The sequence below is a fragment of the Protopterus annectens genome, chromosome 5.part1 (genome assembly GCF_019279795.1).
Source record: "Protopterus annectens isolate FY-2018-M chromosome 5.part1, PAN1.0, whole genome shotgun sequence".
Lineage (NCBI taxonomy): Eukaryota > Metazoa > Chordata > Ceratodontiformes > Protopteridae > Protopterus > Protopterus annectens.
In genome coordinates this window covers 312972208-313260565 of record NC_056736.1, presented here as the reverse complement: position 1 = coordinate 313260565, position 288358 = coordinate 312972208, and the positions used below count along the sequence as shown (strand labels likewise).

Sequence of the window (288358 nt, the reverse complement as noted above, 5' to 3'; positions counted from 1 at the left end):
CCATCCCTCTATGCACCAATGCCGCTTCCGAGTGGTAACTCCATCTTGATTGTCCATATTAATCTCAGTTTCTTTAGCCTGGTTTTCATTGATTTTGTAATCCCAAAACATCCCATAGTCCTCTATAATACTAAACAACTTTCTTTCATCCTCTCAGGGATTACTCAGTGATAGTATCATGTCATCCACATAAAGAACAATATTTAATTCCATCTCCCTCACTGATATCCAACACATCAGTCTGTCTGACCTTAGCTGCTAAGGGCTCCATATACAAAGCAAATGGGGGGGCAGGGAACACCCTTGCCATGTACCTGTCATAATCTGTTATACTTCAGAAAGCTTCCCTGAAATCTCAACCTGCATTACTGCTCCTACATATATTCCTTTAAGCAGTTGAGTCCACTGTCTGGGAAGGCCAAATCTTTCAATCACCTTAAAGAGAAAGGCCCATTCCACCCTATCACAAGCTTTCTCTGCATCTAGAGAATCCAGAGCAACCATTTTAGCTTTCACCGCAGCATCCTGTATAATCAAGTTCCTAGGGATACTGTCATGGGTCTGCCTTCCATCTTAAAGCCACATTGATATGGGTTTATTAACTGTGGAGTTACTCTGTCCAAATGTTGTGCTAATATCTGCATAAAGACCTTATAATAAAACTAAATGGAGAAGTCAGCAAAACACCAACAAAGCAACAAAGCAGCAAACAATAATCCACACGGCATCTTCACAATGCAGCCTTTATTCACAAAAATAGCAGCACTTTATTCAGTAAGCACTTTTGTCTTACTAATGACTTCTTCAGACTGAATAAAAATTCTTCTTACCAACTTCATACATACTTAATTTTCATTAATTAACTAATTATTCAATTAGAAAACATAATCTCAAAAATAAAACACATTATTTAAAGCAACAATACTCTAAAACACTTATATTCATGACTTCATGGAAACACCTAATTTCATATATAAATATATTGCGATTTAAAAAAATTCAAAACATAATTAGTCAAAAAAACATTTAATGTTTTAACCTTTTCCTTTTTAAATAAACTTTAAAATTTTCCTTGTCATTAAGACCAGGGGGGCGACTTGCATCCAATTTTAAAATGCAGCAGTATTCCTTCCATTTTAACTCTTCTTCTTCTGCTGCTAAATTATTTTCAAAATCCAAAACGTTATCTACTACCATGAATTTTGGATTTCCACTACATTTGGTGTTCGTATGATGCCTTCCCCATGCATTATTAATATCTGTTTTCTGAATTGCATACAAATGTTCTTTTATTCTTCTATGCAGATCTCTAGTTGTCATACCAACATAATAAGAGGTACATCTTGAACAAATAGACATATAAACAACAAATCTCATCCTACAGACATTCCCATTAACTGCCTGCAGTCTGATATGGTTTATACATACTGTTGTTGGTCCTTTGTAAATAAATCTACAGTATTCACATTTCCAAATTTTCTCTTTTCTTTCATTCAAATATTTTACCTTGCCTTGGAAAATACTTTTAAATCTTTTGCCCTTTTTGTTAACAAAAATGGGCCCTTCACCCACAACTTTATTTATCTCTGGAAAACTACCTATAATTTTCCAATTTTCTTTAAACAAATGTGTAATCTGCCTGCAATCAATAGAATATGGTAGCACCATCCCTAATCCATAATCCTTATGCATTGTCTTATTGTTATTTTCATGGGATGTTCCCATATTTTAATTATGTTGGGCAATCTACCTTCTCTTCTCATTTGTCCAACCTCCTTTGATTTTTCTTTCAGGATTTTTACTGGATAACCCCCAACTGCAAATTTATCACATAACAATTTGGTCTCTTCAGCATACCTCTTATCACAATCAGTTAAATCGCTTACCCTTTTTAATTGCCCTAGAACAATATTGTTCTTAACATAACTAGGGTGCATGTTATCATATCATAAATAAGCATTATTTTGAACACTTTTTTATAAATTTTTGTGTAAAACTCATTGCCCCACTTATGCACCTTGACATCCAAAAAAAAATACTAACCTCACTATAATTCCAACTAAATTTAAGATATTCGCATACATTATTTGTCTCTTCTAAAAAACTTAAAAGATCTGTCAAGCCCCCCTCCAAATAAAAAAGGTCATCAATAAATTGATCATAGAAAAGTACTTGATCATAATATTTATTTGTTTTGAAGTACAATTTCTCCCACTTAGTCATGAAAAGTTTGGCGTAGCTTGGGGCCATAACGGCACCCATAGCTACTCCATTTGTTTGTTGGTAAAACCTACCATTAAATACAAAAAAATTATGAGATAATATCATATCCAACATTTTCAAAATAATAAGAATCTCTTCATTAGTATAATACTTAGATTCAACAAGCTCCATTCTAACAAAATCGACCCCTATGTCGTTAGGTATCACAGTGTACAAAGAATTGACATCCATCGTTACTAATAAATCTTCAGCTTTTTGCTTCTATCATTTTGATATGTTGAACAAAAGAAAAAGTGTCTTTAATATAAGTTTCCCCTGCTTCAACTACTTTTTGTAAATTTTTATCTATATACATTGCCATAGCCTCTGTTTTACATCCCCTACTAGCAACAATTGGTCTAAACAGCAGATTTTCCAATGCCTTATGTACCTTTGGTAGACCGAATAGTTTGATAACCGTAAGATTATCTTTAATATAGAAACTTGATTCTCTTATATTAATCCTACTTTCACACAACCACTCTTCTATCATAGAATTTATAAAACTATAAGATTTCTTAATAAAATCTAAATTTACTCTTTTATAATAGTATGCATCTTGTAAGAATTCCAACATAGCATTTAAATACGCCACTTTATCCAACAACACTATAGCATTGCCTTTGTCTGCTTTTAACAATGCAATGCTACTGTCATTGCTCAAGCTATTAAACACCAAACGATCTTCATAAGACATGTTGAAATATTTAACAGGTTTATTCAACAATAATTCCCTAAGTTGCCTTTCCATAACATTTTGAAAGGCCTCTAACTCTGACCTTAATGGGGGATTAAAACAATAAGGCTTGGAATACATATTTGGCAACACAGTACAAGAAACATTTTCATTTTTGTCATATAAACATTTCAACATTTTTACAAAATCCCTTAGATTATTTAAAGTCTTGCAATCGTGTGCACTAGAAGCAGGCACAAAAGTCCATCCTCTGCATAAGACCAAAACATCAAAATGATTTAACAATCTGTGTGAAAGATTAACAATTTTAAAATCACACTCAGAAAAAGTACCTTTTTGCTCTAATAATCGTTTCCCCTTTTCTTCCACACAGTGTTCTTCTTGAAACATTTCCTTTTCTTTTGTGGATTCTTCCTTATAGTTGTGGATCAAAACTGTGGTGGGCCTATAGAAAGCTGCTTATAATGGGTTTCTACTCTCTTTTTTAATTACTACTATTATCCTTTACATCCAGAAAAGGGGGCACCCCCCCTTTACAGACATTGTTGAAAAGTTGTTGCCATATCCCTAAAGTTTTGTCCTTCATCAGCAACCATACTTCTACAGGGAATCTGTCACTACCCAGTGTCTTATTTTTATTGTTCCATAGCAGAGCTTGCTCTACCTTTTGATAAGTAATTCACAGCTTAGACTGTCCCTATCATCATCCTCAAATCTAGGCAGCGTAACTTCGTCTAAATATCTTTGCATCTTCTCCTCCCAGTCTTGTCACTCTTCTTCTGCCTAAAATCTCTCTCTCTCCCTTCCCCTTGCTCCCCATCTCCTCTGATTATATCTTATTAGTTTGAATCATTGTCCTTTCTACTTTCCTCTTCTGTAGTGTAAACACTAATACCCTTAGCAAAACTAATGACATAGACTGGCAAAATTCTGTCAGTATTAATATCTGGTTCCAAACGCTATTGTCTTCCTCCTTTGGTATACCCCTTTTTTAAGGATCTTAACTCTTCAACCTCCCACTCAGATATAATTCTGCAACATAATTGTAACTCACTAAATTTCTTTGTCTGCTTTGCTTTTTGATCATAGCCTGTTGATGAACTTCTGACATTTTTCACATGACGTTATGCTATAACTGCCTTTTTACATTGTCCCATGTCATATCAGTAATGTCTTCAAGATAATCAAAAGTCTCCTTAAGTCAGATTTCAGTGAAACAAGAAACCGCTGTTCATGTAATCACCCACTAGGGAACTTCCAATGATACATTCCACCATCTGCTCTTTTTAGTAGCCAGTCTATATAGAGCAAGGCATGGTCAGAATAAATTCTCGGACCCACATTTACTGCTTTCAGAAAGTGTATATGCTCCTTTAAAACAAAAATTGTGTTTATTCTAGACTACTTCTTCCATTAAGGGTTGAAAACTGTAAAAACCTTGATCTCTTGTCTCCTGCTTCTTACCCCTGCATATATCAACAAATCCCAAAGAATGGAACATCCTTTTTATACTTTTTTCCAGTATAGATATTTTAATCTTTCTTCTTCCTTCCTCAGCCTCTTCCCCTGAAAATATCATATTCCAGTCCCCTGCCAGGAATGTAATCCCTTCCTAGAGCTGGGTGATCTTAAGCACAATCTCTCTATCTATCTCTCTTTCTCTTTCTCTTTATCTTTCTCTTTCTGTCCCAGGGTCCCTGTTATTGCATATGAGAGTACATAGACAGAGGCCAAAGTTACTTTGTGACTACTCACATCCCCTTAACAAAGAGCAAGAGAGCCATCTCACCTGCTATACATATATTCTGTTCTATCTTGCAGCAAACCACCAGCCAATATCACAACCCTTCTTTTTCCCCCATATACAAATCAGAAAGCAGTATTTCAAGACCACTCCTTCTTAATTTTAAATGTTCATCCTCCTTCAAGCCCATTTCCTAGATGAACATACTATATAACCCTTGCCTTTTGAAGTAAGATATGGTTCTTTCCCTCTTTATAGGATACACCAGTCCATTAACATTCCACAAACGTAGCTGAATATCTAGCATCTGATCAGTTTAAAGCACTCCCAACAATATAGACCATCATAATTCTGTCTCCCAGTGACAGTATTTCACAAAACAGTGTGTACATTGAATATAATTTGTAACATCAGAAACGGAAACAGCAAACAACTAACTAAACCAACAAAGGCTGTAAACTTGACCCCAAACACACACCAATAATGTCCTTTGTTCTGATTTTTTGAAATTGTTTTATCCAATGACAAGGAACTATTTGGGTATTTAAGGAAGTGATGTAAAGAATATGGTGTCTGATGAAGTTTAATACTTTATTAAATGAAGGCGATAACCAGTGATTTTAATTGTTCACTAATAAAGTGATTTTACTTTTCAGTTCGAGTTTCATTTACAAGGACATTATTGGAGTGTGTTTGGGATCTGATTTATAGCCTTTGTTGATTTAGTTAATAATTTGTAACATGAACATCACAGAGGAATCCCCTGTTTCCAGAATATGAATGGTTATGAATTGCCTGGCAAACTGTCCAAAGACAAACATAAATCTGAATATTATGTGCACTTCAAATCCTCAATTTCCCCAAACAATCACAAACCATATACCAAAAAAAAAAAATCTTCCATAGAAAGGTCACCTGCCCTTTTATGTGCAGAGCAGCCTTGATCACCCTCCTCAAATGTAGGGTGTATGAAAAAATACAGAAAGAAAGTAAAATTTATCAAGGCAGCCTACTCCCACAGCTCTGAGCCTGCTTTTTGTACTTAATACCACTCCTCTTCCCCTTAACACATTTGAGTTAATAATAAACATATACATTAAACAATATCCCAACTCACAAATAAGGTAACCGCCAGTACTTCAACTCAACCTCGCATAAGTATACTGTGATGACCTAAAGCAAAAACATCATTAAAATATAAAATAAAGGCTCAAACAGTAAAAGTCCCCCCCCAAAATCATTTGAACTAACAAATGTTTATAAGCTTCAGTAAGACTTATAAAACAGTAAACACAGGGGTGTGGCCAAGACAGTCATAAGCTAGCAGCCTAATTATTTTACTCTGTTATTTGAAATATATTTCTGACAGGAAATTTTTAATTTTAAGATATCCTTGACCAGGGACTTGTATGATTTTCTGAATATCTTTCTTTTAACTTGGATCTACCCCAGGACAAAGTTAATACTTTGAAGGCATTGGTCAAGTCAGTCCTTGCAAATAATTTTATCTTTTTTCAAGGACAGCATTTTAAAAACTATCTGGCATTGCAATCGGGGCAGCTTATAGGCCATTCATCATCAACATTATTATGACTGCATGGGGGACCAAATTTTTGTTTTCTAGTGAATTTGCCAAATACCTTAATATGCATACAAGATTTTTGGATTATATGTTTGTTGCCTGGACTGGTCCTATAGATTGCTTCCCATTGTTTATTTCTTACATCAACAGTACCACTTCATTTTTGAAGTTCGTCTACAACATTGGTCAAGATTCAATAGAATGTTTGGATGTTAAATTATCCAAGAATGATTCTTTCCCTGCTTTTACATCCACTATATTGAGGAAACCAACTTACTCCAACACTCTCTTACACTTCACTAGCAAACAACCCCACCATCAGAAATGAGCCATAGTCAAGGGTCAGATGGAATGCACTGCGAGAATGGCAACTAAATTTGATGATTTTATCAGGGAGTGCAATTCATTGTCTGGAATGTTTATTAATAGGGGTTATCCTGTGGCTATGGTCCAATCAGTTATGTCCAAAGTTGTCAACAAAAGAAAATCAAATGTATGCATTCCTTTACTTGGTTCTGGGCATTTGGTGTCTAATTCTACATCATCTTTGGCCCATGCAGTACAAACATCAGTGTTATTGGAAAGTGACCATTCGGAGCAATTGGTAGGAAGGTCTTAATCAATGTGTCCCCCTATTTCCTCTGATAGCACTTCATCTGAGGCTAATTTTAGTCATTATTTAATTACCACATATAATTTAGATAGTAAAGACAGTCCCAATATTTTATCTAAGAATTGGCAACTTTTGGTTAACAATAAGGAAATTTACAAAAAGCTGGGTGCCCATCGCAGAATTACATATAAGCGAGGGTACAGTTTTAAAAACTTTTTTGATAGTTTTTCACAATATAACCAGGGGGCCTATGGAAAAATATGCAAATATGGAGCATGTGGTCAATGGCAATATATAAAAAACGTGCGACTGGATTCAGGTGTGAGACAAAAAATTTAACATTAAGGGCCGGTGTAACTGCCACACACAGTGGGTGATATACGTCACTTTATGCCAACAATGCCCTGATTTTATATCAGGAAGAATGAGTGAAAATTGAAACAGTGCTTTTATGAGCATGTCTATGAATTGAGAAAACAGAAGAATACCAATGCTTTGTATAAACATCAAAGTTTAATGAGCGTATGTTTGCTTTTTATATTTTAGAACAGGTTCAACCAAATCCTAGAGGGGGTCCATGGACAATTATTTTAGAATAGAGAGAATTGTGGTGGAAGATCTTTTTGAATGCCACAGCCCCTCCAGGACTTAATGAATTGATTAGTATTTCTAGTTTACTAAAAATGCAGGCTTTTGAGAAATAAGGGTGCAGTTTATTAGCCTTGGTATTGTAAGTTTAATATTTCATTAATATATTTTTAACTATATTTTATTTCATGTATTTGTTTATAATATTTATTTATATTATTGTATTTAAATAGGTGGTATCACTTTAAAATGTTTAACCAGTCGGGATCACATGATTAGTGAGGAGTTTAAATGTTTCACTTGATTGTTAACTTTTATCTGTAGAAGTCTATTGTTAGTAGATGAAAGCACTAATTCTTTTTAATATTATTGTATATTAAATAATTTCTACTTGGTTTCTGTGCCTGGTGATTTCTCATTTTCTTTTTTACTTACCCATACCCACCAAGGTCGCATGTCCATATTCAGAGTGTCTGTTAAAGGAAGGGGGAAGGGGGAGGGGTCACTGAGAGAAAAAGAGGAAGGACATTTAAATGACATAATGCGGTAAAGGTCAAACAAATTATCAAAATCTAAACACTTAAGGGGGTGTATTTATGAAAGAAAATAGAAGGAATTTATCATTTAAATTATTATTAACTGTAGATACATGAATTAGATGTTGTTTATTTAAAACTTAAAGAAGTATGAAACTGGTCACTGTGTTAAGAAGATTAATCCTTGGTGAATGCAGTTTCACACACAGTATTAAATGGTAGGAAGTAGGTTTATTCCCTTTCTTTAGTATGATATGAGAATTTTAAATAGAGATTTAAGACAAGTAGTCCTACAGATAATATCTACGGATTAATAAAACATTATTAGATGATAAAATGAATATATTATAAATTAGTTATTTAATTAAATTGGGTGTGACAAAGTTTTAAAAGGAAGAATATGTCTTTAACTTAAATGAACAATTGAGCATCTGTTGGGCTGTTTTCGTGTTCACTTATGCTGATGGTTAACTAATTTGGACTTTATTAAGTCTGTACATAAAAAAAATTATTTAAAGTAGTTATATAAACTGTGTAATATTTGCTAAACATTAAAGATCACAAGTATATTATAAATGTAATACTTAATAATGCATGATTACAGAATGAATATACAACTATTGAATGAAATGAATGTTTAAAGCTTATAGGATATGTGTTATATCTTAGTTTAGAAAATGGATGGTTTATAACTGTGTTATATTTGAGTAAATTAAAAACATAGTGATTAATGTAGAATTTTGAGTATGCAATTAGATAAATGATAAATTTGTTAATAGTGCTAGTTAGTACTAGGATAATTCAATATTTTGAATGATAATTCCTGACATGCAATTGTTAATGCAATTGACATAATTTAATAATATATTTTATAATAATATAGTAATCAACCATTTGTTTACATTTTTAAATAGTAACAGAGGAATGTTTATTTTTGATTTTGGAGGTTAGAGGGTATATTTGGGTAGGGATACTATTCAAACTAGGAGTATTAAACTCCATGGAGGGTGAAATATGTACATTGTTTAATATTTCATAGTATATTTGTATTTTATTTGGTGTCTACTATTATTAATAGATGATGTTCAACTGACAACTCTGAAAATATTATATTTTGATTTACTTATAAGCAATTCAAGTTCTGTAGAAGTGGTATATTAATTATGATGAACAAATGAATAGGCATACCTTCTGTATAATATGACGTATATGAATTTTATCTCCTTTAATGTCAATGAATTAAACAATGGTTGTAAGGGGGTAGCATAAATAAGTACTTAAAAATGTGTAATGCTCAAATTATATTTTTACAAGAAACATATTTAATACAAGAATATATAGATAGACGTAATGCAAATTATTACTCTGTACTTACTAGTTCCCATTATAAACAGAAGTGAAGAGGCATAGTAATGCTATGGAAAAATTCTATACCAATACCTAAAATCTTAAGTACATATAATGATAAGAAAGGAATGTATTGTCTTGTGACTTTAGAAATAAAATGGAAATATTTACCTTAATTAGTGTCCATTGGATTCCTGGAATAGGAGCAAAAGTTGTTAAGCATCACCTTGACAAGATAATACAGATTGCTAAAGGAAGTACTATACTTTGCAGGATACTTTATACCAAGTGATAAGGATACTAATGCCATCAATAAGCATAGAAAACCTGCATTGGATAATGCTTTTATAGATTTGTTCAATATCAAAGACATGAATGAATTTTCAGAATTGAATTAATTATTTTTGATACATTTTTTACACAGATATAGTACATAATCTAGAATAGATAGAGTGTAAGTATCAAATGATATAACAACAAGATTTGGTAAAGTTAAAATAGTTTCTTGTCCATTATCAGATCATAATACAATTTACTTTTTCTATTAAAAGAATACCAGCATATATAACTAATCTAAAAAAATGTAAGGACATTTTTATAAAGAAATTCAGACTTTTATAAATATAAATAGTGTGGAAGGTATATCAGAAATATTTGTATGAGATTCTTTAAAAGCATATTTATATGGTAAAATTATATGCCAGTACAGAAATAAGAAAAAAACAGTGGAGTAAGGAATTTATAGACTTACATGGAAAAGTAGATAACCTGAAATCAGATATACAAAAATGCAACAAAACTTAATAGAAGAACTTGATAAGTTAAATAAAAATATTTAGAAAATGTACAACATAAACCTATGATAAATCTAGAAAAGATTAAGATGAATTTTATTCCTTAAACTCTATGAACCTGCATAAACTAGCAATTATATCAAAGGTGATTATTAAGTCTATTCATGTTAAAGAGGTTTATATTCCAAGTAGCAAAGAAAAGGTTATGGAGTTAGAAGATATATTAGAGGCACTTAGAATTCACTTCAGTAAAATTAATCAATATAATCCAAAAATTGAATCACAAGATATACTTAAATACTTTATAAAAAAAGCATATTAAAAATAAACTATTGAAAGATCATATAAAACTAATTGACAAACCTATCTTAATGTCTGAGTTTAACATTCAAATTAACAAACTAAACCTTAATAAAGTTCCTCCATATTGGAAATATGCTTTAATTTTTCATATTTCAAAAGCTGATAAAGACACAACAAAATGTTCTTTCTGTAGACCAATGTTATTATTAAACATTGATTATAAAATATTTATGGCAATATATGCAAATAGAATTACAGAATTTCTTTCCATGATGATAAATGAAGATCAAACTGGTTTCATAATGAATACAAATTCTTATGATAATACACAAAGAATAATTGCAATAATAGACTATGTTAATGCTACAAATGGAAACTTGATATTGGTGAGCATGGATATTAATAGCACCTTTGATTCAATTCACTGGGAATATCTATTTTGGAGGAATATAATTTTTCAAATAATTTTATGCAATTTTATGCAGCTCATTAAAAGAAGAAAAATAATTAAATATTTAGTCATTTTAACAGATAATATTAAATATATAATAGCATTTAATTATATTAATGATTTAGATTAAGTTCTTTTTTAATACAATCTATATCTCATCCCCTTCCTAAGGATTATATGATAGTTTAATTCTTTGATTCTAAATTTTCTGTGGTTTCCTAATAAACCTAGATTGGCATTAACTCATTGTATAAGAGATTAGACATCAAGAAGTACTGACTTTCCAGATTTAGAAATATATGCTCTATTGTCAATTATTAAAACAATAACTTTATGGTTAAATTATAACTATTCAGTAATAGTACAATATAATAAAATACTAAGTAATAATTTTCCTTCGCTGTTGAGAAAATATTTTTTCAGAAAATAAAAATGGATCAATAAACTCCTGTTATATTACAAATATCTTAAACATATTTAGAAATTTTATATATAAAGATCCAGAATATAAACAATGGCTGTTCTTACTATTTCCTATAGCCTTTACACAAGAAAGTATTAACACATTTAATTTATCAAAAAATGATAGACTTAAGGAAAAAATTATATTTTGGCATCAATTCACAAAAAGTAGGAAAGTATATAGTACAGATTATATTATGAATAAATTGTATCTAAATAAATAAACATGGCTAGATATACAAATTTATAGACAATCCATTAACCAATGGATTGAGTTACTGTAATCAACAATAAAAAGTATAGTTCCCAAATTCAGAGAATCTTTAATTAACCTAGAATGCCATAGTGCAATTGGAAAGGGATATCTATCTAGAATGCATAAAACAATTAAAACTATGAAAATATATTATAAAGAAAATTATTGGGATTATTTTAGATTAAATTAGATTGATTAATAAACACTCTCCAAGTGAGGAAAATAAAAAAATAATACTGTTATCTTCAAAACAAACTGCTCATTCATTACATTGGAGATTATTCTGAAAGCACTTAAAACTGAACTAATATACAAAAAAGAATTTGGATGTTGGAGATGTTAGCCAGATGTTAAGGATGATTGGAAACATATGTTTTATGATTGTACATTGCCCAAGTCATTTTGGGAAATGTGATTTTATGAGCTATTTTTAATGACAGATTTATTTTAACTAAATCTTTGTTTTTATTTAATGTACCAATTCCTACATGTGTTGCCAGAATAAAATATCCTCTTCTTTGGAGTATATTGGCTATGGCTAAAAAGGTTATCACTATTAGTTGGAAGAATGAAACTACTCCTACTTTGGAAGAATTTAAGAACATTGCTAATAATGTATGTCAACTTGAATTAGCTACAATCAAGACAAGAACAGACAGGGTCACTTCATATTACAATACTTGGCTGAAATGTAAAGATCTGTTAGAAAAAATAGATGATAATATTTAAATAAGTAATGAAAGTTGAAACTATCAATAATTTTGTTTTTTTAGTAGAGACCTTTATAAATAGTTGATATTGTTTGTTGATATGAAGTTTTACTATTTTATATATATATATATATATATATATATATATATATATATATATATATATATATACATATACATATATATATATATATATATATATATATATATATATATATATACATATACATATATATATATATATATATATATATATATATATAGAGAGAGAGAGAGAGAGTCTATATTGGATCCGAGAATGATCACAATGTTGAATCTGACAGTCGACACGTCAACAGTGAAACTGCAGAACATCGAAGAGGTAAACGGAAATCTCTGTAAGGGGAGATTTCCATTTACTTCAATGTAGTGTGGTCTCGGCGTTGGAATATTTAAGTAGCGGGGGTTGTGGGGGGGTGAAGGGGGGCTTGCCCCCTTGCTTACAGCAAGTAGTGTTGTTTCCTGACATTTTGTAATCTTTATATTAGGTATTCGATGTTACTGGACTTCGACGATGTGGTGTTGATCATATTGTATTCGAAGTTCAGTAACTTTGAGTATCTAATATAGACATATATATATAAAATTGTTTTTTAATTTTAATGTTATATATTGTTATTTGGATTTCAAATTTTTTAATAAAAAGAAGTAGTAAAAAAAACAATAAACACCTTTGGAATGTAAGTAGAGAGAGTTCTTATTACTCTAAAGTTCTGGAAAGTTACTCAGTGAAATAGTATAGGACTGCACCATCTGTTAAGTTTAGATGGGGGTACACCTTTTACCAGGTTCATCATCAGATAACACTAACAACTAACAGGCTCTAAAGAGAAAAATAAATTTAACAAGGTCCAGAAAAGTCATCAATTTAGGCTGTTCTTAGAGGACAAAAACTAAGAAATAGATCTCAAAGGCTTTTATTGCTTCACTTCTGCACAGCATATAATTTGTCCAAATGTCTGTCTTGTCCACCCCATGTGTGCACTCTCTCAGTTAAACCTTTGTACATTACTGTCAACATAAATCCAGTCCCCATTGTCAAATGTTGCTCTGGTCACAGGGCACAGCCTCATTTCCAAACCATAAAACCTGTTTTTTTTTAACCAGAAGAATGTTACCCTCAGATCCTAAAATGCAGTACTAACTGACTTTAATGTATTTGAGGGTCCAATTGTTTAACATAAAATTTTCAAAGTCCAGAACAAAAAGTACATTCCTAACACTGCATCTCATGGTCATTGTCCCTCTCTTGCCCTTCTCTGTGCCAGATCAGCCACCAACACCAGCTTTTTCCATTAAAGCTTGATATCTTCTAAATACCAGGAAAAGTCCTTCAGATGGTGAATCCATCTCTTTTGGGACGTTCTGTTCCTCTTGAATTGCATCCAATCCCTCCCCCTCTGTGGTCTCTGATGACTTTCCCAATGGTCTTCCTCTAAATTCTTCCTGCTTTCTTCAGGGGTAGTGTACATTTTTAGATACACCAGCCCACAAAAGTCTTATTGATGTTGCATCTTACATAATCCTTTTAGATCTAGCCAACCTCTGCACAGTGAAAAAGATGCCTCTCTTTCAGCAAGTTTTGGCTGAATAATCTTGATCAATACAAACAAACATTCATTCTTTTTAACTCCAGAAACACATCCTTTAATATGACCTTCATCTCTGCTGTACCCGAGGATTGTGCACAACCCTCCGGGCACACATCATCCTGTTGCATGGTGCCTGCTTTTCATTATTTTCTTTAGTCCTCTTTAACTTTTGCCTCTTTCTGGACATCATACAACTGCAGTAGTTTTCACACAATTGTTAAAATGCTTTTTAAAGATGATACTGGATATTTTGGCCTCTTTAACACAAGTATATCAGGCAGCTGCCAGGAGTTCATGTGATCAGGTCCATGCCATGCCAGAAGTCAAAAAATATATATATTTTGTTTTAATTCAGTTTACACTTGTGAAAGTATCATGCAAGTTTGCAAAGTGTCATGTTCTGGGTATAATATAATCACATTCAAAATAATATTTCCTATTGTGGCACACGTTTTCTAGCAGACTATCTGTTGTTATGCCTTTATAATGTACCAGTTTGTGTAAATATTTTTTTACAAGATTAAGAACAGAAGTTATGACCTGTTGATTTTACTGGTTTTGATTTTGAGTTCAAAGTTTGTCTCCTTTGGAAAAATGTGCAAAATGTTTTATTATTCCATACAGACTACACTATTTGACTGTTCATTTAGTTTTTTTCTTGGTATTATTTTATTCTTAATAAATTCCCCTACTCCTACTTCAGTTAGTACCAGAAGATCCAAGCAGAAAAGAAATAGCTTTAATGTCTCATGCAAAGGATCATACCTCAGAGGTGCAACACTCACTTATGCATTGGAGTGTTGATATTGCTACAGTTAAGCAGACAATGATCTCATTTAGCATACTGAAGACATCTTTAATTTTTGGCATCACAGCCAAGAAATGCACTGAGCCACTGGACTCATTGAGATGCAGGAGGTCTAGAACTGGGACTCTAATGGCATGGTAAATGAGAGAGAGAGATAGAGAGAGAGAAAGTGTGCCATAGTGAAGTATCTAATAGCTTTGAAAGCTTTTTTGAACTTTCTGCTGCTATTCTTTGCCAGCTGGTACTATTCCTTGGGGTTCCTATCATGTAGTTGAACTTTTACAAGTTCAAACCTCATATGGTCGAGACCATAAGTTCGAGTTTGTAAATGTTCAAGTGTTTCAATGGAAATCTCCATAAACGGAGGTTTCTATTTTGTTCAATGGGGTGCAATCTCGGAGTTGGTATATTTAAGTAGCAGGGAGTGAAGGGAGGCTTGCTCCCCCCTACTTAAAACAGTTTATTTTGTTTTCTGGGTTTTTTTTGTTATGTTTATTCATAGTCGAATTTTTGTAACTTTGAACATAATGGTTCGAACATTACGTGTTTGAAGTTATAAAACTTCGACTATGTGATATAGACCCTATTCCTTGTCACTCATGAGCATGAGATCATTGTTTAGGAGTACTTGGCAAAAGTATGTTACACACATTTCTGTTTTTGCATTTAAGTTACCTGTAACACCTTGCACTTAAGTTACCTGGCACTTGCTCACTAAAGCAATTATATAAGTCAGCACTAAAAATTAAAAGCACTACACCCTCACTCCCCACTGGCCCTGGTTTTCAATTATTAAGGAATTCCCAATATTACTCTAGCATGTCCAAAGGTCAGTTGTCAATCTCCTCTCCGGTCCAGCTGGTGAATCTGGGAATCTTGAGGCAATGTTACAACTGCCTCATGTACACAGACAACCCTCTCCTCCTCCCAACAAATTCCAACACATGTGAGAGATGCAACCATATAGCCAAACTGGAGGCTAAGCTCTCTCAACTCAGTACTGGCATAACCAGTCAGGAGGAGAAGGAAACCATACTCACTACAATTCCAGTCTCACATAGACCTACCACGACAGCAAACCAAACACATAATCACACAAAAACATACTCGGAGGCTCTAAATAAAGATCTGCCAAGCAGCAGAGACCTCCAAAGCAGACACCCAAGCAGCCGCTACCCCAAAACAAAACACATGCAACACATATCTCACAAAGCCAGTGTGCCAAACAGTCACAGCCCTTAAGACTAAACAACACACCTGATACACTTGTAATAGGTGACTCTATCGTCAGGCACACTGACGCCCCGCCACCAGGCTGAACAAGGAGAGTGTCACGGTGAGCAGCCTGTCGGGTGCTAGGATCCGCCACATAACACAAGCACTCAGGTCACTCCAAGGCAAGTACAAATATGACTCAGTCATTGTCCATGCTGGTGTGAATGACCTGAGACGTACCTCCCTGGACTACATGAAAAGAGACATAAAGGAGCTCTCTGAGCATGTAGCCCAGGCCGGTATGACCCTGACCTTGAGTAGCATCTTACCCTCACCAAGAATGATGCCACAATATGAAGACAAGATGATCAATTTCAACAATTGGCTTAAGTACTGGTGTCATTCAAAGGGGATCCAATGCCTGTCAGCTTGGGATGCTCGACAAGCCACGATGCTTCGCTAGGGACGGCTTGCACCTGTCACCCCTGGGCTTTCGGATATTGGCAAAGGCTCTTGCTACCCCCATAGTGCCTTTTTTAGGCAAGGCTCAAAAGACAAACCCACCTCCATAGGTATCACAAGGGATAAGAAACTAAGAGTAATGCTACTCAACGCCAGAAGTCTAAACCTCAAGATGCACGCACTCGAAACTCTCCTTAGCATGGAGAACATCGATATCTGTGCAGTAACAGAAACCTGGTTCAGGGCTCCCGAGAGCACCCCAGCACTACCAGGTTGTACCTCATACCATGCTTTTCGCCCCAAAACTTGGACCGAACCACAAAGGAGGGGAGTATCGATATTCATCAAAGATACCCACACCTCCAGGTTGGTGGCAAAGCACGAAGCATCAGAGACTATCCATGTGCAACTAACAGTGGGTAAAACTGCCTTCCAGTTTATAGCCTGCTACAGACCAACCTCCCAAACCCAGGAACCCCACTCGGCCTTCCTGAGAACACTGGAAAATATGAAGGTCTCTCCAAACACCATTATATTGGGCGACTTCAACTACTCAAACATAGACTGGGAGCATTACTCTAGCTCCAACACCCTAGCCCAAAGGTTCCTAGAATTTATAAACTCAAATGCTATGGAACAACTTGTTACCACTCCCACAAGAGGGGAAAACATACTGGACCTGATCATCACCAACATGGGGACTCTATGCTCCAGACCAGAAGTGTATCCCTCACTGGTAAGATCAGACCATAAACTAATCTCACTGGATATTCACATCCCGACTCCACCCCCTGCCCAGAAAACCATAGTGAAAAACTTCTCTAAAGCAAATTTTACACTCCTCAAAACCGAGGTGGAATCCTTCAAAGCCCCCGGGCCTGTGGAAAATACAGCCCAGACCGCAGAATCCTTTATAAACGCATTCTATGAACACCTTCAGGAATGCATGGATCATGCGATCCCAAATAAAACCAAGACCCAATCCTCCAAAGGCAGACGCCCTGTCTGGTGGGCCCCAGCCATAAACAAACTATACAATAGAAGGAGGAAGCTACTAAAGGATAAAGCAAAATCCCAAAAGGGAAGGCATCACTGATCAGTATTAGCAAAAACTACGGGCACACATAAAATTGTCTAAGGCCAGCTTCGAGAGAAAAATTGCACAGGACACTAAGGATAATCACAAGGCTTTCTTTAGTTATGTTAGGAACCTGGGTGGTAATTCCCAGATATGCTCAGAATTAGTCCAAAATGACAAAAATACACCGAACCCACAGACATTGCCAACATCCTAGCTGACAGGTTCAGCGCAAACTTCCCCCCTCCCCACCCAAAGGGCAAATATCCACCCCCGCAGCGTGCTGCCCCTGACATCTCAGATGCTTAGGTAAGAGCCGCCTCTCCAAAGCAAAAACACAGCATCAATGGGACCAGATGGTGTCCCAGGCTGCGTCCTACATGAACTCAAAGAAGAGCTAAATCCAAACATAAAACTACTGTTCAATCTCAGCCTTACTACAGGATATGTGCCCAAAGAGTGGCGTACAGCAACAGTGGCCCCTCTCCATAAAGGTGGTGCCTCAACAGATCCTGGAAACTATCGCCCCATAAGCCTGACTAGCTTGGTCTGCAAAGCAATGGAAAGGATCATCATGGACCTCATAAATAAAGATATTGGGGACCTACAAACACTGGATCCTACCCAGTTCGGCTTTGTTAAGGGCAGATCCTGCCTCTTAAACCTGGTTGATTTCTTTGAAACAGTCACCAAGGCCATTGACGAGGGAAGGTGGTCCACACAGCCTACCTGGACCTCGCAAAAGCCTTCGATACAATACCCCACTCGGGCATTATAGATAAGCTCACCAGCTTAAATATAAACCCCTATGTCACTAGATGGATTGCAAACTGGCTCAAGGACAGAACCCACATGGTTAGAATTGCTGGAGCCATGTCAGACTCCAAACCAGTTACAAGTGGTGTCCCACAAGGCTCAGTCCTGGGACCTCTCTTGTTCAGTATATATTTCTCGGAGGTACAGGCCAACACGGAAGGACTGTGGCTGACCAAGTTCGCAGATGACTGCAAACTGGGTGCCATAATCGACTCTCCAGCCGACACAAGCATCCTCCAAAAGGGCCTCATAGAAACAGACAACTGGTGCCAGTGCCATGGCCTCAAGCTAAATGCCAAAAGTGTATAGTCATCCCTTTGGCAAAACAAAGTGCCCACAAATTACCACATAGGTGGAAATCCATTAAGTACAGAAGAAGTAACCCAAGTTGATAGCAATCTCTCATTTGACAACCACGTGGCCAAAGTGGTTAGAAAAACATTTTATATAGCCCACCTAATCATGAAGGGATTCACATCTAGATCAGGGAGGTCATCGTGCCTCTTTACTCATCCCTCATCAGGCCCATAATTGAGTACAATGTCCCTTTTGGGATGTACCTTACCAGACACCTGCAGCAACTGGAAAGACCCCAAAAGTACCTCACCAAGAGGATCAAAGGGCTCAAACAGATGCCATATGCTGCCCGGTTAAAGAAACTCCAGCTCTACTCAGTGGCATACCGCCTGTTCAGAGGCGATCTGTGCCTGACGTTTAAAGCCATGTCCAACCCGGAATTAATGGACATGCTGCACCTCAAAAAATCCAAATCCCATCGAGCTACGCTCGAGACTTGAACCTCGGCACTGAAATAAATAGGACATGCTGGAGGGACAGATTCATAACCCAGGGGCTCCCTTCACTCTGGAATAAAATCCCAGTCCAGGTTAGGCAGAGTCCCTCATTGACTCTCTTCAAGAGGAATCTTGATGAGTGGATGGGAGATCGTAGGTTCACCCCGGATATCACTTCTGTGTCACTGTTAGATAGAGGCACAGTATACTAACCTCGAAAAAGGGCATAGCAAAATAAATTTAAAATGGGTGGCGAAAGCCAAACACATTCTGGCTAGGCTTATAAATGCCCTAGGGCAGATAGCCTAGTATGAACCTATGAACCTATGAACCTATGACAGCAGAAAGTTGCTTAACAAGTTTGTCTTTTTCCTACTTTTGCAGCATAATTGTGGCATAGAGGATTATGAGTGGGTCTATGACCATAACCACTTTATTATATTATACGTTTCAGACATGCATGCCAAGAATTCACCTCTCGAGCGAAGCATGCTTATGGAGAACACATAACACAGCATTATGATCCATGACCCACTCATATTTCTTTATTCTACAAATTAATTAAAAGTAAGATTTAAAAAAAAATGCATATGTTATCCTGACTTTGAAATCTAGTAAAGCAGTGGGGGAGTGGTTGCTGTATTACGTATTCAATGTGTAAGAGAAACAACCTAATTCAAAATACTTTGTGTACTTCGGCAGACAGCAAGCAGAAACTAGAAGTGAAACAAAGCGATTTCATGCTCTGCTGCTACTGTTTAGTGGTCAACACTGTCTGCTTTTAGAGCAGACATGATGTTAACAGCACCTGTCTTAGAGTTTTTAAGGGTGGTTACCGTGTTATAGCAGCGCATAATCAGGATATAATTTAGACATTTTTAGCATAATCAGGGTGCTCCATGCACTATATATTAGTTATGACTGAAAACATGATCATAATCCTCAGCATCATGCAACGTTTGAAGAGCAGATACATTAGCCACCACAGAACAGCATCAAAAGGCTTGACAGTTTTAAAAGATGAAATACACTTTATGTTGCCATACTGTGTATCAGAATGAAGCCCATAACACAGTTTAAAGATGTTATTCAGTCAGAAGTTCTCTTTGCCATTTGCTCTACTACTTAAAGCTAAATAGATGCTTTCAACCACAGTCCACTAAAGATGCTAATTTCACTTTACATACCAGAGTCATCACCATATCCTTTAAATATCTAAAAGTCTAATGTCAGGTTAGTGCACAGGCACAAACCTCATTCCTTTGCCCAAGCATCCCAACTTTGGCTTGCAGGACAAAAGACGGTCAGCCAAGGTGGGATTTGACTGGAAAGTCTGTGACCTATTAATTGCTGGTTGTAGATACTGCCTTTTTAGGGGTATTTTATTTATTCATTGCACTGTCACTTTAAAACTAAATGGAAGTGTTTGAATTAAGAGTATTTAATGAATGAGTTGTGGAACCACTTTTGGTTTTGATAAAGTCTGTTACTGAGTCAGACGAAAGCGCTTACCTCATTTTTTGGATGATTAGACTGCTAATAAATTCGTTGTGTGTCTACCAGTGGATTTTTTATAATGTTTTACAATTCTGGGGCTCATGACCTTGGATTGTCTGGCCTTGAGGAGATTTTGCATGGTTTATGGTTCTTTTTCCACCTTATACACTCATTGTTTTTTTTTTTTGCTGGTTGTAGATAGTAACACTGCAGTAGAAACCCCCATGTTGAAGAACAGAAAAAAAACTGCTTGTCATCCTAAGTTACATAGTATGCTTAAGGAGGAGGTAGGTAGGTACATTTTAACTACCACTCATAATTTTTACACACATGAACCATGAAGATAGTAGCTGCAAACACACACAAAAACAGTACCTGCATCTTTAGCCCAGTGTCTGCAGGATGGCTTCTATATTAGATTGCCAAACAAAGATTCAGTAACACTTAAAAAGCCAAAAGAAAATCAGTAAATGCATTCATTTTTTTCAAAGGACAAAGCCACGTCTACTACCCCATGTGAAGAGTTTCACCATCTCACTGTTACCATCTAATAATAACCAACCCATGGGCCATACAGTCAATAATACAAAACCAGAAACACGCAAGCGAGGCCAAGTGCACAGACTAGACCAATAATCCAAGAAGAATAAAAAAAGTCCAGCACAAACCAAGTGGATCAAATTCCATTTATTTAGTATAAAAGGTGGCTAACCCCATAGCAACAAACTGGTTTCAGCTTTAGATAGCCTTCCTCAGTGTTACTGCTTACAAACACACACAATGTTTAAATAGTATATGCTAAATTGCTGTTGTTCCCCCTATTGGTGCATACCAAATCAATTGTGTTCATTCAGGCCAGGTTTAAAGAGAGCTCCCAACCTTACTATCCAGCCTGACTCCTTTTCATTAAGTTTACTATGCCAACCTGACTTGCACATTCTATTTCCCTGAATTTTATCTATGATAGTAAAATGGAATTTAGCAATATGATGGGTTAGAGTATGTTTATAAAGGGCATTTGTAAGCCTTTTATTCCTTATATCACTTAGATGCTCACTGATCCTAAATCTTAGTGGACGCGAAGTTTGTCCAACATAGAAAGCGGAACAAAAGCATATAGCTAGTAAGTAACCCAATCACTACTGCAATTACCCATAATGTTCATCATATATATTTTTGAAGTGTTGCTGCTGGTAAACTCCTTAGCTTTATACATGTGTGCACAAGCACTACAATGTCCACAGGGACCGCTACCTGTCAACCTATCCCCAAATAACGTAGTTTGGTGAAAATCGGTAGTGGAACTCCTTTTGTAGTGAGTAAGGTATGAGTTGACTGTCCTTCCTCTACAATACGAGTATAGACACTTAGGGAGGAGAATGTTAACCAGGCATTCATTAGCTAATAGAATGTTCCAATGGTTATTAATAATGTCTCGAAATGCGTTTGTGTTACGGCCATAGGTTGTAACCAAACGAATATTCTGAGATGTATTTTTGTTCAATGTATCAAGCTTTGGTCGATATTGTAATAATTCCTCCCAGTCAGACCTTGCAGCATGCATGCTAGCACTATGTATGGTCCCCATTTGATACCCCCTACTGAGGAATCTATTACACAGATCCTTTGTACTAGAATTATAAGCCTAATTAGTGGAGCAGATACGTTTAATTCGCAAAAATTGTGATTTTGGTATATTGCGAATAATATGAGGTGGATGGTGACTGGTGGCATGGAGCAATGTATTGAATTGTGGAAATTTTCTAAATGTTTCTGTTTTCAAAGTGTTGTCCAAATCCCTACTTATCAACACATCCAATAAATAAATAAGAGGTATCTCCTTTCCATACCAACCAGCAATCATCTAAAAAGTGACGCCAGATGTCCATGTTGTCCAAAAATAAATTGTGGGACTCATCATAGATTAGCTGCTCCTCTATGTAACCCATGAACAGGTCAGCATAAATGGGGGCAAAGGATGCTCACACTGCAGTGCCTCTGACTTGGCAATAACATTCATTCTGGAAATAAAAAACATTTTTAGTTAGAACATGTTCTGGAAAGCAGGTTAACAATGTACTAAAACCTGGTGGATAGAAATTTGCTTTATCCAACTAATACTGTATGGCTTCTAAACCTGCCCAGTGGGGTATGCTCATATAAAGGGCTGTCACAGCCAGGGTGCAAAGTAGCCAATTAGGTTCAAGTTGAATATCTCCAATAATTTGCAAAAATTGAGTGGTGTCTTTAAGTCTGGCCCTGACCTATGATAATAAAGGCTGTAAATACTTTGTGAGGAATGCTGACAATGGTTCCGTTAAAGATCACTTACCTGAAACTATTGGTCTATCTGGTGATTCCCTAGGATCTTTATGTATTTTTGGTGATAGATATAGGTATTGTGATGTAGGATCAGGAACCGTAAGATTATATTTAGTTTCCTGTGTAATAATGCCTTCCTCAAATGTTAGTTGTAAAAACTGATCTATCTCTTTCTTGAACTTAAAAGTCAGGTCCAGATGCATATGCATGTAGAAAAGGCTGTTGGATAACTGTTTTTAGGCCTCCCTAAGATCTTGCTCCCTATCCATCACAACGACAGCCCCTCCCTTGTCAGCCGGTAGAATAACTAAATTGTGGTTCTTACTAAGTTTTGTTAAAGCTACCTGTTCCTCTTTGGTTAAATTCTGTTTGGTATTAAAATAAATCCTACCATGAAAATATAAATCTTTGAGAACACATTCTCAGAACACAGAGACATGCCTGTCCATGGGTGGCATAAATTGAGACTTACGAAACCGGAAGTCAGTAGATCTTTGAGTTTTATCATTCTCTGAAAAGAACAATTTCAGGTTTAAAGTTCTACAAAAGTCATTTATATCATTGACCAAAACATGTTCATTAACAAAAAAAGCAGGAACAAAATTTAGTCCCTTGTTGAGTAACTTTCATCGTCCATAAGATTGTGAGATGAAATATGTACATTGTTGTTATTTATGTTAACATCTGTTTCAAAAGTTGCTGTATGTTGTTTATTGGCCCTGTGCTTTCTACACCCCTATGTCTTTTGACCCTTAAGGGTCATTCACTGGTTTTCTTTTGGCTACTGGGGACTCCTGAGTGGGTAAAGAATCTATATCAGTGACAGATGATGAATCATCACTAGAAATTGTCTCTGAAAGCTCAGTTCTATTTCTAAGAATAGATCTGGGTCTTTTTCTTTTCTTGATATATCTTTGTGTGGTATCTTGAAAGCGAACATTTCTTTGTGTATTAAATGGTTTGCCTTTTTGGTAGTCACTTATGTTAAATTTGTCAATTTTTTTCCTTTTTTAAATGTTGTTCCAAATGTGATAACTCTTTAGCTAGGGTGTTTAAGTGTATGTTGAAAGTTGTCTCCCCCTCAAAAACCTTACCTTCCTTACAAAATTGTTTAACCTCCAAAATATGCTTGTCTATAGCACGTTCATGGTACATACTAAGGGCTTCCAAAAATAACATGGACGCCTGATGTTGGGCTTGAGCCCAATCTTGAGTAAGTTGTTCATCAATCTGACTAACTAAAGGTAGCATTTTAACTCTGAGCCCATGTGGAGTGATATATTTCACCTTATAAGCTTTAAAGAGCCTTAAATGCCAAATATACGATCTCAACATCTTCATGCTTTTGGTTAGTTTAGAAAATATTAAAGTGCATGGTTCTCCTATGGGTTTGTTGTTATTACCCATATCTCCTTGGCCAGCTGGTGTTAGGCCAAAAATTACTACATCATGCCGGTCTGATGACTTCTTTTGTCATACCTACCTTCTGCAAATCTAAATGTTCTGAACCAATGATGAGTCTTCAAAGTAGGAAAAATCATCACGTGGAAGGAATAAGCAGGGTCCTAGTAATCAAACAAGTGTTACTACCCAGAAGTAATCAGATAAGTGAAAAAGTATCTCTCCCACTGTACAAAAAACTCAGCACACCATCTGCAGGTCAGCCTATGTTCATCTTTTGAAGAACACTTATCTTTCTCGCTGTCTTTCATAATTTTCTTACTTCCTGTAGAGTTCTAAAAATAGCTTTTTCACTTTTTGTTCTTACTCATATAACAATTTATGGTGGTAATTATCCCTTCCACAATTCCAGAATCTAGATTCAGGCTCCTATCTACAACCACAAGTCCACCCTCTCACCACACTTCTAAGGTAGCAGTCAAGACTCAGGATGCCTAAAGATGTCTTCTTACATGCCTTCACCATTGTGCTAAACAGACTTCCTGCTGATCTTATAAATATCTAGGACTGGCTCCAGTTGTAGAATATTTATTTCTGTGCCTTTAGATATTCCATAGGTAATCCATAGGCACTTACAGACTTCCTGCCATACAGCACTATACTTCATCACCTAGCTGTCTTAACAGAGAACTCGCTCAGCTCTTCCATTGCAATCTTTTGTTTGTATGTGATTCATTGGATCCTGCAAAGTTTAAGGCGACTGCGACTTCCCATCATCGTGGCTTGCCATTTTCCTCCACTATTTATAAGATCTGGATTATTTTTTTTCCGTATTTTTTATTTGTTTCAGGTCTTTTTATTTGTACTACTAGTTACAGTATGTTCACTCACTTGTACCGCTTGACAGTTACTAGTATTTTTAGTCTAATAATTTTCAAACATTGGTGGCACTCTTTGCACAATAACTTGTATATTTATATATATAGATATATACCTATGCATATATGTATATAGATAAATAGCCAGGCAGTCATACAGATATCAGAGCAGACAACCAAATCAACAGATACATAGCTAAATAGATACATGAACACACACACACACACACACAGATAGATAGATAGATAGATAGATAGATAGATAGATAGATAGATAGATAGATAGATAGATAGATGGATGGATGGACAAAAATAGATAAGAGTATAGACAATAAAATAGAGTTGTATGATAAGTTGCCATAACAGGTGACAAATAGTGGGACAATCACTGTAAGATTCAATATGTGGGCTTTCTGGTAGGGATGGACATTGGTCTTTGCCCATATTTGTCATTCATCTGATGCCCTGATGATTCAAGGATTCATTCATGAGCCCCTGACTATAAAGCAGCAATCCATGTTATCTAATTTGATTCCCTTTTACTACATAAACAGTTGCTCCACTATCTTTACAGTGTTGTCATCCCTTTCATATAATGAATCCTGCAACAGTAATCTTTATGAGGCATATCTGAACTGCTTCTTGGCCTTTTGACCAAGATCAAGTGTAATATCTGTTCTTATCAGTTTAACATGTCACATTCTTCTCAGATTATCTACAGAGTACAATGCTCACACAATGAATAAATTCATGTCTGAAATGGAGCTACTACAATGTCTTAGAACTAAAACACTACAGCAATATGTGGCACAACTGTCCACTCATAGTGTCAGGAAATAAACATGTTCAAAAGCAGCGTTGAATACTCACTAAAAATAGGGCATTTCAACACGCCATGCACGTAGTAGCTGAACTCTTACATCGCTATATCAGATTACCAAGACTCACCCTGTATCACACCCAAAATATTTCCAGTTTTTACTAGACTCATGGACTGATTTTAAACACTTGCATTTGAGGAGGTGGCTGAAAAAGTTGATATGGTCTGACTTGTAGTCAGCATAACTTTTCTCAAACCTTGGATGTTGTTCTACATGGGCAGTATGTTTGTTTCATTTTATTCACGTTTGTTTAACAAGCTAACTCCAATATGTCAAAGGCCTGTTTACAGTGCAAACCTATGAACAAAAAATGCCAGTATGCACACCAAAGTGCAATTGTTTGTCAGTCAAAGCAGCATGTTTTATAAACAGTATAACCTGTTAAAACTCCTATAGGACATGAGGGGAGCAATGCAGCTTTTACCCAGGTAGAATTCAGATGGCAGGACTAAACACTGGACTCCAGAGCACAGAAAAAGCAGCAACATTGGTAACTCTGCCACAATGTCATCAGTAAAGGGTGGAAGCCAATATGAACACAAGAGGAGGACTATAAATGGATTCTCAGATGCAAAGGAGGGGTTGTTGGTATCCAGGTTTTCAGGATGAAGTTTAAACTGAGTAGAATACCCCAACTATTATTGCCTTGCTGGGTGTACGGTATGTCCTTGGACAGTAATGTAATGGAAGCATTGTTGGGCACTGTAAGTATCCATGCTGTATTATTCTGTATCCTTAGCAACTTATTTTAGTAATATATAATTGTGCAAAATGCCGCAAACACCTCATTGAGGCATTTACCTACTATTACCATCATTTTAATTATCCTCTGTTTCAGTGTTTTGTCTAAGTGCAACTTTTTGCCTTACAAGATCACAGACACTCATGGTGTTCAAAACATACCACACCATAGCCTTCAAACTGGCAGTACTACACCTCCAGAACAGTCATGCACATGTTTTGCAGTTTGGTATTCTCTTTACTTAATAGGACATACAAAGTCTTTGTCTTGTATTGGTCCATGTTCTAACATTTACTTCTCTTTATAGCCCCACTGCATAAAAGGAGGCACTAACAAGTCCAATTTATTTTATTAACTAAAGAAACATATGTTGTTTTTGGTTTAATTTACTCCATAAGTATGGAAACAAGTAATACAATAACCTTATTAGAAATCACTCTTAAAAATTTTGTTAAGCTTGAAAACTTGTGTCTTAGAAAAAGATAGAAGCACTTGATAAAGAACATAGATATCAGTTCTAATATCATACTGATTTACTTTAGGAGGGCTTTCATTTTATTGTAGTAATGTATAAAACCAAATGAAAGCATGCAAAGACTATCATGTGCAAGCAATTCCATGCATCTTGTTATGTGCTGTGTTTTGTGACTTTCCATAAGAAACACAAATGTGGTCAAATTTTCCAAAAATGCTTATTCTAAATTCAGAAATGCTGGATGACCTTGTAGACTATTAGGAAAAAACAAATTGCCTTCTTCTAGATTAAGCAGTATCTCATAATGTACTCTTCATTTATTACCTCCCTCACTAAGTTCAGAAGCAATATTCAATAACCAATCAGTTCAGACTTCTTAATCCCTCAGTAAAGGAGATGTTTAAAGTTAGCATTCAATCTTTGTTTGTTTTTCTTTGTCTGTTAAACATTTTACATTTTCATCCCATCTTTGCATCTTATACTCTTTCAGCATAATATCTGTTAGTCCAACAACATGTTTAAACCATTTCCATGTTACTTTCTTAGTGGAAGTAAAACTTTGATCAGGATCTGACATGACATCTCTAGGATACTTTTAATTAATTCATATATTGTTTACTTTGAAAGCAGTATAATTCATTTCCAAATATTCTGTGCCAAAAAACTAAAATATTTATGTAGCAGTCAACCATGTGGCTAAACCAGAGCTAATTTCCCATTAATTGTGAAAAACGTATGAAAGTATGAATATTCTAATGTTTTCCATTAGGGGTTAGAAGCCTTTTTCCATGTAGGGTTTCCTCATGCACCCGGGTCTTACTTGGATAAGGCATATACTTGTGCCGCAGACTAAACTTCATTATTAGTCATCATTTGTGTACTTCAGACTCAGTTTTTTTATTACCAATAGATATTCAGTGCAAAACAAAAGATGAGAAAGAAAAATATGAGTGACAGTAATAAGCACCACCACAGAGCAGCTAATAAACTGCCACAAAGACATTTAGGAGACTCAACAGCCATCTACCTATACATGGATATTTGCTAGGGAAGCAAGGAAACCGGTGGCCATGTTAGGAAAGCAAGCAGCAAACAATAATGTATTACTAGTACCATATTAGAAAAACAGACACAAATGTCAAAAATCTTATTTGAAATATTTTTTTTCCTTTGGTGCACTTCAACATGCAGCCAGTCTTCTTAGTAGCAGTCACCAGTGAGGATAACTGTTTTGAGCCAAATTCTTATTCAGTGGTGTTTCCAATTAATTGCAGTACTTCTTTATTTACACACAGTTAAACTACCTAGGATGTTCATCATAAAGCTCTGGCAGCTGAGCTGCATATATGGCCTCCTGTAGCTTAGGCATCTCTAGAAATGATATTTCTTATTAATTAGTATTCCTACCTCAGCCCCTTACTCCAGTTGGTGAGTCACATACAGATCACTATCAAAGTCCATGAGCAAAGACCTCTGTACCACTTACTGGAAAAGAGTTGCACACAACTGTCTCATGCCTTCAAATACCTCAGCTGAATTATACTGACCACTTGTATAATTGCAGAATGGCATATGACCCAAAGACAAAGCTCTTATTAAAATTTAGATATTGTTATATAGCTGAACACAACTGCTCTTGATTATTTTGGGGATGGCGATTGTCAGAAAGACCCCCCTGTCAGTTAATTGTTACTTAAATTTTAGTTCATGATGTTATAGTCCTGAGCTATGCACCAGTTGCTTTGATTACAAATATCTCAAAATATTTCATCGGCACCATTACTTTCAAGAATACTGCTAGATACATTAATCTTATGCGTACCTGTTCAGAAAATTTGTTATAGGTTATAAATTCCAGACTGTAATGTGCCACTCAGCACCTGCAAGTTTTGGTTTTGGACATTATTTATCTGACCTGTATACCTTGCAAATCTGAGAGATGAGTTCATATTTCAACAATATTCACAGTATTGCACTCACTACACTCATCATCGTGTATAATTTATTTATTATTTATCAGTTTGTTAACTAGGTAAGTATACTAATCCAAACATGGATTCTTTTTAGGTCATCTGCTTAGAAATCAATGCAGAACATGTATTTTTGATAAAAAAAAGAGGAAGAGCTGAGTGCTACTGATATAGTAATGAGAAGCCAAACATCCTCCCTGAATCAGATATCCAGGGCACAACTTAAATGCAGTGAAAATATCAGGCCATCTTATATCCCACACTCCTACTGAGTATGTCGAGAGAGGGAGGAGGCAGACCTAGTCATGAAGAGTAAGGCATAGACTGCATTAAGAGTATAAATGCTGGATACAGGTCACAAAGATAAACATTCAGCTAGATGAGCAGTGCTATAAGCAGAATGCAACAATAAAACAGAAACATTTATTAACTAAAAACATAAAACAGGCACTTTCTATACTGAGAAGTTGAATGGCTCATGTTGTACTGAGAGCTAAGATCTACTGCAGTGACACAGGTCAAACAATACAGAATTTCTGTACAAGGTACACTCCTAATATCAGAGGCATAAGCATTGACAAACACAGGAAAAAGGCAACCTAATACATTACACTACTTTTGCCTGGCAGGATACAGACACAAACAGATTATATAGCCCTGCCAATTAATGAATTTAGTACGCAGTATCGACAGGAAAACATCACTATCAGTATCACAACAACAACATGACATGCTGGAGAACAGAACCAAAGGAAGAGAAAACACTATAGACACAGCCTTGTAGTGTTCTGTATTTGACTAACCACTGGACATAATGGCACAACAAACTATTGCATGAGGCCATGAAAAGACCACCAACAGCAGTATGAGAAGAAGCATTTTAGTGAGACCCATGTAATTAATGCACAAGATGATATCAAGGCCAAGGACAGTGGAAATACAGCAAATAAAAATGAAAAAAGGTATAAGGACTTAGTACAGAGAATACTTATATATATATATATATATATATATATATATATATATATATTATACATATATATATATATATATATATATATATATATATATATATTATACATATATAGATAGCTATAGCTATATATATATATATATATATATATATATATATATATATATATATATATATATATATATATATATATATAGATATATATATATATATATTTAGATATAGATATATAAATGCACACAGACACACACACACACACACACACACACACACACACACACACACACACACACACACACACACACACACACACACACACACACACACACACACAACAAAGCCAGAATCACAGTTCGCATGATGTCATTTTGATTGCAGACACTTTATTAAGAAATACCAAAGTAGTCTACTCCAGCAAGTTCTTCCAAAAATCAGTTTAATAGTGCTTTCATGTGTTCACTTCATCAGATTAATAAACTGTTTTAAAAAATCTCATTAGCCTCTTACACAAAAAGTCTGCTGTTCATTTGCCAGTGGTAACTTGATGATTGCTGTCATTCATGTGATTTTTTAGAGATGTGTTTAGTACATAAGTTTATAGGAAGTACAGTGCTTAGTGTGAATGCATATCTGATTTTCTGCCATTTAAACTTGGTTGTATTTTTAAAAAAATGTAGTTATTGAGTTGTCATCTGTTCATCAGATCTTTAGTTTGTTGAAAGAATGTAGTGTGTCGATAAATGAGCACATGTCTTTGGTCACATATGTGCTTGAGTGAGTGGGGTTAAGGGCTGGAAGCATGGATATGGATTTGTGGAGGCGAATGTAAGTTAGACGGTGGAAGTATGTATGTGAGTGTTAGGGTTAGACTATGGGCGAGGTGACAGGATACATTATTAGGCTATATGTGCAAGTGCTTAAGGTTTAGAGATACAGTTAGGACTAAGATGCAGTTAGATGGGATGTGCGTGTGTGTGTGTGTGTGTGTGTGTGTGTGTGTGTGTGTGTGTCTGTGTGTGTGTGTGTGTGTGTGAGTGTTACTGTGCATGTTCTGTGTACAAGATATCTTGTGTAGTGTTAGTGTTATAGGAAGGTATGTCTTACGGTAACGTGCAGGGTTGGGATTAGGGGCAGAAGCAAGGTTGTGATTAGCATATATTAGTAAACTGGAGCAGTGGGAGGGGATTATTTTAAAGTACTGCACAAAAGCAAGTGAGCTAACAACACTGATCACTTGTCAAGTAGTTTTACCAATGATCTTACCGAAGGTGCCATTTGCTGAATTGCTAGATTTTAAACGAGGTGGAGAACAGGAATGAATCAATACTGAGTACTTTCAGCAACAGCAACTCAAATAATGTAATTATAAAATAAAATAAACACCACTGTTTTGAAGTATAGCATCAGCAAACTACTTCTCAGCACTGATCTCTTGTCAACATTTTCCATTAGGGATCTTACCTAGGTGACCATAGACTGAGCAGCTGGATTTAAACAGATGAGATGTCAGAAAGTAAGGATCAGTGGTTCTTCCAACAACACTATCCTGAATAAGTGGAAAATAAAACAAACATAGCCTTTTTTATTGCAGCATCAACAAGTCATCTCAGCAACACTGATCTTTGCTCAAGCAGATCCACCAGCAATCTTACCAAAGGAACCACTCACTGTGTTGTTTAATTTTAATAAAGGAGAGGCAGAGAAGTAGAATAAACGTCTGACACATCCAACAACACAAATTGAAATCTGCTCTTTTTTTTTCAAAAAAATACAGTATTTAAATTGATTTTAACTGTGTGGAAGGAATATTAACTGAACTGGAAGTTAGTCAGTGTTTGCTGAATTTTGTTATTTGCTAGTAATTACAGGTGTGGGGGTAGCCACATTCTTTGATTTCTTGTCCTTGCCAATTTAAGTGGTACAGTGTGAAATATTTTCTGCTTAAAAACCTCAGCTTTGGCCGGCTAAGAACTTGCTGTATTCAACTGGACGTATAAGAGAATTTAAGTACCTTTATCTGCTCTTTTTTTTTCAAAAAAAATACAGTATTTAAATTGATTTTAACTGTGTGAAAGGAATATTAATTGAACTGGAAGTTAGTCAGTGTTTGCTGAATTTTGTTATTTGCTAGTAATTACAGGTGTGGAGGTAGTCACATTCTTTGATTTCCTGTCCTTGCCTATTTAAGTGGTACAGTGTGAAATATTTTCTGCTTAAAAACCTCAGCTTTGGCCGGCTAAGAACTTGCTGTATTCAACTGGACGTATAAGAGAATTTAAGTACCTTTATCTGCTCTCTTTTTTCAAAAAATACAGTATTTAAATTGATTTTAACTGTGTGGAAGGAATATTAACTGAACTGGAAGTTAGTCAGTGTTTGCTGAATTTTGTTATTTGCTAGTAATTACAGGTGTGGGGGTAGTCACATTCTTTGATTTCCTGCCCTTGCCTATTTAACTGGTACAGTGTGAAATATTTTCTGCTTAAAAACCTCAGCTTTGGCCAGCTAAGAACTTGCTGTATTCAACTGGACGTATAAGAGAATTTAAGTACCTTTATCTGCTCTTTTTTTCCCAAAAAAATACAGTATTTAAATTGATTTTAACTGTGTGGAAGGAATATTAATTGAACTGGAAGTTAGTCAGTGTTTGCTGAATTTTGTTATTTGCTAGTAATTACAGGTGTGGGGGTAGTCACATTCTTTGATTTCCTGTCCTTGCCTATTTAAGTGGTACAGTGTGAAATATTTTCTGCTTAAAACCTCAGCTTTGGCTGGCTAAGAACTTGCTGTATTCAACTGGACGGATAAGAGAATTTAAGTACCTTTATCTGCTCTTTTTTTTCGAAAAAATACAGTATTTAAATTGATTTTAACTGTGTGGAAGGAATATTAATTGAACTGGAAGTTAGTCAGTGTTTGCTGAATTTTGTTATTTGCTAGTAATTACAGGTGTGGGGGTAGTCACATTCTTTGATTTCCTGTCCTTGCCTATTTAAGTGGTACAGTGTGAAATATTTTCTGCTTAAAAACCTCAGCTTTGGCCGGCTAAGAACTTGCTGTATTCAACTGGACGTATAAGAGAATTTAAATACCTTTATCTGCTCTTTTTTTTTCAAAAAAATACAGTATTTAAATTGATTTTAACTGTGTGGAAGGAATATTAACTGAACTGGAAGTTAGTCAGTGTTTGCTGAATTTTGTTATTTGCTAGTAATTACAGGTGTGGGGGTAGTCACATTCTTTGATTTCCTGCCCTTGCCTATTTAACTGTTACAGTGTGAAATATTTTCTGCTTAAAAACCTCAGCTTTGGCCGGCTAAGAACTTGCTGTATTCAACTGGACGTATAAGAGAATTTAAGTACCTTTATCTGCTCTTTTTTTTTTCAAAAAAATACAGTATTTAAATTGATTTTAACTGTGTGGAAGGAATATTAATTGAACTGGAATTTAGTCAGTGTTTGCTGAATTTTGTTATTTGCTAGTAATAACAGGTGTGGGGGTAGTCACATTCTTTGATTTCCTGTCCTTGCCTATCTAAGTGGTACAGTGTGAAATATTTTCTGCTTAAAAACCTCAGCTTTGGCCGACTAAAAACTTGCTGTATTCAACTGGACGTATAAGAGAATTTAAGTACCTTTATCTGCTCTTTTTTTTCAAAAAATACAGTATTTAAATTGATTTTAACTGTGTGGAAGGAATATTAACTGAACTGGAAGTTAGTCAGTGTTTGCTGAATTTTGTTATTTGCTAGTAATTACAGGTGTGGGGGTAGTCACATTCTTTGATTTCCTGCCCTTGCCTACTTAAGTGGTACAGTTTAAAATATTTTCTGCTTAAAAACCTCAGCTTTGGCCGGCTGAGAACTTGCTGTATTCAACTGGACGTATAAGAGAATTTAAGTACCTTTATCTGCTCTTTTTTTCAAAAAATACAGTATTTAAATTGATTTTAACTGTGTGGAAGGAATATTAACTGAACTGGAAGTTAGTCAGTGTTTGCTGAATTTTGTTATTTGCTAGTAATTACAGGTGTGGGGGGTAGTCACATTCTTTGATTTCCTGTCCTTGCCTATTTAAGTGGTACAGTGTGAAATATTTTCTGCTTAAAAACCTCAGCTTTGGCCGGCTAAGAACTTGCTGTATTCAAATGGACGTATAAGAGAATTTAAGTACCTTTATCTGCTCTTTTTTTTCAAAATAATACAGTATTTAAATTGATTTTAACTGTGTGGAAGGAATATTAATTGAACTGGAAGTTAGTCAGCGTTTGCTGAATTTTGTTATTTGCTAGTAATTACAGGTGTGGGGGTAGTCACATTCTTTGATTTCCTGTCCTTGCCTATTTAAGTGGAACAGTGTGAAATATTTTCTGCTTAAAAACCTCAGCTTTGGCCAGCTAAGAACTTGCTGTATTCAACTGGACGTATAAGAGAATTTAAGTACCTTTATCTGCTCTTTTTTTCAAAAAAATACAGTATTTAAATTGATTTTAACTGTGTGGAAGGAATATTAATTGAACTGGAAGTTAGTCAGTGTTTGCTGAATTTTGTTATTTGCTAGTAATTACAGGTGTGGGGGTAGTCACATTCTTTGATTTCCTGTCCTTGCCTATTTAAGTGGTACAGTGTGAAATATTTTCTGCTTAAAAACCTCAGCTTTGTCCGGCTAAGAACTTGCTGTATTCAACTGGATGTATAAGAGAATTTAAGTACCTTTATCTGCTCTTTTTTTTTCAAAAAATACAGTATTTAAATTGATTTTAACTGTGTGGAAGGAATATTAATTGAACTGGAATTTAGTCAGTGTTTGCTGAATTTTGTTATTTGCTAGTAATTACAGGTGTGGGGATAGCCACATTCTTTGATTTCCTGTCCTTGCCTATTTAAGTGGTACAGTGTGAAATATTTTCTGATTAAAAACCGCAGCTTTGGCTGGCTAAGAACTTGCTGTATTCAACTGGACGTATAAGAGAATTTAAGTACCTTTATCTGCACTTTTTTTTTCAAAAAAATACAGTATTTAAATTGATTTTAACTGTGTGGAAGGAATATTAACTGAACTGGAAGTTTTGACTCTGCTCATCAGTTAGTCCCACCCACCCTCCCTGTTTTTGTTTTGGTGTTAATCTTAGTGGCCTTGCAATTGCCCGCCCCTCTTGTAAATTTGTGTTTGGATACTCCTTCTGGGCCCATCTCATTTGCTCACTCAACTGAGTGCAGTGAGATCATATTCTGATTTCAGGCACTCCTACTGTGTACAAAGAGAGCATCTGGGAAACAAAAAAAAAATTTAAGCTTGTTTCCTGCCTTTCCTGTTAAGTGGTATAGACTATTTGTAGGCTTCTGAGCCCCCAAGCCCTTCTGTGTTGGAGGGAAGCCTTCTAGCTTAGTTTTTTTCCTTATAACTAGCCAGTTTTCTAGTTTCAGCACTCAAATCTGTTTCTTTGATCTCAGCACTTGTTCAGAAAAAAAAATTTCATCTGCTTTTACTGTACTTGTGTTTCTACCTACTTTTTTTACTTTTGCATCATCTTAAAAGTACTCAATTGTATTTATTACTGCTTGGTGTAACTCATTCTAAGCCTTTTGGTTTAAACACTTGGGCTTCAGACCAGTTGTTTTGCACTGAGAGGGTCTGTGGTCTGCACTGTAGTGGCAGAACAGGTAGCTTACATCCTTCTAGGTTGGGAACTGCTGATTGAGGGCTCAGTGTCTGTTATTCTAAAAGTGTATTAATTCTGGTTTAAGCACTTGGGCTTTCAGGCCAGTTATTTTACATTAAGAGGGTTCGTGGTCTGCACTCTTGTGGGAGGAGAGGCTGGACAGTGCCCTTCTGAGCTGGGAATTTCTGGTTAAAGGCTTATAGTGCATGTATATCTGAACTGCTTCTTACTGAAGTTGGTGCGCCTTGTTTGCTGTGGCATACACTGGATTCGGGCCTGCTGGATCTAGCTTTGTTTGTGTAACTTGAGCACTAATCCAGGCATTCTCTAAAGTATTCAATTGTATTTATTACTGCTTGGTAGTAACTTGATTAAAGTGTAGCTATCATTCTAAGTCTTTTGGATTAAGCACTTGGGCTTCAGACCAGTTGTTTTACATTAGGAAGGTTTGTGGCATGCACTGTGGTGGCAGGACAGGTAGCTTTCATCCTTCTAAGTTGGGAACTGCTGATTGTAAGCCCAGTGTCTGTTATTTTTAAAGTGTATTAGTTCTGGTTTAAGCACTTGGGCTTCAGGCCAGTTATTTTACATTAAGAAGATTTGTGGTCTGCACTCTTGTGGGAGAAGAGGCTGGACTCTGCCCTTCTGAGCTGGGAATTTCTGGTTAAAAGTTTATAGTGCCTGAATATTTGAACTGTATCTTACTGAAATTGGTACACCTTGTTTGCTGTAGCATAGACTAGATCCAGGCCTGCTGAATCTAGCTTTGTTTATATGCTTGTTGTTTGTTTGCTTGTTATTTCCCTGGAACGCTAATTCCACCTAATACGTGGCTTCTCAGTGCTTCTGTGGATCACTAGTGATATCTGCATTGCTTACTGTACTTATTTCCTTGTTTCACTTGAAAGAAAGTTACTGTTTGTCGTTTTTGCATTTAAGTTACCTGTAAAACATTGCACTTAAGTTACCTGGCACTTGCTCACTAAAGCAATTATATAAGTCAGCACTAAAAATTAAAAGCACTACACCCTCACTCCCCACTGGCCCTGGTTTTCAATTATTAAAGCATTCCCAATATTATTCTAGCATGTTCAAAGGTCAGTTGTCAATATCCTCTCCAGTCCAGCTGGTGAATCTGGGAATCTTGAGGCAATGTTACAACTGCCTCATGTACACAGACAACCCTCTCCTCCTCCCAACAAATTCCAACACGTGAGAGATGCAATCATATAGCCAAACTGGAGGTTAAGCTGTCTCAACTCAGTACTGGCATAACCAGTCAGGAGGAGAAGGAAACCACACTCACTAAAATTCCAGTCTCACATAGACCTACCACGACAGCAAACCAAACACATAATCACACAAAAACATACTCAGAAGCTCTAAATAAAGATCTGCTGAAGCAGCAGAGACCTCCAAAGCAGACACCCAAGCAGCTGCTACCCCAAAACAAAACACGTGCAACACATATCTCACAAAGCCAGTGTGCCGAACAGTCACAGCCCTTAAGACTAAACAACACACCTGATACACTTGAAATAGGTGACTCTATCGTCAGGCACACTGACATCCCGCTCACCAGGCTGAACAAGGAGAGGGTCACGGTGAGCTGCCTGTCGGGCGCTAGGATCCGCCACATAACACAAGCACTCAGGTCACTCCAAGGCAAGTGCAAATATGACTCAGTCATTGTCCATACTGGTGTGAATGACCTGAGACGTACCTCCCTGGACTACATGAAAAGAGACATAAAGGAGCTCTCTAAGCATGTAGCCCAGGCCGGTATGACCCTGACCTTGAGTAGCATCTTACCCTCACCAAGAATGATGCCACAATATGAAGACAAGATGATCAATTTCAACAATTGGCTTAAGTACTGGTGTCATTCAAAGGGGATCCAATGCCTGTCAGCTTGGGATGATATGCTTGACAAGCCACGATGCTTCGCTAGGGACGGCTTGCACCTGTCACCCCGGGGCTTCTGGATAGTGGCAAAGGCTCTTGCTAGCCCCATAGTGCCTTTTTAGGCAAGGCTCAAAAGACAAACCCACCTCCATAGGTATCACAAGGGATAAGAAACTAAGAATATTGCTACTCAACGCCAGAAGTCTAAACCTCAAGATGCATGCACTCGAAAGTCTCCTTAGCATGGAGAACATCGATATCTGTGCAGTAACAGAAACCTGGTTCAGGGCTCCCGAGAGCACCCCAGCACTACCAGGTTATACCTCATACCATGCTTTTCAGCCCCAAAACTTGGACCTAACCACAAAAGGAGGGGGAGTATCGATATTCATCAAAGATACCCACACCTCCAGGTTGGTGGCAAAGCACAAAGCATCAGAGACTATCCATGTGCAACTAACAGTGGGTAAAACTGCCTTCCAGTTTATAGCCTGCTACAGACCACCCTCCCAAACCCAGGAACCCCACTCGGCCTTCCTGAGAACACTGGAAAATATGAAGGTCTCTCCAAACACCATTATATTGGGTGACTTCAACTACCCAAACATAGACTGGGAGCATTACTCTAGCTCCAACACCCTAGCCAAAGGTTCCTAGAATTTATAAACTCAAATGCTATGGAACAACTTGTTACCACTCCCACAAGAGGGGAAAACATACTGGACCTGATCATTACCAACATGGGGACTCTATGCTCCAGACCAGAAGTGTATCCCTCACTGGTAAGATCAGACCATAAACTAATCTCACTGGATATTCACATCCCGACCCCACCCCCTGCCCAGAAAACCACAGTGAAAAACTTCTCTAAAGCAAATTTCACACTCCTCAAAACTGAGGTGGAATCCTTCAAAGCCCCCGGGCCTGTGGAAAATACTGCCCAGACCACAAAATCCTTTATAAACGCATTCTATGAACACCTTCAGGAATGCATGGATCATGCGATCCCAAATAAAACCAAGACCCAATCCTCCAAAGGCAGAAGTCCTGTCTGGTGGACCCCAGCCATAAACAAACTATACAATAGAAGGAGGAAGCTACTAAATGATAGAGCAAAATCCCAAAAAGGGAAGGCATCACTGATCAGTATTAGCAGAAAACTACGGGCACACATAAAATTGTCTAAGGCCAGCTTTGAGAGAAAAATTGCACAGGACACTAAGGATAATCACAAGGCTTTCTTTAGTTATGTTAGGAACCTGGGTGGTAATTCCCAGATATGCTCAGAATTAGTCCAAAATGGCAAGAAATACACCGAACCCACAGACATTGCCAACATCCTAGCTGACAGGTTCAGCACAAACTTCTCCCCCCCCCCCCTCCCCACCAGAAGGGCAAATATCTATCCCAGCAGAGTGCTGCCCCCCTGACATCTCAGATGCTCAGGTAAGAGCCGCCTCTCCAAAGCAAAAACACAGTATCAATGGGACCAGACGGTGTCCCGGCTGCATCCTACATGAACTCCAAGAAGAGCTAAACCCAAACATAAAACTACTGTTCAATCTCAGCCTTACTACAGGATATGTGCCCAAAGAGTGGCGTACAGCAACAGTGGTCCCTCTCCATAAAGGTGGTGCCTCAACGGATCCTGGAAACTATCACCCCATAAGCCTGACTAGCTTGGTCTGCAAAGCTATGGAAAGGATCATCATGGACCTCATAAAAAAGATATTGGGGACCTACAAACACTGGATCCTACCCAGTTTGGCTTTGTTAAGGGCAGATCCTGCCTCTTAAACCTGGTTGATTTCTTTGAAACAGTCACCAAGGCCATTGACGAGGGGAAGGTGGTCCACACAGCCTACCTGGACCTCGCAAAAGCCTTCGATGTAATACCCCACTGGCATTATAGATAAGCTCACCAGCTTAAATATAAACCCCTATGTCACTAGATGGATTGCAAATTGGCTCAAGGACAGAACCCACATGGTTAGAATTGCTGGAGCCATGTCAGACTCCAAACCAGTTACAAGTGGTGTCCCACAAGGCTCAGTCCTGGGACCTCTCTTGTTCGGTATATATTTCTCGGAGGTACAGGCCAACATGGAAGGACTGTGGCTGACCAAGTTCGCAGATGACTGCAAACTGGGTGCCATAATCGACTCTCCAGCCGACACAAGCATCCTCCAAAAGGGCCTCATAGAAACAGACAACTGGTGCCAGAGCCATGGCCTCAAGCTAAATGCCAAAAGTGTATAATCATCCCCTTTGGCAAAAACAAAGTGCCCACAAATTACCACATAGGTGGTAATCCATTAAGTACAGAAGAAGTAATTAGGGACCTGGGGACCCAAGTTGATAGCAATCTCTCATTTGATAACCACGTGGCCAAAGTGGTTAGAAAAACATTTTATATAGCCCACCTAATCATGAAGGGATTCACATCTAGATCAGGGGAGGTCATCGTGCCTCTTTACTCATCCCTCATCAGGTCCATAATTGAGTACAATGCCCCTTTTGGGATGTACCTTACCAGACACCTGCAGCAACTGGAAAGACCCCAAAAGTACCTCACCAAGAGGATCAAAGGGCTCAAACAGATAGGTTCATAGGTTAGTACTAAGCTAACTGCCCTTGTGAGCCATTTTAAGCCTAGCCAATTATCCCTTGTGAGTCTCAAACCCTGCACCTTGTGCTTGTAAGGCAAACACCTTAACCATTAGGCTACCCTCCCAACAATTTTGCCATATGCTGCCCGGTTAAAGAAACTCCAGCTCTACTCAGTGGCATACCGCCTGTTCAGAGTCGATCTGTGCCTGACGTATAAAGCCATGTCCAACCCGGAATTAATGGACATGCTGCACCTCAGAAAATCCAAATCCCATCGAGCTACGCGCTCGTGAGACTTGAACCTCAGCATTGAAATAAATAGGACATGCTGGAGGGACAGATTCATAACCCAGAGGCTCCCTTCACTCTGGAATAAAATCCCAGTCCAGGTTAGGCAGAGTCCCTCATTGACTCTCTTCAAGAGGAATCTTGATGAGTGGATGGGAGATCGTAGGTTTACCCCGGGTATCACTTCTGTGTCACTGTTAGAAAGAGGCACAGTATACTAACCTCGAAAAAGGGCATAGCAAAATAAATTTAAAATGGGTGGCGAAAGCCAAACACATTCTGGCTAGGCTTATAAATGCCGTAGGGCAGATAGCCTAGTATGAACCTATGAACCTATGAACCTAAATGCAGCAATTTTAAATTACTCACTGCTTCTGATGCATTTTCAAACTTCATTGTATCATGCCTTCATTTCAAAAGTACCCACAGATACATTTAACATATAAATTACAATAAACACATTTTTACATATCTTAAAATGTGATTTTCAAGCAAACACTGTGCAAAATTGAATAAATCTGCTAGGTAGTTCTTATATGCATGCTGTCTTGCTTCTAACCAAGCTATTACTCTGCAGCCATTTTTCTTGTCTTTATTTTTAAACCCCACATTCGCTCTTGTTTTTAGTTTCATAACATATCCTCAGTTTATTTCTCATCTTTATGTTTAATTCGTCTTATATTTTGTTTTATATACCTTTTCCTCAGATAATTCTTTTTAACTATGTACAAGTAATTCCATTTGCTTTTCACACATCCCCAACCTTAGGCAAGATCATTTGTTTTCATAATAGCCTGTCCCTTATTTTATCATTTCTTAAATCGCAAATTATTATGTATTCTTTTACAGAACTATACACTTTGCCAGTTTTATAGTCTTTGGCTTAGATATGCAAACACTTATTGTATCTGCAGGTCATTGTGCACATAGGAGGGTCTGGAAAAAAGTAATGGTGATAATATTACTGACTCCAGGTAACAATCATCAGTGCATGTTTAATCAATGTTGCGAGTGGACTGCCAGAAAGAAAGTCTAATCAGAAGTAATGTTAATGAATAACCTAAACCTGGTGATATCTATACAAACAATATTTTTGCTAGTCTTAGTTGGAGAGGAACTAATTGTGGTACCAACATATTGCATTAAAACAGAATAGCAATAATGCAGTGTCATAATAACATTTTTATATTTCTATACATCTGTCTGACAAATTAAACATTCTATGTCAGGCCAGCACATTCCAACTTCGGAATATAGCATCAAGTTGTTAGTTGAAGCATTGTAAACACTTACATTTCTTAAAGAACTAGTAAAGGCCACAGGATTGGGTAATGAATTTATTAGATACTACTGACAAACTATACTGTCATGAGAACTTCACTGACATTTCCATACATAGCTACTATAGTATGAGTGCTTTTGAAACAAAGGAATACAGACTAAAATGCAATTGGAAATAAGCTGTCATTCATCCAGGGATCTTATATCAAAGGTGTTTGCTGAGGTTGAATGCATGATAATAGTGTATTATTACATATATGTCAGATGATCAGAGTTAGTAACATGAATGTCATATTTTATTCTAGTGCCTTCATATTGGAATGATTATCAGTATTACTTGTAATATAGATATATATATATATATATATTTTTTTTTTTACATTTCCATGGAATTTGATCTAAACATTTGAGAATCAATGATCCTAGATAACCTGACAGCCTAAACACTGTAACTGAACTTATGCCATTTAAAGATGCAACAAAAAGTTTAAGTATTGATAGTAAATGCTTAAAAACATTTCTTAATATGGTCTTTAAAATCACAGAACAGTTGTTTTAAGTCAGTAGCTGACTTACAAATAATGTTGTTAACTTATTTCTGTGCAATATCTATGCATGTAATAGAATGCTAATTGCAGATGACCTCTGAGAACAGTGAGAAACTTCGATAAGTGCCTGAGTCGCCATATCAGTTTTCCTGGGTGGACCAACTTTGTGATCACACTAATACAGATGAAGGCATAAATATCACTGCCACTTTTACACGTTTGAAAAAAACATATATGGTTAAATATTGACCATAGTGTTTTCTGATTGAAGACACTCAAGACCTGGCCTGCATTGTCAAAATCACCCATAACACCTAAGGTGCAATCTACGTTTAGTCAGTATATGGACATCCTCAGCACCATTATCATAATACACGCAGAACTATTTACCATCCCAAAATGATAACCAGTCAGCTGCAGGGAATATCAAGAAACAGATGAAAAGTAAGGTCATGAACTGGTGATTCTAAATAGGATTCCTCACATAGCCAGAAAACAGTATATATATAATGTAAGACAGCAGCTTTAATTACATAAATGTTCCATGTGCCTTGTGATGAAAGGAGGTACTGAAAGCACAGCTAGCTTGAATTTTGTAAATAATTATATGTCATTTGTGAATATCAAACTGATTCATACAAGATGCTGGTATCACAAATGTATTAGAAATGTATGTCAAGTGCATATCAAACTGATTTTTACAGATGTTTGTTGAAAAGGTATTTCTAAAGTACTTGTGTTTGAAATGTGTGCACAGTGCGCCTTACTGGACAGAACAGAAATGTACATGCACTATTTTAACTATTTGAATGTATGTGTTTTAACAAAGGAAACTGGAGGGTTAACCTCAGTCCGGAAAACTTTAGAAAAATATCTGAAATAAAATCACTTTATTGGCTAGGCCATAAAGATGCTATCTCATAGGTTTCAATGCAGCTAGGAACACAAAGTCTGTACTAGGAAGCTTTCTGTATTGTCTTAGGGGTGAACTAATTACTACCTGGAAGTGTGGAGGTATGCAATTGTTTTATGACTTCCAGCACCTGCCAAAGGTCTGAGCAAAAGCCCTTATGTGTGTATTTTTACAGGTAGGTGTTAAGTTCTGCCAGCTTCCAGCAATGGGGGGTTTGCATGAGAACTAAAAGTCAGATGACCAATCATTATGTCATTCTGCAAGCTATCCCAACAGCAATATTTTAGCTATTATTTTGAGTGTGAGAGATACAGTATTCTGTATCCTGTCTAAACACAATGGTTCAGATAATAGTTTGTTTTTCAGTGTTTTAGCATGACCGATTGGCAACAGGGAAGATTTTTTAAAAAAGAATTAAATAGACTTGAGAGTAGGTTGATTATTAATTATCATACACTGTTTCCCAATGGAATGAATTTAGATAATAATTTGACTGTTTAAAAATGGGAAACGTGTGTAATTAAAAATGCATTCAAAAATGTATTTAAAAATGTATTTAAAGATGTATTTAAAAATGCATTTAAAAATACTTAAAAGTATATGTAAAAATGCAGATAGTATTTAATGTGGAAAATATTGTCAAAGCATTTTTAACAAAATGTATAACATTATGGTTGTAAACTTGGTCATGTGGAAAACTGCAATTACTCAAAGTCTATGAATTTTTGTAAATTAGGTTGTTAATTAGTTAATTAATTAATTGGTACCTGATATATGCATATATATATATATATATATATATATATATATATATATATATATATATATATATATATATAAGGACAGGATTGTATTAGAAAAGTATTCCATTAGAAGGTGAAAGGCCGAGGTACCAGAAGTGTGTTAATAAAGAAATCATCTTGTCCTCTGAGTGGTGTTCCTTTCCTCGTGGAGCTTATTTTTATTTTTATTTTGTTTTTTTTGTGGTGTATCCTGTCTTGGGCCTGACAACAAGAAGAACCATTCACCACATCATCTGCCTTGCTCTGGCAAGTAAGTTACTAGGGTGTAGTAACTCTCTTAGATACAGTCAGGAATATTGTGAAACTTAGTTTAGATATTGTTTTTCTTTATTTGTCTGAGCCTGTCCTGCAATGTTTTTTAAATATTTCCTGAAATTTTGAACTCTGATGTCACTGTGAATGTATACTAAGTATTTTCTTTTTTATTATTATTTATTATTAAATATATTTAAACCTTTCATTGTGGCTGATCTTTGTATAGATATTTATGTTTTGAGAGCATTTGCATATTTATTTGGTGACACTGTGTGGGCCACTCCTAATAGCCTTGCTCTTGGTCAAACTACCATTTATATTAATATTAATTTCACTCAGGATATTGGGTACCCTTGGAAGAGCCTTAAGGTATCTGGTGAGGGTTCTGGTGGCAATGGTAAAATGGTAACTACCTTATAGTCTGGGCAAAAAGGGGAATAGCTAGTAAACCTGTGGCAGCCTTTTCCAGGTGTGTGTGTGTGTGTGTGTGTGTGTGTGTGTGTGTGTGTGTGTGTGTGTGTGTGTGTGTGTGTGTAAATCAAATCTCAAAGAGTGTGTGTGTGTCAGCTGGACAGAGAGAGTGTTGGAGAACTTGGTTTGGAACCCTGGCTAAGGCCTCAACTCTGTAGTTGTGCCACTGGGGAGTCTTATTGGGGATCTGAAGAAAGAGGGAGAAACCAGCCCCAGATTGACTTGCTGCAGAGAGCTACATCTGGAAATACTGTTATCCTCCCAGTGAACATCCCCCACAGGTGCCAGTGGTGAGGATTGAGGATCCTTGATTACTGCTCCAGTGGTGGGTCATCACATGCCTTAATAAGGAATATGAGGGCAACAGTTTATAGTTTGGATGTAGCACATAGACCTCAATTTGAAAATACTGATGAAATGGATGAAATCTGCATGGTTAGACACCTTGCAAAATTAGTGTGACAATGACTCTGTGCATTCTGGAAAGAAGTAAATGACATAATAACAGAGGCAAAAAGAAAATGCAATTAAATACTATAATACAGTGTTATCATGGAATGGATGCTAACATGCCAGTATACATTCCAAGTGTAGAATGGTCCAGAAAAACAGATGCTTCCTGACACAATGGGAATAGCAATCTGCTTGAACAGATACAGAATGATAAAGTACTGATGAGAGATACTGAAGGTGAAGATGTAAATATGTAAAGACATATTACCTATAGCAGTGGTCAGGGGTTAAATAAACTTTGCGCCAAAAACAAGAATGAAAACATAGGAAAAAGTACACTATAAATTATAATGAAAAGCTGGAATTGCAGACTTACTAAAATGCTTCATTTCTGTCAGTTAAAGGTACCAGGATAAAACAAAGACTTGACATTTTTTAAGCAAGACCCCTTGTTTTAAATACTTATGTATCAGACCTGGATGATGATAAAATTAACACATTACACAAATGCATACCTACATGAGATCTTTAGCATTAAAAATTCATATCTTCTTAAATGTTTCTGTAAATGCCACAAAGGTCTGTAATGTGTCACACCAAAGGATTAGGGTTACACCTTTTTCTAAATCTTAAAATATTAAGTAAAACCTATAATTACTTTTCAGGAAAAAAAAGGTGTGAATCTCAGTCATGCAGTTGCAGATGAGATGTTTCACTGTTTTAATTACCTAGAATGCATTGGAGAACATTTAGGAATATAGAAATGAGGCCTGCCAGATGCTTTCTAATATCTGAGTGTTAATAGTATTCTGTGAGTATAGTACATGTTTCACTGTCACTAGGAGTATAATATTATAAAGCTCTCACATCGCAGAAGATAATGAAACTGAAGTATGTCAAAAATGTGTGTTTGTGTCTCACTATCCCCCATATATATATATATATATATATATATATATATATATATATATATATATATATATATATATATATATATATATATATATATATATATATATATATATATATATATATATATATATATATATAGTGAAAGAGAAAGACTTTTTTACTTTTTTTTTTTTTTTTTTTTTTTGCTTTCAGGGGATTTCCTCACATGCATGGTGAATTCCATTCAAAAATCCATAACAAGCAAAGTAATTATACAGGCAGTCATGTACTTCAAGTCCTGCTGGTTACATAGCTGCCATAAAGATGAACTAATATGCAAAACTATTTTCAAGAAATCACAAAAAAACAAGTATCTAGAACAAATACAATTGTCAGAGAATAGGCAAATGATGGCAAAGACTGAAAATCAAACCTGTAAGCAGGAAGTTGAATACGCTATCCGGATAATAATGATAGTCATACATTAACCAACAGAAAATACATGATCCGAAGGATATGAAGTTTTGTTTTAACTAAGAAAGCAACTCTTAAAGGAAAAGTAAAATGCAACATTTTATTGAAAAAGCTGTAAAAAGGATACATTTAATGTTAAATGTCAACATAACAGTAAAACGGGATTAGCAGTACTTTGACTCATTTAAGGGAGGTGAATTATCATTCTGTGTCTGTACAATAAAAACATTACTACTCACTTTATGAAATATAAAAAGAATGTAAGTGGAACAATACGCGTCTTTCCAATGAAAGAGAATGGCAATAAAATCAAACTGAAAGGTTATTTCCTAATAAAATGTTAAATACTTATAAAGTGTAGCTAAAATATGAAATCTATTAAAGGTGATAGTGACATTAACTGTTTTAAGCAGGATGGGGATTAATTATATATTTGCCTAGAGTAACATCTGAAGCAAATGGAAAGTGGCAGTGTGTGTGTGTGTGTGTGTGCGTGTGTGCGTGTGCGTGTGCGTGTGTGTGTGCGTGCGTGTGTGTGTGTGTGTGTGTGTGAGTGTGTGTGTGTGTGTGTGTGTGTGTGTGTGTGTGTGTGTGTGTGTGTGTGTGTGTGTGTGTGTGTGTGTGTGTGTGTGTGTGTGAGTGTAAAAAAGGATGTGAGTAAATGAAGTTAATCCCAAATCAACAAACACAAAAATAGCTGTCACATCACATGAATATAAATGTTAAGATTTATGCTGAAGGAACTTTGGACTTTACTACAACACAAGAAAACAGGCTATGGTAAAACCTAGCTCAGGGCATCTTAGGGTGTGAGTCACTTTCTGCTGCTCCAATTGGTGGCTTGTTTAGTGAAGGATATGCATCTGTGAGTACCTTATTACTGAAATTACATCTGCCAGTTAAGACATGGCTAGTTTATAAAATGAAACCCCTGGTATTGGCAAGTTCTGTATAGATCTGAGATACTATCTTAAAAACTAACTTAAGGTATCAGGTTGGGGAGGGAGGCATGTTAATTTGTGGAGCTCTAACTGGTGGCTTGGTTAGTTGAGGAACTTCCTGGTCATCCTTTATATAAAAGGTTTCATATCTGTGAGCATTTTGTGGACTGAGCTATCACACTACCAAGCATAAGAGGGTAAGTTTAAAGTGCAGATATTCAAATTATTTTAGGAGATAAATTAACTATTATTCTTTTAAATCAGGGAGATAATGATGGACAAATGAGAAGCTGACTACTATTAATCTTATACATTACAAGAAGCATTGCTTGCACTAGATAAATAAGATTCCTTAGAGCACAATGTTTTGAAGCAATCTAGTATGTAGTCATTAAACTTATATGCACTGGATGATCTTTTGACTCAAGGATGCTTATGAATGTGTGTCATTTGCAAGAATTTTTTAAAAGTGAAAATACTGCAAAAGTAGACTGTGCCTAATGTCATAAATTAAAACCATTATGGAGTGTTGTGAAAACTAAATTAGGCAACATGTTAAAATAATTGTCCTGTCAGGACAAAAATGCAGTAATTACTAAAAGAAAATGTATAAATGACTGGATGGAAGAGTTGGAGATTCAACAAGGAAACTCTCACGTATGGGAGGTGGAGAATTTAGAGACAGGTGAAAACCTGTGCAATAGTAAGAGGCAATGTGGAGGACACATTAATGAAGATTTAGAGTGTCGTAGCATTAGTAATATAAGATACCAACTAAAGAGCAAAAGGATAAGGTCAAGAAAATATGTTAAATCAAAAAAACAGACTTTGAGTACTCATGTTGTTTATCAAGAAAAGGAAGAGGAGTAGTTTACAGTCAGTCACTACAAAGAAATGACTCAAAAGAATAGATAAAGAAGCATCAGAAGTTCACAAAGTAACTGATTTATCACATTAAACAATCAGTCTAGCAGATTATAATCCACCTATGAACATATTTTCCAGAAGTAGTTATTCTAAACAGAACTAGTGGAAAACGTTTACAACACTAGTAATGGAAAGAGAAAAGGGTAATCGATAGACAAAATTTCTAGAGAAGTAAATTTTGAGACTAATGGATGAGCAAACATGGAAGAGGTTATCATAATTAACAGGAATTTGTGTATGACTGAAGAACTCTTTAATGTAAGGGTTAACCCAGAAAAAACATATCATCAGAGAGAACGGGGCAATTAAAAGTGTGACAACTCAAAAGGTAAGGAACAAGAAAGGAAGCAGAAAACAACAATATGAAAAAGAAGAAAATATGAAGGGTGCTAACAATCAAAATCATGTTTTGTCAGACATTAATAATAAGAATCCTAAGATCCTGAAGAATGACAATAGTCTAGAAGACAGGAATGCATTCCTTTTTAGGTTTTTATCATTTAAGGCAGCAAGTGAAACCTTTAACTATTTTCACTAAAAAGTATAACATTAACTTGTTTAAATGGAGCAAGATTACTAGAAATTCTGCAAATGTGTAGTATATTACTTTGTGGCAAATACATGTATGTAAACATGTCAGTATTGGCAGAGACAAATTATTTAAATAGTGTATGTACTCTTGGAATAAATGAAAGATGCTGTCACAAAAAAATCATATTTATTTTCAACAATAGAAGGTAAATTTTGCTTACTGTGTACTTCCATAATATATAACTTTTTCTAATTACGCGCTAATGAAGGTTAAGCTTTTTAATGCCTGTGAAGGCAAAGTTATTTGGAAGATTTCAAAGTCTTATCTATCTGGTAATAACTGTTTTTAGACTGTGAATTGTTTGCTAGGGACAAATGCAGTTCAGTAAAGAATAGTTTGTTTTTTTTACATCTTCAGAGATTGGTAAAATAGATAACTGCTGAGATGATAAGTCTAATAGAAATAAAAAATGTTTATATGCAATTGCATGCAATAAAATGAGTAAAAAGGAAGAGTTAGAACTTTGTAGACAGTACTACAAGCTTCAGGTTATTGTTACAACTGACTCTTGGTATGCACAACATTTAGAATCCCTAAATTTATTAAATAAAGTTTTAGCTGATGAAATAATGAGTGTTATATTAAAGAATCACCTCCTTGGGAAGATTGTAGTTTACTTGTTGCATATAGGAGACCAAAAATGAATATCTTAGAACATCTACCCTTTTTGCATACATTAGAGGGTTATATGGCTTGATTATATAACATAGTACTCAAAGACTTTAATTACCCATTTATTATTTGGAAGAAATGGTTGCATATGGAATCTTATGTTTTGGATATAGTGAATGAGTTTAACTTTATCCAAAAAGTGGATTTTCCAATAAGTGTTTCAAATATATTATACTCAGAATTAAAAAATAGAGAGGGTTTTGCAATAAAGTTTAAAGGTGTCCCATTTGTTAGGAGCATCAGATCAGGAAAATATTCTATTTGTTATAATATGTTCTATAATCTGAAAAATTATGTTGCATAATTTAAAATTGTTGGATGTAAATGCTTTCAAGGAAGATCTTATCAATGTTTAATGGTGTGGTATGTACCTGGACAGAACAGAAGAATATGGCTGGATTAGGTTTTCAAATATTTGTAATACATATCTTACAAATACAAAAAAATAGATATGAAAATGGGGGGGGTGAGAAACCTTGATAGAACAAACAACTTTCAAGATTATTAAGAAAAAAGAGATTTACGTGTACAGTATAAAATATGTAGAACAAACATAAGAAAAGTGTTTAAATTGCAGTAGTAAGAAGTTAAAATTGTTTCTACAAATAATAAAAGTAAGTATGAAAATGCTTTTATTAACATGCTTGATAACTTTTTTTCAAATATGTAAAGGTAAAGAAAAATATAAAAGACGTAATAAGTCCTTTTAATCAAAATACATGGATAGTTATGGATAAAGGGACACAGCTGAAATATTTTAAGGCTATTTTTTTCTAAAATGAATACGGCCAATAATATGCATGGTTTGCATTCACTATCTACTAATGATCTTCATAACTGTCCTAAAATGACTGAAGATTATATGATTTCATCATTGAATAAAGTTTTTTAAAAATAGTTCAATGGGCCATGATAGCATGTCTGGGCAATTTATTTTGTTGTTTTCTGACATAATTGTATATCTGTTAGTTGGTTTATTTAACAGTATGTTTGTATAGGACTAGTATGTAAAGATTGCAAGAAATCTTATGTTGTTCCTATATTTAAGGGAGAAATAAATCAGATAAAGTAAATTATTTCCCAATTAGCCTGGCATCCATAGTAGAAAAGTGTTTTGAGGGATGTATGTTATAACACCTTATTATTGTAGTACACTTGGATGAATCCAAGCCTTGGATTGTCTAAAACATGAACGTATTATTCATTGTCTTCATAGATTAAGGTTGAATCCTATTATTATAAGATGGATCTCTAAATGATGAACTGATCTTGTGTACTGCATACTTTTACAAGGTATTCATTCAAGTTATAAGTAATTATCTAAGGGAGTATCTCATGGTTCTGTATTAGGACCTGTGCTTTTAAATATAGTATTTTTGGAATTGCACATATCATCAAAACTTTGATAAGCAAAATACCCTGATGATTGTAAAGTTGGTGCCCAAATAGGTGACCTTAAATTGTGGAGCATTTAAATAGGTAGTACTTAACTAGTCTAAATGATTGGGTTATTAAAGAATTATTACAATTTAATTTTAAAAAAGTAATCCAAGCATTTTGGTAACTTTATGAGGTGTAAGATTATGATGAGAAATGATGAACTATATATAGCTGATCAAGTGAAAAATTCTGGCATTACAGCTGGAACTGACATGGATTTTAAGTATCATGTTCAAGGTATCAACGCTAGGGCATTGAGACAGATTGGTCTATAACTGAACATTTAAGAAACAAGACACCCTAAGGTGTTAAAATGTATTCATATCTATAATAAGACACAGAATATAATTCACTTTTCTATAGCTTAACAGCTTCAGATATAGGAGTCTGGGAAACTGTATAAAAACACTTTACTAAATGAATAACAAATATTAAACATCTGCCATTCACTGATACAGTAAAATCATTAAGTTTTTATAGTATATCGTATAGACTGGTTAGAGATAAAATGTGCTTGGCATTTAATACATGGCTGAAACCTATCCAGATATAAGAGATTGAGGTCAGTACTACATAATGAATAATAGCAATATTATAACAAAGAATAGATATGTGACACAATCAATATCTAGGTTGTGGAATAAAATTCCACTAATATACAAACAATTACTGGCATTAGGTAGGTTCAGAAATAGACTGAATGAATATTTGGGAGAGAATAAATCACATTTGGAGTTCAGTAGATTGCAGTTTTCGCAGCCTTAAAAGACTGTTTGTAGCAAGGCAAAACAATGGAACTATGAAATTAGTGTTAATAATGCCAGTAGTGTTGGACAGGGTGGTAGAAGATTCAGTGTTTTGTGTGATAACTTTCTGCCATCTCTCTCTGGAAGATGATCTGGCTAGCCTTATACATGTTTGCAAACTAGTGGTGGCTGTGACAGCCAATCAAGTGTAGTTCATCACTATGACAGATCTCAGCTGGCTGAAATGTAACACATCAGAAGTACTTCAGTGGCATTACAGCTGCCCATCACAAATCACAGATTCCCTTGCTCTAATCTGTTCATAGTATGCTTAATAGTGTGTAATAAAAGTATAGCAAGGAGTAAATCACACCCACATGGTTATTACGTATTATTAGCTCTTCTTTCTATATAAAGATCAAGAAATGGTAGTCAATGAAAAGTGTATGTCCACTTACTGTGTTTTTCAGCTGTAAGATCAGTAAAATATGTTTAGCAAATTGCAATTAGACAGAAGAATTATGTCAAATGAAATGTTTTCTATAAGTTCTTAAAGAGCTACTTCCTGTGGTGCAAGGTTTGATTCCCTCAGCCTTCATTTACCTAATGTGTGACTTTGAATAAAGGTTACCACAAAGTGTGCACTATGTGTACACTTTGTGTAACCTTTCTGAATTCAAGAACAGGCAAGATTTAAACATGGGGATGAAATTCACAATGTACCCATATAAGTAGACTATTTCCATTTCTTGCACTTTGTACACTTTGTGGTGGTGTTTACGAATCCTAACTTTAGCTGCACCTTTCCCCAGAAGATTTATTTTGTTAAACATGTATTTTATGTATAATAGATATTTGCTGTTAGGTTGCACATGTATTTCCATTTCTTGCACTTTGTACACTTTGTGGTGGTGTTTACGAATCCTAACTATAGCTACACCTTTCCCCAGAAGATTTATTTTGTTAAACATGTATTTTATGTATAATAGATATTTGCTGTTAGGTTGCACATGTATTTCAAAATCCCTGCAATAATTTAAGCACATCTTGACTAAAATGTGTAAAAATGGCCTGCGGTGTAAATGCATTGGTATTTACTGAGATGCATTCCATAAAATGGCATGCATAATACTACTGCCGTTGATCCATATGTGGAAAAATCATTTACTCATATATATCTCAAAATCTTACATGCACTTTTAGCTAAGTCAAAGAATGTGCCCTTTGAAGTCACACCAAAAGTGCTTCAAAATTTAGATTTAATTTTAATGAGAAGAAAATATTGATTTATGTTCTGTGAAACTGAGTTATTCTTTGGAGGACAAGATTTAAATGTGGTGTTAAAATTCACAAGATACCCATATATGTAGAATGTGTATTTCCTGCACTTTTCAGGCTGGGGATACGACTCTAGATATCAAAAATGCTTGTATGTAATATGAATAAAATAACACAGTATTTTTAAGCACTGGTAGTGTACTGCAGTGATAAGTTGTTTTGTAAATTGTTTTTACTTCTAACTAGTGTAATGCCTTGATGCCCTAAATTGTTATCCTTATGGGTCTAGGTCATAGATTCTGGTGACCATCCCACTTACCCAGTTATCAAATGACAATAAATAAACAAATAAGAGTAAAACAGATTACTGCAGATTCTCCATTACCTATGTTGGTTAAAGCCATGGCTGATTTGTCATGATTAACTGATTTGATGGCTATTTTATTAGTGAGGAAGAGTCACCAGTAGAGATTTCACATTAAAGTGAAGACTAGGGAATGGATATTTTATCTCATAGTACAGTAATATACATTTGTCTCCAGAGGTTTATTGGTATGATTTTGCAAAGGTACACATGTGAGTTATTTTTCAATAGCGTGTAGCTGTTTTATAGCCATGGAGTATTCCTTCACAAGATGTTGAAATTACAATACAGTTTTCACTAGTATAAACAGTATTGGAAGTAAGAGGTCCAAATTATCATCTAGATAGTTGAAAAAAAAAGTTATAAAAGACAGCACATGAATTACAAACAGGAAACTGATAAAACATGGGGGGCAGTTAAAACAACAATATAAATTAGTTTAGCAGTCTCTTGATAGACTGGGTTTTAACTCAGCGTTTGTATTGTTTTGAACATAATTTATACAGTTAGCATTTACCTTTTCAGTTTAACACTCAGTTTTGTATATGCCTTGTTTCTGTAATACAGGAAATATTTCTTTACAGTCTTCTACCATTAGCATAGAAAAATGTATAGGTTAGCCAAAAACTGGAAGCACTGAACAGTTGCAATTTACTGAAAAATTATTAGAGTTGTGTTTTGAACTGTCCCTGACATGGGCACTCACAGGGATGAGTTTTTTTTCAATCTGTTATATGTGACACCCCACCAATGGTCCAGTAATCAAGGAGCCCCAGTCTTCATCACTGGCAACAGTGGGAGATGTACATTGGGAGGATGACATGTACACACACACTATTTCCAGATGCAGCTCTCTACATCAAGTGCAATTTCCCTTAAGAGCACACAGAGACCACAGTCAGTCTGGGGCTGGTTTCTCCCTCTTTCTCCAGATCCCCAATAAGACTCCCCACTGGCACAGCTATAGGGTTGAGATCTCAGCTGAGTGACCAAGCCAAGACCTCCAGAACCCTCTCTGGCCAACAAGTGCTTCATGTCCCTGCCCAAGTAGCTGACACACACACAATTTGAGGTTTGATTTACACACACACACACACACACACACACACACACACACACACACACACACACACACACACACACACACACACACACACACACACACACGGGAAAGGCTGGCACAGGTTTACTAGCTATGCCCCCTTCTGCCCAGACTATAAGGTAATTACTGCCACCAGCCAACTCTTTATCAGCTACTTTAAGGCCTTTAACAAAGGGTGTCCAATCTTACTGTGTAATGTTGTTATCAATACAAATGGTAGTTTGACCAAGAGCAAGGCTATTTGGAGTGCCCCATACAGTGCCATCAAACAAATATGCAATTACTCTCAGAGCTTAAATATGTCTCTATACAGATCAGCCATAATGAAGGGTTTAAATATGTTTAATAATAAATAATAAAAAAGACAATACTAAATATATATATATATATATATATATATATATATATATATATATATATATACAGTAACATCAGAGTTCACAATCACAGGAAATATTTAAAACAACATTGCAGGACAGTCTCAAATAAATAAAGAAAACCATCTAAACTCTGCTCCACTATATTCCTGACTGAATCTAAGAGAATTATACTGTTTTCTAGACTTACTTACTCATGGCAAGGCAGATGTGTGGTGAATGGATCTTGTCAGGTCAAAGACAAATGCAGAATGCTATCTCTCTCTGAGAGACTTCCCAAATTAATATCTCAAATACTACTGCTGGGATCGCTTGCAGAATGACATCATTTCTTGTCATCTGACTACAGTTCCCAGGCTCAAAACAACCATTGATGCCGGCTGGTAGCATTTAGCAACTACCTGTGAAAATACACAGACAAGGGATTTTCCCTCAAATCTAGGAAGATCCTGGAAGTCATAAAACAATTACCTTCCTACACATTTCAAAACTAGTAATTATTTCACCTAAAAGACAATAGAGAAAGCTCCCTATTATAGACATGGGGTCTATTACTGCACTGAAACTGAAAGATAACATCTTTTTTTATGGCTCAGCCATAAAATAATTTAATTTCAGCTATTCTGAACGTGTGCACTAGTCCCAGGGGTCTGGACACATAAGTCAATTTTTATTTATTTGTACAATATATAATTACATATATTCCAAGTAAGTGCAATATTTATTTATTATATCCACAGACAGTATTATTTAACTCACTCAAGTGCAATATAGACAGATAACTTAGGCATTTCAAAGGCTTTGTTTTACTTTAAATAGGGTAGTTAATTTAACTCAGGGGAGGGCATTTTTCATATATGAGTATTGGCAAATGTCTCTGCTCTTTCTTGCATGTATTGGAAGTAGTATTGTATTTGTTAGTTATGTTTATTCCTCTACTTGTATGTGTTGTTTCACTTTCCTTTGTAATCTAAAGAATTGAGCTGATGCACAAAATTTCATTTAGACTACACATGTGTAGTTCTAAATGACCATAAAGTTAACTTTGACTTTGACTTTGAATAGGATGTGTCTTGGGGGAGTGGAATTAACTGTGGTTGGGGTTTTGTTATTCTTTAAGGCATAGCTAAAAGAAGGTATTAACCATTCAGAAGTTAGTATATTTTGATACATTTTACAGTGAATATTTATCAACCCTTCTGCAAGATAAAATACATGTTTTCCAAATTAAGGACTGAAATCAGTATGACGGCACATGTGACGATCCTCTTTACCTGCAGAAACAGAGAACTGCTATCTCTAGTTACAATCAGCATCAGGAACTTCTAACAGTTTAATTTGTTACCTCAGTGACAAAACATTCAGCCTTAAAACAGAAACATACTACCCCAGAAAGCAAATTGCAATTGAGAGTCGGAATTACAACAGGAAGCTGAAAATCCTTGTTACAGTTACTTCCGTACACCTTTTTACAAATATTGAGATCTGCAAATTAAGATAAGGTGCTGATATATAACCTGCCTTATGTCTCTCTTGCATTTATTATAATTTTTCAGATCCATACAATAACAAGTGTCCAGACAGAAATGTAGACTGGCTGCATCATTACCATCACTTTATTAATATAAAATTTACTAACTTAAGAATCACACAATTCTTCTGATACTCTGCTCAAAGTATATAGTAAAACTGCATTCTGATTAAATGAATTATGTATTGACATGTAGTAAATGATAGCAATAAATACAGTTAAAATTTATTGCATTCATATTTAGAATAGCTTTTCTTAAAGGAAATAAACAACATGTAATCCTGATTTAAAACCTAGGTGAAGGGGACCTGTATAGCAAAGGAAATGTGTGATGGTGGTAATAAATTGTGTATTCCAGATTTTCAACTGTTAGCATCACTGTTGTTTTAAAAACAGAATTAAATGAAAGTAATGTTTGTTTGTTACTATGGCACTACAGAGGTGTTCTGACATAAAAGCATGTGATAAGAATAAGGTGTGGTTCTTAAACTACAAACACCCTTGGATTTCACAAGTTAAATCACCTGTTGATTGTTTTCATTTATAAGGCAAGAGTAATAAAAGTGAAATTCAGCAGCAGTCATGTATGTATACCAAGTCTGTTTAGTTAAAAAGGTCAGATAATGCAACAAGACAAAGTATTAATCACTATCACATACCATAGTGTGCATTAAAAAAAAATGTAGACGCATGGAAAATACTGGCTGGGGCATGGTTTCATTGTACCTTGAATGTCTGTGTATGACATGTTACAAAATTGTTGCTGATGCTCTCTCTTCAACCTGTTATAATCTTATCAGCACAGATTCATGAATACAGGGTTTTTGTGTCTTTTCATTTCTGTAGACAACAACTAGCCCAAGAATGGGTATGAAAAATAGAGCAGAATGTGCATCAGAATTACTATGAAGAAAAGCTAAAAAGCTTAATATGTAGACCAATACAGAATCAATGGAAATTGGGACAGGTCATAAAATGCTAACTGCTTCAAGGCATTCAACAGTGCTGAATACAGGTCCTCACAGCACTCTCCAATGCTACATCGATGGGTCCTGATAATATCCCAGGATGTCTCCTAAATAGCTTGAAACATGACCTGTTAGGCTCACTAGAATCACTATTCATCCAGAGCTTCCAAACAAGCTTCATCCCTAGGGAATGATGAACTGCAATGGTCACCCCTTTACACAGAAGGAGACCATCAACAGACCTAGGGAACCACAGACCCATAAATTTGATAAGTCTTATGGGCAAGCTCATGGAAAGAATTATTGTGACCTAATAAACAAAGACATAGGAGATCTTCAAACATTGGACCGATCCCAGTTTGGTTTCTTCAAGGGCAGATTATGCCTATTAAACCTGGTGGACTTCTGCCAGATGATCCCCAGAACCATGAATGATGGCAAAATGGTGTATTCTTGACATAATCCCTCCCTTGAGTATTATAGATAAAATCACAAATTTTGGCATAAATCCCTTTGTTACCTGATGGATAGCTAAATGGGCTCATGGATAGGACACATGAAGTTAAGATGGAGGAAAACACCTCCACCAAGAGGCCTGCTATTAGTAGTGTCACACAGGGCTGAGTGGCCTAGTTGGCTAATGCACTATGCGGTACTGGGACCTCTCTTGTTGGAATATACTTATCAGAAGTCAATGCAAATGTAAAGGTCCTTTGGCTGACCAAATTTAATAATTACTGCAAGCTGTGTGCAATCATTGAATCCCCGAAAGATGTAGATATCCTCCTGAAGGATCTGACACAGACAGATAACCAGTGCTAGAGCCATGACCTAAAACTCAGTGCTAAAACTCATAATTATAGCCTTTAGGTAGATTACCACTCCTGCAAATTACTACATTGATAACTTTCCCCTAAGATCAGACCCAGTGTTAAGGGACTTGGGAACTCAGGTTCACAGTAACCTGAATGTTGTTCACCATGTCTCCATGGAGGTGAGAACATCCTTCTACATGGTAAACTTTACAAGGAAAGGCATTGTATCCAGATCTAAGGAGACCACAATCCCACTAAATTCAGCCCTCATTAGACCAATAATCAAGCATAATGCACCTTTCAGCATGTTCCTGAACCAGCATTTGCAACAGTTGGAGTGGACACAGAGAGTTTACACTTAAAGAATACAAGGTGTAAATAACATGTCCTATGAGACCACCTCAAAGTCCTGTCCCTGTACTCAGTCTCCTATTGACTACTGAGGATGAATCTAAAACATTCTCCAGTCCAGCCCTGATGGATCTGGTATACATTCACAAAACAAACTACACTAGAATTATCTGATTTGAGGATCTGAACCTTGTCTGTGACATAAACAAAACATGTGTGTCTCAGGGATTACCCCTTCTCTGGAAGAGATTCTCCTTTCACATAAAGCAGAGCTCTTCCCTAAGCCTATTCAAATGCAGTTTGGAACAATGGACAATACATTGCAAACTCACCCCTGGCTTGTTGCCTTTGCCCCTTATGGACAGGGGCAACTTGGTGATGTCCTAAGGCACAGGCATATACCAAATATACCAAAGGCATTGATAATTATAAAAACTGGGGCATGGATGGCTAGGCTTAAAATTTCTATTAGCCTAGTAACCTCCTATGATCCTATAATATGAGGTTGTATGTTTGCAAAGAACTTATGCCTGAAAGCAAGAACAAAGTGGGCCTAATTCAAAATGACAAGGGAGCAAGTAGAGAAGTTTTTTTTTTAAATAGCATGATTGGTGTATCAGTCTACAATCCTGCACATGTTTTGCAGCCAAATGTAGTGGGAAAATTCAAGAAAAGGTGAGAAAAATGTGAAACATTTCTTGTGTGTTGGGAAAGTTGACTTAGGGAGAATATGCAGCAGGTTCCAACAGGACTTCTACCATGGAACTGTAGAAATCTACTAACCATGCAGCAGGTTCCAAGAGGACTTCTTAGATGTTTGTGGCAGTGAGACATCAGATGTCATCAGTGCCCCCACTCTCTCATTATCCACACCTTCTTTGTCTGGTTTGCACTTAAAATATGAGGATGCTAGCCTTCCATCTGACAGGATGGTTTGTTTAGTCAGTGGAAATCGAAGGTGTAAAAGAAAAGGAGTCCACCTCATCACTAATGCTACCAAAAGGGGTTTGCATTTTCTTTGTTTTGTACTCATCCTTCCCCATGTGCTTGGACATGTCTTTGTTTCACTGGGAAACCCCATGGAGTTGCTCTGCCTCTCTGTTGACATTCCTAATTACCCCTGCCAAGCATATCAGACTGTAAAATGCCTTTTTCACTGGTACCAGACTTTCCTGGGGATCACATCATCAGCATGTTCCCACACATAGCATGTCATTATTCTTCTCCCAATGGCAGTAGTTCTACCTGCACATAGGAAAACAACTGAATCTGAGTCAAGTGGGCTGTAGTCAGGCCTTCATCCTTCAACAGAGTTCATTTAAAATCCGGATCTGCAGGATTCGTTCAATACCACCACCCCACCACCCCCTTCCTGCTCACAGTTGGCCCATTTTCTTCTTCTTCCAAGAAACGAAAACAGCCATACCAGCCTGGCTGAGAGCTCAACAGCCAATTCCATTTGTTCCCTGATCAGAAAGCCTAAACATCTCATTCATTCCCCTTAGAGGTAAGAGTCAGCTATACAGGAGCAGGCCAATCTGTTCATATTGGGACTCTCTTCCCAAACCCAACTCCCCTCTGTTGGCAGCTTGCAGGTTCTGAGACTGTTGCTCACCTGAGGGTGCATCCATGCTATTCTGGCTAGTGTACCATTCTTCTTCCTCTGTGTTGCACTGATGTGCAGTGTGAGTTTATTTATCTAACTTCTGTAGGCAGTGCACCTGTAGTAGTCCTGTGGGAATTGCCAGTACAGCAAGATGAACTGCTTCCCTGCCTCCAGGATAGGAGAGCTGGTACTTGCCACTTACTCCTACCTCCTTCATCCAGACACTACAATGCCCATACTATTAATTGAACATAAGTTTTCTCAGTTTAGTCAGGACTTTATGCTTTCATACAATGCGGCTGGGCTGAAATTCATTGGTTCTGATAATTAAAATGGAAACTCATGTATTGAGGGTCTACTGAATCACTGAGCTTTGTCCTGCCATAGAGACTAACCCTGGTGACCCCTTGTGGAGAACTCGCTTATCACCATAGGTGAGGAAGTGGATCTACAATGTTGGGTAAACCAGTCCATTGGACAGCCTTGTGCTTCTTCTTCCTATCTCACATGAATAGGACATCACGGCACTTTTAACTCCTTCTGTAAAGTCCACAGTCATAACCACCTGAAGAGACCAGGTCACTTTCTTGGGATATCATCATAGCCTCAGATTTAGTGGTGCTGATTTTTATCCCATCCACTTCATGCTCAGCAGTAAATTTCTTTGATGGGTGCCAAGGGCCAATGACAGATGAGACCAGAAGGACAACACCATCTGTTAACAAAGACAGATGAGACCAAAAGGACAGCGCCATCTGTTAGCAAAAGAGATGCCACTGCTAGTACAACAGACTGGATGCCATTCATCCGCACATCAGCTATATCCTGATGTCCTGTCCATTAAAGTTATAAACATAAGCAGCGACAAGACACACCCTTATCAGAGACCATCGTCCACCACAAATTAATTTAATTTATTGACACAACTGTCTATGTGCTCATACAGGGAGAGGACATGATTTAACAGCAGCAGCAGCTCCTGAAACCTCCTGTAACATCCTACAACGTATGCCTGGGCATACAGTCATAAGCTTTATCTAGTTTCATAAAGTTGTAGACTAATTAAAACTTGTCACAGCCTCTGATACTGTAGTACAGCCATGAACAGCTGCTTTTTGGTTCCTTTGTCTGGGCAGAATCTGCTTTGCTCCATCTGACTCAGGCATTTTTTTTTCCCTGAATGCCTAAAGATTGTGATTCTTTTGTCATGTCCATAAACTCTCTGCTCTTAGAGAACTACCACTGTCACTTTGCTAACCTACAGGTACTGACTCACCACATACAGAACATCTACCCATCCATCCACAACCCATTTTTCCCATTTTTCACATGGGGTCAGGGTGTCACTCTGACAATGACGATCATCTACAGCCAAGGTTTACACCTCCAGGTGGCTAGCCCTGCCACTGTAGTTCTTCCATACCATACACTCACATGCACACTCACACCTATGGCCAATTTAGATTACCCAATTCACCTACTGCATGTCTATGGAATGTAGAAGAAAACTGGAGTATCTAGAGGAAGCCCACACAAACACAGGGAGGACATGCAGACTCCACACAGAAGGCATCCCAGTCGAGATTCAATCTGGGGAGCTTCTTGCTGAGGTGACAACACTATCCACTGCACCACTGTGCCACCCTAAGAACAGTAAACCAGTCACAATAGGCCAGCACTGTACAAAACTTTCTACATCTCTGGATTGATGTCCTGTTATTTGCTGGTAACAGCTGATCATGTCTAGTAAGACATGTCACTGGCCTCATTAATAATGCAGTCAGTGGTCTTTTCAGAGGTAGAAGATGTACTAATTTCAGACAGAAGTCTCTGTTAGACAATTAGAGAAAAATAATCTCTACTATTTCTGGGTTCCCCTGGTCTGAACAAGTGGCGTCCTGTGTGATGAAGCCAAATTGACCACCAAGTGGTGATTATTTGATAACTGTATCACATTACCTGACTGTCCTAAACATTGCATAAGACAGATGGCATAACTGCAAAGTCAGTAATCAGTCTTCAGCCCAAACTGGTTTGCTACTCAGTACACTTCTGATCCTCCTTTTGTTCTAATGTGGTGTTTGTTATAGACTTTTCATAGCTTACATAGAAACCCAATAACAACTCACCAGTCACATTCAGATTTTTTTTTTTTGGGGGGGGGGGGTATTCATCCCAGTCAGAGGCATAGCTAGGGTGTGGTAAACAGTGCAGCTTGCCCAAGTGCAGAGTGCTATGGAACACAATTGGTACATGCCAATTGGTGTTTACAATATTACCAGCATTGCTTTTGCAGGAAAGACTGAAATGCTTTAGCACTCCATGTGTAGTGTAAACCAGGGTTTACTGCAGTTTAAAAAGAAAATAAGACTGTTATTTTATTATTGTTTTATTTTTAAATACCTGTATTGAGTTATCACGCATGACACACAAATTTACATTTATATAAAAGTAATTGAAGGTATTAATAACTTCACGTTTACAAACATTATACTTTACATATATTGCTATATATCATATAACCTAAACAACATTACATAAATTATTCAGTTCCTGCCCCTTTTTTTAAACAAGAAGCATCTTTATTAAACTATCACAACATAGGCAATCATACATTTATGTAAATGAAAACAAACCACACAGATACAATCCTAGTTGCAAGCATTTTACATCACAAACCATACTTACACACTACCAGTTGCAAACATTATACATCGCTTATAATCTACCCAATCATTTTCAGCCAGACATTACATGGCTCCTTTAAGTCCTGCCTTCTTTTATACCTCTTTCTCTCCTGTATGTATTGTTCCCACAATTCCCATTTTTCCTATGTAGTTTGCTCCTACCACTTTTCTAAAGATCTCAATTCCAGTTGTTTTATCTCTGTTACAGTTGGTTTAAATTTTGATTTTCATTTTCTAGTAATTGCTTTTTTTGGCAGCCACTGTAATTAGACACAACAAAGCCTTACCATGTATAGACAATTCTGATTCTGTATCATAGCTCAAAAAAATCCTCTCCCTCTTCACACCAATCTGCCCAGCCAGCATCTCCGACAGTGCATCCTGCAGGGAATCCTTAAAGTCCACCAACTCACCGTACTCCCAGCAAATATGTTCCCAATTACTTTTTTCTTCCATGTCACAACTCCAACCTGAGAAAAATTGTCTGGAGTCTACTTTGGGTATAAAAATATCTATGTACACATTTCCAAGCAAAAGTCCTAAATCTTCTAGATTTTGTTGCATATCTGGGAGACATACATATAGCTTCCCATTGTCGCTTTGTGAATTTTTTATCTAGTCTCTCTTCCCAGTCTTTTCTACCCTCTTCTGATTGATTCGTATAGTTATCATGCAATATTTTATATGCTCTACTAATTATTCCTATTTTAATGGCAGCTTCCTTTCTAGATTCTGTTGAGAACTCTACCAGTGCTGATCTTTTGTTTAAGACCCCCACCCCATTTATTTTTCTTTGCCTATACTCTAATATCAATCCTTGAAAGAAGAGTCAGTCCTAACCTGCACTCCAAATAAATTCTTGGCGCCTTCCCGTTCTATCATCTTTCCCTCACTAGTTATTTGCTCCCAATACCATGGTTCCTTTGCCAGTTTTCTCCAATAAAATCTAACCCCTCTTGCCTATTGTCTATATCCTACTTGCAATCATCCCTATTGGCAGAATCTCCTGTCTCCATTCCCATGTTGGTTTAGTTCTTAGGACACTTTCTGCTACTTTATGGATATAATATTCTGTATGATTACCATTATTTTCTATAATGGCCTGCATCCAACATCCCCGTCTCTCCTTGTTTCTTGAGCTTCCCCCCTGTTTCATCATTATCCCTTTCCACTTTGAATTGTAGTTTTCTGCTTGTGCTGTGTATAGGAACCTTAACTGTGTAGCTCTGAAATATCACTTCAAATTGGGTAATCCCAATCCGCCCTCTTCTAATGGAAGAATCAGCTTATCCCACTTGACCTTGTCATCTTCCCATCCCAGATAAAGTCCTTCAGCTCTTTATTAATTGCTATCCACAACTTCTCCTCTGGTTGATAAAAATATGCCTGACCTGTGTATAACACTAAAGGGACTAAAAACATTTTAACTGCTTGTATCTTACTGTTCATATCCATATAACAAAACTTCAGTTTTCTCAGTTTTTGTTTAGTCCCTTCTCACATATCCTTAGCTGCCACACCAGAATCATTATTAATCCATACCCCTAAATACTTCATTTTACCATGTCCCTTCTCCCCTGAAATGGAGTTACAGAAGAAAATACCAAAATCTGGCTCAAGTAACTCCACTAAAACTCTTAAAAACATGTTTAATAAACATAAGCTTTCACACATACATGTTTCCTTGGGCATTACTTGAACTGGCTTTTGGTCTTTTCTTCTGTATTCTTTTATTTGTTCAGGCTCTTTTTACCTGCTGTGAGCTACCTGGGGTGGTGTCTGGAATGGAGTTGCAAGAGAACACTGGAAGTGCTAGCTATAGCTCTGCTTCCATTCATGCCTACCTGAGTATCAGGTAAGCTTTGAAGACTTTGTGTTAATCTACATTCACTAAGTGCCATCCCTATTGCATCCCATGTCCTTTTTACCAAGAAAGCGTAATATGATGTACGGGTGTTTGATGCATAAGCATGAACGTCTGCCAGAGTGTCACTCCCCGCAGCTCACATCTGCAATGAGATAAAGCTCTCATCCTGTGGAAAAAGACAGCAGGAATAACTTAAATGGAAGCATTCCAAAATAAGAAAGAGCTTAGTATAAAAGGAAACCCTATCAACCATAATTAAGCAAAACCCTGCAACAGAACTATTTCTACCTCATCTGGCACTCTGTGCAGTTCTGTAAACTAACACCCTCCTCAACTTGAGTTGGAGCAAAACGTGAGCTGAAAATAAAATAAAAGTATTCATTTCTGATGTCATCTAATTCTACCAATTTAAGAACTTAATTCTAGTACTACCCATTTCATGCTGTCATAGTTAAGACTCTGCTCCTGAATTCAGTTTCTGCAAAAACAATATCTAATGTGTAGCTAACCTCATTGCAGGTTTGAATTTTTATTATGAATGTATACATTACAGTTGTCAGCATAATGCATAATGTGTGTGTGTGTGTGTGTGTGTGTGTGTGTGTGTGTGTGTGTGTGTGTGTGTGTGTGTGTGTGTGTGTGTGTGTGTGTGCACGCGTGTGTGTGTGTGTGTGTGTGTGTGCGTGTGTGTGTTTGTTTATGTGTTTATGTGTGGATATATCCACACACAGGCATGTACTGTGGAAGTTACCTTACCTCTCTATAAAATATTCAACAAAAACATATCCCACCTCTCTGCTTCTAATATAAACCTTATGAAAGCCGTATATAATTGTCTCTCAACCTCCTTAATACTCCATCTGTAAACTACAGTATTACTGTTCATTGTCATACCAGGTTCCTTCCCTCACTTTCATTTCTTTGAATTTCTAATTACTAATCACAAGACCTATTATCTGTTAGACAAATCCACTGATACACCTGTTCAAATATTCAATATTTAGCATTTACAAAACTGCAATAGTTGTCTTTATGTCATAAAACTGTAATCAAATTAGCAAATGTATATGTAATTATTAACTTATATTACTTAATGTATGTTAGTGCAATCCTTGAATGTTTGTTTTAAAGTGTTTGCAATATGTTGGACCGGATCTTTTTCTCATCATGCCTTTGATGGAAAGGGTTTTTGACTAAACCCAGTCAAACAAACCTGGTAAACAAAAGCAAAATAAAATTAAATAGATATTGACTGCTTTATTTGTATTCTCCAAGACAAAATCTCATAGCAAGCAAACAGAAAACAATGTTTTTGCAGGTGGTCAAGTCCCTCTGCATTTCTCATTAATTAAATATGCCAACTCTGAGACTGCACAATACTGGGGAAAGGGCATATTCCCAACTATCTTGTGCACAATACTGGGGAAAGGGCATATTCCCAACTTTCCAGTCACTGAAATATACAGTCTAGGTACCAACTACCTATTTTTTTTTTTATTTTAGAAAACCATGTTGACAGCAGGTCTGTTCACAGGTTGGGTAAGTACTAGGCTAGCTGCCTGTATACCATTTTACGCCTAGCCAATTTCCCTCACAGGTAAGACTCAAACCCTGTATCTTGTGGATGAGAGGTAAATACCTTAATCCTTATGCTAACCCCCCCAAATAATAGGGTTTACTTTATTTACACAAAAGCTTAAAACAGCGAATGCATATGCATGGAACTATATCCATCGAACTGAGAAACCATCGAAACACAATAAAAATGGAACTACACAACAAACATGACATGTAACAGCTGTAGGCAGAGGGGCAAGCCCCCCTGCACCCCCCACACCCCCTGCTACTTCAACATACAATATATGTTATTATACAATGACTGACCATTAGCATTCAAAAATGAGCACGCTGATTGGCTAGTCCAACCAGCGTGCCCATTGTAAATTCAAGAGTATACCAACGGGAAAAGGTCCGGTCGCCCGGACTTTTCCCGTTAGTATAGCTCATATTTTTTTTATTTTTTTTTTTAATACAAAACGAAAACGGAAGACATTTTTTGTTTGGGAGATGGCACAGAAAGAAAAAAAAGGATAATCAGGTACATTCTACAAAACTTAAAAAACTTACCTGGTTATCCTTTTATTTTGTCTGTCTCGACTCTCCCTAACATAAAAAGTCTCCCAGGTTTTTTTTGGGGGGGTTTTTTTTATTGATTACAACAAAGAAGAAGAAGCAACAGATATTTTCCTTTCTCCATTGCTACCTCTTCACAGCCCTGATGTACTGCATAAGCATTGGAGCACAAGTCCCATACGCATGCCCAGTACATCAAAACAAGGCAGCAATATACCACCAGCTGTGGAAGAACAGTAATGCGCCGTTATACAAAGATATTATTTAAGAAAAGTAAGTATTTTTTCCTTAAAGAATGTCATTGTATAATAGCAATAACCAACTCCGTGGTTGTGATATATTGAAATTTACCCATGGTTGGCTTTATTTAATCACTCGGGCTTCACTCTCGTGATTAAACCACACCAACCATGGGTAAATCTTCAATATACCATACCGACATCATCAGTTATTCCTATAATATCTATCTGTCTGAAATCTGCAGTGTTTTACAGCTCTTGCACATCTCTGAATCACTAATTAGTTCCACAGTGCTACTGGAGCACACAGTGCAACACTGTTACTGATATGGAGGATTTCTGAATACTCCTGTCAATACCCCGGTCATCTTGCCCAAAGATGCTAATAATGGCACTAGGCACTGGCATTTGAAGCAAATCTGCCACTTTAATAATTCAAAAATAGCATTGCAGAGAGACAGTTATCGACTTCATCTTGCCTCTCCAGCTAAACATCTGGCATACCACACACAATGTATTATGGGATTAGGCAGTAATTAAAGACACACAACTATGTTATATACGTGATAATAACAGAACACACACATCTCCTCCAAGGAAAGAAACTAAAACTCTCTACAAAACATATGCACATACTGGTTTAACGCCTGACACACATATTTAACAGTCTTGAATGCAATGCAAAACTGTACAAAGTTGTAAGTAAAACATTTTACAGAGTTTTCACAGGCAGTTGCCTTTTAATTGTAGCACTAAAACAGTTAAGCAATTCTTAACAGTAATTTGCATTTATACTTATATGCAGAAAAATAAATCTGTCACTTAACTGCCTTTTGGATATGATTACACTTTCAGCAGCATTGTGGTAGTCTGACTTCCCAACTACTTTGAGTTACTCTCACTGAAATGGAACCTGTGGAGAAAAAAAGGGTTAAATGAATGGTTAAAGCATTGTATGTTCTGTCCAGTGTTTCCCATTGGATCAATTTAGGCAGCATTGGGAACTGTCTTGTCTGAATTTGCAATATTCAGCTTTAAAACACTGTGTGTAACAGAACACACACATCTCCTCCAACGAGAGAAACTAAAACTCTCTACAAAACATATGTACATAAACTCTGTACCCATGAACTACCACATAGGCAGCAATCTACTTAACACTGAATGTGTGAAAAGAGACCTTGGGACCCAGGTGGACAGTAGTCTCTCCTTTGATAGTCACATCACCACAGTAGTCAGGAAGTCCTTCTACGTGGCACACCTCATCATAAAAGGGTTCTCATCCAGGAAAAAAGAGGTCATTGTTCCCCTCTACTCGACACTCATTAGACCCATTATAGAGTACAATGCCCCTTTTGGAATGTACTTCACAAGACATCTGCAGCAGCTGGAAAGGCCACAGAAGTACCTCACAAAGAGGATTACTGGCCTCAAACAAATGCCCTACACTGACCGCCTCAAAAACCAGCTTTACTCCATAGCATATCGCCTACTCCGAGGTGATCTCTGCCTAACATATAAAGCTATGTCAAACCCAGAGCTGTTGGACATGCTACACCTAAAGAAATCCCAATCCCTCTGAGGTACACGCCCTAGGGGCCTAAACCTTGTCACCACAATAAACAGGACATGCTGTAGTGATAGATTCCTGTCCCAGAGACTTCCCATACTCTGGAACAGGCTACCCATCTATGTCAAGCAAAGTTCTTCATTGGTACTCTTCAAGAAAACTCTTGATGAGTGGATGGGAAATAGGAAATATACCCCGGGGATCACGTCTGTGTCTCTGCTCGACAGTAGCACAGGAAAATAACTTTCTTGGGTGGCGTAAGCCAGGGAACCTTGTTGGCTAGGCTTACATAGGCCCTTGGGCTGATAGCCTAGTACCTACTTATGAACCTATGTTGCTTTGGAACACATTTTGGATTTGGGACTTTCACCACTGTCTCATATATCAAGCTGCAGTAGGGCATTTGAAGAAACTTTTAAAAATATCTGCTAATTTCTGTCTGAAATCTGTAGTGTTTTACAGCTCTTGCACATCTCTAAATCACTAATTAGTAGTTGCACAGGGCTACTGGAGCACACAGTGCAACCCTGTTACTGATATGGATCATTTGTGAATATCCATGTCAAAATGGATGAGAACTTAATCATTCTTGGTGCAAATGCTTGGGTTTGACTCTCTGAAACCTCACTTTTACATTAAAAACTGTCCGGAAATAAATGGTTTACCACTGATTGTAACCAGTTCACTGGGTTTGTTATATCCAGTAAATATAAATATGGTCTTAAATCTTTAAAGTTATTATTTTATTTTATGTATTTATTTATTTATTTTTTTTTTTGGCTAGTTGTGGTTGGCACACTCTTTTCTTCAAATTCACAGAAATCAGGAACTATGTTTTGCTTAAGGGCAATGTGATAATGGTGCTGCTAATAATACTTTTACTACAAGTTTGCTACAAGGTTAACTTTGTCCATGTTGCTGTTGACCTGCCATGCATATATTTTGGGTATTTTGTTACACTTAATGAGACCTTGGTGTTCTTTACATAATTGTTTTAACACTTTGGCACTTTGTGAAAAGTCACAATAATGCTTTTACAGTGTGGCAGCAAACCAGCATATTGAGGCAGTTGTGGTCTAATGGTGTAGTATTTATACATAGCATATATGGTGTAGGTCTAACACTTTTAATGGATAGGTCATGCATTCCTCATATATACAGTAACTATTAGTGACTCATTGCATGTTTAGTAGCATTAGCTTTTCCAGCATTTTTTGTTCTCACTGTTTGATTTGCCACAATACTCTACACACAGGCAGCAACAGCTTTGTAATATTTAAAGACCTAGACCCCATATATAGTACAATTGTCTCATACATTGTTGTCAAATGCAGGGTTCTATAGGCATTTCGCTGTAACAGCCTGGTATGATGTACAATGTACAATACTTAGTTTAGCTTAGGAGTGGGCAAATTGACAGGGTGAGGAATGTAGCATCTGCCCAGTATATGTTTGTGCTGAGCTGACGTGGAATAGAAAATAAAGTTATACGTGTTTCTTCAGAATAGTGACCTTTTCTTTCATTGGATTTATGCTACTCCCTCCACCAAATTTAGACTCTTGCAATGACATACATTACGCGAAGACAAACTCAAATAGATGTTGTTATACCTAAAATTAGTAAGTTAATTCTATAGATAAGTATCATACCACATTTCCTGAAATATTCCCTAAAAAATTAAAAACATTTCAGAGGTGTAGTCTTACATTGGCTGGTGACATCAGTTGGCCTACATTCCCTCTAGACAGCTCTTTTTTCACCATTTGGTTCATAATACCTGGTTCTCAGAAAAGGTGATATTTTTGATATTTAAATTTTACTGTTATAAAACATTTAAATTTATAAGAGAATCAGAAAGCAATACAGGGATATTGATATTTGTAGATATGGTCAATTTAAGGTCAGAATTGCCATTAAAAGTGGCAAACTGCAACATGTGTAAAACAGTCAGTTTCAGACTTGAGTGTGTGTGTGTGTGTGTGTGTGTGTGTGTGTGTGTGTGTGTGTGTGTGTGTGTGTGTGTGTGTGTGTGTGTGTGTGTGTGTATATTTTGGTACCAGGCTAGCGGTCCTTGTGTGCCATTTTAAACCTAGCCAGTTTCCCTTTTTGGGCTCTAATTAACCTATCCCATTTGGTTAGAGATTAGCCCTTACCTATTCCATGATCGATAATTATATATTATCCTTAATGAGAATAACTGGGATCATACCATAGAGAATTTCCAAGGACCCATGCATAGGATAAAGCATTTAGGAGCAGCATCTGTCCATTAATAGTACATGGGGCTATCCTAGGGTAAATTTTCACATCCATAGATGCAAGCTGCACTTAAATAGCGACAGGAATGCACTTTTTTTTATGTGGATGAGGTCCAGAGCAGTGGCATCTTCTGCAGGTATGCCTGTCCCGCCAAACTGTTCTGTTGATATTGCGGAAGAGATGTGGAACTTTAGACTGGGTATTTCTGATGCCATTTGACTTCCCAATGTGCAGTAAATCCATCAATATTAAGTCGGAGGGTACCTTGAATGCCAGACACAGGTCACCTCTTAGCAGTCTGTAGGATACACAGTATAGTGACAGGGTTTTGATATATGTATACATATATAAATGGATATATATATACATATATATATATATATATATAGATATAAATGGATATATATATATATATATATATATATATATATATATATATATATATATATATATATATATATATATATATATATATATATATATATATATATATATATATATATATATATATATATATATATATATATATATATATATATGTATATGTGTGTGGGATCCATACAGATCCCCAAATGCACTTTCCACCGAAGCGGAAATCACCAATCATACTTAACCGAACTTGCTGTTCACCGAAGCAGCACTTTTAGATAAGTATTCTCATCGTGCCGGTCGTACTACAGTGCAGATAAGGGAAAACTCCCTTTTCCTCACTGTAGTGTGACCTCGGAGTGAGAATATTAAAGTAGAGGGGTGTGGAGGTGCTGTGGGGCTTGTCCCCATGCATAGAAGTAGGTTTAATGTTTTTTTGTTTTTTTTTAAACATACTTTACCGTAAGTGCTTATTTGGTGAAAGTGCTTTCGGCAAAGTATGTTCGGTGATAATGGATTTGGACTTTTGTGTTTTCGATCAAAAGTCTTAGATATGTATATATATATATATATATATATATATATATATATATATATATATATGTTGACCATTGTTTTAACTGAATCACAATTATCTGAAATCATATTCCCCTGAAAACTGATTTCACTGGATCATGATAAACTGAAAATGGTAACGTAAGGAAGCAGTAATTCACTGTGTGTGACTTGTTTCTTTTCTCACTTGTTGTGTAACTGTGGAGTCAGTAATTTAGGTAAGGAGAGGCTGTGGAGAGCAAAGCCACCCACATTAGGTGTGCAGGAAGGATTACCCCTTCAAAACCATTTGTAAGGTATGTTTGCTCAAATGAAGTGTTCTATGAAATGTGTTTGTGCATCAGCAGTGATTCACCATGTAATTTTTTTTCTCTTTTTTCCCCACTGCTGTGCAACTGTGGAGGTAATATATTTAAGTAATAAAGTTTTTTTTAAGGTATGTTCAGTCAAATGTGATTCTACAGAATGAGTTTTCAGTCAAATGTGTTTTTTCTGACAGTTTTTTCCTGTCTTTATGATTCAATGAAATGAGATTCAATAAAAACAACTATAAAATTCTTACTTAAAAATACTATAAATTTAAGTATACAAATGAGATTTTAATTTTGTTTAAATGTAACATAAAAGTGATATTAAAAGTATTTTATTAAATTTCAAGATGAAGTTGTTCCTTTGCTTTTCATGATATAAACAAACTCTTATGCCATTTAACAGATTAGTGTATTCCCTGAAAATGTCAGAAGAAGATTTAAATGGAAGATGCAACCCTTCATACAGTGAAATAAAAATAGTCAAAATAATCAGTAAGAATGGCACGTTCCTCTTGAAAATGTTAAGGATTCACTTGAATTAAATAGGTTTACCAGAGTTTGGTCATCTGAACTGGTATCATCAAATGTTTATTTCTCATGACAAAGTGCTTCTCTTTCCCTTTAATTCATCCCAAAGAATGTCACATATGCCTGGAAAACATAAATTAAATAGTATTTTCAACTAAATTCTTCCAGAAGTGGTTGTACAGTTTCATTACATGGTATTCTGGCCTTCTGTAAAGGCTTGAATTATTGCCATGACATTACATAGGCTAGGGTGGTAGTTACACCTCAGCTTTTACTATGCCTTTTAAGAAATAAGAAAACAAGCTGATTAGACATGCCACTGTCTCTAGGTACAGGGTTAATAGTTAACCCTATGTCCTTACTGAGGGCAGTCTCTTTATATGTGCACTGTCTGTCACCTGTGAATACTTTTCATTCCTGAGCTAGAAAACGGGGTTTGGAATTATAATTCTGAGTCTCAACAAAACCACTAAATAGTCATTAAAGTATAACATTCAGCTGTGACTTAAAATGCTACATAAGGAATGACCACTAACAAAAATAAGTTGATGTAATTGAAAAAGACACATTGACATCCTTGCCAGAGATGGTTAAATACGAAAAACCCAACTACTCAGTGTATGTCACTGGTGAGATAGCACCACAGTAAATGGATCTCTCACTACAGTGTACCCTGTCTCCCTAAAAGGACTTCAGACAGGAGAAAATCATACTGTAAAAAAAAAAAAAAAAAATTACATCAGCATTGTAGCTGTATTCAGACCATTTTTGAACACAAGACATCAAACGGTAATACCCCTTTGGAGTGATGTGGATACACTAGTATAGCAGCAAAGGTTAATATATAAAGCAAAGCACACATATATACACACACACACACACACACACACACACACACACACATATATATATATATATATATATATATATATATATATATATATATATATATATATATATCAATGATCAGATACAGTTGTTTTTTAAATTAGGGTAAAAGAACTTGTAAATAATGTAGCCAGCTCATCTACTGGATATTAGAGTGAAACTTCGTAATTTACAAGACAACTGAAAACAAATGTTCATAAAAGATTACCAGAGGCACTAAACATTCATTGCTTTGCACTTTAAAATGTTGTTAGGTCAAACTTTTTTTTCCTTTCCTTTCATCTGCCATAAGGTTATACTAATCCATGGCACTGATTCAGCTGCTGTTACTGAAACCTTAAAGAGCTCCATGTAGAGACAAACTGGGCATCAACATCATAGATTTTCAAATACAAAAAGAAAAAAAAATACTACAATTATAAAGCATTATAAGTAATGTTTCTGGTTAAGTCATTGAGTTTGCAATATAAATACAAGTCTGGCATTTGAGTAAAATGCCAAGAGCCTGTTTACATTGTTGTACTACAGAAATAGTTTATTGTGCAGTATTCACAACTACTTGAACAAAGATATGTGTTCTTTGTGTTAGCAGTCTATTGTTGCCATTAATTATGCCTTAACTTCATATTCTAATTGTAAATAAATACATGGTCAGGATGATAAACAAAACTAAATAGGTAAGCTTGCTTTTAACTAAATGTTTTCTCAAGTATGCCTCTGTACAGTTGAATTAAAATTAAATAAAGATTAAAACAAATACACAAGTTGCACCTTCATGTTGCCTAGCCAACTGCAGACATGTAGCAAGCTTCTTTCATAGCTGAAGGAAGATCTCACCATTATGTGCTCACTTTGTAAAATAACCCCAGCACTTCAAACTATTGCCCACTGGGTACGAACAGCAAGATAGCAGCTGCAGTTGTAGTGAAACTCATCAAATGCAGTAATAAAAGTAAAATGAGAGTTAGAATTAGGAGAAGAGCTGTGCTACAACTAATATTTGTCATGTATTTCTGTTCTTTCTGTTCTGACAGTATAAATCACAGTTGGTACTGCCAGTTCTGTTGATCTTCCATCTGGCAGAATTGTCCTTAACAGTAATTTACTTAGGCTGTCTCCGTATAATAAATATGGCCACAAGAGGATAGAAAATGATCTGATATATGAGAAACAGACATACAGTCCTGAAAAACATAGAATTTATGGTAGCTTGGCTTCTGTAAACATTGCCTTATAGGTAACCTTTTTTGGTCAAAAGTAATTATACACAACCATAATAAAACATACCTAGAAGCATTATTTCTGTACTAGCACCAAAAATGAGAAAAAGCTTTGTATGAGTACACAATAATTATTTGGTAAACATTTTGAAATGTTGGGACCTACTTGATGAGTCCTAAAATACAGAGAATGAATGGCCTAAAATTGAACTAACATATGTAGTCTGAGATGATTATTTCTCAAAATATTCCTTTTCTCTGAAGTATAATGAACTTGGAGTTGGTATATATAAGTTTGGGGGGGTGGAGGACTTGTCCCCATATTTTTATTATTTATTTATTTATTTGTCATTTGTTAATTTTGTTAGTCCAACTGAGCCAGTGGCCCATTTTCAGTGGAGACCTGAAGAGAAACATTTCAACTTATAACACAAATAAATACAGTTTATGAAACATGTCAGAAGAATGATATACATTTCAAAAGCATAATATACATTACAGGAAATACAAATGATAGGAGATGCATATTTTTACACAGACTAGGAAGAAAAATAAATTACAGGCTTAGAAAAACATTGTATAGTAATTACAAGCAGAAATAGACATGAGTATACAGAAATTGAGGATACATGTTAGAAATAGCATGGTATTAAGTAAGAAGATGTATGTAGGTGAGTGACAGATAAAGAGCACAAGAATTTTTTTTTTAAGAAGTGGCTGAGTCAATAAAGGTAATTGTGGTAGTAATATGAGAGACAGTAAAGAGGTGTAAGGGGGAGCATGGAAGATTAAGTGGGATCTTGGCAATGGCGGGTACTGGCATTTAGGAGAAAATGTTTGAGTTTGGATTTAAAGAGATTTGTGCTAGAAATAGTTTGGATGTTAGTGAGAAGCTTGATCCCAGCCTGGGAGACACTGTTTTTGTAAAGAAGTTTTCCAATATTTTTGTTAGGTTTGTAGGTGTAACGTAGGTGCTGGTCTGAGCTACAGAGAGTATAGGAGGGGGTATAAAGGGATATTAGGGATGAGAGAGAGGGACAAGCTAAGAGTTTGGAAAGTAAAGCATGAGTGAGTTGCGGCTGGGAGAAAAACGGATTTCATTCCTTACTGACCACTTGGTACACATATGCTGTCTTCATGAAACTAGTGGTATATCATTTATTAAGACTACTATGCTATTGAGTGTGTCTTGCATTAACATGTCCGTTAAATAAAACCCTTTCTAGGTAAAATTGTTCCGATGGAATTCTGGAGAAAAAAAGAAAATTGAAGAGAACATGCCAGCCAGGATTCATAGAGATGTGCTGCACTTCCGCCTAAACCATGTGCAGCTAAGCAGCATGCATTAGTGGCACAGGAAGTCAATAAACATGTATATCCAAACATGAAGTGCTTATATGCAGCTAGCTGCACTTTTGACTCCATAGATGAACATCACCCCAATAATGCAGATCAACACTTCCATGCAGAGAAACTATGGAAGTAGACATATCTGTGCAGTAAAATACATACATACAGGTGCAAGACACAATCCAAAGAATATCTTGATGCATTGCATGATCTCATGACAACAGAAAATATCATCTCACAGACTAATGATCTCAAATATAAAGCAGTGCATGTATTAGCTAGGCGGCATATTTTAGTGTATCACTCGGCAGGACTGCATAATGTATTGCAGACAACTATATAGCCATATCATATTCCAAATGCAGTGCTACTGTCAGATACATAATACAGACTAAAGGAGTGTTTAGAAAAGCAGGAAAAAAGATAAGAGCAAGCAGTGGGCCAAACACAAGGACAGCATATAGCACTGTATAAGATGGGGGAAGTAGTGTTACTTGAAATCATTGCTAGCATTTCTCATTGTAAAAAAAGGCCTGCTTATTTCATGTGAAATAATTTGATATGACTAAACATAAAATGTGGGATATACTGAAATCTTAAGGTATTACTACTAACTTTTTGCATGTTATACACTGTATTTATGAAAATTCCTGGGTTGGGCTTTTAATAAATGGTCACCTTAGAAATAAAATAAAAAATTTTCAAGGTGTCAAACAAGGCTGCCCCACTGAGTGCCACTATTTTTTCATATGCCGATGATTTTGATCCTCTAATTAACTCAGAACTTTATACTGATACTACTCTTCAGGAAATAAAATATATATTACAGAAATTAGGATTGTCCCTTAATATGCAAAAGTGTGCTGGTTTTGGTTTTACATCATCTTTATATGAAATGAGTTTGTAGACGATAAAATTACTATTTTAGAAATCACTTTCGGTGGAAACAGACAATTCCGGCCCAGTGGGTTTGTATTCTTGTCGATATACAAAAGATTTTGGAGACTTGGAGATCTTTCTAATTGTCTTTTCCAAAAAAGCTTATGTTTTGAATATAAATATACAAGGACAATTAGGATATATAGGATATGTTTTTCCTTTTCCAAAAAAAGAAAAGGAAAATACTTTAGACATTTTTTGGGGGAGGGAAACAGGTTAAACCATATTAACAGATTTTTTTGTAAAAAAGAAGATGGTGGGTTAGGTCTAATAAATCCTATTGCCTATTAAGCTTCTATGCATTTATTCTGGATATGTATTAGAGTTTACAACATGACAGAATGGATTTGCTTAGTAAATTATCTAAGTCCACTAAGTCCAGAAAATTACCTGAAACTGATATAACCGAGATGAAAAGGCTGACAGCGCAAGAACACCGACATCCTGGAACACCGACTTACCACACCAGGTAAGTAAACACTTGGCCCTCCTGTTAAACTTTGCCCCTTACCCCCATGGTAGTGCTATCTCTGAGTTTGTATATTTAGTTAGAGGAGATGTGGGGGGCACAGCACCCCACATAGGGGGGTGTGGTGGGCAAAGCCCCCCACATTGGTGGGTTTGCTTTCATTCGGTTTCATTATTTTTTCAGGATGATCAAGCATTTACTTACCTGAAGTGGTAAGTCAATGTTCCAGGAAGTCGGTGTTCTCATGCTGTTGGCCTTTTCATTTCAGTTATATGAGTTTTTGGTAAGTGATATTTCGGTCTACTAAAGTAGACCCATGTGTGTATATCCATATATATATATATATATATATATATATATATATATATATGTGTGTGTGTGTGTGTGTGTGTGTGTGTGTGTGTGTGTGTGTGTGTGTGTGTGTGTGTGTGTGTGTGTGTATATATATATATATATATATATATATATATATATATATATATATATATATTGTGTGTGTGTGAGATGGATTCTTATTTTTCGATGGGCCATTGGAAAATATTTTCCCTCATATTTTACAAAGTATTGACTGCAGACAACATAGGTTTCAAACTATTAAGGAATTCAACACTTTTTGGTGAGTCTCTTCTTTGGCAAATTACCATTAAAAGGTGGCATGAAATAGATATATTTATAATGCTGAAGAAACACTTTCATATGTCTTTTTAGATTGTTCCAGAGTTCAGTTATTTGGCAAATGCTTTTAGGTTCTTATAATGTTGATTTTCTTTTTCCTATCACATTAGATATGATTTGGTATAGACTTTACTATAGATTGCGGTCTATTTATGTATATTTGTCAGATACATTTTTGTCATCTGTAATGGCACTTATAATTGTTGCAATATTTTAGCATCAGAAATAAGGTCTACATTATTGACTTAGTACTACATTTATTTGGGCATGTTTTCTTTTTGTTTTTATTTTTTAGGACTGTGGTACCAGTGTTACCAACTGTCAGTAAAAAATAAATGCATAACAACAATAATAAATTAATTGGTTAATTAATTAAATAAATTGACTTTAAAAAAAACTTTTAACTAATGTTTTCTAGGAGTGAAGCCCCCCCCCTCCCCAGGCCGCATGAGGCTTCACCCCTTTATTGCATTAATTAACAAGGTAATACCTGATGTTGTTGTAGTTTTGGAGAAAGGAGCAATACAATCAGTTTCAGCACCAGTTCTGTACATTTTGCACACTTTTCATTCAGCTGTCTATGATACTCCTTAAACTTTTATGTTAAGAAGCTGATAGCACCAAGAAGTCAAGTTTAAGCTTGAGAGACTTTAACTGTCATATAATCATAGAATATTATTGTAGGGTGCAGAGCAATTCAGATGATCTAATGCATATTCCATTACAAAATATAAAGTAGTGAATGAGAAACATCATAATGATATTTTTTTAATTTAATTTGCAGCAACTTTAATGTAGAATACTATTCTACACGCCATAACATTAAAAATAATGACTTGCAAATTGAACTTTAGATGGTACGATTTAAATTTGTAATGTATAATGTTAAAACTTTACCAAAATACCAAAAATATATATTGTCAAAATGAAGTTTGCATGTCATTTAACTGTTTCACACATATTAAAAGCAATAATTGAAGTATGGACAGACTATTATATTGAAACTTATTGTAAACTCAAAACCAAAATCAATAAAATGATATCCATGTTTGCATACCTGCTGAAATATAAATACTTAATAGTCAGGAAAGATAGGTATGTTGATTGTACCATGTGTTTGACTATACTGTTTTGTTTGAACATAACACTTAGAATAACATGAGATAATTCCTGTCCCCTAGCCAATGATAATGAATAACAGGTACTTCTGCCCCCACCCCCCCTTCTAAAACCTATCAATACACAGATCTTAAGGAACACAGTGGGAGAGCTACTATCACATTAGAGGTGTCAAGTATCAAATCTGGCACATAAGCAGCTTGTAGTGGCTAGTTTTAATTTGTCAGCAGGAGTGTAAAATAATCCTGCTCCTTAGTTATTTAATGTAATTATAAAACACTTGCACACATAACTTGTGCATGCAAGGTACTTATGTTTCATAGTTACTGTTATAGGAAAGAAATCTCCAGTTGTCAATCAGATACTAGATTCCAGACAACACCAAGTGTTTACATAACTTGATTCCTAACTTTATTTTACTTTAGATGTGCAGTTTGTCAGCGGTCCTAGTTTTATTTTCTTGCCTGCAAAGTTTTTTACATCATTATAATTATAAATGTTTTTTAACATATGCATCAATTTATCATACAACATGTAGGTCTTTAATTCTGAACATTGTGTATTAAATATTTCCTTATCCGTTTCTCAATTAATTCAACTTACTTTTAGCTTTTGCAGCTAAACTTCATGTAGCTTTTTTCATACTATTCTTTATTTTTTGATACAATAATTTTGCATGTGCTCTGATGAGCCATTAATATCAAATCCTGGTTTAGAGTATTTTTCTCTAAAACAGACAGAAAAATGAATGGAGCAGTGCTTTTAAAAAAAAAATCACTTCCGCAAATCTTAGTTTTTCTCCCTGACAACACTTCAACTTCTTTGTGATTAGTCATTAAATATTGTGAACATACAACAGTAAACTCACTCAAACATGATCATTCTAACTGAAAAGAAAAATTACACTTCTGCATGAGGATAAGTCCCCCTGCAATCTCACCCCCCACCACTTATATATACAAACTCTGAGGTCAAACCATCATGGAGAAAGGAGAAATTCCAGGACACCAAAACATTGATGTTTAGTGCAAAACGCAGTAATGATCTCTCATGCAGTAGTTAGTCATTAGTGAGTTGAACACAAGCCTGTCTACCTTTAAGGTCATATACTATTTAAAGATATGAAAATCAATGTGGTTACTTGCTACTCTCTGAAGTATTTCATAAGGCACTTGTGTACCAAGACATGTTATTGAATACTTTGTTTTCAAATGACTGCATAGTGGTATGCAAATGAGGTGTGGAACTGAAATAAGGTCTTACTGATATTCAAATGTACGAATAACTGCATATTCATATTTAGATTCATATTTAGATATCTTGAACAAGTTAAAAGAGGTACAACATTAGATTTAAGATACAAGTTTCTAAAATTTCACGTCAGTCTGCTATCTGGTATTACATGTGAATGAGTATGGCTTAATATAAGAAATCAGTATGTAGCTTCTGAGATTTGCCATGTCACTGGTTCTATGAAATAATCATACCTTCTAAATATGATTACTCTATTAAACATATTTTAAATTATAAATAAACATTATTTGGGACCTTAATCATAAGCAAAAACAGCTAAACATTTGGATTTGAGCAAACGAGAAACTGAAAAACATGTATTAACTTTATGAAATCATGTACAATTAAGGTGTCATAAATGCTCAGAATCTGTAACAAACAGCCTCTTTGAAATCATAGAAAACTCCTTGAGCCTTCACATGATATTGAAAGTAGTTTTAGCTGCCCTATTCAAAAAACATAGTATACTGTTGAATACAGACCTGCTTCAATATATAAATAGTTGAAATAATCAGGTTTTGGCTTAGTACATAACTTTTTACTACTGATTTGTAGCCTGATGTCAATGCATAAAACCACTGACTTTGGATCACTGACAGTTTTTCATCCATTCAAAATTCCACCAGTTGCACCCAAGACGATTTTCCTAACTCTCACCTACTCTCTTCCCTTTAAATCTAATACTTTCTCATTCAGTTTTGTGTATGAACTCAGTCTCCCTATCCATATAGTCATTGATCTCTCTCAGTGAAAAAGGGATACAGATATGGGAGTCTGTAAAGTAATCAAGGCCATCCAAGCCACACTTCACCATCCTATGATTAGTCTTCCATACACAAAAGATACTTACTGACATCCTCTGTGTGCTGGTGACTCAGTTCATATGAGACAGATGCATTCTTTTACCTAGACTGCATGGCTTTCATTCTAGCTTCATTATGACTGCAGCTCTCCTTCAGGCTACAAACACTACCTATATTCTAATTTTTGATAAAAAAAAACTTCTTGTTGGTTCTTTTTGCATCAGTCTTAAGACAGTCTTTAACTTAGTAGACAACACTCTTCTTAGAAAACAACTATCATTGTTTCAAGACAAACTATGTATATTGGTTAAAAGATTATCTACTTCTCAGGACTTTTCACAATACCATCTTTCATTTCCTGGTTCACATCTGGAATCATCCAAGACTCGATTCTTCTACATTTCTTTTTGGTTTTCATAAACACTGCCACAATGTCTATACAGCATTGGTGTGTTACGTTGTACAGCTGATCTCCTTCTGCTTAGGCTTTACAGTGACACATTAGCTGTGCAGAACTCGCTGCACTTTGACTTTAATAATCTATGTGACTAGTTTTCCCAGCATCAACTTGCACTCAAGTCAGCGAAAATTAAATCTGTGTTCAAGAACCCAGTAGTCACTGTCCATTGTCCATGAGTGATCCCCAGAAAAAGAGTGATGAATATGTCTACTCATATAAATACTTCCATTGTCCATTATCAGTCCTCATAACAACCTTATACAGTATGTATATTCCTTTGACTATTACTGGATCCTTCTAACATTCAACAATCATACTGATGCCATTGTCTCCAACAACTCAGGTTCTCTCATAGTCTAACTAAACTCTGCACTTCTGACACACAATATACTGTGTTGTCAGAAAATATCTCTTTCCTTAGGAAATTCAAGAAATTGTGATTTCCTGCGAAACAAGTTAATAAAATAAGCCAGTTCATTATTTATTTATTTATTGACATTTGTTAACCGGGTTGGTCCTGCTGGGCTTTTGGGCCCTTTTTCAGAGGAGACCCGAGGAGAAAAGCTTCAAAATAGATGATATACAAATACATGACAAGATTAAACAATTATACAGTCATTAAGTCTAAGATAGTAGATTATACATATATACAAGTTACACAGAGTGCAAATACAGTAGTGTGTGTGCAAATGCATCAGGCTCAGAGGGAAAGCAAACAATCAAACAAGTATAGACACAAGTAGAAATTTACTATTTTACACAGGGGGTTCCTGTGCAGTCAACCAAACTTAAAATAAAAAATGGAGAAAGGAGCCTATCTTACAGGGAGATATGGAAAAGATAGTAGAGTGAGGCACCAAGGAGTGAGGCACCAAGGAGAGAGAGGGGGGAATTAGGTTGGGTCGAAGCAGGGGCAGGTTTTGTTGTTCCGAAGATGAGTTTTTAGTTCATTTTTAAAGTGTGAGAAGTGGGTGATGGAGCGTATGTGAAGAGGAAGTTTGTTCCAAGCTCATGCGACAGAGAGTTTGTACAGCAACTTACCTATATTTTTTTGGGTTGGTAGATGTCTAGTAGTTCCTGGGGGTCTATAACACTTCGTCACAATGCCAGAAGTTCGAACACCATATGTTCAAACTTCTAACCTCGAATTCAAAACCATCGAAGGCTTAGAACAGTGAATTTTTTCCCAGGGAAAAAAAATCGCTGTTCCAAGAAACATACACAACACAAGCACACCAAAAAAACAGCAATCCACACACATACACTTAAAATCCTACATCTAACCCTACACTAAACTGTACATATACTACTATCTATCCACTTACCTTAACCCAAACCCTAATCCTAAAGTCAGTCACTATCGCACACTCACCTGACCTGCGCCCTAACCCTAACTCACCTATCTTGTCCTAACCCTAAAGTCTGTCACTATTGCACACCCACCTCACCTGCTCCCTAACCCTAACTCACATAACCTGCACCCTAACCCTAACATCTACACAATCGCACACTTACTTGAACCCGACCCGTAACTTTCCACCACAGTGCTGAAAATCATGAAACCACAGACACGGCCCACCAAATTCTTTCCCCAAGAAAGAATTTAGTGTTCTGTGGCTTTGCGATAATCAGTATTCACAGTTTGAACATATGGTGTTTGAACTGCTGAAGTTTCGACGGACTGATAGGAACCCATTTCTGGCTGTAGGTACGGAGGGTTCGAGATGGAGTATAGGGAGAGATCAAGGAAGAGAGGGAAATGGAGGCTGAAGGTTTGTAGATAATAGAGTGTAATATTTGGAATTGAGATAACTGCAGTTGTTGGGGGAGTTCTAGCCACTGGTGAGAGTTTAGTGAGATACAGTTATGAGTCTTGTAAGGGGAATTAGTAATAAATGTAGCTATTTTACAGTATGTTTGTTGAAATTTGTTTAGGGTTGTAGCCTGAATGTTGGTGAGAACTGGGGCGGCATACAGGAGAGAGGGGAGGAGAGCTTGTCCTAGAGTGAGTCTAGAATTGGGAGTTAGGAATTTTTTGTTCCGATAGAGTAGGCCTAATTTCTGATGTGTTTTCTTAATACATTGGAGTATGTGGAGGTTACATTTTAGTTCGTCATCAATGATGACCCTAACAGTTTAGTATGGGTGTCTGGTTGGATAATTAAGTTGTTGGAGGATTTGATGGTAAAAGTAGTTTTAAGCTGAGAAAGAGAGCGGGGGAGGAAGAGTAGTAGTTTAGTCTTTTTTGGGTTTAGTATAAGTAGGTTGTCTGAAAGCCATTTTTCAGTGGATAGAAAGGCTTGTGTTAGGGAGTGGAGCTCAGAGATACTGTTTGAAGTTGAGATAAGTGTAGAATAATCTATGTACTGAATGAAGGAAGATTCTTTGCAAGAAGTGAAAAGATCATTAGTGAAAACATTAAACAGGAGGGGACCTAGGATGGAGCCTTGAGGCACCCCAGATGGGATAGGGAGGAATGGAGAGGAGGAGAAGGAGAGCCATTTAACGGATTGCTGCCTACTGGATAGGTAGATAGAGAACCAGGCTAAGGAGATGGAAGATAGGTTGAGGTTGGCAAGCTTTGTTAGTAGTAGAGGATGCAAGACTGTATCAAAAGCTTTAGAAAGGTTGAGGAAAAGACAGGAAGTCAGTTTATTGTTGTCAACAGCTGCAGCAATAGTATGGGTGAAGGATAGAAGAGCCATAGTTGTACTGTGGTTGGGGCAGAATCCATGTTGAGTGGGGGTGAGTAAGTTGTGCTGGAGCAGGTGCTTTAGAAGCTGAGTGTGGATACACTTTTCTAGGATATTAGAGAGGGGAGAAAGATTGGCAATGGGATGGTAGTTAGAGGGGTCAGTGGAATTTCCACCTTTATGTAATGGAATAGTAAAGAAGGATTTCCACAAGGTGGGACAGTGGCTTCAAGGATGGATCTGTTGATTAGAATAGATACAGGGTATGCAGTAGATTCATCAGCAAGTTTGAGGAAGGAAGGAGGTAGGCTATCTGTGGAGGGTAACAAGGTTTGAGCTTAAGGAGGAGAGATTTGATATAGGATGTGGGAATGGGGTGAAAGGAAAAGGAAGTTGAGTTTAGAAGATTTGGAGGTGGAGCAGAAGTAGAGTTACATTTAGAGGGTAGTAAATTCTGGATACTGGTAATGAAGTGTTGATTAAGGAGGGTAGCAGTTTCCAGGGGGAATGTATTTGGGTATGGGGATGGGTTTGAGGGACTACCTGGAGAAAGAATTTTGTTCAGGGTAGACCAAAATTTGTGAGGGTTGGATTTGTTGTTGAGCTGAGCTGAGCTATAGTACGACTTTTTATCATTTGTAATATGTTTTTTGTTTGGTTTCTTAGTTGTTTAAGTTTGAGTAGTAAGGGTTGTTGTTTAGTTTTGGTCCAAGCTTTCCATGCTCTGTCTCTTTGATGCATAAGGAACCTAGTTTCTTTGGAAAGCCATGGTGCCTGGTTTGATTTTATTCTAATCCTTCTAGTGTGAGCTAGAGAGTCTAGAGTGTTAAGGAAGATGCTATTGAATGTACTTACTGCATTGTTGAGAGGTAGTTCTTTAAGGATGGACCAGTCTATGTTAGCAATAAAATGGTTGGCATCAAAATGGGATAGTTTACAGCAGTCTTTAGTAAGGTGTGATTTGGGAGTTTGGCAGGAGTATCTGAGAACAGAAGTAGGGAGATGGTCACTAAGGGAGTCTGGTAGGGTAGTAGGGTTGTGGTAGTATTGGGGGGCGTTAGTAAGGATTGAGTCAATGGTTGAGCTGGATGAGGAGTTTTAGTGAAAGTGGGTGGGGGCTGAGATTAGTTGCTGGAAACCATGTAAGTTGATACTGAGTTGTGGAGAGTCAGAAATAAGTTTGGACCAGTCTATGTTCATATCTCCAAGGATAAGGGTTTCATAGGGTACTGAGTGGGAGAACCAGGATAAGAAATTTTCTAGTGTGGGCAGGTTGTTTTCTGGGGGGAGATATATGGAGGTAATAGCAAGTTTAATGCTGGGATTCAAGTGGCAGTTTGCGATGATAAGTTCAGCTGGGTGTAAGTCTGGAATAGGTAATGGAAGGGGAGAAAGGTTTAAGCTATTGGAGTAGAGAATGGCTAAGCGGTAGATGTTGTAGCCTGGTGGGAGCATTTCGCTATTGGAAATATGTGGTTTGAGCCAAATGTCTGACAAAGAAAGAATATGAGGTGTAGTGTGAGTTATCCATGCATGTAAGCCAGTGATTTTGTTAGATAAGCTTTGAATATTGAGAGAGTAAATAGGTGCTTAGGTAGGGATGTATTTTGCATTTGTGGATGTGTGTGGTTGAAAGTATAAGGGGAAAAAAGGGTGGGAGTAGTGTTGGGTATAATTTGGGTGTTGAGGCAGGAGGAGGGGCCAGCGTTGGGATGGATGTCACCAGAGCAGAGTAGGTTATTTGGGAGAAGAGAGAGTATAGTAATAGGTAAGTGGAATTTGTAAAACTTAGGTTTACATTTGATAGTAGGTTTGAGGATATGGAGTAGAGAGAATTTGTGTAGACATATACTGAGAAAGTTAAATAGAGTTGGGGAGATAGTCACAGAGTGAGTAGATGATGGCTTGTTGTATGTGCAGGAGGTTGGAGAGGGTAGGAATGGGTTGGGTAGGTGGCAGTGGTAAGAGGTATTGATAGAAACAATAAGGAGGAGTATGGTAGGTATGATAAGGTGTTTCATATTTAAGTCCTGAGGACTAGGAAATATATTTGACAAATGTAGATTAGGTGAGAGATATAAAGTAATAGAGATGGACTGAGGATTGTGGATTTATCTGGAGGCAGTTAAAGATTGAAGGATGGGACAGGAGAGTGGTGTGAGGTATTTGCAGGAAGTGGTATAAGAATGGAGGTTGGGATAGGAAGGGGAGGGACTGGTTAGAGGTGGTTAGGGATTGAAAGGATGGGACAGGAAGGGGTGTGTGTTTGCAGGAAGTGGCGTATGATTCATGGTTGGGGCAGGAAGGGGAGGGAGTGGTTATTATAAAGGAAATTGTAATGGGGTGGAAATGGGGGTAGGGTAGGGGAGCGTAGTGAGCCTGAGCGCAGCGAGGGCAAACAGGGCAGGGTTAGCCCACCCACCAGGACTAACGCAATAATTAATAAAGCTATCAGTCATGCAGTAGAAGAAATAGGTCAGTATGTAACTGCAAATGTAATAATAAAAAAGGCTTAACAGCTCTGAAGTAGGGAGAAAGTACTGGTGGCTCTTCTTAAGTCTAAGTCAGGGGACACACAAGACTACAACTCTGATAGAAAATTATAGGGGACGGGTTTGGAAGGGACCTTTTATGGAGCAGACAAGGTTAGATTTGGCTCGACTTACACCATTCGGCCTGAAATCAGCCAAGGTAGTGTTTTACCTGCATGTCTGCTGCCATCTAGTGGTAAAACCAACGAATATACTGAGAAAAAAATCACTTTATATATAACAGCAAAGCTTTCGGGTAACACCCTTCCTCAATACTAATACAAACACTTCTAAAAACCAGACTGGTTTATATACAGGTCAATAAAATCACATGATCAGCAGTCCAAAGATCATGTGACCACATAACACAAAGTTAAAAAATAAAATTAAAATTTACATAACATACTTTAATGCAATATTGTATGTTGCAACTTAGTAAGAACAGGTTTCAGTGTAATCATATTATTTAAACCTGGAAAATGATCAGAATTAAGCCTAAGAATCCACTCATACTCTTTTAACTCAAGTAAATTGTTACTGTCTCCACCTCTGGCAGTAGGCTGCATGACATCTATAATTCTAAAGCAAAACCTATGCTCAGTACCAAACCTGGCTATATGCTTATAAAGGGCATTGCTATCCACATTCCTTCTAATCTCTGATTTGTGCTCAATAATGCGTTCCTTTAATTTTCTAGTGGTCTTGCCCACATAGAATGAGGTGCACTTGACACAAGTAGCCAAATACATCCATATATATAGTGGAAAGAATCCTTTTATTAGTAATATATGCTTTTATCAGCGCTTTGTTGATGATTATTTTATGGTCTGGAAGGGTTCGTTATTGCAGTTAAATGAATATATTCATTATTTAAATGCAACTACAGATTTTGTAAGGTTTAAAATGGATGTTTCTGACAGTATGATTGGCTTCTTGGACGTCAAGATACAATTAGTGGAAGGACTCATTCATACCAGTATCTATAAAAAGGAAGTAGATTCTGAGAGATATGTTAATTATACCAGTATGCATGCCCCACATGTTTTTAAGGGGATTGTTACCTCACAGTTCAACAGAGTGAGTAGATTAAACACCGATGATACTCTGTTTGATTTGCAATTGGAAGAGATGTCTAGAGAGTTTCTAGATAGTGGATATGATAATAATTTAATATTGGAATTAAAAACTAAGGTCATAGCTAATAGAAGGACAACGGTGAGACCAACTTTTCTCGAGGGTGAGTGTAGTCCCGTTAGTTTGGAACGCCCTAGAACTTGTATTAGATATATTACTAGCTATAATACTAGGACTTGTTTTGTAAAGCAGACTATACAAAGGAATTGGGTTGTATTGATGGCATCTAGTGAAATCAAGGATGTTTTGGGTGATAGGCCTTTCTTTTCATATAGAAATATGAAAACCCTAAAAAATTTGTTATGTTTTAAAGACCTAGGAACATCTGTTGAAAGGACTTCTACCACCAAGCCAGGTACATATAGATGTTTGAATTGTTCATGTTGTTCTGATATTGTAGCTGATAGTAGTGATAAATTTACATCCTGTTAGTGGTAAAATTTATAATTTCAATTTTTCCACTACTTGTGTTACATCGAATGTGGTGTATTTGGCTACTTGTGTCAAGTGCACCTCATTCTATGTGGGCAAGACCACTAGAAAATTAAAGGAACGCATTATTGAGCACAAATCAGAGATTAGAAGGAATGTGGATAGCAATGCCCTTTATAAGCATATAGCCAGGTTTGGTACTGAGCATAGGTTTTGCTTTAGAATTATAGATGTCATGCAGCCTACTGCCAGAGGTGGAGACAGTAACAATTTTCTTGAGTTAAAAGAGTATGAGTGGATTCTTAGGCTTAATTCTGATCATTTTCCAGGTTTAAATAATATGATTACACTGAAACCTGTTCTTACTAAGTTGCAACATACAAAATTGCGTTAAAGTATGTTATGTAAATTTTAATTTTATTTTTTAACTTTGTGTTATGTGGTCACATGATCTTTGGACTGCTGATCATGTGATTTTATTGACCTGTATATAAACCAGTCTGGTTTTTAGAAGTGTTTGTATTAGTATTGAGGAAGGGTGTTACCCGAAAGCTTTGCTGTTATATATAAAGTGATTTTTTTCTCAGTATATTCATTGGTTTTATTATACTTTGGTCGCAGCCTGTGGTTTTTGATTTTCTCCTGCCATCTAGTGGTAAGCAGAAGAAGTGTACAATTTTTATAACCTTCATCGCAAAAAGGGAAAAAAAGTGAATGCTACCGAGAGTAGTAGTACAAATGAGAAAACTAAGTAGTCTATTGTATTGTCTTGTCTTGCGAGTGCACTCGCCTGAAATAATTATCACAGAAATGGCTTTAGATTTAAACACTATAACAGTTTAAAATTTCAGTGATTCAGCAGTTTGAATATGTTGGCACATACGCTGAGTTCTGGAATGTAGAGGTCGGGCTGAGGCAAGTTTAGGTATTGCTGGAAGACAAAAAGCCCATTCAGGGTAAATAAATTTGTGAGGGGAGATTAAATTCACTGGAAGGGGAGTTGACTTGGCTTGAACATGTGGAGAATAGATCTTGTCCAACCTTCCCTTATGACTGTGAGTTCCACAACATTAGTCTGTCTTGCTCTAGTACACACCATTGTAGCTTACACCTCTTGACCAATAATCACAGTGTTAATTATAGACCCTCCCAACTGCTGAACACAACTACCTGTAAGCTGTTTTTCCTTAGCTTCTGCCCTCCTTTTGCTCATCTTCTCTCTGTTACCAGGAACCATCATCCTCTTATATAATACTGACACATATAATGCTGCTATGCTTCACCTCCATTTTACCTTACTCTACATAGAAAGAGCTTTCCATATACATGCTTTTGTCCTATGGATTTCAAGCCCCCCCCCCCCCCCACACACACACACACACACAAAAACATGAGTAATTTCCCATTTACATTTGAAATACTCCTTAAAAGAGTACACTTTAGTTTATCCAGTGTCATTATTTTTTAATAAACTGCCTACAGCACCCCCTTTCAGAATACTTTATCTACTACATCTTCAAATAAAATCATGATGTAAAACCACTGTATCTATTGCATTTATCTCTGTACATGTTGTAAGCATTATAAATAGCTGCACTCTTGTTAACTCAGTGCATTATAACCTGTCATATTACTCATTGCTATTTTGAATGATGTAACTCATTGTTTCACTAGAACTGCAATCTTGTTGTATATGCTATTTTCTAAGCATTTATAATACTTTGCCACGTTGACCCTGGTCATAGTTGAATATTGATTTGACCACTCCACCTATCCAGTTAACAAAAGTTAAAATAAATGTTATCCTTCTGTGTTTACCCTAATCCCATATAAACTAAATACCAATTAAAATGACAATCCAAACAGGACAAATTGTACTGAGTATCTGAATTTAATAATCATGCTGATAACACCACATATAGATGAATGAGACAAGAGTGCAGGTGGCAGCAATGAGGGAAAAACCTCTTTGCTTCAGAATACTCAGAAATAGAAAGTGTTGCAATAGAAACATATGTAAAATACAATGCTCACTACAGGACACAAATTGCAAATTGAGTAGCAGTGTTATTTCAGTGAGACACTGCACTTGTGAACACAAAACAACTGTCTCATATTGATACAATTTGTTAACAACTTCCCATTTGTCCTAGTTATTTGACTTAACTTATCAAGGAATCTTGTCACACTGCATAAAAGTTCTGGACAGAGTGACTGATAAATGAATATGCAATATGCAAGGTAGTAGAAGGTGTCACTCGTCTGGTCAGGATAAAATGAACAAACATTTGTGGGTTCTGTTCAATCAGCTTTATTACACACAAACACATCAGAAATGAGGCTTTGTAACTTAAACGTAAATAAACTTATAAACAGACTGACTACCACACTCATACATGTTAACACTCTGGCTGTTCTCTCAACATGGCACTGCTGCCTACACATGCTCACTATTTATATGCACATGCTACATCTGGAAATGCTTCTTACAGGTACATACACACGCTCTGATCTACATCCTCCCTCTTTGAGAAATAGTCCTTATAGGAAATGACAGTATTCAATGACATGTAATTTACAGAAATCATCTTTTGACATACAGTTATACAGAACCAATTATTTGACATGCAATCATGCAAAATTAGACACATATAAAACAATTATGTCCAAGATGCAATTATGTCCAAGTCTAGATATATGACCTGACCGTGGATCATAAAATTCAGAATTGGATCTAACAATGGGGACTGTCTTCAAGGAATGTTCAACTTTAGGGACATCTGGGACATCATCAGGAATAGGAATAGATACTGCGACATGTTCTTCGGTACACACATTGTCAGGGTTGCTCTGAGATCTAGAGTCTGTATCACAAGTACGATGCTGTGATATAATTTCTGATGCAGGAAGATGTCTATGGTTTCTCCTGTACTCTATACCCTCAGATTCCACTAAGCAGGATTTCGGCTCATTACATATACCGTTCACTTGACCAATTTAATCAAAGCCTTTCACCATTTGCATCCTCACTGCCTCTTCTTCTTTTAACAGACGAAGAAATCTGCTTGTTTTGTCATAGCTGGACTTCTGATAAGAATACTTCTTAAAAAGTTGGGCTTTGATTGCTCTGTTGTTTTTAGCATTAGGCACCAACAAACTAGAACTGGTAGGCAAGGCTGTTCTGGTTTGCCTAGATAGAAGTGTCTGAGCAGGTGAGCCAAGTAGATTGTCACAGGGTATATTTCTGAGATTGAGTAAATTCAAGAAGATATTGGTATTGTCACGTTTTGACTGCTCCAGTAGTTGCTTTGCACTCTGTACTGCATGTTCAGCAAGGCTGTTTGACTGAGGATATTCAGGACTGCTAGTAACATGGATAAAGTCCCACTCTTTAACAAATACCTGAAACAATTGACTAGTAAACTGAGAGCCACTGTCAGAAATAACTTTGTGTGGACTACCATGGACTGCGAAATGAAGTTTCATCTTAGTAATAATAGCACTGGATGTTAGGTTAGGTAGCAAATCGATCTCAAACCAGTTTGAATGAGTCTACCAACACTAAGTAATGCTGACTATTCCACTCAAATATGTCAGTTGCTACTGTTGACCAAGGTAGATCAGGCTTAGATGAAGTGGCTCTTTTTGTAAATGCAGCTTAGTACTGTTGCACACTGAATAAGAAGAAAGCACTTTATCAATGTCTTTTTGATAGACAAGGCCAACATACTAGTCCTCTCTCTCTTCTTTTGGTAAAATCAGAACCTGGTTGGCCACGATGCAAAATCAAAATGTATTCACGTTGTAAGGAAGTAGGAACAACAGCTTTTGGACCTCTGGAAATGATACCATCTTCCATCAGCATCTCATCTCTGTATGGAAAGTACAGTTGTACTTCTAACAGTACACAAGATTGCTTTGAAGGCTATCCTACATTGATGAAGTGGTTGAGCTTTTGCAAAACTAGATCAGTCTTTGTATGATCTCCATGACATCAAAGACAAAATTCGATCTGGATAAGGTATCTGGATAAGCCAGATAAAGAAGTTTACCTTTTGTATAAACCATTTTGAAATTATACGTTTGCAATTTGGGCATCGTTCTTTGTAATTTTGCTGGAGGGGAATGCATAGGCTTCTTTAAAATAGTGACTATAGGTTGATGGTCAGTTTCTATCTGAATAACCTGGCCATAAATATAATCATGGAACTCTGAACATGCAAACACAGTTGTCAAAAGTTCCTTCTCAATTTGAGCATACTACATCTCAGTTTGGGCAAGAGTTCTAGATGGATAGGCAATAGGTCTGCCCATTTGAGGAATAACTGCACCAAGACCAAACTTTGAAGCATCACAGGAAAGAACATCTGGTTTATGGACATAATAGTATCTTAATGTAGGCTGGTTAGCAATTTGCTGTTTGAGGTTATCAAATGCTCTCTGGTGTTGTTCTAACCATGACCATGCAACATTTTTACATGTCAGATCTCTTAAAGGTGCTGATAACTCACTAAAGTCAGGAATAAATCTGCCCAAATAGATAACCATACCAAGGAAACACTGTAAGGCTTTGACATTGTCTGAAGCTGGCATCTGAGGAATGGCTTCTTGTTTAGAAGGAACTGGTCGTAAGCTTTTACTGGTAAATAAATGACCTACATAAGTAATTTCTGGTAGTCAGAATTTGCACTTCAGAGGACTGAGCTTTAAATTCACTTCACATGCTCTGTCCAGAACTTTCCTGAGGTTTCTGGCATGCTCTGCTTCACCATTACCTCCAACCAGCAAATCATTAACTATTAATCCACATGGGTAGCCTGAAAAAATTTGCTCCATTGCACGCTGAAAGACTTAGCTGGCAGAATTTTTTCCAAAAGGCATCCTGAGGAATCTGTATCTACCAAATGGGGTGAGGAATGTAGTCAGTAGTGAAGATTTGCAATCAGGCATTACCTTCCAAAATGAACTCTTTGCATCTAAGACAGAAAAAACAGTGGCATTTGGCATGAGGGTTGCAATTTCCATGACTGTATGTATAGAATGGTGAGGTCTTTTTAATGCCTCGTTCAAGTCTCTTGGGTCAATGCATATTCTGATTTCAACTGAATTTTTCTTATGAGCAGCTACCATGGAAGACACCCTCTTAGTTGGTTCTGTGACTGGACAAATCACACCTTGCTACACCATTTTGCCTAACTGGACTTTGACTTTGTCCTGCATAGCTATTGTAAGTCTCCTTGCTGGTATAAACACTGGACTGACCTCTGGGTCGACTTTCATGGAGTACACAACTGGAAGTTTGCCTAGCTTATCATCGAAAACATCAGCATACTCTGAGAGAATAGCATCAGTAAAGCTGGAACTGGGATCTGTGCTTACATGTTGTACTTCTTTGGTAAAAGAAATCAGTTTCATTCTTAAACTGTCTCTGAGACATAATAATGACTGCACAGGTCTTCTGATTCCATAAAATTGCAAGCTGTAACTGTTCCAAACTGAATAGCATGAAAGCATTACTGAGTCTTTGGTTTGAATCTCTTCACCTCCATAAGCAACAAGCTTCACACAACTGACCAAATTAAGTTGCTCACTAGCCCTCACTTTGGCAAATGTTTCTGCTGACATTACATTACACTTTGAACCAGTGTCTTCTTTGAACTATGTGGGTTTATCATTGATCAGGACAGTACAAAAACTTCATTCTTTGCCAATAAATCTAATGCATTAACCTTTTCACTGACCACTGATACACCATCTACATAGGAAGTAGGGTTGCAGCTCTCTATATGATCAACTTGCTTTTTGAGTGACCTTTCTTAATAACTAAATGAGGCTTTCTTGATTTACAAAACTTTTGAAAATTATTCCATTTTTTACACTTGTGGCATTGCCAAACAAATGCTAAGCACTTCTAACTTTTAGACTCATGGTTGGCTCCACAATTACAACAGTTAACAATGAGACTTGACTTGGGTTTTGCTGACTCACTTTTATGCTGTACTGAGCATGCCCTTTTTACTGAGTTAGTCTTGGAACTTGCAAGAAAGCTAGGAGGTCTCCCAGGGGAACCTGTAGGGGTTACAGCTGCCATGTGCTTAGGCCTGTTTCTGCTTGCCACATGTTACATACTGTCTACGTTTGCTCTAGAGGGTGCTAAAACCATACTTTTACCACTTGTAAGCATACTTGTGTGCCTTTCTGTGAGCTCATGGAGTTGACAAATCTCTATGGCTTTGCTTAACGTTAAATCACTGTCACGAAGCAAAGTCTTTTCCACTGCAGCACTATTAACACCACACACACAAGCCTGTCCTTTATTAACTCATCTTTCAAGTCACCAAATCTGCACATATTAGCTTTGTTTCTCAACTCAGTGTGATATAAGCTGCAAAGGTTTTACCTAGCTTTTGGTCTCTTGTATAAAATAAGTGCCTCTCTAGTGTAACAGTTGTCTGGGGGTTGCAAATTTCTCTAAATTTACGTTTCAAGCACTTAGGGTCTTCCCTTGATTTAGCTGATACCACAACATGATGGTTTGCCCCTTCTCCTGCATATACTTCTGGTGTATACACAAATGAACGCTCTTTCAATAGTGTCTGACACAGCTACATTAAGCAAAATGAATGCTCTTGTATGTGCATCTTTGTCAGAAAAAGCTGCTTGTATAAAAATATCATATTCCTGCTCGGATACTCTCCAGTTCTCTGATATATTATGATCAAACACAAGTGGACTTGGTCTGCAAAATGCCTCTGCCATATCAATACACAGTAGTGAAGGTGCTTGGAATCGTGTATGAACAGACACACACAAATATATATATCATCATCAGAAATGAGGCTTTGGAACTTAAACTTAAATAAACTGATAGACTGACTACCACAATCATACATGTTAACACTCTAGCTGTTCTCTCAAAATGGTACTGCTGCCTGCATATGCTCAGTATTTATATGCACATGCTACATCTGGAAATGCTTCTTAAAGGTACATACGCACGCTCTGATCTACAGAAGGCAAGATGAGAGATGAGCAGCTTGGATTCAGATCATGGTGCAGTACATCTGACATGATTGTTGCAGTGAGATAGCTAGTTGGGAAGAAGGTAGAGATGAGGAAAGAGTCCAACTGGGAATTTCTTGACTTAGAGAAGGCATAAAAAGGTCCCAAGAATGCTAATTTGAGCAGTCCTGCAGTGGTTCAAAGTCTAAGAAACATTGGTAGAATTAGTGCAGAATATGTACAAAGACCCAATGACTCAAATGTATGAACAGTGTTCTGTCTTACTGAGAGGTTCTCAACAGAAGTAGGTGTGCATCAGGGTTCAGCTCTGAGCTGATTGCTGTTCATACAGGTGATAGACTACATTAAAAAACAGGTCAGACAGGACAAAACAACAAAGTTGCTGTATGCAGATGATGTGGCATTACAGGCAGATGCTGAGGAAGAACTTCAGAAAAAGATAGGGGAATGGAATGCAAAACTGAAGAAACATATGAAAATGAGTGCAGATAAGACAGTTGTAAAAACAGCAAATGTGCAGAATCAGAAGAAGCTGAGAACTGAGACAGAAGGAAAAATAGTGGAACCGATTAACAGCTTCAAGTACCTGGGAGGGGTGGTTGAGGAGACAGGAAATCTGAATGAGGAGATCAAAGCTAGAATTAGATGGGATGCAGCCAACTGACATGAAAGTGTTAGGGGTAATGTGTGACAGAAGAATGCCAAAGAAGCTGAAAAGTTAGGTATATAAAACAGTGGTACAATCAGTACTGCATACAGAAATGTGGGCAGTAAAAGCAGAGCAGTTGAGGCAACTAGAGGTGATAGAGATGAAATGTGTGACATGGGTGGTAGGATGCACACTATGGGACAGACAAAGAAATAAGGACATCAGAGCTGAAGCACAAGTAGCTCCAATTACACAGAATATCAATGAGAGCAGAGTACGGTGGTTTGGGGATATATGCAGGAAAGAAGAAAATCTAGAGAAGTTAATTTGTGACAGGCAGGTAGAAGTCAACAGAAAATGAGGGCATCCAGCAAATAGATTCATGGATTGTCTGACAGAAGACCTGTGACTGTCAGACATGACTGTTGAAGAAGGTAGGAGAGTGATATTGAATCAAAAGGTATGGCAACAGTTGACACGACACTCCAACCCCATGCATAAAATGTAAAAAAGTGGGCTGATGATGATGATGATGTCAAGTACCCCTCCCCATAGAAAAGCTATAGTACATTTCAAACCAAAGTAATGCATGCATTCTATTACTAATAATGAAGTCATGGAGCATCTTTCTTCCTATATCAGACCAGTACTATCAGTTAATTATAGAATCAGCAGTCTTCTAGAAATGTACTTACTGTTCTTTCAGTAGTAGCATCATCAGCTTTAATGGTAATAGAGGTGGTCTTTTTCAGTATCTAAATATACAATAATTGCAACAGCTGAAGAAGGAGGTTCTCTTCTGGTATTCCCAGGAGCTGGTGGCCATCGGACATAGAAAAGTCCATTTGCTGAACATTCTCTGTCTCTTTCTCCATACATTCATCTAGTTCTATACACCATTTACTTTTCTACAGTCCAGTATCACTTGATAACAGCTCACACTGAACATTTATCATCTCCAGCAAATGTATGTTTGCATGGTTCCACTCATTCAGCTGCAGGGAAGTTAGATTCCATTGTTTCAGAAATTTGACTTGAGCGAAGTAAAGTGCTGGTATTTCCTTTAGCCATTTTCAGTTGTAACCTACCACCTACCATTGCTTTGATGCCTGGTCTATTCTTACCATTGTGCTCTGTTTAGTTTTATATTGGTATCTGGACTTCTTAGATGATCAGATTTATATACCTCCTAGGTATCATGATCTGCCCTTTTCTAGTCTCTCCATTCTAGTTAAGATTAGTCCATACTTACCTGACATGAATAACTAAATGTCTTAGCCAATTTAGAAGACGCATCTTTTAAGTGAAGATATTTACAAAAGTTGTCTCTCAGAACAGATTACTTTTTTACAGCTGCTGAAATTGCTATTCCTGTCTGTTCCATTCTTCAGGCTGGCTCATCGTACTAGCTGCTGGGCTGCAGCCCCCACCCCCACTCCATTAAAAAAAGTATTTTCTTTAATTTACTTTTTTTTTATTTTATCTCAATTATATAATAATAATTTAGCTTTACACTTACCGCAACTGAGACTCAAGGTTCTTACAAGGTCCACTGAAAAAATAAATAAATAAATCATCTTGGTTTGCTTTGCCTTCCAGGCTGCCTAATATTATGTCTACCCCAAACTAGGAATAAGGCAACCAAGCAGGCAATAATGCCCCACAGAGTGTGTGTTAATGTGTAAATAATGCCCGCCAGGGGTATTACAAGGTCCAATGCTACAGGCTTCTAGCAGCTAAGTACATTAAGTTTTTTTTTATCCCTGATTTTGAACATTTGTCCATATTATTTTTAGCTGCTCTTGCCTTGATTCTTGAGCTAAGAGGTAGAGATACGAGTGTGTGTGTGTGTGTGTGTGTGTGTGTGTGTGTGTGTGTGTGTGTGTGTGTGTGTGTGTGTGTGTGTGTGTGTGTGTGTGTGTGTGTGTGTGTGTGTGTGTGTGTGTGTGTGTGTGTGTTTTTCAGGGGGGTTTTGTAGTGTATCCAAAAAGAAGCAAGTTGGCCATCTTTTTGTTAAGTTTCCATCAGTCATCAGTATTGTACACAATACATGACTGTCTGTGGAGGTCTGGGCAGGAAGCACATGAAAGCAAGTGATTATTGGCATGGTGGCTCATTGAGTAGCATTGCCATCTCACAGGACTTGGTTCTGGGGTCGAGTCTTTGGCTATAATTCCTTCTGAGTGTAGCCTGCATGTACTCCCTCTTCCTGTGTGGGTGTTATTCAGGTGCACTAGTTTCCTGCCCAAGACCCTTAGCTGCATAATTTATGCCTGTAATCATGTATGGTTTTACTTTCTTCCCACTCTAGCATCCAAGGGGGTACACAGAAAGTAAATATCTTTTTGGAGAAATGGGCAGGCAGACACTTTTCCCATACTGAATCTATATGTTTTTGCAAGCATTTGTCATCTTGCTGGCAGCTACTGTGTTTTTAGCTTTGAACATTAAGCTTTAGACACAACTTATTTATCCTTCAAAGAAAAATAAAACCAAATTTCTTTCCTTACTCATGATTTCTGTTGAGGACATTATTAAATCAAAATGCTAAAAGAAGAAAAAGGAAGAAAGAGCTTTAAGATGCACCTCAAAGAATCTAGAATTCTATGACTTTTGGGGAACTAATGTCATACAGTACCCCAACTTAATTCAGTTACTTCGCCCACACTTATTAAAGCAGAACCACACGGTGTATTAAAAGGTTGGAGAAAAGGTTAAAAAGTAAGACAAAGTATGAAAAAAACAAGAAAGAAGTAATCTACCTGGAAAGTGTCAGGTCACGATGGGAGACAGGGGAGGGGCACTGGGGAGGTTTAGAGGGACCAGTGTGTAATGGAGAAGGTATGGAATCTTTTGTCTAGGGCTCCATTTCACAAAATTTTTGACTGCAATCAGTCATCTGAGATGTATATAGTCCAAATAGTGGCTGCTTATGAGTGGGTACTGAAGCAGTCTGTGGATGAAAGTGACTGACACCATACATTGCTTGATTGCAGGTGGTGATCATTGACCTGTTGTAATAGTGCAACACACCATTCTAATTAGCCCCCCCCATTCATTTGCTTCTTGCAGCAACCCCCCCCTCCAGTTTGAAGTCACCTCTAAACAGTCATTCATGCAGTACAACCCTTTCTTGGCCCAATTCTAAATGAGTGATTGATCTTCAACCAGCACCTCAGGTTTTGCCAAAATAATATTCATCTACTCATATTTGGGGAATCACCGGCCTTGTATGAAATACTACAGCTTTCAGGATGTGTTCTGTGTTCAGTTCTATTTTCCTCCTTTCATATGGGGTGATGGCATCAATTTGTTTCCCCTATTCCCTGCCCATAAAATATGTGGCTCACATATATATATGCTATTGACAGGCCAAAGAGGATATAGCAGTCTGAAATTTGTAAATGGATGCTAGCAGCTGAGTAGCCATCTGAATCAGAGAGAATTCAGCTATGTTTTGCTACTATTATACATGTACCCTGCACTTGCACTATGACTTTAACTTGCATTTCAATTAGAGCAATCAATTTATGGATGAACCAATGTATTTTAAACTGATTTTTAAATTGACTATAAATAAAAAAGCTGTATGTAATTTTATTGTTCTGAAGAAGTTTCCGGTCAGGAAATGAAAGCGCTAAACCTTCTGTTTTACTGTGTGTAATAAATTAGATTCGACTACGAATTACAAGTGGATCTGCCTTTATTGGGATCCTGTGCTCAGAGATTTTTATACTTATTGGTAAAATCAGAGATTGCAAAGTCATCACCAGTGCAACAATCAGTCCACAGCATAAGCCACAGGAGGTTACAATCAGCTACAAATACTGGTTAAAGAAGGCTCTAAGGTCAACAGAGACTAGGCTGATGAACTGGAAGTTGACTGGAACAAAAGCACAAGAGTTCAAGGAAATACTCAAATCTCTAGAACCTCAGGAAGAAATGGAAATGAGTGGAGTCAGAGAAGAATGGCAGCATCTTAAAACATGTATGAGGACTACAGAACAGATATGCAGGTAAGGCAGATATGTAAATAAGGTACACAGTGAAAGCTGTACTGTTAAAATTATGGCAAAAGTATTCACTAAGAGGTTGAAGATTCTCTGGTATCACAGGTGAAGGAAAAATGGGTTTGTTCAAGACAGAGGGATAGTTACAAACTGGTAGAACCTGGCAAGGGAGGGAAGAAGGAACTGGGCAGTGATACGTTTGTTTCATATTAAGGATGGTTGGTGCAGTGGTCTAGTCTTTAATCTAAGAAGATGAAGGTGCATAGTTCAAATCCTAAATAGGTAGTTCTTGGGAAATGTATTTCTGGTCTGTTATGCAAGACTTGGAGAGGGCTAGTGACCTGTGTGGTGATACTTCTTAGTATTTTTCTGCTTTTTCCATGTTTTAGTCAACAAAATTTATCTGTTTGCATTTTTTAGTTTGCTTTAAGCTCTTAGTCTTGTAGCTTAATTTGCAATTGTGGGAAGATTGTGTTCCTACATAATACTGCACTTTATCTCCATGAGTAGAATTCCCTGTAAAAGCAGGTTGTATTTAAACCCTGCTGGGCTTTAGTCTAGTAGTTTCATTCACATTTGTGGCAGAACTGTATAGTACTGCCAGATCTGAGCATTAGTTAGTCATTTATTACTGTATTTTTCCATAAAGGATGTTACTGGTAAATGTGTACATAATCTGTTGCCTTAAAATGTAGTAGAATTTCAACTAGCATTGCCCCCTATCCATTTTTTTTCCAGACTATCTGGAAATCAAACTGATTGTCTGGTAGTCCAGAAAATATGGTACAAATTCTGGTATTCTGTTAAAAAAAGAAACAGACTATTGGAGTTTGTTAAATTTGCGGATTTACCATGCTTTTTGACAGAAAAGCACAGTAAATCAGCAAAAACAGCATTGCAAAAGGAAAAAGAGTGCATTCCTCACATCTTACGTGATGATGACATCTCGGAATGAGCAGAAAGTGAGCAGGCTGATGGGAGTGGATGGGCAGGGTTATGGAAGGTACAAGTGGTGTGGCCATCATCCAGATTTGACCACAACTGGGTGGCAACCATAATTTCAACAGTGAGGGTATTTTTTTTCTGCTCCAGGATTTCGATGTTTGTGCTTTTACAGTGTTGAAATGCCAGTTTTGCTTCTACAGTTTTAAATTATTCTGATAATTTACCTGCTTAAAGATGCATTCAAATATCTCCTGTAATTTGTGTCTGGCCCATCGCCACTGAGACATTAAGTTAAAGTTTCTGAAAGAACTCCAGTGTTGGCTTCATGTGGCTGGATCCCTATCTAGCTAGCCTGCTTCTTCCTTGAAATTTTTCCAGTTTTCCCACCCTTTTCATGTTGTGTTTTTTTATGGATGTGTCTCTGGGCTCTGCCCCTTATGGTAAATGGTAACCTGATTTCCATCATTCCTCCCTCCCATCTTTTATTGCCATTGTTTGTTGTGTAAGTTATTTGAGGGGTTTATATCACATCGAATGATGACAATATCGAATAACAAAACATTGAACAGACTTCATCGAACAGTGCAACATCGAAATGGGGAAAAGAACAAACATGTGGAGTGTAGATGAAAAAAAATTGATCCATGCAGGGGGGCAAGACCAACTGCACCCCTCGCACCCCCTGCCACTTAAATATATCACTTCGGAGATCGCAGATCAGTGCACTACAGTGCGGAAACGGAAGAGTTCCGTTTCCTACACTGTGGTGCAATCTCAGAGTTGGTATATTTAAGTAGCAGGGGGTGTGGGGGGCACAGCTCCTCATGTGGGGTATTGCAGGGGGGCTTACTCCCCTGCCCACACCCTTAATGTTGCATGTCACCATTGGAAAGTGCCATTGAAACTGTTTTGGAGTTTTTCTGCTTCGATGAAGTCTGTTCCATGTTTTGTTCTTCGATATTGTCATAATTCGATGATGTGATATAAACCCTTATTTGAGCACTCTTCCGACTACTGTTTTCCATAGACCCATAACACTGATTGCCCACCCAGTGAACCGGTATGCTCTTGAGTAAACCTCCTTTACTAAATGTAGTCTCCTGCTCATTTTCCCAGAGCTCATCGAACCTTGGTGTCCTGGCCTGTGCTTTTGAACTGTTTTACTTGTATCTGGAGGCATACAGGCAAAGCTAATTACTTTTGATTGCTAAGTCACGAGTTATTTTGAGTGGTTGCTACTATTTTATTTGTGCATCTCACTGTATCTTTGTAATAAAAAAGAATGTGCTTTTCCTCTCATTGTTATTGATGTAAGACCGTCTTGAAATTGTCTTCAGCAAGAGATTTCCAGTAGTCATTAAGTATTTCGTGGTAGCATTGCACTTGTGTCTTCTATTGTGTTTTTACATTAAAAAGGCTGGGTTTGTTCATCTTGTGGTAGAAGGCATGTGACTGGTCTTTCTGAGTTGGTATATACACAAAAGGGCTCATGGAATAATTGTTTTATTGGCCAAAGAGCTAATTTAGTTAGTGTTCTGTTTTTTGTACTGCTATACATTTGAAACATTTGCCCAGAGGTGCTCACCACACAGCAGCAGTTAGCAGTGCCTTGCATTTATTTATGTATTTATTTATTTTACATTTGTTGACTGGGCTAGTCCAACTGGATATATGTCCATTTTCAGTGGAGGCCTGGGGAGAAAAGCTCCACAACATGCAGTAATATTTACAGTAAATGACATTTTACAAATACAGGTACAAAACAGATTTTGTAGCAGGTGTATGGTAGCAAACACATAGAAAGCAAAGTTTCCCTATAGAATGGTCTATAAAACCATACCCTGTAAAGCAGTACATAAAGAGCAAATACCTTCTGCACCTATAAACTTAGAGTACCTAGTAGGGCATTAAGTGGCAATACCTATAGATTTAATAGAATACAGCAGTGTATAAACATTTAAAGTGAAATAAAATAAAAAACACCATATGGCAAACCAGCAAGAGAAAAGCAGGATATAAGGGTGCAAAACACCTTATACTATGCGTTCGTCTCTCTGACTTCATCAGAGCAATACATACAAAAATTCAAACCTTTAAATACAAGAACTATCCAATAACAGAACATAACCAATTAACACCAGTTAATCAATCAATAGTCTAAGATTAGTAGTACCCCTTTATATAAAGTTTAATAAAAAACATATACCACATCCTAAAATACTATATATATATATATATATATATATATATATATATATATATATATATATAGTCTTCTTCATTACAAAAAAAAAGTTATATTGATTGTATCATTCAACCCAGGATATTTATCAGCCCCCATTCTTAATTGCCATAAGGTTTCTCTTTGATCTATTTTATTTTTAAAATCCACATCTCTCAAATCAGCTAAAACTTGTTCTACAATAGAAAAAAAAATATTTTTATATTTGTTGCATTCAGTGGTGTGTTTATGCAGTGCATTCTTTGTATCCTTCTTTTTAATACTGTAAGGATGTTCTTTAATTCGGTCTTGTAAGGTTCTTGTTGTCATTCCAATATAAAATGCACTACACCCTGAACACACACTAATGTAGACTACCCCTCTAATTTTACAATGAAAAGTTCCAGGTGCCAGCAAAGTGTAGGATAAATTTGTTTATAAAAATAGTGTTAATATGAAATCTTTATTACAGAACAATAGTTCAAAAATGATACCGCCAACATCCTTGACAAAGAAAAATAAAGGAATCTATAAGTGTGGAGGTTGTAATGTTTGTCAGTATATTTAAAAGGACTATATTTTCTTACAAAAATTTATCCTATACTTTGCCAAAAATAAAATAGAGCAAAGAGAAACCTTATGGCAATTTAATATCCCAGGTTGAATGATACAATCTAAATTAAATGTTTTTTGAAACACAGAAGAATATATATATATATATATATATATATATATATATATATATATATATATATATATATATATATATATATGGGTCTACTTCATAGACGATGCATTTAATCCACCGACACATTTTCCCCACCCCAAACAACCGACAACACATCACACCGACAACTCAACATACGAACACATACCGTGCAAAACACCGACAACGCCAAATACACATTGCACACAACAACATATCCACTAACCTTAACCTAAACCCTAACCCTAACGTCCGACACCTAACCTAACTCACTTAACACACCCTAAACCCCAACACCGTCACTATAAGCACACTCACCCTACCCCTAACCCTAACTCACTTAACACACCTAAAACATTCAGCCCATCACTATCGCACTCACTCCACCCGCATTCTAACCCTAACACACTTAACACTACCCTACACAGCTCGTCCTTCCACCACTTCACGGAACCCTTAGTCTGACACCACCGCACACTCACATTTTCCACACACTATCCTAAAATCCCTCAGTATCGTACACTTACCTGTCCGCTCCCCAATACTACATCTGTCTTCGCACACTTACGTCGCTTCGCGCTCACCACGCTGCCGTTGTCGGTCTCTCAGCCGGGATACTCAGCGTTTTCATTAACCTACCTGTTGGTCGTTCCGTCACTTCCGGGTGTCCGGTCTATGAAAGTAGACCCATATATATATATATTAGACTATTGGTTGATTTAGTGTTAAATGGTTATATTCTGTTATTGGATAGTTGTATTTAAGGGTTTGAATTTTTGTATGTGTTGTTCTGATGAAATCAGTGAGACAAAAGCGTAGAATAAAGTGTTTTACATCATAATATCCTGCTTTTCTCTTGCTGATTTGCTGAATACTGGTTTTTATTTTATATAATTTTAGTGGTTACTACTGTTGAGTTCTGTGGATTTTTTCTAGTGTATTAACATTAAAGTTAGCTGAATTTAGTACTGTTTAGCATAATCTTCCCCAGCAAATCACCTGTATTAGTTTGCAAAACCAAGGCACCCTTAATAGTCTTCTAACCCCTTTTTAGCACCCAACTTTCCTGTTGCCATTTGGGCGGATATTGCCATCTAGAGACAATGTAGCAATTGTCTCATGTTTATTGACAACCACTTACTCCTTAAAGAAACAGATGCACCATGTAAGAGGTGTATTTACACAATGACACAGAAGGCTAAACTCAAATACAAGCACGCATCAGGTCATCAAACTCATACACACAACATCCACCTCACATAGCACACAACACACACATAGACTAACTTATGCTAAGGCACTTAAAAGCTATATTCCTAAACAGCAAAAATTGCCTTGACTGCCTTTTGACAACCGTATGCTTCAGCAAGTCCAGACTCCTAACACTACACATACAGTCACTCTCAATGGAGCCCCAACAGTAAGCCCCCTAAGGTAAGCAAACACACTTCCTAGAACTTTCATTATAAGGGAGTCCATTGTAAGACATACTGATGCCCCTCTAACCAGGATGTACAAGGAGAAAATAACAGTTGGTTGCTTATCTGGAAGCAAAATCAGCCAAATCAGGCATGAACTCAAGTTATTACATAGATTCATAAGTGATTATTAGGCTGACAGCTCACAAGCCCTTACAAGTCTAGCCAGTTTTACTCAGGTTTTACCCAATTTTCTATTCCTAGGGGAAAGATAACAAGGATCAGCAAGTGTTGTTTTGACTATTTTTACAGATGGCCTCTTTCCATAAGGAACATGGGTGCCACCCCAGGAGTGAATTTGTGATTTCCCATCTGTCACATGATTGCACTTGAAGATGGTCAAGGTGAATAGGAAGCCTATTCCAGAGGAGGTGCAATCTCTGTGAAACATATCTGTCTCTCCAGCATACTATATTCATGTCAGAGATCAGGTTAACCCAATTGCAGTCAGTTTTGCAAATATGCAATATTTCCATCAGGGCTAGGTCAAAGACTGCCTTGTAGATCAGGCACAAATTTCCCCCTCAATATAGTGATAGGGCTTTTAATAGGTTCACATATGGCATGTTGATCATATCCTGTACTTTCTGTTGACAAATCTCTGTGGATGCTCCAGCTGCTGCAGGTGCCTGGTGAGGTACCTGCCAAAGGGTGCATTATACTTAATTAATGATCTGATGAGGGTTGAGTACAGCGGTACTATGACATCCTTAGTTCTGAATGGCATGTCCTTACTTATAAGCTGAGCCACACAGAAGGATTTCCTCATCACCATAGACACATGGTAGTCAAAGTTCAGATTATTATCTATCTGAGTACACAGATTTTTCATAACTGTGTCCACTCTTCGGGGGTGCTATCAATGTTGTAATTTGCAGGGGAATTTGGTTTCCCAAAGGGTATTATTATGCACATCTTTGTGCTTAGTTTGAGTCCATGGCTCTCACCAATCATTAGTCTGCATCAGACCTTTCTATAAAATATCAACATCATTTGGGGAGTCAGTGGCTGACCCCAACTTGCAGCCATCAGCAAATTTGGTCATCTGAAGGCCTTCTCCATTTTCCTTGACATCTAAGAAGTATATTCTAAACAGGAGGTGTCCCAGCACTGAGTACTGTGGTACTCCACTGATGATTTGTCTCTTGCTGGATATGGATTCTCCTACTCTATCAACATGTGCCCTATCCGTGAGCCATTTGGCTACCCATCTGGTGATGTAGAGGTTTATGTCCAATTTTTTGAGTGTATCTATAATACCCAAGGTGGGTATCATGTCAAATGCCTTGGCCAGGTCAAGGTAGTCAGTATGCACTGTCTTACCCTCATCCATGGCCTTGGTGACCTTCTCAAAGAATTCCACCAGATTGTGCAGGCAGAACCTGCCCTTGAGAAAGCCAGTCTGGGTTGGGTCTAGAATATGAAAATTTCCTGTGCTGTTGTAAATCATGTCCATAATTATCCTTCCCATAGCCTTGCATATAAGGCTATCATACTTATTGGTTGGTAGTTTCCCGGGTCACTTGATGGTCCCCCTTTTGCAGAGGGTTGACTGTTACTGTCCTCCACTTTACTGAGACAAAGCTTATCTGGAGACTGTGCTTAAATATAGATCCAAGTGGGTCTGCTAGATCATGTTTTAAGCTATTTAACAGGCAACCTGGGATTCCATCAGGCCCTATGGATTCCATGTTTCTAGAGTACAGTGATGACCTGTTCTTTTGTGATAACAGGCAACGGAAAGGTAGGGGTACTTTATGCGAGTGACCAGAGGTGATGAGAGGGTGAAATCTGAGCATGAATTTATTGTCAGCAGGTTTGCTATTTCTTCTGGCTGTGTATAAGCAGTGTCATCTACAGCCAGTTCAGCATATTTTTGAGTGTTTCCCTTAAAATTTTGCACATAACTAAAAAATGCTTTGCAGTTATCCTTTGCTTGGGAGGCTATTTTAGCCCTCTATTTAGCTTTTGAAGACTTGACTAGTTCCCTGATTTGCCTGTTAAAACTAATGGAGGATTTTTTTTCCTTTGTTGTGCTCTAGACAGGAATTTCTTTGTTCTGGTTGTATAGTCTGTTTGTGTCAGTGATCCATCATGGTCCCTTGTTTTTTCCAGCTAAACCTAGGTTTAGTTTGGTTAGGTACTGCCGTTTCTATGCAGTTGCTTAAGTGGCTGTACTGGGCATTCATGTATAATTCTGCATAGGCCTCTGGCTTTTAAGGGTTAGGGGAGCTTTAAAACTACCTGTGCTATCACTTAATAGAAGGTAGTTTGCATTAGAAGAATTCTTTAGGGTTTTAGGGTTTGATGAGGGTAATGCCATTACATTAATTTTGAAGGAGACCAACTTATGATCCAATCTTACAAATTAGAACATTTTACTGGGGGCTGGGTGCATCACTCCTCCATGTTTGTGAGTAGTATATCAAGGATATTTGAGCCTCTAGTGGGTGTGCAGGCCAGCTGTTCCAGAGCATTTGCATTGACAAAGTCCAGGAATCTCTAAGGCTGCATGTTAGGGATCATATACATTTCCCAGTTTGTGAAGGGATAGTTAAAATTCCATAATGTCTGTCTAAGGTGTCATTAAGATTCAGTAATTGTGGTCATGGTTTCCACAGGCTTGCTTCAAGGATTCACGTGCATTTTGTCTTGTCAATCTGGAATTTTACACAATTGTTTGACAATAAGTGGATTGATTTCATAAAATTGAAACTCTCCTAGTATTCTTTCAGTGGTGCTAAGTGTTGATGAATCATGCCTCCACTGTCTTCACCTTTTGAACATAACTTTTACTGCAGAGGTAAATTCAGGGAGAACTCCTGAGAAGTTAGATTGTTAAGCCCTCTTGACATAGTACTTAGCTAAATAGGTGTTTGATGTGTTAATCCTTGTTTGGAACGCTGATATCTGGGTTGCTATCCTACGTGGTCTGACAGACACTGGACAGTTGCACCATCTTGTACAGCTGCATGTCTGTTAATATTTGTCCCACACTGGACGGTACCTTGCATGGACACTAATACCCAACTTTGAAGTCATCCTGTTTGGTTGAAACATTTGAATACAATGTACGCATGAAGGCTCAAAGAGAGCCATCTATTATAGAATAATGTCCTGTATTTAATGTGCATAGGTATCCTTCATGCCTGCTTGGATAATTATGGTTGTATTTCCTGGTACTGATGCCCTTTGAGGTAACTCCTACCATTTGGCAAACTTATTGCATTCTTAAAAGATCAAGTGGCCTGAGGTCATGTTTTAATATTTAACGCAACTGGGATTCAGAGGCATATGAATACAGTTAAGACAGATCTCAGTATTTTGGTAACAGGCACGAAAGTATGGATTAACATGGACAGAAAAGAGTGAAATCTGGCAGAACTTATGTCAGAGGTTGTTATTCTCCAAGGATATCGTCACAAGGCATTCAGCAATTTTGATGTTTCTTAAAATTTTGATAACTAAGATCCTTTGAGTGACCATGCTTGAGCTATTTGCCTCTTCAGCTTTTGAAGACTTATATTCCCTGATTTGCCTTAAACTAATGGAGATTTTTTCTTGTTTCAAAGGAATTTTTGTTCTGGTTTATAGCTTTGTGCTGACTCCATCATGGTCCTTGTTTTTCCAGCTAAACCTAGGTTAGTTTAGCTGACTGCCTTCAGCATCTAATGCTGTAGGCATCATAGGTTCATAGGTCATAGGTTATAAGCTATCTGCCCAGGGATTTATAAGCTGCCAGTATGTTTGGCTTTCACACCATTTTAAATAATTTTGCTATGCCCTTTTTCGAGGTTAGTATACTGTGCCTCTGCTAACAGTGACACAGAAGTGATCCAGGGTAAACTCGATCTCCCATCCACTCATCAAGATTCCTCTTGAAGAGAGTCAATGAGGACTCTGCCTAACCTGGACTGGGATTTTATTCCAGAGTGAAGGGAGCCTCTGGGTTATGAATCTGTCCCTCCAGCATGTCCTATTTATTTCAGTGCTGAGGTTCAAGTCTCTCGAGCGTAGCTCGATGGGATTTGGATTTTCTGAGGTGCAGCATGTCATTAATTCGGGTTGGACATGGCATTCGGGAAAGGTGAATTTGAGTATACTTCAGTAACCTTCATTAAGAACCTTCACTTGGAATTAGAGAATTTGTATCTGGGTCTTTAGTTTCATGCCTATGACCATGGGGGGGCTTATGCCTGGCTAACTAAACTATGGGCAGGTGCAGACCACTCTGAAACCAGAGGGTAACATGTTCCGTAAATCTGGCACCTGGATGCACCATACTAAGGCAATTATTGAATCATCCTTTCTGTTTGCCATATATCAATGTAAAGATTACTCTTGCAATGTCATCATCTTGACAATATTCAGGAGTCCATTGGTTCTCATACCCTGGAGTGCTGGTCTTACCAATGCTTAATGGTCAACCAGTATCTGGTTGATTACCTGAACCTCATGATTGTGACATGGCCTTGAAACTGACTGAATTCTATCAGACTGCAGGGCACCATGCCCTCTGTAATGACTAGACATACTCATAGACTATGAAGATCAGCATAAAGATATAGTCTTTTTGCTTCAGTATGACTTGCAACTGCTGTAAATATGAGACGTTTAGTTCAATATGTTCTAGGTCTGATTGACGTTCCTGATTGCAGACTAATTAGATTCCAATTTGGAATATGATTGTTTAACTGTCTGGTTTATGTCATTCAAGGACCGTATTGTACTCGTATATGGTTAATCAATTTGCTTTGCCAAGCATGCCACATTGGTCCTTAGCTTAAATCTGCTAAATTTTCATTATGGCGTTGAATACCAAAGAAGTAATGCCTAGATACATCACTGACTCCAGGGTTAGTCATTAGGACTTACATTAAATATCTTCAATCCTTTTATTAAACAAGAAGTGAGGTACTGGGATGTTTTAAGGGAAGATCTATTAATTAGTGCTACCTTCAACTTTTAGTAAGCCAGGAAAAGGATACATGAACTTATGAAAACTATAAAAACCTCTTATTGACAAAATGGATAACTGGATTCATCACTAGGATCCAAAACCGAACTTACTGGATTATTCCCATCCCAAGAACAACAATATACAACTAAACAGGATCTATCACTAACAGCACAGACCCTAGAGAAATTAAATATTGACAATAAACTACCAAAAGCTCTAAACGGACTCATCTCACAAATTGAGTGAATCTATGTAAACGCCTAACCAAGCTAACCTATCACTGTTAAGGACAGACTGTAAATCTCCATCATGTGTAAGTATAATTATCTCTAGTTCAAGTTGACTTAATCCGGTCATTGTATTCAAGACCATATGCTTGTATGACTAGTACCAATAGAGACTACCTTTCATTAAGTGATGGTTTGTCAAAATTAAATGTCTCTCCAAACCCTGAGATCACAGTAGCCTACTCTGAATTGCTCTCAGAAACTCTGTACAACCATATCAATGGATGCATAGAAGCATCTGTACCTACCAGATATAAGCCAAGAACTAGCCACAGAAACAAACTGCCCTGGTGGCATCCCATATTAAATAGAATATACAACAAAAGGAAAAAACTATGGCAAAAATCAGGACAAAAGGAAAAACTATGGCAAATATCAGGAAGAATAACTCCCATAATGGCAAAAACTATCATCAAACTAAGGCTATTAAGAGGGCTAATTCAGTCAAACAAAGACATGTTTGAGGTTAAGATAGACTCCCAGAAGAAAGAAAACCATAAGACCTTCAGCTATTTCAGAAACATCAAGGACAGCACACAGTAATATGCTTAACTACTGGTTAATGATGCCACATTCACTGAGCCTGGCAATATAGTGAATCTGTTAGTGAACAAATTTAATTCTAATTTTCCCTTGTCTCACCCCCAACCATCCACAAGAAATATCCTCAGACATAATGCCTTCATCTATAACTAAGAAGCATGTACTGCCTGAGCTCACTAAAGCCAAGAACACAACCTCAAAAAGCCCTGATAACATCACAGGATGCCTCCTGAACATTCTAAAGTATGACTTATCAGGACTACTGGAGTCACTTTTTAATTATATTCTTAAAACAAGCTTTGTGCCATAAGAATGGAGGACTCCAGTGGTTGTCCCCTTTCATAATGGAAAACATTTAATAGATACTGCAAACTACAGACCCATTAGTCTGACTAGTCTTATTTGAAAAGCCATGGAAATACAATACTCCACTCAAACATTGTCAAAAAACTTATGGAACTAGGTATAAAACCCCTTTATAACATGCTAGACATGGATAGGACCCAAGAGTTTAGAATCAGTGAGGCCAGCAATGGAGTCCTTTAGAGATCTGTGCTGAGCCCGCACCTCTTTGGCATTCACTTCACAAAGGTCAAAGCCAATGTTAAAGGCCTCTGACTAACCAAGTTCGCAGATGATTACAAACTGAGAGCAGTCACTGAACCCTGTAAGATGAGAAAAACCTTCAGGAAGGTCTAACAGAAACAAATGTGTGGTGCCAAAGTCATGACTTAAAACTCAATACCTAGAAATGCATTATTGCACCTTTTGGAAAGTCAGCTACCCTGGGTAACTACATCACAAATAAAACACCCCTAAAAGTTGATTCACTAGTCAGGGATCTGAGAACTCATGTAGATAGTAACCTGGCCTTCTACCAATATGTGTCCAAGGTAGTAAGAATATCCTTCTATGTTGCTCACGTTATAAGTAAAGGTATGCCAACTAGGTCCAGAGAGGTCATCATACTACTTTACTTAGCCCTCACCAGACCCATTAAAAAGTATAATGCCCCCTTCAGTATGTACCTGACCAGACACATGCAGCAATTGGAATGTCCACAAAGGTTCCTTACAAAAAGAAGACAGGGGAAAACACAATGTCCAACACTGATCACCACAAGGCCCTGTCTGTTTACTCAGTATCATATGGACTTCTGAGAGGTGGTCTTTGCCTGGCATACAAGGCATTGCCTGGACCCTATTTTGATAAAGTTTTTGCACATCCACAAAACAAACAGCATCCGAGATACTAGATTAAAATACCTACATTTTGCTTGTAGCATAAACAGGACATTTATTTATTATTTATTTAATTTTCAGTTTGATTATCGAGGAAGTCCACTGGGCTCAGGAAGCACATTTTCAGTGGAGGCCCGGGGGGGGGGGGGGGGCTCCATAAAACAGAATACAGCAAAGAAAAACAGTAAACAACAAATGCATTTGCAGTAAATACAGAAAAATAAATACAGTTGCAATAAAATCTGTTACAAGTATCATCAAAAACTGAGATGTAAATTAATTTACATGAATGCAATGCCTTTGAAATCAAATAACTATATACAATATTTACATTTAGTAAAGTTATCATATGAGAGATAGCTTTAGAAGGCTAAAGTGGACTCCAGGGAGTTTAGGCATCAAAAGGGAGAAACCTTGCTTTGCTTAATGGGATTTAAGTGGGGAGAATGCAGCTACATCTCCATTTTGGGGAGAGGTAGGAGTAAAGCTGTGGTTTGAAATTATCTAAGTTTGACAATGTCCTAAGTGTGGAAGGAGTGAATTCCATTTTTTGCCTAGGGAGAAGGAAAGGAGGAGTTGTCCAGCAGGTCATTTTGGTTTATGGATGGAAATTAAGTTTTGATGTTCAGAATGTAGCGTTCTATTAGGGGTATAGGGGGAAGAATGTTTGTCAGAGCAGGGCATTTGGAAAATGAGTCTATGAGCTGTGGTAAGTTGGAGATAGACAAGGTAATTAGTGAGTTCTAGCCAATTCAGAGATTGAAGGGAGGCACAGTGATGAGTAAAGTAAGTAGATTTGGAGGCAAATTTAGAAATCTTATTGTAACAGATTTCAAGTTTGGAGGTGAGGGAAGAGGAAAGGTTGGTTAGAAGAGGAGCTCCATACAGTTAGAGAGGCAGATATATTCCTCAGAGAATTCCCATTCTCTGGAACAGGCTCCCCATCCATGTAAAGCAGAGTTCCTCCATAACCCTATTTAAGTGCAACTTGGACTAATGGTCTGGCACCTATGTCTCTGATGGACAGAGGCAATGAGTAAACCATCCATTATATAAATCAAATGTTTGGGTCATTTTTGAGTTGCATGGCTAGGCTTGTAAGGACCCTTGTCCTTGTTAGCCTAGCATATACCTGTGAATCTATGAACCTATAAAAGGCATTTGATTCTGTTAATTGGTATTTTTTGTTTAGAGTACCAAAATAAATGAATTTAGGTAAATATATGTTACATAAAAGTGTCTAGATGGAGTTGTCCACTGTGTCCAGGACAGAAAATAATGGTACTCAACAAGCATTTTATTTATTTGCAAATGACTGTTTGTTGATTAGTACTGCTGTAAGAGGCCTAACAGATGGGACATTAGCTATATTACAGGAGTTTGAGGTGCACTCCTTGCTACAGTATAATGTCCACAAATCAGTTATATTGAAGATTGGAGAGCAAACAGGAGATAGATTACTCTGGTGGCTACATGAGAAAATATTCACAAAATACTTAGGATTCTGGGTGGGGATAATCTGGATGGAAACGTGGGATAAGAATTTGTACCTCCTGCTGGAATCTTCAAGAAGGATTGAAGGGAAAAGACTGTAAACTTTCAGACCATTTCAAGGAGAAGCAATTCTATTAAGGTGATGGTGCTGCTATCACATGCATTATTTGCCAGTTCTGGTGATTCATTCCAGGATAGTAGAGCTACGATCCTTCATAAATGAGGCTGTAGTAGGAAGTGCAGGTAAGAGATTTTCTGCTGTAAATGCACAGATTTTCCTGAGGCATGGAAGATGGGGGCTTCCAGATATTCAGAGATATGCATTAGCTTGTCAGCTTCCCAAGTTAGTTTAGTTGTGGACAGAACCAAACTAAAATATAAGGTATGAACAACATCTTCAGGGGAGAAGGAAAGGGATAATATAGAAAGGACTTCTGTCATGGGACTATGGTCTCGAAAGAAGGAATTGGGTCGGGGACTTGGGTGAGGAAGGGATTACAAAATGGACCCATATTAAGATCACTGATGGGTAACTGTACAAGATGTTTGACATGCTTTGTAGGGAATATGATTTAGCCAGAGGGCAATGGTTCGCACTTGAGCAGGTTAAACATATATAGGTAGCACTAGCACTCAAAAGGGAAGAGTGCCAGGACAGAAGTGACTCGGTATGAAAAAAGGAAGGACAAGCCTAATATATAAGCATGTTGAAGTAAATGAAAAGGATGTAGAGACAATAAATAGAAGGGGAGAAAGGACAACTAGAGGAAGAGGAATGGGAAGAAGTTTGGAGTAAGATACAAAAACAACAAAGATCAACAGATGCAAATTCTTTATAACTAGTATTTAATCTCCAAACAGCTATATAAGGAAGGCAGGAAGCAAAAACCTAACTACTGGAGGTGTGGAAGAGAGGGAACAGGTCTGAAGCACATGTTTAGGGATTGTCCAGTGGCAAAATGAAGGAGGGCCAGCCTTCATAGACACTTAGTTTTTTTTCAGATGACATAAATTGGGCTGAAGTTTTCCTTACTGGGGATAGTGCCGAAGAGTGCCTAAGAGTGAATGAATAAAAAAATATATGGAGAGTGGGTTGAACTACAGTTAGTCTTATAAATATGTCTTTGGCAGAAAGCTTGTAAACTTTATATATGACACTTCTTTTCACTTGCACAACTACATTTTGATGTAAATGAGATGTCTGTTACCATAATTTAAAGGAATAGGATCTCCTAAGAAGATATCTGTGGAATGGGGAAAAAAGGCATTATTTCCTTGTTATGGATATCAGTTGTAGAAACAGTGGTATCATTTTTCTGAACATTTACACTGAGGTGTGCAAAGAGTGTGAATAATGTGAATAGTTTACTAAGCAGTTTGGAGTCATTCAATGTTATAAGAGTGGGGTTTTTTTGTTTGTTTTGTTTTTTGTTTATTTGTTCATGTGTTTATGGGTACTTGTTATTTTAAACTTAATAAAAATATTTAGTGTAAGAAAAAAAAGCATTCATCCATACATGGTTCACTGGATAGGTAATCGGCTGTCTGATAGAAACCATAGTGCTGTGGTCAGGCTTATTTTCTGTAGACAGAAAAACAACAAAAGAGGTGTCCCATGGGGCTCTGTCCAGGCCACCCTCCGCTTTGGCTCATATATTTTCATGACATCAAGGGACTATGACTAACTAAGTTTGCTGATGATTGCAAACTGGGTGTAGTTATCAAATCCCATTCTGATAATCTGATTCTCTAGCAGAAGTGGACTAAACAAATGCTTGGTGTGTTAATCGTGGGCTTATCTTCGAGGCCAAGAAATACAACATAGTTTCCTTTGATCAATCTAGCAACATCTCTGCTTACCATTTATGTAACATTGCACTTCAATATAATGCTGTCATCATGGAATTAAGTACTTATCTTGATAATAGACTTTCCTTTGACAACAACTGTGTTCATAAGAAATTCCTTCTAACTTGCATGAGTTATACTTGACAGCATCTCCTCAATGTTTAAAGAAGTTATAGTTCCATTTTATTTCTCCCTTACTAGGCCCATAATTGAGTATAATGCCCCTTCAGCATGTAATTTGCTAAGCACTTAGGCCAACATAAGTGACCTCAATGTTGCCTCACCAAAAGATTTCAGATTATTCAACAAAACAAAGAGCTCTATTCTTCTCCTCAGTGTTATCAAGGCTCCTGAGGGGTGATCTGTACTTAGTCTTTCATGTAATAAATGACCTAACACTCTTTGAAATCCTTCATCTAAACAGAACTAGTGGTTAAGAAAATGTCCACTGTAGAGATCTAGTCCTATAATACTATATCAACAACACAAGAAAGCATGTTCGATACCTAACTCAACATATTCTCCATTTCCGGAACACGTTACCCTCGCATATCAACTAAAACATTTCCCAGGCAGCCTTTAAAACTAGTGATGGTGATTTGTGGGTGATCACAAATTTTCACCTGGTATATATCAGGAAAATCTACTTAATGGGGGCATGGCTAATTACTTACCAGTAATGGCAAATGTGATTAAGCTTTTTGATGATTTCCTTGTCCATAAACTTAGTAAGAACCTACAAACCTATTTTACTAGATAATTAAGGCAATTAAAGTTAAGAAAGTGAATGTGTAAATATCCTTTTCCATTTATTTATAACAGTAACACATTTCTCACCCTCTCTTTCTGTAACATTTGTTTTTGACATGTTCGGCCCTCACCTTAAAAGTTATACATTTGTACTTAAACATAAAGAAAAATGAACTGAAACATGGCACAACTTCTTCAGAACAAGCTCAGCTTAGGCTAGCATGAGTTGAGGTAATGTAAATCAGAACACTTACTATGAACAACGTCTGCATGCATTAAGTAGATGAAAGCACATAATACAAGCATTCAGCTTCCAACTAGGAGAGCTTTAATGAATTTGGCCACTAGGTAGGAACATTCTCTACTAATTGTACAAGTTCCTTATTCCCTCTGTATGCAAACAGGTGAGCTCCAGACTCTAAGGTTAAAACGATTCCAAAACAAACCTTTAGTTTAGTCCCAGTTCCCTTAGCTATACTCATCCATAAAGAGCTTGCTGGCAACATTTGGTTTCTGTAAGCTGAAAAGCTCTAACATAGTGTATTGTCTTACTTACATTTCCTGGCTCCTGACTGTTTTTTTTCTTTTTGGACTCCCTCCTGCTGGGGTTGCTCTGTAATCAGTTCTAACCACCCAATCTTACCTTGATAATTTATACACCCCTCCCCCGAGCCATTCTCGTAGGAGGCTATATCAGTACCCACTCCTCTGGGAGCCATCTTTAAATTATAGTAAGGCAAATAACTTACATTCCCATTATAAACTTACATTTTACTTGATTGTTGTATAAATCTTCTGGTCTGGTTTAGACCTGCTCCACTCGGGCTCACTCCACTCAGGCTCGCTCCATGCCCCCACCCTGCCCCCTTTTCCCATCCGCCCCCAGTACTGTTAAATTTATACTATCCTAGCTGCTCCCCCTGTTTTTTCCTCCCAACCAGCATCTCACACATCACCAAGTGGCCCTGCCTCTCTACAACCTAACTTTTCTCCTTCCTTTCCTTCCAAATCCTGGTTGAAAACTGTGCCCTATAATGGTCAGGGCCCTTGCTATGTTAGCATCAACAAAAACACCCCTGATGCTCATCCTTTATCTCCTCACCACCTATGAAAACCAGTACCACCATGGATTCCACTATCCAAAATGTCAAACTACTACCCAGATATCTCTTACAAGTTAGCTCACCTAACTATCCCCCACACATATCCAAATCCTCATCCCCTGTACCTCATCACTGAATTAAAACCTTAAAATCTAATCCAAGGGGACAAGCACTATCTAAGACTTCTTCATAAGTTTCTAAAGCTCATAATCAGATTTCAATATAACCTTGTTACAGATGGGGACATCCATCCCAACCCTGGCCCATCTCCACCTGGTGACAATAGAGCCTACACCACCAACCCCATCAATAAACCACCCCTTAACAGTCCCACAAATGCTCTCCTGACATTTCATTTGAACATTCAAAGTATAAATAATAAAATCCCCAACCTGCATGCCCTCTTAGCAGTTCATTCCCCAGACATAATGTGTCTTACAGAAACCTGGCTTAAACCTACTACTGCCGATAATGAGATAGTACCCCTAGACTACAACATACACCGATTAGACCGAACAGCTAAGAAGGGAGGTGGGATAGCAATTCTTTACAAAAATACATTAAATGTTAATAGAGATCCAGTTCAACCTCCCCAATTTAATAACGCAGAAATCCTCATTACCAAAATGCAAAATAACAATAATGAGTATAAATATTGTTTGTGTCTACATTCCCCCAGGCAATACAATAAGCACTGTAGAAGATATCCTTCAATGGTTATCCACTACCTACTCCCAAGATAGTATTGTTCTTTTTGACTTTAACACCAACTGGTGCACCTGCTCAGCTGAATCCCCTGTCACCCATATAAATCTGTTTGGGTTCACACAAGTAATAACCTCTCCCACTATGATTAATAAACCCACCAACAGGGAAAGTATCTTAGATTGGGTACTTCTCAATAGCCACCCAAACTTGTATACAGCTGGGACTCTCCCAGACCTACCTTACATTATTAAGCATAAGGCAGAAACCCACCACAAGACTATGTACAAAACAATCAGAAATAATAAAAACTTCAATCCTACTAACTTCCTAAATGAACTTAAATCAGTCAACTGGTCAGTCCTAAAAAAATCTACCACTAGATGAAACTGTAACTTTAACAACAAATTCCTGAGCATCCTTGACTCCCATGATCCTGCATGTACTAGTAAGACTAAATCTAATACTGCTCCATGGCTAATAAAGGAAACTAAGATAAAAATCAAACATAGAAATATAGCCTGGACCAAATGGCGAACAACTACAGCCCCCCTTGACCAAGTGAGATATCGTCAACTTAGAAATGATACAAAAAAACACATTCTGCTAGACAAAAAAAAAACTACTACCAGAACCTCCAATTTAAACCCCCAAACAATCCCCAAAATTTCTGGGCAGGTATTAACCAACTTCTTCATCCAGGACAGTCTTCTACCTGTACCCCATCAAACTACACCCATAAATCCCCAGAAACTGTTGCCGCTGTCTTTAATAACTTTTTCACTGAAACTATTCAGTCCTTAGCTAACCAACGTACTCCCACCCACTCTAATTCTACTACTAACACACCCACTTCTCATCCCGTCTTTAATTTCCAACCTGTTTCTACCACTTTTATCCAATCCATGATCAAAAAACTAAAACCAGCCACCCTTTCTGCTGACCTCCTTCCTGCAGAGTACCTACAAAAAGCTGCCAATGCCATAGCATTCCCCTTCTCTATCCTAATCAATAGAATACTACTGATGGAACTATCCCCTCAATCTGGAAAATATATCATGCTATCCCACTCCACAAAGGTGGAAGTTCAACAGAACTGTCCAACTACAGACCCATTGCCATTCTCTCACCACTAGCCAAATTAATGGAGAAGTGCATTCATAAGCAGCTTATGGACTATCTCATTCAGACCAGTCTGCTTGCCAACTCTCAGCATGGCTTTAGGCCACATCACAGCACCACCTCTGCCCTCCTTTCTTTTACAAATACCACATTCCAAAATAGGAACAACAACAGGCTATCTTCAGCCCTGTTTCTAGACCTGTCAAAGGCCTTTGATATGGTCAACCACAAATTACCCATCCATTCCCTAAAATCCATCTTCCTAGATAACCATGTTATTCAGTGGTACCTATCCTATCTGAATGGCAGACAACAGGCTGTATTATGGCAGGGCAAACTGTCCACCCTGCTACCTCTCACCCTTGGTGCCCCTCAGGGCTCTATTCTAGATCCTCTACTCTTTTCTATCTTCATCAACAATCTTCATACTGCCATCCCTGATGCAACCTGCATTCAATATGCAGACGGTTCTACCCTGATCTGTATGGCCTCCTCCCCTTTGGACCTGCAAACCTTAACACAAAACACATTTAACAAAGTTGAAAATTGACTCTCTAATCGCCGTCTGTTGTTAAATCCCAAAAAACTAAACTGCTCCTCTTTACCCCTACCAGTAGATCCACTCCATTTTCCTTCTCCATAACATCCAACAATGGTACCTCTATCTCTCCAGATGAACATACTAAGCGTTTAGGAGTAATAGTGGACAATAATCTCAAATTTGATCTGCATATCAATAAAACTATAAAAACCATTAATAAGAAGCTTGGCTCATTATATAGAAGCAAACCTTTTCTAACTCCATTAGCTAGGACTACAATCGCCCGCTCACACCTATGCTCTACCCTTCTATATGCCTCCCCCATACTCTCCAATTTGAGCAAAACTGAACTTAGTAAGCTCTCTCACGTCCTTCCTTTTTCTTTCAGCTTTTCCCGGTTAAGGGTTGCCACAGCGGAACTCCGGTCTGCTTATGATTGGCAGTAGATTTTTATGGTGCCAAGGTGCCAGCCCGACACCCAACCTTCAATGAAGGCATGCCCATTCACACATTTCTTTCGAACAGCACTTGACCATGGGGAGGACATGCAGACTCCACACAGAAGGCGCTCCAGCCAAGAATTGAACGAGTGAACCTCTTGCTGTGAGGCAACAACGATTACCGCTGCACCACCGCAGCTATTAGTAAGCTCTCTCACTGTTACAACCATATTGCCAGATTTGCAATAGGTTCAACATATAGGACACATCACTGTCAAAACCTCAGTCTTCTTGGGTGGCTAGAACTGCTTAGCCTACTTCTGTTCAATCAGCTTATAGTAGCACGCAAAATTCCGTGCCACCCTGAAAATACCCCAGCACTCAAAAATATCATAAAGCCATACAGTAATTCAAGGCAACTATGATCATCCAATAAACTGTTGGTCCAAACCCACAAAGCCATTAACTCAGCCGGCAACGCCCTGTTTGCCAACATTGTTGGTAAAACTTGGAATTCACTTCCATCTAACCTTACCTTGAACCATCTATAAGTCTCTTAAAAAAGGCTTCAAACAGTATTTTAAAGAGCACTGGCTTTGTCCGTGAACTAACCCTGATTAGCCACTACTTATTCAATGCCGTATTTAAATTAATATTGTACACATCTCTTGCTCATGATAGCTTGCTGCAACCTCTTGTTTTTGTATACTATTACACACTGTGTATATTGTGAGTACCTTCTAGAGGGCTTTGTAAATATGTTTGACTCATGTCTGTTATGTTCTGTCTGTGTTATCTGGAGGTTTTCTCCCCAGGCCTCTACTGAAAACAGACATATATCCAGTCGGATTATCCCAGTCAACAAATGTAAAATAAAATAAATAAATAAATTTAAATGAAGCGGTCTTTTTGCTATTGCCCATTATCTGTCTGTACTTTTATTAAATGAATTTCTGTGGGCCAGACAGCTACCAGTCCCGTCATTCCTATCCACTCTCTTGACAGGACCTGTCCAATGGTTCATCTACCTTCACTGTGTCAGCCCATTCATTCCATCTGGCATGAGAGACATGTGGTTCATTTGTTCTTGCCCATTCATCCCACCATTAGAGAATTCAGACAGCCACAGATTCCAAGGAAGTGCCCCACCCTTTGCCAATAGTAGCTTCATTGAGCCACATGGAGTGCTGCTCGACAGGTGACCATGCATACCACAGGAAACATGTGATGTGATCAGGTTCATACCATCGAGTTTAACACCCAGTGCTCCTGCTAGATGTCACCAAAGTGACAATCAAAAGTTGATTCCCTCTTCCCCAAGATGACTCAGTCAACACTGGCTGTTCACTCCATTCTTCTGGAATGATTCTTCCAGTACCAGGACTGCTAGCTGAACGTGGGTTGTCTGGATAACCATCAGAGCTTCATCCCTCTGCTCCATGACATTGGGCTCAGTCAACCACCAGTTTTGTGTTATAAGGCAAAACTATACACCATACCAGCTTAAAACAAATCTGCAAGCACTCTGACTTTACCACGTAAGATCTTATTCCATTTTTAAATACATAAAAGTACCAGATGTCACACTCTTGGCTCTAACCCTAAATTTTCCTTCTAGTTTTCTTGCAAACAAATCATTTTAAACTACTGGTATTATTTCTAGTAGATAAACATCACATTTCTGAAACACAAAACTATCTTCAAGTTCAAAGGGTTCAAATACATGAAAAAATATCACAGCTCCTTAGGACATTATTAAATTTCTGTCTGATATGGCTAAACATAAAAAAGCATTTGCTTTTAGCCTTGCAGTTTGTTTATTCTTTGTTAACCAGGTTTGTCCCACTAGGCTTGTGGCCTTTTTCCAGGGGAGACCCAAGATGTTTTTTTTCCTAATAGGAGAAATTTGACCACAGCATCAGTAACTTCCCTTACTCTTTTAACAGGCGCCATGGAATGTTTTATACCTTCCCTTACTCTTTTAATAGGTGCCATGAAATCTTTTATATTCACCTGACCTACCACCAACTCAAGCAGATGGGACATCAGGTTAATGTCTTATCTGAAGGATGACACACTCAGTAGTATAGTAGTCCCTTATGATGCACTGTAGTGCCAGCAATCAATCTACCTCACCTGGGAATAGAACCGACAGCCTTCTGCACCAAAGGTAAGTGTGATGCTTGTTGCACCACTGACATTGCATTGTGCTCTTGAGCCATTTTTGTAAGGATTGCATCAGCCACATCTTCATAAGTTACAGTGTGAATATGGCCACATCCATAGGTAAGGTGGAATCCATTCAGCTGCATAACGGCAGTGAGCCCAGAGGCAGCGATATTTTAGGAGTGCTGTTAGAGTTTAATGAGCTTACCTGGTAGCAGCCGAAGAAACTGTTGCAAAACTTAACTCTCATAAAGAAAGAAAAGAGTGAAGACCTCAGTTGTGGGGCAGGATCGAAGTGTACAAGAACTGGAGATGCAAATTATCACTTGAAACAGATGCAAGTTTCATTACATGAAGTGGATGGTTTGGAGAATTTGGGGAGATGTTCAAACTTTTGAATTTTTAATATTCTGAGAACTTAGAGAGCAAAGATGTCTGTTTTATGCAAAACTGGGTCCCTGCTCCCCCCAAAAAAGGATTTTGAAATATTGCGAATCAAGATCCTGTCATACATTGTTGTCTAAACCTTTTGAAAACCATAGTCACCTTAATCCTAACGTTTTAAAAATTATGTTTTTAAAGGGTTCATGTTGTATCTACTGGGAATATGTAACACTCCAAAAAAATCTATGAAGGGAAAAACTTTTTGGATAGTATGCATCTTTCTAGCTTAACAGAGTCAGAGATGAAAGAGCTTAGAAGATTCCTTATCATTTGACAACCATGTCTCCACAGAAGTTCAGAAAATCTTTTATCTGGCTCATATAATTTTCAAAAGCTTCACCATTATATCTAAAAATGTCTTCATTCCCCTTTACTTCTGTCTCATCAGACCCATTATTGAATATAATGCACTTTTTGGCATGTATTTGTCTAAATATATGACACAACTTGAGTGACCTCAGAGATTCATAACTAAAAAGATCAGTGGTCTCAAAAATCTTAGTTATCAGGAGACACTGACAGCCCTTTCTCTGTACTGAGTCTCTTACAGACTCTTCCATGGAGGTCTGTGCCTAGCTTTTCGAGCCATGAAAGACCCCCATGGAGATCTGTGCCTAGCCTTTTGAGCCATGAAAGATCCACATGGAGATCTGTGCCTAGCCTTTCGAGCCATGAAAGACCCAAGCCTATTTGCCTCCCTATTCCTTCACAGAACTTACAGTACGTCAAATACTTGGTTAAAGGAACTAGGCCTTCATCACCAGATAAATAAGGCACATTGGCATGATAGATTGGTATCCCAACACATTCCTCAGTTCTGGAACAAACGTTCACTACATGTCAAACAGCTTAGCACCCTTGCCATCCTCAAGGTCATCCTAGATAATTTGATGGGCAGTCTGAAATTCTCTTTCTGGTCTATATTATCTTGCCCTACTTGAAGTTAGAGGTAACTTTTGAATACATTTTTTGGCTAGGTTTTAATGGTCTGCAGACTGATTGCTTAGTACTCCCCTATGAACCTAAGAAGTGAGGCTACAAATTAAGCAGCTTAAGCAAAGTCAGCTGTCTCAGTGTCAGATGGCCTAACAAATACAGTTTATTGTTATATGGATGATCTCATGCATCAGGGTTTTAAGAAGGTATTTGCAGATGTTCAGGAGGCAGGGACTGGTTTGCCCTTTTGATGAACAGCAGCCACTACTTTATCGTTAAACCAGGGAAACCAAAAGGAAATATGAATCGATCTGCCCATATCAATATTTAATGGAGACTATAACATATATGTGGGCATTTTGGCTGCCCAGTTGTAGAAACTTGCCAACAAATGAGTCCATCCCAATCACTACAGTCTTGGTTTGAGTATTAGGGCGCTGGATATGGTAAGTAACACACTTGTTCTGGTGGAATGTGCCTCTACACACATGCTTCCTGGGTGCTGTTCCTTCAGCTAGAGCCAGTCTTAGATTAACTGCAGCCATATTAACTATTCTTGGTTCTGGAAAAGTTTGCCTTTCCTTTTCAGATGGGTGGAACTGCTAGAATATAGTAATGATGAGATGTCAGCACTAGTCAGAATTACACAGTCTATTTCTGTTTTAATGAGAAGAATTTGAGGAATGAGAAATTTGTTACCACTCCTGATTTGGCTATTGATCCATTAGCACAATTCGTTAGGGAAAATATACAGATCAATAGGTTGAATATAGAGGAAAGTGTCTCTTATGTTAGTTTGTTTGTTAAAGGCCCTTCAACCTTCTGAGAAGTCTGGATGTTTCTCTGTGTGTGTGTTATGGGATCTCTCTCTCTTTTTTAATCATAATCCAGGAATAAAAATCAGCATGAACAAAACCATGGTGTTTCCCTATTATACTCCATTAAAAATTGTGCTCTATTTTTTTTCTGTTGGGGACAAAAGACATTGAGTAATTAGGGACTGATTTGGCAGGATGTAGTCATGTGGTTAGAGATACAAATTTCAAAACACTTATAGAAAATGTATTTGATCAGTAGATGCAAGAAATTTACACTGCAATCGGAGCACTGCATATTTGCTTGAAGAATGAATCTATTCCATAAATAGTTTTATGTCTGTACTGTGAACAGCTGAACTTCTAAAAAGACCCTAGTCCAATGCGTTAAACAGTATCATTCACTCATGCTATTCAAATAGACTATACTCCTCCAAAAAATCCTTGCGTCAAATAGTTAAGTCAAAAAACACTGCAGGTGATTCACCATACTCAAACTGCGTATCAGATAAATGGAACTCCCTCCCAACTCACCTGAGACAACTCAACAGCATAAAGGCATTTAAGTGCCAACCCAGACAACACCTCATGCTTGCTTGGATAACCTGTGCATCCCCAGGTTAGATGGAGACATTCATTCATTGAATACACCCTTGTCGAACCACTGGTTAGGCTTAACTTACAAATGTATAATGAATACAATTCTTAAACACAGTATAACTTCCCATGGGAATGTCTTACATCCTTTCCTCAAATGCTACTATTTCATTTCTCAACTTTCAGACATCCCTTACTGACAAACCTCCTCTCATATCCACTTCCTATTCTCCTCATACCTCCTCATTTCTACAAAGCCTTTCCTGTCTTCTCAAATGTTGCTTGCCTTTAAAGATTTACTAAATATCATCACCTCTTTTTCTTACTAATCCTTTCCTCATTTACATCTTGCATATGGCATAGGAATAAATTTGTATTAACCAAACAGCTAACTTCATTATTAGAGCATTTTCTCTTCTAGTACATAGGTATAACCTGCAGCATTCAGTTAATTGTAGTCATGCCCTATGTACACACCTTGCATGTGACTACTGTAAATATAATTTTCTTACAGATATATGTTTCATTTGTCTGTAAAATTGATTTAACTGTGGATCTTTTCTCCTCGGACCTACACTTAATAAGGGTTATTGCCCAACTGAACATTCCTGGCAAACAAATGTCAAATAAAACAGATGCATGAATAAATGAATAAACAATTAACAAATTTAGTATTATAATTCATATGGTGGCCAGATACATAGTGTTTCTAGTCAAATTTTCATTGGAATTCTATTCAAATAAATGGCTCTATATTATCCTATAAATCATTGTCATTGTCAATGAGTACACATACATCAGGTCCAACTTGTCGAATGCATATCGTTGTCAAATATATCTACTTATGTGTATATGTTCATTGACAGTGAGTGGATGCAAAGGCATCTTTGAGGTACACCTGGTTCTTTCTTACATAGTGACAGTAGTTGCTACTATTTAAAAGGATGCAAGGATGCAGTGTGCTTACTGGCAATCTTTTCAGTGTATGTTCAGAAATGTATAGTGTGTGTGTGCGTGTGTGTGTGTGTGTGTGTGTGTGTGTGTGTGTGTGTGTGTGTGTGTGTGTGTGTGTGTGTGTCTGCAGAGCAGAGACAGTGTGCATTCAAATGCATTTCTGGTAGTATGAGCCAAGTTTCCTTGCTGGGATTTGCATGAATAGGTGAGAAGTAGGAGCTGTGCATAACAGTGTTTGCATGATTCTGTGTTCTGAGCTGCACCTAAGGAAATGCAATCTCAGAGTTGGGTATGTAAGTTTTGGGGAAGGCCACCATGGGGTTTACCCCTCCCACACACAAAATAAATGTGTTTTGTGTGTACTTGTTTGTGTTTCTATGCTCAAATGTTAGATGATTTGGGAGGTGAGTGTGCCTAGCTGCACATTCTACTGAATGTAATGAGTGGTGATCTTGACGTTTTGACTAGTTGAAGAGTGTGCTATATCAATATGTTTTTTGCCAAGCTCATTTTTGACTTTTTCACATTGACGTTATAGATGAAACCCCTGGGTTGAGCAAGAATGTCAGGTCAGCTCAGCTAGTCATTTATAAAATAGTTGACATTCTGTGGAAGGAGCTCAGGCAACAGATGTACCCAAGTTGCTGAATGGTAACTAAGAGAAATGAATAGCAAACAGAACCATTAGAAGGCATTCAGAATTATAACACATACTAGAGAAATAGTGGCAACAGTTAGAAGCCTTGTAAATATCTCCACCGATAGTACAGATGTGTTAAAAGAGGGTATGTCTGAAAATAAGCAATTTATTTAGTTTGGTAGAAATTAAAATCAGTGTAACCAGTGTGTCTCATAGATGCAGTAAATGTTTGTTGACCCTTGGGTGAAAAATGGAGACATGTTCATGGGCCTCTCTGGAAAACAACTTGGTAATGAAAAATGAAGGGAGGAGACTGCGACTGTGATTATTGTGTATAAGAGTACATTATATTGAGATGGATGGAGTGATTTATACGGTTATGAGGCTAAGTTACTCTGCAAAAAGCAACCAGTAGTGTAGGAGGTAATGGGGACATATAGGACTTGCTTCTTTATGCTATTGTTAGAGCTATGTGACAATAGTTATTATATATACAGATATATAGTAGAGGGTTCATTCATTGTTGGTAGTTAATCTTCTGTTATTAAGATACATATGATTTTATATATATGTGTGTATATGAGTCTACTTCAGATGGTCGAACTCTCAAAAGTTCGACTTTCAGATGGCCGAGACCATATGATTGAACTTTTAAAAGTTTAAACATCTAATAAAAAAGTAAAAAAAGAAAAAAAAATACCTGAATGGTTTTAGAAGGGGGGCAAGCCTCCCTGCTCCCCCCACACACCCTGTTATTTATATATACCAACTCTGAGATCACACTACAGTGCGGAAAAGAGAAATCTTCCCATTCTGCACTGTATGGAGATCTCCATTATAAACATTTGAACTTTCAAAAGTTTGATCATATGGTCTCGGCCATATGAAAGTCAAACTTTTGAAAGTTCGATCATATGAAGGGGACCCTATATATATATATATATATACATATATATATATATATATATATATATATATATATATGTGTGTGTGTGTGTCTATATATATATATATATATATATATATATATATATATATATATATATATATATATATATGTGTGTGTGTGTGTGTGTGTGTGTGTGTGTGTGTGTGTGTGTGTGCAAATATCATCTGAGCCTCTGTATGAGTGCTTATAGGGATCAAGTTACTTTTAGGATTTTGAACATACATGCACAACTTTGAAGATGAAATAGTGAATTATTTCATGTTTGGTAGCACAGGAGATTGTGTCTATGAAATAATAAAAAGCTGCTTCCTATAGTTTCCTTCAGCCTCTGTTTGCTTGCAGGTTGACTATGAGCAAATAATTTATCCAGAGAGTTGAGGCTGAGTCTGAATAAGGTCCATGTGGGTCAATGGCCCACACTGGTTAACAAATGCAAATAAGTAAATAAAATGGCTGATTTATGAAGTATTTAATAAAATCTGACAAAAAAATGGCAACTAAACAATATGATTAGCCTGCATATTTATTCATCATTGCTGGTCATGCTTGCAATCACGTCTTAAAACTAGCTTAAAATTAGAACTTTGTAAACTTTACATTAGTCATAGGCAGTGCCTCACTGTCCATGTTCTGATGGTAAATTAGAAAAGTTTGCTGGTAAGAAACCCTGTCCATAGAGGCTCTGTCCATGCCCATCATACACAAATGCAGCAAAGGGGGCATTTTATTTATTTATGTATTTATTTATTTATTAAGTTATGTTTACCAGGAAAGTTCGACGTGAAGCAAACCAATTTTCAGCGGAGGCCTGGGGAGAAATGTTCCAGGTGCATGCCTTTGTAACATTTTTACTCAAATTATCAAATGTGCAAGAACAGAGCTCCCTCAGCTCACACTATATTCAGCCAGCTACAAAATGGAAGAAAGAAACATTGATGTTAAAAATATTAAAGAAGGAAAGCAAGGGACAAAACCTCCTGAGTGTAAGGGGTATAGAATTAAAATAACTATCACATAAGAGGAGTCATTTTGATGTCAGATAAATGTGCATCAACCAAATGTGTGTTTTACTGGTTCTATATAATCCATTTCTGGGTATGTCTTTTGCTCTTCTGAGGAACATAACTGTGATCTCCAATTGCAGAAATAAAAGTGTGATTGAGGTAACAGATGTACTAAGTCTGAGGCTGTTGCCCCTCGGATTATTCACCCTAGTCTGAAGACTCTGATCTTAGAGTCAATGTGTATATATATATATATATATATATATATATATATATATATATATATATATATATATATAAGCAGCAAGAAGGTACAGTCTGTAGTGTGTGAGGTGGCAACAAGAGGAATAATAATACCTATGGGAATTCACTTTTGTTTTAATCACGGTTTATTTTTTGAGTCTCAAGGCTTTGGAGACGATCAGTTCTTGTGCTTCTGGTTGGAAGTCAGTTCTTCTTGTATTTCGGACTTACTTAGCAACCCAAAAGTCATATTTTTGTTTAACTCTATTACTGAGTCAGTGCAGCTGTAGCATACTATACTAAGATTGCAAAACCATTAATAACCATCATGACACAATGCAAACAGAAAGCTCAATGAAGGAAGCATACTCATGGATAAATAAACCTCCACCCAGCAGCATTGAATATATCAACATAGAGTAACTTTATTTACTTTCGCAACCTAGAAAAAACTAAGGTGGTTGATGAAAAGTCATTCTGAAATAATGCTATCTGATGTGGGAGGCTGATTACTGCATTTGGGGGCAGGGACTATTTGTTTTCAGGGTTCTGTTGCTGTGCAACAATTACTTATCTTCAGCTGAGACTGCTAACATCTCTGCATAATCATTGAAACATTCCTAACAATTAAAAATAAGATAGTGCCCTATGTCTGATAGTCAACATGTATATACAGAATTTGAAGGCCTGAAGGATGCAATAAATTAACCAGGATTGAATTATTCATTAAGTACCTGCTTAGTACACAGAAATGTATTTAAATCCCAAAATAGGATTCCTGCACTTTTGATTTTAGCAAATGCTGGATAAAATCAATTTGAACCAGTGCCTTTTCCAGCTGAAATGATAATTTTGCAAGAATAACAGATCTGCTTTTAAAGCTACTTATAATGAAGTATTTCATAGAGTAGATGGACAATGTGAAATTATTAAAAGTAGCAAATTCAAAAAATGACTTAGAGACACAAGAGAATATGAAACTAATACAGCATATCCCATTAGGAGAAAAAAGGATTAAGAATGACATAAGTGAAATAGTACTTGAGAAAGGAGGTGATATAGTTAATGACAGCATGACCCCCAACAATATCTCTAATTAATTATTTAGCATTCATGACACTGTAGTATTTCCATTTTTCTGGAGATTGGAGAGCTTGGAAGACTGATACCATATTCAAGGGCAAGATCGTATGAACACAGCCAAAAGTGCTCATCACCTTCCCCAGAGTTATACACCCCAAGACTGGAGAAGAAGGGGAAGAAGCAGAGTTCAGGGGAGAAAAAGATAAAAGGAGTGGATTTACATCCTATAACACAAATAGACAACGACATAGAGGTAAGTCACAATGGATTTAACACATTTAATTACAGTAATGTAAAAACTACATTCTCATTTTTCACATTTTGAGAAAGGCCTTACCTTTGTTCCTAGAAAGAGAATAAATTAGTCTGACACAATGGTTGAACTTAAAATGTTTTCAAAAATCTTAACCTAACAGTTACTGTTAATGAAAAAGACAAGGTGGTGAATGATTTTAAGAAGAAAAGCACATTAATTCCACCTACAAATCCAGTTGTCATGGCTTTCGAACAAGCATGCAAGGAAGAGTTGTATGACCATTTTGAAAAGAAAAGGAAAATATTTTTTTGGAAAACTAAACCCAAAGAAAAGGAGAAGGTGTTCTTTCTGGTTTAAGGTCAGATAATTAGAATAATGAAACTCAGTAAGGGGAGCGGGTTGGTGTTGATGGATTGAATGGATTATATTAGAGCTATGTTTAACATCCAACAAGACTCTGTCAAATATAGTTTAGCATCACAAAATGAGATCAACATAGTTTATGAAAACATAGACATATATATCAGCATTATCTAGGCTTCTACTATACAAAGTGTCAAACCGCCACACCTGTATTCTCAAATCTGATAGATCATTTGACAATTCCCCCCTTATCTGACTCCTCACCCCTCTATAACCTGCCATCCTACTAGATCCAAATATATCAATCCCAAAACCAAACTCTATCAAAAACTAATAAATAAATTCCTAAAGCTCATAGTCAGTTTACATTACACTCTTTTAATGGATGGAGACATCCACCCAAACCCTGGCCCATGCTCAGCTGGTGACATAAGCTCCCATGTTACCAACCCCATTAGCAATCAACTTCTAAGGAGGCCCCCTAATTCACTGCTGGCTTTTCACTTAAATATCAGAAGCATAAATAATAAAGTACATAACTTGCATGCTCTCTTAGCAGTTCACTCCCCTGATATATTGTGTCTTACAGAAACCTGGTTTAAACCTACAATTGCAAATAATGAAATACTACCACCTGGGTACAACATACTTAGATCAGACCGCTCTACTAGAAAGGGAGGTGGGGTAGCTGTACTTTACAAAAATACATTAGAAGTTACTGGAGAATCTCAACAACCACCCCATTTTAATAAAGTGAAATTCTTTCTACCAAACTATAAATTAACAATAATAAATTCATAACTATTGTCCTTGTATATATTCCCCCTGGTAATAATACAAACACCCTAGAAGACATTCTCCACTGGTAAATTAATACGTATCCCCAAAAACTATTATTCTTGGAGACTTCAATATAGACTGGAAAACCTGCTCCTTTGAAGCCTCCTCCACCCATGTAAATGTATTTGAGTTCACACAAATAACATCCTCTCCTACTAAAATCAGTAAACCCAGTAACAAAGAAAGTATCCTAGACTGGATACTTATCAATAATCATCCTCATACATATAAGTAATCACTCACTAACCTATATCATTAAGTATAAAGCTGGTATCCCTCACCAGCCCACGTACAAAACAATCAGAAATAAAAAGAACTTTAATCCTACCAACTTCCAAAATTAACTTAAATTGTGTAATTGGTCAGTCCTAAAACAACTGCCACTTGAAGCTGTAGCATACTTTAATACTAAATGTCTTGCCATTCAAGCTCCCAGGCAGTCTCTACCTCACTTATCCTCTCCCTACTTAAAAAATTAAAACCCACCACCATTTCCATCTCCATCTTGATCAGTAGAACCATCATTGAAGCTTCTACCACCTCATTCTGGAAAACAACCCATGTTATACCACTTCCTAAAGGCGGCAGTTCCACAGATCTGTCAAATTATAGACCCATTGCCATTCTTTCACCACTGGCCAAAATATTGGAGAAGTGCATCCATAAACAACTCTTGCTCTGTCTCACACAGAATGATCTATTGGCTAATTCTCAGCATGGCTTTAGGCCACATCACAGTACATCTTCAGCCCTCCTCTCTTTCTCCAACATCATAAACCATAACCGAAACAACAACAAACTATCCTCAGCCCTCTTCCTTGACCTCTCCAAAGCCTTTGATATGGTCAACCACCAACTATTCATTCACACTCTGAAATCCACCTCTCTAGATAACCATGTTATCCAGTGGTTTGAATCCTACCTGAATGACAGACAACAGGCTGTCCTATGGCAGGACAAATTATCCACTCTATTACCCCTGACCCTTGGTGTCCCCCAGGGATCTATTCTAGGACCTCTTCTTTTCTCATTCTTTATTAATGACCTTTACACTGCCATCCCAGACACAACATGCATCCAATACGCTGATGACTCCACTCTGATCTGCTCGGCCTCCTCCCCGACAGACCTGCTGACACTATCCCAGAAAACATTCCATACATTCAAAAACTGGCTCACTAGCCATCATCTGCTCCTGAACCCTAAAAAAACAAGCTATTACTTTTCTCCCCCACTAGTAGGTCCTCTCCACTTTCCTTTACTATAACATCTAACAATGGTATTATTATTTCCCCAGATGCCCATACAAAACTCTAAGGGTTAATAATAGACAATAACCTCAAATTTGACATATGTGTCAAGCAAACTTTCAAAACCATTAATAAAAAACTTGACTCTCTATATAAAAATAAAGCTTTCCTAACTCCGTTAGCTGGAACTGCCATTACCCGCACTCATCTACTTTCTACCCTTCGATATGCATCCCCTATACTCGCTAACTTGAACAAATCTGATCTTAATAAACTCTCAAGCTGTTACAACCACAGTGCTAGATTTGTCACTGGTTCTGCATACAGGACACACCACTGTCATAACCTCAATCTTCTAGGGTGGCTAGAACTGCCCAGCTTACTTCAGTACAATCAACTTATAGTAGCACACAAAGTTCTCTATCAACTTGAAAATACTCCGGCACTTAAAAATATGATCAATCACTATAGTAACCCCAGGCCACTTCATTCATCTAATAAACTCCTGATTCAAATGGTCAAAACCAAAACAATTCAGCTGGTGACTCCCTGTTTGCCAACTCTGTTGGCAAAACATGGAATTCACTTCCAACTGAACTTACTTTAGAACTATCGCTAACTCTATTCAAAAAATGTCCCAAACGGTACTTTGCATTACACTGGCTATGTCCTTGTTCCAATCCCGACTAAGTCCTTCTCCACTATGGTATTCTAAACAATACTGTATGCAATAATTAGCTTCCCTTTTAACTGAATGTCTGTATCCTTGCTAGTATGTAACAATGATAGACTGCAAATCTTTCTTGTCCTTTATGATGGTATTACTGTATACACCCTGTAAAGCATTCTTTACTACTATTATTGAATGATTATCTGTATGTACTATTGGAGCTTTTCTCCCTGGATCTCACCTGAAAATGGACATATATTCAGTCGGACTATCCCAATTAACAAATGTAAAATAAATAAATAAAATAAATATTTAAAAGACTTGCGCCTCCAAGATAAATTCCATTGATGAACATAAGTTTTTGTTCTCAACACAACCAAGGATTCCAACTATATTTGGGATTCCCAAAGTCCACAAGAACATATTAGAACCTCTGTTTAGACCTATCATGGCAGCACAATTTTCTAAGGCATATCCATTAGCCAACTATATAGATAGAAAATGGAATCCATTATCTCAAGAAAAAAAAAATTCTTAAAAGACTCATGGGCTTGCTTGTCGAGTCTTGACTGATGATCTCAATTCGAGTTTTTTAAGAACAGATGTGGTGGATTTGCTCCCTGTTCAGCTTGAGGAGGGTCCAGTAACACCCTCATTGATTGTGATTTTTAAACCATGGTCAAAATTAATTTACAGATGGATTTAATGGACATCATTTTAAACAATAATTACATTTATTTTGAGGGCGAGTTTTATAAGTAAACTTGGAAAGTTGCTATGGGGTTGGCTTGCACTTCCATTTATGCCAACTTAGCCCTGTGGGAATGGGGGAAGCAGTTTGTTTCTAATTCTCCATTTATGAAATGTGTAAATTGTATCTTAGATTCCTGGCTGAAGTGTTTATTTTATGGGATGAGTTTGAAAAAGAAGTGACAGAATTTATTAGCTATGTTCAAAGTACATCCAGTTTCTTAAAATGCATATATACTCAAGATGTGCACAAGACTGAGTACCTTGGTGTTACAATTCAAAAGGAAATGTACATTCTAAAAATTATTTACATTGTTCTAATGCCCATCCACTGTCCCAGATATGAAGTTTAGTAAAGCGACAGCTAGTATGGGTTTCTAGGATGGTATCTGAGTGCAACAAGTTGTTTGATGGAAAGGAACAGGGTGGTAAATATGTTCCAAGAACAGGGGTACCCCCAGGATTTGCAAGACAAGTTATCATTAGAGGTTACTAAGAAACAGGGAACAAAATATGCCCACCTTTTGGGTTCAAAAACTTCATTCTTATTAAACTGGAAGGAAAACTGTGGTAACAACAGTTCTGAAAAGCCTTTGTGTTGGAATATATACTGATTCCACAACTGTTAAGAAGATTGTAAACAGTAACTGAAACTTATCTGAAATAAATCTGGATTAACTAAAGATATTAGGTGACAGAACCAACTTTATATATATGAGAGGAAAATTTTAATTAAAGAACAGTTTTGAATACACCCTAATTAATACCTTTCAGAGTGATGTTACTAAGGGAACTAAACCCTGTAGTTTCTGTAATCAATGTGTAAATATTGGTGCCAAACAGTATTGTCTTAGACAATAATCACAAATCTAATGTGCTGTTTCAGAAAGGTGACTATGCATCCTCTGGGTTAGTTTATATGGCTGTCTTTTAATCTTGTCCAGCATTTTTATGAGGACGGGACTATGAGAGGTTTGAGAAAGAGAATATATGAACATAGTTATGACTTTCTCAAGAAGAGCAGCAATGCCACCCTATTTTTTTTTTATTTTTTATTTTATTTTATTTTATATTTGTTGACCGGGAAAGTCCGACTAGGTTCCACAGATCCTGTTTTCAGCGGAGGCCCGGGGAGAAATGCTCCAGAAGCATGTCTTTAGAATTTAGCCATTGTATACAATGTCCACGTTTTAAGAGACTTCATTTTGGAATTTTGGAAATTGCAGAAAAAGATCCTAGAAGGGGTGCATGGGAGTCAATGATCAACTTCAAGGCAGCAGTTTGTCAGTTAACACTGAAGGGTGCAAACACTCCAGGCATTAATGATGTATCTATATGGCCTTTGTTAAAACTGAGAGGGGCCAAATTATGATATTATTTAATAAATTACTACTTTTAGCTTTGGGCAAAACAAAGCTGTATGTCTCTAGAACAATCAAGTATTAGGCTAACTGTTTATTCTTAAATGCAATTTTTGTGGATGTATGTTTTCAAAGTATAATAGAAGATAACAAATTCATTTTTATTGACTAAATTTGGTCATATGATGACTGATGATGATATTTTATTAGGTTATTAAATGGCATCATTTGTATATTATTTTTTCTTTTTTTTTAAAAAAACATTTTTATTTTGTTTTCATTATAAACATACGCAAATGTACATATAACAAATACAATAAAACAATAACAAAACTATTTACAATATTTACATTCATCCGTGATAAACAATCATTTTATCCATGAGAAGTTATCAGTATTTGTTCAAAAGGTTTTCCAGTTTTTGCATGCTATTTTTTATGAGAAATGTTATGAGTTCTATAACAAATGGTTTACAGTTCTTTTTTACAAACAACTTTTGCTAAATTAATAAAATCTTTAAATGTCAAATCTTGTTTAATTTTCCAGTTCAAAGTAATAACTTTTGTGGCAATTGCAAGAATTGACCAGCGTAGCTGAATCTGAGATTTAGGTATTACATTAGGTATAGGAACATTGAATAGGTTTAGTGAGTTAGAAATATGACAGTTATCAGACCATAAAGCATTTACAAAATATCTGAAGTCTTTCCAGTATTGAACAACATTTCGACATTCAATGAACATGTGAACCCATTTGGCCTCTAGTAATTCATCACATTTCCAACATTTACTTTCACTGTTTTTGAATATAAGATTTATTTTATGCGGAGTATAGAAACTCCTATTCATAAATTTCCATGTATACAATCTCCAATATAATGAAGAAGAGGTACCATACATAGAATTCCATAAAACTTTTTTGGATTCATCAGATATTTGTTCTCCATTAATCTTTACATAGTAATTCCAAAACTCTGAGTCAAACTTTAGAGTGTCTTCTCTTAGTATCTTATAGATAGGTGAGATGCTTAATTTCTGATTATCTGTCTTTTCAAGACACCTAATAAAAAGCTGAATCAAACTAGGAATAGATTCAGTCTTTAGGTTGATTGATACTCATTTTGTTTTCTATAAACTGCCATAATGAGTGTATAAACAACCAACTGTCTTGACTATTATCAAAACTACATAAAAGATAGTTTAGTGGTTTAATACTGTTATTTTCAATGAACTGATGCCAGAATATCAACTTATTTTCTTTAATTTTTGCATTGCATTGATAGTGAAAGAATCTAGGCAATCAGGGGAGTATGCTATAGGGAATATAAGAAATAGAAATTGTTGAATGTTGTAATTACAATCAATTATATTTTTAAAGTTATTAAATATTTGATTAATGCCATAAGAAAAATGATCAAACTTCTTATTAAATAAACAAAATTCATGTAAAAGCCAATGAACTCTACTTATTCCATATTGTTCCTTAAATTGATTTTCTATAGTTCTGACATCAGTTATATGAATCTTATGTATTGTTTTCCAGCCAGATATATAGGTAGGTGTGATCCAATGTAATATGCATTAATTATAACTGATTTGGAATAAACATCTAAGCTAGGGCAATGCTATACCATTACTGTTCCAAGCTTTAATGTGCCATGTATATGCAATCCTAGGTTTTAAGGAAAACCATAAAAATTTAAGTAGCATGGAATCTAATTTTCTAAAATAAGTTTTTGGGAGGGGGCAGTATCAATGACTGTATATAAAACAACATTTTAGGTAAAATTATCATTTTAATTAAAGAGATCCTATCCTCCCTTGTGAAGAACATTTTATTCCATCTTTTGATTATTTCAGTAATGGTGGTTATTAAATTATTGTAGTTTAGTTTAACAGACTCTTTCCATGTACTCTTTATACTGACACCCAAATTTTCTAATACATCATTCTCCCAATTAAACAGGATATTCTCTGTTAGGTTTTTGTTGATCTTTTTGTTAAGTAGTAATGTTTTGAATTTATTATGATTAAATTTAAGCCTTGAAATTCTTTCAAACTTGCTTAAGGTATTTATAACATCATGCAAAGAACCATCAATATCACCCAATGTTAACAACATATCATCAGCAAATAACTGTATCTTATGTTAATAGTCATTAATTTGAAAGCCTTTTATATTTTGCTTGTTTCTGACATATGTAGCAAAAGGTTCCACTGAAAGAGCAAACAATAATGGTGACAAAGGATATACTTGTCTAATTCCCTTGAGGGTTTCTAGTGGTGAGGATAGACATGATCCGATTTTCACATAAGCTTGTGCCCCACTATAAATTTTCAGTAATAAGTTGACAAAATCTGAGGAGAATTCTAAACCAATCAGAATTCTTTGTAGATAAGACCAATTAATAGAATCAAAAGCCTTTTCTATGTCTAGGCTGATAATAGTTAGTTGCTTTTTGTATTTCCATGCTATGTCTATTAATGATAGTAATTTAATAATGTTATGTTGCACTTTTCTGTGAAGAATGAACCCTGTCTGATCATTATGTATTAGATTAGGTAATATTTTCTTTATCCTATTAGTTAATATTGTCATGAAAATTTTATAATCAGTGTTTAGTAACAAAACTGGCCTATATGAATCACAAGATTTTGGGGTCCTTACCTTGTTTTAATATGAGGGAGATAATTGAGTATTTCCATGATGGGGGTGTTATACATTTTTGCTTAAACATAGTAAAGGCACTCATCATTTTCTTTATTATATATTCAGGAAAAATCCTTATATAGTTCAGGAATCATTCCATCCAGTCCTGGAGCTTTATTAGCTTTTAATGTTTTTTATTTGCTCTTTCACTTCTGTTAGTGTTATTTGTTTACTTAATATGTTATTTTGTTGCTTTGACACCTTAGTAGTTATATTTTCTTGAATAAAAGTATTTGTTACATTATCTGTCTCCAAAAGTGGTGTATTATTATTTATATCTTTATAGTAGTTTTTCAACACTTCTAATATGCCCATTAAGTTAGATGTACTCTTAACTGAACCATCACTTTTATATTTAATCTTATTAATAAGATTTAGATTTTTTTTTTGGATCTTACCGCTATTTTATGTAGATATTTAGGATTTGCAGCATAAGATTGCAATTTCAATTTTTCCAAGTTTATGGCTACCTTTTGATTCAGAACATCTAAGTATTTTTTTATTTAACTTAGTAATTTTGTTATATACTGCTTTATTATTTGGTTTTGTGTCCATTTTTATGTTGTCTATGTTTTTTGTAAGCCTAAAAGTTCTTTGTCCCACTCTCGCTTTTGTTTAAGGTACCACAATTTTATTCAACCATATATATAAACTTTAATGGTGCCCCATAGTATAGTATCAGTCACTTCACTATTATCATTTGTTTCCATAAACATGTTTATTTCTTTCATTATCCATTCCCTAAAGTCATTTAACTTAGTTATGTAAGCAGGAATTCTCTGTAGAAATCTTAAATCATATGTATGTGTAGTTAATGTAAAGTTTATAGTATTATGGTCTGAAAGTGGACAAGTCATTATAGATGCGTCATTTATTTTAATGTAGATATTATTTGATACAAAGACCTTATCAATGTTTGTTTGTGTACCAAACTGATATGAATAGTGAGTATAGAATAAGGAATAATGTTCTCTTAGACCATGTATATCTTTAAGGTTCATCTGGTTTGTAAAGTCATTTAACTTTTTGGCTTGAGATTTTTTTTATTTTACCATTTTTAGAAGTATCATTGCCTGAAAATAGGCAGTTAAAATTACCTGTTGCTATAATTTGCCCGTTTGCATTTAAAGTAATCAGGCCCAGATATTTGTCAACAAATTTAGTACTCAGTCCTGGTATCCAGTATGAATTAATCAAAGTATAATACTTCCTATTGATTTCCAAAATAACCATGCTTAGCATCCCATCTTTATCTGAAATTGTATCTATAATTCTTGGCATAGTACAAGTATTTTTCCATAGAATAAGAGTGCCCCTTTTCTTAGTCTTAAAACAAGAATCAGCCAGAATGGTATAGCCACTGAATGAGTATTTTTGTAGATCTTTTTTAATAGATGGGTTTCCTGTAAAAAGATGATCTGGGCTTTTTGCATTTTGATATATTTAAGCAAACCAGCTCTTTTGACATTATTGTTCAAACCATTAATATTTAATGATAAACATTTATAAGCCATTGGCTATAATGTGTATGTTATTATTAACTGAACAGTGTAAGAAACTTCTCTGTGTGGAAGATTTTCAGTCCATATATTTCTAGTTAATCACTGTATATTAATCAGATCAGACAATAGTAGTAGAAGTAGCGAACGTAAACTCGTCAAGTCAAAAAGTAATAATAGAAAATGTATATAATTCTACAGCATTACTAAGTATTCGAAAGTAATCCAAGCAAGGCAGGCAGTCTTGTTTCCAGTCGAAAATCCTTTATTAAGTACACAGACAAGCGATCCAAGTAAAACAAAAATAGAGTAATAATTTCCTCACAAGCTTTCTAAATATATATATGTTTTTTATCAGGCATGGGAGTGGTTTATTGTGCTGTAAAACAAAGTGTTATTGGTACACATGTTAAATTCACATCCCCTATCAGTATGACATTCGAGCTGGTCCTGCCCTACCTAGTAGCTGTCATAATAATATATAGCCCTAATGTACTTTAATGCTACATCTTATTTAACCAAATTATTAAGTCTGTGATTTTATACAAGGCAATATACTACATGGCTGGAAATATATCAACCTTAGTTCATTTTGCGATCAAAAATTATATATAAATATATACATATACATTTTGCATGTAAAAATCAGTTTCTATTTTCATAACCTATTGTTAACAAAGATCGCTTTCATCCTTCTAGACTTCTTCAGGTCTGTGTACAAGAACCCTAAAAACCTATATAATTGTATAATTAGTTACTATTGTTATTACCATCATTTTGAATAAAGTGGAAAAAGAGAACCAGAAAAAAGTAAAAAAAATATATGTATGATGATGGAAACAAAATATACACTTAAATTTCAAATTATTTAAAATGGTATTTAAAACCAATTTGTAGAAAAAAAATAAAATAAAATACACTTAGTCATGTAAACAATGTGGCAATTTTCTAAGTTCCAGTGCACTTTTAATTGAACAGTAGTAGTTTAGTCCAGGCTTTTAACTAGAAATATATGGACTGAAAATCTTCCACACAGAGAAGTTTCTTAAACTGTTTTGTTTTTAGACCCACTACACTTTAGTGGGTTGTTTTGAGACTTCGGGGATACCACAGAGATTACTTGTTTTTTATTATTAACTGAAAGACCTTTCTTCCTTGTTGACTTGAAATCTGTTGAAAACTAACTTATCATGGATGCATAACCTGTATTAAGCACTACTTTCAAAACCCCAAAACTATTTACAAACACATACATGAAACATAAAGTTTCTGGTTTAGTTAAAAACTTAACTAAACCATCTATCCACCACCTCTCCAATACCAAACAACACAAATTATCCATCTCTGTTTAGAATATAAGAACAAAAAAAAAAAAACATTATGAAAGCAACTAAAGAAATCTGAATCCATGAAATATACATTAGAATGAGAGTGTCCAATATATCTGAAGCTATATGACTATGTCACATATGATAATAGCACCTCTAATACATAAATATGCCAGAAATACACTTCAGATCAAAACATCTGTAAACATTAGAAGCTGAAGATTAAGAAGATTGTCATTATTTCCAAGACTTTTCAAGAAACATCAGATAATTTAACCATTTTATCAGTCATCTATCTATAACAATTTTCATGTAAGGGTCTGTTGAATATATATATATATATATAAAACACTTATTACAACATAACTATTATATTTTGCAATTATACACATATTACTCATGTATTAACAATATCGATGTTGACATCTTTCATCAGGAAATGGGGGGAGAGAGAGAGAGAGAGAGAAATAAAAGGGGCCTCACAACCCTCTGTTTAGTTACTAAAGGTTTAGTTATATAACATAAGTCTGGTATTAATATGCATAATGAGTTTTCTAATGCAGCTCCTAGTTCACTTGATGTCATTTAGCTACTACTAGTGTCATTGAATCTGCAGAATGTTTGTATCTATAAGAGAACATAGGCATTTTCAAAGGAGTTAAACACTTTTATCAGAACTAATTATTTACCATTTAAAGTATGCAGTGAAGGATAACAGAATTTCAAAAGAAAAGAATTCTAAGTACAACCATTTAACAAGTTCAAAAAGTCAATTGATGTCATCGCCGTTGTTTTCTCAAGCTGCAGCTTCATAAACTTGTTAAAAAGTATCTAAATAGGCTCATGCACAACAGAAGTCTCTACTGAAGAAAAATGCATTTTTGAAGGGAAATTCATATCTTGAAGCTTTTAGAGTTTACAGAAAGCAAAAAACAAACAAACAAACACTTGAACTGCCTCGTCAGTGCATGTCATGAATCTCCACAATGAGAACAGTCACACAGACCACCAGTTTCCTCACAAAACATCATCATGAAAAAATTAACTCTTCCATATAAAAACAGCTATTTAGAAGTAACAGCTACCTCAAATCAGAAATCATATTATAACATTTCAATCATTTACCCACCAGTTAACCAGGCCAGAGAGGAAAAAAAAGAAACCTAATATATATATATATATATATATATATATATATATATATATATATATATATATATATATATATATATATATATATATATATATATATATATATATATATATATATATATATATATATATATATATATATATATATATATACATGGATTCACTTCAGAAGCTCGAAATACTGAAATCTCGAATTTCAGTATCTCGAGCCTGTGAAGTGGAATCCACAAAACAACAAAAACTAAAAACCGCGAAATTCAAAACCTTGAATACCAGAAGTTTTGAATTTCGCGGTTTTACTACACACACGCACACCATCCACCACACAAACACACACATTTACTCTACTACATAAAAGCAGGGGAGCAAGCCTCCCTGTGTCCCCCCACACCCCCCTACTTAAATATTCTCACTCTGAGGTTGCACTACATGCAAACACACACAAAACACCACCACACAAGGTACTTTCTCTTCGCATACACACATCACAGAAACAAAACACTGACACACATCACAGCCCCTACCCAAACCCCTTAACACACACACACACACACACACACACACACACACACACACACACACTTACCTGAATACATAACCATAGCAGAATTTTAGAAGCGCGGAATTGAAAACCTCCGGCATTCGAGGTTTTGAATTTCATGCTTCTAAACTTTTGCTATTATGTGGATTTGGCTTCTTATGCTCAAAATACTGAAATTCAAGATTTCAGTATTTCGAGCTTCTGAACGGAACCCATATATATATATATATATATATATATATATATATATATATATATATATTATATTTAGCTATCTATAAAACACCATTACTGTACTGTATCAGTGTTAAATGTATCTAAACAAAGAGTCTAAAACATCTAGTTAGAAACACTAATCAGAAACACCTTGCTACCCCAACACTGACACACTAGAAAAAATGCACTTTGATATTAAGTCAAATTATACTATTACTGAATAATTAGAAGACATACATCATTTATAGTTATTTAAAACAGAAAAGTATGTAAAGTACTTATAATGGAGAAAAGAGAGAAAAGGAGCATTGTTAACAAAAAAAATAGGAATAAAGAAGAGAGAGAGAGAATGTTATTTAAATACTTAGTTCTATATGTAATTAGAAGAAGTAGATATAGAAAGGAAAAGAGAACGTTAATAATAAAAATGATTCAGATTACCTTACAGCATAGGGACTTTCCAGAATCAAATATATTATGATTCATAAAACAAAGCATTTAAAATTAGAAGTTTATTCATTTGTCATTTAGTTTCTTAGTTTTGTTTGCTCCTTTCTTCACAGATCATCCATTTTTGTTGCCTGTCTCTTCAAACTCTGGGATGACCATTCCACTTCTTCTATGACTGACAATATTTTCTTCTTTTGGATAAATTCTACTGCTTCTTGTAGGGAATCAAAGATCTTCACTCCTTCTGGCAAGGTGATTTTTATTCTTGCAGGAAAAAGAATTTGAGCTTTAATATTGGCTTTTTCAAAGGCTTAATTAGAGGAACACACTCCTTTCTTCTAGATATGACTGTAGAGGTGTAGTCATTGTCAAAATGAATAACTTTTTCACCCATATTGATAGGGGAATTAGTGCAAGCTAATTTCAGCACTAAGTCCTTGTCTTGCAAGGAAATAAATCTAACTATTATAGACCTGGGGTTAGATGAAATCAGAGATAAAGCTGGATTTGCCAGGGACCAATGCACCCTCTCAATTCCAATAGAGAGGGATTCAGGCATGTTTAGTGCTGATGAAAACCACTTACTGAGGAATTGAATCATGTTAGCACCCTCTTCTTTCTCAGGAATTCCATATATTATTATGTTATTCCTCCTTGATCTACTTTCAAGGTCTTCCAGTTTATCAGTCAGTCTGGTATTTTGTTTCAGAAGAAATTCATTGTGATGTTAATTTTCTGTCACTCTAGTATCTAGGTCAGTTAATATTTCCTCTAAGGCAAGAATCTGCTCAGATTTTTTTTACTATTCCATTTAGAAGTTCCAGTTGTTTACTGCATTCTTGTTTGATAATATCCATTTTGTTTTCGATTTTGTCCATTTTTAGTGACAGTTCTTGGATGTTTGTTATTAAAAGATGTAGATCTTTCTTCACTGCGCTCTCCTGGTGTGGGTTCTTCAAATTGATCATCTTGAGATCTCCAGTAGAAAACTTCTTGTCAGGAATAATTAAAAAAATTTCTTGACTATGTATTAATTTAGAGTTTATGTTAATCTAACTTTTAGTGGAAAAGTCGAAAGAAGAAGAAGAAGTTAATCTAACTTTTAGTATACTTTTAGTTAGATTTTTCTAAAAATTAAAGTATATTTCCTGTCAGGATATTAAAATCTAAACAGAGCTATGGATTTCTGCTTCTATCAAACTGGCATCTTGGCTATGTCTTCTATATTATTTTTTTCTGATGAAGTCCTCAAAACACATTTGGACAACAGTGCTAAACCATTACATTTTTTTATCTGAAATGACACATTTGGTTGTGTTTTACTACATTCTTGCAGAGTGATTGTTTCAGCTGGGAGCAGTATTGATTCAAGTTTTTTTTATTGTTTTTTTTTTCTAACGCTGTTGATGAACTGGTTTCTTTGGGAAATGCTGGATAACTTATCAGAATCAGTTACTTTCAGCATCCAAACATTTCTGCATTCATTTCTTTTCTGTAGTTATTACAAGCATTATACTTTGAGCAAAAAAAATTATGTCCATTAGCTTTGAGAAAAAATCATATAGAATCTACTAGTGTCACACAATACTGCCTGTATACTATTAGAGATTTTGCCTATCTACAACTTCAAGAGGACCAAAAATGTTAAAGTTAGACCAACAAAATGTTCTTTTCTATGAAGTACCTCTGAATATAGTGTAACAATGTATTGGTCATAGTTCATTGTAGCTGATATACTCAGGTACCTGTCAGAATTGTGAGTCCTATATTTATGAATGTTCATTCATTTAATTATTCATTCATTAATTCAAGTTCTGATTATCCACATAATCCAGTTCAAGGTAACTGGGAAATCAGAGTTTATGCCAGCATACAGCAGATGCAAGGCAAAGATTTTTTTCCTGAATGGTGTACCATCCTCTCATACAATGTATACAATCACTTTCACAAAAAAAAAAAAAAAAAACTATGGACACTTTGGAGAAATGCCAGCTCACTTAATGCCCATCTGAGGAATCATATGCAAATTGCACAGATGAAACCCCAGCTGAACTGGAGAACTGTGTCACTGTGCTGCCCTTTGCAAATCTTATGAAGGCAAATTATACTTATTAAATTGTTTAAATACAATTTAAGCATATAATCAAGTGGGAAGATTCAATGGGCTGTATCAGAAATAAGATGGTTTATTTCATAATAAAAGTCAGTATTTCATAATAAAAGTCAAGTTAATGTTTTTGAACCTGTACTAGACCCATAACCTCTTTGGTCATGTGTTAGTTTCCACTCTTATGTATGCTGCTTTTTTTTTTCTGAAAGTTATTACATTTTAATAAATCTTTTATGCCTGCCAGAAGCTCTTTAACATTTATAATATCGATATTTAAATGTGAAATCAATGTGTATCATGCTATGCCTGTAATGGGTCTATGTTCAGCCATCGAATGGAAGTTCCATCGAACAGCTGAACAACGAACCCTATCCATCAGATATTCATTCAGGGAATGCTCATTTCATCAACGAGGTAAGTATCTAGTTGGCCACCACTTCCCTGTCTGCCTTTTTCCCCACTGTATTGCAGTCTCGGAGTTGGTATATATAGTTGGGGGGTGTGGTAGCAAAGCCCCCCCACTTGGGTGGGTTTGAAATACTCCTGTGGGGCACATCAGGAAGGGGTGGCCAACTAGTTACTTTCCCCATTCATGAAATGAACATTCGCTGAGTGAATGTTCAATGGATAGGGTTTGATCTTCAGCCATTCAATGGAAGTTCCATTCGATGGCTGAACATAGACCTTCCTGTAATTATATGATAAGTACTAGCCATGTTTTTAGTGTTTATAAAATATGATCTATAACTTGAATAAGAAAATAATTATAAAGAGGAAGAGTGTTTGGAGAGAGGCTCCACTACAGTACATTTCTGTCTAGGGGCTTTGTTGCTTTACTCTGTGAAAGCAAATTCACTGACTCAGGGGTATACTAGATTGTCATTTTTGTACAAAACTAATTTTCTTTAAACCAGTTCACTATAGCCAAGAAATATGTACATTTTTTTAGTGGAGTTGTGGAAGACACATCCCCCTGCATAAATATTTGTTTATAGTACCTTAGATGTCATCTTTTAGCTGTTTATTACTGGACAGTTTTAATATTGTAATGATTTATCACATTCTTAAATATTTGTTTACGTGTGAAGTTTTCATTTTGATATTTCAAAGTCTGCAAATTAGTTATCCAAAGTTCTAAGAAGAAACCTACATACTCAAATGTTTGACAGGTCCCATCAGTTCATTAATGCCCCTTTTATTACTGATCATTCCCTTTAAATAATTTAAGAGCAAACACAAGGAATTCTTAAAGCATTAAAGCACAAGGTCAGTAATGAATGCTACTATTCCAATGTTAACTCCACCGAAATCAGCTGGAAATTTGGTCAGTGTGTTAAAGCACTCAAGTTATTTTATGCAGTACTGTGTTAACTTTATATATATATATATATATATATATATATATATATATATATATATACTCTGCACAAATTGCACTCAGAGTCAAGCCTTCTGCAAAGATGAATACGTTTGAGTCTTCCCAGTTGTGAAAGCAGTCCTAAATTCAAATTATCACAGATAAAGAACTAGAACTCTGAAAATAGTTCTCTTTTCCCTTCCAAGCATTAAATGGGGAGAGATGTTTAAGTCAACACAACGCTCTTCAAAACCCAGAATAAGAAAATCAAAGACAAAACAGTGCATTGCTGTTTAGGTACATAGCTTCATAGGCATATACTAGGCTAATGACCACAAGGGCCTTTAAAACCTAGCCATGTAACCCAACCCAGTTGTGTCCTCATAAACCTTGAGTGTCTTTTAGCAGGGGTATGTTAGTTTGGAGAAGGCTGACAATATGTTAGGTAATATTTTACTTACTGTCTGCCTCTGTCCATTAGAGACATGGGGCCAGACTGGGGATGAATTTACGATTTCCCATCCAATTGTCAAGGTTATATTTGAATAGGATCAGGGATGAAATCTGCTTCACATGGCTGAGGAACCTATTCCATATGCAGGGATCCTTTGAGATGCATACCAGTCTCACCAGAATGTTTTATTCATGTCACAGGCAAAGTTTAAAACCTTTGATCTAGTGCTTCTAGTGCCATTCATTTTGCAGATGTGCAAAAGAATGGATCTGAGGATGCCCTATGTGCATGTCTCTCAACCTCTTAGGACAAGAAATCTGGACAAAGCCAAACATATTGGGGGTGCATAGGCCCAAAGAGAGGGATAAATTCTAAATATTGCTCTAATAAACATATAAAGTTGCTGGAATAAGAGGTTCTATGCTACCATCTATTTTCTGAAGGATGTGAAGTCTGAAACTCAAACATTTGAAATTATTTAGTGAATTCAGTCCTCACTGATTTGCCAGATAACCACACATGTTATGGGTAAAAGACAAAAATATGAGCCAAAAATATGGACATTCTGTGAAAATCTGGACAGTTAAGAGGTATGCCTATATGCCAAGCATAGATCGCCTCTCAGTAAGCTGTAGGAGACTGAGTATAGAGATATGGCTTTAAGGCAATCTGTGTAGTACAGTGGGTTAATACCCTAGATTCTCCTGGTGAGAAATCTCTGTCATTTGTCTGTGTTAGTACCTCTTACCCTGGGTTGGGAGGGTGGCCTAATGGTTAAGGTGTTTGCCTTACAAACACAAGGTGCAGGATTTGAGTCTCACAAGGGATAATTGGCTAGGCTGAAAATGGCTTGCAAGGGCAGTTAGCTTAGTACTAACCTATGAACCTATGTTAGTGTCATGGTGGGGACTCTATGATAGCTCCTGCTTTAAAGTCATCTGCGAACTTGGTGACCCAAAGGCCCTTGACATTAGCTTTGATGCTTGAGAAGTAGATGCCAAATAGAAGCAGCCCAGCACAGATTGCTGAGGTGCTCAACTGGTTACCAGTCTTTTGGTATTGGTGGTCTCATCAATCCTGACCACTTGGGTCCTATATATGACCCAGAAAGTCATGAAGGGATTTACACCTAGATATAGGAGTTTGTCAAAAATACCTGAGTGGGAGATCTCATTGAATACCATAGCTTCTCAGTAACCTGTAGGAGACTGAGTATAGAGATAGGGCCATAAGGCAATCTGTGTAGGACAGTGCATTAATACCCTAAATTCCACTGGTGAGAAACCTCTGTGGACATTCCAGCTATTGCAAATGTCTGGTCAGGTACATCCTGAAGGGGAGGTTGTACTCAATGATGGGTCTGATAAGGACTGATTAAAATGTACTATAAATTCCTTGGACCTGGATGCCATACTCTTACTTATGAGTTGGACAACATAGAATGACATTCTTATTGTCTTAAGTATGTGTTGGTTGAAGGCAAGATTACTGTCTATATATGTTCCCAACATCCCTAACCCTTGGGGTTGTTTTACCAGTTGAGTAATTGGCTGTGTATATGTTTTTCCAAAGGGCACAATAATGAACTGCATGAAATGAATAATAATGACCGTGGCTTTGGCACCAGTCATTTCTCTGTGTTAGTCCCCCCTTACAAGATGTTAGTGTCATTGTGGGGGGGGGGGTTCTATGATAGCTTGTGTGATTTACACTCAATACCGCAGCCAGGTAGAGGTAGATGGTATGCACTGTCTTCCCCTCATCCATAACCTTGATGACCCTCTTGAAGAAGTCTAACAGGATAAGTGGGCAAGACCTTCCCTTGAAAACGCCAAACTGGGGTTGGTCCATTGTCTAAAGGTTGCCAATGTCCTTGTTCATCATTTCCATGATAATTAATTCCATGGCTGTGCATATTAAACCTGTCAGACTGAAAAGTCTGTTGATTCTGGAGCCAGATGATGGACCACACTTGTATAGAGGGATAACCATTGCAGTGCTCCATTCACTTGGTATGTTACCTGTTTTGAGGCTGTAGTTGAAAAGTGCCTCAAGTGGACCTGAAAGCTCATGTTTTACGATATTTAGGAAGCAACACAGAATATTGTCTGGGACCAATGAGGCAGTGTTTTTGGCCTTGGCAAGTGTCACCAAGACCTGCTCCCTGCTGATAGTTTGGGGGGTATACTAGAAGGGATTTCACAGGGGGTTGTGGTGGGGGGAAGGGGAGGGTAAATCTTGAGATCAATTTGTCAGCCAGCAGATTTGTTGTGTCTTTCTGCTCTATGAAGGTGATGCCATTTACAACCAATTCAGTCCACTGCTGTATGTTACCTTTAAGATTTTGAGCATAGCTGAAGAAGGCCTTGTGGTTGTCCTTAGCCTGAGAGGCTGTCCCAACCTCAGTTTCTTGTTTGGTTTTATCAGTGAGCTCTTGTCTTCATGAGAGTATCTCATTCTGATTTTAGGCATGACTTTTTTCCTTTTGTTCTACACCCTGTTAAGATTGGAATTCTACCAGTGTGGTTTGCTTTTGGTGTTTGTTATGGCTTACCTATGGTAGGTACAGCAGCCTCTATGCAGCCATTTGCATGTTTGTACAAGGCTTCTGTGAAGAATTCTGCATAGGTGCCTCAAGGTTTGGGGAGGCATTGAATTTTGTCAAACTGTCACTCGGCAGGATATAGTTTGAGTTAGAATATTTTTTAACTGGTACAGGTTTAGTTGGGTTTTCCAAGCTGACTTTTATTTCAAAGAAGGCAGCTTTGTGATCCAACCTCATCAGTGTGGACATGACATAGGGGCATACCTCTCAAACTCTTAGAGCAAAAAATCTAGACAAAACCATAAATAATGTGGGTTCAAAGGCCCAAAAATAGGGACACTTTTTAAATATTGCTCTTACAAACTTAGAAGGCTGACAGACTAACAGGTTTTTCATCAGAATGAATTTTTTTAACGGTATGAAGTCCGAAACTCAAATGGTTGTCATTAATTTCTCACTTTAAACTTCAATAATTTGCCAATCATTTTCTAGAAAGCCACAGTTTTATGAAAAAACAGACCAAAAATATGAGGCAAAAATCTGGACATTCTGCGAAAATCTGTACAGTGACAGGGGGAGTGCAGTGTTGTTGAGTACTAAGTCCCATATGTTTCAACCTTTGGTTTGAGAGTGCACTATCTGGTCCAGGGTATTTGTGTTAATAAAGGCCAAGAAACATTGCGACTGTGAGTTTGAGGCAGTGAATGTTTTCCAGTCTATAGAGAGGTAGTTAAAGTCCCCCATGAATATGGGATTTGGTTGGATGGTATGTCTCCAATAGGTCTAAGTATGCATTATGAAAATCTTGAGGCATAGATGGCGACCTATAGTTAGCTAGGCTATGGTAAGGGACTTTATCAATGGTAACTTGCACATGGATGAACTCCAGGACTTCCTCTTGTTTAACCAACCTGGAAGTATACTTGTCGCTGATGTAGCTCAACAACAGACCTCTAGCTTTAGACTGTGTCTCAGCTGCTGTTAGTCTAAATGTGTGGAAGACACTGTAGCCAGAGTACTTTCTGCAGCTTAAACCAAGTATCAGTAAGGGCAACAATGTTTATATTCTCCTGAAGGAGGAGAGGTTGTAGGGTGTGGAGTTTCTTGTTGAGGCCCCTAGCTCTGAGCAGTAAAACCTTAGGGTTACTTTGAGTTTTTTTTTTTATTTTTCTTTTGCTATGTTGGAAATTTTGTCATTTGGCATTGCCTAAAAGAGGCTGTAAGGGAGTGGATAAAGTTTTAGCCAATATCCAAAAGCCCGCGGGGGATAGATGCAGTCTGTGACATATATTCAGAGAGCTCCATAATGTCTCTTTTCATATAGTCCAGTGAAGTGCATCTCAGGTCATTTACACCCACACGGACTATGATAAAATCATATTTGTACCTGTGGTGCAATGACTTGAGTGCATGTGTGATATTGTAGATCCTAGCTCCAAATATGCAGCTGACCATCTGTGTGCTCGGTTAATTAAGAAATAATTAAATTTATTGAAACCCAAAAAGCTTAAAGGGCCATATACCAGTAAAGTGAAATCCACAGTAATATAACAACAAAAAAAAATCAAATAAAAACATTCACATTAAATATCTTAAATACAAAACATAGGAACCCCCTTATAAAAATGAACAATGTGGTTCCTACTGAAATATTTACATTGTGTATGCTTAAAATTCTTAAAACAGTAGAAAAATAAACAAGACTTTATGTTTTATGAATTTTAAGCATACACTGAACAACACATTAACTTTTTATCCAATGGGATGTTAGATAGGTCTGCTTGCACAAGTATTTATTCAGTGTTTTACTGTGTTTTTATACATTCTGATGAAGCCCAATCTATGGACAAAAGTGCTTAATGTTGTTACTGTGAATGATTTTATTGTGGGTTCATTGATGTTTCTTATGGCACAGTACCACCTGCTTCGTTTTTTTATTTTAATTTTTTGTTTCAGTTCTTAACTTAAAAAATAACCCATCAACCCAGACAAGCCAATTTCAAGTGTTACGGGCCTTTAAAATGATTTAAAATGCAAAATTAACATATAAATCAAAAATAAAGCAGTAGCACTATAAAACAGTTAAGTGCAATGCAATAAAATAAATCTCTTATATGCCAAGGATGGAGCTGGATTAATTCAGGACCTTCTCAGAATGTGGTAAGGGTGCCAAGCATTTGGGTCCTCTTTGAAAATGAGCAGGAGACACTATGTAGTAAAGGAGGTTTATTCAAGATCAATACCAGTTTGCTGGCTGGGCACCCAGTATTACGGATCTATGAAATGCAATGGGTGGGAAGAGTATATAAATAGCTTAAACAACAGACAATAGCAATGAAAGAGGAGAGGAAGGGACTTTGGAAGTTAGACCACCATAAGGGGCAAATGCCAGAGACACAGCCATTTAAGCCACATTAGGAAAAGGGAGGAAGGGAAATTTAAGCTACAAGAAGTTACAGGTCAATGACCCTAGGTAGGTTAGAATTTTAGAAACTTTAGCTTAATGTCTCACTGGAGAGTTGGGGCAGAAGCATAGAAAAGAGAAACAAAAAGGCACGTGAATGCAACATTAACCAGTTAAATAAGCAGAATATAAGACACTGGTAGCAAAACTGCAATATACCTAACTGTAAAAGCACTGAAGCATCAATTTTCGTGCTGAACTTACACCACTCTCTTTACTGTAATTTTACCAACAGCTAAGGAACCAGACTATGCAGAAATTTACCAGTAACACTCCTTATAAAAAATGCAGTAATAAATGGCTAAATGAGGCTCAAATCTGGCAGTAGTTCACAGTTCTGCCACAAGTATGAATGAACCTACAAAGACTAAGGCCAAGACAGGATTCAAAATACAAATGGCTAGCTTTTACAAATAATTCTAATTATGGAGATAGAAGTGCAGCATACTGTAAATATACAATCTTCCCACAACTGCAAATGAAGCTACAAGACTAAAGTCCCAGAACCAACTTAAACTGCAAACAAATAACCTTTTTTGACTAAAATTTGGGGAAAAGCATAAAAGTACAAAAAAGTATCATCAAACAGCTCACTCTAAGTGCAACTTAAAATATGAAAGCAGAAGTGAAAAAAAGTGTTTTTGTTTCCTTTTCCTTTCTGTTGAAAAGCTTGTTACTCACAGTTCAGGGATTTCCATACCTCTCCAAGTCTTACATAAAAGATTCATTAGGACACATATTCCCGTAAATACATTTTGATTTGTGCAACATACTTTATATGAACTCAGTTTCATGATAGCTATTAGGTATTGTGGACAGAAGCATGGTATTGCTCTAAAGTATGATTGTTGAGCAGAAGCATATTAGCACAATACAAGGAAATACAATGATAAAGAGAGTCTGACAAAAATGTTGTCAAAATAACAAGTTGCATAATAGAAAGACCAAAATCTAGCCACACCTAAAAACAAATACAATTACCCAAACTGCACAAAGGGTTCATAGTATACATTTATACACAGAGTTAGTCTTTAATCAGCGAATGACTTTATATAGCTGACACCCTAGCAAAAGAATGTGAAAAACAGAATACAATTAATTATTTTAACTGCACAGAGTAGGTCAGTCTTTAAGATGATCTAAATTTTCATAGAAATATCCATATGTCATGTGGAAAAGTATAATCTGAAATGACAAGGGCTGGAAAAATGCTTTAGGAAGGAAATAGTGTTTAAACAAAAGATAAATAACAATGCATGTGCTAGGCAAAGAATATCTAGGAAAACCATGGAGATTAAAAGGAAAACTGTAAAAATCAGCTTACTTGTCCATATAATGCTTGGTTCTCTGCTTGCAGTACTGGGTAATGGAGTGTACAGTTAAGAATATGAATGGACCAGTGATGGCAGGGCTGAACTATACAACCCTGACCATATCTTCTTCCCAGCTTAGTGAGAGATATAAAATAGATAATGCAATGAGGGTTCAAAGAAGAGAAAGTGGCTGTTAGATCTTGTATTGCTTGAACAGTGCTGACTCATGCAAATGGTATATGAATCACTGGAAAGAAAAGGAGCCTACCATAAAATCAAGAATGTCATTGAGCAAGTGGTGCCTCTCCCACCATGACTGCTAGTGGCTGTGTGTGTGTGTGTGTGTGTGTGTGTGTGTGTGTGTGTGTGTGTGTGTGTCTGTGTAAACTTCTGTTTGTGTGTGCCCTACTATGTATTGCAATGGCTTAGAATTCTGCTGAGAACATTCATTATGGGATAAATTGTAAATCCTGCCTTAGTGACTTCCATTTTGTTGAAGTTTCCATGGATTTTGCTCTGTCATCATTGTATGGCCAGAGTATAAATCCTTCTAACCAGTCTAATTAGTCAAACATTAAATCTTAAAAAAAATCTAGAATTAAAAATCAGAGTATCCAGAAAAAAATATCAATTTATAGAGTATTAACTAGAATTAAATATAATGTGCAGCTTGAAGAGGGACTAGCAGAGACTCAAGTTCAAGTTCATCTTTATTATAGTGTCCCAAATCTAAGCTCTTAATTTAACAGAAGTATTAAAAGTAAATAGGTTCATAGGTTCATAGGTAGGTACTAGGCTATTGGCCCTAGGGCCTATATAAGCCTAGCCAAAAAATGTACCCTGGCTTTCGCCACCCAAGAAAATTATTTTCCTGTGCCCCTGTCTAGCAGAGCCAAAGAAGTGATCCCTGGGGTGACTTTCCCATTTCCCATCCAATCATCAAGATTTTTTTTGAAGAGTGCTAATGAGGAGCTCTGTTTGACATAGATAGGTAGTCTGTTCCAGAGTATGGGAAGTCTCTGGGACAGGAATCTATCCCTCCAGCATGTTCTGTTTATTGTGGTGACAAGGTTTAGGTCCCTAGAGCGTGTAGCTCGGAGGGATTGGGATTTCTTTAAGTGGAGTATGTCCAACAGCTCTGGGTTTGACATAGCTTTGTATGTTAGGCAGAGATCGCCCCTGAGTAGGCAATATGCAATGGAGTAAAGCTGTAGTTTTTTGAGATGGTCTGCGTAGGGCATCTGTTTGAGGCCAGTAATCCTCTTTGTGAGGTATTTCTGTGGTCTTTCCAGTTGTTGTAGATGTCTTGTGAGGTACATACCAAAAGGGGCATTGTACTCTATAATGGGTCTAATGAGTGATGAGTAGAGGGGAACAATGACCTCTTTTTTCTGGATGAGAATCCTTTTGTGATGAGATGAGCCACGTCGAAGGATTTCCTGACCACTGTGGTGACCTGTGTCCCAAGGTCTCTTATCACAGTTTCGGCATTACATAGACTACCAGCTATGTGGTAGTTCATGGGTACAGAGTTTTTACCTGAGTCCATATCTGCAATTTATAATTCCCCACCAAAGAAGAACTCCAGAGAAATCTAACAATGCCTAATCACTGCAATGGAATGGCTTAAACAGATGCCTCAAGCCATAACTGCAATTTTTAACTCCATAGAAAAGATAAGCTCTAAAGAAAATTCAGTCATTCCAAATCACTGTATTGAAGTTGTGAAATAGACAAAAACTGAAAAGAAGCTGGCATGAAATAAGCACCTTTCATGAGTTTGTTCACAAGTAATTCTAAATTATTCACAATACATATCTGACTCAAACTAAACTGGTGTCATATTTTCAGGGGCATCCTCCTATATTTACTGCTTGCCAACAGTCAGAGGTAGCTGATTTAAAGTTCATCATATATTACTGTGTGTACTCTAAATGTATTTGATTTGATCTGCTTAAAATACTGCATCTAACTCACGATCAAGAAAGATGCCAGTAATATGGTCTTTATATGCTCCCTTATTGCTTTGTGTCACAAAAGGTCTGTAAAGTATAAAAGTTGAAATGTGTGTTGTTCTAATACATTGCATGTAGTCTTGCTGTGCTTGTTTAATACTATATCACATGCAATTAAATCAAAGATATATTCTTGACTAACTGAAAATGGACAAACACCTCTCTTTAAAGAATTAAAAAAAAGTTAATGAACAAACACAAAGAAAAAACTTGTCAGAATTGGCAAAATATCTGAAGTCATGTATGTTGTTGTTCTTCTTCTTTCGGCTTTTCCCGGTTAGGGGTCGCCACAGCGGAACTCCTGTCCGCTAATGATTTGCCGTAGATTTTTATGGTGCCGTGGTGCCAGCTCAACACCCAACCTTCAACGAAGGCATGCCCATTTACGCATGTCTTTCGAATGCCACTCGACCGCGGGGAGGACATGCAGACTCCACACAGAAGGCGCTCCAGCCGAGAATTAAACGAGAGAACCTCTTGCTGTGAGGTGACAACGCTACCGCTGCACCACCGCAGCTTACATGATCTGGAGTCATGTATGTAAGATAAATAGTTCAGAGTAACATGTTTTGTGATTTATTATTATTATTGTTAATATTTTATGAAGGTTTGCTAATAGCTTGCTCTCTCTCTCTCTCTCTCTATCTCGCTCTCTCCCTTCTCTAGATCCATGTATAACATTTATAATAACATTTAATTTAAAACATGTTGACTGTATCTTTTATGAAGGGTGGTGTAGCATAAAGCTGTTGCAACAACCTAGACAAAACAAGCAGTACAAAAAAAGTAATACTAAACTGAAGGGTTCCTGAGTCAAAGAGTAATTCAAGCAAAAATAACGTGAAAAGCAATACACATTGACTTACTGACCTAACAAAAGGTAGCATTTGAACACCTTCAAGTAGAAGGAAATGCATTCTTTAATAAGCATAGAAAAGGCAGTTGGGCATAAGGAGATGAAAAGAAGAAATGCAACAATTAAAGAGGTGATGCAGAGTAGAACACCAATCTAACTGTATGCGTTTTTTTAACTGTTAACTATAGCAGATTGGAGATCCTGAAGTGACTTGCTTTAACATGAATGCTAAGCATTTGTAGAGGCACTATGCATGAGATAAAAGTAGTAGTGATAACAGTAATCAGGAAACCATATCCAGAAAGATATATATGTTGTTTGTCGTTGTTAAAAGGTATATATGTCATCTGGATCACTTTGCCAGTACAATTTGGAGAAAACACATTAGTGTCATTTCAGTTTGATTAATGGCTCTGTTTCAAACAATTTGGTACAATCCAAATTATGGAGCCAGTTCAGTGAGCCTTCAGCCTCTGTAATAGACATTCATATGGACCCACCATCTCTTCACAGCCCTCTCAGTGACAGCCTCCACCATGCTGTCTCCAGAAGAGGAGAGGAGCACTGCTCCTCCCTGATACAGCAGACCCAGACATGCTGGTGGGGGTGATCTCCTCCTTACTGGAGTGGAGGGTTACTGCTGAGGTGCCCAAGGCTCTCCCGGATCTGTCCAGGGAACCAAAAAGGGAAAAAATGAAGAAGAAATGACTAACAAAATGCAGCAGTTAAATTATTTCATATTACTAGCAAGTCATTCTTGTTTAGATAAAGCACGCTTGTTATTCTTGGTTAGAGGAAATCATTTCTGGGTCTAAATCTAATTCTTGGTCAAGAAAGATGCCAGTATTATGGTCTTCATATGCTCCCTTATTGCTTTATCTCACAAAAGGTCTGCAGAGTATGAAAGTTGGAGTGTGTGTTCTAATACATTGTATGTAGTCTTGCTGTGCTGGGCCACGTGAGGCTGAGGCAGCAGTACAGGTCTGTCTCTCCTCATGCTGTAAAATAAAAATGAAGGCATGGAAGGGTATTATTAACAAAGTACCATCATGTCTGCTGTATTGTAAATAATAGCTGCATACTAAACAGTCTTATTATAGTTGCTGTGACAGATGGGTTCCACTTCATATGATAAAAGCTCATAACATCTAAATTCAAAACAGCGAGACCAAATGATCGAAAATCCAAAACATCTAAAACTCATAGTATTGAATCTCAAAACATTAAAAACTACAAAGCAACTATAAATAACATCTCACACACTGTTTACTACGCTTATGCAGGGGGGCAAGCTACCCTGCACCCCCACCCCCCCCGTAAATTAAATATACCAACTCCAAGGTCGCACTACAGTGCGGTTAGGAAATTTACTGTTTCTCCCACTGTAGTGCAACCTCAGAGCTGGTATATTTAATTTATGAGGGGTGTGGGGGTGGAGCCCCCAACATGGGGGGTGCAGGGGGGCTTGCCCCCCTGCATAAATGTAGTAAAACTCTGTGGGATGTTATTTATAGTTGCTTCGTAGCTTTCAATGTTTTGAGATTCGATGTTATGAGTTTTAGATGTTTTGTGTTTTAGATGTTGTGGTTTAGATGTTATGAATTTAGATGTTATGGGTTTTCGATGTTTTCAAGTGGAACCGACAGATGCAGTCCTGCCAGGGTACTTATTAATATTAGCTAGCTGTAAGTAAAATATAAGGAATCAAAGTATTCCCCCCAGCTTGTGCCCTCCAAAGAAAGTGTAAGCCATCACAATATGCCCCAAGCCTATGTCTAATCGCAGCTATACCATTGACTATGGTCCCCCTCCTCAAGTTAATATTCTTCAGTGAGTTATTCACTGTCTGCAGAGTTTGCATGAATATGTCCTGTAAATATTACTTCAGTAAACTTGTACAGAGATAGGAAGATTTCAGTAAGAAACCTATTAAGATGAATAAATATGTGTAAGTAATTATTGTGTAAGTAAAGGTAAACACACGACTGTGCAGGAAGCTCTCTGTGGGTTATGGATAAGTGTCATTATTCAGGGTTCAAATGGACAGCCTGTGACTTGGAAAACATAACTGGAAGGGACACATGAAGATAGTGCACTTAGTCATTCAAACCTTAGTCAATGAATAGAGAAATAGCTATAGGGACAAAAATATTTTCTGTGTATTTATCAACTAGGTGACTATGTGGAATCCTACCACGCATGAAGCAGTGGCACAAAGCAATTGTATGTAATATGTGGGAATCATGGGTACTGACAGATTGCTGTGCCAATATAGTGGTAATAGACTGCCTGGCATTTGATGAAATGATAACCCTTCCTATAGCCGTACCACCTCCACAAGTGGTTCAGATGAGGCCCTAATAGACACATAAGTGCAATCTTTCACACCATGCACTCTGGAAAGTGTGCTATTCTGTAGACAGCACTCATAGTACTGTCATTGTCCTGCATTGTAACAGGGAAATAGGTACACTCATCAACGTGGACTAAGAATATGTCAGAGGCAGAAGCCTGTGAGTGTCCCCAGTCTGTCTCTAAAAGGTCCCTGTGGCAACTATAGTGAACACTGCACATACCATGGTATCCACAAAAAGAAGAAAGCCACATATTACCAAGGTTCCAGTTTGTGGGCTGTAAAATTTCATCAAAGCCCTTATAATCTCCCTGTCCAATTTAAATCTGCCAGACAATTCTTGCTATGCCAAAATGAAATGTGTATTTTTTTGCCTGTATCATGTCCTCCAAGACCTCTGAGAGGCACTCATTATACTGGGTTGTAGCATGACAGAAAAAGCAACTCAGACAGGGATATAGCAAGGTTAGCAGCATCATCACCAATTGCAAAATGACTGGAAAAGGCATAGTTTCACTTTTTATAGAGCAATTGTGCGCTGTTTACTTATGTAATAAATTGTGATGTTAAATGTCAAAAGGTGGAAATAAAACCTTTTTCACATAGTTATGTTGCAACTTTTTACACACACTTCTCATTTAGGTCTTATTACGTACTTATATGCCCACTAAGTTCTTAGCAACTTTCTACCACTGCACATAAGCATAGTTTCTGCCTCTAAATGACATCTTACCTAAACTTGTGCGTACATATGCACTGTGCAGTTGTGCTACACAACTGCACAACTGCACTGTGCAAATGTGTAGCATCTGTGAACACTGCATTTAAACTCATTCATAGGTTCATAGGTAGGTACTAGGCTATCTGCCCAAGGGCATTTATAAGCCTAGCCAGAGTGTGTTGGCTTTCACCACCCCATTGATTAATTAACTGATCCTCTGTCAAGCAGAGCCAATGAAGTGATCCCAGGGGTGTATTTTCTGTTACCCATCCACTCGTCAAGGTTTCTCTTGAAGAGTGTTAGTGAAGGGCTCTGCCTGATGTAATTTGGAATTTTGTACCATGAGGCATCTCTGTGACAGGAATCTATCCCTCCAGCATGTTCTATTTATTGTTGTGGGGAGGTTTAGCTCACTAGACCGTGTGGCTTGCAGTGACTTGGATTTCTTTGGTGGAGCATGTCCATCAATTCTGAGTTGGACATGGCTTTGTAAGTCAGGCAGAGATCATCTCTGAGTAAGCGATATGCCACTGAGTACAGACAGAGTTTTTTCAGTCGGGCTGCATAGGACATATGTTTGAGGCCAGTAATCCTCTTGGTGAGATACTTCTGTGGTCTTTCCAGCTGTTGGAAGTGTCTTGTGAGGTACATCCCAAATGGGGCATTGTACTCTATGATGGGTCTAATGAGTGACGACTAGAGGGGCACTATAAACTCTTTATTTCTAGATGGAAACCCTTTAATAATTAGATGGGACACAGAGAAGGATTTCCTAACTACTTTGACAATATGATTGTCAAAGGAGAGATTACTATCTACCTGGGTCCCCAGATCTCTTATTACCTCTTATGTATTAAGAGGGCTGCCACCTTTGTGGTAATTTGTGGGTGTTTTGTTTTTCCCAAATGGGAGGATTATGTATTATTTAGCATTTAGCTTGAGGCCATGACTTTGACACCAGGTGTCCGTCTCACTAAGGCCCTTTTGGAGGATGTCCATGTCAGCCAGAGAGTCAATTATGGCTCCCAGTTTGCAGTCATCGGCGAACTTGGTTAGCCATAGTCCTCCTGTGTTTGCCTGTACTTCTGACAAGTATATGCTGAACAGTAGGGGTCCCAGGACCGAGACTTGTGGGACACCACTTGTGACTGGTTTAGAGTCGGACCTGGAGCCCACTATTCTTACCGTGTGAGTTTTGTCTGTAAGCCATTTGGCAGCCCATCTCATGATGTAGGGGTTTATTTTCAGGCTGGTGAGTTTTTCTGTAATACCCGAGTGGGGAATGGTGTTGAAAGCCTTGGCGAGGTCAAGGTAGGCTGTGTAAACCACCTTTCCCTCATCTATGGCCTTGGTGACTGTCTCGAAGAAGTCAACCAGGTTTAGTAGGCATGATCTGCCCTTAACAAAGTTGAACTGGGTCGGGTCAAGTGTTTGGAGGTTCCCAATGTCTTTGTTAATGAGTTCCATGATGATGCGCGCCATAGCCTTGCAGACCAGGCTAGTCAGGCTTATGGGGCAATAGTTACCAGGGTCAGTTGTGGCCCCTCCATTGTGGAGAGGAATAACCGCTGCTGTGCACCATTCTATGGGCATGTAGCCTGTAGAGAGGCTGAGGTTTAACAGCGTGTTTAGGTGGGGGGTTAGTTCGTTCTGTAGTTCATGCAAGACGCAACTGGGACACCATTTGACGCTGTGTTTTTGGCTTTTAAAAGGGCTATTTTCACCTGTGCGTCTGTGATTTTTGGGACAATACACTTTTCCGGTATTGTTGTGGGCCCTTTTGGAGGTGAGAGGGGGATGAAGTTTGCACTGAATCTACCTGCCAGTATGTTGGCAATATCAGTAGGTTCAGTATATTTTGTGCTATTTTGCACTAGTTCAGTGCATATCTGTGAGTTGCCACTTAGATTCTTAAAATAGCTAAAGAAGGCTTTGTGGTTATCTTTTGAATCCTTGGCTATTTTTCTTTCGAAGTTAGCCTTGGATGATTTCATGAGGGACCTTAGTTTCTTACTGATACTGATCAGGGATGTCATTCCTTCTTGGGATTTGCTTTTTTTTCTGAACTAGTTTCCTCCTTCTATTGTATAGCCTGTTTATTGCAGGGGTCCACCAAACTGGTTTCCTTCTCTTAGAGGAGTGAGTCTTGGTTTTGCTAGGGATGGCATGATCCATGCATCCTTATAGGTGCTCATAGAGTGCATTTGTAATGGTTTCTGCGCCTTGGGCAGCGTTATCCTTTAGCATGGGGGCTGTGAAACTTACTACCTCTGTCTTAAGTAAGGTGAAGTTTGCTTTAGAAAAGTTTTTTACTGTGGTTTCCTTAGTTGGGGGTGGTGGTGTAGACATCCAGAGTGATTAGTTTATGGTCTGATCTAACCAGTGACGGGTTGACCTCCAGTGTGGAACACCTGTCGCCCATGTTGGTGATGACCAGGTCCAATATGTTTTCACCTCTGGTAGGGGAGTTTACCAGCTGATCCAGGGCATTTGAGTTGATGAATTCCAGGACACGCTGGGCCTGGGAATTTGTACTCGACTAGTTTTCCCAGTGAATGGTAGGGTAATTGAAATTGCCCAATATCAGGGTTTTCAGTAGGACCTTCATGTTTTCCAGTGTCTCCAGAAAGGTGAAGTGGTGGTTCTGGGTCATGGGGGGTGATCTGTATCAAGCCACAATTTGCATTGCAGATTTGCCCGATGTTAGTTGCACATGGATGATCTCAGAGGTATCATGCTGCGCCATTAACCTGGAGGTGTAGGTATCCTTGATGAATATGGATACACCCCCTCCTTTTGCATTTTGGTCCATGTTCTGTGGCTGAAACTTGTGGTATGAGTTGTAGCAGTGTAGTGCTGGGGTGCTGTCTGGAGCCTTGAACCAGGTTTCAGTTACTGCACAGATGTTGACGTTCTCCATACTGAGGAGTGCTTCGAGCACGCATTTTGAAATTTAAACTCCTGGCATTGAGTAGCATAACCCTCAGTTTTTTAATTGTGCTGTTTATGGAGGTGGGTTTGACTTTTGAGCCTTGCCTAGAAAAGGCACTATGGGGGCAGCAAGCGCCTTGGCCAGTATTCAAAAGCCTAGGGGTGACAGGTGCAAGCAGTCTCTTCTGAAACAAAGCAGCTTGTCAAGCATGTCATCCCAGGCTGACAGACACTGGATCCCCTTTGAATGACACCAGAAGCTTAGCCAATTGTTGAAATTGATATTTTTTTCTTTATACTGAGGTATAATTCTTAGTGAGGGCAGGATGCTACTCAGGGTCAGGATCATACCAGCCTGGGCTGCATGATCAGAGAGCTCTTCCATGTCTCTTTTCATGTAGTCCAGGGATGTATGTCTCAGGTCATTCACACCAACATGAACAATGACAGAGTCATATTTGTACTTGTTCTGAAGTGACCTGAGTGCTTGTGTTATGTGGCGGATTCTGGCTCCCGACAGGCAGTTAACAGTAACGTTCTGCTTGTCCAGCCTAGTGAGTGGGACGTTGGTGTGCCTGACTATAGAGTCACCTATTACTAGTGTGTTAGGTATGTTATTTCGCCTTAAGGGCTGTGATTGTGTGGCACACTGATTTTGTGTTTTATGTGTTGTCTGATTTGTGACGGGAAGTGCAGGTTGTTTGAGTGTCTGCTTTGGAGGTCTCTGATGCTTTTGCAGGTTTTTATTTAGAGCCTCTGAGTATGTGAAAAAAACAAGCTTTTAAATCACAATAAACACTGGAAAATCTGTGTTTAGGCGGAAAACAGTTAAGTACAGCAAGAAAATACAGAAAACTGATACTTAATCACTCCAAAGTCTCTCTTCTAAGCTAAAAGGCTTGTATCAGTTTAAGGCTTTCTAGTGCTACCCAGTAGGTTAGTTACAGGAAAGATGGGAAACAAGCGCAGATGTGGTCTTTTAAACCAGAAAGTTGAAAGAGATGGGCAAACTGTCCAAATGGTCAATAAACTACAATTTCTGGGGCAAGAACCTCTCCTCTCACGGTAGACAGGCTACCTAGTGCTTACCACTCCCACTGATAAGCTAGAAGGCTTTTTTCCATCACAGAAAGGCTTGCGGGGCTCAGAAGCTTACCAACAGTCCTGGATGCAGCATCTCTGTATCTGGACTAGGCCAGTTACAGTAAAGGTGGGAAACAAGCGCAAGTGCGGCTTTTAAACCAGAACGTTGAAAGATATGGAAAAAAAACTGCCCAAATGGCCAATAGCTACAATTTCTGGGCCAGAAACCACTCCTCTTGTGGTAGATAGGCTACCTAATGCTTACCACTCCCACTGATAAGCTAGAAGGCCTCCCTTCAACACAGAAAGGCTTGGGGGGCTCAAAAGCTTACAAAGAGTCCTGGATACAGCAAATCTGCACCTGGACTAGACTAGTTACAGGAAAGGTGGGGAACAAATACAAACATAGGCTTTTAAGCCAGCAAGTTGAAAGAGATGGAAAACTGCCCAAAAGTTGAAAGAGATGGAAAAAAAATGCTCAAACAGCCAATAGCTACAATTTCTGGGCCAGGGACTACTCCTCTTGTGTAGATAGGTTACCTGATGCTTACCACTCCAACTAATAAGCTAGAAGGCTTCTCTCCAACATGAAAAGGCTTGGGGGGGGGGCTCAGAAGCTTACAAAGAGTCCTGGATATAGCAAATCTGTACCTGGACTAGACTAGTAACAGGAAAGGCAGGAAACAAGCACAAATACACACTTTTATATCAAAAGGTTGAAAGACATGGAAAAGCTTCACAAACGGCCAATAAACTATAATTTCTGGGCCAGAAACCACTTCTCCTGTGGTAGATAGGTTACCTAGTGCTTACCACTCCCACTGATAAGCTAGAAGGCTTTTCTCCAACACAGAAGGGCTTGGGGGGCTCAGAAGCTTACCAACAGTCCTGGATACAGCAAATCTGTACCTGGACTACACTAGTTATAGGAAAGGCAGAGACCAAATTCAAAATGGGCTTTTAACCAGAAAGTAGAAAGAGATGGAAAAACTGCCCAAATGGCCAATGAACTACAATTTCAGGGCCAAAACCCACTCTTCCTGTAGTAGATAGGCTACCTAGTGCTTACCACTCCCACTGATAAGCTAGAAGGCTTCCCCCCAACACAGAAAGGCTTAGGGGGCTCAGAAGCTTACCAACAGTCCTGGATACAGCAAATCTGTATCTGGACTTGACTAGTTACAGGAAAGGCAGGAAACAAGCTTATTTTTTTTTGTTACAGAAAAGCAGCTAAAACAGCAGTAAATCCAATTCAAATTGTAGTTTTTTGTGACCCTCAAACTTTTATTTCTGTTCTGCTAAAATAGACTTAAGCTGACAGTCACTGATTAAGCAATTTATCTCACTTGACTCCAAGTTTGTAAATATTGTAAATATCACAGTATTTCTATTGTCTGCACAGCAAGTTTTTTTACCTCATTTAACTAAAACATCTGCATGCTAACTGCCCCCCCTTCTAATGTAAAAACACAAGAAACCTCAGATCTTTATATTACAGACAGTTGATCATGCTGCACTGAATGGAAATACCTGTAAACTGTGTTCTCTATTATCTGTTAACTGTGTTTTATGATGTGCATTTTATGCATTTTGCATTTCCTGACTGTATGAATTTTATACATGTATTTTACCTTTAACATTATGTAACCATTATTGTATTGTATTGCTCATGGAGCTTTTCTCCCCGGGCCTCCACTGAAAATGGGCACATTCTGGCCCAGTGGACTTCCCCGGTAATCAAACTGAAAATAAAAAAATAAATAGTGCAGGCCAGCACACCCGAGTGTGTAGCAACACTACGGCAAATATAGTCCAAATAAATGCAATTAAATTAACAAATGACTAAAAAACAAGTGAAGAAGGCAGTAAATTAGAAGGCTACTAACAAGCAGTAATAAGTGCAGAGTAAGAGCGACTGAACACATAACAGCACGCAGAAGAGCAACTAAGACAGTTACAGTAAGAGCAGCTGAATAAAAAAAATATATATATATATATATATATATATATATATATATATATATATATATATTTTTTTTTTTTTTTTTGAGGGAGGGAACAGAACAGGATTAATTGGCTACAGGGGTTGTCCTTCCCAAATGCTCTCTTTGTACACAGTAGGAGTGCCTGAAATCAGAATATGATCTTACTGCACTCAGTTGAGTGAGCAAATGAGATGGGCCCAGAACGAGTATCCAAATAGAAATCTACAAGAGGGGCGGGCAATTTCAAAGCCACCAACAAGAACAGGGAGGGTGAGTGAGGAACTAACTGTAGAGAGACAGCCACAACTTCAGTTGAGTTAATATTCAGTAAAAACACAAATAAATAAATTAAGTACAGTACTATATGCAAAAGAGCAGATAAAAGTGCACTTAAATTCATTTATATGTCCAGCTGATTTCAGGTAGATGTTAGCCGGCCAAAGCTCTGATATTAAGCAGAGATAACTCAAAATGTACCACTTATATAAGGCAAGACAGAATGTCAGTGATGAGGTGAAACTACCCCCACTGCTATCAATGGCTACACAGAAATTCTAAAAAGTACTCTGTAGAGAGACAGCCACAACTTCAGCTGAGTTAATATTCAGTGAAAAACACAAATAAATAAATTACATACAGTACTATATGCAAAAGAGCAGATAAAAGTGTACTTAAATTCACTTATACGTCCAGCTGATTTCAGGTAGATGTTAGCTGGCCAAACCTCTGATATTAAGCAGAGATAACTCAAAATGTACCACTTATATAAGGCAAGACAGAATGTCAGTGATGAGGTGAAACTACCACCCACTGTTATCAATGGCTAAACAGAAATTCTAAAAAGTACTCTGTAAAGAGACAGCCACAACTTCAGTTGAGTTAATATTCAGTGAAAAACACAAATAAATAAATTAAATACAGTACTATATGCAAAAGAGCAGATAAAAGTGTACTTAAATTCACTTATATGTGCAGCTGATTTCAGGTAAATGTTAGCTGGCCAAAGCTCTGATATTAAGCATAGCTGATGAATAATCTGCAAAACTCAAACGAATTTTCTTATCTCTAATTTGTAGCGATACAGAATCATATAAATGTTCTACTTTCTCAAGTTTTGGAGTAAAATCTCAAAAAGTTTACCTAAGATCTCCATTTCAACTTTTTTTTGTATTTTCTTTGTAATTTTTGGGTCGGTTGGGAATCAGCCCATGTGGGTACATTTAAGAGACAATGCAGACTTTTTATTTTAATTTATTTATTTGGCTGTCTGTCTGCTTGTTTGTTTGTTTATTTGCATCTGTTAATCAGGTAAACCTGCTAGAGTCAGGATGACAGAGTAGGCAAAGGCAGATTGACGAAGTGGTAGTCTTATACTGATAACACTCAGAAGAATGATTGTTAGGCAAGTAGCACTGCCTGACATGACTTCGCACTAAATGTGTGAGAAAAAACAAGGCATGCACTAACAGAAAGTGAATGATTAAGGCCAAAGTGTGTGCTCCATTCAATGCAAGATGCACTGTGCACTGTGCCATGTCAACAACATGTTGTGGAATATTATTCCACTACATTTATTTATGGAGAATTGAAGTTATAAATTCATCCCAATAGTAAAGTTTGTTTTATTTATTTATTTAACATTCGTTGACTAGGGAAGCTCAGCTATGCACAAAGGCCCCTTTTGAGACAAGACCCTGGGAGAAAAGCTCCAGTACATGCAGTACAAACAAAAGTTAAGTTATACAATATTAACAATGTTAGGCAGAATACAATGAAAATAATTTTTACAGTATCAAAAAAGATAACAGTAAATATACACAAAGTAATAATGTTTCTTATGCTAATCACATGCTATACAGATATAGTTAAATAATTATGCAATAGGATGGATGTCACAATGCAGAGTACTGAGTAATTTACAAAGGGCAGAAAGCAAAAGATCGAGTTGATTATGAGATATGAATGAAATGAGTGGTAAAAGAGTTAAAAGAGGCATAGCAGAAGGTGGGTGGGTGAAGACAGAGTGATAGCTGGTAACAAAGTACAGGAGAGCAAAGGTATAGTAGAACAGAGGGAAGAAAGCAGAAATGTTATACTTATCCTGGCGATGTAGAGCTACAGAGCCAGAATGTTAATAGGTGTTTTCTTAGATGTGTTTTGAATGCCTGTTAGTTTTAAAGAAGCCTGAAAGGATGTGGGAGGGCATTCCAGAGGGTAGTGACAGTGTTTGAGTATAAGGAGGATCCTGATGCATTTTGGGCTTTAGTGACAGAGAGGAGAAGTTTGTCTTTAGAGCGAAGAGCTTTGGTAGGGTAGTCGTTTTGAAGCCATTGTTTAAAGCCTCACTTTCTAGTTTCTTCTGCAAAACCTTTGTTGCAGAAACATTTTAGGATTTCTGGCATTGCATTTCTGTTTAATTCAGTGGTATCATTTGTCACTGTAATTTTCTGTAAGCCAAGAATGTCAAAACGACCACCCTACCAAAGCTCTTTGCTCTAAAGACAAACTTCTCCTCTCTGTCACTAAGTATATTTGCTTTTTTTCACTGGAAATAGCTTCTGTTGCTTACTTTAAACTAGCCTGAACTGTTTTTTTTTTCTTCTGATTACTGCATATATTTTTAAATCTGCTCTTAAAGTTACATTTAGTCGAATTTAATCGAAAGTTTGCTTGTTTGTTTGTTTAATTTAACTGTGGAGGCTGCCCACTAAAGTGTGCTAGCTGTGTAACTAATTTATCACTGTCTCTGCATTTTCTGTGTATTTCTACAAAAAAAACAAAAAAAATAATCCTTGTTTTCCTGCCTTTCTCGACTAGTTTAGACCAGTATACAGGCATTGCTGTATTCTGGGCTGTGGTGTAGTTCCTGTGTTGTCCATTACCTTACTTGGATAGAAGGAAGTTTCTTTGCTCACCAGTGGGAGTAGGGAGCCTTGAGCAGCCTACCTGTCCTTGGGGGAAGTGACCTCAGCACAAGAAGCTGTAGTAATTGGTTGTTTGGGACCATTCCTAGCTCTTTTGTAGTTCACTGCTTAAAATCCGCCTCTGGGCGTTTTTTTTCTGGCTATACTGCTCAGACAAGCTCCACGTGGGTTTACAGAGTGGTCCTAGCAGCAAGGAACTCGAAAAAGTGACTACATTCTGGATTTAAGTATATTTGCTTTTTTGGAGGCTGCCCACTAAAGTGTGCTAGCCTGTGTAACTAATTTATCACTGTCTCTGCATTTTCTGTGTATTTCTACAAAAAAAACAAAAAAACAAAAAAATAATCCTTGTTTTCCCGCCTTTCTTGACTAGTTTAGACCAGTATGCTTAAAATCCGCATTTGCACGGCTTTCTGCGGTTGTGCGCGCAGCGCCGGTTAAACAAGGTTAAACTTGGTTAAACAAGGTTAAACTTTTTCTGGCTCCGCCAAGTCTGCTCTTCAATTTTTCCCTTAGAACTGTTCTACTTTGCAATCTAAACAGCCTATACTCTATCTGAAAAGCTCAGCACTTGCTCCTAAAGCATTTTTATACAGGTAAAGCACTCTTAAACAAAAGGAAGTACTTCATTCACCTAAATTCTGTTGAGTACACATCTCCCTATAGGTCCTTTCTGACTCAGTTACACAGCAATCTTTTTCACTATTTCTAGCATGTCGAAGGGTGAGTTGCTGGCGTCCTCTCCTGTTCAGCTGGTGAATCTGGGAATCTTGAGGCAATGTTACAATTGCCTCATGTACACAGACAACCCTCTCCTCCTCCCAACAAATACAAATATATGTGAGAGATGCAACTATATAGCCAAACTGGAGGCTGAGCTCTCTCAATTCAGAACTGGCAAGACCAGTCAGGAGGAGAAGGTAACCACGCACACCACAAACCCAGTCTCACATAGAACTATCACAACAGCAAACCAAACACATAAACACACAAAAACATACTCGGTGGCGCTGATTAAAAATCTACCAAAACAACAGAGGCCTCCAAAGCAGACACCCAAGCAACCACATAGCACATGCAACACATAGTTCACAAAATCAGTGTGCTAAACAGTCACAGCCCTTAAGGCCAAACAACATGCCAGACACACTTGTAATAGGTGACTCCATAGTCAGACACACTGACGTCCTGCTCACCAGACTGAACAAGGAAAAGGTCACAGTAAGCTGCCTGTCGGGATCTAGAATCTGCCACATAACACAAGCACTCAGGTCACTCCACAGCAAGTACAAATATGACTCAGTCATTGTACATGCCGGTGTGAACGACCTGAGATGTACCTCCCTGGACTACATGAAAAGAGACATAGAGGAGCTCCCTGATTATGTAGCCCAGGCTGGTATGACCCTGACCCTGAGCAGCATCTTACCCTCACCAAGAATGATTCCACAGTACAAAGACAAAATGATCAGTTTTAACAATTGGCTTAATTACTGGTGTCATTCTAAGGGGATCCAATGTCTGTCTGCTTGGGATGACATGCTTGACAAGCCACGCTGCTTCGCAAGGGATGGCTTGCACCTGTCACCCCTGGGCTTCCGGATATTGGCCAAGGCTCTTGCCACCCACATCGTGCCTTTTTTAGGCATGGCTCAAATGACAAACCTACCTCCCTAGAAAACACAAGTGGAAAAAAACTAAGGGTAATGCTGCTCAATTCCAGAAGTCTAAACCTCAAGATGCACGCCCTCGAAGCCCTCCTCAGTGTGGAGAACATCGATGTCTGTGCAGTGACTGAAACCTGGTTCAAGGCTCCTGAGAGCAACCCAGCACTATCAGGTTTTACCTCATATCATGTTTTCCGGCCCCAAAACTTGGACCGAACCACAAAAGGAGGAGGAGTATCCATTTTCATCAAAGATACCCACACCTCCAGGTTAGTGGCAACGCACGAAGCATCAGAGACTATCCAGGTGCAACTAACCATAGGCAAAACTGCCTTACAGTTTGTAGCATGCTACAGACAACCCTTTCAAACTCAGGAATCCCACACAGCCTTCCTGAAGACACTGGAGAGTATGAAAGTCTCTCCAAATACCATAATTTTGGGAGACTTCAACTACCCAAACATAGACTGGGAACATTACTCAAGCCCCAACACCCTAGCCCAAAGGTTCCTAGAATTCATAAACTCAAATGCAATGGAACAACTAGTCACCGTTCCCACAAGAGGAGACAATATACTAGACCTGATCATCACAAACATGGGGACAAAATGCTCCACACCGGAAGTATATCCCTCTTTGGTAAGATCAGACCATAAATTAATCTCACTGGAAATCCACATCCCGCCCCCACCCGTGCACAAAAGACCACAGTGAAGAACTTCTCAAAAGCAAACTTCACACTTCTTAAGACTGAAGTGGTATCCTTCAAGGCCCCTGGGCCAGTGGAAACCACAAACCACACTGCTGAATCCTTTGCAAATGCCTTCTATGGGCACCTTCAAGAATGCATGGATCATGCAATCCCAAATAAAACCAAGACCCATTCCCCAAAGGCAGGCCGGTCTGGTGGACCCCAGCCATAAACAAACTTTATAACAGGAGGAGGAAGCTACTACATGACAGAGCAAAATCCCGAAAAGGGAAGGCGTCTCTGATCAGTACTAGCAAAAAACTACGCTCACTCATAAAATCATCCAAGGCCAACTTTGAGAGAAAAATCGCAAAAGACACAAAAGACAATCACAAGGCCTTCTTTAGCTATGTTAGAAACCTGGGTGGAAACTCCCAGATATGCTCAGAGTTACTCCAAAATGACACAAAATACTCTGAACCCACTGACATTGCCAACATTCTGGCAGACAGGTTCAGTGCAAATTTCTCCTCCCCCTCCCCCCCAAAAGGAGAAATAACTATCCCAGCAGAGTGTAGCCTCCCTAACATCTCAGATGCCCAGGTGAGAGCCACCCTCTCTAAAGCTAAAAACACAGCATCAATGGGACCAGATGGTGTGCTACATGAACTCCAAGAGGAACTAAACCCACACATAAGGCTGCTGTTTAATCTTAGCCTTACTACAGGATACGTACCCAAAGAGTGGCGTACGGCAACAGTGGTCCCACTTCACAAAGGCGGTGCTTCTATGGACCCTGGAAATTACCGCCACATAAGCTTGATGAGCCTGGTCTGCAAAGCTATGGATCATTATGGAAGTCATAAACAAAGACATTGGGGACCTACAGACATTGGATCCTACCCAATTTGGCTTTGTCAAGGGCAGATCCTGCCTTTTGAACTTGGTCAACTTTTTTGAAACAGTCACTAAGGCCATTGATGAGGGTAAGGCAGTTCACACAGCCTACCTTGACCTTGCAAAAGCCTTTGACACAATACCCCACTCGGGCATCATAGACAAACTCACCAGCTTAAATGTAAACCCATATGTCACAAGATGGGTTGCAAACTGGCTCAAGGACAGAACCCACAGGGTCAGAGTTGCTGGAGCTATGTCAGACTCTAAGCCAGTCACAAGCAGTGTCCCACAGGGCTCAGTCCTGGGAGACCTCTTGTTCGGCATTTATTTTTCCGAGGTACAGGTAAACATAGGAGGATTGTGGCTGACAAAGTTCGCAGATGACTGCAAACTGGGTGCCATAATTGATACTCCAGTGGACACAAACATTCTTCAGAGAGGCCTCATAGAAATGGAGAATTGGTGCCCGAGCCATGGCCTTAAGCTGAACGCCAAAAAATGTATAGTCATACCCTTTGGGAAAAACAAGGTACCGACAAATTACCACATAGGCGGTAATCCATTAAGTACGGAAAAAGTAATCAGGGACCTAGGGACCCAGGTTGACAGTAACCTCTCATTTGACACTCACATTGCCAAAGTGGTTAGGAAGACCTTCTATATTGTCCACCTTATCGTGAAGGGTTTCACATCTAGATCAAGAGAGGTCATTGTGCCTCTGTACTCTTCTCTTATCAGGCCAATGATTGAGTACAATGCCCCATTTGGGATGTATCTCACCCGACACCTGCAGCAGTTGGAAAGACCCCAAAAGTTCCTCATCAAGAGGATAAAGGGTCTTAAACATATGTCATATGCTGCCCGACTGAAAAAACTCCAGCTCTATTCAGTCGCATACCGCCTACTCAGAGGTGATCTGTGCCTGACGTACAAGGCCATGTCCAATCCTGAATTAATGGACATGCTCCACCTCAGAAAATCCAAATCCATCAGAGCCATGAGAACAAGTGACTTAAACCTCAACACAGAAATAAATAGGACGTGCTGGAGGGACAGATTCATAACCCAGAGGCTCCCTACACTCTGGAACAGAATCCCAGTCCATGTTAGGCAGAGCCCCTCACTGACTCTAGTCAAGAGAAATCTCGACGAGTGGATGGGAGATCGTAGGTTTACCCCGGGGGTCATCTCTGTGTCACTACTAGACAGAGGCATAGTAAACTAAACCCTAAATGGACGTCGTATTCTCATCCTAAGGGGTGGTGTAAGCCACATACACTCTGGCTAGGCTTATAAATGCCTTAGGACAGATAGCCTAGTACGAACCTATGAACCTATGCCTGTATGCTGCAATACAATGTTGGGAATTTATCATAAAGCAAAAGACAAGGCTGCCTGAATTTAGGAAGTTTAGGTGAAGGTGGAAAATGATAAACCTACCAGTCTGATGGACATTATCCTGGCTAGGCCATCAAGTTGTTAATGCTGGAGGTGTAGATGGCACAGTGGAAGGATGTCTCTCCTCTCCTCTTCTGGAAGTGGTCTGTGTTAACAACAAATGTGGAAATAGTGTTGCCAATCAGTTTTCTGTCCTCCAGAAGAGATAAAGATGCTTCTTCATGGAATTTATGAAAATGTCTAAGGAAAACAGTGAAACTAAAGTTTCCCAAAATTAAATATTAATGAAATAATTCTAGACGTTAGCCTTAGTATTACTAATGGCAAGTTAAGTTCAACCTTATTCAGGAAAGCTTGCTGGAGAAACTCTATTTTGTGTTATGACAGCATGCACCCTCGTCATGTTTTTAAAGGGATAGTCAAGAGCCAATTCCTTAGGATATCTAAAATATGCAAAAATAGAGATGATCTAGCCCGTGAAGCAGACACACTAGAAAAAATCTTTTGTGAAAGAAAGTACAATGAAACAATGGTGAAAAATATTAGATCCCAGGTCCTAGAAGAAGAGAGAAGTATAACTTTATCTCCAGCTAATAAGTCTATTCGCCAGGTTAAGTATACAAATCCAACCAGTCAAAGAAAAACATTGAGCTTCTTTACTACATACACCAACGATAGCATGAACATTAGGAGAATTATCAACAACAACTGGAAGGTGTTAGTTTCTGACCATTATACACAACAATTGGTAGGTGCAACTCCTCATTTTGTTTATAGGAGTAATCAAAATCTTAAGAGAATGTTATGTGATAGACCCAGTAGAAAAGAGCAAGTTCCCACAGAGAATGCAGGCACTTATCCTTGTCATAGATGCAGCTACTGCAAATTCATTACAAATGAGCAAACTTTTATACACCCTGAAATCAACTATGTTTTTAAACCAAGATTTTTAGCGACTTGTGATAGCTCAGGCTTGATTTATTTAGCGACATGCGTAAAATGTTCAGCTTTTTATGTCGGCCTGACAAACGAAAGCTTAAAACAGGGTGTATAATCACACCTATGACATTAAAAACAGAATGAGTTAAATGCCTTAGCGAAACGCACAAAACTGCCCGGGACACTCCTTTGTCTTTAGAGTACTAGAAATAGTTGAACCTAGTTTTAGAGGAGGAGATTATATTAACTTATTGGAACTTAAAGAGCTGAAATGGATTTTCAGATTAAAGGGCACCATTATCCAGGTTCGAACCTCTATGTCTCTATCAAACCCTATCTTAATGCACGCAGGTAGCATGCTTTAGAAATTTATATTTTTAGTTCCACATCATGTAGTTTGTTCACATATTGTTCCAATTTTTAAGATTTTATTCTATTATGTGCAAGGTTCTAATAGTGGCACTGTATTTATTAGAAAAGGTACAATCGTCAGTAATTTTATTTACCACTAATAAATTTTCTGTTTTTATTATAAGTCGTGCAGAGTCCGAAGTTTATGTTTTACTATAGTTTTGTTCTTTGTTAACTACGGCCTCTCAGTTGTGGTGGATTTTATTTTTATACTTATACTCCTTCGTTTATTTCTACCACAACGCACGACATGTCTACTGTTAATGTGGAACTCGATTATGTGCCAGAACCGAGGATGCCCAGAAGAAAAGAAATGTGGACCACACTTCTAAAAGATGGACTTAATCCTTTATTGGATCTGGACTTGAAAGTACCGAACGGTAACAATGTTGAGACTAGTAATGACAAACTTGAAGTTTTTAACGACAAGATAAAAACACTAGAGAATGATCTTTATAAATACCAACGCCTTAACTGGCAAAGAAAGCACATGGAAGCCTGCATACGCTTCAAATTAATCCCTAGAGGAATGCGCATACTTTGTATGCCCTCCTACGGTGATACTCACCCTCAGTTGCTTAAGCGATGGCAAGAAATCAACCTAGAAGCCAGTATGCAGTATGTCAAACTAATAATTGATTATTTTAGTCCTATTGAGAGTGAACTATCTTCTAAAATTAACAACTTACAAAAAGAACTCATAGAAGGCTTTCCTGATGATTGCTATCAAAGAAGAATGGATAGCCTTTTCAACCAAGTAAGTTCATATGCCCTTAGGTTGCAGCAAACTAAACAAAAAAAGCTGCAACGCGATTTTGAAGATTTCACTTCGGGCAACGTCTTTATTTGGCCGAGGAGAGAATTCACAAACACTAATACTCGCATGCAGGCTCCAAACACGGCGCCGCTTGATGACACAATCATAACGGCAATAGAACCAGCACCAACAACTTTCAGGGTGAACCAGGAGGACAGCTCGAGAGAAAACTTCGTTACACCACCTGAAGGTCCCGCTATAACAACACTTGAGGCGGCCACATCAACCCCCCTTCCCAACCAGGAAGCATACCGCAACAAACTCTGTCACAAAAACCCAGGGGCAATTCCAAAAGATGACAGCAAAGCTTTTTTACCTTTTCCGATAAAAAAGCTAGTGCCCATGAGAGAACGACGAAACAGCTGGACCAAAAAAAGAAAGCTATCCGAAGACAGCGAAGCCTTCCAGAGAAGGAGACACTATCAATGAGGAACCAGCTTGTTTTCAATATGTCCAGGTATGTACTTTCTGCTTTCGATCAAGAGGTTCTTAATAAGGGACTGTCTTTTGTCCCGTCGCAAAGGAGTATTCTCTCAGAAATACTGACAGACCTTAGAATGTTTGGGCGCTCGATAGCGCTAAAGATCTTTTTTAAAGCTAAGCCAACAGAAAGCAATGTTGTTGATACAGACAGTTTAAAGTTTAAAAAGAAGAGCTGCTTTTATCCCGTTATACCTGGACATGTTGAACTGTTTATTGAACTGTGTGAGAAGGATCTGTATGACTATTTTATGAATAACAATAGAAAATGTATGTTTTTCAATATGTCAAGAGATTTACACTCTTCCCTACACAGTTTGATAAATAATGACAGTTTAGTCTTTAGACCAGTGGATAAAGGAGGTGGGGTTGCCATCTTTGATAAAGTAACATACCAAGATTTAATGTATAATATGCTAGGCGACCACACCACCTATAAAGAAATAGACAACTTTGAGCTATCTAAAGTCCTAGCCAGAGTCAAAGATGACATCTACGATCTACTTATGTGTGGGCAGGTTACAGAAGAACTGTATGATTATTTCAACGTTGAAAAACCCTTCTTACCGGCCATCAAAGGCCTGCCAAAAATGCACAAAGGAGTGACACCCCCCCCCCCCATTAGACCGATAGTAGCCAGTGAAGGATGGTTAACGGAAAAGATATCCGTATATTTAGAGAAAACCTTAAGACCGATAGTCAATGAAATCCCAAATATCTTAAAGGATACCTACCACCTTCTGGATTCTTTAGAATCCTTAGATAAAGATTTGATTAAAGGACAACATCTATTAGTTACTTTAGATGTAACCAGTCTCTTCACTTCTATACCAAACATAGAAGGAATCCAGGCAGTGAGAGAATTTCTATCCATACATACACATTTTAAAAATAATGACACGATCCTCATCTGTCAGTTACTAGATTTAGTTCTCCACAATAACGTGTTTTGTTTCGAGGGACGTACTTTCTTGCAGACATCAGGGGTAGCCATGGGCACCCCTAGTGCAAACACTTATGCGAATTTAGTTATGCATAAGTGGGAAAGAGATTTCATTTTCACTCATTCATGTTATAAGAAAATTTTGGCTTATTACCGTTTTGTGGACGACATTCTATTGGTTTGGGAGGGATCTAAAGAAGAGTTTTTAGAGTTCAAAAAATATTTGGAGACCACGACAACGTACTTGAAATTTTCAGCTCATATGTCATATGAGGTAGTAAATTTTCTAGACGTTAGCCTTAGTATTACTAATGGCAAGTTAAGTTCAACCTTATTCAGGAAAGCTTGCTGGAGAAACTCTATTTTGTGTTATGACAGCATGCACCCTTGTCATGTTTTCAAAGGGATAGTCAAGAGCCAATTCCTTAGGATATCTAAAATATGCAAAAATAGAGATGATCTAGCCCATGAAGCAGATATACTAGAAAAAATCTTTTGTGAAAGAAAGTACAATGAAACAATGGTGAAAAATATTAGATCCCAGGTCCTAGAAGAAGAGAGAAGTATAACTTTATCCTCAGCTAATAAGTCTATTCGCCATGTTAAGTATACAAATCCAACCAGTCAAAGAAAAACATTGAGCTTCTTTACTACATACACCAACGACAGCATGAACATTAGGAGAATTATCAACAACAACTGGAAGGTGTTAGTTTCTGACCATTATACACAACAATTGGTAGGTGCAACTCCTCATTTTGTTTATAGGAGTAATCAAAATCTTAAGAGAATGTTATGTGATAGACCCAGTAGAAAAGAGCAAGTTCCCACAGAGAATGCAGGCACTTATCCTTGTCATAGATGCAGCTACTGCAAATTCATTACAAATGAGCAAACTTTTATGCACCCTGAAATCAACTATGTTTTTAAACCAAGATTTTTAGCGACTTGTGATAGCTCAGGCTTGATTTATTTAGCGACATGCGTAAAATGTTCAGCTTTTTATGTCGGCCTGACAAAACGAAAGCTTAAAAACAGGGTGTATAATCACACCTATGACATTAAAAAACAGAATGAGTTAAATGCCTTAGCGAAGCACGTACAAAACTGCGCGGGACATTCCTTTGTCTTTAGAGTACTAGAAATAGTTGAACCTAGTTTTAGAGGAGGAGATTATATTAACTTATTGGAACTTAAAGAGCTGAAATGGATTTTCAGATTAAAAGGGCACCATTATCCAGGTTTGAACATCTATGTCTCTATCAAACCCTATCTTAATGCACGCAGGTAGCATGCTTTAGAAATTTATATTTTTAGTTCCACATCATGTAGTTTGTTCACATATTGTTCCAATTTTTAAGATTTTATTCTATTATGTGCAAGGTTCTAATAGTGGCACTGTATTTATTAGAAAAGGTACAATCGTCAGTAATTTTATTTACCACTAATAAATTTTCTGTTTTTATTATAAGTCGTGCAGAGTCCGAAGTTTATGTTTTACTATATTAATGAAATAATGATACAGACAGAGACAGAGTTCCTGTCTGCAGTACCAGTAGCTTGGGTTTGGTTATCATCCTAGAATGGTGATGTAACAGCCAAGAGGAAAGGAGTAGTCACGAGCTAGCTTTATTCTGTCAAAAGAATCTGTGATATATTTAAACTACCCAGCATACCCACCCTCTTCTGTAAGATACAAGCTTTGTGCATCCCCCAGCAGACAGACAAAAAGAGATGCATTGCTAGATTTTAATAGTGAGGGTTGAAAATTCCCTACATCCATATCAATATGATCAGTGCAAGCCCGGCAAAAGAGGAACGATAATTTCTGAAAGGGCTATAAAAAAATTCTGACTCTGCAATGTAATCGCTTTGGTAATCTGTTGCCCCCTCAGATTACAGAAGTAAGCAATGACGTGTGTGTGTGTGTGTGTGTGTGTGTGTGTGTGTGTGTGTGTGTGTGTGTGTGTGTGTGTGTGTGCACTTGTGTAAGTTTCAATCCTCAGTGATTTGCCAGAAAAACACATTTTTTTAGGAAATGACTGAAAATATGAAGCAGCAATCTAGACATCATGAGAAAATCTGGACAGTTGAAAAATATGCACATGACTTTGAATGTGGAGAACATGTGAACAAAATGAGAATATTGTGAGTGATACTGGACATATCATCAGTTCCTTGATGATTTTTAATGCAAGCAGCTTTTTAATGGCTTTTTTCCGAAACTCTCATGGTCTGTGCAAGCCAGTGGTGCACTCCAGTGGGGGGTTGGGGTGATTTTTATTTACTGTAGTGTGACTGTGGAGTTGGAATATGTAAGTTAAGTGTTGTGGTGAGGGGCAAACCTCTACATAGATAATGCAGGGGGCTTGTCATCTATAAAACATATTGCATTTTTATTGTTTTATTAGTTATATTTCTCCATTTTTAAAGATCTGTGAAGTAGGTCATGTAAGAGTTTTTCAAATGTGTATATGAAAAGTCTACCTCTGAGAATGACAATTTTAAAATGAAATTTAGAACCAGAACCTGGTAATGCAATTATAACTTTGCAACCATGTTGGTAGAAGGTGAAAAATAAATTGTCTTGTTCTCAAGTTCAGATGTATATTTTTATCATGCACGTCTTTGGCTTTACTGTTAGGATAAACATGAATCAAGTACAGCTTTTCAGGAATAACCCCAGCCAAGTACAGGTATGTACATGGTGAAAGAAGAACGTGAGAGGAAAAATGTGATAAGATACTATATGGGCACATCATGTTGTCATAGGTCTGGGGGGCATCAGAATCCAGTAAAATGGACAGAGGGAGAAAATAAATTATAGGTGAAAGGCAAAACAAGCTTAAAATGCTGCTTCACAGGGGAAGGGGGGTTGCAGGATCCTAAAATACACTTCTAGAAAAAAAATAGTTGTGCAATTCAGGTCAAGAGCTGAACTGAAGAGTGCCTGGGACACATGAAACAGGAAGAAAGTGGGAAAGGTGTGAGACCACCCTGGATAACTGTCATCAATAAAACATCCCAAAGGGTTTATTCACTAGTCAGGAATATAGGAACTTATGTTGATAGTAACCTAGCCTTGAACTAACATGTGTCAAAGGCAGTAAGCAAATCCTTCTATATTTCTCAAATTATAAGTAAGGGTGTGGCATCTAGGTACAGAGACTTCATCGTACCAGTGCACTCGTCCCTCATCAGACCCACCATAGAGTATAATGCCCCCTTTCGGTACACACCTGGCCAACAAGCAGCAACTTCAACATCCACAAGGGTTCCTTACAAAAAGAATACGGGGAATAAACAATGCCCTGTGCTGATTGCTCCAAAGCTCTGTCTCTTTACTCGGCATTATACAGACTTCTGAGAGACGATCTTTGCCTGGCATACAAAGCATCCATGGACCCAGATTTGACGTACATTTTGCACATCCACAAAACAAACAGCATTGGAACTACTAGATCAAAACACCTAAATTTTGCTTGTGACATTGTTAGAGAGACAGATATGTTTCTCCAGAGAATTCCCATTCTCTTTAGCAGGATCCTCATCCATGTGAAGCAGGGCTCCTCCCTAACCCTATTTAAGTACAACTTGGATCAATGGATAGATAACTGGAAATTCACCCCTGGTCTGGCACCTATGCCTCTGATGGACAGAAGCAGTCAGTAAATTGCCTCCTTTATAAATCAAATTTATGGGTCACTTTTGGGTTACATGGCTAACCTTATAAGAGCCCTAGTGATCATTAGCCTAGTTTACACCTATGAACAATGAAGGTGGGGAAAGGTGTGGGGCAGCTAATTATGTCCTATCTTTAAATTAAAGGTTACCGAGAGGTACTGTATACATGATGTGTACTTTGAGGTACTTTTTGATAATTGATACACCTACCTTACATTTTCAGGGTCTATGTATTAGCTTCCCCTCAAGTGTATGGCAGTGCTCTGTACAGACTCAGACACCCTGAGTGACATTTTTCCTGTAAAAGGACTATATAAGGAAACAGCTCCAGTATTTAGTAATAATGACCATCCCTCCTGGCATGTCTAAAGGTCAGTTCCCCTGTGCTTTCTCCTTTTAACCTGGTGAACTTAGGCATTCTTTGGCAGTATAGCAACTGCCTCATGTACACAGACAACCCCCTCCTCTTACCTCCCAGCACTCAGACTTGTGAGAGATGCACTTATATATCCAGATTGGAAGCCATGCACTCTCAAGCCAAGATCAGAATAGCTGGTCAAGAGGAGAAGGTCAACACCTGCACCACATCACATGCAACAAATAGCCCTCCAGAACACCCACCATCACAGCTCTCACATAAAAACACAAACCACGCACCCACCTTCATGGAGGCTCCCCAGTAGAATTTTACCCAAACAGCAGAGACCTCCAAGGCAAAAACACACTCAACCACCACAACACAGCACAGACCACAAGATACATAGCTCACCTACACAGTGTGCCCCTCAACCTAATCCTCTAAGGCAAAACAGCTTGCCCAACACACATCATAGGTGACTCAATAGTGAAGCACACTGATGTCTCACTCACTAGGTTAAATAAGGAGAAGGTAATAGTCAGCTGTCTATCAGGTGCCAGAATCCAACACATAACACACGCACTCAGGTCACGCCACAACAAGCACAAGCATGACTCTGTCACTGTCTATGTGGGTGTGAATGACCTGACATGCACCTCCCCGGACTACATGAAATGAGACATGGAGGAGCTCTCGGATTATGTGGCCCAGGCAGGTATGACCCTAGCCCTGAGCAGTATCCTACCATTGCCCAGAATTATACTGCAGTGCAAGCAGAAAATGACTAACTTCAACAATTGGCTAAGTTTCTGGTGTCATTCTAAGAGGATCCAGTATCTGTCAGCTTGGGATGACATGACTGACAGACCTCGATGCTTTGCCAGAGATGGCCTGCATCTGTCACCCCTGGGTTTATGGATACTGGCTAAGGCTCTTGCCACCCCTATAGTGCTTTTTTAGGCGATGTTCCAAAGACCAAATTACCACCATATCAGCTATAAATAATGCAATATGAGGGTCATGCTGCTCAATGCTAGAAGTCTAAATCCCAAGATGCACTTGCTCGAAGCACTCCTCAAAGTGGAGAACATCAACATTTGTGCTGTAATGGAGACCTGGTTTAAAGCAGCAGAAAGCAGCCCTGCACTACCAGGCTATAACTCATTCCACACCTTTTGGCCCCAGAACATGGACTGAAGCTCCAGAGGTGATGATGTCTCCATATTCATAAGGGATATGCACACCTTCAGACTAGTAGCCAGCATAATGCATCTGAGATACTTCAGGTACAACTAACATTGGGTAAGTCGTCGATTCAGGTTGTAGCCTGCTATAGGTCCCCAACCATCTCCCAAGACTCTCACTCCATGTTCCTAAGCACCCTGGAAACTATTAGGGTCCAACTCAACACTGTCATACTAGGTACTTCAACTGCCCCTCCATCAACTGGGAAAACTACTCTTGCACCAATACACTGGCCCAACGCTTCTTGGAATTCATCAGTTCCAATGCCCTGGACCAGCTCATTCTTACCCCCACTAGAGGAAGCAACATCCTTGACCTGGTTGTTACTAACATGGGCAACCATTGCTCTACACCAATAGTCAATTCCTCCCTGGTTAGATCCGACCACAAACTAATCACCATGGAAATCCACATCTCACCCACACCCACAGCAAAAGCAACCACCATGAAAAACTTCTCCAAAGCTGATTTTTGGCTCCTAAAAACAGAGGTAGCTAACTTCACGGCACCCATGTCAATGGAAAGTAGATGCATGACTGCTGAATCATACACCAATGCACTGTATGAACACGTACATAAATGCATGGACATAGCCATACCCAACAGAACCAAGATGCTCTCCTCCAAAAACAGGAAGCCAATCTGGTGGTCCCCTGCCATAAATAAACTCTATAACAGAAGGAAGAAACTGTTGCAGAAAAGGTGAAGTCCCAAGACTGGAAAAACTCCCTTATTAGCCTATACAAAAAGTTGAAATCCCTCATCAAATCCCCTAAAGCCAACTATGAAGGGAGAATTGTGGCAGACACTAAAAACAACCACAAAGCCTTCTATAGTTATATCAAGAATCTCCACATCAATACCCAGGTTTGCTCTGTGTTACTGCACAATGGTACCTCCTATACTGAGCCAATAGATATTGCCAACATACTGACCAACAGATTCAGTGCCAACTTTACCCCTCCCTCCTCCAAAGGACCAGTCACAATACCAGAACAATGCCAGGCATCCAGCATTACTGCAGCACAGGTTAAAGCTGCATTGTCCAAGACCAAGAATACAGCTTCCATGGGACCCGACAATATTCCTGGATGTGTTCTACATGAACTACAAAGTGAACTGGCACCACATCTGTGTGTCCTGTTCAATCACAGCCTCACCTCAGGCATTGTCCCTGCCGAATGGCACACTGCTACAGTCATCCCTCTCCATAAAGGGTAAGTGACTACAGACCCTGGGAATTATCACCCCATTAGCCTGATGTCTGATATGTAAGGCTATGGAGCACATCATCATGGACCTAATTAACAAGGATATAGGGAATCTCCAAACTCTAGATCCCACGCAGTTTGGTTTTGTGAAAGGTAGATTATGCCTGCTCATCCTGGTTGACTTCTTTGAGTCAGTCACCAGAGGTGGGGATGAGGGCAAGGCAGTTCATACAGCCTACCTCGATCTGGCCAAGGCCTTTGATACCATTCCCCACTCAGGAATTATTGATAAACTCACCAAACTAGGCATCAACTCCTATATTAATAGGTGGGTTGCAAACTGGCTCACAGATAGAACCCACAGTGTGAAACTAGCAGACTCCAAGTTAGACTGCGGACCAGTCACGAGTGGAGTCCCACAAGGATCGGTCCTGGATCATCTCCTGTTTGGCATCTACTTCTCAGAAGTCCAGGCCATCATGGAGGGACTCTGGCTGACCAAGTTCACAGACAACTGCAAGCTGGGAAACATTACTAACTCCTCAAGTGATGTAGACATCCTACAAAAAGGCCTCACTGAGACCAATGACTGGTGTCAAAACCATGGCCTTACGCTTAATGCTAAAAAATGCATCGTCATCCCCTTTGGGAAAAACTCAGTTCCCACTAATTACCACATTGATGGGAGCCCACTGAACACTGAAGGCATTATAAGAGATCTGGGAACACAGGCTGACAGCAACCACTCCTTCCACCACCACATTGCCACTGTGGTTAGAAAGTCCTTCCATGTGGCACATATCATTACCAAGTGTTTTGCATCTAGGAAGAAAGAGGTCATCATCTCTCAATACTCTTCCCTCATTAGGCCAATCATCGAGTATAATGCCTCATTTGGCATGTACCTCACTAGACATATGCAACAGCTGGAAAGGCCACAAAAGTACTTCATGAAGAGGATCCTAAACCTTAAACACATGTCCTACATGGGTAGACTCAAAAAACTCCAGCTATTCTGTCTCATATCATCTACTAAGACGCGATCTCTGCTTGACTTCCAGAGCCATGGCTGACCCAGCTCTGTTAGAAATGCTACATCTAAAGAAATCCTAATCCCTCCACACCACATGCTCCAGAGACCTCAACCTCATTACCACAATCAACAGAACATGCTGGAGGGACAGGTTCATAACCCAGAGACTGCCCATGCTCTGGAATAGACTTCCCATACATGTCAAGCAGAGCACCTCACTGGCCCTCTTCAAGAGAAATCTTGATGAGTGAATGAGAAATGCAAAGTTCACTCCAGGGATCACTCCAGTGGCTCTACGTCATAGATGCACTGTGAACTAATGTTTGGTAGCATTATGCCAGGGCACTTCTATGAGCTAGGCTTGTAAAGGCTCCAGGGCCATTAGCCTAATACACACCTATGATCCTATGAACCTATGGTGCATTTGTACAAAGATGTGCAACACTGCAGTGGGCTGTCTCCACATCTGTGCTACTTTCTAATGAGGTAGTCCAAAAGAGATGCATATTCTAATTAGCCATGTGTTTTCTCCCCTAGAACTCTCTCAGGAAAAGCTTCAAAAAGTCACTTGGCAATGTAGATAGCTTGACCACTCCTTCCACATCACTGTGACCAGGTTCATCCATTGTAGTAGAGTTAAGTACTTGGGCATTCAGTAGTAAGGTAGGGTTAGGAGGTGTGTATGTTTGAATGTATACTTGGGAAATAGAGGTAGGCTAGTTGGGGGGAGGTAAGTTAGGCAGGAGTGTGTGTGTGTGTGTGTGTGTGTGTGTGTGTGTGTGTGTGTGTGTGTGTGTGTGTGTGTGTTTATATGGGTAAATCAATAAGTGCCTGTGAGTGCAATTGGGTGAGGAGGGGGATCTTTTGTGTGTGTATATGTATGTGTGTGTGTGTTGGTTGGGTTATTGTCATACCTCCATATATTCCCAGACTAACAAGCAGAGTCTGCAACATTGGGTGGGAGAAAAACTAACAACCAGAGATAACTATCAGTATGGGGATTAGAGAAAAACACTAGTCACCAGGGATAACTCTAATTCTCAAGCCTTAATGGTGGTTTATCAGTACAGGAATTGGGGGAGCACTAGACACTGGGGATGACTCTAATTCAAGTACCTTAATGACACGTTATCATTTCAGGGATTGGGAGAAACACTAGCCACTAGGGATAACTTTTAAATGTTCTTGAGCCTGAGCTGTGCATAAACTGAATGGGGATGTGGGGAGCACTATTCACCAAGAATACTCAGTATGGTGTACCCTAAAGCAGTATATTTTAAATAAAAGATGGACGGAACCACTAGAAACCAGGGAAAGTTGCATGTCTTCAAAGGCCCTAAGCAGACATCAAACCCTGTCCCTTCCCACTTACGATATTATTCCTCTGCCCCACCACTAGACACCATTGATTGCTTTTTAAATTATATACATGAAAAAACATGCACACGGGAAAAGGAATTTGAACAGTGCACCCTTGACTCAAGGGACCCATACATTAGCTCACTGTACTTATTGAGAGGTTAGCTTAATAGGTGCTTTTTACAAACAATTGCAAAGATTGGGCATTATGTAATGCCTGCAATATGCTGTGACATATAAGGGAGAGAGATGTGAAACATTAGGCATACTTCTCCATCTAGTATACAGCTTTTTTCCTAGCATGCATTTACTGAAGGATATGAAGTGTGAAGCATGAACATCTGACATTAAGGACTGACTGTAATCATACATGTATTACTTGGGCAGGGGAAAGGGAAACATTGTGGATGAACTAACAACAGGGACCGTAATGGGATATGTGGTGTGTGCATGTGCATGTTTTTCAGTGGCCTGTGTGTGGCAGAGTTTTTTTGCGGGTGGGGGGGGGGGTGCTGTGCTTACATGAAATGGCTGCCATTATTAACTATGTCTGAAAGTGCTGATCTGCACTTTACAGTAGTTAACTGTGATTTATACACATGCAGATTTGCCAGAAATGAGGTCTTTCCTCAATGGGATTAAGGTATCTGTGAATCACAAAATACCACATTGTGATAATGGGCTGTTAATGGATCCCTGGCCCTGTTTTTTTTTTCTCCATACAGTAGAGCACTTAGTATAGGTAAAAAATTGTCATGCAAAATCTCTGTCTAAATTTCTAGGGGGTTCAAAGGAATGTTTGCATGTACGGCATGGAGTGTGTACAAAAATGTTTATAGAACTAAAAAGATTTAATGGCAAAATTTTGAATATTAGGCATTATTATAATTGCCAAAAGAGTTGTGTGATTTTTGGAATTTTGTGTACGTACTTACAGCCACCACGATGCATTGGCCAGACAAGGAGGAAAGTACAAGTTTGAATACAAGAACATATTTTAAATATTAAGAAGATTGATAAAATTTGGTGTTGCAAGTAAATAATGTGCATAATGGAGACATTAATTGTTGTTACACATTTTATATTTTGAGATGTACAGTAAGCTCACGGGGGAGACAAATTAACAGCTCAAAACTAGTTAGAATTTAGGAAGGTGCTACTACTTAATACACTGAAGCCTAATGGGTTAAATACTGATGTTTAACTACTTTAACTCTGCTAAGATTTCATGTAAAACTGTAATGTCAACCCTGTGTTATTTCACATTGTAACAAACCTAACAGGAATATGCACCAATGGATTTTTCTTATTTTAATTGACTTATTTATGTGTGTGTGTGTGTGTGTGTGTGTGTGTGTGTGTGTGTGTGTGTGTGTGTGTGTGTGTGTGTGTAGTATTACCTTTTGCTTTTTGACTGTATTTTCACTACAATTGTAGATTTTTTGTCATGTTGTATAATACCATCATTCTTCAATAGTATTACATAAATGTAAACGCATTGTCTTCATATTATATTGTTGTTCATGGAGCTTTTCTCCTCGGGACTCCATTGAAAACGAGCTCTTCTTGGCCCAATGGACTATCCCGATAAACAAACTGAAAATAAATAAATAAATGCTAATAGCCAATGTTTAATTTAACAGTGAGCCATTGTTATTTCCTATTTTTTGGGAGAGGGTGTCTTTAAATTGGAATTGAAAATCATTAATGATACTTCTGAGAATGTATTGACTATTGGATGAGATACTGTTTTTAAGGTATATAGTAAATTAAGTGTTTTTGAAAGACTAGTCACATAATCATGTTACAGGACAAATATTATAGGATCACAGGACATTACTAGGTGACCCTAGGGCCTTTTCAAGCCTAACCCAGTTTTACCCTTAATTCCACGATCTGCACCTATTGCCCCTGTCCAAGAGGGACACAGTTGGACCCCCACGGTGATTTTACCCATCCAATCATTCAGATTGTGTTTGAAGATGGCCAATGAGATGCTCTGCTTGACATGAAGTGGTAATCTGTTCCAAAGGTGTGGTAACCTCTGGGAGACAAATCTATCCCTCCAGCAGGTTCTATTAATGTCACATAGCAGGTGAAGGCCTTCAGAGTGAGTAATCCGTGTACCATTTGACTTACCAATATGCAGCATTTCCAATAAAACAGGGTCAAAGATTACCTTATATGCAAGGCAGATATTTCCTCTGAGCAGTCTGTATGAAACAGAATAAAGTGACAGTGATTTCAGATGATCCTCATAGGACAGATCCTGAAGACCTTGAATTTTCCTTGTGAGGAACCTTTGTGGTCTCTCCAGTTGCTGTAGGTGCTTGGAAAGGTACATACCAAAAGGGGCATTGTACTCAATTACTGGCCTGATGAGGGAAGAGTACAGGGAAGCTATAACTTTTTTTCTGTAGGCAATGCCCTTGCTTATGAGATTAGCAATATAGAATGCCCTTCTTACCACTGTGAAGACATGGAGATCAAACGTAAGGTTGCTGTCAACCTGTTGTTATTGGTGTGGTAATTAGCAGGCACATCGCTCTTACTGAAAGAGATGATAATACATTTTTTGCACTGAGTTTAAGCCCATGACTTAGGCACCAATCATTTGTTTGTGTAAGACTCTCTTGTAGGACATTGACATCATTTGGAGATTCTATGACCTCTCCCAGTTTGCAGTCATCAGCAAACTTTATCAGCCACAGAGGTTTAGTTTTAGCTTGTACTTCATAGTGCTAGATTCCAAACAGTAGAGGTCCCAGGACTGATCCCTGTGGAAAGCCACTGGTTACAGGTTTGCTGTTGGAGGTGGATTCCCCCTCTTTTGACTATATGGGTTCTATCAGTGAGCCAGTTAGCGACCCATCAAATGATATAAGGGTTGATACCTAGCTGGGTGAGTTTGTCAATGATGCCTGAGTGGGGGACAGTGTCAAAAGCCTTGGCTAAGTCTAGGTAGGCTGTAAGCACAGATTTCTCCATGCCATGGGCCTTGGTGACTATCTCAAAGAAGTCCACCAGGTTTAACAGGCATGATCTTCCTATGACAAATCCTAATTGAGTAGGGTCAAGTGTTTGGAGATTACCTATATCTTTGTTGATAAGGTCCATGATGATATGCTCCATGGTCTTGCAGATAAGACTAGTCAGGTTAATAGGTCTAAAGTTCCCAGAGTCAGTGGAAACACCACCTTTGTGCAAGGGGATAATGGTGGCCTTTTTCCATTCAGCTGGGACGAAGCCGATGCTTAGACTATGATTGAAAAGAGTATCCAATGGTGTTGCTAATTCTTGTTTAAGCCCTTGTAGGATGCTGTCTGGGATGTTATCAGGCCCCATAGATGCTGTGTTTTTCACCTTAGAGAGGGTGTTCACAACCTGCTCTTTAGAGATGCAAGGTAGAGGACAGGTGGTAGTGATGTCATGAGGCATGTGTGGAGGGGACAGGGGAGTGAAATTTTCAGAGAACCTGTTGGCTAACAGGTTAGCAATGTTCATAGGCTCAGTATATGTGGTATCATTTACTACCAGTTTGGCACAAATCTGGGCCTTTCATTTTAGGTTACGGATGTAACTAAATGCCTTATGGTTATCCTTAGTTGAGGAAGCTAATTTGGATTCATAGTTAGCTTTGCGGTGGTGGTGCTGCGGTAGCGTTGTCGCCTCACAGTTAGACGTTGCCCGTTCGATTCTCAGATAGAGCGTCTTCTATGTGGCAACATGCGTGAATGGGCGTTCCTTCATTGAAGGTTGTGCATTAGGCCCGGCAAGCCAGCACGTAAAAATCTACTGCCAATCATTAGCAGACCGGAGTTCCGCTGTGGCGACCCCTAACCGGGAAAAGCCGAAAGACACAACAACCTAGCTTTGGAGGACTTCACAAGAAGTCTTACTTGCTTGTTTAGGCTGAGGAAGGAGTGTTTTCAGTTTAGGGCTCACTCCCTCTTACTCTTAGACAGGAATTTCTTCCTCTTATTGTAAAGCCTGTTAATGGCAGTTGTCCACCAGGCAGGTTTGCTCTTCCTTGAGGAGCTTGTGTCGGTCCTATCATATACGGCTGAGTCAATGATGCAGTTATACAGGTGTTTGTATTTTGTATAAAGCATTTGTGTAGAACTCAGCATAGTTGCCAGTTCCATCTGAGGGGGAAGGTGCAGTGATGATCTTTATACTATCCTGTAAGAGGTTATAATCTGCTTTGGAGATGTTTTTTAGTTTAGTTTCTGCTGGGGGGGTCAGGTGTGATAGTTACTTCGAATGAGACTGATTTGTGGTTAGATCTCACCAGGGAAACCTCACAGTGGGGGTGCTACATTGGTTCCCCCATATTGGTTAGCACCAGATCCAGGATGTTGGATTGTGGGGTTGACAACCAGGTTGTCCAGGCCATTGGAGTTAATGAAGTCAAGGAACCTTTGGGCAAGTAAGTTTGAGCATGAGTAATTTACCCAGTCAATAGATGGGTAGTTAAAGTTGTCCAAAACCATGGTGTTCAGATGTGTCTTGATAGACTCAAGCAGATCCAAACAGGCAAATAAAGATTTAGACTAATATATAAAAAAATTAGTATCCAATAAAAAATGCTAGTAGTCAAAACATAAAAATCTTTGACAACACTGACTTGCCATGGAGATATTTTTGCTTTCACTCATTTTAGGAGGCTGATTAGTACACTGTGTAAATTTAATCCAACACATCTATTACCACTTCATTCATTAAGTCTTCTGCCTTTCAGATCCCTTTGTCAAATAAACTCTAATCTATTTGTCCCATGTCTTACTTCACTGCTGCCATATATGTAGCTTTAATAACAATTAATGAAGAAGATTTGCTATAGAACTAAAACAAAGGACTTTAAGATGGATTTTAGGAATATGTTTTTATTGAAAGAATGGTAGGGATATGGAATATATTACCAACAGTTATGAATATTGCAAGAATTCTGCAGACAAATAGAGCTTGGGATAAACGGATGGGAAGAGTTACCATTAGTCAAGCTGTAAATGTTACTTGACTCATAGGTTCATTAGGTGTTGCAAGGTTTATAGCCAAGAAGACCATCTAGAAGCTCCTCCACGTTATTCATTGCTGGTGGGAATCTAACAATGTCCTCTGTGAAAAAGATTTTGTCAAGACATCCCTGGTGGGAATTTGTGATCATCCAACCTGTCATCCGAACCAGTTTTAAAGGCTGAAAATGAAAAGTACTCCTGACGTGTATGATTCCCTATTCCCAGAATCAAAGATAAGAAAGTTAGGAAATCTGTCACATGTGGTGGTGATGTTGGTGTGGTGGTACACATTTAGTTCTCTCAAAAGTGTAGCTTTGCTACCATAGTCTCTGTTTAGGTGAAAGGAGGAAAGTGGCAGGCCAGTCACATCAGTCAAGTCTAAGAAGAGACATGTGCTGTATGATATAAGCTTGGACCTACTGGCTCTAGATGATTGTCACTGTTGAAATGACACCCTGACCCCATGTGCAAAAATGGGAAAAGGGGCTGTGCATGGATGTATGGATATGTATAAACACACACACACACACACACACACACACACACACACACACACACACACACACACACACACACACACACACACACACACACATGTCCAGGCTGATGATCTTCATTTTCATATGTTCATTTCAAAATGATGCAACATAAACACTGTTGAACACTTTCCAAATCAGTTCTAGAGTTGCAGATCATGGGAATTTACACAGACATTTAATGAAGTTTGCAGCTTACAGTTGTACTGAAAACCACAACATGCAGTTAGGAAATGATTGATAGAAGCATATAATGCTTGGAACCTTGGGACAATGGCCATAAAGGCACAGAAAAGGTGGTATGCAAATTACCATATAATAACATGCTAATAAATAAGTTCAGTCTGATAAGTGTCTAATGACGTGCAAATGAGGATAGCAAAAAGCAGGTTGTGATTCATAACTGTCAGGCACAAAATGGTGTAGCCAGTTGCTTCTCAGTATAAAGGTAAAGAGTATCCTAAAATCAGTGATTTTCAAGCAACAGCACCTCATAACCTCAACCAGCAGTCTCCTAGGTGCAAGACACAGCTGAACATGCAATAGAAAGTGGTAGGAGCAGAGGAGGACTTCCCACACTATCACAGGACAACAGGTGCATGAACGTTGCTCATGAATAGATACATTGTATTTGCATTGATTGGCATGTACAGCCCAGACAGTGAACTGTGGGAATGTGTGGACTCCCCATACCTGTGGATACTGAGGTGTGTATAACTGTTACCATGCTATGGGGGCCTTCCACAGACAGACTGAGAAAATGAAGGGTATCAGGCAGGTATCTGCTCGACAGGGACCATCCTGCAACAATATAGAGGCATATTAGTTGTATCTCAAGCATCAGCTTGTATAACACTCAAACTGTTTTCTCAATATATTGCTGTCACATGTAGATGAGTACATCTTCGTTCTTAATATATCACAATGCATGACTGCTGATGATAGTGCCTACCTCCCCAAAGTGTGTGAACCAGACTGTACTCATGTGGCAATAAAATCCCCTCCCAATGTCCATGGACAATGTTATAGCCATAGGAAGGGTTGCCATTCCATTAGCTGCAATATAATGTGCAATGCACGAGGGCTAATAACCTATATATCTGCACAACACCCTAGCAAGGCCCATGATTCCCACATATAGCATTAAGAAAATCAGCGATATTGCTGTTTCCTACATAGGAGTCATCCCAAAGGGCCACATAGTATGTGACTAGAGGCATTGCAAGAACAGTATTACACCTACATATCCAGGGCCACATACATAACATTTATTTTTTTTTATTTATTTATTAGTAATTGCTTTCCAGGATAGAACAATTGGGCAAGACCTGCCCCTTTTCAATGGTGGCCCAAAGAGAAAAGCTCCGGAAAAACAGTACTCGATTAATCAGACTGAAATTTAGAAAGCAAATAGAACTAATTGGTAGTAGTTATTTACATTCAGCCGTAGCATTTGGTTATTTACAGAAAATGTTAGTTTTGTTTTATTATGTTTCTTAGAGAAATATATTACAATTCTGTTATAGTACATAAGTAGTATAGATAGAACTAAAATATAACAAAGATATAAGTATAAGATAAGAAGTTGAACATATATACATTGTTAAATGTTGAATAGCATCCAGATATACTTTAATGCTGAGCAAGCTAGCTGCACTTATTTGCACAGTGTCTCACTCCACAATCTCTAATGTGTTACATGTGATACAAGATATCCCCTGGAGCCCTTCTTCTTGAAACCCTCCTAGAATCCAAACAGCAATATAACATTTTGCAAACGTAGACAAGAAATGCAGTAGAGCATGTGTCTAGCCTACTAAAATCCTAGTTCTGCTGTGTAGACATGTCTGAGGGTGGCTCAGTTTGTCCCATCCAGCAGGTGGTCAGATATTTGTACCATACTTTATGCTGCACTGTATGATCACTCAATATCAGGCTGGCCAGCAAGCATCCGTAAGCCTCTCCTCTAGTGCAGCAGCAGGATGTGATGCATACACAACATCCAGCTGCATCAGCAACATCGGGTGACAGTGGACAACCAGCAGTGGTCACCATGCTCCCCCATATGACACTGTTCACAATCTATAGTAGCACAGACTAGATAGCAACATCTAGTCCACCTTTGTCAGCTTTGACATGTATCCAGTGATAATGTGATGTCACACAAAACAAAAATATGAATGCAGTGTAGTCTCATTAGACAGTGAATAGGCAGTGAATGGTCAAATCACACCGTTTTTGGTATTATTTTTCAGTTATTTCATTAAACGGCAAAAAGCTTTCCAAAATTTTGATAGTAAACCCACACACACATATGCAGATGTCTGTCTCGATGTATGAGTTAATGCACGTGCACATGAGTGGCATTGGGAGCAGGATATGATGCCAGGGGTAATGTTTATATCTGTCTCCTGCACTTTCACCTCTTGCAAAGAGATCAATACATGGGCTGTGTGAGCGTGTTGGGGGGCACTCCACAGCTGTGTGTAAGTGTCTTCTATAACACAGGCCATTGTATAGTTGTGTGCAAGTGTCTTCTATAACACAGGCCATTGTATAGTTGTGTGTAAGTGTCTTCTATAACACAGGCCATTGTATAGTTGTGTGCAGGTGTCTTCTATAACACAGGCCATTGTATAGTTGTGTGTAAGTGTCTTCTATAACACAGGCCATTGTATAGTTGTGTGAAGGTGTCTTCTATAACACAGGCCATTGTATAGTTGTGTGCAGGTGTCTTCTATAACACAGGCCATTGTATAGTTGTGTGTAAGTGTCTTCTGTAACACAGGCCACTGTATAGTTGTGTGCAGGTGTCTTCTATAACACAGGCCATTGTATAGTTGTGTGCAGGTGTCTTCTATAACACAGGCCATTGTATAGTTGTGTGCAGGTGTCTTCTATAACACAGGCCATTGTATAGTTGTGTGCAGGTGTGTTCTATAACACAGAACATTGTGTAGTTGTGTGCAGGTGTCTTCTATAACACAGGCCATTGTATAGTTGTGTGCAGGTGTCTTCTATAACACAGGCCATTGTATAGTTGTGTGCAGGTGTCTTCTATAACACAGGCCATTGTATAGTTGTGTGCAGGTGTCTTCTATAACACAGGCCATTGTATAGTTGTGTGCAGGTGTCTTCTATAACACAGGCCATTGTATAGTTGTGTGCAGGTGTCTTCTATAACACAGGCCATTGTATAGTTGTGTGCAGGTGTCTTCTATAACACAGGCCATTGTATAGTTGTGTGCAGGTGTCTTCTATAACACAGGCCATTGTATAGTTGTGTGCAGGTGTCTTCTATAACACAGGCCATTGTATAGTTGTGTGCAGGTGTCTTCTGCAGGGCAGCAAATTCGCAGTTTGTACTGATACCATGTCTCCATTGTGCTTACCACTGTCTACTCCCACATACATGTAAAGCAGGTACATAAGGTTCGACTTTGGTGTAGAGCAACACAGGGCTGCTTGGATAGAAAGGGTCTTACTTGTCCTGTGTCAGTGGGTGTAATCCCATGCTTATACCTCTTAACTTGCAAGCATGAAAAATCTGGACAAAGCCAAAAATAATGGTGGAACAAAGTCACAAAATTAGGGACAGATTTTATATATTGCTCTTATAAATGTAGAAAGTTGCTAGAATAATGAGTTTTGCATTAGTATATATTTTGCGAAAGATGTGAATTCTGAAACTGAATTGTGTGTTATTATTTAGTGACTTCAGTCCTCGATGATTTGACAGAAAACCGCAAATTTTATAAGGAACAGATAAAAAATGTGAAGCACAAATCTGGACAATTCAGAGGTATGCTCGTGCTGTGGTTGCATGTAAGCAGGTACATGACTCCAATGAGGTACAGCTGTAAGTGCTGGGTGTGGCATGGGTATTACTACACACTAATTTAAACCTAGCAGCTTTACTATTGTGGGTAGCATTCAACAGGGAGATAGTCACATGGCTGTCTGACACTTTATTTCTTGCTTCATTAATGTAGACCACTGGGTACCTCCTAAGGGCTAACTCCAATAAAATTGCTTCTTCTGTGGTGGTGGAAAGTTACTCAAGCAGTTGAAACAAGTGTGCTGCTTATTTTTAACTTGATGCAGGTTTTGGTGTTCAAAATAGCTGAACAGCTGTGGAAGTTGCTACTATGTGATAGTTTGCACATTATGTATGTGAATAAGACTAGATTCCACTTTTGTCTGTGAATGCACGTGTTTTGCAAACATGCACCAGTGACATGACGAGTAGATACATTCTGCTGCTGATGACCAGCATACCTTGCACACCAGCTCATGCATGCAACCTGTGTGTGGCTGCCTAGCTATGAGCTGCTAGCATATGTTACACATGAGTCAGAGTCCTGTGTAGGGCATGACATTCATTGCCAACATATTGTTTTCCTATACATTCATGAAGATAGTTGCTGTTGCTAGTGCCTCACAGAGAGAGAGAGCCTGCCTGGTGTACAAAAGAGAACAAAATTATGGTCTACTTCCTGCACAGACAATGTGAGGAGTGGCAATTGGAGTTTTACCATGATCCTTTTGGGAAGATGGAAGCCTGGTACTACTTCATAGTTCTGATGTCTCGAACAATCAGCATTCCATGTACTTGTGAACAGTGCTGGCACTGGTAGAATGATCTGCATCAATACCAGCCTAGAGAGTGTGGGAATCAGAGGTTTGGCAGCGATGACCCAAATAACATAGTAAGCATTTATTATGTCTGCTGTGTATACTAATGATTTAATAATAATTTTGCTGTGTCTTGCAAGCATGCTCCATATTTCTGTTTTTATTCCAGGTTGACTGTGGTGCATGATTTTCTGGATGTTGTGTATGTGTTTTCAGTGGCCACTGTTGTTTTGTAATACTATATAGTTTTGTGGGAGAAAGGGATGAGACAGTGGGGCACAGTGGTCACCATATCATCCTCCTTCATCACTGCATGGGTGTTAATGTAGCTGTGTCTGCTTCAGCGCACCTGATTACATTAGTATAGCTGCCTCTTCACCTCTAAAAATAACTGTGGTAGTGTAGATTGCTGTCCTACAATGTAAGAAACTAAAGTCTTGCTGCTTTATTTGCACTTGTGCACTCTGCTATAGTTATGCTCTGGATTATGGGAAACATTTCAGGCTTCTGTTAGCTTGCATGTATGGGAGTGTATTGCTGTAGGCAGCAGATACTATAGGCACAGTGGGGTCAGTTGCAACCATGTTTTCTGCTGCTTATATCTGCCATATCACCTCTGGGGATTTATAATCGCTGTCAGATTTCCCAGTTTTGTTTCTCTTCTGCAGGTCACTATATTACACCAGAGCTGCAGGCCCATCCGCCACAGTATTCTTCCAATCTGGCTGAAACTGTTGCTATGGCTGGTGCAGAAATTGGGACTGCCTTATATGGGAAGGGTTTTGGTCCATCCCAGGCAGGTAACCCACCCCAGTTTCAGGCAGCACAGGAGCTGTGACATGTAGTGGAAGATGCAGCAGGTGGCAGACTCACTGGACTAAGAGGCCAATGACATCTAGTCACCAGGGATGGCTATGGTGCTTGGTAATAGTGACCCAGACCCAGAATCACCATATTGCATGTCCAATTGAAATCTTACTGACCCAGATGGCAGCTAGCATGCTATCTGTGCCCTATCTAATCCCCAGACATTTATCTATACTTTGTCTGTATAAATGCCTCACGTCTCTTCCCTGTGTACATCCACATTCACCCTTATTTGTCTGTGGTCTTCAATGTGTGTTTGTGCCCCCACCCTCTGCTAGCTGTCACCCTCCATTTTTCCTTCATTGCTCCTTTTACCCCTTCATAGGTTCTTAGGTGTGTACTAGACTAACAATCACTAGTGGCTTTTTAAACCTAGCCATTCATTTCAAATCTTTGAAAGTATTGGTACCCTTGAAAAGCATAAGCAGGGGCTTCAGAGATTAAATATTTGCAAGCAGGGGCCTGGGAGATGAAACATTTACAGACTGTCTGTGTCCATTAGAGACATAGCTGCCAAACCAGGGATGAATTTCCTGGTCCACACCCAATCATCCAAGTTACACTTGAATTGGGTTAGGTAGGAACTCTACTTCATAAAGATGGGGAGCCTGTTCCGGAGAAGAGGTAGTCACTGGGATACATATCTGCCTTTCTAGCAGGTTCTATTTGTATTACAGGCAGGGTTTAAGTCTTTGGAACAGTTAATTCTGGTGCTCTTTGTTTTGTAGATATGCAGGAGGTCCATCAGAGTGGGGTCTGACAATGCCTTGAATGCCAGATATTGAGCTCCCTTCAACAGCTTGTAGGAGGCAGAATGCAGAGATAGGGCTTTGAAGTAGTCTGCAAAGGACATGTTTCTTATACCCTGTATTCTTTTAGTGAGGAACCTATGTTGACTTCCAATTCTTGGATGTGTGGTGTTAGGTACATACCAAAGGGGGCATTGTACTTAAGGATAGGTCTGATGAATGCCAAATAGTGGAACAATGACTTCCTTGGACCTAGATGCCATACATTTGTTTATAAGTCGCACAACATAGAATGATTTCCTCACTATTGTAGACATGCGATGGTCAAAGGCTAGATAACTGTCTGTCTGTATTCACAAGTCTCTAACTGCTGGGTCAACACTTAGAGATGTGTTGTCAAAATGATAGTTACCAGAGGTGGATGACTTTCTGAAGGATACTAGTATGCATTTCTTGGCATTTAGTTTTAGTCTATGGCTATGACACAAGTTATTTTTCTCTGTCAGCCCTTCCTGGAAAAATTAGTGTCAGTGGACAATTCTGTAACTGCTCCTAATTTGCAATCATATACAAATTTGGTCCACCAGAGGCCCTTGACACTGGCCTTGACTTTAGAGAAGTAAATGCCAAAAAGGAGGAGGTTCCAAGACCGATCCCAGAGGGACTTCACTTGTGACTGGTCTCCTTATAGAGATGGACTGTCCAATTCTAACTTCCTGGGTCTTGTCTGGGAGCCAGCTGGCTATCCACTGGATGACATTAGGGTTTATATCCAACCTCTTGAGGTGGTTAACAATGCCTAAGTTGATTATTTTGTCAAATGCCTTGGCTAGATCAAGGTAGGCAGTGTGAACCCTTTTGCCTTCATCCATTGCTTTGGTGACATTCTCAAGGTTGAGTAGGCATGACCAGCTCTTGACAAAACTAAATTGGGTAGGGTCCAGTGTCTGGGCAGTTTCCTATGTCATTATTGATCATTTCCATGATAATTCTTTCCATGGCTCTGCATATGAGACTGGTGGGACTTATGAGCATATAGTTTCCAGCATCTGTAAATGGCCCAGCTTTCTGCAGAAGGTTGACTGTTGCTGCTCTCCATTCATTATACACAAAGCCTGTTTGAAAGCTACTGTCAAATAGCAATTCCAGAGGACCTGACAACCATGTTTAATGCTATTTAGAAGGCATCATATTGTCTGGGCCCATCAGTGCAGTGTTCTTGGCCTTAGAGACAGTATTGAGGACCTGTTCTCTATTGAGGTTGAGACGGAGAGAGGGGCAAAGCTAGAAATGAATTTGTCTACCAGTAGACCTGCTTCATCTTCTGGCTTAGTATAGGTGGCTCTATTAGCAATAAGCTCTGCCACATAATTGTGTATTGCCTTTGAGGTTGTAGACATAACTAAAGAATGCGTCATGGTTATCCTTGGTCTAGGAGGGCAAATTTACCTCCCATTTGGCTTTGTTAGACTTTATTTGTCCTCTGAGTTATTTAGTTTAATGGGAATACTTTTATCCTGCTGGGTGATACACCTTCTAATTTTTGCTATGATTTTCTTCCTTCTTCATAGAGCCTATTGATGCCTTGATTCCACCAGGGTGGCTTGTTTTTTTGAGTTAGTTCTGTACATATTATGGTGGGTATAGCTGCCTCCATGCAGCTATTAACATACTTTTATAAGGTTTCTGTGTACAGTTCCACATAGGCAGCAGTGTTCTCAGGGTTTATGGGGGCTTGACATTTTGCCAGGTTATCACTTAATAGTAGAAAGTTATGCTTGGAGTAGTTCCTGAATATTCCTAGGCTAGCTGGGGTTCTAGGTTGTTTTCTTACTTCTTGTTTTGTGGTCTGACCTTACCAGTGGGACATTACATTAGTACTCTCCCATATCAATGAGGACCAGATTCAATATGTTTGTGCCCCTGGTTCAGTGTACTGACAATCTGGTCCAGGGAGTTGTGTTTACAAAATCCAGGAGTCTCTGTGCTTGCACATTTGGTGTCATATAAAATACCCAGTTAATAATGGGGTAATGAAAGTCATCCATAAATATCATACTGGGTTAGATGACGAGTGTTTCCATTTAGTTTAAATGCATGTTATGGGTTTCTGGGTCAAAGAGCGGGACCTATATCTTGCAAGGAAGTGGTATGGGATTTGTCTATGGTGATTTGAATGTTGAAAAGCTCAAGTGCATCCTCCTGTTTGACCAGTCTTGATGCATATATAATTTTTATGTAAATTAAGACACCTCCACCTTTAGTCCCTATCTGTGTAGTAGCTGGTCTAAATATATAGAAGGCATTATAGCCTTGCACTATCAGAATACTCTACGTGACTTTAAACCATGTCCCAATGATGAACAGATATCAGCATTGAATAGGGTGAGGAGCCCTTGTAAGTAGTGGAGTTTCTTGTTTAGACTCCTAGCATTAAGCAGTAACACATTTAGATTTTCTTGGTTTTGATTTGCTATGTCGGAAGTACTTTCAGTTTGGCATTGCCTAGAAAAGGCACTGGGGGGGAGGACAATGTTTTATCCAATATTGGAAAACCTGGATGGGAGAGGTACAGACCATGCCTACCAAATCAGCGTGATCTGTTGACCATCTCCTTCCATTATGACAAATATTGCACACCCTTAAAATGACACCAGAAACTAAGCCAAATGCTAAAGTCAGTCATCTTCTGTTCATATTGCAGCATCATCCATGGAGAAGGTAAAATGCTGCTCAATGCTACGCTCATACGAGCCTGGGACACATATTCCAAGAGCTCCATGATGTCTCTCTTCATATAGTCTAGGGGGGGTATGTCTCAGGTCATTTACAACCACATGGACTATGACTGAGTCACATTGGTACTTGTGGTCGAATGATCTGAGTGCATGTGTAATGTGACAGATTCTGGCCCTTGATAAGCAACTGACTGTGACTTTCTCTTTATTAAGTCTGATGAGAGGGACATCAGTGTGTCTCACAACAGTCTCCAATGGCCAGAATGTTGGACTGTGTGTTGGCTTGCCTTATGGGATTAGAAGCAGAGGCTCCGTGAAATGTGGCTGTATGTGTTGATGTGGGTGTTGTTTTGAAAGAGTGCATTCGGAGCTGCTGAGGGTATGTGTTATGTATATTTTGTCTGGGGGGCTCTGGGGTTTGTATTTAAGTGCCTCAGCATATGTGGGTCTATGTGTCTGCTTTGTACTGTGTGTGATGGCTGCAGTATGTGTCCTACTGACAACCTGATTGACATTAGGAGTGCTTTTATATGAGAGCTTTGCCTCCAGTGACATTGTATAAATACAGTTCTGGCGTACCTTGTCAGTTTGTTTGAGAATTAGGTGGTCATCAGTAAACATGAGGCAATTTCTACATTACCTCAGGGCATCCATATCCACCACACTGGTAACAGAGACAGTGGGAAAGTTCGTATCCATAGCAACACGTCCTTTTTTATTGATTAGAGGGTTGCGGTGAAAATACAAAATAATGTCAGGAATATCTGGTTTGTAATGCCGGGGGCAGTATTTGTCACTGAAAATTAGTTGCCCTATGTGTAGCTAGGTACTGGTGAAATTTCAAGGGTGCTTTTACAAGAAAAATGTCAACTCAAGGTGCCTGGGTCTGCACAGGGCACTTTCAAACACTTGAGGGGAAACTACTAAAGTAGACCATGATGATTTATGGATGGCGTACTTAGGGAGATATTCTGAAGTTAGGTTAGACAGCAGCTAGTCAAGAAGAACTTACTGCAAAGAAAGAATTAGCTTTGTAAAGACTGATGAAAAGAGGGAATATGCCTGACTGGCTACTTCCTGGCTACTACTAGTGCTGGTCTCACCAAAGTTTCATGCCACTGGAATATAATGCCATTTGCTTCTCCTCTCACCAGAAGCAAAACAGTGTCACCAATCCCAAGATTAGAAGCAGACCACAGGCTCTTTGGTGATCAACAGTCTTGTCCCTTATGATGCAGAGGTCTATAGGCTTATTGTTGTCTTTTCCTGGTAGATGTCTTGAATAGGAACCAGACCAATCAGGAAGGTCCCTCACAAACACTCACTGCCCAATCAGAGACAGTCAGGAATAAGTGCTCTCTGCTCCTTCTCTCACCAGGAGTAAAATATAAGCACAAATTCCAGACTACCACCTATGAAGCAGTTAGCAGGCTTTTCCTTCTGTCCTCACACTTTATATATATATAATGGTGTTCTTTACTCAAAAAAGTGTGTATCCTATATCTGTTCCTCCAACCTGTATGACCTTCCAGCTTGTTTGCTGTGAACTTCTCTGCTTGCTATACCCCTTTTCTTGTTTTGTTTTTTTTCTGCTCCATTTCCACTCCTTTTAAAGAACAAATAAAATGTCCGGGTTGCTTGCACCCATTCACTTATTCAATTCTTACCATTTCCTATACTGTTCCTTTGGTGTGCACGCTATCATCCTGCCAATACATGCAACAGCTTGAGGTACCAGCTGTGTTTCTCATTCAAGTTCTTGTGAGTTTCACACAACATGATGTGAGACTGTATCTTTGCCATTCTTGATAGACTGTCAGTTACATTGATTTGCTTCATTTACAGTTTCCTTTTCACCTCAGCTACCTCTTAGAACTGCAGCATTTTGCCTTTTTGCACATTTTTTCTTTCTTCTTTATTCATGTCATTAGAACTATTATGTGTCTGCCACATACACGTGTCATTAGTGTAGCTCTGCAGTACACTAATGTTCTGCTCTGTGAATTCAGCCCTCGTTCATTTCACTGAAGCTAATTCCAGTGAAACCATGTTCACTGAATAAATAATCACGCTCACTGTAGAAATAAACCAAATAATGCATTTGTTTTCTGCTTGTGTTTTTTTTTTTAATTTGTACATAGACATGGGTTTCACTTTTTAGTTTGTTGTATAATTATTTTTGTCACAGCAGACTGCTGCAAATGTGGCAAAGAAATGGGTTTTAGCTTGCATGGGGGGTTTCTTTCTCTGTAGTTAAGCTCCCAACAGGGGGGCTTGCTCATACTTCAAAACAGTGTTTTGTGTAGGTTTTTCAAGTATTGTGGATTTTAGTGGTATTTATTCTATGAAAGTGGCTTCAATGAAAGCAGTTTCAGCGAAATCATACAAATGTGTGAAGAGATATTCTGTCTTATCTTTCATGAGAAATACATTTTTGCTAAAATAATTTCCAGCAGTGTAGATGAGAGCACTTGTTTCGCACTTTCTTCATGCTTGATAAACACTGCACATGCAGCAGTAGTGTAACCAGTTTATGACTTTGTGTCATAAACCATCAGGAAGAAGGAAAGTGCAAATACTTCAGTTTAATACTATTGGTACTTAAAGTACTTAAGATAGCAATCTAATAAAATGAATGCACCATCCATTCAAAATATATGCCTAAGAAAAATGTTGTTCTCCAGGTTTTTGTTTATTGCATAATACAGGACTTGTTGAACTAAATGTATTATTTACTGAATACAGTGCATAGGCTGAATCATGTAATTCACTTTTCTTTGTGGATAAAATGACTGTGCGTGTTACACATTTTAGCCATTGCTTCCTTGTTCACTACATCTCAGTCTGTACTTCATTATAAACCAATGAATTTATGCTCAGTGATCATAATGCCTGTACTGAACATTTTGTCCATACAGAAAACATGATTCCTTGTGAAGTAATGATTTTTTAACTGCAGGCTCATTTTGAGATTCAATGAAATATTCAGAATGGCCAATTTACACGAGTAGCATATGTTGAATTGAAGTGGTCATGTGTGCAAATCCCTAAAAAATCAATCTCTTAACATGAAGTGTATGAGGTTATGTGTGCTAAATCATTACTTCTGAAAATCTAATAGTGAAAATATTAATGGAGAATATAAAATAAGTCTGAGGTCAGAAAATATTGAACTAATAACTGTGAAATAGAATACTCTGTAATAATTAAAATTTCAGGTTATGTATACTTCAGGTATTTCTCTCAAGAAGTGTAATTTATGCAGAAAATATGAAAAAAACTATAAATAGTGGCTCACATTCAAGCATACTGTTGCTAGAGAAACCATGCAATAGTGCATCAGTGACCCAAGGGTGCATGTGTTCTGGACTGTGGGTCAAGAAATGGTAGATCTCAGATAATACCCAGTGTGGACCAGCTGAGGAAAAGCACACATCAAAAAGAAATTCCAGATACAACTTGTCCGGCTTGTGATTGCTCCACGTTGGGGATCTATGTTTCTGCTTAATGGTTTGTGCAGATAAAAAGCACAAATTCAAAAGCTCACAGAGATGATGTCTGATCGACTTTTTTCCTTCCTCAGTCTAACTTTCTTTATGAAAATCTTTACATTGTGTTCCAAAGCAGCACAACTTAATATGTCAGGCCTTACAAGCCATTGTCATTTTATCTCATTACATCTGGCACTGTGTGGTGCCCAATTCCTCAGTGTCAAGTTCCTAAAACAGACACTAGAAGAGTGTGCTTCTATCATGGGGAATGGACACACACATACACACACCCATACACAAACACACACCCATACACACAAGCACACAAACACACACCCACACATACACAGTTTGATGACTACAACACACAAATGATTATACTTCTTAGGCTCCATTTCAGACACCAACTGGACACGAGTTTATGGGACCATCACAGGGAGCTATATGAGACATCTATGGCTCTAACAGGCAATATAGACATGGGCCTAACCCCTATAATGACTATCAACATACCTGCTCTGTGACATACAGGCATCAAATGACTCAAAAATCAACTAGTTACCCAGGTATTGGGAATGCTAACAAGAAAGGGTTAGACTGGTAAATCAATGATGACTCATTCATACTGGGGTACAGAGGCAGTCTCACCAACTGTATTGCTGACAGCTGTCCCAGTGATGTATTCTTCTCTCTGCAGAGCTGTGATGTGAATGTGCTTATCAGCTGCCGGGCAGGGAGTTACGGACATAATTGAAAATTCATGAATCTGCTGCTGGTGACAGCTCTGTTCAACTCTTGTTCTACAAAGTCTTGTCAGAAGTGTAAGTTAATGAAAGGTAGTCCCTTAATGAGGAGAAGAGGTGCCATTTTGTACTACACTCTGATTAATGGGAGGAATCAATAGATCAGATAGGTGACATATGTGAAGGCTTGAAAGCTTGACAGGACAAAAGTAAATGGCATATAAATATGGCGTGAAACTTGTTGGATATTCATGTAGCCATATGTCATTATAATCATTTTAATCGGTCTAATTAGAGCAGTTTCCAATGCCCCTGCTGTTTATTGGTCTGTTATCAATTCCCACATCTACATGCATAGCATGAGTTCAAAACAGAATGGTATTGGGATATAAAAGGTCAGTTGGTGTTTGATACTGACATTTAGAGAATGGGCAACCTGTATAATGCCACTCTGATTGCAGAACACAGGCTGTAAATTTTCAGGTAATGCCTGCTGTAGAGCTCGGGCTGTAACAGAACTAACAGTCGCCATTATTTTTCACTCACTAAGTACTGCTTTTGCTATTTAGTGAGTGAAAATTAAAAAAAAATAGAAAAGTGTGTGTGTGTGTGTGTGTGTGTGTGTGTGTGTGTGTGTGTGTGTGTGTGTGTGTGTGTGTGTGTGTGTGTGTGTGTGTGTGTGGTAAGAGTGTGTTTCTGTCCATGTGTATGGGTGTAAGTGTATGAGTGTGTGTGTGTGTGTGTGTGTGTGTGTGTGTGTGTGTGTGTGTGGGTTTGTGTGTGTGTGTGTGTGTGTGTGTGTGTGTGTGTGTGTGTGTATGTGTGTGTGTGTGTGTGTGTGTGTGTGTGTGTGTGTGTGTGTTTGAGTAGGGGGGAGAGAGAGAGAGAGATAATGATTGAGCAGTGGATGTAACTCTTAAAAGGTATGCATATTTCTCAACCTCTTAGCTCAAGAAATCTGGATTAAGTCTACAATAATGGGGGATCAAAGCCTTACAAATAGGGGCAGGTTTTAAATATTGCTCTTATAAAATTAGAAACGTACTATAATAACATGATTTATGTTAACAGCATTCTCTGATAGATATGAAGTCCACACCTCTCACCTGTCCTTGATTTTCATTGTAACAACACCAAAACCCATGATTTTGTGTTGTCAGAATATAAGTATATCTAAAGCAGGCACATGCTGCAGTCAGATAAACAAAAAGTGACAACTAAAAGCCCAATCACTTTTGGTAATTAAAATTGCACAAGAAAGATTAAGCTTTTGTGATTAAGGAGTTTTACAGATTAAATTCAAGCTAAACCTACTCTTCTGTCAACCATGAAGTGTACATACCCATGCTGACTGTGTTATTGATTTACTTTTGCTGAATGAGTTAGTTACACTTGTTTGTTTTCAGGGATGCCCGAGCTTGTATTTACACAATGGAAAATTTGCCACTACATTTGTATCTCAGCATGGTACAGCTATGGCATTTGCCTGCAATGGAGGAAGCTGAGAACCATTTCACTGATGTGTAGATGGATCATCTTGTGTCAGATGATACACCGCAGAAACTGGATGGTGATGTTGCTGAAAGTATTGTCACAGCAGGGTGCTGGGCTGGTAGTCATGGCTGCTAAGGGGCATAATAAGGAACACAGTGGGACTTGTACAAGTAGTGTAAGTACTAAGTAATAACACAGCAATTTGAATGGAATGCACGTTTAGCAGAAGAGATTGCTGTAGTCAAGGTCTATCTGTGCACAAAGGTCCTGTGACCTTGAAGCTGATTATTGGATATAGAAGACATGGGCCCATACATGTGATATAAAAGTGGTTATCCATATGAAGTTGAAATATATTTTCAAACAACATGCCATATTTTTTCTGCATTCAGCTCAGTTGGGAAAGAAACCATTTTTGATCAACTGCTAAGTTTCCATTTTAGAGAAATACAGTGGTAAACTATTCAGTTTGTAAGAAAACACATCAAAAGTAAGGCTGAGCCAAGGGTGCACAGCTTTTGTCAGATTTTAAAAAGTTTTGAATGTCTGTTTTAAGAGATCTGTGCAGGAGATATTAAAGCAAAGCAAACACAATAAACATATTTTAATGAATCATGTAAGTGATGTAATAGAATACTAATGAAGATATAACAACTGTATCTATAATTTAAACAAAATAGCACAGCAAGGCATGGCCCAGTAAAAAACAAGGTAAGATGTAATTCATGTGGATAACATAGATGAATTAGAATTTGAAATTCATAGTATATTTTATGATGCTTATTAACCAGCCTGTGTCTGTACTTCCTAAACATTGTTAATGTTAAAACAACTTGAGTAAAATGAACCAAAAAGTCTTGCCCACCAATGTAGTGGTAGAGCTATTCACCTTGATTCTATTGATTCAGGGTTCATGGAATATGGACTGAATAGAAGGTCGGGAGTGGAATGGTTCAAGTAGCTACTGGAAAGGTTGGTCTCCTGGAATAAACTGGAGGGACTAGTGCTTGTGCTAGACCAGCCATTTCACAATATGAAACTAAAGCAAATGTAAGGCCTTATATGGGTTACAGAGAAGGGGTATGTGAATTTTAAATATTTCTTTCAGTATCATAGTGCCAAAGCTAAACAGAAAATAACTGCCTGTGTGGAATAAAGAATAGTACCCAAGTTACACATCTATCCACCTGTCAGTGTCCATAAATAGGTGATGATACTCAGATGTATAGACCCCAACCTGCCTCTATGAAAGGGAAAATGAATTCTTTATGAGAAAGATTGGAAATTCATGGAGTAAAGTGTTCATATGGGCACATATGAGTTCCTGAGAAAACAGCATGCTGCCTAGAAGAGGAGCATAAATGAACAATGTGAAAAGTTTGAGACTGAGTCAGCCTGAGCACATACATTATAGAAATGCATAGTTTACTGGTTAATAATAATAAATTAAGCTGCATTAGAGGGTCTTACATGTTTCTGGTGCATGGGTAAACAGGTATGCTGAGCTGACAGAGGCAGCCATTGACATGCCCCACTGTATACATTCTTTTAGCAGGGTATACAGCTGGAAATGGCCCAGTCACGTAGAAGTTGAAAAACTATATACTTAACATTGCCTGGTATTCCTGTCATGCAAAACCTTGAGATGTTCTACTCAGTTTAATACATTTCAAGCTAAAGCATATGCAGGCAGTTTCTAAATCAGGCAAATTATGTTTTCAAGGTTACAAATAAACAAAATCTTCTCTGGTAAACAAATAAGCAGATGGCCTCGTTTGCCCCATGTTTAAGAGGAGTAGTGTGATTTTCATTATGCAGTAGTAAAACTATGATTAAATTTACAATGCTTACAATATTTATTACAGTGTTTACTGGACTGAAGTTTGAATTCAGGTGACATGGGCCTTTATGACTGATATTATTCCACTTTCACTCCAACTCATGCAGTAGTTGCCCTGCAATCAATAGTGATCTAGTAATATACATACCATAAGAAAGAGTTTTGCTGCTTGGGTTCATGTCTTTCAATGTGAAATCCTGAATGAACTTCTTCTAATAAAGTACTACTTCCAGTAGTTCAAATAATAATACATATACCATAGCTAGAGAAGCCTTTAGGTAAAGTTTATCCATGTCTCTAATGTGGGCTATCAGTAGGATGAATTTTTGGGTGATAAGTAATAATAATTCATGGCACCAATAGTTTGCAAATTTTACAAAGAGCAATTTTCTCATGGACACATTTAGGTTTCTGTGACATACATGGTCACATGTTTGGTGTTTATTATGGGAGGACTAATTCAAGTTTTGGATAATGAGTCCAGGTACTTTTTTTGTGTATGTGTCCTCTTTGACTAGATCAGTGTTTGTGGCTGACTAGATTAAGCCATGTCATAAATGTAATAGGCTTTATGAATGATCATAGCACTGAAATGATGTCTTTCTTATTGCCTTGATCGTTGAGGTGTTCCTTCTCATCCTGTAGAAGAATTAGACAGAAATTTAGTAATAAGCAGACTGAACCAGTGCATTCTCTGTTCAAGAGTGCTTAACCCATCCGTGTATTTCAGTAATATTTTATATCTGTGTCACTGCATGATGAAGCTCAAACAGGGGTACCTTACATGAACTGGTTTGGTTTTAAGTATTTAGTGCTGGGGCAGTAAACTGTCTAGTATTGTCATGACAGGGAGTTATATTTCATTTAAAGTGCTTCATCAGTGATTATTGGAATGAATTTATGCAACATTTCTCAGTGTTTAATCATTTTAACTGACACATTAGAATTTACCTGTACTATACCTTTCAGAGCAGTATCCATTTGCTTAGCATCATCCCACATGTACTATACTGAGCAGTGCGTGTAGCTCCATAGAAGCAAATCCATACATTCGATATATGTAAAGTGAACATACACATGTACAGCCCCATACAATCAGCATATATAAAGTGATCATATACATGCACAGCCCTATACACTCGATATATATATATATAAAGTGACCATACAAATACAGAGCCCCATACACAAAGTATATATAAAGTGAACATACACATGCACAGCCCCATACAATCAGCATATATAAAGTGATCATATACATGCACAGCCCTGTACACTCGATATATATAAAGTAAACATATGCATGCACAGCCCCATACAATCAGCATATATAAAGTAAGCATAAACATGCACAGCCCTGTAAAAAATATATATAAAGTGACTATACAAATACAGAGCCCCGTACACTCAATATATATAAACTGAACATACGCACGCACAGCCCCATACAATCAGTATATATAAAGTGATCATATACATGCATCGCCCCATACAATCAGCATATATGTTCATAGGTTCATAGGATGATACTAGGCTATTAACTCAGAGGCCCTTATAAGCCTAGCCAAGAATTTCACCCATGTTCCCTCAAAGTCAGCACCTGTTTCCCCTGTCCAGCAGGGACACAGGTGGGATCCCAGGGGTGTATTTTCTGTTTCCCATCCAGTCATCCAGGTTTCTCTTAAAGAGGGCTAAAGAGGTACTCTGCTTGACATGGAGAGGGAGTCTATTCCACGGATGGGGGAATTTTCGGGACACAAATCTATACCACCAACAAGTTCTATTAATGTCACATACCAGGTTAAGGCCTTGCGTGTGGGTTGCATGAGTGGAGTTTGCCCTACAGATATGCAGCAACTCTATCAAGGCTGTGTCTGAGATGGCCTTGTATGCCAGACACAGGTCACCTCTGAGCAGTCTATATTAGACTGAGTCATACCTCTCAACCCGGAAACATCAAAAATCTGGACAAGGCCCATGAAAAATAGGTACAAATCTGCATGCTGATTAACATCTAATTTGCATACATAATTACATAACCCCATCCACTCCAATGGAGCTGTGGGAAATCAACTTTCAAATGCAAACTGAAGAACAGACAACCAAAATATGGTACCACTGCCCCCCTGCAGCCATTCCAATGTCCCATTACCTGGCAATTTTGCCCCATTTACCATAAACACTAATGTGTGCATACTGCTTTACGTCTACAATGAATATTTGGATCTTATTTTGACATCTGCTAAACAAAGCAATACTGTCTCAGTGAAAATGGACTTGGCATTAAAACTTCTCTGCCCTTAAAACTCACATTCATTGAAATAGCATTGAAACCCACACCACATCCAGAGAAAATGCATCTGGCCAGTGCTGGATAAAGATTACCTTTGGACTGTTTTCAAATCATTGGCCCCTTGCACACAAAACAAGAAACATATATGTGTTCTTTTCTTTGATACACCTTCCTGACTTTATTAAGTTATATTCCTTGTATAATACAACACACTTGTTAGAGCGCATTTTAAAGTTATTGTTTGAACATTTTTCCAGTAGGCTGTACTGTAGGCAATGAAACAAAAAGCATAAACCAGTAATGACAAAACTGCCCAATTCAGAATATTTCCATCATAAAAGTCTACCTCCACACCCACACTATAAATAGAATGACAGTAGTGTAAGCCATAGGTATCTTCCACAGCTTCCCGCACTTATTTTCAAGTTCAGTTTTTTTTTTTTGGAGGGGGGTGCAAAAGGTCAAAAACCAGAGACACATTTTAAACATTGCTTGTATAATTTTGAAAAGTTGCTGGAATAAAATGTTGTTACCACCATGCATGTCACTAGCAAGTCTTGAACCCAGGACCCTATGCACTACAGTCAGAGAAACATGCCACTATGCCAAATCAGATGTTTCCTAAAAAATAGGAAGACTGAAACTATCATTTAGTGAATTCAGTTTTCACTTCTCAACATATCTCTCAACCTCTTAGCACAAAAAAACCTGGACAAAGCCAATATGGGGGAATACAAATTCAGTTCTCACTTCTCACTCACCATAGCTTTCAACTCTTAGCACAAAAAACCTGGACAAACAACAAAGCCAAATAAGGGGGAATACAAATTCTGTTCTCACTTCCCACCATAGCTCTTCTCAACTCTTAGCACAACAAATCTAGATAAAGATCAGAAATGGTGGTGGCTAAGGACTTTAAGCTCTTTTTACCCTGTACTGAAGGTACAGGGATTGAGCCTGATATACCTCTAGCCACCAGATGTACTACATGGGGGCATTTTCACAAATACACATATGCACACACACACACACACACACACACACACACACACACACACACACACACACACACACACTCACACTCCAAACCTGGCTGCTGGAACAGCATGCATTTGTAAATGCGTCCAAACCACTGTAAATCCAAAATGAGCAAGCATCCAAATGTTTCCCTGTAATCCAAAAACAAGCGCTATTGCTGTTCCCTGTGAACGGAGTGCTGCTGTTAAAACAAACAGCCAAAGTGAGTGAGATTTCCCGCTTGCATTTGCAGCCAAACCAGCTGAAAATTACAATGTGAGCACCTTGAGCTCAATTCTGACTGGCTGGTAGCCCTGACGGAGCTGACGTCAGCTGCAACAGTGCAGTATTTGAAAAAATAAAAAAAAATCAGAAATGAAGGGGTGCCACTCGGGAATCATGGCACCCCTTTATTTGGACCCCAAAACTCAGTAAAAACTGAGTAATTCAGTATGGTTGAAAGGTATGGACTGAGTAGAGGGACAGGGCTTTTAGCCTGTTTGTATATGATAGGTGTTTGAGACCCTGGATTTTCCTGGTCAGGAACCTCTGTGGTCTTTCCAGCTGCTACATGTGGTTGGCAAGGTTGCTATCAACCTGGGTACCCAAGTCCCTCATGACTGATTGCATGCTTAGTACATTGTTATTAATGTGAACATTAGTTGGGATGCCATTTCCGCAAAGGGGATAATGATGCATTTCTTGGCATTCAGTTTGAGGCCATGCTTCTGGCACCAGTTATTAGTTTGGGTAGGGCCCTCTTGGAGAATGTTCACATCACTAGGGGAATTTAAGACAGTGCCCAGCTTGCAGTCATCTGCAGACTTTGTCAACCACAGACCACTGGTTTTGGCTTGCACCTCAGAAAAGTATATCCAAAACAGTAGAGGCCCCAAGACCAGTCCTTGGGGTACACCACTCATTACGGGTCTACTACTAGAGGTTGCTTCCCCTGCTTTTACTGAGTGGGTTCTATCAGTAAGCCAGTTAGCTACCCATATGGTAAAATACAGGATGAGGTCTAGCTGGGAGAGTTTATCTATTATGCCCAAGTGGGGAATAGTGTCAAAGGCTTTGGCTAGGTCAATGTAGGCAGTCTGCACTGTCTTCCCCTCGTCCCTGGCTTTAGTGGCTGTTTCAAAGAAGTTGACCAGGTTTAGCATGATCTCCCTCATACAATCAGCATATATAAAGTAATCATATACATGCACAGGCCTGTAAACTTGATACATATAAAGTGACCATAAAAATACAGAGCTCCATACACTCAGTATGTATAAAGTGAACATACACATGCACAGCCCCATGCACTCATATATATCGATATCTGTATATATATATATATATATATATATATATATATATATATATATATATATATATATATGTATATAGAGAGAGATGGATAAAGTGACTATACATATGCACAGCACCATACAATTAGCATATATAAAATGAACATATACATGCACAGCACTGTATAATAAATATATATAAAGTGACTGTGCACATACACAGTAGCGGATTCACTAGTTTATCTTAACCCAGGTGACATTCTAACTAACATTCTCACTATGAGAAGACTGTTGATGGATCATCTAAGAAAAAATGCATATATAGGGTTTAATTAGGAACACTATTCCAACTGTATTAGAGAGACAGGTATGTATCCCAGAGACTACCATGTCTCTGGAACAGGCTCCCCATCCATGTGAAGGAGAGTTCCTCCCTAACCCAATTCAAGTGGAGCTTGGACAATTGGATGGGGAACAGGAAATTCATCCTTGGCTTGGCACCTATATCTCTAATGGACATAGGCAACCTGTAAATGGTTCATCTTCCAGGCCCCTGCTTGTAAATCTTTAATCTCACAAGCCTGTTTACAATTATCAAGGGTACCAGAACTTGTCAGAGATTTGGGATGCATGACTGGGTTTAAAAAGGCCCATGTGGCCGTTAGCCTAGTAAATACCTATGAACCTATTGAGTCACTAATGATCTTTTACTGCATGTCCCAAATCTATCTAACCCCATTATACAGTGACAGCACAACAGTGAAGTTCTATTAGCCTCATGGAGCTCTGAATAGCCATCACAGATTACTTTGAAATCTGGTTCAGTCACAAAAGTATAAAGATAAATCATACACCCAGATCAATAAAATGCTAAAGTGGCATTCTCAACATAATTGCACATACATGCAAAAAGGTTCCATTTTAATAATTGCATCCAGAAGCATATAGGCTGCAGTATGCTCCTGAACTGAAACAATGTGCTGTAAACCATCACTTTTATTTGAATTTGGATCAACATTTGAAAGTGATATTTGCACTCAAGTTGTACAAATCAGATTTAATGTTTTTCAAAGTACTCAAAAGTGCACTGAGCTTGAGAACTACAACAAGAGGTGCACAATCGCTGAGAAAGCATAAGGCATATGATGGTGCTGTGCACAAAACTGAAATCACAGCTTCATCTTAAAAGTGAAAATGTTGTTAGTTTAGCAGTAAAAATCATAGGTTCATAGGTTGGTACTAGGCTATCGGCCCTAAGGCCTATACAAGCCTAGCCATAACAATTCCCTGGATATTTCTTCCCACAATATTAACTTCTCTGTACCCCTGTCTAGCAGGACGACTGACATGATCCCTGGGTGAATTTCCTATCTCCCATCCAATCATCAAGGTTCCTTTTGAAGAGGGCCAAGGTGGCACTCTGCTTGACATGTATGGGCATTCTATTCCAGAGTATGGGGAGTATCTGGGTCAGGAACCTATCCCTCCAGCATGTTTTGTTCATTGTGATGACAAGGTTTAGATCCCTGGAGCATGTGGCTCTGAGGAATTGGGATTTCTTTAAGTGGAGCATGTCCAACAGCTCAGGGTTTGACATGGCCTTGTATGTTAAGCAGAGATCGCCTCTGAGTAGACGATATGCCACAGAGTATAGCTGGAGTTTTTTTAGATGGTCAACATATGGCATCTGCTTTAGGCCTGTGATTCTTTTAGTAAGGTACTTCTGTGGCCTTTCCAGCTATTGCAGATGTCTTGTGAGGTACATACCAAACAGGGCATTATACTCTATAATGAGTCTAATGAGGGATGAGTACAGTGGGACAATGACCTCCTTTTTTCTGGATGAAAAGTCCTTAGTGATGAGATGTGCAACATAGAAGGATTTCCTGACTGTTGTGGCGATGTGGTTATCGAAAGTGAGACCACTGTCCACTTGTGTCCCTAAGTCTCTCATCAAACTTTAGATGTTTAGTGTACTGCCACCTATGTGGTAATTCATGGGTACATGTTTTTTTCCAAAGGGTATAACTATACATTTCTTGGCATTAAGCTTGAGCCCATGGCTCTGGCACCAGGCATCTAATTCTGTAAAGCCCTTTTGTAGAATATCCACATCATTTGGAGATTCAATAATGGCTCCCAATTTGCAGTCATCTGCTTCACAAGTATACAGTTATAAAGAGGTTATATACCACAGCCATTGAAAAGGCTGGACTATAAGACAAACATGTTGCATTAACGTACTTTTGTAAGACAAGTATAAATATTTCATACGGCAGATATTAAATATGTGAAAAGATAAGCAAGCATGAAGGGAGGCTGAATCGTCAACACTTTTAATAAGTTATCAAAAATGACATAGAGATAGAGAGAGAAGAAATGTGGAAAGACTTGAATTTATCAAGCTCTGGGTGGAAATAAGAAAAGAGGGACAATCCAGCCGGGGCCTAGTCAGCAGTGTATACAAAAGAAAATTCAGAGCTAGATGGGTAGGACAATGGCGAGCATGACATATTTGGTAGGACACACTAGAGGGTCAGGGAAATAACAGAAAAGATGTGGTCGCAAATATGTATCGCTGCAAAGTTTGCAACCAGGTCCAGGAAATTTCAAATATCTGTATATTACTGCTTGCACAAATATTTTCATACACTAGATAGGTTACTTAAATTGTTCCTAGGAGTAAGTTCCTAGTGTTGGAGATTTGAATTAGATCAAGAAGGGACCTGGGACCATATATTTTTGGAATGAAAAAAGCTTGCAGAAATACAAGGGTGAGTTAGGACAGACATTATGAGAAATAGTTGAAGAGGACTGTAAATTGACAAAGGGACATTTCCTTTTAAAATAGATTGAGGATAAAAAGGTACAAAAGCACAGGGGGGGTACAATAGCAACATTGCTATTGAGAGTAGCAAAAAAAGATTTAAGAAGGAAATGGAAAACAACTAAAGAACCAGCAATAGATGAGGCAATGCAAATAATGGAAGAACAGAAGATGATAGAGAAGAGTACAATGAGAGATTGACCAAGTAAAATTTATATAGTCAAATGGAAATTTGGGGATGAAATCATAAACAAAAATATGGAAAGTGTCCTAAAATAGATGCAAGTGATTTAGTCCATTGAAATTTTGGAAATGGAAGAGATCACTTCCTGCAAGAAGTCAGTCAGTGGAACTAGCAATGAGTTCAACAAGTATAGAATAATGGTAATTCAGGTTGTGGGTCAACTCTAATGTCAATAGACTTTTTAACAGATTATATTGAATATAAACAGGGGATGACCACCACAATGTTTGTGAAATATGCATGAGGATTGCATGAGCAATTTCCTGTACATTTTTATCTTGATGTTTTAGTTTGCAATAAAACAGCATTTTAAGTAAAAAAGTGAAATAGTCATTTGTGTTGACATTTATTATAAATGACAAAAAGGTTAACACAAAGCAGAATAATCATTTGTGTGTACATTTATTATAAATAACAAAACATTTGACACAGAAATGGATACTAGGGCAGTCATGTCTACAACATCTAAGCAAATGTTTTACACATCCTCTAAGAAATACTTCACAAGATGCTACTGTGAACCTTAATGTATACATAGATGATATTTTAGCTTTGTAGCATGAATTAATGATAATACGCTATGCAAGCAGAAAAAAATGTTTGCTCGTAGTTATAGCACAAAATCAGAAAGGAGAAACTACCTGCCTAAATTAGTATTAATATGGAACATGTTCATAAGTCAAAGTGTGTAACATGGTGTAAAAAGTACTTAAATCGTGTGAGGAAGTGTTTCTTGAGAAACTTCAAATGGAAGGTAAGAAAGCTTCCATTTTGGGAGGAAGGATGTGGCACCAAAGATGTGTAAAACTAGGCAATAATAATTTTAGCAATAATTTTAGTAAAGGAAAAAGTGGATGAAGAGCTTGGAAGGCTCAAGAAAAAATATATAGATATTCCAGCAAAGTGCAAAGACTAGGCAGCTCCAGTTGCTTCAGTTGAAAATGGGATAGACTTGTGTATATCTGCAGTGATTATAAATCGACTATAATTCAAGTTGCAAGCACAAGGAGTTGGTACATAAGTAGTTTTCCCAGTTAATGGTGGGGTAGTTGAAATCGCCCATTATTAGGGTGTTTGGATGAACCCTAATATTTTCCAGTATATCAAGCAAAGAGGAGTGAGAATACTAGGGCATGGTTGGGGATCTGTATCAAGCTACAATTTGGATTGCAGTTTTGCCCAGAGTTAGTTTTACTTGGATAACCTCAGATGCATTATGCTAAGCAACTAGCCTGGAGGTGTGGATATCCTTAATGAATATGGACACACCTACGCCTTTGGTGTTCCGGTCCTGGTTAGATGGCTGAAAAGTGTGGTATGAGCTATAGCCTGGTAATGCTGGGGTGCTCTCTGGACCCTTGAACCAGGTCTCAGTCACTGCACAGATATCAATGTTGTCCATTTTAAGGAGTGCCTCGAGGGAGTGCATTTTGAAATTTAGACTTCTAGTATTGAATAGCATTACCCTCAGTTTTTGCTTGCCTGTTCCTGTTACAGTGGTGAATTTGTCATTTGAACCTTGCCTAAAAACAGCACTATAGGGGTGGCAAGAGCCTTAGCCAGTATCCAGAATCCCAGGGGTGACAGATGCAGGCCATCTCTGGCAAAGCATTGTGGTCTGTCGACCATGTCATCCCAGGCAGACAGATACTTGATCCCCCCTAGAATGACACCAAAAGCTTAGCCAATTGTTGAAGTCAATCATTTTTCCCTTGTACTGCAGTATCATTCAGGGCAATGGCAGGATGCTACTCATGGGTAGGGTCATACCTGCCTGGACTACAAGATCGGAGACCTCTTCTATGTCTCTTTTCATGTAGTCCAGGGAGGTACGTCTCTGGTCATTCACACCAACATGGACAATGACAGTGTCATATTTGTACTTGTTGTGGAATGACCTGAGTGTGTGGGTTATGTGGCAGATCCTGGAACCCGACAGGCAGCTGACAGTAACCTTCTCCTTGTTTAGCCTGGTGAGTGGGACATCAATGTGCCTGACAAGTGTGATGGGTACCTTGTTTTGCCTTATGAGCTGTGGTTGAGTGGCACACTGAGTCTGTGGGCTATGTGTCATTCTGGTTGTGTTGGGGGGGGTGGAGGTTGCTTGCATTTCTGCTTTGGAGGTCGCTGTTGCTTGAGCAGATTATTGAGAGTCTCTGTGAATGTTTTTATGTTTCTATGTGTGGATTTTGGTGGTGTAGGTTTAGTGGGACTATGTGCTGAGTGTGGTCTGGTGCAAGTGTTTACTTTCTCCTCTTGACTGTCAAGTTCAGTCTTGGTAAGAGAGCGCTTTACCTCCAGTTTGGCTAGATAAGTGCATCTCTCACAGGTTGTAGTGTTGGGTGGTAGGAGGAGAGGGTTGTCTGTGTACATGAGGCAATTGCTGCATTGCCCCAAGATGCGCATATTCATCAGATAGACAGGAGAGAACACTGGGAGCTGACCCTTGGACATGCCTGAATAAAAAACTATTTTCCTCTAGACAAGTGAGGAACATGAGTACAAGAGCTGTTTTTCTCTAAGCAAGTGAGGAAAGTAAGTACAAAAACTATTTTCCTCTAGGTAATGAGGAAGGCTGAGTGCTGTAGCAATTTGTAGCTTATTTAGTGCTTACAACAAGTTCTGAACAAGTGCTGAGCACAAATAAACAAATTCAAGTGCTAAAACTAAGAATCTGTATCTGAACTAGACTAGTTACAGGAAAGAAACAAGTGCAAATGCGGGCTTTTAAATCAGAAAGTTGAGAGAGATGGAAAAATTGCCCAAACGACCAATAACTACAATTCCTGGGCCAAAAACCACTCCCTTTGTGGTAGATAGGTTAACTAGTGCTTACCAGTTCCACTGAAAAGCTAGCAGGCTTCCCTCCAACACAGAAAAGCTTGGGTCTCAGGAGCTTACAGACAGTCCTGGATACAGCAAATCTCTATCTGGACTAGCCTAGTTACAGGAAGGGGGGACAAGTGCAAATGCAAGCTTTTAAATCAGGAAGTTGAGAGAGATGGAAAAACTGCCCAAACGGCCAATAACTACAATTTCTGGGTCAGAACCACTCCTTATGTGTTAGATAGGTTACCTAGTGCTAACCACTCCCACTGATAAGCTAGAAGGCTTCCCTTCAACACAGAAAGGCTTGAGGGGCTCAGGAGCTTACAAACAGTCCTGGATACAGCAAATCTATATCTGGACCAGACAAGTTACAGGAAGGGGGGGGTGCAAATGCGGGCTTTTAAATCATGAAGTTGAGAGAGATGGAAAAACTGCCCAAATGGCCAAAAACTACAATTTCTGGGCCAGAAAACACTTCTTATGCAGTAGATAGGTTACCTAGTACTTACCACTCCCACTGATAAGCTAGCAGGATTCCCTCCAACACAGACAAGCTGGAGGGGGGGGGGTTCTTAGAAGCTTACAAAAAGTCCTGGATATAGCAAATCTGTATCTGGACTAGACTAGTGACAAGAAAGGCAGGAAACAAGCATACATTTTTTTTGTTACACTTAAGCAGAACACAGGGAGATTCTAGCAAAGCTGTTTTTCTTTTTTTTTTTGTAAAGGAAAGGGAGAGAGGAGAAACAGAAGATAATGCAAGGTTAGGAAACAAAGTGGGTTGGCCTTCTCAAATGTCCTCTCTGTATTAGGTAGAATGAACTAATGACACTAGACTGGGATCAGATCAAATTTACAGTAGGGGTGGGCAACTGCAAAGCCACCAAGTATAACAGCAAGACACCAACAGGTAGGGAGGGTGGGGAATAATCCTACAGCTACTAGCCTACACTCTTTTAGACAATAAACACTACAGAAATGTTTATCACAGCAGAAGAATGGCAGTGAGCCACAAAATGAAAGTTTTTAGACAGATACAGATAAAGGAGCAAGGAGACTCTACAGAATGCTTTTAACTGCAAACAAATCAGTTATATGATACACTCCTTGACAGGAAATCAGAACAAACAAACAGGAGCTTAACAAGTAGAGAAAAATTTCCGTTAATACCTTTCACACAGTGAAACTAGCTAAATAGCTTTACAAAAAGTGTGACAGTAAAAACCTTATTTATCAGGCCCTGTAAGGCAGACAATTTTAGTTTAACCACACATGCATGTCCTCCCTGTGCTCTTGTGGGTTTCCTCTGGGTGCTCTGCTCTCCTCTGACATTCCAAAGACATGCAGGAGGTGGATTGATTCATAGGTTCATAGGTTGGTACTAGGCTATCGGCCCTAGGGCCTATGCAAGCCTAGCCATAACAATTCCCTGGATATTTCTTCCCACAATATTTACTTCTCCAGGCCCCTGTCTAGCAGGGCAACTGACATGATCCCCGGGGTGAATTTCCTATCTCCCATCCAATCATCAAGGTTCCTTTTGAAGAGGGCCAAAGAGGTGCTCTGCTTGATATGTATGGACAGTCTGTTCCAGAGTATGGGGAGTCTCTGGGTCAGGAACCTATCCCTCCAGCATGTTTTGTTCATTGTGATGACAAGGTTTAGATCCCTGGAGCGTGTGGCTCTGAGAGATTGGGATTTCTTTAAGTGGAGCATGTCCAACAGCTCAGGGTTTGACATAGCCTTGTATGTTAAGCAGAGATTGCCTGTGAGTAGACGATATGCCACAGAATATAGCTGGAGTTTTTTTAGACGGTCAGTATATGGCATCTGCTTTAGGCCTGTGATTCTTTTAGTGAGGACTTTATGTGGCCTTTCAAGCTGTTGCAGATGTCTTGTGAGGTACATACCAAACAGGGCATTATACTCTATAATGGGTCTAATGAGGGATGAGTACAGTGAGACAATGACCTCCTTTTTTCTGGATGAAAAGCCCTTAGTGATGAGGTGTGCCACATAGAAGGATTTCCTGACTGTTGTGGCGATGTGGTTATCGAAAGTGAGACCACTGTCTACCTGTGTCCCTAAGTCTCTCATCACACTTTCGATGTTTAGTGTCCTGCCACCTATGTGGTAATTCATGGGTACATGTTTTTTTCCAAAGGGATAACTATACATTTCTTGGCATTAAGCTTGAGCCCATGGCTCTGGCACCAGTCATCTGTTTCTGTATGGCCCTTTTGTAGAATATCCACATCATTTGGGGATTCAATAATGGCTCCCAGTTTGCAGTCATCTGCAAACTTTGTTAGCTAGAGTCCCTTAGTGTTGGCTTGTACTTCAGAGAAGTAGATGCCAAACAAGAGTGGTCCCAGGACTGAACCCTGAGGTACTCCACTTGTCACTTGTCTGGAGCTGGATTTGGAGTCGGCTACTTTTACTGTCTGGGTTCTGTCAGTAAGCCAGTTAGCAACCCATCTAGTGATGTAGGGATTTATGCCCAGCTTAGTAAGTTTATCTATGATTCCAGAGTGGGGGATGGTGTCAAAGGCCTTGGCGAGGTCCAGATAGGCTGTGTGGACTGCCTTACCCTCGTCCACAGCTCTGGAGACTGATTCAAAGAAGTCAATCAGATTCAGTAGACAAGATCGGCCCTTCACAAACCCAAACTGGGTGGGGTCTAATGTTTGAAGGTTGCCAATGTCTTTGTTTATAAGTTCCATGATAATGCGTTCCATGCCCTTGCAAATCAGGCTTGTCAGACTGACGGGACGGTAGTTCCCAGGATCCAAGGTGGATCCTCCCTTGTGGAGCGGGATAACTGTAGCTGTGCACCACTCAGTGGACACGAAGCCTGAGGTGAGGCTATGATTAAACATCACACTTAGGTGAGGTGCCAGTTCATTTTGTAGTTCATGTAGTACACAGCCTGGGATGTCATCTGGTCCCATGGATGCTGTATTCTTAGCTTTGGAGAGTGTGGTTTCTACCTGTGTGGCCGTGATTTTCGGAATTTGGCAATCTTTTGGTATTGAGATGGGCCCTTTAGGGGGTGAGAGTGGGGTGAAGTTGGCACTAAATCGATCTGCCAGGATATTGGCAATATCCTTGGGATCAGTATATTTAATGCCATTCTGTTGTAACTCAGAGCAGCTCTGAGCATTGCCATTTACATTCTTGACATAACTATAGAATGCCTTGTGGTTGTCTTTGGAATCTTTGGCAATTTTATTTTTGTAACTAGCTTTTGAGGATTTTATGAGGGATCTCAGCTTCTTACTGAGGCTGGTGAGGGAGTTTTTTGCATCCTGGGATTTTCCTCTTTTTTGCAACAGTTTCTTCCTTCTGTTGTATAGTTTGTTTATAGCAGGGGACCACCAGATTGGTTTCCTTTTTTTGGAGAAGAGCATCTTGGTTCTATTTGGGATGGCACAATCCATGCACGAGTGGATGTGCTCGTACAGTGCCTTAGTGTAGGATTCTGCAGTCGAACTTCCAGATCCCATCTGCGTGGGTGTTGTGAAGTTTGTCACTTCTGATTTCAGTAGCTTGAAGTTGCCTTTGGAGAAGTTTTTTAAGGAGGTTTCCTTACGGGGGGTGGGGGTGGGATGTGGATGTCAAGGGTGATTTGCTTATGGTCAGACCCTACCAATGAGGGGGTGACCACTGGTGTGGAGCATCTATCTCCCATGTTGGTAATGACCAGGTCTAGGATATTAGAGCCCTGGTGGGACAATGGATTAGTTGATCCAGGGCGTTGGAATTTATGAATTCCAAGAACCGTTGGGAAAAGGAGTTGGTACCTGAGTAGTTTTCCCAATTAATGGCAGGGTAGTTGAAATCACCCAGTATTAGGGTGTTTGGTTGTATCTTAATATTTTCCAGTATGTTTAGAAAGGTGTAGTGAGAATTTTGGGGCATGGATGGGGATCTGTAGCAAGCTACAATTTGGATTGCAGTCTTACCTAGTGTTAGTTGCACCTGGAGAATTTCAGATGCATTGTGTTGGGCAACTAGCCTGGAGGTGTGAATATCCTTGGTGAATATGGACACTCCTCCACCTTTAGTGTTTCGGTCCTGGTTTTGTGGCCGAAAAGTGTGGTAAGAATTGTAGCCTGGTATTGCAGGGGTGCTCTCTGGAGCCTTGAACCAGGTCTCAGTTACTGCACAGATATTGATGTTCTCCATTTTTAGGAGTGCCTCGAGAGAGTGCATTTTGAGGTTTAGACTTCTAGAATTGAGTAGCATTACCTTCAGATTTTGCCTGCTTCTATTTATTACGGTGGTGGTTTTATCCTTTGAATCTTGCCTAAAAAAGGCAATATAGGGGTGGCAAGAGCTTTAGCCAGTAACCTGAACCCCAGGGGTGACAGGTGCAGGCCATCTCTGGCAAAGCATCATGGTTTGTCGATCATGTCTTCCCAGGCAGACAAATACTGGATCCCCTTTGAATGACACCAGAAGCTTAGCCAATTGTTGAAGTCAATCATTTTGTCCTTATACTGTGGTATCATTCTTGGCGAAGGCAGGATGCTACTCAGGGCTAGGGTCATACCTGCCTGGGTCACATGATCCAAGAGCTCTTCCATATCTCTTTTCATGTAGTCCAGGGAGGTACGTCTCAAGTCATTCACTCCAGCATGGACAATGACAGAGTCATATTTGTACTTGTTGTGGAGTGACTTGAGTTCATGCATTATGTGGTGGATCCTGGCACTGACAGGCAGCTGACTGTAATTTTCTCCTTGTTCAGTCTGGTGAGTGGGACATCAGTGTGCCTGACTATAGAGTCACCTATGACTAAAGTGTTGGGTACATTGTCTTGCCTTAGGGGCTGTTGTTGGGTGGCACACTGGTGTTGTGAGCTATGTGTCACTTTGGTTGTGACTGGTGTTTGTGTTTCAGCTTTGGAGGTCCTTGTTGCTTGGGCAGGTTAATGTTAAGGGCCTCCACATATGTGGGTTTAGTGTTGATATGTGTGGGTGTTGATGGTGTGGGTTTGAAGGGCTATGAGTTGCTTGAGGTGTGATGCAGGTGTTAACCTTCTCCTCTTGACTGTCTAGCACAATCTTGGCCGGAGCTTTGCTTCCAGTTTGGCTGTGTAAGTCGCAGGTTGTAGTGTTGGGTGGTAGGTGGAGAGGGTTGTCTGTGTACATGAGGCAGTTGCCGCATTGCCCCAGTATGCCCAGATTCACCAGGTGGACAGGAGAAATCACCAGAAGCTGACCCTTGGACATGCCTGTTTAGGTGCTTTTATGTAAAGTTTAAGAGCTGTTTTCCCTTACCTTTGCAAGGTACTTTGCAATTATAGGCTGTTTAGTGCCTATGATTAATTTCTCCTTATTGACAAGGAGAGCTGAGTGCTTATATCTGTTTCAGGCTTCCTAGTGCTTTCCAGCAGGTTCTAGAGCAAGTGCTAGTCACAGGGGTTCAGATTTTAGTGCTACTACTGAGAAACCACTCTAAGTTGGCCATAGGTATGAGTGTATATGCGAGTGTGTGGTGAGGATGAACTACTGTGGCAGAGCTAGCCACCTGGCAGTGTAAACCATGGATCTAGATGGTTGTCACTGCTGAAGTGACACCCTGACCTCTTGGGCAAAATTGGGAAAAAGGGATTGTGAATGGATGGATAGATGTTGTATAAGAAGGACAGACATGTGAGCGTCATTTAATGTCTGTAGGTTTTCTTTATCATCATTTTACAACAGTACTGCAGTCGGCTACTTTTGACTGTCAGCATCAATCTGCATTTTTAATTACTTTGCTTCTCTTAATTTTCATTAGTAGCCATTTCTGCCACAGCAATTTAAGGAATGTTTGAATGACGTGCTGGAAAATGTAGCTGAGTTAATTGCGCTTTTCAAAATAACAACTGCAGTTCTGAACTAAGTGTGAGAAATCTGACCCCTGTGATTAATATGTGTTACTTGAGCTGAGATAGTTTGTGTTGCATTAATGGATTTTAAGATTGCAGCTAGAATTAGAGTCTTTGCTGTTAATCTTCCTTCTCCAACTTGCTGACTTGTCTCAACAAAATACTGTATGCTGTGCAGACATGATGTTACTGAAAATACAGTGCAGAAAATTAGAAGAGTAAGATGAAAATATTTCTTTGTGGCACTCTGAGTTTGGTTAAAGGAAAGGCAACTAATTTGTAAATACATAAACTTAAGTATGAGGGTTTTTTTGTCTTTTCTTTTTTACTTTTATTTGTGTATTTATGTATTTTTTTTATTTATTTGTATCTGAAAACTATGCTTGAAAGCCCTGCAAGCCTCCAGGCTACACTTTATCTGAGGTGTGATACTGGCAATCTATGGCTCTGCAGTTGGAATAAGCGATCTAACCTAATTACTCTGCCACTCAGTAGCCTTTGTGATATAACAGATGACGAGACAAATGCAGGAAGGAAAGGCAAACAGAAATAAGTTCAAACATAAATCAAATGGAATGATTACTAAATTATGCATTTTCTGTATATGACATATATATTTATTTATTTGACATTTGTTGACCATGTTAGTCTGACTGGGTAAACTGCCCTTTTTCAGCAGAGACTCAAGGAGAAAAGCTCCAACAATAAATTACATGGTAAAAAAATATTCCAAAGTAAATGATGGTGTAAAAACAAAACATACATGGTACAAAATACAAAAAAAAAAATATGAGAGAAAGCATACAAAATAGCATAATTGCATACAAAAATACAAAAATGAGAGAAAGCATACAAAATAACCTCATTCAAAAATAATGTACACTATATATAGCATGGTAGAGTAGGATCAGATTTGAACATAAGGGGAAAAAAAAAAAAAGATTTCAAATATCATGAGATCACATGCTAGAGGAAGACATAGGAGAAGCAGAAAGTATTAAAAGGCATTACTATATACAGGGGAAAGGCCCATGTGAAAGGAAAATAACTATTACAACAGTTTTGGGGAAATAAGAGAAACAAAAATCAAGCAGTTTGCATAGTATAATGAAACAGAGACTGTTAATGAAGTATAAAGGAAGAAAGCAGAGAAAGGTGGGGGAGCTAGCAAAGTTTTAAGGAGCATAAAAATATAATGGGTTGGGTCGTAGAGGAAGTAAAATGTAGATAAATTAAAAAGAATATTAAGTAGGGTGATTACATAGGCAGGACCAAGAATTATAGGGGTATTCTTTCAGGGTATTTTTGAAGGACTGAGGGTTGGTGATTGATCTGACACTTAAGGTAGTTTATTCCAGGAATAGGTAACAGAGTAGCTGTAAAGGAGTTTACCAATATTTTTATTAGGTTTATAAACTTGCAGCAGGTGCTGTTGAGAGCTACGGAGAGCATGGTTAGGAGTGTAAGGTTGAATGAGAGTAGAGAGAGGGGGGCATGAGGATGGTTCATGAAGGAGAGAGTGTGCCATGAGAAGCTGGGGTAGTAAAATTAGGTGGTGAAATTCCAACCAGTGAAGTTTTTTAGACCAATGCAGTGGTGGATACGATAAGGTAGGCAAGCAGCAAATCTAGCAATTTTATTATAGGTGAGTTCAAATTTGGACAAATGATGGGACTGGAGAATAGTGTCTAGGGCTGTGTAGAGAAGTGTGAGAAATAGAAAAGCTTGTGCAAGGAACAGTCTTGATGCATTTTTGAGGAAGTTTTGTGCATGTACAGCAGGCCCAGATTTTGATGTGTTTTTTTTTTGATGCAATGATGAGTGTGGAACTCAAACTTTAGCTGGTTATCAATAAGAAAACCTAGAAGTTTAGTGTCAGGTTCGGTGGAGATGGTTGTGTTGTTGAGGGAGTAAACAGTAAAAGTGGCTTTGTGGAGGGAGGAGCAGGAGAAGTTTGGTTTTATTTGGATAGAGTAGTGGTTGGTTGGAAGTAAGCCATCTTTCAACTGCATGAAGACTCTTGTGTGAGGGTATGGATGTGAGTGATGTCAGAGCAGGAAATGATTGCAGAGTCATCAGTGTATTGGACAACTATAGACAATGGGCAAGAAGAATAGAGGTCATTGATAAAGATGTTAAAAAGTAGGGAGCCCAGAATAGAGCCTTGGAGAACCCCTGTTTGAATGGGTAGGAAAGGCGAGAAGTTAGATTGCCATTTTACTGCCTGGAATCTACTAGAAAGGTAGTTTGAGAACCAAGATAGTGTGCAGTTGGAGAGGTTTAGTTGAGGTTAATTTAGATAGAAGTAATCTATGGGATACAGTATTGAAGGCTTTAGAGAGAGATCAAGAAACAAGCAGGAGACTAATTTGTTATTGTCACAAGACTTACCAATAGTATTTATGAAGGATGTCAGAGCAGTAGCAGTACTATGTTTCGGGCGAAAACCATGCTGTGTGTATGTGTGAGGAGATTTTCTTGTAATAGGTGATCAAGAAGCTGCTTGTGTATGCATTTTTCTAGGATTTTGGATAGGGGAATAAGATGGCAATTGGTCTGAAGTTAGAGGGATCGGTAGAGTTGCCGCCTTTATGTAAGGGAATGACATAGAATTTTTTCCATATGTTAGGCACAGTGTTTTCTGTAATAGATCTATTGAGTAATATGGAGACAGGGAAAGCAATATAACTGGCAGCAATATTTAGGAATTGAGAAGGTAGATTATCCACTGATGGAGAGCAAGTTTTAAGTTTACTAAGAAGAGATTTTATATAGGCTGTAGGGATGGATTTAAGAGAAAATATGGAAGATGTAGTGGGTGTAGAGGATATAGGATGGGTGATATTGTCATTTTTGGTAAGGTTGCGGATAGAGTCAATGAAGACGGTATTTAGGAGGGTAGCAGTGTCATTAGCAGTGTTATTAGGGCAAGGGTTGAGGGATGATGAACTCCCAGGATATAGTAACTTATTAACTGAGTGACAGAACTTTTGGGGGGTTGAATGGAGATTATTAAGTGGTTTATGAAAGAAGTTTTGTTTGTCTAAGGTTATTTTTTTTTTGTTAAATTAAGGAGCTCTCTATAGGTTTGAAGATCAGTGAGGGATTTGGACCTTTTCCATTTTTTCCATGCACTATCTCTCTTATTCATGAGGGTTCAGGTAGCTTGTGCTATCCAGGGGGCATAGTGTGTTTTTATTCATAGTTCCCTGGTGGGGGCCATGTAGTTGAGTGTTTCTAGAATGATGTTGTTAAAAGCAAGGACAGCTTCCTCAAGGGAGAGATTGTGAATGAAGGACCAATTTATTAAAGAGTTGGTATTTGAAAGTTTCTGGATTAAAAATGGTGAGGTTGCAACATTGTTTGAATTGTTGAGGTTTACTTACTTGAGGAGAATGTCTAAGTATGTAGGTGGGATGATGATCACTAAGGTTGTCGGGTAGGGTAGAGGGGTTGTGATACAGATTAATGTTAGAGGTTAGGACCCAATCTAGAGTGGAGCCATAACTGGTGAGATCGTTCAGGTGTGTAGGGATGGAAATTAGTTGGGAGAATCCAAAGAGGTTAATGGAGGTGTTAGGGGAATCAGAGTCAAGGGCATTCCAGTCTATATTAACATCACCTAAAATAATGGTTTCCTAAGAGATAGTCTGTGAGACCCAAGCGAGAAAGAGCTCAAGAGTAGGAATGTTATTTCCTGGGGCAATGTAAATGGAGACTATAGCTATTTTTTGTAATTGTTTACTTGACAATTAGCAATGAGAATTTCTGCTGGATGGAAATTAGAGATAGAGATAGCGATAGGAAGGGGTTGGAGAGTGAGCTGGTTTGAGTAGAAAATAGGAAACCTCCACCTTTCTTCTTTGGATGATCAAGACAGAGGATACTATATCTTGGAGGAGTTGATTCAGTGTGTCAAATATATGAGGCTTAAGCCAAGTTTCAGAGGCAGAGAATATCAGGGGTATAATGAGAGATCCAGGCATGGAAGGAGGAGATTTTGTTTGTGATACATTGAATGTTCATAGATATAATGCACAGGTTTTTATTGGATGAACATATATGAGTCTGAGAGAAAGAATAAGGGGTAGAGGGTTGAGGATAAGAGGGAGAGAGAAGCTAGGATTTGGCCCAGGTTTAGGATGTATGTCACCTGACAATAATAGATATAACTTAAGTAATCTATGATTAATTAGGAGATTATGTTGGTGGGTAGGTTTTAGTTTTCATTTTGAGGGGGGAGCTAGGGAGGAAGAATATCTTAATTTTATGCAAGGTAGTGAATGAGTGCCTAAATAGGGATGGGGATAAAGGGAAGGTGTGGGTGGCTGAGAGATTGAATGAGGGGTCAGTAGCAGTAGGTGCATAATATCTGGGTGGGAGGGTGTATAAATAAGAGGTGGCAGTGTAGGAAAGGAAGAGGATGAAGGAAAAGATACGAAGAGGTAAGCTACAGGAGAAGTATGTCTATAAGGCACACATAGTGTCTCAGAGTTTTGGATGAGTATGATGAGATATAGTCTTGAGTGGTATAGGGTGTTAGCAGTGAAGGGGGTGTTAGTTGACTGGAGGATGAAAGTTTGGAGGGAGAGGGGAGGTAGAGGAAGTGCTTGTTAGATTGGAGGATATTGGAGGAAGTTGGGAGAGGGAGTGGTCAGATGGGGATAGAGTACAAAGCAAATTAAAGTGGGGGGTGAGAATGGGAGTAGGGTAGGGGAGTGGAGTGAGCCCATGCATAGTGAGGGTGAATGGAGCAGGGCTGGACCAGATTGCAGCTGGCTGCAACAAAGAAGGAAAATGAAAAACAATGTGTGCAACTGAAATGCATTGGCCAAAAGGCAGTCACTCATATTACAAAATTAATATAGAGCAAAGGTAAGTGCAAAAGCAGGAACAATTAGAGTTAAAAAGAGGTGTAAGGTACAACAGCAACAGAAAGATGATCTTGTGTTGTTAAGTAATTATTTAGCAGGCACAGAGTTAGTTCAAAAGGTGAGCAGTAAAATGTGCCAGCAGCAGATGGCATAGAAGTATAGAAGAAAATAGGAGAAAGGGAAATAACAAACAGACTGATTGTGGCAGAGAACAGGAGAGGTGAAGAGCAAGAAAGTCTGGGTCAGTGGTTTGCAGATGGACCTTACACAATGAAAATTATATTACAATAACAGAAGAGAATAAAATGACATACATTTATTTAATATGACTGTTCTGCAGAGCAGTAGGGTTGTTTTGAGCAAAGGTGAAAAATACTGGTGCTAGGCAAATGTTGTACCACGTGATCTTTTCAGGGTCAGTCTACCAGGGTTACAACCTAGAAATAAAAAGAGGGGAGAGTTGAGAGATGAGTATAAGAGAGGGGCCAAGAGACTGTATCGCAACACAGATAGTGAGTATGGGACAAGAAAGAGAGAATGAGTTGAGATCAGGGAGCAAAAAAAGGAGACAAGTGTAATGGACAGTACATAGATAGACCAGAAATGGCTGACCAGGAGAGTTTGGGGGGGGGGGGAGATCAGATTAGAAAAACTAGCAGGATGGCAGAAAATGTAAGAGAGATTGTTAGGAAGATAGAGCTAAATGTCCGTCATATACAAGACAGCAGAAACAGTACACTTCATACTTCTATCATGTATTGATTTCAAAGCAGTTAAGCAGCCATACACATGTAACAGCAAGCATTGAAATACTGACATAAGAAAACAGTTCAAAGCAGCAATATATATGTAGCAGCAGGTCACTTGCTAATATTACAGACCAGTACTGTAGGTGATTAGAACAAATAACACAGAATTCCTGTGCCTCAGAGAGCTACTAAACAACCCAGTAAGTTAGGAAAATTTAGAAGAATAAAATGCACAGATGTCTGGGCCTCAGAGAGGAAAAAAAAAACTACAACATAAAACTATAGCAGACTGAAACACTACAGCAGCTGTGTTGCTCAGTTCAGTTCACTTGTTGAGATGGCAATGCCTTGTAAGTCGCTCTCCTACAAATAGTACAACAATCTAGCATGCTTCCGTGGAGAAGTGGTTTATAACAAATAAATGTATATGTGCAGGTAGAGTGGGATTGCATGAGGATAAAATTTCTGTAAAACTTAAACTAATCTAATGATATAAACCAACACCAACAGCAGATGGTGTATATTGAATTATACTGAAGGAAAATCAATTTTTAGAAAGAACAACTTGACATTTGAGGGTTCTCCATTAATTATGTTGAAAATACACATCAAACCAAAGTATGCATTAGTACAACTCTATAAGCTGCTAAAAGATAAACTGTTGTAACAATGGAAATCATTGAACAGGGTATGCATTTAGAAAATGTAAGAAACTGCTGACTTGTGATAAGGTACTGACTTGTGATAGGGTACTGACTTGTGTTAAGGTACTAACATGTGATAAAAAAAAAAAGGGTCAACATCACTAGTTTGAAGTGCCTTGGGTTGTGACCTAGTTATGGTAATTTAACGTGCTGTGCTTTCAGGCCACCAAAGACCTACTGCTTATACATGAAGAACTCTTCTTTCATCCTAAGAGAAAATATCCTTAATCAAGAAGGACCCACTTGCTTTTCTGAAGTAAAGAAATTATATTGATACTTCTGGAATCCTACCTACAAACTTCAAGTTAGTTACTTTCCGTAAAGCTTTATTAACACTGTTGCTTGCAAAGGCAGCAGCACAGATTCAGATATAAAGTCTAACATTATCAGCCTGAAATTATCAACTTGAGTAATGCTGACAGAGTTTCGCTTGGTATCAATCAGATATTAAATAAAGTCGATATATGAAAACAATCTGAGCATAATGTGTTGAAAAGCTGACAAGACTTCAATTCCAAGGTATGAGAAAATTATAAATCTTCTAAATAAAGTTTTATGTAATCTAGTCTGCAAAACCAACAGCATAGCCATATCACAAGATACCTTATAATTCATGTTAAATAGTAAAACAAACAAAAAATTAAAATTATTACAGGAAAGGGACATTATTCAAAATTCACAAATCATTCACGTGGACATTGCAGAGCGGAAATCCCCTAAAGCCAAAAGGTCTGGTGAAGTTTGAGTTTGAGTAGGCATGCTCTTACAAGCAAATGAGGCAATATGAAAAAGCAAAATGTAACATCCATGAAAGATGGCACCATCTTAGACTAACAGGTGCTGCAGTATTTAATAAAATAGATTTAAAATCTCGACATACTGTTTTGATTCAGAATCTCAAAACATAACAGCATTCTTCATAGACTTTTCAGCCTTTAATATAGGATCTGGATTGCCCAGACATTATAAGGCCTTGCCAAGCTTAATATTAGTAGCTGCAAAAAAAAAAAAAAACAATTACTAGAAAATCAAAATCAAAGCCAGGTTTAACTGAAGTATTTACTATTGTAAAAAGTGATAAAATAACTAGAGTTGGGATCTTTTGAAAAGGGAGAGAACAATTTACATGGAAATAAATAGAATTTGTGGCAACATTGCATGTAGAATATTGTTCAGGAGAAGTGAAACTTAAAGGGAAGCAGGATCTGAATATTTAGTAATGGAACAAATGAAAATTGTTAAATATATATTGCATGGAAATAACAAAGAAACTGTTAGCATGGTTTGTTTTCTTTTCTATTATTGTGTGTGTGTACCTATGTCACATTTTAAGAAATGTAATGTCTAATAAAGATGTTTAAAAAACATTCTTCATACCTGTGTAAGCCCAAGAAGGTATACAAGATGTCTATTTGATTTGAATACTATTAATTGAAACATTTCAAAATGGGATAAATCAAATAACAGAAATTCCCACCACTAAACTTTATACTGAGGACCTACTAATAGTTGACAAAAAGAACAAGTTAAACACTAAAACAGTTCCAGAAAAGATTAAGATACAGTGGCTTGATATTTAAAAAGTTTTATGTATTTTCTTAACAGGAAGGATGTCATTTGATCCAGTGCTAAGGCACTATATAATATTTTGCCTCCAAGAAATACAAAAGCATCAAGAAATTTGTTAGTTGTGGCAAGCCATAGTTCAATATTTATCAAGTTGTTTAATGCAATAGCAGCACCAATGAGAGAATTAATGAAAAAATTATGTTTAATATGAATGGACAAATAAGACAACAATCTGCATTTGAGAAAATGAAAGGAGTTTGATGCTGTACTGAGTTACTCTGTTCCAAAATGTGAGACTATTCAAGATATAGGTGTTAGCGTCATAGACCTGATCTCTGTGTTGTTATAACCAGGGTCATGAAACAATATATGGCTTCTGTTAGTAGATAATTAGTAGACAATTAATAGATAATAGTAGTAATAGTAGATAATTAATAGATGCTAGCAGATAATTAGTAGACACAGAAAAGTGAGATTAACAGACTGAAAAATATGCTGTTTATTATTTGACCTTTTTTGTCACATTTATCTCTGTAGAAAATCTGTTATATATATTTAATAACCAAAAGTCACTGGTTTAGTTCTTGAATATTGACGGAGACTATAGGAGAAACTGAGAAAAACAGCATATTGCAGACAGCTAAACAATTATGCATTGTAGATAGGTAGCACAAACAATTAAAATATCTGAGATTATTTGCTACAAGAAAATATGAAAACTACAAAAGTGACTTTACTGTACCAGTTAAACGTAATTACTGGTGATAATGGAGAGCACTAGATCACGCATACATGCATCAAGGTCAAGATGTCAGTTTCCCTTAAGTCAACAAAAATGATAGTATTATTAAGTGTTCTTTTCCTTTACAAGTATTATTAAAGCACTGTACATGTTGAACAAATGTAAATGGCAAATAGTTAAAATTAACAATGGTATCCAGATGTGCTTTGCTTTAATAACAATAGTAGTAATTTACCTCAATTTCTTTGTTCAAAAGTTCTGGACTAAGCCAAAAAAAAAAAAAAAAGAGCCTAATAGTTTACGTCAACGTACATTTTCTGAACAATAAATATGAAACTAATGTCTGATATTATTTTGTAATCTTTTTGTAAATATAAGTAGTATTTGAAGAAGCAATATTACTGGGAGAATAAAATATGCTATGTTAAGGAAATTCTGCTAAAATTTGTAAAATTTATAGTAATCTGTTAGGTAAAATGAAATAGGTCTTCTGCATGTATATCCTCAAATGGTAAAACTGTAAATAGCCTCTCTGATGTTGCTACTTTTAAAGACTATTCCAGCAGCTTATGTAAAATTCCAATGGAGAAAATGAGGAAAAATGACTTTCTGGCCTCTGGTTATTGCTTCCCTCTTTTGCCTGTGGACAAACCCTAGGATTCAGAGAAACTATGTCAGAGTGCAGCACACACTGATGATCATTAACAATGAATGCAGCCAGGTAAGAGTGTGTGTGGCAAGCAGCTCATTAAATATATTTACTGTGACCATAACAGTGACTGCAGAAGCATTGTGTACGAATATGGTGCAGTCGCAGGGAAGTATGGGCAGCAATGATGCTTGTCCATTGAGTACAAGCCTCAAGGGTGCTTGGACCGATCTCGCATGCACAATTACAGCAAAAGAAAGAACGTATGCTGCAGTCTTACAAGGTCATGAGCTTGTGTGCTGATCTATTTTCTGACCCAATGATATAGATATGAAGAGAGGATGACTTGTGGAAGGAGGAAAATGAATTAAGATGAAGTTAGAAGGACAGAGTAGTATTAGGGCCACACAAGCAAACATATAACATAGCAAAGTCTTGGCCATCACTTGTTATACCTTACTGTTCGTAAAAGATTAGTTATTCTTTTTCTTTTTTTTGAGAAGGACTACTTTTTTTTAGCTACCTGGTGAATTTTTTTGTTTTTATATATATATATGTTCTGGTTATTTATTTATAACAAACAACATTTTTAGCTTTAATGTAAACTCTCTCTCTCTTCTAAAATAAATTGTTATTGAATGCCTTTTTTTAACCCTATTTATTTTTTTCAAATGATTCGATATATATATATGGCTTATTTAATATCTTCCTGTCTGATGAAGGTGGAATATGAATATTCTATCTCCGCAAAAAGCAAATTACACTTTTTACCTGTTTAAATAAATATACATTTGTTTTTTGGTTTTCTTTTTTTTGTGTTCCTGTTTCACTTTTTACCAGTTAACATAGCAAAGTCAAAAGAACAACAACTTATACAAGCTATTGAGAAGAGGCAATCCGAGATAGAGAGTTGCTTTAACAGCGAACGTTATTTCACCAGAATGGATGGTATGTTAAGCACGTTATCAGCCTATGACTCTAAACTACAACAGATAAAAATTAAAAAATTGATGAAGGTCTATAGAGATTTTAGCATGGGAAATATTTTTACTTGGCCCAAGCTTCATTCTAACAGATCAAATGGTTAAAATGGGCTAGATACTAACTCGGAAGCTCTGCTGAGTAACAACATTGAACCAGAAGTAAGCAGTAATAATAGTGAACAGTTGGCTAATTTCAGCAATGTGATGGGTACATTAGCTCCAATACCATCTACTTCTATGGATTTCACAAATCCAATGATAACACCTGTTGTATCGGCACCCACGATAAGGAATATTGGTGAGCATTTGGGGTTGGGGGCTAGACCAAAAATCACAAACCAATCAGCATTTTTTCTGAAACTTCTTGTTCCAGTAAAGAAGAAGACCAATGAAAGAAGAAGCCACTTCATCAGCAGACGAGCCAAATGATGGATAACTTATTTTTGACTGGAAATCATAATAATATTAATGTTTTAAACAAAGGTATGGCTTTTGTACCAAGTATGCCCTCCAATCTAAGTGACATGGTGTTGGATTTAACACTTTTAGGAAGGAGTCTGCAACTGAGTTTGTTTTACGGTGATAGTAATAAACATGTATGAGGTGAGTTAAAGAAACCTAGTTTATTTGTACCCCTCTTAAACCCAACAATATAAAAATGTTTAAGAGCCTGTGAAACTGAAATAGCTATGTATATGTACAACAAAAAACGTAGTAAATATTATAATCTTACTATGGCGGAAAGTAGCGTATTGAAATTACTGATGAAAAACAAGGATATATTGATAAAATCAACTGATAATGGCGGGGTGGTGGCAGTAATGGATTTTTCATTTTATCACAATAAGGTTATGGGACAATTGAGTGATAGTTTAACTTATTCCCCTCTCTCAGTGCTGAATACAAGGATTATAATAAGTCATTTAAAGTGCTATTTAATAGAACTAAAACATAGTGGATTGCTAAACGAGGAAGCTTTTAAGTTTATATGGGTCAAATTTCTGACTATTCCTCTATTTAAAGCTTTACCTAAGATGCATAAGAATTTAATGAGCCCTCCCCTTAGACCCATGGTGTTGGGCAGGGGGTGGGCCGCAGAAAATGCCTCCATTTGGGTTGAAACTAGGTTAAAGAAAATTCTGGCTTGTGTACCAAGGATTTTAAGAGATACAGCACATTTTTAACTAGTTTGTATGAATATTTAATGACAGTGAATGAAAAAGATTTTTTGTTAGTAACACTAGATATCAATAATCTGTTCACAGTTTTATCCAATTATTATGGCCTTGCTTCCATTGAACATTTTTTGAGACACAATAGCTCTTATGAAAGAAAAATGATAAATATGATCAGTAAGATGACAGAAATGATATTGAATAACAAAATTTTTATGTACAATGGCAACTACTATAAGCAGGTTAAAGGAGTCGTCATAGGTACCCCATATGCAAACTCCTATGCAAATATGGTAATAGCCCATTTGGAAGAAGCTGTGATTTTTAGTGCATCACATGCTTGGCAGTATCATCTATTGTATTACACCCGTTTTGTTGATGACATGTTTACTTTATGGAAAGGCACACAAACTGAATTACATAAGTTTGTAGGTTATTTAGAGTCCACAATGGAATTTTTGAGGTTTAGTATGCACTGTTTGTTGTCTGAAATAGATTTTTTAGATGCCCGGTTAAATAAGAATGAGGCTGGTATTTTACAGACATCTGTATTTAGAAAAACCTGTTGGAAAAAACTATACATAGCATGCATTCAAGGCATGTTTTTGATAATATTATTAAAGGACAAACATACAGGTTATCTAGAGTATGTACTGAGGACTATGTATTTAAACAAGAAATTGATTCCTTCGCTGCCCATTTTCGTTCTAGGGGTTATAATCAAACTAAGGTGGCACATGTAATTATATTAGTAAGAAGGATATATCTGAGAAAGTTATCCCATGGTATTCGAAAACAAAGACAACAAGGGCATTTGATAGTTCTGACAGGGCTAGGAACAAACAACGTGTAATTTTAAAATATAGTAATGACATGGGGCGGTATGTGATGTTATACAGAAAAATTGGAGGATTTTATTAATAGATGACAAGCTTATGAATGTGTTAGGGGATGAACCTTCTTTTTCATTCAAATGTAATAAGAATTTGAAGGATCTATTATGTATGAAAAGGGGCATTATTGAAAATAGTGATGGTAACATGATCCAACAAGTTACCTTTCCATGCAGACATTGTAAGGCTTGTTCGATGTTAATGAATGATAATATGTTTGTACATCCAGTGACAAGTAAATGTTATAGAATGAGATTTTATGCAGATTTCCAAACTAAGACTGTTGTATATCTTGTGAAGTGTAAAGACTGTGAATCATTTTATGTAGGGAAAACGAACTGTCACTTTAAAGAAAGAATTTTGCAACATCTATCTTCTATACAGACACAGAACATTCATAATGCATTATATCAGCATATTAAAAGTAATATAACTCATACTTTTAATTTTTAGCCTTACAAGTTGTGAAAATGAATGCAAGGGGTGGAGATTTGGTAAATATGACAGAATTACGTGAAACAAAGTGGATAATAGAGCTTAGGGCAACTAGAAGCCCAGGGTTAAATGGAATGTTACCTATAAAACCTGTGTTAAAAGGATGTAGATCCTATTATTGAATTGTGGTTGGTTGTTCACTATTTAAATACCCTTGAAACAGTTTGTAATGATGTCAGGTGAAGGGATTACATCCTGAAAGCCTTACCTATTATCCTGTTGTTTCATTTAGTTTTATTAAAGTATTTGTTCTTAGCCTGGTGGTTCAGACTTTCTCTATATTTTACTCAATTATCAGTTTAAACATATAACATAGGCAAGAATGCAAAAAGAGATGGCAAAATCAGGGTTACAGAAGGGGGCATCAGACACAAAGAGAAAAGACAGTGTTACTGCCAGGGTGGTAGAGATCAGTGTAGCAGTTGGGGAGACCACTGTCTGTGATGCTGCTGTCAATGATGTAGTAGCAGTAGCTACTGATGGTGTACAATAACCCAGGATGGTGGCAAGGCTTATAGTCTGAATGGTACTGCTGCATCATTTGAATACCAAATAACTGAAGAGAAAAAATGTAAAACATATACATGGGCAGGGGGGAAAAAAGTATAAATACATTAGCCAAATGCAGGTACAACCATGGCAGATTTTGACCACTTTACCTGTACTGTGCACGTCAGGAAGAAATCATCCTACTTTAATAGCAGCAAGGGATGGGACTTGACCCTACGACCTTTATCACAAATATTGCTCAGTGCCATTCATTTACAGGCTGAGCTACAGCAACAGTGAGACAAACGACTTCAGGGAAATACACAGCAGTTGTATGTCACAGAGCTGCAGAATGAAGAATAAAGCAGACAAAAGCATGCAACCCTAAAGGGACTTGAACCCACAACCTCCATCATTGTATTGTACAAAGCACTTCATTCACAGGCTTAGCTACAGCAGCAGTGAAGCAAAAGGTTTCAGGGAAGCACACAGCAACTGAGTGTCACACATTCAGTATGAAATACTAACAGATTTAACAATGACTCCTCAGAATACCACCTTTGAGGTTTAATGCATTATTCACAGGCATAGTTGGCAGTGTAATACCTTGGAAAGGAAAGTCCTCAAATCTTGACAGCTGTATTCCTTGTTGTATGTACCAACTGCTGTAGCATGATGCATGTGTGCGGGCCAGTGCTGGCCAAGGCCTATATATGAAGTGTTTGATAGTGATTGTACTTAATAGTTGGAAATATGAAATATGGCAACCTAGCTCCTTATTCTATAATGAGCAGTACTAGTGTTCGGCAGTTATACATGGATACTGATATTATTCTTCGCAACCCACTGCACACAGTACATGCTCAAAAAATGTTTGATTTGGAAGCCCTGCATGAGCATGTGTGACATTTGTTTGTCTATTTTTGACTAGGTTAAAGGGTGAAGTGGTGGAAGTACAGGAAAGAGATGAAAAGGGGAAGCAAGCTTAGGGTACAACAGAAGATGAGTAACTAAGGAACTGATGGGATGGAGGTGGGGAAGGTGGAATATTTTTTTTTTTCTGGGGCAGGTGCTTTTTTTCATGCATAAAGCGAAGGTAAGTTGGGGAAGGAAGGAAGAGATATAAGAGGAAGCTAGTGTAAGGTTAGGTAACAGGGGAAAACAGACAAGACTGATAGATTATGCAGTAGTAGAATGAAAAAAAGGGGAACACAATAGTGAAGAAAAAGACATGCAGGGAGAAGGCAATGCTGAGTACAGGACTGAACAACAAAGAGGGTCAGACATTGACACATTCTCTGCCAGCTGTGACCCAGTCGGCAATTACTCCCAAACCTGAGTGCCAGCTGTGACCCAGTGGGCAATTACTCCCTATCCTGAGTACCATCTCCACTGGGTCCTGTCTTAGATGGTAGAAACATTGTTGGCCAGGGATGTGGCTCAATGAATTGCAGGAGGAGGTGCTCCATCTAGCCAGTTCAGGCATCTGACCTCTTGTCAATAATCTCCTCCACAATGTCTGCCAGCTGCTGATGGGTTACAAAGGTGGCACCTACACTGGCATTGCTATTGATGGATACAACAGTCCCAGTATCCAGTGTAGAGCTACCCATAGTGGGTGGTTCAGGTAGGACAGGAGATATGAAGGTGAATATGGTAGGGTGGCAGTAGTGGCACTTCTGCTGGCACCTGTGGCGGGCTGACAGACCTTGCAAGAGGGGTGGGTGCAGGTCTTGATGCTGCTACATATAACAGTACAATAAACGGAGGGAAAGAGCATAATAAACAAAATAAATGCATGTAATATAAAGGATAGAGAAAAAGATGGTAGGGAGGGAGAAATCCAAATACAGTGAAAACATGCAGTTGTTATGTACTTGACACATGACTAAGTCACTCCTAACCTACATGAATGAGCAGCAAACATACCTCTCAAGTTAATAACTCTCTTAGCCTATATAGCTGAAAGACCAGCTGAAAGAACAGACCCACAACCAACAACACCTGCATTCTAAAATGCAATGGATTAACATGATGAGCTTACTGGACAAAGTAATGTGACCTTAGTTCAAGGCACTGTAATGGGATGTCTGAGACAAATATGCATATACAAAGAAAAACTGATGCTGATACATTCCTTTCACTCACAGGTTATAAGTAAAGAAAACAAGTGTATTGACAAAGATTGTCCACAACACTGATATCCACCCATCCAAAACTGTTTCTCCTCCATATTTCTTATGTATAATGCTGTAGTTAGTATGAGACAGAAACCTCAAGTGAAATATTATGAAAACACATATAGTGCAGATGAACCCTCAAGCTTCCACATAATGTGGGAGTATGTCCATAAAATCCTGAACCACTTGTCCAATTAATGTCACGATGCATGCACAAACACACTACTAACATTTAACTCTCATACTGCTACCTTTGACCTTTGCCCTTTATCACAGAAGTAGAAGTAATTCTGAAAGGTATACTGTTGAAAGCAGTACATTCTGAAGCAAGAATACTTATCCCAATGCTCTCTTAGATGCTCTAATCTCCTCATGTGCAGCTACCTATTCACCTCAATGCCTTCAGGGGCTATGGAGATAAGAAGAGTCCTGTGAAATATTTATGTATGGCAAGTAGTGACAGGTTATATGTGTAGCTACTATAAGTTCCTCTTATACATAGGTAGTGACAGGTGACGGCTGTCTAACTTCATCCTTCCATCAGCTGAGGAGGACAGGATTGCTCCGCCTCATGTCATTATAATGGTGACAGCACTGTTCCTGTGTGCATGGGATGCCAGTGACAAAGGTGACAGGCTGAGCTCAACTATTCTAGGCTTCAGTCTTATACCAAGGCCCATGACAGCCCTTCTTTAGGAACCTCTGGCTATAATCCTTATGGAGGAGAAACAGAAAAAAATGTTCAGTTCTCCACACACCACCTCTGGACTCAGAAAGGAACACTACTACCACATCCTTCTCCAGCCATGGTGTCTCATCTTGAAGAATCTCAATGAAAAATAGAAGGAAAGTGTTGCCAAAGCAGGTTTTTCTTATCCTATCTGCCATGCAGTGACAGGTATTGACAGTCACCTCATTTATGTAATGTATGGGGAGGGGCTAAAAAAATATAGATACAGCATTATTATAGTTTGTAATGACACTTTAAGGTATGAGACATGGCTGTCCTGTATCCCTGTGTATGATGTTAAAAAAAATCAGGCACTACAGCATCTCAATTTACAGAGAGTTATATTTGGAATTACAGATCCCCCTGGCCTGGATCTCATATGTGCATTGCTGCCCACAATGAGCCAGGCATGTGCACAGTATCAAGGAGACTTGAACACAATGGTTAGCAGGTGTGCTCAGCATGAAAATTGATTGATTCAGAAACAGTAATGAGTTTAGCCCAAATCTGCATAATCATTATGCCCAGCCAGGTAAATCTGCATGATATAAGTGTGACAGCAAACAGAGAGCATTGTCATGCTATGGAAGAAACTGTAGGGCTACCAAGTTTGGAAAGTACAATATATGAGGTAGACAGGAATTGGTGAAAGAAAAAGTGCCACTTATACCAGGTAAGTGCTACTTTTTACAAGTCCATCTTTTTAAATATGGCTGCTTTTTACTGTTATTTAACTTGTATTTACCCAGTACTTGCAAGAGTATTGGGAATGCATACTGAGAGAGACAGAGAGAGAGAGACAGGCAGATTGCAAAGATAAAGCACTTGTTGGGCTGAATAACTGTTAAGTAGAATGGGAGAAACACCTATCAGGACAACTCAGAGTACAGTTCAAAGCATTCTTGCTGGCCTTCTGATACCACTTTCAGTACCTGAATTTGGCAGTGGTATACATTACACATATTTGATTTGCAACGCTATTTTTAACACTGAGAAAAACAGTAATGTCACCCTGACCATTTCCAATAGTATGAGTATTGTTTTGTGGGAGACATGATATATAACTTTCAGACACACAAAAAGCATGCTGTTTGACCAAGAAGGAGACTTGTGATGTAAGGATTTTGCAGGGACATACAGGAACAAGGCTGGTAATTCCACTGTCTTCTATACCTACAGTGTAATGGCTAAAATACAGGGAAGCCAAAAGCACATTGCAGATTCTTAGACGTCTGCAGAGAAATCCATCTGTAAGCCAAAGTTTTCTGATGCAGAGAATGAGGTGCTATTCCAGGCCCTCTGTAGCCTGGGATGATGAATCAGTGGCCTGCATGCAGCTGACCAGACCTACAGGGACTGTACCTGGGGAGATGCTGTAGCAGATGTCAATGTGGCTGATGGTCACAACCACAGTTATTTATTTCTTTATTTGTTTGTTTGTTTGTTTATTTGACATTTGTTGACCGGGTTAGTCTGACTGAGCCATGGCCCTTTTTCAGTAGAAGCCCGTGGAGAAAAGCACCACAAGTATTACAAACATATAGAGTAGTATATGCAATGATTCAGTGAGATATACAAAGGCATCATAATGAAAACGTACATTATTTACACATCTGACATTAAATACAAACTTGTGCCACTAAATCAGGCAGTACAATCTGTGTAGTTGTATGTCAAGTACAGGTGTGAGAAATGCCTTTACAGGAATAAGAATGGTTAGTATTTGTTTACTTGATCAGCGGTGGTGGTGCTGCGGTAGCGTTGTCGGCTCACAGTAAGACGCTGTCTGGTTCGACTCTCAGAGCATCTTCTGCGTGGAGACATGCATGAATGGGCATACCTTCGTTGAAGGTTGTGCATCAGGGCTGGCAACTCGGTACGTAAAAATCAACTGCCAATCATTAGCGGACTGGAGTTCCGCTGTGGCGACCCTTAACCGGGAAAAGCCGAAAGTCACAACAAGTATTTGTTTACTTGAGCAGAACTCAGAGGTGTAGGTTGTAGGTTATGTTAGTTGAGTAGTAGCAGACAGTTGGAATACAGTCAGAGAGTAGACCTGAGAGGAAGTAAGAGGGAAAGGTGAAAGAAAGAATGAGAGTTTAAGGTGGAACAGTCATGGAGGGTAATTACAGCAACTGATCCAAGTATTGTAAAGAAAGTTTTTGATAGCAGTCTTGGATTTTTGTGGGTGATTAAGATTTCTGATATCTAGAGGAAGTTTGTTCCAGAACTGGGCAGGGGAAAAGCTATATAGATTTTGCCCTAATTTGCTTTCTGGTTTGTAGATCTGGAGGAGGTTTTGGTTGGAGGGTTGGTACAACATAGTTTGTGTGATCTGAAGCTGAGAGAGGAGCAGTTGATGGGAAAATTCTAACTAGTTTAAGCTTTTAAGGGCAAAACAGTGTTGAGAGTGGTAGGTCAGATTTGTGGCAGATCTATCAATTTTGTTGTACGCTGATTCTAATTTTGATAAGGGAGTGGTCTGAAGACTAGTGAGGATTTGTGAGACATAGAATAGGCTTGGAATGAGTTATGCATGGGATAGGGAGATTTTTTTGTTTCTATACAGAAGACCAAGTTTTTGGTAGGTTTTCTTGATGTTGTTGTAGACACACAGATCATATTTGAGTTGGTTATCTATGATGACCCCAGAAGCTTGGTGTGAGACTCAAGAGATAGGTGTATTGTTAGGAAGAGATAGATAAGGAAGATTTTATATAATTCATAATTCTGGGAGTGAAGAGAAGGAGTTTAGTTTTTTTAGGATTTGGAATTAACTGATTCTTGGTGAGCCAGTTTTCAATTGATAGGTGGGAATTTTGTGTGAGTATTTAGATCAGAGAGGGAGTTGGCAATGGTGATGACTATGGAGTTGTGCATACTGCACAAGAGATGACTCATGACAGGATGTACATAATAGGATCATAGGATCATAGATTAGTACTAGGCTAACTGCCCTTGTGAGCCATTTTAAGCCTAGCCAATTATCCCTTGAGAGACTCAAACCCTGCACCTTGTGTTTGTAAGGCAAACACCTTAACCATTAGGCCACCCTCCCAACCCTTGGTTACTAATTGGTTAGTAAAAATGTTAAGCAGTAATGGGCCAAGAATAGATATTTGAGATACACCCATCTTGATAGGTAGGGCAGGGGATGTTGTAGAGAGCCATTTAACCGACTGATGTCGATCAGGGATTTAACTAGCAAGCCATGAGATAGTTGAAGAAGATAGCTTAAGTTTGGAGAGTTTGGCCAGCAACAAAGGGTGGGACACAGTGTTGAGTGCTTTTAAGAGTTCAAGGAATAGGCTAGAGATGAGTTTATTATTGTCTCTGGCTTGGGATACAGTGTTTAAAAAGGATATAAGGGCTGTGGAGGTGCTATATTTTGGGCAAAAGTCATGTTGTGTGGGGATAAGTTTTCTTGTAAGAGGTAGTGTAGAATTTGTCTGTGAACACATTTCTCTAATATTTTGGAAAGAGGTGATACAATAGCAATAGCCCTGAAGTTGGCAAGTTCAGAGTAGTTACCTCCCTTGTGAATGGGTATGGTATAGAATTGCTTTCAGATTGTGGGCACTTTGGATTCAGTGATGCAGCAGTTGATAAATATGGAGATGGGGAGGGCAAGAGAGTTTGCTGCTCTCTGAAGAAATAGTGTTTGGAGATTATCAACAGAAGGAGAGCAGGGTTTTAGCTTATGAAGCAAGGATTTAATATAGTTGGTAGAGACTGTTTTCAGAGAGAAGATCTGAGGAATAAGGGGGTGTTGGAAGGTCAGGAGAGACGTTAACATTGGTGTTGAAGTTGGGTTAGACTGATAATTTGCTAATGGTGTCGATGAAGTAAGTAGTGAAGTTGAAGGCTGTCTCTTGGGGAGTGTTGTTTGGACAGGGATCTGGAGATGAGGGGTTACCAGGGTGCAGAATTTGGTTGATAGAGTACCAAAATTTCTTTGGGGTAGATAAGAAGGAGGATGGGGGATTGCTATAGAAGTTTTCCTTGTCATTGATGATGTATTTTTTGTAAGTTTGCATAGTTCTTTATAGTGGCATAGGTGGGAGAAGAGTTTTGCTTTGGACCAGACCCTCCAGGCTTTGTCCCTTTTTTGCATTAAGGTGTGTGTAGCAAGAGTAAGCCAGGGAGGTAAGAATGATATGATTATGATATGGTGAGCAATAGGGCCGGTGACATCACACATTCTGCCCAGCAAAGAGCTTAACTCCTGGCATGGAAAGGAAGGTCAGCAGGTGGTGGTCCATTAAGTTTACCACCTTTCAAGGAGAAGGAGGCTGTGGTATGCCAATAGACTCCCATGGTGCAGTGCTGGATGTAAAGACAGAGCTGAACCAGCCACAGAGCCACTTCACTGAAAATTCTCCAGGTATGTTGACCTATTTCTGTGAAAGAATACCTGTAGTAACTCTGCATCTCTTCATCACAGTTCAAATTATTAAAGATATCTGATTAATGGTACACAAGTGCATCACAGGTTTACAATCCACAATCATCTGCACAAAGTATCCAATTAAATTATTTGTTGCTATCATGTTAATATTTTTAAAACTCAATTTATACTTGTGGTGCTGGTTAATACTTGCATAGGACATTTTATGCTTTGGTGTGTTCATTAACAGGGGATTCTTTATCTGTCATCAGTAGTATACAACTGCCCCTATTTGATTTTGGAGGATCTACAGCAGATGATGATGATGATAGTGGTAGGAATGAGCTGGCACAGTTAAAGTGTTTTGGATACAAGGAAGGTGACCACAACATTCCTCGCATAGAACTTGCATACAGCCTCTGTGCCTGAAGATACCTGCAGATACCCAAGATACCCAAATCTCACAGGGAGGACAGGTTAATGGGGACACTATCAATCAGAGACGTATGCTAGCCCCTAGTAGGCAGGTGTCAAACTCTGCATCTAGCACCTTGGACAGAGATGTCCATATGGGCAGTAAAAGTAATAGTGCCCACAGGAGACATGTTTACCACCCACCTCTGAGGTTTATGTGTTAGCAGTTGCAATGCAGAATATGTGCAGGACTATCATGGAGGCACAGACTAGTACAACTACAACCATGGCAGAGAGTGCCTGTCCTATATGTGTATTTGCCTGGATAGACTCAGTCACACACTGGAATTGCAATGTCCTCTGAGGCTTGCCTGTCAAAGTTGAGGTCCATCCATTAAACTGGTTCACTGTTAAATCCAAGGATGGTAGTTACTGTGGCCATGGACAACTGAGATCCCACTCAAACAGTGCTGGCACTTTCATGGCTACACCTGCTGTGGAGGTGTCTACACACAGGAGAGGATGTCTCTATGGTTATGTCAGTCACCACAGTGGCATGTCTTATAGCAGATGTCACTCATACAGCACACCAACTTCTAAGCTTATAAATGAGTTATATATAACTCTATATATAGTTATATATATATATATATATAAGCTTATAAATTAGACATATAAATGTGTTTAGAGAACACAGTTTTAGATTCAGAGTGCTACAGCTGGTAGGTCTGAATAAAAGATGAGGTGACAATGTGAATATGTTAGCAAATATTGAACTAGCATGGATTCTAAGACTAGGGGCTCACATACATCCAGGTCTGAATCAAAGCATTTGTATTAAACCAGTATTAGATGGAAGGATGTATAAGTAGTGATGTTGCTGATACTTTGATTATTATCCCCACCCACACTAACAAGACTAGATATGCTAAGAAGACTAGTTATTTAATACATATTTGCAGTCTAAATATTTTATATATATATTGAATGTATATTTACCTGATTGTCTGTCGATACTTTGTAATCATATTTTATATATACATTTTTTATATTTATTGTGGATTAGATTAATTTACTATTTATTACAGTTATATATTGATTATTTATATATTTATCAACTATTTATTCATTTAATATAGATATACAATACTGTACACATGCAGATTTCAAAGATCTATATTTATAGATATTATGGTGAACATATAACAACATATTTGGATTTTATTATACATATACATATATTTATGAATATACAACATTATGTTAATATATACAATAATGGTCACATATAATGCTTACAGAATTATACAATTACTAAGAATGATGTAAGGCACTTTTTCATATAAAGTATTATATAATATGTGTCTGATACATATATATTCTTAAGAATTTTAAAATTTTAAATTATTTAGAAAACAATGTATATGTATGTTTTATATTTTTACTTGTATGGGTTTAAAACACTGTATGGACAATCAAATTTAGGTATAAGTTAAACAATATATATTAGATCATATATCCACACTTTTTTAACACACATATTAAGTGGATTTTAACACATACTAGGTGGGTTTTTAGTATCTGTGAGAAATGTATTTTAATGGTCTTGAAACATGCCTCAGTATGTCTCTTAATTAAACTTTTAGGTTTCTAGAATGGCTTTACAAAAGTGTTACACTGAACTTGTTTCAAACTGGCTTCCTATGCATCTAATTAATTATGACAATTAAGTTGCATATGTTGATTGAATAATTATATTAAGTGAATAATCATGTGAATTCAATCTAATTTTACTGGGTATATATATTTCCTGAGAATTGTAATTAAATGTGAAGATCTGAGGAAGCGTTTACATTTTACCAAATAAAGGAGTTCGTATATGGAGTTTTGAAGTCTGTCGTGCTTCCAGGTTGCTGAATCCATCGGTGTTATTACAATACACAACTTCTAAGCTTCTAGCCAAGGTCATGGTCCATCCAGCACAACTCCTACCAGAGCCAGCTCTCATGGGTGGAGGCATGTAGGGGGATGTTGAATGGACCAAGGATCAGAATTCCCCAACAGCACACACCAAAAAAGGCCAAAAAACATTTTTAAGTGTTTTTTGAAGGGAAAACCCCACCCCCATCCAATGTGGGGGGGTGCCCCTATTACCCAAGAACCTATATATACCAACTCCATGATTACACCAACTCAAAGAAGGGGAGAAATTCCCCCAAAAAGGGTATCACTGCTGGCAGAACTTGCAAATAGTGATTTCCTATGGATGAACTCTGCTTGTCGGTGGGTTGAACCTCAGGCAATTGAAGCTTGAGAGTTCAGTCTTCATTTGCCAGTAGGGTAACCAATTTGGGACAACTCAGAAATGCCCACACTCAACATAAACATGGTAACATCATGATAGAACAGTATGCCGCATTATGATTAAAAAAAACAATAAAACACAGTAAGGAATATGTATACTGCATTCAGGGTGCCAAGATGAAACATAAAATTGGTGGAACAGAACTTTAGTGTTAAAAGTTAATAGTTATTGCATATTTTGCAGCATTTTGAGAGAGCAATACAATTTAAATTAAGTAAACATCAAAGTGAATGAAAATCTTAGATTACTGCTGAAGGAAAGAATGCTTTCTTCCACTGCACATTCACTTGCCTATAGAATGCTGAAACAATACATTAAATTTTTGTCAGCAATAAATTAAAAAAATGATAAAAATACAAAGCAGACAACTAAATTAAGCATAGATAGAAATATGTCATACAGAGTAAGGTTGTGCAAGAGGTTCTCCGGTTCGATTCTTGGCTGGGGTGCCTTCTGTGTGGAGTCTGCATGTCCTCCCTGTGGTCGGTTGGGTTTCCTCCGGATGCTCCAGTTTCCTCCCACATCCCAAAGACACACAGTAGATGGATTGGACACTCTAGATTGGCCCTAGGTGTGAGTGTGTGCGTGTGTGTGTGTGTGTGTGTGTGTGTGTGTGTGTGTGTGTGTGTGTGTGTGTGTGTGTGTGTTTGCCCTCTGTGGAAGGTTGGGCGCCAGGCTGGCAACTTGACACCGTAAAACTCCACTACCAATCATGAGCGGACAGATGATCCGCTGTGGCGACCCCTAACCGGGAAAAAGCTGAAAGAAGAAGAAGTAAGGTTGTAAGAAACATGTTTAAGCTAATGAAGACTAGGTGTGACTTGATCTTGGTCTGCAGAGTCATGCATTAGCTGTACTTAATGGACTCTAATGTATGGAAAGTTAATAAAACATATAAATGCAGACTCTAAACAGAATCATGCACAATTAAACTAACATCGAACTTGGCAAATCAATGAGTTTTAACAAATCAAAATAATTGACAAGAGAGTAAAAAGAAATAGGTTCATAGGTTCATACTAGGCTATCTGCCCTAGGGCATTTATAAGCCTAGCCAGAGTGTGTTTGGCTTTTGCCACCCATTTTAAATTAATTTTGCTATGCCCTTTTTCGAGGTTAGTATACTGTGCCTCTGTCTAACAGTGACACAGAAGTGATACCCGGGGTAAACCTACAATCTCCCATCCACTCATCAAGATTCCTATTGAAGAGAGTCAATGAGGGACTCTGCCTAACCTGGACTGGGACTTTATTCCAGAGTGAAGGGAGCCTCTGGGTTATGAATCTGTCCCTCCAGCATGTCCTATTTATTTCAGTGCTGAGGTTCAAGTCTCGAGCGTAGCTCGATGGGATTTGGATTTTCTGAGGTGCAGCATGTCCATTAATTCCGGGTTGGACATGGCTTTATATGTCAGGCACAGATCGCCTCTGAGCAGGCGGTATGCCACTGAGTAGAGCTGGAGTTTCTTTAACCAGGCAGCATATGGCATCTGTTTGAGCCCTTTGATCCTCTTGGTGAGGTACTTTTGGGGTCTTTCCAGTTGCTGCAGGTGTCTGGTAAGGTACATCCCAAAAGGGGCATTGTACTCAATTATGGGCCTGATAAGGGATGAGTAGAGGCACGATGACCTCCCCTGATCTAGATGTGAATCCCTTCATGATTAGGTGGGCTATATAAAATGTTTTTCTAACCACTTTGGCCACGTGGTTGTCAAATGAGAGATTGCTATCAACTTGGGTCCCCAGGTCCCTAATTACTTCTTCTGTACTTAATGGATTACCACCTATGTGGTAATTTGTGGGCACTTTGTTTTTGCCAAAGGGGATGACTATACACTTTTTGGCATTTAGCTTGAGGCCATGGCTCTGGCACCAGTTGTCTGTTTTTATGAGGCCCTTTTGGAGGATGCTTGTGTCAGCTGGAGAGTCGATTATGGTGCCCAGTTTGCAGTCATCTGCGAACTTGGTCAGCCATAGTCCTTCCGTGTTGGCCTGTACCTCCGAGAAATATATACCGAACAAGAGAGGTCCCAGGACTGAGCCTTGTGGGATGCCACTTGTAACTGGTTTGGAGTCCGACATGGCTCCAGCAATTCTAACCATGTGGGTTCTGTCCTTGAGCCAGTCTGCAACCCATCTAATGACATAGGGGTTTATATTTAAGCTGGTGAGCTTATCTATAATGCCCGAGTGGGGTATTGTATCGAAGGCTTTTGCGAGGTCCAGGTAGGCTGTGTGGACCACCTTCCCCTCGTCAATGGCCTTGGTGACTGTTTCAAAGAAATCGACCAGGTTTAAGAGGCAGGATTTGCCCTTAACAAAGCCGAACTGGGTAGGATCCAGTGTCTATAGGTCCCCAATATCTTTATTTATGAGGTCTATGATGATCCTTTCCATAGCTTTGCAGACCAAGCTAGTCAGGCTTATGGGGCGATAGTTTCCAGGATCCGTTGAGGCACCACCTTTGTGGAGAGGGATCACTGTTGCTGTACGCCACTCTTTGGGTACATATCCTGTAGTAAGGCTGAGATTGAACAGTAGTTTTATGTTTGGGTGGAACCAGGTGAAAGCGCTTGGTTTATGCACTGGTGTGTCGTGACTTATTAAAAGTTTTGTGCATTTTAATATCTGGCTTCAGGTCCTGTGGCTTTGGGATTTATCTATTGATTTGCACAGTTTGCTAACTTGTTTCTGTTGAAGCTGTTTACTGTAGAAAATGTTTAACTGCTTCAGGTTTAAAAAAAAATGATGAAGTCTATGTTCCAGAAAGAATGGAATATGGGAATATTAATTTCAAGAACCAAAAAGAAAGAAATGAGCCGCATAACATTGGTTCAGTGTTCCTCAGCGGTCTGCATGATTTCCAAATAAAGTAGAATTTCTCTATATTTTAAACAAAGCTTCTAGCACACAGACAGACAACTGCATTCCAAGTTGATGTAATGCAGCTTTAGTAAGCACATGTAAAAACAGTAAACAGCTCCATTCTGCTAAAAATAAGACTTACTCATTCCACACATCTAAAGAAATTTGCAGCTCCTAACACTTCAACATCTAAGAAAATATTCACCTCTTGACAAAAGTATCAAATGAAATGGATACAACAAATTAAATAGACTACTCTTGACATTTTGACATCTAAGAAAGTATTTGCCTCATTTTTAACAATATCTAAAGAAATGCAAGTATAGAGTAAGACAAAGAAGAATACCAAATAAAACAAAGAAACAGAAGACTGAATACCAATGGCCTAAATTAAGCATTGTATGTTTATTTCACAATAATAAAAGATGTTTGCCTTTATATAATGGAATGATGGATCACAAATGGAGGGAGAGAGAAGATTAATAAACCAGGAAATAAATGTGCAGACAATGAAAAAGAAATTGTAGATTATGAAGGATTGATATCAGCTTCAACTTCATATTTATTATACTGCTGATTCTGCCAATTTAAGTGCACATCAAAGCAAAGTAAATATAAAACAGTGACTAGACCTTTAAAATGTAGTACAAATAACATAACACACCATTATTTAAAACAAACACTGAACCCAGTTAAACATCTCTCTCTCTCTCTAATATATAATATTACTGAAAGTGCCAACAAATAGCATACTAAAAATGTGAAATAAGTACAGATTTAAAGTTCCAGCACAAGAAGGCACAAGAATGAATCCATTGTGACACACAAAAGGTAGACATTTGTTTGTTTCTTTCGGCTTTTCCAGGTTAGGGGTCGCCACAGCGGAATTCCGGTCTGCTAATGATTGGCAGTAGAGTTTTACGTGCTGGCTTGCCGGACCTAACGCACAACCTTCAACGAAGGAACCCCCGTTCACGCATGTCACCACACAGAAGACGCTCTAACTGAGAATCGAACAGACAATGTCTAACTGTGAGGCGACAACATTAGCGCAGCACCACCACCGCAGTAGACATAATAAAAAAAAAAAGTTCTGACAACAAATAAGTGTTCCAGGTATTCATAATAATTGACAAACAAAAACAGACCCATTTGGACATATCTCCACTAAGTAAAAAAAAAAATTGGTAACTCCTGAAATGAATCAAAGTTGTTCATTGTCCAACACAGTTAAATTGTAAAAAAAAAAATGCAACATTGTTGCTAACAAAATACACAAGTTGTAAAGATGCTACAATTAAGATAACAATGTAATACTAACACAGACTGATTAAAAAAATGAAAATCTGAGCGAATGTCAACTAACCTCATCAATTCACTGGCAAAACAACTACTGCAAGTTGTTGGAAGGACAAACAGTTAAGAAATACAAACTAACCTCCAGCCACCGAATCATCAGTTCACCAACAAGGCAGCTTTTCAGCTCATCACCAGAACAGGAATGGGAACCATACATACACCCAGTGCTTCAATACAGTCCAATACTGACAAAAACAGCTGGAACAGTACAAAAGTCCAACCAGCTCCATCACAGGTACAGTCACAAATTCAGAAATATTAAATCTATGTCCAAAGTGCAATCTAATAAGTAAGATTCACTGTAACAAAAAAAGAAAAGTTTGTCTGTAGGTAGTCAAGCTCTGCCACCTTCAAACATGCATAGCCAGTCAGTTTTCACAAATAAATGAAATGGGGGACTACCAGGTGAAGTCAATACATGTTCTGTGGATAAAGTAGGGAATTTCATCCATTTACAGCATAAAATATGATTCTGAATGAATCAGAAAAAATAAGTCAATAGGGCCTGAGTGGATTCACCACAGAATTGTTACGTAAAGTGTGAGGGAAAACTAGTAACATCACTAACTATCCATTTACTGTATTTAGATTTGTTTACTGGATAGTCTGTCTGGGTATGTACCTATTTTCAGCAGAGAAAATATATCAAAGCATGAAAGTAGAAAAGTGTCAGAATTCAAAAAAGAGGCAACTGTGATTCCTACTGACAAAACTGGGAGTAAAACTGAAACAAGAAAATACCGCATTTGTCAGTGTTAGTTTATCACTTAGAAAATCTGTAAGCAAACATACTGCACTAAGCAGAAGTCTTTGTTTTGTAGGGGGTGTCCTGGGAACTTTTGGTTTCATTAAGTGCTTTGCTTAGACTAACACAATGTGCAGCTGAAGAATAAAATAATTGTGACCCGGTTTACAATATGTAGCACTTCAGCACCTTCCATCCTTTAATATCTATGCTCTTTGATCAGACCCAGAGTGGTAGAAAAGTTCACATTTGTGAAGTTTCTAAAGGCGAGTAGAATTGAAGAGTCAAAGGAGCCTGGATTCATAGCAGGGAGGTTATGACAGAAGAAATGTTTGGCTGGGAAATGGAGACAAATGAATAAGAGAGAGATGACTGCATACATTTACGATCTACGCTTTAAATAGGCATGTGACATGCTAAAATATAAAATGATATCAGTCAGACAGCAAGGCATATGTCACATCATACCTCAGATATCAGTAAGACAACAGCATGATTAAGACTGTATGAACTATAGGGTACAAACAGTAACCATGAATGGAGTCCTGTTTTGAGACAGGAAGTAAATTATAGGACACCACATGTTCCATATTATGTAAGACACTTCAGTTTTTGGCATATGATATTGCAAAAGCCATTAAAGCAAATAAAAGGTGAAGTTGGGTATGTACTATGTAAGCTACAGTGCAAGCTTTTAAAACTGATCTATTTAAGTCATAGCTTATCCCATATCCATCCTTATAAACCGTACCATCACAGAAGGTAGCATCCCATCCATATGGAAAGTCTCTCACATTATCCCTTTACATAAAGGAGGCAACTCCACTGATATCTTCAATTTCCATCCAATTGCATTACTCTCCCCACTTGCCAAAATAATGGAAAAATGTATTCATCATCAACTACTTCATCACCTGCTCGACAACAATTTACTTGCCAACTGCCAGCACGGCTTTAGGCCCTTTCATAGTGCATCCACTGCCCTGCTAACTTTTGCCGACTGTATAAACAGAAATCGAAATAATAATTCTCTGTCTTCCGCATTATTTATTGACCTATCAAAAGCCTTTGATATGGTTAACCATGACTTACTAATCAGTGTGCTAAAAGCACAATCTCTTGACCCTCAAGCAATACTTTGGTTTACATCCTATCTAAAAAACAGACAGCAAGCAGTGCTTTGGGATAATAATCTATCAACACCCCTCCCCGTAAACATTGGAGTCCCACAAGGCTCTATATTAGGCCCTCTTTTATTTTCCATTTTTATTAATGACCTCAATACTGTTTTTCTGCAAGCCACCTGTATTCAATATGCCGATGACTCTACTCTAATATGTTCTTCTAATTCATCTATCTCTCTTCAAACTCTTACCCAAACAGTATTTAACACTGTTGAAAATGGGTTTACTGACCACTGCCTCCTCCTTAACCCCAAAAAAACAAAATTGTTACTTTTTGCTCCCACCCAAAAGTCTCCATCTATCCACTTCACAATTACCTCTAACAACGGTACCATTATTTCCCCTGATACTACTACACGTCTCCTCGGCATTACCATAGATAATAACCTCAGCTATGACAATCATATCAACAATACTATACTGATGGTCAATAGAAAACTTGGCTCCTTGTATAGAATTAAACCTTACCTCACACCTCTAGCTAGAACCACCATTGCCCAGACCCACCTCTCTTCTACCCTGTTCTATGCTTCTGCTATATATACCAATCTATCAAAATCTAATCTAAGTAAGCTCAAAACTAGCTATAACAATATAGCAAGATTTGCCACTGGCACCCCTTTTAGAACCCACCACTGTCACAACCTTAAACAACTCGGGTGGTTTGAACTACAAAACCAGCTGGTATACAATCAACTACTGATCACACAAAAAAATCCTTCATCACCCAAATAATATTCCAATCCTCTCTAACCTAATCTCCCCATATAAAAATCTTGCGACACTTCGTTCAGCTAACAAGTTACTAATTGCCAATATCAAATCTAATAACAAAGCTGGAGACTCCCTTTTTACCAACATTGTGGTAAAAATATGGAACAAGCTTCCGATGTCACTCACATCTCTCTCATCTACATCTCTCTACAAAAAATACCTCAAAGAACTTTTGAAAAATAATTTGCTCTGTCCCTGCTCTAAACCTGACTGAACCTCACTTTTCCTATTACTATCTCTTCTTGCCTTATGCCCTCCTTATGGGCTTTGTCCCCTCTCTTCCTTCAATCCTAGAAGCTAACTTTATTCCAGCTCTCATTCGTATTATTTGTTCTCTACCTTCATCTCATGTTCCCCTACTTTGACTTACAAATGGCAACATGAGAACCTCAAGTGTACCTGTACCTCCTTAAATCTAAATACCCATGCAAAGACTCTAAACTACTTTTCCTCTTCTTAGACAAACTTTTTATTTAATTTTAATCCATACACTATTCAATTCTCTTATATAGCAGAACTTTAGTAACATTTAAGTATTATAATAGTAATTTTGCTATGTTTGGAGCTTATCTACACATGAAAGCTATTAGTGTAAGTAGTGCATTTTTATTTTGTAATTTCTATTTTTGTAATTTTATTTTGTAATTTCTGTTTTGTAATTTTATTATGTTTGGAGCTTATCTCCCTGGGCCTCTACTGAAAATGGACATGTATCCAGCTAGACTAGCCCAGTCAACAAATGTAAAATAAAATAAATAAAATAAATTTATTTTGTGTAATGATGTGACTAGAATTTAAATTTAAAATGCTTGGACATGCCATGGCTTGCTTTTTCATAAATTCTATTAAATAACTTTTTTCAGGATGTCTAGTTGTCTTTTTTATTTTAGGAGTTTTTCCTACAATTGGAAAGATATACCACCCAGAAATATGCACTGTCCAAGCTTCTCCATAGTGGGGAAAGAGGCTACACTTCACAGCAAGAGGCTAAGTTGATGTACATGTTAGTGTATGATTCAAATAATTCACGCGATGACTCTGAAAAGATGCAATCATGTATTCAGTATCAGGACTGAAGCACAAACTTGTACAGAAATGGTATGATAAAGTTGGTAAAATTATAAGAACTGTGTCTGCTTAAAGTTATATAAAGAAATGCATGCAGAAAATAAAAATAAATTAAAGAGAATAGTATACAGGGCACTGACAGAAGGATCACTAGCAATGCAGAAGTAGGACAAATCCTTGCAGTTGGTCATATCAGATGACACAGAAGTGAATAAACGATATGAGAAAGTATACATGGATATAAAGCATGGGAAAAAGCATCAATAAAAGAAAATAAATGAAAAAGTGTAGCATTGAAGATGCCGTTAGAAGACTACATCTGGAGTTCAATGCACAGCTTGGAAATCACAAGAGCTCAGACTTGCAGAGTTGGACAATACATGATAATGCAAGGTTTGCATCAGAATCTATATTAATAGTTGTTTAAACATGTTGAATGTGTATTCATTTGAGGATGTGAAGGTTGCAGACCTTACAAAAATTTGTAAGTAATACAAGACAATCAACAGAGTGGACAGTCAATCATCTTCCAGAAAACATGTATAAAAAAAGCAAGAGAAAACACATTAAATATAAATGGTGGATATCTCACATTAAATGTGATAAATTATTTTCTTCTTTTTACATGGATATGGTGGCTATATCAAACACTTTCTGAGAGGTCAGTATGGTTGAAGTAAGCTGTTGATTAAGAAGTAGCTGTCCTTAAACTGATGGACAAGACATGAGCAGACTAGGTAGGCCAAGTCAACCTTTTCTGTCATGAAGTCAAAATTCCTCCTTTGATCTTTTTTTTTTTTTTGCCTTCATGTTGTAGGGCTTGGAATATACCATGCTTGACTACTCTTTGAAGCTGTACTGTGTGGGACTGCTGAAGATCCCATAAGTAAGACCCAAAGTGTCAGGAACTGTAAAATTCTTTGCACCTGTGCATAGACCTAAGTTCCACCACTGGGGCTTATATACTGTCATATTGTAATACCTAAAAGATCAAAAAAAGCTATACATTTGAATATGTTTTACATATTTTGGATTTACAAAGATGTAGGGACTCTTATCAGTTAAACTTAGTAATTTATTATACAGAGTGCACAATCTGACTCCAGTGAGGTTTTATCACAGAGACTCTCAGGTTGAAATAATGTCCTTTATGCTTACATAACTAAAAATTCAAGTATAGTGCAAAGCTAACTGTAATGAATTATTCTTCAGGTAATGCACAGTTGCTAAATTATAGCATACAGTTTTTTACAAGCAAGGAAGTTGTTAACTAAGATGAACATAATCAGTTGTTTGAAAATGGCAAAACTGTATATGTGGCCTCTCAACTCTCCAGATTTTGGTGGGATGCCCCTAATTTATTCTCAAAAATTTGCTCCTTTCCTCCTAAAACTGGAAATTATTTTGAGAAATTCTGAGTGTATAATACCAGCATTTACAAACAGTCCTTAATTTGAAGCTTTTTCCATAATTACTTTTTTGCTTTGATAATAACTCTGGAGGTAAATGTTGGAAAATATATGTGATGATTGATGATTCTGAAGTAGCGTTCACAAATGAAGTCATGTTAGTCTGGCTACTTCACTTTGAAATTGATAGGCAAGGCAGTACTTCAAATTAATTCATTCTGGCAGCACAGGGCTCTGAATGCAAAGGAGTTAAGACATGCTCGCTCACAGCATGCTTTCCACTAACAAGAATAGCACAGTAGTAGCAGATTTTAACCGACTGGGAAACAAGGACACATTAGTGAATTTCATCTCGCTGAAAAGCAGAGCACAATATATAACACTTTCCTTCAGACGGAATCAAACATAAGAATGGATGAATCTCCCTTGTAATAAAAAACAGTCATCTGTATCTGCCAAAAACAGATTAACAAATTACACGCATTTATCCCTTTCTTATTGAATGGATTTGTTCAATAGCAGCAGCTATAACTATTTGGATAACTGAGTCAGTGCTATACTTTTAAGGCAATTGTTATGAAATAAAACAAGGCTGAAGATGCACATGAATTTAAATAATGTTGACAAGCAGTTTGTTGTTGTACTTCACTATGCTATCTGCATGGGGACAAAAGAGGAACTCCCTTATATGACATCGAAATATTTAAAAGTAGAAAATGTTCTACACTTTACCTTTTGTAGGATACAAATCATGGCATTTTCTTAGGCAAAGAGCCAACATTTTTTTTTTTTATTTATATGCCACTAGTTTTTCTGATAGAACCAGCTTGGCAAGACCATGATGTGATTATATAATCTGTCACAGGTGGTGTTTTGGCACCGGCCATCGGTAACAATGACTCACCTGCACTCAGCAGCAGTATAATATTCTAAGCTGTCATTCAGTCAGAAGGATATCTGCTAACGTTGTAACTCAAAGGACTTTATACTCCTCCTTTGGGCACACTCAGTATGATATTTCTGTTTTCTGATAATGTAACATTAATCTTTTCTTTACTTGTGCAATGCCTTACTAAACTGAGTGGTTGTGTAATGGGAGAGGTACAATATGAGAAATCCAGAGACATTTACTGAGTGACTCACTGTCAAAAGCTTCTATTATTTTAATATATGTGGCTCCTACCTATTTATAGGTTTCATAGGTTTCATAGGTTTATACTAGGCTATCTGCCCTAAGGCATTTATAAGCCTAGCCCCTTATATGAAAAAATACTGTGCCCATTAGTTTGTTGTGCCTCTGTCCAGTAGTGACATATTCTTCATTTGTTCATATATGCAAAATATGTTTTTCTATGTGTTTTACTGTGTGTCTTATGATTTATTTTCATGGAAACTACCTTGAGTTAGAAAGACCCAAATATGTCTTATTTGCTTACTCTTTCATGATGTTGAGTGCCTTCTATATACAGCTAATGTACTCAGTAAGGGGATATATGTTTGTAAGTTAGTACACTCAATAAGAGGGTAAATGTAAGTAAGGGCACACAGTAACATATCAGTATATAGAGGTAGTATATTCTGATGGTATCTGTATATAAAGACAATGTAATCAGTAAGGGTGGTATTAATATATGAAGTCAGTGTACTCATTAAGGGGTACATGTAAGTAAAGGAAGTGCACTCAGTAAGGTATCTGTATATTGAGGTAGTGTATTCTGACAGTATCTCTATATAAAGACAATATATTCAGCAAGGGTGGTTGGTATATATAATGTCAGTGTACTCAGTAAAGACAATAAAAGATGATAAATGTAGGTAGGGTAGAGGAGATAAGAGGAGGGGACATTAACACTAGATTAGAACTTATTGAATTTGAAAGGATTCTTACACTCCAAGCAGATGTTAATCCAGGAATTAATGCACCTGTTAGCATTAAACCTGTTTTGAAAAAAAATGGTTCTAAATAAAATAAAATATTTATTTTTTTTAGATTTGTTTTATATACTTATATGAAATTTATTAATAAAATGTATTAATAAATGTATTATTTTTTTAGAGTACTGTGTTTTTAAGACTCTTCACTATTATTGGTGTTATGTCATGTGATTTGATTTAAACTTCTATATAAATGTGATAACTATTGTTGTTTTGTTGCACACTGAGGAAGGGCCTTCAGCCTGAAAGCTTTGTGATGTTTCTTAATAAATTTGGTTACCACTGATTTTCATTACTGTATATTTGTTTATCCTAGCATGTCCTTTTACTGGGATTTTTTCTTTGTCACTTTTTGGATTTTATTCACAGTGAGGTTAACCATAGTGCTGGTCGTGGTTGTTGGATTATAAAGGTGGGGTACTCAGTAAGCATGGTATCTGTTTGTAAATGTAGGGTACTCAGTAAGTGAGGTATTTGTATGTAAAGGTAGGACACTCAGCAAGCATGACATTTGTGTGTATAGGAGGTATATTTCGTAAGTATGGTGTCTGTGTGTAAAGTCAGTGTACTCAGTAAGCGTGGTATCTATGTAAAGGTAGTGTATTCAGTAAGAGCGGTATCTGTGTGTAAAGATAGGGTACAATTAAGCATGGTATATGTGCGTAAAGGCAAAGAATCTCTGTATAAAGGTAGGGTACACAGTAAGGGTGGTAATTGTGTCTAAAATTAGGGTACTCACTAGCATGACATCCATGAGTAAAGGTAGGATACTCAGTAAGCATGACATCTGTGAGTAAAGGTAGGGTACTCAGTAAACGTGACATCTGTGAGTAAAGGTAGGGTACTCAGTAAGTGTAGTGTCTATATTTAAAGGTAAAGGGTTCAGTAATGGTGTATCTGTGAGTAAAGGTAAAGTATTTGATAATAGTGGAATGTGTGCAAAAGATGTGTACTAATTGTGGTATCTGTGTGTAAAATTAGATTTTATAGGTTCATGGGTTCATAGGTCAATACTAAGCAGTTCATCAAGAGGACCATTAAAGTCTAGCCACAAAACACCATATTGTAGGTATCCATTGGCATGACTATTTTATACCTAGTTTCAACCCCTTTCACTGAGGTCTTGAGTATCCAGACCCAGGGTATATTTATGATTGCTCATAAATTTGTCCAGGTTATGATTAAAGAGGGTCAAGGAGCTACTTTGCTTTACATCCAAAATAAGTCTATTTCATAAAAGAGGGATTCTTTGGAATATGTATCTAGCAGGTGCTATTTAAGTTTCAGTGGAAGTTAAGATCTCTTCAGTGGGTGATGAGGGTGTTATTAATTTTGCAGATGTACAAACAGTCAGACATGACTGAATCTTTTGAGGCTCTACATTAGAAACAGAGGTTACCTTTCAATCTTTTATAGGAAACAGAAGAGAGAGAGAGAGAGAGAGCACTTTAAGACAGTCTGTTCAATTCAAGGAAGAGGTGCCCATGATTATGTTAGTGAAGAAATGCTGCAGTCTCTCAAGGTAGGCCATATACTTAGACAATTACATACTGAGGTGGGCATCATACTCTATTATATGCCCAATGAGGGAGCAGTAGAGAGAGATGATAGCTTCGTTAGACCTCAAAGAAATACCCCAGGTGAATAAAAGTAAAATGATTTCCTAACTACAATAGATACACGATGTTGTCAATGAAAGTGCTCAGGTCCTTAATGCTGAGTCAACTTTCAAAGAGGTGTCACCTTTGTGGTGGGTGCATTGGTGTTCAGTTTTCCTTAAGGACACAATCTTGCATTTTGTGGTGTTTTGTTTTAGGCCATGGTCCAAGCACCACTTACTGATGCATGTTAGTTCTTCCTGAAGAATTTGGAAGTTACATGGAGAGGTAATGACAACTCCTTGTTTGCAGTCACCTGTAAAACCTTTTCTTTCCTTTTTTTAACAACTTTCACTGCTTTATTAGTATCATAATTAATTTACAACAGTACAGTCCTCATGCATGGTACATTAAATTGTCTTGGTGGTCCATACTTCACAGCAGTGCATCACTTCTAACAAGTATATTAATCTATTTAAACAACACGTGAAGACAGAATCTATATAAAATATTTGGTGTATTGCATGGAGCTTTCCTCCCTGTGCCTCTGCTGAAAACAGGTTATGTGACCCAGTCAGACTATCCTGGTAAGAAAATGTCAAATAAATAAAATAGATTCCAGGTCGAGTTCCACCATCAGTTCTGCTTGTTAATTAACATGCTTATCACAATGTATGTTAACTCAGGAGAATACCTACTACCACTCAAAATTTTGAAACTCTCTAACATCATCTCACATTTTTCTTGTCATAGTGTTCTAGTGATCTCATTTCATCATATGATGTTTGTTTTGATAATATTCCATATTTTCCCCTCTGTAATTATTCCAAGTCCCCCATATATTGCATTGCATCCTGTATCTTAAGTTTCTGAGTTGTCTTCTGCTTTCTAGTTATACTTTTCTTAGCCATGGATAATATAAGGGTTGCTATTCAAATAAAATGTATCACCCTTAATTGTCTTTCCTCCCCTAGCACTCTCTGAATGGAGTCCCATGTGAAGGTTGCCAGCCCAGCTAGCTAGAATTTTGTAAATAATCCTATGTCATTTGTAAATATTAATATGATCCATAGGCTTGTCTTACAAATGTAAGTAAACTGTATGTTATGTGCTGAGCTTCAAAAATGTAACCACAGTGCAGTCTGCTGGAGAAGAGCAGAAATGTATATGGACTATATACCTGTGCAAATGTATGTTTTCATAGTAGAAGTTGGGACATACAGAGTTAACTTGCAAACTCTAAGAAAATAAGTAAAGAGTTTTATGATGGGCTATAAAGTTAGTTAATACAGAAAAGAGACAGATTGTCTGCAGCTAAAATTCTTTCTATTGTCTGGAAACAGAAATAATTACAGGTTTCAAAGGTAAAAGTGTCTAACAGTTTTATGACTTCCAGTTCCAGGCAAACTTCTGAAAAATAAGTATTTTTGACACAGAGGTGAAAAAGAATGATGTAATCTGAGATAACCCAGCAGAAATGTTAATGGTAACTTAATAACTAGCTCAGAGAGTGAGTCTGTGCATTTTGTATTTGTCTTTGGATCTGACAACATCCTCTCATCAGTACTTGTCTGGCAATTAAGTAAGACTTAGATTACAGTGATTTCTCTTAGTAAGATTAGTTTTGATGTGTTCTGTATTTATGTGAGACTGTCCTGCAATGTTGTTTTAAAATATTTCCTGTGATTCTGAACTCTGTTGTCACTGTGTTGAGTTATTGAGTATTGTCTTGTTCTTTTATTATTTATTATTAAATATATTTAAACCTTTTAATTGTGGCTGGTTTGTTTAGAGCTATTTAAGCTCATAGAGTACTTGCATATGTATTTGGTGATGCTGTATAGGCCACTCTTAAATAGCATTAAAAGTCTTGGACACACTTAACTATTTGGATAATAGTAACATTACACAGTGAAATTCGTCACCTTTTAGGAAGGGCCTTATAGTAACTGATAAAGAGTGGTTGGTGGCAGCTGGTACCACCTTATAGTCTGGGCAGAAGGGGGCATCGCTAATGAACCTGTGCCAGCCTTCCCCAGGAGAATTTGTGTGTTTGTATATAAATCAAATCTCAAAGTGTGTGTTTGTGTGTGTGTGTGTGTGTGTGTGTGTGTGTGTGTGTGTGTGTGTGTGTGTGTGTGTGTGTGTGTGTGTGTGTGCGCGCATGTCAGCTACTTGGGCAGGGACACAAAGCACTGGTTGGACAGACGGGGTGCTGGAGGTTTTGGCTTGCCCACTCAGCTGAGATCTTAACCCTATAGCTGTGCCAGTGGGGAGTATTATTGGGGATCTGTCAAGAGAGGGAGAAACCCACCTTAGACCGACTGTGATCTCTTGTGTGCTCTTAAGGGAAATTGTACTTTACTGTGTGTATACTTGTCATCCTCCCAATGTGCATTTCCCTCTCTGGTGCTAGTGGTGAGGATTGAGGCTCCTTGATTACTGGACCAGTGCATGGGCAGCACATCTCCTATGATGGTTAAGGCATTTATCTTGCAGACACAAGGTACATGGAATGATTTCTCACCTTTGGAAAGCATAGCTAAGCTTAAAAATATATTTAAACTAGTAATCACCTATGAAACTATGAAATTTAAATTTAGCAAGCTTCCTACACTACTAAAAATATGGCTCCAATCACCTTTAATGTTTTTGAAAAACACCTCCAACACATTTCACTGGCCTCCAGAAACATATTATGAATCTTAATCTCGGTTGTAAAATACTTATACAAGCATTTCCATTTCCTAATTTTTTCCAGAATTTTCTTTCTTTTGTTATACAACTTACTGATGTTGGGATTCCACTAGGGTGGCTTGTATTTACCATTTGTCTTGTGCTTATTCTGGTGAGGTACATCAGTCTCTATGCAGCCATTAACATGGTTGTACAGGGTTTCCTTGATCAATTCTGTATAGGCAGTGGTGTTCTTATGGTTTGGGGGCTTTCAAATTTTGCTAGATTGTAAATTAAAAGTAGGAAGTTGGCCTTAGAATAATTCCTAAAAGCTACAGGGTTAGCTGGGATCCTAGGTTTTATTTTTATTTCAAAGGAGGCAGCTTTATGATCCGACCTGACCAGTGAGGACATTACATTTTGGGATTGTGAGAACTAGGTCAAGTTTGTTAGCACTCCTAGTGTATGTACACACTAGCTGGTTCAGGATGTTTGGGTTTAAAAAGTCTGAGAATCTCTGGACTTTATGCTTAGGGTCATGCATGATTCTCAGTTCATAGTTGGGTAGTTGAAGTCACCCAAGAATATGGTGTTGGGTTGAATGGAGACCGTTCTCTACTATGTTTAAGTATGTGTTATGGATTTCCTGGGTCATAGAGGGGTACATATAGCTTGTAAGGATATGGTATGGGACTTTGCTTATGGTAATTTGCATCTGGTGAAGCTTAAGCTTATCATACTCTTTGACCAGCGTTGTGGTATGTTTGTTTTTGATTTATATTGAGACCGCTCCACCTTCTGTCCCTTTTTGTGCAATAGATGGTCTAAATGAGTGGAAATCATTATAGCACTGTACTGCTGGGGTGCTCTCCACAGTTTTAAACTGTGTCTCAGTAACTGCATAGGGATCTAGATTCTCCAGGATGAGGAGCACTTGTAGATAGTGGAATTTCTTGTTTAGGATACTGTCATTGAATAGTTTATTGGTTTAGCTTTGATATGTCAGAAGGTTCATCATGCAGTAATTCCTAAAAAAGGCATTATGGGGTGTACAAAATTTTGGCCAATATTTAAAAGCCTAGAAAGGCAAGGGGCAGACCATACCTGGCAAAGCACTATGATCTGTCACCCATATCTTCTCACACTGACAGATATTGTACCCCCTTTGAATGACACCAAAAACTAAACCAATTATTAAAGTCCGTTCTCTTCTGTTCATATTATGGCATCTTAGTTGGATTATGTGACATCATTATCATCAGACCTATCAGTGAGTACAACACCCCTTCAGTATATACCTGTCCAGGTATAAGCAACAACTGGAGCATCCACAGAGGTTCCACACAAAGAGAATGCAGGATGTAAAAAACATGTCCTACAGAGACTGCATCAAAACCCTATCCATATACTCAGTCTCCTACAGACTGCTACTAAACATCCTCTGATCCCATTCTAATAGACATGTTGCACAAATGCAAAACAAATAACATCAGAATTACCATGTCCAGAGATGTAAACCTCATCTGCAACATAAATAGGACAGGTTGGAGGGACAAGTATATGTCTCAGAGACTACCCCTTTTCGGAAAAAGACTTCCCATCCATATGATGCAGAGTTCTTACCAGTGGATGATGAACTGGAAATTTATCCCTGGTGTGGCACGTATGTCTCTGTTAGACAGAGGCAGCCTGTAAATGCTTGACCACCCATGCCCAAGCCTACATATACCTCTTAAAATAACCTTAGGGCATCAAAACGTGTCAGATACATTTGGGATGCATGGCTAGGCTTAAAAATGTCTCCTGGGGTCATTAGCCTAGTAATTGCCTATAAGCCTATAAGTTGTATATTTTCATCCTAACCTCTACCCTTACCTGACGTCTCAAACTTTCCTTCATCTTGTAATCCCATGTTCTGTGATTTCTTGTCATGATTTCCTTTTCCGTGGAAATTGCATTATTGATGCATTTTCATTTGTGCCTAATGTACACCCCCATTATAATCTGATGTGAATGTGCCTATCAGTCTCCTGCCCACCCCCACTAATATAAGGCATGCAAGGTGCCATTATTACATCTTTTGATCAAAGTATGATGAGCATTACAGCACTCTATTGCATTCTTCCTGTGAATCATTTGGATATTGATTAACTATTTGACTGGCGTGATTTAAGGGAAAGCAGGAATTATGCAATTTATGTAATATTGGATTGATGATAGTTATAGAAAAAAAACACGATTTATAATGTTTGCAACTAGGAATTTTAATATGGCTTGTTTTATTTTATATAAATGTATGTTTGCCTATGTTTTAAGTGATAATTCAATAAATACATAAAAAACTATTTGACTGGTGTACAACCCCCCTACATCTGTATTAACTCACTAGCTTAATCAATTGTCATGTGTTTATTTAATGACATTTATCCCCTTCTCATCTCAACTTCACAAAAAGCAAAGACTATATATTATTAGATTCTTACCTCTTATGCAAATGCTGATGAGGCATTGCATATTAAAATTCATATATAAAAACAATAATAATAGTCTTAATATCTTCCAGTATAGTAGTAGAACATTAACATTTTCTTATAAACTGTCAGTTTTTCAGCCAATATAGCTCTGTTGCTGCAGGCTAACATACGGTGTCATCACGCTTCCCTGTCAATTCATTCCCTCATAAGTTCCATTTATTTTTTCATTAGCCTTCTTTCTGCAGGGCTTTATTTGTTTGTTGACTAACAGTTTAGCCACAAGACATAACCTTCTGTCACAAGATTGCTCCTTAGCCTATTAGAGTTCCTCTCAATTTGTCTCTTTCTTTCTTGCACCTTCCAAAGGAAGACTGGGAAAGGCTTGACTGGCCATCTCTCTGTGACAGTTCTCCGTGGCTGCCCTTCACTGTTCTCTCCCACTGTATAGTTCTGCACAAACTGCCAACATCTCTGCAGCTCATTATTTGCTATTTCTGCTTCAATAAAGGTATTTAGACCAGTTGGAAAGAAAACCTTAAACAGAGCTGGATACACAGGCTGAAATTACAAATTTAACTGCTGGCATATTCCAAATAAGGGCGCAAGTATAGTCCTTTTCTGCCTAGTCAGCACAGAAAAGTCCTGATCAACAAAAAATATTGTTCATCAACTGTGAGTAGCTCCCCTTATTTCCTCCTTTAATTGGTAGTTCTATACTGTAATTATTATGGATCTGAAGAATCTGGCTGACAAACCTGCTGCAACATAAACCCTATGTGCTTGATCTAGGAGAATTTTATCCTGTGGAAATCCAGTCCATATACTTATTAGTTCAACCACAAAATGTTTACACTTCTTCTGGGATGCCATAAAATATAAATTCTCTCTTCTTTCTTTGTCTTCTCTTTCAGTTATTTTTTTCCTTTAATTCCTCCTGTAATGAATGGCTCAAGCTCAGCTAGTTTGACAGCATGGTTGCTATTCATTCTGTTTAGCATTTCAATATCATCTGATTGTGCCAAAAGCACACTTTCCACTTCTTCTAGCCTTTTATCATGTTTCCTAATATATTCTTATAGTGTTGTACACATCTTTAATACTTCACTGTATACTTTATTCTGTTCTAAATCTGGAGCATTCATTTCTGTATGAAGTGAGTTCTGATTTACAGTTCACACCTCGTTCTCCATGGTGCCTCATACTTCTGTTCCTGCACTGGGCATTATTCCCTTTCTCTCAGTGTTACTCTTTTGACTTTTTTTTTTCAGTTAGTCATAGAAATCATGCTATACATTAAATATTGATATTAATGTTATTTTGGGCAAACCAGCATACTTTCAAAAATATTTTCCCTTGTTTCAAGTGAAGTGAAAATTTAAGGTGCTGACTAGCTCAGCACCATAGCAGAAGTCCAAACAGTCATCTGCAACCTTGGTCATCCACAGGCACTTGATATCAGCCTTGACATCAGAGAAGGAAATACAAAAGAGCAGTGGTCCTAGGACATATCCTTGGGGGATGCCAGTGGTAAATATTCCTTTTGAAGCAAGCATGCCTTCCACACTGATAGTTTTAGTTCTTTCAGTTAGTTTGCTTTCCAGCAGGTAATATTGGGGTTTACATTTAGTTTGACTAGGTTGTCGATAATGCCAGAAAGTTGGATGGTATCAAAGGCCTTGCAAGGTCCTGGTAGGCAGTGTTAACTGATTCATCCAAATCTTATGCTTTAGGGGCATGTTCAAAGAAGCCCACCAGATTCAGGACTCAGGATCTGCCTTTAACAAACCCAAAATGCTTTGGGTTCAGCATTAGTAGACTGCCTATATTTTTGTTAATAAGTTCCATAGTGATGCATTCTATTGTTCTGCAGATAATGCTGGAGAGGCTTATAGGTCTATAGTCTCTTAGATCAGTAGCAGACCCCTCTTATGGAGCAGGATGACTACCACAGTTCTCCATTCCTCTGGCACAAATCCAGTGCACAGGCTGAGGTTGAAGAGACTTACTAGCAAGGTTAGCATTAGTGTCTGATGCTGACAAGAAAGTAGCCTAGCACATTTTCTCAATCCATGGAGCAAGTGTTTCTGTCCTTAGAGAGCATTCAGGACCTGTTCTGAGGTGATCAGATGGGGTAGTGTGGGTGTGCTAATAAGTTGGGGAAAGTTAGAGAGAGAGAAAGATAGCGGACTAAACTTAGAGTTGAATTTGTCTACTTATATGTTGGCAGTCCTCAGGGAATGAACAAGTGGTATTGCTTCTTCTTAGCTCTGAGCACTGCTGTGCATTACCACTAATGTTTCTGACATAGTTGAAGAAGACTTTGTGGTTATCCTTAGCAGAGCTAGCAATTTTCAATCTGTACTTTTCTTTGGAGGATCTGATTTTGTTTCTAAGTTCTTTGTTGATCTTTTCAAGTTCATCTCTAGATGGAGGAGTATTAAATTTGCATTTACAGGCTATGAGTTTCTTCCTTTTATTGTACAGTTTGTTCATACTAGGGTTGCACCATAGAGGTTTATTCCTGAATTTAGCATTGTATTTACATCTTATGGGGACAGATTCTTAAATGCATGCTTCGAGGTGGGCATAGGAATTCTTTACAAATATGGCAGCATGCAAGATGGGATCATCAAGGTAAAGTAGACACTTAATCAGGTCATCAATTAACTGGATTAGGTTTGTCTTAGAGTAACCTCTAAAGACAGAAAGGTTTTATGGTAAGTCTGGTTTTACCCCCATAGTGAGTGTCACCAAACAGTGGACAGATTGGACCAGTGATGTGGTATCTGTAGGTGTTGAGCAGAGGATGGCAATATTGATGAGAATCAGGTTGAATATTTTTGAGCCCCTAGTTGTGACTTGAACCAGTTGGTCTAGGGAGCTAGCATAAATGAAGTCCAGGAATGTCTGTATGTATTTATGTGAGATGGTGCAGATATCCCAGTTAATGGAAGGTAGTTGAAGTCTCCCAAGAGAATACTGTGAAGCTTGATAGTGAGGGATTTCACTTTGTTTAGATATCCTCATGGTCTGCAGGCAACATGGAGGGGGTATGGTAGTAACTTGTATTCTCCTTTTAATTGCATCTTTAAACTAGGAAAATGATCACAGGTATGTATCTTGTGAGTTACACATAAATTAAGTTTTTCCTCACCCTCCTACCCTGGTGGTGTTGACTTTTTAATCTCAACTGTCTTTCTCATTGTCTGCCTCTTATGTTATTTAAACATATATCTCCTTCCCTCTCCTCTTTCATTGGCTATTGTGAATAAGCCCAAAACTATCATTTCATGAAATCACTCCCCTTCAACTATTTAAATTTATTGGCCATCCCATTACATTCCATAGAATCAGAATACAAAATGACCACCCCCTACCAATCTATCTTTCTCTTTTGAAGTTAGAGGCTGCCCACTTAGATAGCTAAAGATTAAGTCACCCCCTCTTTCATATCTAACTGCTTAGTGCACACTGTTAACCCATTTTTCCATCTTACCTTTAAAATCTGCAACATCTACTCCAAGACCACTAATCAGTCACATTTGGATTAGTGCTTCTGTTTTTCTCCGGGTAAGAGAAGGAGTATAGGGACATTATTTCCTGGAGACTGCTGACCACCAGAAAGCCTGAGTGCTTCATAAGTGCTAGCTTGGAATTTGTGCTTATAGTTTGCTCCTGGTGAGTGAAGGAACAGAGTGCATTGATTTCTGACTTTTTCTGGTTGGGCAGTGAGTGTCTGTGCTTGACCTTCCTGGTTGATCTGGTTGCTATTTAAAACATCTACCAGAAAAAAAGCTGCAAGAAGCCTACAGACCCTTGCAGCATCTAGTACAAGAGTGTGGATCACCAAACAGGCTGTGGCCTGCTTCTCATCTTGGGACTAGTGCTAATATTTTGCTTCTGGTGAGAGAAGAAGCAAAGAAGCATTGTGTCCCAGCAGAGTGAAGCTGTGGTGCGACCAGCACTAGTAGTAGCCAGGAAGTAGCCATTCAGGCAACTCCCCTCTTTTCTTCATTCTTGACAGGCTGATTCTTTCTTTTCAATATGGACTGTTTGATTTTCTCCTAAGTTCAGAATATCTAACTAAATACTTCATAAGTCATCAGGGTCTGCTTATTAGTTTCCCTCAAGTTTGGCAGTGCCCTGTATAGACACAGACACTTTGTGTGACATTTTTCCTGTAAAAGCACCTCTGAAATTTCACTAATACCTAGGTCCTAGTTGCACACAGGACAACTAGTTTGAAGTGACAAGCACTTCCCCCAGAGTTGCAAACCAGATACTCCTGACATTACTTTATATTCTCACTCCAACTGTCTAATCAATAAAAAAGAGTATGTTGCCATGGATATGAGTTTTCCCACTATCTCCCTTACTAGCTTGATGGATATGGGCAACCTGAGGCAATGTAGAAAGTGCCTCATGTTTACTAATAACCAGTTAATTCTCAAACATACTGATATGGTATGTGATATATGTATTCATATAATGTCACTGGAGGCAAAGCTCTCACATAAAAGTGCTCCTAATGTCAATAAGATTGTCAGTAATACACAAACTGCATGCATCACACACATTTCAAAGCAAACACATAGACCCACATATGCTGAGGCACATAAATGCACCCTTCCTAAACCCCAAAGACCTACTAGGCAAAGTACACATAACAAATACCCTCAGCAGTCCTGAATGCACTCTTTTAAAACAGCACCCACATCAACACATACAGCCACATCTCATGAAGTCTAAGTCCATAAGGCAAGCCACCACACAATCTAACATTCTGGTCACTGTAGACTTCATCATGAGATACATTGATGTCCCTCTCACTAGACTGAGTAAGGAGAAGGTCATGGTCAATCAGGGGCCAGGATCTGCCACATGCACTCAGGTGCTTGGACCACAAGTACCAGTAGGACTCAGTCATAGTCCAGGTAGGTGAAAATGACCTGAGACATACCTCCTTAGACTATATAAAGAGATACATCATGGAACTCTCAGAATATGCATCCCAGGCTGGTATGAGCCAAGCATTAAGCAGCATTTTACCTTCTCCAAGGATGATGCCACAATGCGAACAGATGACTGACTTTAATAATTGGCTTAGTTTCTGGTGTCATTCTAAGGGAGTCCAGTATTTGTCATCATGGAAGGAGACGGTCAGCAGACCACACTCCTTTGCCAGAGATGGTCTGTATCTCTCCCCTCTAGGCTTTCAAATATTAGCTAAAAGATTATCCACCCCATAGAGCCTTTTTAGGCAATGCCGAACTGAAAGTACTTCTGACATAGCAAATCAAAACCAAGAAAATCTAAGTGTATTATTGTTCAATGCTAGGAGTCTAAACAAAAAAAACTCCACTCCCTAGAAACTCTCTTCACCCTAGAGAATGCTGATGCCTGTGTGGTCACTGAGACATGGTTTAAAGCCAGAGAAAGCACGCAAAGAGTTCAAGGTTATAATGAATTCCACACATTTAGATTAGCTACTACATAGACAGGGACTAAAGATGGAGGTGCCTCAGTTTACATCAAAAATAAATATACCTCAAGGGTAGTCAAACAGAACAATGCACCTGAGCTTCTTCATGTCCAAATCAAAACAGGCAAAATCCAATACCTCTTCCTTGCAAGCTACAGGACCCCCCTCTATAACCCAGGAAACCCTTACCATGTATTTAAACTTACTAGAAACAGTCTCCATCCAACCCAATTCCATATTCATGGCTGATTTTAATTATACCACTATTAACTGAGAATCATATATGATTCCAAATGTACAGGCACAGAGATTACTGTATATTATAAACACAAACTCCCTGGACCAGATTGTCAATACAGCAACCAGGGGTGCATCCGTATTGAATATAGTCCTCACTAATATGGAAGAGTACTGCACAACCCCAGTGTAATTTCTTCTCTGGTAATGGTCTCCTTTTAAGTAAAAATAAAACCTGGAACCCCAGCTAACCCTAGAATATTCAGGAACAACTCTAAAGCTAACTTCCTTCTATTAAGTGATAACTTGGCAAAATTTCAAGCCCCCATAAACTCTGAGATCACTGCTGCCTACACAGAACTGTACACAGAAACCTTATAAAAGCATCTTAATAGCTGCATAGAGGCAGCTATACTCACCAATAAAAAGTACAGAACAAACAAAAAAAACAAGCCCCCCTGAAAACACCATCAATAGGCCGTATAACAGAAGGAAGAAAATCATGGCAAAAATTGGGAGGTGCAGATAAGAGCACTCTCATCAAACTAAGCAAACAACTCAGAGGATAAATAAAGTCTACCAAGGGCAAATTTGATGTCAATGTGGCCTCCTAGGACAAGGACAATCACAAGGCATTCTTTAGCTATGTTTGCAGCCTGAAAGGCAATACACAATTGTGTGCAGAGCTCATTGTAAATGGATCCACCTATACTGAGCCAGAAGGTATAGCAAAACTACGGGTTGACAAATTCAACTCCAGCTTTACCCTTCTACCCCTCCCCCATCTTACCTCAGGAAATACCATCAAATATAACTTCTCCTGCTATCACTAAGGAACAGGTTCTTAATGCTCTGTCTATGACCAAGAACACTGTATCAATGGGCCCAGACAGTATCCCAGGATGCCTTCTAAACAACATGAAACATGACCTGTCAAGCCCTCTGGAATTGCTATTTAATTATAGCATCCAAACATGATTCATGCCTTGTGAATGGAGAACAGCAACAGCCATCCCTCTGCACAAAGGTAGGCCATCTACATACCCTGGAAACTACAGACCTATAAGTCTCACTACTCTCATATGCAAAGTCATGGAAAGAATTATCATGGAAATGATCAATAATGACATAGAAAAACTCCAGACACCAGACCTATCCTAATTTGGTTTTATCAAGGGCAGGTCATGTCTTCTCAGCTTAGTGGACTTCTTTGAGATGGTCTCCAAAGCAATGGATGAGGGCAAAATGGTTCACACTGCCTCCCTTAATCTGGCCAAGGCATATGACACAATACCCTATTTGGGCATCATTGACAAACTTAAGAGGTTAAATAAAATCCCTTATGTCACTCAGTGGATAGCCAGCTGGCTCACAGACAGGACACAGGAAGTTAGGATTGAGGATTCCACTACTACAAAGAGGCCAGTCACAAGCAGAGTCTCATGGCGAATGTCAATGGCCTCTGGCTGACTAAATTTGCAGATGATTGCAAATTAAGAGCTGTCATTGAACTCCCCCCCCCCCCCCGATAACACCATCAATAGGCCGTATAACAGAAGGAAGAAAATCATGGCAAAAATTGGGAGGTGCAGATAAGAGCACTCTCATCAAACTAAACAAACAACTCAGAGGACAAATAAAGTCTACCAAGGGCAAATTTGATGTCAATGTGGCCTCCTAGGACAAGGACAATCACAAGGCATTCTTTAGCTATGTTTGCAGCCTGAAAAGCAATACACAATTGTGTGCAGAGCTCATTGTAAATGGATCCACCTATACTGAGCCAGAAGGTATAGCAAAACTACGGGTTGACAAATTCAACTCCAGCTTTACCCTTCTACCCCTCCCCCATCTTACCTCAGGAAATACCATCAAATATAACTTCTCCTGCTATCACTAAGGAACAGGTTCTTAATGCTCTGTCTATGACCAAGAACACTGTATCAATGGGCCCAGACAGTATCCCAGGATGCCTTCTAAACAACATGAAACATGACTTGTCAAGCCCTCTGGAATTGCTATTTAATTATAGCCTCCAAACATGATTCATGCCTTGTGAATGGAGAACAGCAACAGCCATCCCTCCGCACAAAGGTAGGCCATCTACATACCCTGGAAACTACAGACCTATAAGTCTCACTACTCTCATATGCAAAGTCATGGAAAGAATTATCATGGAAATGATCAATAATGACATAGAAAAACTCCAAACACCAGACCTATCCTAATTTGGTTTTATCAAGGGCAGGTCATGTCTTCTCAGCTTAGTGGACTTCTTTGAGATGGTCTCCAAAGCAATGGATGAGGGCAAAATGGTTCACACTGCCTCCCTTAACCTGGCCAAGGCATATGACACAATACCCCATTTGGGCATCGTTGACAAACTTAAGAGGTTAAATAAAATCCCTTATGTCACTCAGTGGATAGCCAGCTGGCTCACAGACAGGACACAGGAAGTTAGGATTGAGGATTCCACTACTACAAAGAGGCCAGTCACAAGCAGAGTCTCATGGCGAATGTCAATGGCCTCTGGCTGACTAAATTTGCAGATGATTGCAAATTAAGAGCTGTCATTGAACTCCCCCCCCCCCCCCACACTAACACAAATGTTCTCCAGGAAGGACTGACACAGACAAATAACTGTTGTCAGTGCCATGGACTAAAACTTTCATACTGACTACATAACCCTAAGAGTTGACTCAGTAGTCAGGGACTTGGGAACACATCTTTGCAAACCCAGGACCCTGCACACCATAGCCACCTAGACAGTATTCTAGCCTTTGACCATCACGTGTCTACAGTAATGAGGAAAACATTCTATGCTGTGCAACTTATAAAGAAAGGTATGGTATCTAGGTTCAAAGAAGTCATTGTTCCACTGTATTCAGCATTCATCAGACCTATCATTGAGTATAATGCCCCCTTTGATAATGTACCCAAACAGGCATATCCAACAGTTAGAACATCCACAGAGGTTCCTCACTAAAAGAATAAAGGAAATAAGTAACATGTCCTATGCAGACTGCCTCAAGGCCCTATCTCTGTATTCTGTCTCCTGCAGGCTGTTTAGGGGAGATCTATGCCTGGCAAACAAGACATTGCTGGACTCTACTCTGATGGACTTCCTGCATATCTGCAAAACAAACAGCACCAGAATTGCCCATTCTAAAAACTTTAACCTTGCCTGTGATATAAATAGGACCTGCTGGGGAGAGAGAGAGGTATGTATCCCAGAGACTACCTCTTCTCTGGAATAGGCTCCCCATCTATGTGAAGCAGAGTTCCTCCCTAACCTAATTCAAGTGCAACTGGAACAATTAGATGGAGGAGAGGAAATTCCTCCCTGGTTTGGCACCCATGTCTTTATTGCACACCGCAGAAGTTGTTACCATGGTAGCTACATCACTTTTTCAACTGCCCTTTCAAACTCCTTGGTAGAGTGAACTTGAGTAATCATAGCTTCTTTCAGTTGTATCAACTGTGCGACTCCTTCAGCGATGCTATAAGAAATGTGGTGAAAGTAAAATGCCTGACTGTAAATAAGTGATTTCTTTGTGTGGCCAGGATGATTACTGCTTCTCTGCAAATACATCTGTCAGTCAGCTGGTTTGCTGTACACACATCTGTAATGTCCCATTGAGTATAATAACCTTAGTAACAAGGAAGAATTTTTCTCTCTGGACTCGTAAAATATTGGTCACTACGCACAACTCTTCTGGGTAGCAGCAACAAAAAAGAAGAGTTAACAATTTCAAAATAACGCATAAAATGCATCATGGAGACACACACTGACACAGCCCCTGACAAGCCTGTTATATCACAAGGTGTACTGAAGTTTCACACATGTATACATATAATTACACAGCCACTGACCATTTAGGACTATCACAAGATGCACAACTATACATACACACACATACACAGACACACACACACACATACACACATTCAGTGCAGTATAAGTGGATTTTGGCACAGGCAAAATTTTGACAAACTTATGACAGATTATGACACTCTGTCCTAGTCTAAAATCCGTGCTAAGAGGCTGTGTCAATATCTGGTTGGGTATAAAAAAATATCACTTAATTTCACTTTTTTTAATCTGTGACCACACACACACAATAATGGCTACCAGGGCCGGATTAAGGTGGGTGCTATTGATGCTGCAGCATTAGGCCCATTCCTGAAATGGGCCCAGATGAAAACAGATAAGAATTTTCAAGAAGCTGAACATTTTTCCTTTGCTATATTAAACTCAAAACAATTCGTAGAATGAAATTTGGAGTCCGACTTTCAGACGCCTATACACAACGTTACTTATACAGTTACTATTATTCTTTGCGCTGTGACGTAACTATAACATTGTCATGTTTATTGTTAATGGAAGATTTCAAGTTAATGCTATCAATTTTACGTTAAACAGTTTACTTTATGATATCTTTCGTACTGTTTCACGCACGCTTGCTATGGCGTCTCAACTCAGTGGATGGGATAAAGCGAAAAAGAAAAGGAAAGAAGCAGCAGAACAAGAAAAGCTTTTGGCAAAAATTCCAAAATTGAGTTCATACTTCGGAGTACGAGCATCTTCGTCTCAATTGTCTGCATCGGATGCAATTGTGAGTTTGAGTGCTTCTGAAGACCAGGCCAAGCAAGATGAACCTGTGGAGGCAAGAGAGAATAAAGAGCAGGAAAGTTCAGCGGAGAGAAAAGAGGTGAAAGGAGACGCTATCACTGAAGCACTAGCGCCGTTGCTGGAGGCTTTCACCAATGATTTGGGAAAGTGGGGTGAAATCAATGCTGACACTCAAGAATATTGGGCCAAGAAAGGTCCAAAAGACTGCCAACACACTGAATCAAAGTTTGAAGAGAGTGCCAGATGATACCCAGGCGAGTCGTTCCAATGTCGATGCACAAAGACCTTCGTGCGTACGCATCCGCTCAATGGTGAAAAATCCTGTAGACAATGGTTGTGCTACTCGCCTTTGACAGAGAAGATGTTCTGCTTTGCATGCAAGTTGTTTGGTGGCAGTGCTGTTCAAGTGACAAAGTTTGTTTCTGGCAGTTTTGACAACTGGAGGCCAGGCAAATCCAGAATAAAAATGCATGAAAGCAGCGATGGTCATCGCAAGGCTATGTTGTCCTTTGTGAGCCGACAGAGGGAGGCTGGTCATATTGACTAACTAGCCACCAAACAGGTCGAGAAAGAGTGGTGTTACTGGTGCCAGATTCTGAAGCGGCTCATCAACTTTCTGATATTCTAAGCTGAGGGTGGTTTTGCTATAAGGGGAGGGGATGAGAGCATAGGTTTCGCTCATAATGGTAACCACCTTGCAAGGGAGCCCGCAGGATTTTTTGCAGGGGGGTGCAAACCCAGAGCCCCACCCACATAGCTCACCCCGCCCCCTGCCAACACAGCCCCGCCCAAGTCCATCCACCCCAAGCCCCGCCCACACAGCCATTCCAGTGTCCCATTACTTGGCTATTTCTCCCCATTTACTGTAGACACTGTTCAAATCTGTGTGCATACTGTTTTATGCTTTAGTTCTACAATGATTACAGGCAGTTGGATTTAATTTACAACTTTTATTTCAAACATTATAGCCCAAACACTGAGACATTTACTAAACCTAAACAAAGCAATAGTCTTACAATGAAAACAGACTTGGCATTAAAGCTTCTCTACTTTTGAAACTCACATTCAATGAAACAGCATTGAAACCCACATTCAAAGAAAATGCATCTGGCCAATGGCAGGTTATTTACCTTTGAACTGTTTTCAAGCAACAGGCATTTACAACTTTTATTTCAAACATTATAGCCTAAACACTGAGACATTTACTAAACCTAAACAAAGGTCTTACAATGAAAACAGACTTGGCATTAAAGCTTCTCTACTTTTGAAACTCACATTCAATGAAACAGCATTGAAACCCACATTCAAAGAAAATGCATCTGGCCAGTGGCAGGTTATTTACCTTTGAACTGTTTTCAAGCAATAGGCTCCTTGCACACCGTTAGGGCCATGCAAAAGTTATTTGATTTACCTGATTGTATTAATTATAATATATAATTGAATTATATCCCTTGTATTATACAGCAGCACTTGTTTAAGTGACTCTGCTGAAGTAAAAGTAATCTGAATAATTCCACATTAAAGATATCTGAAACTAATGAAGATGTTGTTGCTAGAAAACAACTGTATATTTCAGTGTTTCATCTACAAATTCAGTGCCTGTTGCCGTCAAAGAATAAATTGCCTATGTTAAATTAAAAAATGGTAAGGTGGTATATTGCAATAGAAAATGGATGACAAGCTGAAAAACAGGTTCATAGTTATTAGGCATCTCATCCAAAGGAGGACATCCTGAGGACTGCAGCATACAAATGTATATGCTGTAGGAATAGAACCTCAAGCCTTTACATTAAGATGCAAGTATTCTACTTGTGGTGCTACTAACATAGCTTTAAAACTTTATACCACAATAGAGATACCATTTGCTAAACAAAACAGTTGCACATTGTAAATAGACTTGGCATGAGCAGCAGTGAACTTAGCTTCCCTTAAAACTCACAGTTCCTTGAAAATGCACTTGAAAATTCCACCTGTTAACTCTAACTTGGGCATTTCACTTTCTCACAAACATACCACACCCTCAAGGCCTCAACCTTAGTGCAAGAAATCTGGACAAAGCCTAAAATAAATAGGGACAGATTATAAATATGGCTCTCAGAAACTTAGAAAATTGCAAGAGTAACAGGATTTGTGTTGGTATGCATTTTTCTAAATGACATGACATCTAAAACTGAAATGTCTCATTTAGCAACTTCAATCCTTTTAGGAGGAATATGGGGCAAAAATCTGGACAGCTGAGGGGTATGCTACCTCCTCTTATACACACACCAAATAATTCTGGTCAGACAAATTAGTTCTGGGAAGGTTGCACTGAACGGCACCGTGCTTGAGCTGAAGAGGGTGAAATCCTGGTAGCCAGTGATAACTGATCTGCAGCTCAGCATTGTGGAGCATTAAAGCATTTTTAGCAGAGCATTGTTTCATCACTACCTATTGTGTTTGCACATAAGCTGTAGTTATTTTAAAAATTTGCCTTTTTTGATTACTACAGAGTACATTTACCCACCAGAGCTATTGTGTTTTGACTTCAGTGTGGAGCTAGTTGTTGCAGGGCTTGGCTTTTAAATAAGGTAGCAATGCTTATTTACCATATACCATTAAAGCCACCCTGACCCAACTACAAGTGTACTAACACAGAGACACTGCTATAAGACACTGGTCTGCAATAAAATGTAATGAGCTTCTGAAAATACTGTAATCCTGTCCTTTTATTACAATGAATATAAAGTACTTCGAAATAAGGTAAAAAAGCTCATAATCTTAGACCGACAAAACTACTTTTCCACACTTCAAAATAATAAAATCAAACCCTCAGAAATTTTGGAAAGGTATTTCTACTCTACTTAACCCCAGCAAACCAGATACCCCTACCCCAGACCCAAACGCTCCTGACCAAGACTTGGCTACCCAATTTAACTCTTTTCATTGAATCCATTTCTAAATTAACACCATATTTCTCCAACACCACTACACTGCTACTACTTCCTCATTCCCATCTACTAACTCCCATCCCTCCACTCCTCCTACTACTTCATCAGCTTCATCTGCCCCTAATTCTCCCTCTTCACACTCCTTTTTTCTCATTTAAACCTATACCCAACTTCTACTATAAAGAAATTCCTTATGAAACTGAAGCCATGCACCAATGCTCCTGATAACATCCCTTCTTACTTTCTTAGCAAAGCTGCTGAAGCAATCGCTTACCCTATTAGCATTTTAATCAACTGCTCTATCCAAGAATGTATAGTATCCCAAGTCTGGAAAAGGGCCTTTATCATACCTCTACATAAAAGGTGGCAACAACAACAATGTTACTAATTTACGCCCCATCGCTATTCTGTCCCCCATCTCTAAACTCCTAGAAAAGTATATCCAACTACAACTCCTTCCACATCTCTTAGATAATCACCTACTAACTCCCACACATGGAGTCAGACCACATCATAGCACTATGACCGCCCTCCTCTCCTTCCTTGAAACTGTAAATAAAGCCCGCGACTCTGGCCAAATTGTTTCTACCCTACTACTCGACCTCTCTAAGGCCTTTGACACACTCACAGCCTGCTACTAACTAAACTTTCTAAACTTAACCTATCTCCCTCCTCCTTGAACTGGTTCTCCAGCTACTTATCTAACAGATCTCAAGCAGTCAAATGGAAAAAGGCCACCTCCTCATTTCTAAATACTTCTACTGGGGTACCCCAGGGCTCTATACTGAGTCCCCTTCTCTTCAATATATTTATAAATGATTTCCGCAACTCTATCCCATTCTCAGACATCATCCAATATGCCGATGATTCTGCTATTATCTGCGCTGCCACCTCTATCCCCTCACTCCTAAAACTGACTCAAGATGCTTTTACAACAACTGAGCAATGGATGAAAAGGAATCACCTAGCACTCAATGCCTCTAAAACCAAATTAATGTTATTCACCCCCTCTAAGGCAACTTCTTTCAATATAAACACATTCCACATCTCTAGACAAAATAATCTACCCCTGGAACTGGTGTCCGAGACCAAGTTACTTGGGGTCCAAATTGATAACCAGCTCAAATTCAACTCCCACCTACAGTTAAATATCAAGAAAACCCGGTATGCTTTACCGACAAAATCATTACCTTACACCTGCTACCAAAATCACCCTCTACCTCATTTCTTATCCCCTCCATTCTCTATGGAGCTCCACTCCTAACTAATCTACAGACCTCTCTAAAACACAACTTTCCTCTTGCTACAACAAAATTGCCAAGTTCGCTACCAACCACAAGTCCTCCACCCACCACTGTTCCTCTCTCCAAAAACGGAGAGAGCTACCCAGTTCTCTCACATATACTCAACTAAATCTTGCACATAAGCTCATTTTCAACCCCTCCCTTTGTCCCTCCCTTTCATCAGCCTTTAAAATGCACCTTCCTGCAAGAGTATTAAGGTCCAACAATCAAAATCTATTAGAAGTATATAAACCAACTAGTCCCCCAGGCAAAAATCTTCTGTCTTATGGCCTTGCATGCCTTTGGAACTCCCTACCACCTTCCATTCGCACCACCCCCAAACATTTTATATTTAAAAGATCTCTTCACTCACATCTAGCATCCCAGTGGGAATGCTCTTGCTCCCACCCCACATAACACTTGCAAACTCCATCTTCTTTCTTCCTCTGTTTCCTCCTGCAACTTTCCTAATTACCCACCCTAACTCATACATATTATTATTCCTACAATAATCAGAAAGAATATACTAGGCCACACTTCCCAAGTATTGCTTCCCTAATACGTTATTGCTTCTCAGTACTTTTGTGCATTGCTTCCTAATATGTTATTATTCCTCAATATTGTCATGAAATGCTTCCAAATATGTTGTTATTTCTCAGTGCTTTTGTGCTAAATTTCCCTTTAGTCTGTATTACCTATTAATTTCATCACTAGATTGTACTCGCTCTAGTTGTATTATTTTCAAATTGTTATTTCTTGTATGATTAACTTCTGTGTAATTGTATAATTTGTATATCTATTAATAACCTACTTAGTTTTGGAGCTTTTCTCCCCAGGACTCCATTGAAAACGGGTTCATTTGGCCCAATGGACTATCCTGGCAAACCAACTGCAAATAAAATAAATAAAACTGTCATATGCATTTCAATACCCAAGGCTTATACATTATCTAGTCATGTAAATATTCTCTGCATAGCAACAACGAAAAGGCTTTCAATGCTGGTAATTCTTTAACAATATACTTACTAAAGCTTACTTGCATCTTACAATATCCGACAAGCTTACTAAAGCTTACTTGCATCTTACAATCTCCGACAAGCTTACCTGATGTTCATTAAACCATGGCTACTTAAACAAACAGAGCAACAGGGCACTGTGACAGCATACAGTTCCAGAATAAGAAGCATAAATCAACAGTACAAAAATCTGATAGAAAACCAGAACATTTTGCAAAATCAAGGACAGATGAAAAGCCACGGTCGTATTTGTGATCTACTTTGGATGGGGGAATACTCTGCACACTTACACTGCATAACTGCTCCTTGCCTTCCATGGACACATCCAGAGCCACTACAATGGGGAGTGGGGTGCAATAAGTATGTCACAATTTTAAATGTCTCTGGCTGACAGTGATGGATCTGACACACATACCTCTCAACTTCAGAGCAAGAAATCTGGACAAAGCCATACATAGAACTAGAAGTGTGACAAGCCCAAAAATAAGGCCAATTTTTAAATATTGCTCTTATAACTTAAATAGAACAGGTAGATCTTGCATTAGTACAAGTTTTCTGAAGGGTATGAAATCTGAAACTCAAATGTCTGCCATTATTTTCTAACTTCAATCTTTAATGACTTGCCACTAATTTGCCAGAAAACCACAATTTTATGAAAAACGGACCAAAATGTGATGCAAAAATACCTGTCAAAAAGGGACACCTTTTTAATATTAACAGTTAACTTGAAGCAGCTAACAAAATAAGAGCATCCACATGCATTTCTGAAATAAAGGTAATCTATAAGTGATCATTACAGTTATATATAATTGTAAACCCTCCACATTTTCTTCCAAAATTGCCATTTTGGAGGAGAGATTATTAGGGAGAGCAACATTTTGAGCCAGAATTGGGGACAATTGAGATGTTTGGATATTCCTAATCTACAAAGTGATTTGCACGCACCTCTCAACCTCTTAATGCAGGAAATCTGAACAAGGCCAAATATATTGGGGAACATACAAACACTACTAAAAATTGCTCTTGTATAAACGTAAGACAGTCTTGCATTAGCATGCATTTTTCTGAAGGTTATGACATCTGAAACTCAATGTCTGTCATTTAATGGCTTCATTCCTAAATGATTTGCTAGAAAATCACAAATTTGAGAACAAACCAAAAATAAGCAGCAAATATCTATTCATTCTGCAAAGATATGGACAACTGAGAGGTATAGTTCAACCGGGCTGTCTGAGCTTGCTACCCCCCCTCACAAAATCATGGTCAAATGGAGCCTCCCCCCTGAAGCCATTCCAATGTCCCATTCCTTGGTTATTTTGCCCCATTTATCATAAACACTAATGTGCATACTGCTTTACTTCTGCGATGATTTAGGATTTCATTTGAAAGTTTTATTTTGCATTTTACAGCACAAACCCTAATACATATCTGTTAAAGCAATGCAGTCTCACAATGAAAATAGACTAACATTAAAACTTCTCTGCTCTTGAAACTCGCATGCATTGAAACAGCACTGAAACCCACTTTCAGAGAAAATACATTTTGCCAATGACAAATATTAACTCTGGGCTGTCTACAAAATCATAGGCCCCTCGAACATAACATACACATGCTCTTTGATACACCTTCCTGACTGTATTACATTATATTCCTTGTACAATACAGTACAGTTGTTAGAGGGCATTTTAAATTTATTGTTTTGAACATTTTTCCAGTAAACAATGAAACAAAAAGCATCCACTAATGACAAAACTGCCCAATTCAGAACATTTCCATCATAAAAGTCTACTCAAGTCCACCAGTATCAGTAAAAATATACACAATCTCTGAAGTAGTAAACTCCACATTGAAAAAAATTGTAACTAATAAAGAGGTTGCTGCTAGCAAACACTTTATATGTCATTGTTTAATCTACAAATAAAGTGACTGTTACTCTTGAAGAATAAATTGCTTTTGTTGCATGCAATAAAAAAATGAAAAGCTAGTAATACCGCAATAGGGAATGGATAGCAAACTGTTAACAGGTTCATAGTTACTAGGTATCTTTGCCAAAAGGACTGCAGCATCCACCCCCTTTACAACACAATACAGCATCAGCAATGCATTTACCTACTGTGGGAGTAGAACCCACAGCCTTCAACATCTAAAGCAAGTACACTATCTGTTGTGCTATTAACAATGCAAGCAGACTAAACACAAGCAGCACTAAACTTTTGCTCCCCTGCAGCTCTCAACTCCTTATAAAATCTACTCCGACACTCAGCTGTATCTCTGAACTTTTCAGCACAAGAAATCTGGAAAAAGCCAAAATTTATTGGGGGGGGGACAAAAGGCCAAAAACCAGGGACACATTTTAAACATTGCTTGTATAATGTTTGAAAGTTGCTAGAATAAAATGCTGCGTTACCACCATACATTTCACTGCCACGTCTTGAACCCAGGGGACCCCGTGCAAAACAGTCAGAGCAACATACCACTACGCCAAATCAACTGTTTTGTGAAAGAGGAAGACTGAAACTTAAATAGCTACCATTTAGTGAATTCAGTTCTCACCATAGCACAGCTGTCAGCCTCTTAGCACAAAAAGACCTGAACAAAGCCAATAATGGGTGACTACTACAACCACCAAACATTCAGTGAATTCAGTTCTCACCATAGCTCTCAACCTCTTAGCAAATAACACCTGGACAAAGCCAGTAATGGGAGAATATAGCCCCAAACATATTCAGTGAAATCAGTTCTTACCATAGCTCTCAACATTAGCAAAAACCTGGATGAAGCCAATAAATACCTGAACAAAGCCAATACTGGGTGAATACAGCCCTCAAACATATTCAGTGAATTCAGTTCTTACCATAACTCTCAACCCTAGCACAAAACCTGGATGAAGACAATAATGGGGAATACAGTCCCAAACACTACCTAAACAAAGCCAATACTGGGTGAATACAGCCCCAAACATATTCAGTGAATTCAGTTCTTACCATAACTCTCAACCCTAGCACAAAACCTGGACGAAGCCAATAATGGGGGATACAGTCCCAAACACAGGGATACATTTCAAATATCCATCTTGTACACTTAGAAAATTGCTAGAATAAAAGCTTTTGTTACCATGCACTTTCTGAAGAATATGAAGTCTGACAAGTGTGTCCATTTTTTAACTTTTGTTAACCTGGAAAGTCTGACTTTGAAAAAAAAAAAAGCTAAGTTTTAGCAGAGGCCCAGGGAGAAACACTCCAGACAGCCAAGAATAAAACCAGAGAACATGTAGCTGTCAGGCAACAAGGACACAAATGCAGAAACCACAGATTTTATGAGGAACAGAAAAAGTATGAGGGAAAATCCTGCAACATTTTTACAAATGGTGGTGGGTAGGGAATTCAGGCTCTTGCCACTTGGGCCCAAGGTACAGGGTTCAAGCCTTATTCACTACCCACCACCATGTACACCTGGGGCATTTCACACACACACACACACACACACACACACCTCTCTACCTGAAAGTGCCCCATCTTCCTTCCTTCCGTTTGTTTCAGCTGCCGCTTGCTAAGTGTCCGGTCCCACCTGTGTGAGTTCCCGCTCACAAACCTCTAACTGACAGCGATGATGTCAGCACGCCTGCGACTGGACTATTTGGACTTCTTAAAGGAGAATGTGCGTAAAAAAAACTTTTTTTGTAATTCTCTAGCCGTAGCCGATTCCAGGGGGGTGCAAGTGCACCCCTTTGCACCTGCCTGCGGGCGTCCTTGCCACCTTGGCATCATTGAGCTTTTGGCGGAGTATGATATTCTGCTGGCTAGCCATATTAGAAAGTATGCGAACCGTGGGAAAGGTCACATTTCCTATTTGTCATCCACAACTTGCGAGGAACTGGTGAAGCTCATGGGATAAAAGGTGCAGGACACCATCCTGAAAGAAACCAAGGAGGCGAAGTATTTCTCTGTCTCGATTGACTTGACACCTGATGTATCATGCCTCGATCAGCTAACGATTGTTATCCGGTATGTTCTGCCATCAGTCCCAGTTGAATGGTTTCTGACATTCATGCCTATGATGATGAGACACACAGCAGAGGAGATGGCTAGCAAACTTCTGAACTTTCTGAAGGAAAAAGGCTTGGATATTGCTAACTGCAGCGGCCAGTCATATGACAATGCGTCAAACACATCAGGATGGTACAATGGTGTCCAGGCAATTGTGAAGTGAGAACGTAAATACACCGCTTTTATTCCATGCTGCAACCACAGCCTAAACCTGGTAGGAGATCAGGCTGTTGAAAGCTGCAGTGACTTTACCAGGTTTTTCAATTTTGTAAATGGACTATATGTATTCCTGTCTGACTCAACATATCTCTGGCAGTGACTAAAGAATCCCTGCATGCTTACGCTCAAGGGTTTGCCTAGAACCTGATGGTGTGAACGTGCAGATGCTGTCAAAGTGCTGGTAGAAGGGTGGAAGAGCATTCAGGATGTCCTGAATGAGCTTGCGGCAGATAAGGAGCAGAAGGCAGATAGGAGATATCAGGCCGAGGGATTTTCATGCAGGATGGATGAACTTGAGACAGCAGTTATGGCAACTGCCTGGAACGATATCCTTGGCCATCTCAGCAGTACGAGCATTAGCGTCCAAGATCCTACAGTCAGCCTGAATGCGGCAACTGGCTTGATGGCATCACTGGTCGACATGGTTCAGTTTGCACAGGACAGATTTGACGTGTATGAACAGATGGCGACCGAAAAGGTTCAACACGGTGAATACAAGGCTGAGCAGCATCGAGGCCATAAGCAAAAGTGAATGCCTGATGAAGGAGCTGCAAACAAAGCAGACCTCAGCCCAAGGGAAATGTTCAAAACTCAAACGTATCTGGTCATGATCGACAGTCTGTTAGCTGAACTGGAAAAGCGGATGAAGGCGTATGATGATATTTGTAAAATATTTGGATTTCTCTCAGAGCTAACATCATTGAGCATTGAGCAGATCGAGGACAAAGCTAAAAATCTCATTTCCTCGTATCTAGATGACTTGGAAGACACACTGGTGGCTGAGCTGATACAGTTTGCTGCATTTATGCGCACTCAGGAACCGGTGACTGTGAATGAATCAGCAGAGCTTACCATGTATAAGCTTTTGTCATTGTTGAATCTTTCTCAGACATTTCCAAACATTGAGATTGGATTGTGCATCTATCTGTGCACGATGGTGTCCAATGCCTCTGGCGAGCGGAGCTTCTCAAAGTTGGGAATAGTCAAAGGAAGCTGCGGTCCTCAATGGGGCAGGAAAGGCTAAGCATGCTGGCGCTTATGAGCATTGAGCATGAGCTGCTGCATAGCCTTGACTTCACTTACACAATCGAAGAATTTGCGCTTGCTAAGGCTCAAAAAATAGCAATAGCGCAGTAGTAAGAGTGACATGCCTAGGTAGGCTAGCTTAAGTTGATCTGCTTTAGCCTTTTCTGCATTAAGTGCACTTTTCAGACAATTGCTATTGAATGTTGATGTTACATAGCTTGATGTTAATCTCGAGTTGTTATGATAATACGTCGACACGTTGTTATTATTATTCATGTTCAATAAAGCTGGCCAGTTGTGTCGCAAGCAATTAAGGCTTCTTGGTCAGTCTGAGTGCGCATGTACAGTGAGTGTCGAATGCACATGCACCAATGCCGAAAAAAAATAGGCCCTTTTTGCGCTGCAGCATCAGGCCCATTTGGTCTTAATCCGGCCTTGCTGGCTATGTATATAACTCTTCTGTGCTTAGTAGGAAACCTGCCATGGATTCCACCTATCAAAAATTGTCCCTTCTTAGAGGTGTGTACAGAAGGTCATTATAGCTTGTGTGTGGGGGCAGGGGGGCAGGATACAGAGTGGCACTTATAAATTTATTTTTTTACTGCTCCTTCCCTACACTGCCTGCTAACTATCAGACTTTCTGTCAATCAATTCATTAATTACCAACTAGATGAGAAATGAAGGAGAGAGATCATCATCCAGTCATGAGGTGGTTTAAACATTTTACAGGTTTCACCCCATCTCTATTGCATACACCTGGCATGGCACTGGGGAAGTATGTGCAATGGTCTGCCCACAAAGGACATCCCCTGTCTTCTACAAAGGTTATTACATTCAAGCAGCTTACACTGCCCTGTGTGCCTACAAATGTATGTAAATCCCTCCCTCTCTCCACTACCTG

General features: G+C 38.1%; 1 pseudogene; it reads left to right on the top strand.

The window, feature by feature from the left end:
* The first annotated feature begins 25881 nt into the window (after positions 1-25881).
* LOC122803686 lies at positions 25882-26017 on the top strand (annotated as a pseudogene).
* Positions 26018-288358: the final 262341 nt, after the last annotated feature.